The 284,580-nt window shown below is 33.3% G+C and overlaps 33 protein-coding genes, 5 long non-coding RNA genes and 1 pseudogene across 59 annotated transcripts; 21 read left to right on the top strand and 18 right to left on the bottom strand.

Annotated features, from left to right (window-relative positions):
- Positions 1-5,653: 5,653 nt before the first annotated feature.
- Positions 5,654-6,012, top strand: LOC109793300 (uncharacterized). Its single transcript, XM_020352767.3, has one exon. It carries the CDS (start codon positions 5,701-5,703, stop codon positions 5,893-5,895), a length of 195 nt encoding a protein of 64 aa, XP_020208356.1. The 5' UTR covers positions 5,654-5,700; the 3' UTR covers positions 5,896-6,012.
- A 17,297-nt stretch (positions 6,013-23,309) lies between these two features.
- LOC109793298 (small ribosomal subunit protein uS10y) lies at positions 23,310-24,786 on the top strand. Its single transcript, XM_020352764.3, has 4 exons — positions 23,310-23,466; positions 23,543-23,687; positions 23,772-23,885; positions 24,475-24,786. The coding sequence occupies exons 2-4, from the start codon at positions 23,576-23,578 to the stop codon at positions 24,615-24,617; spliced, it is 369 nt and encodes a 122-aa protein (XP_020208353.1). The 5' UTR covers positions 23,310-23,466; positions 23,543-23,575; the 3' UTR covers positions 24,618-24,786.
- An 8,887-nt stretch (positions 24,787-33,673) lies between these two features.
- On the top strand, positions 33,674-35,065 carry LOC145953285 (uncharacterized). The gene is made up of 2 exons (XR_014430826.1): positions 33,674-33,847; positions 34,748-35,065. It is a non-coding gene; the product is annotated as an uncharacterized LOC145953285 (long non-coding RNA).
- A 778-nt stretch (positions 35,066-35,843) lies between these two features.
- LOC145952982 (uncharacterized) lies at positions 35,844-40,268 on the top strand. Its single transcript, XR_014430490.1, has 2 exons — positions 35,844-39,050; positions 39,951-40,268. It is a non-coding gene; the product is annotated as an uncharacterized LOC145952982 (long non-coding RNA).
- A 140-nt stretch (positions 40,269-40,408) lies between these two features.
- Positions 40,409-44,121, bottom strand: LOC145953567 (uncharacterized). The gene is made up of 2 exons (XM_083067545.1): positions 40,552-44,121; positions 40,409-40,498 (listed from the first exon to the last, which is right to left on the bottom strand). The coding sequence occupies exons 1-2, from the start codon at positions 44,119-44,121 to the stop codon at positions 40,409-40,411; spliced, it is 3,660 nt and encodes a 1,219-aa protein (XP_082923671.1).
- A 3,689-nt stretch (positions 44,122-47,810) lies between these two features.
- LOC109814617 (serine carboxypeptidase-like 18) lies at positions 47,811-50,902 on the top strand. Of its 2 annotated transcripts, none has more exons than XM_083066140.1 (14): positions 47,811-48,093; positions 48,192-48,337; positions 48,614-48,693; positions 48,777-48,899; positions 48,978-49,080; positions 49,215-49,252; positions 49,333-49,434; positions 49,539-49,625; positions 49,694-49,867; positions 49,950-50,021; positions 50,099-50,217; positions 50,309-50,428; positions 50,505-50,559; positions 50,636-50,902. In XM_083066140.1, exons 1-14 carry the CDS (start codon positions 47,918-47,920, stop codon positions 50,678-50,680), a joined length of 1,440 nt encoding a protein of 479 aa, XP_082922266.1. In that variant the 5' UTR covers positions 47,811-47,917; the 3' UTR covers positions 50,681-50,902. The 2 variants fall into 2 exon arrangements, with proteins under 2 accessions (XP_082922266.1, XP_082922265.1); XM_083066139.1 differs by having other exon boundaries at positions 47,812-48,093; positions 50,629-50,902.
- A 1,741-nt stretch (positions 50,903-52,643) lies between these two features.
- On the top strand, positions 52,644-54,873 carry MGT4 (magnesium transporter 4). Its single transcript, XM_020379065.3, has 3 exons — positions 52,644-53,412; positions 53,488-53,704; positions 54,329-54,873. The coding sequence occupies exons 1-3, from the start codon at positions 52,682-52,684 to the stop codon at positions 54,614-54,616; spliced, it is 1,236 nt and encodes a 411-aa protein (XP_020234654.1). The 5' UTR covers positions 52,644-52,681; the 3' UTR covers positions 54,617-54,873.
- Positions 54,874-62,194: 7,321 nt separating this feature from the next.
- Positions 62,195-63,537, bottom strand: LOC109814619 (protein SOB FIVE-LIKE 5). Its single transcript, XM_020379087.3, has 4 exons — positions 62,934-63,537; positions 62,717-62,800; positions 62,564-62,637; positions 62,195-62,461 (listed from the first exon to the last, which is right to left on the bottom strand). Exons 1-4 carry the CDS (start codon positions 63,318-63,320, stop codon positions 62,428-62,430), a joined length of 579 nt encoding a protein of 192 aa, XP_020234676.1. The 5' UTR covers positions 63,321-63,537; the 3' UTR covers positions 62,195-62,427.
- Positions 63,538-71,473: 7,936 nt separating this feature from the next.
- Positions 71,474-72,309, top strand: LOC145953275 (uncharacterized; the record flags this gene model as incomplete). Its single annotated transcript, XM_083067192.1, has 3 exons — positions 71,474-71,547; positions 71,639-71,882; positions 71,995-72,309. Coding segments are annotated over 3 exons (474 nt in total), but the record flags the coding sequence as incomplete, so codon positions are not given.
- A 1,799-nt stretch (positions 72,310-74,108) lies between these two features.
- Positions 74,109-74,940, bottom strand: LOC109794506 (uncharacterized; the record flags this gene model as incomplete). Its single annotated transcript, XM_020353949.3, has 3 exons — positions 74,109-74,423; positions 74,529-74,772; positions 74,864-74,940. Coding segments are annotated over 3 exons (477 nt in total), but the record flags the coding sequence as incomplete, so codon positions are not given.
- A 4,017-nt stretch (positions 74,941-78,957) lies between these two features.
- MEE13 (myosin heavy chain-like protein) lies at positions 78,958-86,953 on the top strand. 4 transcript variants are annotated; one of them, XM_020379067.3, is made up of 18 exons: positions 78,958-79,112; positions 79,536-79,594; positions 79,788-79,881; positions 79,990-80,098; positions 80,174-80,212; positions 80,586-80,669; positions 80,776-80,837; positions 81,495-81,597; positions 81,879-82,019; positions 82,261-82,329; positions 82,423-82,479; positions 82,554-82,814; positions 83,568-83,651; positions 83,789-83,899; positions 84,291-84,361; positions 85,333-85,554; positions 85,926-86,019; positions 86,236-86,953. In XM_020379067.3, exons 2-18 carry the CDS (start codon positions 79,537-79,539, stop codon positions 86,530-86,532), a joined length of 1,956 nt encoding a protein of 651 aa, XP_020234656.1. In that variant the 5' UTR covers positions 78,958-79,112; position 79,536; the 3' UTR covers positions 86,533-86,953. The 4 variants fall into 4 exon arrangements, with proteins under 4 accessions (XP_020234656.1, XP_082922597.1, XP_082922596.1 ...); XM_083066470.1 differs by lacking the exon at positions 78,958-79,112 and adding an exon at positions 79,121-79,420; XM_083066472.1 differs by lacking the exon at positions 78,958-79,112 and adding an exon at positions 79,123-79,420 and having other exon boundaries at positions 79,995-80,098.
- Positions 86,954-88,575: 1,622 nt separating this feature from the next.
- LOC109814587 (DNA/RNA polymerases superfamily protein) lies at positions 88,576-93,270 on the top strand. Of its 2 annotated transcripts, none has more exons than XM_020379046.3 (14): positions 88,576-88,740; positions 88,841-89,013; positions 89,102-89,275; positions 89,422-89,545; positions 89,632-89,732; positions 89,826-89,912; positions 90,453-90,548; positions 90,708-90,828; positions 91,124-91,252; positions 91,489-91,580; positions 91,859-91,970; positions 92,109-92,389; positions 92,508-92,827; positions 92,965-93,270. In XM_020379046.3, exons 1-14 carry the CDS (start codon positions 88,650-88,652, stop codon positions 93,071-93,073), a joined length of 2,010 nt encoding a protein of 669 aa, XP_020234635.1. In that variant the 5' UTR covers positions 88,576-88,649; the 3' UTR covers positions 93,074-93,270. The 2 variants fall into 2 exon arrangements, with proteins under 2 accessions (XP_020234635.1, XP_020234636.1); XM_020379047.3 differs by having other exon boundaries at positions 91,142-91,252.
- Positions 93,271-96,240: 2,970 nt separating this feature from the next.
- LOC109814623 (uncharacterized) lies at positions 96,241-98,211 on the top strand. The gene is made up of 4 exons (XM_020379092.3): positions 96,241-96,400; positions 96,494-96,653; positions 97,026-97,086; positions 97,516-98,211. The coding sequence occupies exons 1-4, from the start codon at positions 96,342-96,344 to the stop codon at positions 98,082-98,084; spliced, it is 849 nt and encodes a 282-aa protein (XP_020234681.1). The 5' UTR covers positions 96,241-96,341; the 3' UTR covers positions 98,085-98,211.
- A 1,058-nt stretch (positions 98,212-99,269) lies between these two features.
- Positions 99,270-102,930, bottom strand: LOC109814608 (Radical SAM superfamily protein). The gene is made up of 7 exons (XM_020379074.3): positions 102,604-102,930; positions 102,415-102,525; positions 102,205-102,339; positions 100,754-100,858; positions 100,208-100,377; positions 99,999-100,098; positions 99,270-99,765 (listed from the first exon to the last, which is right to left on the bottom strand). The coding sequence occupies exons 1-7, from the start codon at positions 102,895-102,897 to the stop codon at positions 99,526-99,528; spliced, it is 1,155 nt and encodes a 384-aa protein (XP_020234663.1). The 5' UTR covers positions 102,898-102,930; the 3' UTR covers positions 99,270-99,525.
- A 2,011-nt stretch (positions 102,931-104,941) lies between these two features.
- LOC145953257 (uncharacterized) lies at positions 104,942-106,814 on the bottom strand. The gene is made up of 2 exons (XR_014430806.1): positions 105,254-106,814; positions 104,942-105,172 (listed from the first exon to the last, which is right to left on the bottom strand). It is a non-coding gene; the product is annotated as an uncharacterized LOC145953257 (long non-coding RNA).
- Positions 106,815-110,079: 3,265 nt separating this feature from the next.
- On the top strand, positions 110,080-114,305 carry LOC109814607 (vacuolar-sorting receptor 1). Its single transcript, XM_020379073.3, has 12 exons — positions 110,080-110,617; positions 110,811-111,503; positions 111,586-111,674; positions 111,760-111,829; positions 111,897-111,980; positions 112,080-112,156; positions 112,240-112,321; positions 112,523-112,605; positions 112,749-112,815; positions 113,341-113,469; positions 113,563-113,672; positions 113,883-114,305. The coding sequence occupies exons 1-12, from the start codon at positions 110,314-110,316 to the stop codon at positions 113,979-113,981; spliced, it is 1,887 nt and encodes a 628-aa protein (XP_020234662.1). The 5' UTR covers positions 110,080-110,313; the 3' UTR covers positions 113,982-114,305.
- A 521-nt stretch (positions 114,306-114,826) lies between these two features.
- On the bottom strand, positions 114,827-117,644 carry LOC109814622 (transcription factor bHLH84). Its single transcript, XM_020379090.3, has 5 exons — positions 116,053-117,644; positions 115,687-115,929; positions 115,383-115,448; positions 115,229-115,294; positions 114,827-115,147 (listed from the first exon to the last, which is right to left on the bottom strand). The coding sequence occupies exons 1-5, from the start codon at positions 116,524-116,526 to the stop codon at positions 115,034-115,036; spliced, it is 963 nt and encodes a 320-aa protein (XP_020234679.1). The 5' UTR covers positions 116,527-117,644; the 3' UTR covers positions 114,827-115,033.
- A 1,619-nt stretch (positions 117,645-119,263) lies between these two features.
- On the bottom strand, positions 119,264-120,733 carry LOC109814616 (small ribosomal subunit protein uS14z/uS14y/uS14x). Its single transcript, XM_020379083.3, has 3 exons — positions 120,572-120,733; positions 119,538-119,637; positions 119,264-119,451 (listed from the first exon to the last, which is right to left on the bottom strand). The coding sequence occupies exons 1-3, from the start codon at positions 120,631-120,633 to the stop codon at positions 119,443-119,445; spliced, it is 171 nt and encodes a 56-aa protein (XP_020234672.1). The 5' UTR covers positions 120,634-120,733; the 3' UTR covers positions 119,264-119,442.
- A 2,254-nt stretch (positions 120,734-122,987) lies between these two features.
- Positions 122,988-124,408, top strand: LOC145953142 (uncharacterized). The gene is made up of 2 exons (XR_014430688.1): positions 122,988-123,574; positions 123,668-124,408. It is a non-coding gene; the product is annotated as an uncharacterized LOC145953142 (long non-coding RNA).
- Positions 124,409-125,357: 949 nt separating this feature from the next.
- LOC109814593 (uncharacterized) lies at positions 125,358-128,215 on the bottom strand. The gene is made up of 4 exons (XM_020379054.3): positions 128,056-128,215; positions 127,686-127,757; positions 126,828-126,909; positions 125,358-126,686 (listed from the first exon to the last, which is right to left on the bottom strand). Exons 3-4 carry the CDS (start codon positions 126,828-126,830, stop codon positions 125,514-125,516), a joined length of 1,176 nt encoding a protein of 391 aa, XP_020234643.1. The 5' UTR covers positions 126,831-126,909; positions 127,686-127,757; positions 128,056-128,215; the 3' UTR covers positions 125,358-125,513.
- A 1,761-nt stretch (positions 128,216-129,976) lies between these two features.
- On the top strand, positions 129,977-131,050 carry LOC109814596 (histone deacetylase-like protein). Its single transcript, XM_020379057.2, has 3 exons — positions 129,977-130,098; positions 130,186-130,448; positions 130,539-131,050. Exons 1-3 carry the CDS (start codon positions 130,075-130,077, stop codon positions 130,705-130,707), a joined length of 456 nt encoding a protein of 151 aa, XP_020234646.2. The 5' UTR covers positions 129,977-130,074; the 3' UTR covers positions 130,708-131,050.
- Positions 131,051-134,696: 3,646 nt separating this feature from the next.
- PUT5 (Amino acid permease family protein) lies at positions 134,697-137,021 on the top strand. The gene is made up of 2 exons (XM_020379052.3): positions 134,697-135,784; positions 136,208-137,021. The coding sequence occupies exons 1-2, from the start codon at positions 134,850-134,852 to the stop codon at positions 136,722-136,724; spliced, it is 1,452 nt and encodes a 483-aa protein (XP_020234641.1). The 5' UTR covers positions 134,697-134,849; the 3' UTR covers positions 136,725-137,021.
- Positions 137,022-141,580: 4,559 nt separating this feature from the next.
- On the bottom strand, positions 141,581-143,570 carry LOC109814595 (leucine-rich repeat protein 1). The gene is made up of 7 exons (XM_020379056.3): positions 143,414-143,570; positions 143,205-143,337; positions 143,030-143,101; positions 142,663-142,806; positions 142,482-142,550; positions 142,284-142,350; positions 141,581-141,764 (listed from the first exon to the last, which is right to left on the bottom strand). The coding sequence occupies exons 1-6, from the start codon at positions 143,487-143,489 to the stop codon at positions 142,302-142,304; spliced, it is 543 nt and encodes a 180-aa protein (XP_020234645.1). The 5' UTR covers positions 143,490-143,570; the 3' UTR covers positions 141,581-141,764; positions 142,284-142,301.
- A 4,986-nt stretch (positions 143,571-148,556) lies between these two features.
- LOC109814594 (leucine-rich repeat protein 2) lies at positions 148,557-150,716 on the bottom strand. The gene is made up of 7 exons (XM_020379055.3): positions 150,045-150,716; positions 149,707-149,839; positions 149,533-149,604; positions 149,308-149,451; positions 149,121-149,192; positions 148,908-148,979; positions 148,557-148,831 (listed from the first exon to the last, which is right to left on the bottom strand). Exons 1-7 carry the CDS (start codon positions 150,121-150,123, stop codon positions 148,765-148,767), a joined length of 639 nt encoding a protein of 212 aa, XP_020234644.1. The 5' UTR covers positions 150,124-150,716; the 3' UTR covers positions 148,557-148,764.
- Positions 150,717-150,870: 154 nt separating this feature from the next.
- LOC109814591 (uncharacterized) lies at positions 150,871-153,759 on the bottom strand. Its single transcript, XM_083067195.1, has one exon. It carries the CDS (start codon positions 153,706-153,708, stop codon positions 151,339-151,341), a length of 2,370 nt encoding a protein of 789 aa, XP_082923321.1. The 5' UTR covers positions 153,709-153,759; the 3' UTR covers positions 150,871-151,338.
- A 1,687-nt stretch (positions 153,760-155,446) lies between these two features.
- LOC109814611 (SWIB/MDM2 domain superfamily protein) lies at positions 155,447-156,855 on the bottom strand. The gene is made up of 2 exons (XM_020379077.3): positions 156,516-156,855; positions 155,447-155,792 (listed from the first exon to the last, which is right to left on the bottom strand). Exons 1-2 carry the CDS (start codon positions 156,789-156,791, stop codon positions 155,664-155,666), a joined length of 405 nt encoding a protein of 134 aa, XP_020234666.1. The 5' UTR covers positions 156,792-156,855; the 3' UTR covers positions 155,447-155,663.
- A 1,997-nt stretch (positions 156,856-158,852) lies between these two features.
- Positions 158,853-159,446, bottom strand: LOC109814598 (putative mitochondrial protein AtMg00810). Its single transcript, XM_020379059.1, has one exon. It carries the CDS (start codon positions 159,444-159,446, stop codon positions 158,853-158,855), a length of 594 nt encoding a protein of 197 aa, XP_020234648.1.
- Positions 159,447-172,438: 12,992 nt separating this feature from the next.
- AGP9 (arabinogalactan protein 9) lies at positions 172,439-174,276 on the top strand. Its single transcript, XM_020379079.3, has 2 exons — positions 172,439-173,108; positions 173,967-174,276. The coding sequence occupies exons 1-2, from the start codon at positions 172,533-172,535 to the stop codon at positions 174,048-174,050; spliced, it is 660 nt and encodes a 219-aa protein (XP_020234668.2). The 5' UTR covers positions 172,439-172,532; the 3' UTR covers positions 174,051-174,276.
- Positions 174,277-177,088: 2,812 nt separating this feature from the next.
- On the top strand, positions 177,089-177,687 carry LOC109814621 (complex 1 protein, LYR family protein). The gene is made up of 2 exons (XM_020379089.3): positions 177,089-177,377; positions 177,453-177,687. The coding sequence occupies exons 1-2, from the start codon at positions 177,192-177,194 to the stop codon at positions 177,504-177,506; spliced, it is 240 nt and encodes a 79-aa protein (XP_020234678.1). The 5' UTR covers positions 177,089-177,191; the 3' UTR covers positions 177,507-177,687.
- A 9,058-nt stretch (positions 177,688-186,745) lies between these two features.
- Positions 186,746-218,783, top strand: REV1 (DNA-directed DNA polymerase). Of its 13 annotated transcripts, none has more exons than XM_083066487.1 (26): positions 186,746-187,084; positions 187,203-187,347; positions 187,579-187,694; positions 187,784-187,860; positions 188,017-188,537; positions 188,871-189,014; positions 189,245-189,377; positions 189,478-189,566; positions 189,698-189,748; positions 189,830-190,033; positions 190,807-190,926; positions 191,446-191,538; positions 192,239-192,298; positions 192,393-192,488; positions 192,669-192,752; positions 192,861-192,933; positions 193,390-193,458; positions 197,982-198,050; positions 198,297-198,584; positions 198,685-198,755; positions 199,193-199,755; positions 200,463-200,523; positions 211,419-211,555; positions 212,012-212,074; positions 214,817-214,944; positions 215,371-218,783. In XM_083066487.1, exons 1-23 carry the CDS (start codon positions 186,858-186,860, stop codon positions 211,476-211,478), a joined length of 3,414 nt encoding a protein of 1,137 aa, XP_082922613.1. In that variant the 5' UTR covers positions 186,746-186,857; the 3' UTR covers positions 211,479-211,555; positions 212,012-212,074; positions 214,817-214,944; positions 215,371-218,783. The 13 variants fall into 13 exon arrangements, with proteins under 13 accessions (XP_082922613.1, XP_020237111.1, XP_082922610.1 ...); XM_020381522.3 differs by having other exon boundaries at positions 186,747-187,084; positions 197,976-198,050; positions 211,415-211,555; XM_083066484.1 differs by having other exon boundaries at positions 186,747-187,084; positions 197,976-198,050; positions 212,012-212,078; positions 214,802-214,944.
- A 3,439-nt stretch (positions 218,784-222,222) lies between these two features.
- LOC109816469 (methylthioribose kinase) lies at positions 222,223-225,336 on the bottom strand. Its single transcript, XM_020381505.3, has 6 exons — positions 224,933-225,336; positions 224,545-224,854; positions 224,286-224,460; positions 224,005-224,206; positions 222,946-223,160; positions 222,223-222,766 (listed from the first exon to the last, which is right to left on the bottom strand). Exons 1-6 carry the CDS (start codon positions 225,152-225,154, stop codon positions 222,601-222,603), a joined length of 1,290 nt encoding a protein of 429 aa, XP_020237094.2. The 5' UTR covers positions 225,155-225,336; the 3' UTR covers positions 222,223-222,600.
- A 2,661-nt stretch (positions 225,337-227,997) lies between these two features.
- On the bottom strand, positions 227,998-229,906 carry LOC109816482 (gallate 1-beta-glucosyltransferase 84A24). Its single transcript, XM_020381528.3, has one exon. It carries the CDS (start codon positions 229,530-229,532, stop codon positions 228,099-228,101), a length of 1,434 nt encoding a protein of 477 aa, XP_020237117.2. The 5' UTR covers positions 229,533-229,906; the 3' UTR covers positions 227,998-228,098.
- A 1,991-nt stretch (positions 229,907-231,897) lies between these two features.
- LOC109816468 (Pseudouridine synthase family protein) lies at positions 231,898-235,311 on the top strand. The gene is made up of 9 exons (XM_020381504.3): positions 231,898-232,309; positions 232,386-232,523; positions 232,624-232,671; positions 232,742-232,822; positions 232,976-233,089; positions 233,231-233,329; positions 233,509-233,620; positions 234,196-234,242; positions 234,362-235,311. Exons 1-9 carry the CDS (start codon positions 232,019-232,021, stop codon positions 234,716-234,718), a joined length of 1,287 nt encoding a protein of 428 aa, XP_020237093.2. The 5' UTR covers positions 231,898-232,018; the 3' UTR covers positions 234,719-235,311.
- Positions 235,312-238,063: 2,752 nt separating this feature from the next.
- LOC109816465 (Spc97 / Spc98 family of spindle pole body (SBP) component) lies at positions 238,064-249,402 on the top strand. Of its 4 annotated transcripts, none has more exons than XR_002241257.3 (14): positions 238,064-238,398; positions 238,582-239,286; positions 240,467-240,673; positions 240,774-241,085; positions 241,947-242,071; positions 242,248-243,396; positions 244,556-244,697; positions 244,818-244,977; positions 245,287-245,450; positions 245,629-245,714; positions 245,786-245,838; positions 246,018-246,117; positions 246,816-246,877; positions 248,414-248,490. XR_002241257.3 is itself a non-coding variant. In XM_020381499.3 (14 exons), exons 1-14 carry the CDS (start codon positions 238,243-238,245, stop codon positions 249,115-249,117), a joined length of 3,693 nt encoding a protein of 1,230 aa, XP_020237088.1. In that variant the 5' UTR covers positions 238,064-238,242; the 3' UTR covers positions 249,118-249,402. The 4 variants fall into 4 exon arrangements, 2 of the variants coding, with proteins under 2 accessions (XP_020237088.1, XP_020237087.1); XM_020381499.3 differs by lacking the exon at positions 245,786-245,838 and adding an exon at positions 248,950-249,402 and having other exon boundaries at positions 244,821-244,977; positions 248,414-248,573; XM_020381498.3 differs by lacking the exon at positions 245,786-245,838 and adding an exon at positions 248,950-249,402 and having other exon boundaries at positions 238,065-238,398; positions 248,414-248,573.
- A 325-nt stretch (positions 249,403-249,727) lies between these two features.
- Positions 249,728-256,607, top strand: LOC109816474 (cyclase-like protein 2). Its single transcript, XM_020381510.2, has 6 exons — positions 249,728-250,592; positions 250,675-250,719; positions 251,371-251,443; positions 253,335-253,432; positions 255,892-255,962; positions 256,129-256,607. The coding sequence occupies exons 1-6, from the start codon at positions 250,223-250,225 to the stop codon at positions 256,252-256,254; spliced, it is 783 nt and encodes a 260-aa protein (XP_020237099.2). The 5' UTR covers positions 249,728-250,222; the 3' UTR covers positions 256,255-256,607.
- A 2,768-nt stretch (positions 256,608-259,375) lies between these two features.
- Positions 259,376-261,062, bottom strand: LOC109816476 (Calcium-dependent lipid-binding (CaLB domain) family protein). 2 transcript variants are annotated; one of them, XM_020381513.3, is made up of 7 exons: positions 260,929-261,062; positions 260,751-260,855; positions 260,541-260,667; positions 260,346-260,417; positions 260,140-260,191; positions 259,739-260,045; positions 259,376-259,663 (listed from the first exon to the last, which is right to left on the bottom strand). In XM_020381513.3, the coding sequence occupies exons 1-7, from the start codon at positions 260,969-260,971 to the stop codon at positions 259,638-259,640; spliced, it is 732 nt and encodes a 243-aa protein (XP_020237102.1). In that variant the 5' UTR covers positions 260,972-261,062; the 3' UTR covers positions 259,376-259,637. The 2 variants fall into 2 exon arrangements, with proteins under 2 accessions (XP_020237102.1, XP_020237101.1); XM_020381512.3 differs by having other exon boundaries at positions 259,739-260,048.
- Positions 261,063-264,254: 3,192 nt separating this feature from the next.
- Positions 264,255-267,548, bottom strand: LOC145953140 (uncharacterized). The gene is made up of 3 exons (XR_014430687.1): positions 266,517-267,548; positions 265,995-266,051; positions 264,255-265,077 (listed from the first exon to the last, which is right to left on the bottom strand). It is a non-coding gene; the product is annotated as an uncharacterized LOC145953140 (long non-coding RNA).
- A 338-nt stretch (positions 267,549-267,886) lies between these two features.
- Positions 267,887-269,591, top strand: LOC109816484 (uncharacterized protein At4g06744). The gene has a single exon (XM_020381532.3). The coding sequence runs from the start codon at positions 268,020-268,022 to the stop codon at positions 269,328-269,330; it is 1,311 nt and encodes a 436-aa protein (XP_020237121.3). The 5' UTR covers positions 267,887-268,019; the 3' UTR covers positions 269,331-269,591.
- Positions 269,592-280,687: 11,096 nt separating this feature from the next.
- LOC145953062 (scopoletin glucosyltransferase-like) overlaps positions 280,688-284,580 on the bottom strand; it is a 7,986-nt pseudogene continuing 4,093 nt past the window's right edge.

Here is a 284,580-nt window from a genome sequence, read left to right on the forward strand (position 1 = left end):
TTTTAAATTTATAATAAATAATTTATATTCTATTACATGTTTATCTTTATTTATTGGTAATCTATTTTTAAAATATTAAAAATTAATTTATAAATTATTATGATAAATAAATGTTTATAAAAACTGAATTATTTATTTATTTTAATTGAACTAAACTATTTAAAAATTGAGTTGTACTGAATTGAATTAATTATAGAAACTAGACTGAATTATAAAAATTGAACTATTTTTAAGAAAGGGTAAAAATTAAATGTGTGTAACATGTCCTTGTTGGGTTAGCTCAATAATCTAATGACCTAGATTTTGAAAAAAAAGTGATATGAAAAAAATTGTATTAATTTTGTCAAATCCAACGAGTCAACCAAATTATGTTGGACAACTAATTTATAAGCTTAAAATTTACCAAATTTGTTTTACTTGATTCTATATTTTTTTTTCCCTTTGAATATAGTATATAAAATAAAGTTAACAAATGTGTCCTAGACGAACTAACGAATCAAAATTGTTCGATTCAAAGTCTCACAATAATTCAGTATAATTTGAATTGTAGTTCACTTAAATTTTTTATAATACTGTTTAGTTTAGTTCAATAGTAAAAAATAGTTCAATTCAATTCATATCCGAATATGCAATTCAAACAAACTATTTTTAAATTCAATACAATTTTTATAAATTTAATTTAATTTATTTTTTCTACTCTTAAAAATAATATGAATATTTTAAATTCAAACAAATTTATAATATAAACTTTTTTCTATTTATGGAAATTATACGAGAGTATTGATGAGATTTACAATACTCATGTATTTACTCAACTAATTGAACTTTATATATTTAAAATATAAGAACACATCAATAATTTACGCTGGTATAACTTAGCATTAAATAAAACATATTTCAATTGTAAAAATGTTAAATATATTCATAATTATTTTTGAAACATTAAGATTTAAATAATAAAGTCAGCGTTAATTTATTTTAAAAAAATCTATACAATTAAATAAATTATAAAAAAAATGTATTCTTATCTTATTTGATATAAAAATGTAAACAGAGACTTAGAAAAATAAAAGAGCTAAAGGCTGTAATCGATTTTTTTAATTATTGTTTAAAAAACTACTTTTCAAATAATTTTAAAACTTTGCAACAAAATTGTGAATTAATGCCGATCAGTTAACTTAGACTTTGTTTGGGAGAGGGAAGAATTGGAAGGAATTTTTTCGAAAGTGGGAGAAGAATTGAAGGGAAATAAAAATAATTAAAAAATAATGTAAAATTTGTAATTATTTGATATAGTAAAATTAGGTGAATTTTTTTAATATTATACTTTATATAATTAGATTTTTATATAAAAATATATTATTTATATGATTATATTATTACTAATTAAATATTTAAGACAATAATATAAGGTTAATTTTATTTAAATATATATTTTTTTATTCTCAAACAAATATATCTAAATTCACATATATTTTATCATAATTTTTTTCACAAATTCACTTAAATTATCTCCTTCAAATACACTTTTTTTTTTTAATTATTTAATATTCTATCCGTTTCTTCTTTTTCTATTAAATCAGCTTCCTAAGCACAAAGTAAGGTAACACTACTTACCATGAGTAATAGACGCCAATAAGTCAGAATTGGCCTTACTTGTTCTAACAAAAGAGAGCACAAAATAAGAAAAAATTTATTTATTAACCTACACGTTTAAAACGTATTTAATATTTTTTGAATGAGTTGAGAATACATTCATCACAAGTTACAATTTTATATATTTTTTTAATGATGTATTGACGAGAAAACCCTTGACTATACATCACACTATAATTTTTTTTACAAGCTATTTTAATTATATATTACCTATAATTTGTTTTGCAATGATTATCCTCATTGAATGTTAAAACACTTATTAATATTTTCATTTGTTAATTAAACAATTGAGTTAGAAAATATTTATTGATTTTTAATTACATATTTAATATATATGGATGAGTTAACAAGATCCTTGACTACATCACAAGTTACATATTTTTACATGCTATTTTTTAGTTATATATCACTTATAATTTGTTTTGAAATGATCATTTACATTGACCATTAAAACACCTATTTTTATTTACAATTAAACAAATAATTTATTAGTTTTTTTTTAATTTACATGCTTCAGATATATTTAATATTTATGAATGAGTTGACAAGACCTTGACTGCATTACAAGTTACAACTATACTTTTTTACACGCTATTTTTAATTTTATACTACTTATAACTTGTTTTGAAATGATCAGCTACATTGACTGTTAAAACAGTTATTAATATTTTTTATTAATTAAACAGATAAATTACAAATATTTATTATTATTATTTTTTAATTTACATGTTTAAAGTATTCTAGTATTTAATATTTCTGAATGAGTTGGAAGTACCACCTTGACTGTATACATCACAATTCACAAGTTACAACTATATATTTTTTACATGCTATTATATATATATATATATATATATATATATATATATATATATATATATATATATATATATATATATATATATATATACTGTAATTTGTTTTGGAGTGATCATCTACATTGACTGCTAAATTACTTATTAAAAACTCGTATTTATTATTATTTAATAAAGCATATTTAATATTTCTTAATGAGTTGATCAGACCCATATCTCATACACACTTAATAAAAATATATAAAAAATATACACACATAATTTGTTTTAAATTTATTTACTATTATAAGCTTATAAGATAAGATTTAATTATTATTTTTTTCACTATAGTTCCATTCATTTTAGTTCTTATAATTAAAAATAGTTTATTTTAATTTCTATACATATTCTTTTCTTAGTCTTATAATTTTATAAATTTTACATTTTAATTCATATAAAAATAAACAACATGAACTAAAAATAAACAAAAAATTATATGTACGAAAGCTAAAATGAAACATTTTCAATTATTGAGACTAAAAGATATTTCTTACTATTCTTATTATAAAACCTAAATAATTAATTTATCAAGACTGCGAATATATATATATATATTTTTTTATGTTTATAATAATTGTCTTAAGCTTCTTTTTATTTCCAAAACTACCTCTAAATTAGAAAGTATTTGATAATGAATAAGTTTTTTCATGTATAGGAATCATGATTTTTGGGAATTACAAATCCTGAAAAATCATGATTTATTATGAATCATGAGAATCATGATTTCTGAAAATAACTAAAATATTATTTAGTTATTCATAAAGTCTTCTGGAAATATTCATGTAGGATTCTCAGAAATTAATAATTTTTTACAAATATCATTTTTTAAAATAAAATTATTAGATATATTTATTTATTCAAAGCTTATAATAAATATGACATTAAACTATTTTTAAAAATTTAAAAACTTATAGTTAAAATTATTTAAATATAGAATTCATAAAAAAAAAACAATACTACATAACAACTAAGAAGGATAAAAATATATATTTTATTTTACTCAAATAAGTAAATTAATTAAAAAGTGTTAACAAATACCACTAGATTATAAAAATAAAATAAATTTTATTAATATTACTAAAATTGACAATGTCAAAAACAATGAAATGCAAGAGAGAGAAAGAGAAACTATATGACAGGGAGAGAGAGGAAGAGGGAGAGAGGAGGATGTTGGACCTCTTTTTTGGTAAAGATAGGAAAAATTACAAAGATGGTCGCAATGATGATGAACCTAAGTCCTCATACTTCTAAGTTCTAACTACCCCAACCCCTCCCCACCCAGCTACTAAGCTAATCCCTAGTGGACAGGATGTTGGATCTCTATGATGAATATAATAAAATATTCATTACTTGATTATTGTGCCTAAAAAGATGTATGAAAATTTAATTGTTTAATTGAAGAGAAATAGATGAAAAATAATATATATATATATATATATATATATATATATATATATATAGCGAGAGAGAGAAGAGAAGAGAGAAATAAATAAATATAATAGAGTAAAAAGGAAAGAAATAAAAAATAATTTTTTAAAATAATTTTTATTAATTATTTTTTTTTATTAAATAAAAAAATTATATTTTGAAATAATTAAATAACTAATTAAAAGTAAGAAAATATTTATAAAGTAATTTTTCAATTAAAAACTAATTAAAGTAACAAATTTAAATTAAACAAATAAATTTAAAGCATATAAACGTTTTTGAATATAATATAAAAAGTTTTGTATCAATTTAAAAAAATTGTATTCGAATAAAAGTTTTGTAATCGGATAAAGAAAATTGTAATTGAATTCTTAAACATTTTCATAAGAAAACGTAATCGAATAAAATTTTATTTATTCAAATAACATTTTTTTATATATAATTTTAAACCGCTAATATATGTTTATTATTTTGTGGTAGTTTTGAAAACGCTATTATTTTAAATAAGATTATGTATATACAGAATTAAAAGTTAAACACAAAAAATTGTGTCACAAAACACAAGAAAAAAGGACTTAATTTCGCGTGAAAATAAAAAGTGGTGAGATTACCTTTTAATTTTGCATTCCATTATTTCTCATGGATAAAATTTTTAACTTGTTTTCATTATTTTATTTTTACTCTTACCTTCTTATCACCCATTCACTTCAATCAAACAAAATTCGGTGAGGTAATGTGAATAGAGGGCTCAACTATTTTTTTTTATAATGAAAATATCTGCAATTAATAATTAAAATGATTTATTTATATTTTTCCATTAAAAAAATAATTTATTTAAAAATAAAATGATTAAAATATATTTTTGTCTCTGACGATGAACAAGTAACAAGATAAAAAAAATGTAGGAATTTAATATTTATTAATGTGGTTGGTATGGAAATGAAGGTAGATAAATGGAAAAGGCATCTGTGATCTGACATGAGCGAGTTCCAATGTCAAAGCATTTATATTAATATTTATGGTATGTACGGTGAAAAGTGTGCCACACCACACCATGTGCTTATGACTTTATGCATTATGCACCATGCACCATGCACCATGCACCATGCACCGACGCCGCCCCAATCCATTCATTTTTCTTTCTAATTTCATTCCTCCCAAAAATCACAAGTCAGACAAAATTCCCAAACACTTTTCTATTCTATTACTAACATCTTTTTCATCTACTATTACAAATTATAACCAGACACCTGTCAATTGTATTCCCAATAGTCAATGCTACAATTAGAAAGTAGTTTTTTCCCTTTCATTTTGTTTGACTCTACCTCTTATTTTTTAATATAAAAAACATGCGTATTTTAACTGCCATAATTATAAAAATATAAACCACTTGAAAACGTGTAGCTCTATTAATGACTAATTTTTTTTAATAATTTTTTTATTTATAGTAATAAGATCCGTGAAGAAAGTATAACAGCGTAAAAAACGAGTTAACACATAAAAAAATAAAAAATAAAAAATAAAAAATAAAAAATATCATATTGACTCTCTGTATTCTAAAAAATGATTGATTAATCAGTGAATAATTAATATTAATAATATTGTTAAAAAGTGAATTTCATTATTACTTATATAAAAAGAGAAAAAATGGTGAATGGCAAAGTTGGTGATTAATTGCGATGGAAGGGCATTTGTAAGAGATGAGATGAGATGACGTATATATAGTATATAGTGTATAGAAATGAATGAGTAGGAAATAGGAATGGCGAATCAATTGGGAAATCTTGTGGAATCCATAAAATCAAAGGTTGGGTTCCTGAAGAAGACAAAGAAGGCGTATCTGAAGATGGACAAGAGTGCGAGCGTGAAAGTGGAGATTCGCAGCAGAAAAGCTCGCAAACTTATTGACAAGACTTTGAAGGCTGCTGATACTCCCGCCAACCGCACCCTCTCCTAGTTTTACTTTTACTTACTTTCAATCTCAATTCTCAATTCTCAATTCTCAATTCTCAATTCTCAACCAACATGTGTATACTTTTTTAATCTTATGTGCATGCCTCTTTCTTTCCTTTTCTATTATTGTTAATTAAATTATGCGATTGTGATTGTTTAGGCGAAGAAAGAGTTAGCTTTTGGGAATTGGGAATTGGGAGAGACGTAGAATGTATTCGCGCTTCTTTACACCTTTTTTTATTCCACCGCCCAACTCTGTTCATGCACATCTCTTTCTTTCTTCAAATTCTTTTACTTTTTCACTTCTTCTTACCATCAATCATTCCTTTCAATTTTTACTCTTAAAAACTCTTTTTCACACAACATGTTCACTTTGTGAAAAAATACTATTCATTGCCGCTACGCTTGCCACGAGGGTAAGAGGAGAATAATAGAGAAATATATAAGATGAATTTTGGGGATGTTTGGTGGGACTAAAATACAAATGGGTATGGGTATGGGGTTCTTTTAATTAAAATATTTTTTTAGACTCTATTTTAAAATATATATATATATATATATTTCATTTTTATATTTATCTTTTTTAGTCATCTTTAGTATCTATAGTTAAAGATCTATGGCTTAAGATAATTTTTTAAATTTTTATACTTACAAAATTTAGATTTTTTTTAGTCTCTTATTATTAATTTTAAATGTTATATTTTTTTTTGGGTTAATTTATAGTTAAAGATCTATGGTTTAAGATAATTTTTTTAAATTTTTATACTTATAATTTTTTTTAAAAATCTTTTGTCATTAATTTTTTTAATATATCTTTTGTTTTAATGTAACAAAAATATCGTTTTCTTCTTATTGAATTAGTTTATTTTGCTGTCACATGGGGTGTTATTATGCATGTTTTTGGGATTTAAATAACCTATTATAATATAGTAAGAAACTAAGAATGCGCTCTTTGTGCTTGACTTTTTTTATTTGGATTGGTGGAGTTGTTGGGTGTGTTTGATTTGATATTAAAAACGTATAACCATCCATTCAATTCAAAATAACACCTTCGTTGTTTCTCAATTCTTACATTAAAAAATGAGAAATCACAGTTGTTTAAAAAAATGCGTACCTAAACATGCTAGTTATTGTCCGTTGGTTGTTTTAGAATTTTGATTATTGTATTTTTTATAATAGATTAAAGTACTTATATTCTCTATAATTAACTTTTTTTCCTATCAAATAAAATATAATAAAAATGTTAATTCAATTTTGTGCCTTGATATCAAATTTATTTAAATTAAATTTATTATTGTATCATTATTTAAAATAATTATTATTGAGATACCATTTATTTATTCTCGTAAAATTAAACATTTCTACCTCAATATAAAAGAAAGAGTTAAAGAAAAATAATAAGAATAAGAACTAAAATATTGTAAAACTATAAATATAGAGATTAAAAAATCTATCTTAAATTATAAAGATTAAATAAAATTATAAAAATTTAAAAATAAATTTATAGGAAGTATATTTTTTAATCATAGACGTTTCCGGAAAAGTTTTTTAATAATTGATTTTTATATGTAAAAGTTAATTGTTGTTTTTAAAAATTAAATATAGACGTTTCTGGAATTTTGTTTGGCAGTTTTTAACAAATAAAATAAAATTGTCCTAAAATATTAAGAAGTGACATTTCTGTAGTGCTGTTTCTGCAGCTAAAAAGGAAAAAGATAAGATTGCAAAGAAGACATTGAATTGAGTGGTTGACGAAACAATGTAGAGTTTGTGTTTTGAGGGAAATGCGTGAATTAGTGAATGAGCCAGAAAATAAATGAAGAAACGAGAAGGGGCGTGGAGAAGGGGATGGACTAGGGAGGTTCCGTTGGGCATCCTTCCTCCAACATCTACAAGTACCGTTCTTTAGGGCGTGGATGATAAATAAACTTATATTTATAAGTAATATTTGAATTTATTCCGATTTTAATAAAAAATATCTAAATATTTGATTTAATTATATTTTTTATTTATTTTGTGAGAAAATTAAACAGAGTGAAAAAAACAAAAAAATAAGGAAAAATTACATAGGGGAATAGGTGTCCTCCCCTACTACTTGTAAAATAAAATCTGGAGGACTCCTCCGTTATATTAATCAGCGAGTTTTTTGCTCCTCAACTAGCCAAAGCGTGAGCTACTGAGTTAATCTCCCGAGGGATGTTGACGATCTTAACGCTCCAATCCCTAGCCACTAAGTCCTTAACTGCACCAATGATGTCACTATGCTTGTGAATGTTATCTCTATCAAGGGTGGGTCCCTGTACTGCTTTCACCGCCCCTATGCAGTCTGATTCACAGATTATATACCGAAATCCTGCATTCCAACAAAGAGACAGTCCTTCCGCTAATGCAAGGATCTCTGCTCTGAGAGAATCACCATCTTCAAAAGAACGAGCAAATCCTCCCTTCCAACGTCCAACCGCATCTCGCACTACACCTCCTACTCCCATGATCCTCGATTGACCAAGCCAGCTACCATCCACATTCACTTTAATCCAAGGATATTTAGGAAGGGACCACTTTACATTCTCTTTCCATAACTCATGCTTCTCTAGATATATGTTGTTTTGTGCAATAGATAAAACAATCATTCGTGTCACATACTACCACCACCCTCCAAACTCTCAACAGTCTTTGCCTTCTCAACCAAGGCAGGAAACTCCACTATGGACATGGGGACTATAACCCTCTTCAGCTCGTGCCTCAATCCCTCTGCAAACTTTCTACATCTCCAAGCCTCAGATATGGCCTGAGAGTAGAAACGAGCTAGATGCTCAAACCTCATAGCATACTCAGAAACAGACAAGCTCCCCTGATGTAATCTCATGAACTCTGCCTCCTTAGCGTATCTAACGCTATCCGGGAAATATTTCTCCAAAAAGACCCTCCTGAAGCAATCCCAATCAACAGGCACACCCCTGCTCTCTAACATCTGCCTGGTACCTCTCCACCAGTACTCAGCCTCTCCCCCCAGCATGTAAACTGCATAAGCCAACTTTCTCTCATCAGAAGATCCTAAAACACTAAAGATCTTCTCCATATCCCTCAACCACTGATCCGCCACATCAGGATCTGAATCCCCTCTGAACTGAGGAGGCTGACATCCCCTGAACTCTGCTAAATCTCTCCCCTCCTGAGAGACCACCGGTCTAGCTGCCTCAGCCGCAGCTCTACCTGCCTCCATATGAGCAAAGTGAGCACTCTGCTGCTGCATCGCCATGGCCATCATCTCCATGGCCCTAGCAATCTGGTCATACTGGGGTCTCACCATACTACAAGAATTCAAACATCCTATTAGTAACATAATACCCCTCACAATTCACCAAAGGCTAGCACATATCAGAGATATGACACAACAGAAACCTAGAAGGATCACTCCCCACAAAGTATCCTAAAAGACTCGACCGGCTCTGATACCATAAAAATGTAACGACCCGCCACGGTCTCTACACTTAGTGGAATCGCACTACAACTAGTTAACTAAGAGAATATTAAACTGGATAACACATACGTACAGGCATAAATATAAAGATCGAAATAATTAAGTTTCTGTATATAAAATATAGCACCATATATGTACAGTCATCCCAAAATATTCCTTAGTGCCGGTCAAGCACTGACAAAAAAAAATGTTACCCAGAATGATAACTCAAAACACGAGACTCAGCTCCTCATCTCACAACGATCATCTCTACTCCCAAGCTATCCCTGACCTGCTCCCATACCAAGTATGATCATCGCAGTTCCACCACATGGAAAACAAAAGGGTAAGCTAGAATTCAAAGATCAATAATACAAGTACAGAATAAAAATCTATACTACACATGCATCCCAAATCCTGTCCCTAAGGAACCTTTCATCTCAATCAATCATTCATTCACCAAACATGAAGTCAAACACCACACTTCATCATATTAATAATCATGCAATGAATGCAACTCATGACAGATATGCATACATATCAATCATCTAATGCGTCGTCACGCATACACCTAGGAGATCTCCACAACAATAGAGCTGTATAAGTGACATTCCATCCTACCGAAACCACCCCAACCGTTTTCACGCCCAATGCGCCCGCTCGGTCACAGCTAAACAGGATATATAATCCTCACTCGGGTTTACTCGGATGATGTCACTTACACACTTGGAAGTCCAGATCCACCGTCAGGTATAGCACAGCTGGGTACGGGCTTACCACGACCTTGGCATGCATTAACCAAGTCAATTGTGGAGTTCGCCCACCGACTATCCGCAAGGATCCACGCACCTTCCCGAGTACTTGGTTAAGGGAATAACCCTCGACCTCATACCCCGCTCCAACACTAGCTAAGGACTTAGAGGAGACTCACCCAACCCAGTGGCCTGTCTGAGCACCACTCTCCCAAATCCAGTGGCCTCCCAGAGCACCACTCTCATAAATCAGTGGTCTATCCAAGCACCACTCTCAAGAGACTCTATGTGAGCTCTTCCAGTTCGAAAATATTTTTCCTCTCCTCAAGTCCTAGGCTAGACTCATGCCATAGGCATCGCATGCAATCATGCATCATACATCATAATGGTCTGCCCACCATCATGATCAACAACCATACACATGTCATAAGACATCACATGCAATAATGCATCATACATCATAAATGGTCTACCTACCATTATGATCAATACATACCATATGAACATATCATATTCAAACATTCATATATATCATCACAAAGCATACATATGAATCACACCTCACCATACATCATATATCATACATACATGATCTTAAACTTCAACTTTAAACATGCATAAGCATCAATTCATTCATAAATATATTCAAGCACAGTGTCGTCAACTCGCGCCTGGCCTAACACCAACCCAAGAGCTCTAAGCTCTTCCACGCCTGACACGCTCAACCTGTGCCCGGCCTAAATCTATTCAGAGAGTTCAAAACTCTCATCCAAATTAATAAATTCAGCCACATGCAAACAATCTAGCTTCCCTTACCTGAAGATTGGCTCAGATAGCCAAAAACTGAACAAAAGTAGAATTTCCCCTCGAGGCTCAACTCGAAACTTCAATCCTCCCAAAACAAGCTTTCTAATCTGAATTTCAAGAAAAGACAGAAGGAGTTATTGATCTAGAGGAGAAAAGGAGTTAAACAGAGAAATTTGGGAGAGAAAGGAGCTCACTGACCCAGAGACCTTCTCTCTAAAACTTCTCTCTAGAACCAGAACTCCTCACGGCCCCCCCTCACCCCTATTTATAGGCAATTCGGAGTGGCCAGAACGGCCCGTACCGATACCGAAACGGCCCGTTCTGAACTCCCAGATCACGCACAAAATCCACGCCCAGAACGGCCCGTTCTGAAATCAGAACGGCCCGTTCCGGGACTCATCTGGAACGGCCCGTTCTCCCTCTGGAACGGCCCGTTCTCCCTCCGGAACGGCCCGTTCTCCCTCCGGAACGGCCCGTTCTCCCTCCGGAACGGCCCGTTCTCCCTCCGGAACGGCCCGTTCTCCTTCCCGGAACGGCCCGTTCTCAACTACAATATGTAGTTCAATTCAGTAGTGTGGAACGGCCCGTTCCAGTTTGGGAACGGCCCGTTCTGGCTACTGAATCAGCCTTTTTTTTTTTTTTTTTTTTTTTTTTTTTTTACAATGTTACAATACTCCCCAACAAATAGGAATTTTCGTCCCCGAAAATAGGCTTACCTGTAAAGAGGAATGGATACTGTTCCTTGAACTGACTCTCTTCTTCCCAGGTTGCCTCACCAGTAGCTGCATCCCAAAGAATCTTCACCAAGCTAATGGACTTGCCTCGAAGCTCTTTCAACTTGTGATCAATTACAGCTACCGGTCTCTTCTCGTAAGTCAAGTTTTCTCTAACTTGCACCTCATCCATCTCTATCACGTGACTCGGGTCTCTGATGTACTTACTCAACTGTGAAACGTGAAACACATCATGCAGGTTGGACAGAATCGGAGGTAATGCCAACTGATATGCTACCGGACCTACACGACGAAGGATCTGATAAGGACCAATGAACTTCAGTGTGAGTTTCTTGGCCCTTACAGCCCTTCCCACTCCAGTAGTAGGTGTCACCCTGAGAAACACATGCTCTCCCTCCTCAAACTCTAGAGGTCTCCTCCTCTTATCAGCATAAGACTTTTGTCGATTCTGAGTAGCTTTCAACCTCTCCTGAATCTGTCTCACCATCTCAGTAGTTTAAAGAACTAACTCTGGACCAACCACTACTGACTCACCCTCCTGATACCAACATAATGGAGTCCTACACCTCCTGCCATATAGAGCCTCAAAAGGTGCCATGCCAATACTCACATGATAACTATTATTATAGGTAAACTCTACCAATGGCAACACCTCCTCCCAACTACCCAGATGGTCCAACACACAAGCTCTCAGAAAATCCTCTAGTGACTGAATTGTCCTTTCCGACTGACCATCTGTCTGTGGATGATAGGCGAAACTCAACCTCAATCTCGTTCCCAACGCCTGATGTAGAGTCTGCCAAAACCTTGAAGTAAACCTTGGATCTCTGTCAGAAATAATACTAGAAGGCACTCCATGCAGCCGTACTATCTCTCGGATATATAACTGTGCAAGCCTCTCCAAGGACCACCTCTTGTTGACAGGAAGAAAGTGAGCACACTTTGTCAACCTATCAACAATCATCCAGATAGAGTCACTATTCCTAGTTGTCCTAGGCAATCCAACCACAAAGTCCATAGTGACACTATCCCATTTCCACTCAGGAATCTCCATCAACTGTAAAACCCCTCCGGGCCTCTGATGCTCAATCTTCGCCTTCTGACAAGTCAAACAAGCGGCTACAAACTCTGCTATCTCCTTCTTCATACCAGGCCACCAAAAACTTTTCTTGATGTCTTGATACATCTTAGTCATACCAGGATGTATGCTAAGACGACTCATGTGTCCCTCCTCTAGAACAGCTCTCCTCAACTCTGAATCACAAGGCAGACAAATTCGACCTCTGAATCTCAGAATCCCATCAATACCAAGCTCAAAACCAGCTACCCTCTCAGTACCAAGTAATCCCAAAGTCCTTAACAACTCTGGGTCCTGTAACTGTTTAGTTCCCACCTGCTTCAAGAACTCATTAGTTATGGTGATCATACCACAGCTAATGTGATCCTGAACAACCTCCACCTCTAGTCTCAAATCTCGGAACTGCTCAATCAACTCCAACTCCCTAATCATCATAGCCGACATGTGAATGGATTTCCTACTCAATGCATCAGCTACCACATTCGCCTTTCCAGGATGATACATCAACTGGAAATCGAAGTCCTTTAGAAATTCCATCCACCTCCTCTGCCTCATATTCAACTCTTTCTGATCAAACAGATATTTCAAACTCTTGTGATCACTGTATACACTGAATCTCGCACCATACAGATAGTGCCTCCACGACTTCAAGGCAAATACCACAGCTGCAAGCTCCAAATCATGAGTAGGATAATTTCTCTCATGGGTCTTCAGTTGCCTCGAAGCATATGACACTACTCTCCCTCCCTGCATCAACACACAACCTAACCCCTGGTGAGAAGCATCACAGAACACATCAAAATGCTCACCAGTGTTAGGTAACACCAAAACTGGAGAAGTGGTCAACCGTCTCTTTAGCTCCTGAAAACTTTGCTCACAAGCGTCCGTCCAAACAAAAGGTTGATCTTTTCGAGTCAGTTGAGTCAAAGACATTACTATTCGAGAAAAACCCTCAATGAACCTCCGATAGTAACCCGCCAACCCAAGAAAACTCCTAATCTCTGTAGCAGTCATCGGACGCTCCCACTGAATCACAGCCTCCACCTTGGCTGGATCTACTGCAATCCCCTCTGCCGATATCACATGCCCCAAAAATCTCACCTCGGACAACCAAAACTCACACTTGGACAGTTTGGCATACAACTGTCTCTCTCTTAACACCTCCAAAACCGACCTCAAATGCTCACGGTGATCCTCCAATGATCTAGAATACACCAAAATATCATCAATGAAAACCACCACAAATCTGTCCAAGAACGGTCTAAAGATCCTGTTCATGTAATCCATGAACACTGCTGGAGCATTAGTGACACCAAAAGGCATCACCACATATTCATAGTGACCATACCTAGTCCTAAAGGCAGTCTTCGGTATGTCACTCTCCTTCACCCTAATTTGGTGATATCCGGATCTCAAATCAATCTTTGAAAACACTGAAGCTCCCCTCAGCTGATCCATCAAATCATCAATCCTCGGAAGGGGATATTTATTCTTTATCGTTAATTTATTCAGCTGCCGATAATCAACACACAAACGGGCCCCACCATCTTTCTTCTTCACTAATAGTACCGGAGCACCCCAAGGAGAAACACTGGGCCTCACCATCTGTTTCTCCAACAAATCCTCAATCTGTGTCTTCAGCTCTACCAACTCAGCTGGAGCCATCCTATAAGGAGCCACTGATACCGGTCCTGCACCTGGTACCAGATCAATGCTAAACTCAACATCACGCCTGGGTGGCAATCCTGGCACATCATCTGGAAACACCTCAGGAAATTCACTGACAATCTCGATTCCAGCGATAGCTCTCTCTGTCTCAATACTCAAAGCTGCAAACAACATGAAGCACTCAGCTCCATCCCTCATCAACTGCTCAGCCTGACCCGCTGATACCAACACCTCATCCTCCAACTGAGGAAACATCAACTCTCTCCGAGCACAATCTATAAGGATGTGATGGGCAGATAACCAATCCATCCCTAAGATTATGTCGATATCCACCATGGGCAACACAATCAGGTTCACTCGAAACCTCCTACCAGACACCTCTATCGGGCATCTCACACACATCTCCGACGTCACCACAGAAACTGAAGTCGGAGTAGACACAAACAAATCAACATGCAAGGAAGATACTGACAAACCCAATCTCTTCACACAATCAACAGAAATAAAAGAATGCGTGGCACCAGAATCGAATAAAAATAAAACATCCTCACCTGCTGCCTTCCCCTTTCCCTTCACTAAGTCTGATGAAGTGGAAGCCTCTGCACCTGACAATGCAAACACTCTCCCCGCAGCTGTAGGTCTGGGTGGCCTCGGGGCACTCCCAGATGAAGTTGGCGGTGTCTGACAATCTCTAGAGATGTGGCCTGACCTACCACATCTAAAGCAAACATTCCCCGGAAGGGAACAATCTCTAACCATATGTGCTCCTCCACATCGGTAGCACCGCACTGACTCCGCCCTGAGGAGTAGCAGGTCGAGGTCCCCTACTAACAGCTCCTCTCTGAGACTGTACAGGTCTGTCATAGGGTCCCCTCTGCTGGCCTCCCCTCCTGGACCCAGATGATCCCTCTTGAACTCTAGCAACCTTACCGCTACTACCACCACCCTCCAAACTCTCAACAGTCTTTGGCTTCTCAACCAAGGCAGGAAACTCCACTATGGACATGGGGACTATAACCCTCTTCAGCTCGTGCCTCAATCCCTCTGCAAACTTTCTACATCTCCAAGCCTCAGATATGGCCTGAGAGTAGAAACGAGCTAGATGCTCAAACCTCATAGCATACTCAGAAACAGACAAGCTCCCCTGATGTAATCTCATGAACTCTGCCTCTTTAGCGTATCTAACGCTATCCAGGAAATATTTCTCCAAAAAGACCCTCCTGAAGCAATCCCAATCAACAGGCACACCCCTGCTCTCAAACATCTGCCTGGTGCCTCTCCACCAGTACTCAGCCTCTCCCCCCAGCATGTAAACTGCATAAGCCAACTTTCTCTCATCAGAAGATCCTAAAACACTAAAGATCTTCTCCATATCCCTCAACCACTGATCCGCCACATCAGGATCTGAATCCCCTCTGAACTGAGGAGGCTGACATCCCCTGAACTCTGCTAAATCTCTCCCCTCCTGAGAGACCACCGGTCTAGCTGCCTCAGCCGCAGCTCTACCTGCCTCCATATGAGCAAAGTGAGCACTCTGCTGCTGCATCGCCATGGCCATCATCTCCATGGCCCTAGCAATCTGGTCATACTGGGGTCTCACCATACTACAAGAATTCAAACATCCTATTAGTAACATAATACCCCTCACAATTCACCAAAGGCTAGCACATATCAGAGATATGACACAACAGAAACCTAGAAGGATCACTCCCCACAAAGTATCCTAAAAGACTCGACCGGCTCTGATACCATAAAAGTGTAACGACCCGCCACGGTCTCTACACTTAGTGGAATCGCACTACAACTAGTTAACTAAGAGAATATTAAACTGGATAACACATACGTACAGGCATAAATATAAAGATCGAAATAATTAAGTTTCTGTATATAAAATATAGCACCATATATGTACAGTCATCCCAAAATATTCCTTAGTGCCGGTCAAGCACTGACAAAAAAAAATGTTACCCAGAATGATAACTCAAAACACGAGACTCAGCTCCTCATCTCACAACGATCATCTCTACTCCCAAGCTACCCCTGACCTGCTCCCATACCAAGTATGATCATCGCAGTTCCACCACATGGAAAACAAAAGGGTAAGCTAGAATTCAAAGATCAATAATACAGGTACAGAATAAAAATCTATACTACACATGCATCCCAAATCCTGTCCCTAAGGAACCTTTCATCTCAATCAATCATTCATTCACCAAACATGAAGTCAAACACCACACTTCATCATATTAATAATCATGCAATGAATGCAACTCATGACAGATATGCATACATATCAATCATCTAATGCGTCGTCACGCATACACCTAGGAGATCTCCACAACAATAGAGCTGTATAAGTGACATTCCATCCTACCGAAACCACCCCAACCGTTTTCACGCCCAATGCGCCCGCTCGGTCACAGCTAAACAGGATATATAATCCTCACTCGGGTTTACTCGGATGATGTCACTTACACACTTGGAAGTCCAGATCCACCGTCAGGTATAGCACAGCTGGGTACGAGCTTACCACGACCTTGGCATGCATTAACCAAGTCAATTGTGGAGTTCGCCCACCGACTATCCGCAAGGATCCACGCACCTTCCCGAGTACTTGGTTAAGGGAATAACCCTCGACCTCATACCCCGCTCCAACACTAGCTAAGGACTTAGAGGAGACTCACCCAACCCAGTGGCCTGTCTGAGCACCACTCTCCCAAATCCAGTGGCCTCCCAGAGCACCACTCTCATAAATCAGTGGTCTATCCAAGCACCACTCTCAAGAGACTCTATGTGAGCTCTTCCAGTTCGAAAATATTTTTCCTCTCCTCAAGTCCTAGGCTAGACTCATGCCATAGGCATCGCATGCAATCATGCATCATACATCATAATGGTCTGCCCACCATCATGATCAACAACCATACACATGTCATAAGACATCACATGCAATAATGCATCATACATCATAAATGGTCTACCTACCATTATGATCAATACATACCATATGAACATATCATATTCAAACATTCATATATATCATCACAAAGCATACATATGAATCACACCTCACCATACATCATATATCATACATACATGATCTTAAACTTCAACTTTAAACATGCATAAGCATCAATTCATTCATAAATATATTCAAGCACAGTGTCGTCAACTCGCGCCTGGCCTAACACCAACCCAAGAGCTCTAAGCTCTTCCACGCCTGACACGCTCAACCTGCGCCCGGCCTAAAACTATTCAGAGAGTTCAAAACTCTCATCCAAATTAATAAATTCAGCCACATGCAAACAATCTAGCTTCCCTTACCTGAAGATTGGCTCAGATAGCCAAAAACTGAACAAAAGTAGAATTTCCCCTCGAGGCTCAACTCGAAACTTCAATCCTCCCAAAACAAGCTTTCTAATCTGAATTTCAAGAAAAGACAGAAGGAGTTATTGATCTAGAGGAGAAAAGGAGTTAAACAGAGAAATTTGGGAGAGAAAGGAGCTCACTGACCCAGAGACCTTCTCTCTAAAACTTATCTCTAGAACCAGAACTCCTCACGGCCCCCCCTCACCCCTATTTATAGGCAATCCGGAGTGGCCAGAACGGCCCGTACCGATACCGAAACGGCCCGTTCTGAACTCCCAGATCACGCACAAAATCCACGCCCAGAACGGCCCGTTCTGAAATCAGAACGGCCCGTTCCGGGACTCATCTGGAACGGCCCGTTCTCCCTTTGGAACGGCCCGTTCTCCCTCTGGAACGGCCCGTTCTCCCTCCGGAACGGCCTGTTCTCCCTCCGGAACGGCCCGTTCTCAACTACAATATGTAGTTCAATTCAGTAGTGTGGAACGGCCCGTTCCAGTTTGGGAACGGCCCGTTCTGGCTACTGAATCAGCCTTTTTTTTTTTTTTTTTTTTTTTTTTTTTTTTTTTTTATACAATGTTACAATACTCCCCAACAAATAGGAATTTTTGTCCCCGAAAATAGGCTTACCTGTAAAGAGGAATGGATACTGTTCCTTGAACTGACTCTCTTCTTCCCAGGTTGCCTCACCAGTAGCTGCATCCCAAAGAATCTTCACCAAGCTAATGGACTTGCCTCGAAGCTCTTTCAACTTGTGATCAATTACAGCTACCGGTCTCTTCTCTAAAACTTCTCTCTAGAACCAGAACTCCTCACAGCCCCCCTTCACCCCTATTTATAGGCAATCCGGAGTGGCCAGAACGGCCCGTACCGATACCGAAACGGCCCGTTCTGAACTCCCAGATCACGCACAAAATCCACGCTCAGAACGGCCCGTTCTGAAATCAGAACGGCCCGTTCGGAAATCAGAACGCCCCGTTCCGGGACTCATCCGGAACGGCCCGTCCTCCCTCTGGAACGGCCCGTTCTCCCTCCGGAACGGCCTGTCCTCCCTCCGGAATGGCCCGTTCTCCTTCCCGGAACGGCCCGTTCTCAACTACAATATGTAGTTCAATTCAGTAGTGTGGAACGGCCCGTTCCAGTTTGGGAACGGCCCGTTCTGGCTACTGAATCAGCCTTTTTTTTTTTTTTTTTTTTTTTTTTTTTTTTTTTTTACAATGTTACAGAATTAGTTATAACTCCCTTAAACCATGTGAAGCAATCCATCAGCGAAAAAATCTGGGAGGGGGTATTACCAACCTGCAGCCATACTTCCTGAGAGTGTGGACAATCTCGAATTGCATGGAGAATGGTTTCTTGTGGACAGGAACAGCGGGGGCAACTTCCCACAGAATCTAAATGACGAAGAGAACGAAAGTGATTTGTCGGTATGGATGAGTGTAAGCCTTGCCAAAGAAGGAACTTAATTTTTTTTAGGACATGCAGCTTCCAAACACGCTTCCATATAGGGTCCACAAGACCATGATCGGGTGAAAGAAGAAACCTAAAGCCGGAAGCTACTGTATAGCATCCGGAAGAGTCACCTTCCCAAGAGAACATGTTAGCGCCTGCCGGGGAGGAAGGGATGGGAACTTGTTAAATATATATATACATATATAGAAATAATTTAATTATAATTATAATATAATAAAAAAATAATTTAAAAATATTATATATATATATATATATTTAAAAAATTGATGGGTATCGATTTGAATATACCTTATATCCGACGGGGATGAGAACAAAAATTATATACTCCACAAATACGAATGGATGAATTTGAGTTACAATATCATGAAGTCTGTACCACAACAGCCATCCCATTATCATTCCTACCTACGAGTGTCTCGGCCACTGCTCCTTTCAACGCCATTTGCAGGTGGCCTAGTACCACAACAGCCAAATGCTATTTTATGTCGCCTTGTAAAATGAAATATTTTGATACGCTCTATTTTTAAATTAATCAAAATAATGTAAAATATAAGTTTTTTATTTCCTTTTTTCTTTTATATTAAATGATACGTTTTTAATAAATAAATCATTTAAATAATTAATTTATTATTTCGGGCGAGTGACAGTATTCCAGCCTACTAAAGACCAATATCTTGATGAACCTGCCTTGGCCCAAAGCATGGTTCTGCTGGCTTGATTGATCTTATTACAAACTACTTGGGGTAACCAAATGGATTGCATGCTATATAAAGGAATAGATGTGACGACTGAGTTGATGAGGTATAACCTACCAGCTTTGTTAAGAAGACGTCCATTCCAAGCAGCTAGGCGGTCATTAATACGGTCAATTACATGGTGGAAATCCAAAATCTTAGCTTTCCCCTGGATCATTAGTATTTCGAGATATCTTTTAAATCGGGGTGTATGTTCAATACTCAGTGTCTCTTCTAAGTGCTCAAGTCTCGCGCTAGGCACCCCTTTCGAGACCACAAATTTTGATTTCTCCAGATTTATCTTGAGACCTGATGCGGTGCAAAAATTCTCTAGCATAGAAGCCATTACTTGGACTTGATCATTTGTTGCTTGGCTGAAAAATATAACGTCATTTGCGAAAAGGAGGTGAGAGATGGGTGGTCCTCCTGGAGAGAGATGGATTGGGTTCCAGCAGCCCTCGCTGTTCAGTTCATTAATTCTAAGGGCCAGTCTTTCCATGCATAATACGAATAAATATGGAGAGAGGGGATCTCCTTGTCTTAAGCCTCGAGTTGGTGCAAAGGAGGGTAACTTACTTCCATTCCAAAGCACAGATAAAGATGAGTTTGTTACGCCCCACATGATAAGCTTGATAATCCTCTCTGGAAAGCCAAATCTCCAAAATGTGGCCTGAAGGAAATTCCAGTTGATTCGATCATATGCTTTTTCCAGGTCGATCTTCAATGCCAACGACTCGTTTGGACTTGTCTTTTTGGATGAAGTTGATTGCTTCCTAAGCCAAAATGATGTTGTCTGTCGTCCCCCGCCCAAGTATGAAGCTCCCTTGAAATGGACCTATAATGTCGTTCAAGAAGGGGCAAATCCTAGCAACAATTACCTTTGAGATGACCTTGAATGCGACATTACACAAGCTTATGGGTCGGAACTCCTTGAGGTGCATGGGGTGGTCAACTTTTGGTATTAAGACCACAAGAGTTTCTAATAGAGAAGAATCCGATTAACCATTGACGAAGGCCTCATTAACAGTTCGCCATAGCTCATCCCCTACAATGGACCAGTACTGGTTAAAAAAGAAAGGTTGGAAACCATCGGGTCCCGGTGCCTTGAACGATTTCATACTCATTACCGCTCTACGAACCTCCTCTTTTGTAATGGGTGCCAGAAGCGATGTCACTGCTTCTGCACCAAGCTGCGGTGGTGCGCCGTATTGCATATCTACGAAGTGGCCTTGTGAGTCATCTGAGAATAAATTTCTGTAAAATCGAATAGCTTCACGTTGAGTATGAATAAAATTTGATATATTAAATCAGGAACGGGTAAAAATATATAATTATTCACCTCGTATTCTTTTTCATACCTGTCTCTGATTTAATACCTATTTTTGATTTAATTGTGTTAAAAAAATTTAATATTTTATTATATATAATTATTTATTATAATGTGAAATATTTATAGTTGTTTAATTATTAAGAAATCTCTCCATTAAAATATAAAATATAGAAATAATTTAATTATAATTATAATATAATAAAAAAATAATTTAAAAATATCATATATATATATATATATTTAAAAAAATTGATGGGTATCGATATGAATATACCTTATATCCAACGGGGATGAGAACAAAAATTATATACTCCACAAATTCGAATGGATGAATTTGAGTTACAATATCATGAAACCTGTACCGATCCATCCCATTATCATTCCTATCTACGGCCACTGGCCACTGGCCACTGGCCACTGCTCCTTTCAACGCCATTTGCAGGTGGCGTAGTACCACAACAGCCAAATGCTATTTTATGTCGCCTTGTAAAATGAAATATTTTGATACGCTCTATTTTTAAATTAATCAAAATAATGTAAAATATAAGTTTTTTATTTCCTTTTTTCTTTTATATTAAATGATACGTTTTTAATAAATAAATCATTTAAATAATTAATTTATTATTTCTTTTTGCTAAATATTAATTTAATTGTTTCAGTTTTTTGGTAAAAATTAAAATAATTTTGAGAAGAACACAGTAAGATTTTATTTACTAAAGTTAACAGATTTTATAAATTTTTTATTTAATTTACTCTTTATAATTTATAATTTATACACAAGTATAAAATATTTTTACTAAATCCAAACAATTCATATATATATATGTGTGTATATATATATATATATATATTAAATTTATTTAAAATATATTAAAATAAAAATATAAACATGTTAAAAATTAAACAATTTTAAATTAAATATTTAAAAAAACAAAAAATAAAATCACTTCTAAAATCCTTTAAATATATAGAGATACAGTAGAATTTCTCTTGTAAATTATATATTTCTTACATAAAAATTATTTAAAATATAGCACCACTATAGCATTATTCTATTGTCTCACACTGAACCATATCAGATATTGGTTCCCTTAGAAAGCATATATTATGCATATTATTTCTCATTTATTTTAAAATATTATAAAAAATATTAAATAAACTTAGATACAATTTTTTTAAAAGTGATTAATATTATTTTTAATTAAAATTTTTAACTCAATAATATATATACTTAAATTTAATCTAGATCTTATTAATATATATTTATATATATTATTAAGATAAAAATTTAATTTTAATTAAAAATAACGCCAAACACCATTTCATCCCATGAGTTGCCGCACCAGGTCATGCGAATTTGTTGAATGCTATATCTGCACTTCTAAATTTCTGTTAAAATTTGGCTGCTGAATTTTATTTGCTGGTATTGTATTTCACTAAAAAAGAAAAAACCCTGCTCCGTACTTCCGTAAAAAATTAGTATTTTTATATTACAAAAATGGACAAAAATTATTTTTAAAGAAGATATATTATATATATATATATATATATATTTCTATTTTATCTTTAAATATAAATTAATTAAAAAATAAAATGCAATACAAGAGTATAATTATTTTTAAAAAGCCCATCTCATACTGTTGCAAGTGTTTTCCAGGTCAACTTTAATAGCTATAAAGCCAGACTTCCTTATTAGAAGACTTTTCATTTTCACACTCTAAAGCCCATGTACATAAAGCATATTTTATATTGTAAAATAAAGTTCAAATGGAGCACGACATAATAATATGGAAATAAAATACCGGACGTTTAAAATTTGAGCTATCAAATTTACCAAATGTTATAACATACTAATTTTTAAATTTAAATTTAAATTTGTTAAAAATGTAAAAGTATTATTGTATGAATCAATTAGATTTTATGTATAACTTTTAGGATAATTATTAGAAAAATTGATAATGGTATAAAATTTTTGAGAGTAGGAATATATGTTGATTTTGGTAAGCAAAGAATGGGACATATAAAAAGCAGGCCTATGGATGATCCGGCCCATGTCTTGACCCAATGAGAGATGGTAAAGAAGAGAGAGTAATATAAATCTGAATTTGTGTAAAACCTGCTTCCGCCCCCGACTGCAGAGCCCGCCGCATTTTGCTTCCAATTCTCAATCTCAAAGGTATCTATCATCGTCGTTCCTCAATGCTCTGTTCTTTTTTATTCACATCGCATTCTTAATTTTCTGCGCACAACAGAGGGGACCTTCACCATAGCGTCTTGACGAAACAATGGCTTACGCTGCAATGAAGCCCACTAAGCCCGGTTTGGAGGAGTCTCAAGAGCAGATCCACAAGATTAGGATCACCCTTTCCTCTAAGAATGTCAAGAATCTCGAGAAGGGTATCTTTTCATCCTTCAATACTCAACTCATACTCTTAAACCCTTTTTTTATATTTATTTTACATTTCATTATGATTATGATAGTTTGTGCCGACCTGGTTCGTGGTGCCAAGGACAAGCGCCTCAGGGTCAAGGGACCTGTTAGGATGCCAACTAAAGTTCTTCATATAACCACCAGGAAATCCCCATGTGGTGAAGGTAATTTTAGTTTAAACTTTTTTTTTTTAATGTTTTTCTTGCTTCATAAATTTTAATTACAAATGTAGCTTCATGATTTCGTTGTATTTTTGTTAAAAACACAAGTTGTCGGGTGAGTGCTTATTATGGTTTATGTTGCCCCTAAGTATTGGAAAAAACCCAAAGTCCCCTGTCCTAAATTCATTAAAAGGGTCACTCACTTTTTATCTCTGCACCAAAGACTAGTGTATCGGAAAAATTCAAGTCCCATATAGACTAGGGATAAGGCAAAAAAAAAAAAGAGAGTATGTAAGTGGGAGACAAATTTCGCCTTACTAAGTCATGGTTGAGTTAGGTCAAAATTTACATTCTAAAACCCAGTTCTCTCATCCTACTTGAAATTTTGTGTTTCAAATTTGGTCCCACCTTTAACTTAGCGACAATATATGATTGATTGTTTGTTGGTGATTTTAAAAATGTCATTAAGCTAGCCGAGAGAGAATGTAAGAGCAATATTTTGGTATTTGGTATTGCTATTTGCTAGTATGTTTTCATTTTGAATGAATGATAATCAGCCTTTGTTTAAGACCTTTTTTGCTTCTTGTTCTAGGCACCAACACATGGGACAGATTTGAGCTACGTGTGCACAAGAGAGTCATTGACCTCTATAGTTCTCCTGATGTGGTTAAGCAGATTACCTCAATCACAATTGAACCTGGTGTTGAGGTCGAGGTCACCATTGCAGATGCTTGATTTTGGCCCAGTTTTTCTTTCTCTATATGCTAGTTTATTTTGTAATTTAGCCTCTTGGCTAGGAATATGTTGAGTCCAATTCATTAAGGTTAATGCATTTCCTTTTTGCTGTTTAAAATTTTGAAGTTGATTATTGTGGAATGGGAATGACTTGATAGATTATCTGTCTTATGTTTGTCGACATTGAAGAATACCATGAGAAATGGCATGCTAAATTCGTTCTAAAATCTTTCATATTAAATATTTATAGCTTCAGATGAACTATGTCACATTTTGTTACATTTCTTAATCCTTAAAAATCTTGTACTCAGGAAGTACAAGTGTGATTCACTGTACTTTGGAAGAAAAAAAATATAACAAGAACAGGGTAAAATGGTAGTTGCTGTGATTTTGACCATTTTCTGTTGTCGAATAACCGGGCATTTGGTCCCATTATTAGAGTAAGGCACATTTTAAAGTATGTGGATGCGATTTGGAGACAACGAAAAAGCCCTTTGTTTACGACAATTCTTACTTTGTCATAGTGCTTTAATGGAGCTGCAAATTCTAGAGTGCATGGAATTTATGTTTAAAATCTGTCTGTGCTGAGTTTCATGCACGATGACTGTTTATGACCTGGCTTATGTGGGTAGAATTTTTATTAAGCCCTATCAATACAGTATGATAATTGAACATCTTGTTTCTTTGGATTCTGACGTATTTTACAGATTGCTTTTCAACTATGCTTATAGCAGCATGATAGAATTTGTTGTGCACACGACTTGTTCATCTAATTTCTCACAATATTTGTTGGTACTGTATGGACCATAGATTTAATAAAGAGGAATTTTCATGGTGATGCGATTTTTCTTACGACAATATTTCATTGTTGGCCGGGAAAACGTTTCTAGTATTTTAATCCATTTTTGCTTCTGGGAAACATTTATTTTGTTCTTTACATTCCTATGGTTAATATTGCAAATGGTTAATTTAGATGATTTTCGTTGGCATCGTCAGGATATGGGCAGAGATTCATTATGCAGGAATTTACGAGGAACTAATTTTAGTATCAAGAGTTGTGGACACTTTGAAGAAAAATAGACACGGGTGATGGAATCATAATTTGCTTTTAAAGCTAAATGCCTATTTCAATAGCATATTAACACTAAATAATAATATTCAACCTGATAGAACATGAAGGAAAAACAAGGTACAAATTGATAAGCAACTCATGAAAATTATTTTCCTGAAAGTTAAAGAGTATTGTCTCTATCATATTACTAAGTTTTAAGAAAACAAAAGCATATTGCTGACTAATTAACTTTACAAACGCACAAAACTGTGACGCATTCGGTTGTGCCGAATACAGGAGGAAGTGAGACAATTTTGGAAGTTTAGTACTGCTTTAGTACTTGCAATCGATCTTAACAAATAAGGAACTGACGACGAGTTTACACTTAACAAATAACAAATAAGGTTTAATATGGATTCTATGAATTCAAAGCAAGTGCATAATAGCAAAGGAGTTTACCTATGATTTTGGGCTAAAAGGTTATTTATTAGCTCCAACGACCGCAGTGTATTTTATTTTCCATTTTGCATTGTTTTGTTGATGACAAGGTCCAACGACCTTTAGACGTCCCTGGCGGACTTCCCAGCCTGCCGTCTAAAATGTTATGAGCATCAAGGGACAAGTCCAATGCAAATTAATAAAACAATGGTCACTCATTCTAATCGTTAATTCATTATTTATATTTATTTGGCATAGGCATAGGCATAGGCATGAAATGCTATAGCAACCATGAGAAAGGAAGGAAAGAAGCAAAACAAGTTTAAGCACTTCATTTTGACCCCCATCAGAATTCTGAAGAAAGCAAAGGAGTTATACGTGAAGGGAGTGGTGAATTGTGCTGGAGCGTTGGCCGTTGGGGCAGCCTCTTCCGTTCAGATTTCACACCACACTCACGGACCAAACAAAAGTGTGTGCAACCAAACAAGGGTCGAAAGAGAAACATCAGTGCCAATGCCAATCAACCAGACGGTGAGGTTTAAATATAACAGAACCAAAATGAGTTATCACACTGAGGTCAGAAAGATGGGGACCATTGACGAGGATAAACCTTGTTATTTTGAGGAAGATCAAAATGGTTCCACTCCCAAGCCCAATCTCTTGTATCTGTATCCCAGAACCAGGCTCTGTCTTGTCAACAAGCGCGCTGTGTATTATCAGTGACAGTGAGAGTGAGTAGTGAAGTATATAACGTATGCACTCAAACATTTTGTATTCGTGAACCCCGTGAGAAGGTCACTACACAACTTTTGTCTTTTCAGCAATTCCCTTCATTTATTCTTCCAACTTTTTCTACTCTTCTGCCATGTCACATCCTGATTCAATTTCGTTCAAACTTCTCTTTTTTATTCTTTTGGAATCTACAACTTTATTAAATTTTGCTTACATTGTTATAGATAATCAGTTGATTTTAGTTAATTTTTTGTTTTCGTAAAAGGTTATATCACTGAATATAAAATCTAATTCTCAATCAAGAATATCTATTTTGAACAAAAACTTGCTGTCCAAGAATAAAATCCCTGGCTCGCAAAAGTGATTGAGAAAAATTTAATAAGATTCAGACTTGGTAATCTGTTTTGGCCACTTATTAATTTACTGCACACTTTCACCTAATTTATTTTCGCATTTGTTCCGGTATGAGAGACCGCCGCCGAAGAACCCTTGGCGGTACCCAGCTAAGAGCGCTTGGCAGCAGTCCCGACCTAGAACATTCGATGAGAGTAACCTAATCTGCTCGTCCCCAATCATTGCTATGTATAGTAGTGTCGCGTTCCCTCTGTGGATCCCTTGAATCACGCCCCATTATGGGTTCACTATCCCCTGCATTTATGACCGTCATCCCCCTTATCCCAAGAATCCCGGGATCGTCTAAAGCCATCTTAGTTTTAGGTGCCACGGCGTGGCGTATTGGGTCGGAAGTTGGGCCATGCGTGTTGGATCGATCTCGGGACGATGTGTGTTTTGGGTCGGTCCACCACCATACATCGGCCCACCACGGTACATAGCCCTCCATGCTCAAGCACTAAAGTGCGAAGAGCATGTTGGGTCGGTCCCCGGACGATGTGTGTTTGGGTCGGTCCACCACGGTACATAGCCCTCCATGCTCAAGCACTAAAGTGCGAAGAGCATGTGGGGTCGGTCCCCGGACGATGTGTGTTTGGGTCGGTCCACCACGGTACATAGCCCTCCATGCTCAAGCACTAAAGCGCGAAGAGCATGTTGGGTCGGCCTTTGATTTTGGAGGGACTTAGCCGGTCACTGCTTTCGTCAAAATGTCGTTTATCGTGACAGGCTTGCGTGCCATGTGGTCCTTCACGAGCTATGAGTGCCTGGTGGGGTGTGTACATGGTGCCTGTGGTGCTGTGATCGAAGCGTAATTAATGCGCGACGTTTGGTGTTGAGGTGACGCTTAGGTTGACGGCTTCCCTGGCCACGTGGCTTTCCGTGAATGGTGAGGGTTTAAAACGTAATTATGGGTTTTGGGGTACATTTATTGCGCGTGACTGTTCAACTCAGTTGGTTCAGCGTCCAATACACCTCTTGCTGGCTATATAAAAGGGGGTGGGCATAAAAATGTTCCATCTTTTGCGTTTCTCTCACTGTTGTGGAACTACTCCGGCGCGGTGCTCAGGTCTTTTAGAGGTGTGTGTGGCCACTATTTGCGGCGAGGGTTTAAGATAGTCCTCCTTTGAAATTACAAGGTACGCGTTTCTCCGCCTCGCTTAAACCTTGGCTTTCCCTGAAAATCTTAGAATAGACTGGGTGTTGCTTGTTCGTCCTCCTTTCTTTATATATACTTTGAGTTACAAAGCGGCTGGGTAGAGAAATGGAGTATGCGGAGATGTATTCGTGGGCTAAGGGGGACGTGTTGGAGGTCCAATCTGCTTATGATTCATGGGAACGACTTGGTAGTTTCCGGCGGGAACATGTGCTGACCCGTGATGGGGACGAAGGTGGGTTGATTTGCGAACCGTGTGTGGACAAGGAGCCTGTTTGTGCATGCTCCTCTTCAGAAGACGAAAAGTTTACTTTTTGTTATGAGACGATGATTGCCAAGTTGAAAATGCGATGGCCTTTGACCGAGTGTGAGCGTGGTGTTTTGCGTACCCTTAATATTGCCCCACTCAACTCCATCCTAATAGCTGGGCATTTGTGCGAGGGTACGAGATTCTGTGTGAGGCTCTTGGTGTTACTCCTTCTGTCGACAAATTTTTCTTTTTCTTTGAATATCGCGTTAACAAGAGGAGCAGTTGGGTGTCGGTAAATAGCGTGCGAAACCGGGGGTTGTTGTCACTTTATTTGTCGTCGTATAAGGAGTTCAAGAGGTCGTATTTTCGCATTCGGTCTGCTGAGGGAAGACCGAGCGTGCTTGAGGGTTTTCCACTTTATTGGTCATCAAATCCGTCAACGTATGGGAAACTGGGACTAGATAAGCTGTCGGTTTCCGATCGCAACGATGTGGAGAAGATGATGGCGCTCAATGCGTCATTCAGTATTGGGAAATTATTAGACCTAGAGAATAGGCCCACCGAGTTGAAAATATACATAGGTATAACATAAAATGAATTCTCTAGTTTGTTGGTTTCTATTGTTTCAGGTGGTGCGTGTGGTATTGGGTGTAGGGGCTTGTAGATGACTAAGTGTGGTTTTGTTTCTTTGCAGATAATATGGCAAGCTTGTCGACTCGGGAGTTGGCGAAGTTGTACAAACAACAGATGGCTACGAGAACTCCTATAGCAGGTGAGCCGACTGATGTCCCGGCACCTGAGAAATCGGTGGATGACCCTGGAAGGCTTGTGTCAGGGACCTTGAAAAAGCGCCGCTTGGGTGCGGCCAAAGAAGTGGTTATTTTGGAAGATGATCAAGTGATGGCGACCGACTACAACGAAGAAGCGCAGTCGGTCGATCGCACATTGACTGACTGTGTGGGGGATAATTGGGAAGCCACTGAAAAGGGGACTGGAAAGGGAAAAACTACGTCGCTATGGGACGTGAAGTTCAATCATTCGGCCCATATTCGTCAGAGCTTTATGTGTGAGGAGGATAAGGAGGATTTGCAGAAGTTGAGTGTTTTCACTGTGACCAAAGGTATTCAATCATTGGTCAACCGACTCTCTTTATTGTCGGTAGTGGAGGAAGACAAAGTGAGAGAGATGGCGAAGGAGATAAAGTTTCAGGCGAAGAAAATATCCACACTTGAAGAGGTTCAAAAGAAAAGTCAAGCAGATTTGAAGTGGGTGACCGGCGAGAGAGATAAGGCGTTGGAGAGGCGGCGCGACCTAGAACTGGAGAAAGGTAATTGGGAGGAGGAAGTAGGGCGACTGAAGTTGGAAGTTGAAGAACTTACTCAGGCCCGAGATAAAGCGTTAGATGCAGCCTCAAGACTGGAAGCCGAGGTGGAGTCCCAAAAGAAAGAAGTTGAGAAGAATGCGTCTCTTCTTCAAGCAGCCCAGATGGACGCGATGAGTAAGTTTGTGCAGGGGTTTGATGCCGCGATCACACAAGTGAAAATCATTCACGACGGAATTGATGTGACGGGTGTAGGGTATTTCAAGGAGGTGGTGGATGGAAAACTCGTCGATCCGCCCGAGGAGGATTGATCACAGAACTTATTTATGTTGATGTTGTTGTGTGGAACTATGTTTATGTATTATTCGCGTGTTGCTAAAAATCTTCGTAGTGTTGTTTTGACATTTTGCAATGCGCTGTGAAGTCGTGTTTATGCTTTCCAACTATCTATCTATGTGTATGAAAAGAAAGTTGTAAGTATTGTTACTTGTGGGACTTGATTGATAGCTTCGGCATGCTCTCATTCGATTCGCATGAAATTAGGTCAATTGTGTGTAGGAATCACGAGTGGACTAAAGGCCTTGACTTGAAGCCCTTTTTTTTTTTTTTTTTTTTTTTTTTTTTTGCGCCAAGGTGTAGCTTGTAGAAAACCGATCGTGTAGATTGTAGATATGCCGACCCTAAAGCGTTTTTTACGCTAAGGTGTGGCTCGTAAAAAACCGATCGTGTAGATTGTAGGGACGCCGACCTTGAAGCGTTTTGTACGCCCAGGTGTAGCTTGTAGAAAACGATCGTGTAGATTGTAGATATGCCGACCCTAAAGCGTTTTTTACGCTAAGGTGTGGCTCGTAGAAAACCGATCGTGTAGATTGTAGACATGCCGACCCTAAAGCGTTTTTTACGCTAAGGTGTGGCTCGTAGAAACCGATCGTGTAGATTGTAGATATGCCGACCCTAAAGCGTTTTTTACGCTATGGTGTGGCTCGTAGAAAACCGATCGTGTAGATTGTAGGGACGCCGACCTTGAAGCGTTTTGTACGCCCAGGTGTAGCTTGTAGAAAACCGACCGTGTAGATTGTACATATGCCGACCCTAAAGCGTTTTTTACGCTAAGGTGTGGCTCGTAGAAACCGATCGTGTAGATTGTAGATATGCCGACCCTAAAGCGTTTTTTACGCTAAGGTGTGGCTCGTAGAAAACCGATCGTGTAGATTGTAGACATGCCGACCCTAAAGCATTTTTTACGCTAAGGTGTGGCTCGTAGAAAACCGATCGTGTAGATTGTAGGGACGCCGACCTTGAAGCGTTTTTAAGATTAAAGCCGACACACATATGCGTAAAGCCAGTAGAGAAGTAAGAGGATATATTGAGTTGAATGAAAGGCAACATATATATTAGTAAGTAAAGGTATGACTGCATATTGATTGAAATGAAAGGTGCCTCATTAAAAACCTTCTCGGCCAAAAACCCGTAAACTGTTTGGGAAAAAAAAAGACCGAGGGAGGAAAAGAGTGCACCGGGTACATTAACTGTAATAAAATCGGAGGTTTGCAGCGTTCCATGTGCGGGGAATGACCCCACCGTCCAGAGTTTCGAGTTTGTACGCCCCGTTGCCGATGACCTGCAGGATTCTAAAAGGGCCGAGCCATCTTGGAGACAGTTTATTGGAGATTTGGTGTGGTTGCGCTTTCTTGAGCACTAAGTCTCCTTGTTTGAAAGACCGCGGAAAGACACGAGAGTTGTATTTCTTTGCTGCTCGGCTTTTGGCCGCTTCTTCTTTGATGTGTGCCATCTGTTGAATTTCTCCCAAGGTGTCTAGGTCAGCTCGTCGTCCTTCTTCGGAACCGGCGTCGGAAAAGGATGCCACGCGATAACTTGGTTCACCGATTTCGATCGGAATCACGGCGTCCGTCCCATAGACTAAGCGAAAAGGTGTTTCGTGGGTGGACGAGTGCTGTGTGGTATGATACGACCATAAGACTTGGCTAAGGTTGTCAACCCAATTAGTTTTAGCGTCTTGCAGACGTTTCTTCAAACCTGATAATATAATCTTGTTGGCCGCCTCTGCTTGCCCGTTGGACTGTGGGTGTTCGACGGAGGTGAACAACATTTTAACACCCAAGCCTTGGCAGAATTGTTGTACTCGGGAGCTAGCGAACTGGGTTCCATTGTCGGCCACAATGACATACGGTACTCTGAATCGGCATATGATCGACTTCCACATGAAGGATTTCACTCTTTCGGCAGAGATGGTTGCGATGGGTTCGGCCTCCACCCATTTGGTGAAGTAGTCTACGGCTACTATGAGGAACTTCAGCTGCCGGACTGCCATGGGAAATGGGCCCAATATATCGATGCCCCATCTATTAAAAGGCCAAGGGGATAGAACAGAGTGCAAGGTTTCGGCTGGGGCTGAGTGCAAGTTCGCATGTCTTTGACAACGGTCGCACCTTTTGACAAAATCGGCGCAATCAGCTTTCAGTGAAGGCCAAAAGTATCCGGCGCGCAAAACTTTGTTTGCTAGTGATCGGCCGCCTATGTGGCTTCCACATTTCTGCCATCACCCGGGCCCCTTGCGCGGATGTCAAACATCGCAAGAGTGGGGTGCTAAAACCTCTTCGGTATAATTTCCCGCCTAATATTGTGAATTGCGCCGAGTCGCGGATAAGTTTTTTGGCTTGGTCCGTTGCTGTTGGTAAAGTGCCGTGTTCGAGATATGCGATGACGGGTCCCATCCAAGACTGGTGTTCTTCCTGCAAAAACAAGACATCAAACTCGTCCATGTGGATGCTCGGCTGTTTCAAGGTTTCTTGTATGACGGATCGGTTAGAACCCGACTTTTTCGTGCTGGCCAGTTTGGATAACAAATCGGCTCGTGAGTTCTGGTCTCTCGGGACGTGGGAGAGGGAAAAAGTAGAAAATGAGGCCGAGATCTCCCGTACTTTCTCCAAGTATCTCGCCAACTGAGGATCTTTGGTTTGGAACATTCCTGCAACTTGGCCGGTTACTAACTGCGAGTCGCTTCGGGCGATGAGGGTCTGCACGCCCATCTCATGTGCCAAACTCATTCCTACTATTAAAGCGTCATACTCCGCTTGATTGTTGTTGGCCTTAAAGTCAAATCGTAAAGATTGCTCGACGAGGACCCCATCAGGTCCCTCGAGAATGATTCCCGCGCCGCTGCCCTTGAGGTTTGACGAACTGTCTACCGATAAAATCCATGGATGCTGTTGTGAGTCGGTTATGCTGGGGGAGGTAAGTTCTAATACAAAATCTGCCAAGGCTTGGCTTTTAATGTAACATCCCAAATTTTATTCAATGAAAAGAAATATTTTTTTATGTATTTATTATGTGAATAAGTATTTTATTTATGTATTTTACTATTTACGTATACGTATTTTTACTATTTATGTATACGTATTTTACTATTTATGTATACGTATTTTACTATTTACGTATACGTATGTATGAATAGTATTTCACTATGCAATTGCACAGTGAAGGGCGGCTACACGAGGGACGCGGGTTCAAATTTTATAATAAATTTGAATATAATAATGAATAGTGCATAGTAATTTATAATATTATTTTAATGAATAGTGCATAGTGCATAGTATTTTATAATATTATTTTAATGAATAGTGCATAGTGCATAGTAACTTCAAAAATTCTATAAATAGGGACTTAAGGTTTTGAAAATTTAGAATTCTAGAGAGAAAGAAATTCTGGAGAAATAGAGAGAGAAAGTAAGAGAGAGAGAAGGAGAAAGAAAAGGAGGTTCTGCTCTAGTGTCTTGTTTAAGGAGAAAGAGGAAGAGATTCTGCCCTAATTCCGATTCCTTTTAAGGAAAGATAGAGAGGAGGAGATTCTGCCCAAATTTCTGTAAACCCAGGTAAGGGGGGAGTGGGAAACCTCGCTTGGGGGTGTGGGAATAATTGTTAAATAGTTTGTTTGTTGGATTGGCTCCCGATCCCTTGCCTGTTGTTTATTTCTTTGAATATGTATTATTGATGTGTTTTGTTTTATATCTTATTTATTTACATATTAGAATCTGTTATTTGAATGGAAGGCTAAGCCTCCTAAGTATTTATAAATTTGTAATCTATTATTTAAATGGAAGGCTGAGCCTCCTTATTATATTATATTACCTTTTAAGCTTCCTACTTTACTTAAAAGATCTTAATATATTATTATTGAAAAATATGATACCTAAGCAACCTCTGGACTGTTGGATTGTTGGACTGTTGGATTGTTGGACTGTTGGACTGTTGGACTGTTTGGACTGTTGGACTGTTTGGACTGTTGGACTATTGGACTATTAAATTGGATTATTGAAATAATTCTTAATTATGAAATATGAATATAATATGTGTAACATGCTAAAGGTTGAGTCTGTGAATGTATGACATGCATCATATGCACATATTACTCCAGGTGTGCCGCTGAGGCCGCATACCCACGACTAACAAGGTGTACCTTTGGGTCACCCACGATATGCTAACGAGGTGTATGAACACCAATGATAGGTGTACCTTAGGGTCACCGACAATTGTATAGGTGTGCCTTCGGGTCACCAGTGATGAATTCTGCAACTTCCGTATGGCGCCACATGCATACATTAGTGAGTCAAGTCAAGAAAATCATTATACATAAGCATATATGTGAGATTGATTATATATGTGAATTATATTGCGTGTGTGTGTGCTATTTAACTTTTATTTCTATATCTGCAACTGAGTGAGAAGTTTCTCACTTCCTTGTCATTTTTGTGTATATTTAAATTATGATGCAGATAATTAGCATGAGGCTGAGGATGTTGGTGGTGAAGCTTAGGCTTCTGTTTGGGTTTCGCTCTGATAGGATGTGACATCGGGATTAGCTAGACTTATTGTTAAATTATTATTATTTTTCTTTTGTAATTTTTATGTTATTTATGTTGAAAGTGTGTATTTTTGTCATATTATAATTTTTCTAAAAGATTATAAGTTAATTTCTAACTAGGAGGCCCTGCCACCTTTACTGGGATTAATCTATAATCTTTATTTTATTATTTCTTGACAATTTGATACTTATAGTTGAAAATTATGAATGTGCATCTTTTACCCAATGATACTTGAGATAATTATTTTATATTAGACTAAGAAAGAATTTATATATAGATGGTTTATATCTATTGTATTTATGTTGGGGTAGAGGGTGTCACATTTAGTGGTATCAGAGCAAGTCGAGTTTATCAACCGTGTGTGTTATGTGCTTATCATGACTCTGTTGTGTACTCTGACTATGTCTTGTTTGTTGTGTATTATGATGATGATGTTCGTCCTGTGTTGATATTGTTGAGTTTGAGATTGTTAAGTTAGTTTGTAATCAGAGGAATGATAATCATGATAGTGTTAGCCAACTCGAATTATTAGAACCTTGGATGGGAGGTGATATATTGAGTGTACTAAGAGTTTATGATTGGTGAAGTTTCTGACATCTATAGTTGTAGCAGGTTGAATCTAAAGGTGGTTGTCTCTTTGGTGAGAGATCGAAATGATGTTAATTCCCTTAAGTGTTATTATTGGTATGTTAATTATTTATGGTTTAGGTAGCATGAGAGTTGTTTTGATTGAGAAAAGTAAGGAGAGACTTGAATGAGAAATTAAGTAGTGAATTTGGAAAAAGTTGAGGTATTTTGTGGCATTAGATATATTGATACATTATTGCTATTTGGTGTCGAAAATATTTTCATTATAGTTTGTTATGATAGTATGAGTATTATATCGACGAAATTTATATTTTGAGGTCTTTATGAAGAATATGGCTTTAGATATTATCTTTTCAATAGAACTAGGATAAGATGAAACAAAAATTTAGAACTTCAAGTTATGACTGCCTTGGTGATTAGAAATTTAGTAAGCACTGAATTTATTAGTGGTGATATTTGAATCTTTAGCTAAAGAGATGATCTCTTGGAAATTTTATGTCTTCATAAAGAGTTGTAGCTTATTCACTTAACTTTCGTTTGAGATAGGTTTGAAATCACTTGGATGAATACAACTCTGTGTGTCAGGCAGATATATGCTATCATGATATTTTGAGTTGTTAGGCATAAAAATAGATTTAAATATGATATTTTGAGGTTTTGTATTTGATAGGTCTATTAAAATGATATAATGCAGAGTAGTAAAAGTTGGTTCTTGTACATGCTATAGGATGTAAGCAATGATCAATTCATACATGCTTAGGAATGATATTTATGAAAAAGGTATTCTAATATGATTTGATATACATGTATGTAGAAATAAGAATAGATGACTTTATGGATCAATCAGTGGAGGGTTGCGATAATAAAATGTTTTTGACCTTAGGATGTGAGATGATCATATTAGAGTATAGATTTAAACTAGATTGTCTAAGTATGAATTTGGATTGTATGAGGTGAGTATTCTAGACCATGAAATTTCTTGCGGAGGAAGATCTACCTAAGTTGTGCTTAAGTGAGAGATACTTGAGTCAATTAGTAAAATCAGGAGTCTTGTTTGATAGTTTATATGAAAATTCAGTGAGTAATTTTTTTTTTAACAGCTGTTCATGGTTTAAACTGCTCTCACTATAAAAATTGCTTTTGCCTTCGTTTCTTTGGTTATTAAGATGTTTCAGTTCACTAGGTTGTTTCTTGCCTACCCTTGGAATCAACCGTAAGGATAATCTATATCAGGAATTCTTGAACCTATGTATATTTTTAACTACCCAAATCATTTCGTTGCTTACTTCTTTGAATTACTTACTATTACCTTTGACTGAATTGACTAGAAAGGAGTTACATTAGTATGGGATAACAATTGAGGAAGTAGTTTTCAAACTCTTAAGGAAAGATTGACTAGTGTTAATATTACTAGATTTTAGTAAGATTATTGTGATATATAAATATGTCTCTGAAAATAGGTTTAGGAAGAATATTGTGGCAAGAAGAAAAGATAGTAGTTTATGTTTCTAAGAAATTGAAAATTCATGAGAGAAATTACCTTACCCATAACCTTGTTAGCGACTTTGTCATTTATACTAAGATTTGGAGACACTAACTATATGATTCTATGGTTGAGGTATTTAGTGATCATAAGAACCTTAAATATCTTTTGACCAAAGGGGTTGAATACGAGATAAAAGAAATAGTTGAAATTTCTTAAGGAGTAAAATTTTGATCTTATTATTTGGCTAAAGCCATTGTGGTGATTGATGTTTTGAGGAAATCTTTATCTTTCATTATGATTAGAGAGATGAATCTTTTTGGCTCAAATTAGAAATTTAAGTTTGGATTATAAGGTTACTTCTAGTATTGTGAGATTAAGTATGAATAACGAATGGATTGTTGAAGAAAATTATAGGAGCATAATTAGTTGATTTATTTTGGTAACAAGTTATAAGGCTATAGGTTAAGGTGATGGATATGATTATGACTTGGGTGAAGATGAAATGGTGAAACTAGAGAACTGATATGGATACCGAGTGTACATTATGCTTAGGTACCTGATCTTTAGAATTGATCATAGAAGAGTTTGAATTGGTTGTAGATAGAGTAGTAAAATTAGTGATCTGATATGTGTATCTAATGCTTAGGTGTTGATGTTGTGGCAAATATCTGGATTACAATGATAACCAAATTATTATTTTGATGATTTAAGGATTGAATTTGATTGCAGAATTTAGAAACTTATGCTTGATGTGTAAGATTACCCTAGTAGCATTGAATTATTTATGTTGGAAGTAACTATCAGATTAATAGATGAGATTAGAGGAACTAGGAGTTAGATCCTTTATTAGTGACCCAAATAAGCAAGAGATTAGAAAGGACACAGTTGGATGTTTAGTTATAAAACTTGAAAGGACATAAGAGTACTCTTAACATTTATTTAGGAGTTACTAAAATGTATCAGAGTGGCGCAGGGGAAGCGTGATGGTCTAATATGGAAAGAGAAGTAGAGAACTTGAATCAAGATATGGAGAGTGAGTTTAAATTTGGAGTGGATGGAGTTTTGAGATTTAAGGATAAGTTGTGCATTCCTAGTGTGCTAGAATTTAATAAAGCAATCCTAGAAGAAGGTCATAAGAGTATCTTTAGTATCCATTCAGAAACTACTAAGATGTACCAAAATCTTAAGAAGATATTTTGTGACCTAAGATGAAGAGAGGAGTAAAGCAATTGTATATTTATGGTTAGCATACTAGAAGTTTTTAAGAATCTTGTAGCACTTAGATGCTCCATTTTGGAAGTAAGATGGTGAATAGATAGACCCTAGTGTAAGATTTGTCTAAAACGCTTAAGAAATTGATTTTGTTTGTGTTTAAGTGGATAAATTCGTCAAGATCTTTCCCTAAGCAAAATCCTTTGAGGAAATTGATAAAAGTTGTACATCAACAAGGTAGTGATGTTGCATAAGAATTAGAAGTAAGAATGCGAAGAGTTTACCATTGCAAAAATTTCGGGGACGAAATTTCTAAAAGGAGGGGAGAATTGTAACATCCCAAATTTTATTCAATGAAAAGAAATATTTTTTTATGTATTTATTATGTGAATAAGTATTTTATTTATGTATTTTACTATTTACGTATACGTATTTTTACTATTTATGTATACGTATTTTACTATTTATGTATACGTATTTTACTATTTACGTATACGTATGTATGAATAGTATTTCACTATGCAATTGCACAGTGAAGGGCGGCTGCACGAGGGACGCGGGTTCAAATTTTATAATAAATTTGAATATAATAATGAATAGTGCATAGTAATTTATAATATTATTTTAATGAATAGTGCATAGTGCATAGTAATTTATAATATTATTTTAATGAATAGTGCATAGTGCATAGTAACTTCAAAAATTCTATAAATAGGGACTTAAGGTTTTGAAAATTTAGAATTCTAGAGAGAAAGAAATTCTGGAGAAATAGAGAGAGAAAGTAAGAGAGAGAGAAGGAGAAAGAAAAGGAGGTTCTGCTCTAGTGTCTTGTTTAAGGAGAAAGAGGAAGAGATTCTGCCCTAATTCCGATTCCTTTTAAGGAAAGATAGAGAGGAGGAGATTCTGCCCAAATTTCTGTAAACCCAGGTAAGGGGGGAGTGGGAAACCTCGCTTGGGGGTGTGGGAATAATTGTTAAATAGTTTGTTTGTTGGATTGGCTCCCGATCCCTTGCCTGTTGTTTATTTCTTTGAATATGTATTATTGATGTGTTTTGTTTTATATCTTATTTATTTACATATTAGAATCTGTTATTTGAATGGAAGGCTAAGCCTCCTAAGTATTTATAAATTTGTAATCTATTATTTAAATGGAAGGCTGAGCCTCCTTATTATATTATATTACCTTTTAAGCTTCCTACTTTACTTAAAAGATCTTAATATATTATTATTGAAAAATATGATACCTAAGCAACCTCTGGACTGTTGGATTGTTGGACTGTTGGATTGTTGGACTGTTGGACTGTTGGACTGTTTGGACTGTTGGACTGTTTGGACTGTTGGACTATTGGACTATTAAATTGGATTATTGAAATAATTCTTAATTATGAAATATGAATATAATATGTGTAACATGCTAAAGGTTGAGTCTGTGAATGTATGACATGCATCATATGCACATATTACTCCAGGTGTGCCGCTGAGGCCGCATACCCACGACTAACAAGGTGTACCTTTGGGTCACCCACGATATGCTAACGAGGTGTATGAACACCAATGATAGGTGTACCTTAGGGTCACCGACAATTGTATAGGTGTGCCTTCGGGTCACCAGTGATGAATTCTGCAACTTCCGTATGGCGCCACATGCATACATTAGTGAGTCAAGTCAAGAAAATCATTATACATAAGCATATATGTGAGATTGATTATATATGTGAATTATATTGCGTGTGTGTGTGCTATTTAACTTTTATTTCTATATCTGCAACTGAGTGAGAAGTTTCTCACTCCCTTGTCATTTTTGTGTATATTTAAATTATGATGCAGATAATTAGCATGAGGCTGAGGATGTTGGTGGTGAAGCTTAGGCTTCTGTTTGGGTTTCGCTCTGATAGGATGTGACATCGGGATTAGCTAGACTTATTGTTAAATTATTATTATTTTTCTTTTGTAATTTTTATGTTATTTATGTTGAAAGTGTGTATTTTTGTCATATTATAATTTTTCTAAAAGATTATAAGTTAATTTCTAACTAGGAGGCCCTGCCACCTTTACTGGGATTAATCTATAATCTTTATTTTATTATTTCTTGACAATTTGATACTTATAGTTGAAAATTATGAATGTGCATCTTTTACCCAATGATACTTGAGATAATTATTTTATATTAGACTAAGAAAGAATTTATATATAGATGGTTTATATCTATTGTATTTATGTTGGGGTAGAGGGTGTCACATTTAATCGGTCCCCGAGGTTCGTATTGCAACCCGAACTCTGATAATTCAACCGACCATTTCATCATTCGGCCGGCTAAGTCGGGTTTCTGCAGAACTTGTCGTACTGGTTGGTCGGTTCTGATGATTACCTGATAACTGTGGAAATAGTGACGAATTTTTCTGGCGGTCGCCAATATGGCGAGTGCCACCTTTTCAATCTTGTTGTATCGCACTTCGGCGCCTTTGAAGACTTTGCTGATGAAGTAGACGGGTCGCTGTTCGCCGTCTTCCTGGACAAGGACGGTGCTCATTGCCTGATCGGAGACTGCCACGTATAATAACAAGGGGAGACCCGTCGTTGGTTTCGATAAGATGGGAGGGCTCCCTAAACATTCTTTCAATTGGCCGAACGCTGCCTCGCACTCGGTGGACCACGTGAATGTTTTCTTCTTTTTCAGACAACTAAAAAGGGGAAGGGCCTTGTCAGCAACTTTTGCCAGGAAACGCGACAACGATATGATCCGTCCCGTTAGTTGCTGGACCTCTTTGACACTGCTTGGGCTTCGCATGTTAATGATGGCCGAGCATCGTTCCGGATTGGCTTCAATACCTCGGTGAGTTAACATGAAACCTAGGAATTTCCCCGCTTGAACGCCGAATGAGCACTTCTCTGGGTTGAGCTTCAGTTGGTGTTTCCCTAGCGTGTCGAAAAGTTCCTGCAGGTCTGACACGTGAGAGCTGTTATCAGAGGACTTTACAACCATGTCGTCTACGTATGCTTCGACGTTTCGGCCGATCATGTGTACCAATATTCTGTCCATCAGACGTTGGTAGGTGGCCCCAGCATTCTTTAGCCCAAAGGGCATGACTTTGTAGCAGTAATTAGCTGTGTCGGCTATGAATGATGTCTTGTCCTCATCATTGGGATGCATGCAGATCTGATTGTAACCTGAATAGGCGTCCAGGAAGCTGAGTAGTTTGTATCCTGATGCTCCGTCCACCAAGCAATCAATGTTGGGAAGGGGATATGAATCTTTTGGGCAGGCTTTATTTAAGTCGGTAAAGTCGACACACATCCGCCATTTGCCGTTGGATTTTTTGACCATCACAACGTTCGCTAGCCACCCTGGGTATTGGATTTCTCGGATGTGACTAGCTGATAGCAATTTGTCTACTTCTTGGCGAATTGCTTTCTTTTTGTCGTCTCTGAATTTTCTCCGCTTTTGCGTTACAGGTTTTGCTCGGGGATCGATGGCGAGTCTATGACACAAAAAATCAGGGTCGATTCCTGGCATATCACGTGGGTGCCAAGCGAATGCGTTGATGTTTCTTTGAAGAACCTGTACTAAAGCATCCTCCACTTGCGGCTCGAGTGAGTTTCCCACCTTGACTTGCTTTCCCGGCGCAATTGTGACAGTCTTTAAATCTTCGGCGGGTTGAGGACGATCCTTGGGGAAATCTTCCCTTGGATCAAGGTCGAGAAACTGTACCTGATATGGGGGCCCAGCAAATTGTGATGCTCGCTTCTTCTTCATGCTCTCGTGGTAACACTTTCTTGATACTTGTTGGTCAACTCCGATCGAACCTACTCCTCCGTTGCTTAGGGGGTACTTCATTTTGAGGTGTGGGGTTGACACCACTGCTTGTAGCCTGTTCAGGGATGGTCTCCCCAGCAATACATTGTAGGAAGAGGGAGAATTGACTACTAGGTACTTTACCGTGATGGTTTTCATAGAGGTTCCTGTGCCAAAGGTCGTCTTGAGTTCCACGTATCCTCTTATTTCAATTTCATCGCCTGTAAAACCAACCAGTACCCCGTCAAATGGTTGAAGGCGATCGTTGGGGATTTCCAGGCCGATGAACGCGTCCCAAAATAGGACATTTGCCGAGCTACCCTGATCTACTAACACCCTTTTAACATTTCGACTCATCATGGTTACACAAATCACTACGGGATCATCCTCGTGAGGAGTGACCCCTCTGTAATCGTCGTCTGAAAAAGTGATCGGCGCAGATGGTCGGGATTCCCACACCTGGTTTATAGAAAAGATGGAGCGAGCGTACCTTTTTCGCGCGGCTGACGTCGATCCGCCACCAGCAAAGCCACCGGCGATGGTATTGAAATCGTCGAGCACGGGACGTTCATGATCGTCCTTTTGGCGATCGGTAGCTGACCGTCTCGGAACTGATTGGTGTCGTGTCACTCCTGAACTGCCCCCTTCGTCTTTCCGACCCCGACGCCTTAAATAGGTTTTCAAATGACCCTCCATGATCAGGCGTTCCATTTGTTGGATGAGGTCGTAACATTCCTCCGTGTCGTGACCGTATGCGCGATGAAACTCACACCAGCTTTCTCTGTCCGGTCCCAGCATACGACTGCCCTTTTGCGGGAAGCTTAGCAGGCGTGTGACGTTCACATCTCTTAGGATTCGGCGTCTAGATATGTTCAACGGCGTCGGATTTCCGATATCGACAGAGTCTGAAGCGTTGCTATGTCTGGTTTTACTGTGATAACTGGTACGGTTTGCCTGTTGGACGTTGTCTCTTTTCGACCAGTCGTTTTTCACCTTTAGATGGCGGCTATTTGTGGTGGTTAGAGTGTGTGTATTCTCCCTCTTCTCAGCCTCTCTCTTCCAAGTCTCACTTTCTTCCGCCTCGATGTGGCAAGCGGCTCTTGCACGGACCTCGGTCATGTTTTCAGCCGTCCTTTGAACGAGGGATTCTGAAAATGGTCCTGACCTGAGTCCTTTGCTGAAAGCAATCACAAACATTTGCTCGTCAGGGTTAGCCACTTTGATTGCGACTTGGTTGAATCGGTCTAAGTATTCCTTCAGGGACTCTTCTCGGTATTGGCGGACATCCAATAGATCCGCAATCGTCATGGATTTCCTTTTGTTTGCCGCGAATTGGGCCACGAAAAGTCGCGACAAGACGTCATATCCGGTTACGGATCTATCTACCAGTTGGCTGAACCACTTCAAAGCCGTCCCTGTGAGGGTACCTACAAAAAGTTTACAAAATACTGCATCAGATCCACCATTAATTAACATATGGGCCCGATAAATCATCAGGTGTTCGTCAGGGTCCTGGGTGCCATCAAACGGCGTGATACGTGGGATGGCCAAGTACGGGGGCACAACTTCACGTTCTATGGCTTCGGAAAAAGGTTGGAATGCCCTCGGTGGTTCTACTCCCCCTCTTGACGGTTCTGGTCCTCCTCCTTCAGTGTTGCCTCTTCGTAGCTCTGCAATTTGGGCTTGTAATGCCGCTTGCGCTGCCTCGGCTCTTCTTTGATGGTCCTCATTGAGGTGACGCATACGCTCGTGATCTTCCTGACGTAGACGCTCGGATTCCTCCACTCTCCTCCGCGCCTCTTCGTTCTCACGTCTCAGAGCTTCTACCGTGATCTTGATCTCCCTTATCGCTGGATCATTATTCAATGTTTCGATGTGGTGCTGGCGTAGGCGTTCTGCTTCTTCTGCTCGCTGCCGCGCCTCTTCATTTTCCCGCCTCAGCGTCTCCACTGTGGCCAGGATCTCTTGTAACGTCGGGTTGTTACTGGTCTCCGTGTGGTTTCGTTGGTACAAACGCTCAGCTTCTTCTGCCCTTCGACGCACTTCTTGGTTCTCCCTTCGTAAGGTTTCCATTGCGGCCAAAACTTCTTCAAGGGTGGATCCTCCAGCAGGAGGGTTTTCACATCTGCTGGGGTTCCCGGTTAAGAAACCAGCGGCATTGCTGCCATTGGTTCCTGCCGTGTTGCTTCTCAGGGGTCTTGTCATCGCGGCCGTCCGTCTTCTTCAAACAGGAAGGGTGTGGGAATGCAGTTTTACCTGCCCCACGGTGGGCGCCAAAATGTTCCGGTATGAGAGACCGCCGCCGAAGAACCCTTGGCGGTACCCAGCTAAGAGCGCTTGGCAGCAGTCCCGACCTAGAACATTCGATGAGAGTAACCTAATCTGCTCGTCCCCAATCATTGCTATGTATAGTAGTGTCGCGTTCCTTCTCCAAAATGTTCCGGTATGAGAGACCGCCGCCGAAGAACCCTTGGCGGTACCCAGCTAAGAGCGCTTGGCAGCAGTCCCGACCTAGAACATTCGATGAGAGTAACCTAATCTGCTCGTCCCCAATCATTGCTATGTATAGTAGTGTCGCGTTCCCTCTGTGGATCCCTTGAATCACGCCCCACTATGGGTTCACTATCCCCTGCATTTATGACCGTCATCCCCCTTATCCCAAGAATCCCGGGATCGTCTAAAGCCATCTTAGTTTTAGGTGCCACGGCGTGGCGTATTGGGTCGGATGTTGGGCCATGCGTGTTGGATCGGTCTCGGGACGATGTGTGTTTTGGGTCGGTCCACCACCATACATCGGCCCACCACGGTACAGCATTAAACACTTCATCCTAAGTACAATTCATTAGGACCTTGTAAATCGAAGGAACAGTATAAATATCATATGGGTTATTTGTCCAAAACCACCTATCCTTCTCACGAACCAACCCCCTTTCGGGGAATTTGCCAATTGGACTTTCCATTAAAACAAAAACACTCCTCCATTGCCACTCTCAAACCAATTATTCATAGCATGACAATCTAACCTACTTTGATTTGGAGGGAGAAAATTCGTATTTAGCAGGTTCAGTTTTTTTCAGATTGATAAAATCGGCCCGTCCCTGTCTCATCCTGCTTAATAATATAATTAAAAATTATTTTTATATATATATATATATAAACCAAAATTAAAAATATTTATATATAAAAATTTATATTATTTTACTTTTTTTTTATTTATTTTTTAAAATTTATTCATATTTATTAGAAATAGAAGAAGAAAAAAAGGTTTAAGAGCGAGTAGAGACGGGACGAAAAAACTCGAACCTCACAAGGACAAAAATAAGTACACAGATTTTACTCAAACAGATATGGGGGCGAGGGCAGGAAACATAAAACCCGTCCCTGCCCCGCCCTGTTGCCATGCCTTTCACCCAACTACCCATCTCACCCACCCTTGCCTCTCCTACCCGGCAATTTGACAAAAAGAAATTTGTTTCCCATCTCCGTGCAACCTTTCTCACCACAACCTCGTGAAACTAGTTCTTCCTCTCCTGGCCACATCCAACAAAAAGAGTCATCCCTTGATATGCTTAATTAGTTTACCATTTTCATCGCCGTACAAACTATCTAGAATCTTGTACCACAAACTCTTATGATCTACTAGCAAATGCGACTTCCATTTACCCAATCAAGCTATATTAAACAGCTTGAGATGTTTAACACCCAATCCCACTTCCTCCCTTTCTTGACACACTACTTATCTCAGGTCACCGAATGTATTCGAACCTCTTAGCTCTTATAAAAACATTTTTAGCAATCGTATAATCTTTACAATAACCTCCACTGATGCTTTTAAAAAAGACATAAAATATTGGTATGGTTGTCAATACAAAACCTCAAAAGTACTAGACGCCTTCCAAACGACAACAATAACAATTTGCTTAACACGATTGCAATCTCCTTCTAATGTCTGCCACCACCACTCTCCAAGGAGCCAAAATTCTTGAATTTGCTCCAATTGCCAGTCCAAGGTCATAATTCCAATCTCCTTTTCAAGTACACAAACTCACATATTTAGTATTTTAGATAATAAAAAAATAATAACAAAGAAGGAAAATTCTACCGTACCACATTGAGGATACCAAAACAAGAATTTTTTTCTCAAATAATATTTTTAAAAAAATATCAAAAAAATATTTATTACACATTATTTACCTAAATAAACCTACTTACAGTTAGAATTCAGTTTCCGGGGAACCGAATTCTAAGTATTATTTAATTTTATTTTTATTTTTTTTTCGTTTTGGGCTTAGGAATGTGTCAATTTTACAACTGGAACGGGCCGTTCTGAATCCAATTTTCCTCTTTCTCCGAAACTAGAACTAAAAAAAAAAAATAACACTCTTCAGAATTCGGTTCCCTGGAACCGAAGGGAACTGAATTCTAAGTGTGACAATAAAAAGGTCTATTTGGGTAAATAATGTGTAATATATGTTTTTTTGGTAATTTTTTTTATAAAAAAATATTATTTCAGAAAAAAAAACTCTCCAAAACAATGCAAATTATATATTTTTTTGTAGTTATTTGTTTTTGTTTTTTTTATCTTAATTTAGTATTTTTAATAATTTCTTTATAAATTTATTTTATATCTTTATATTATTTTATATTATTTTTAATGTTTTATCTTCTTGCAACATCTATTATAATTAAATAGTTTAACATTAATATTTTTTTAATACATTTTAGTTTTTCTTTGGTTTTAATTTTTTTAAATTTATAGTATAAATTATTTTTCCAGCTGCATTATTTATTATTTCTCTTTTTTATTTTATTTTAATGTTTTCATAGTGTTATTACAATATTTTTAAAATTTTTGCAAAATTTATTATAAAAATTGGCCTTTCGATTTTTTATTTATTTTATGAATTAGTCTTTTTACTAATTTTTAATCTGAAATTTCTGTTATTTAGAATTTATTTTTTAAACTTATTTGTCTACATAATTTGAAGTAACAACTCCCTAACAAGAATTATCGGTGTTAAAAAGAAATTTAATAATTAATCCATAAAGTTTCATCCGATAAAATAATTTTTAAATAGATTATCAAGGATGAAGAGGAATTTAATTTCTACCTTTCCCTCTTTATAGTCACACTTCAAACTCAAAATTTCTTATCAAATATAGTTTTCCAAATAAAAAAGTTTTTCTTAATTTAAAATAAAAATTGGCGATAACCCATTGATTTTATTTCGCCTCTCTCCACAATCTCGATCGCGATATGACATTCGCTTTTAATCAAACAATATGAACATGAATGATTATACTGTTAAGGTTTTGTAATTTACTGTATCTAATGTTCAGATGCCATTGTCGTTAAAGGTGGTTACGCACATTCACACATACTCGTAAGTCAAGAACCAGCAACCTTTCATGATTCCGGTATTACATTCTTCTTAAGTAGTATTTTAGAATGTATTATAAATAAATATTTTTATCTAAATAAATTATATTATAATTAAAATTCATAATATTTCCGTTAATAGAGAAATCAAAACCAAAATGTATGTATAGACTTCACTAGAAGTTTTTGAGTAAGGTTTCTTAATGAAGATTAGCCATTGAGAAAGCTGGTGAATATAACATATAATTAAAAGAAAAAACTTCATGTTTAATATGTCATAGATTCTGATAAAAGAAATCCCGCTTTATCCCATTGTTGAGTGATAGGTGCATCAGATTTTAATTTTGTGCATGTGCCACATTGACCTTCTGAATGGGCGAGTGTAACAAATTATAACAGGAACTAGTATCTGATGTTCAAGCAGAGCGACTTTTGGTTCAATCTAAATCATGAAAAAAATAATTTTGACCCGTACATGTTGGTTGGTATTAATAAGTATAAAAAAGAACTTGACGAATTCCAATTCAAGCGTGCAGCTTCATAGTGATAGAAAGAAAAGCAAACAGTTAGAGTGTTTTGGAGTGAGATAGTGAAGCTATATAGCAAAATAACAGCTGAGATATGGAAGCAGCTGCAACAGTGACAGCTAATCAACACTACTTGGTTACCAGCAAGTGCATGATAATCTTGTGGACCTTCATTCTCCTATTCACTCTATGTAACCCAGTTGCTTCAAATTCCATTGTCAAGACCTTACCGGGTTTCCCCGGGGAGCTACCATTCCTACTTGAAACTGGGTCAGTATATCATCAATTATTTCTCAAACATGTGAATATGTAGCTACATACTTATACGTCTTAATTTAAAGTAAATTATGGGACATAAACTGGATCAGGTACATTGGCGTAGGAGAATTAGATGAGATTCAGCTTTTCTATTACTTTGTTGAATCGGAGGGGTGGCCAGCTACTGATCCACTGGTGCTTTGGCTCACTGGAGGACCTGGTTGCTCAGCTCTATCTGGTATCATGTATGAAATCGGTATGCATGCATGCTTCAATCTCAACACTTACAATTAATATTACTATATCCTAACACCAATATAATAGTCAACAGAAATTTATTTATTTGCATTTTATATCACTGATTATTAGCCGCACTTTACAAGAATAAATAAATCGAGTGGTGTATAACATAGAGCTTCTATCTGATTTGAAGAATATTGTACAACTTCTTTTACAATTTTAAAGATGGCATGCGTTAATTATTTGCATAGCATAATTGGAGTCTGTTGGTGGCGTCGTGTAATGTATATAGGTCCAATACGTTTCGACTATGAAAGGTCTATTGAGGAAAACAAACCAGTTTTAGCGTTGAACGAGTACTCCTGGACTAAGGTAACATGACATCATACCACATACATATATGATTCGAGGTTCGATGAATATAATGATACATCTGAACTTGATGTTATTGTTAGGTTGCCAACATTATTTTCTTGGATGCACCGGTTGGCACTGGGTTTTCATATTCAGAAACTTCAGCAGGATACAACACTAGTGATACAAAATCAGCTACAGACACTTATATGTTTCTGAGAAAGGTGACTCGATCTATTACGAATGAATATGTATATATAACATAAGCATTAAATTTGGATGATGATATAATGACCGTGCAGTGGCTTGTGGCTCACCCAAAATTTCAAAAAAATCCTGTATACATCGCTGGCGATTCTTACTCCGGTATCCCTGTTCCAGTCATTGTCAAGAAAGTTTCTGATGGTAATTAAATAATGTTTGATTGAGTTTCATTTCATCATGTGCATGCATTGTGCCCAATTGTTTGGCTGGCTGAACCAGGGGCTCTAAAATGGGGTCTATGTTACTAATTCTTTTAATGTTTATTTGTATTGTAGGTAACACAGCTGGAAATTTACCGCTAATCAACCTCAAAGTACATATTACTTTTTGGACATATTTTAAAATATTTTGTGCTATAGAAGAGGAATGAATGAATTCTGAATTTTGATGCAGGGTTATGTTCTAGGAAACCCGTTAACCGACTGGAAACATGACTTCAACTCGAGAATTAAGTTTGCTCATAGAGTAGGACTTTTATCTGATGAACTCTACGAGGTGATTCATTTATTACTTTTAGTTGCTTCGAAAGTAAATTAAAGATAAAATTTAAGTACAATATCTCTATATGCATTGTTTTCTAATACCCTATCTTGCTATAGGAAACTAAATTGGATTGTCAAGGAGAGTACGTTTTCCCAAATAAAAGTGAAGCTCGTTGTATTGAGGATCTGGAGATAGTGGGTTTGGTGAGTAAGAAATTAAAAATAATATATATATAAGAGTGGCAATTAAAATACACGTGTTTGATTTGTAGTGCTTAAAAGACGTTTGCAAGGGCATGGTGTTGGAACCAAGTTGCTCTCTCACTGCGAAGCTGAACAAAATGAACTGGAACCAGGTTGATCTCTCAGATGCTCTCATTTCACAAGTTAATCCTACTTCAGATGCTCTCCTTTTAGACGTTAACCATCCTGGGCGATGGTGCAGGGTAATATATATGAAGACTATAACTTACTCTTAATTAAAACACCAATCTCGATCACAAATTTGATGCTCTTTCTTGTTAACAGGCTAATAACTATGTGTTCATAGGCATTTGGGCTGACGACAAACAAGTACAAGAAGCTCTACATGTTAGAAACGTAAGTAAATTGACGATTGAGATTGTCTAAATTTGAAACACCTGCTCTAACAATGTTTGTGGCATGCAATTAATCAGGGAACTAAACAAGAGTGGGAGAGATGCAATTCTAGCTTAGCTTACGTATATGACATAAAGAGTACCGTAGATTATCACCGAAATTTCACCAGCGAAGATCTTAGAGCACTCATCTACAGGTGATGGTATAAATTAATGGACATTCCCTTCAATAATAATATATATAGCACGTGTGAGTGGTAATTGATTGGTAATATACATTTCTGACAGTGGAGATCATGATATGGTTATTCCGTATCTGGGGACCAATGAATGGATAGAATCTCTGAATTTTACTGTTTCTACTGATGGCGAGTGGAGGCCATGGTTTGTGGAAGGGCAAGTTGCAGGGTTAGTAACAATGTTGTTGTGGTCAATTTAATTTAACCAATAAATTTCATAACATTAATTGTGTGTGTGGTTGCAGTTATGCAGAGAGATACGTAATGAAAAAGTATAGCATAACATATGCGACTGTAAAGGTAAGAAAGTGATTTAATAAGTGAAAGGAACGGTGAAATGAATCTAATGCGATGGAAATTAATGTGTAGGGAGCAGGGCACACAGCTCCAGAGTACAAGCCGAGGGAATGCTTTGGCATGATTAGTAGATGGCTTGCTTATTACTATCTTTAGCGACCTCATAAGAAAGAACAGCATCATGATGCTATAATCACACAATTTCTACTTTTATCCACAATCCGGCATCTGTCTCGGAGAGAATTTAAATGCATATATTTCCCTTTCTAAACAAATAAATATAGGCTACATTTCATGTTACAACTTTTAATGTTACTAATTTAAGATTTTAATTATATTTTTTTAATCATGTTCCGATAAAAGGATAGCAACTAAAGAACCCTTAGTGATATGAATCATAAAAAATTTTAATCGTCGTCTTGACCTAGAACATTTGATGAACGTAATCTACTTTTTGTAAAACCTTTTTCATTTATATATATGGGTGTCATATTAAGGACACAAATCTTTTTCTCCAATCTTAATCCCTTGAAATACGTCTTGATTTTATTTCCCATAATGAGTCTATAAATCACATTTATAATCGTAATCAAATATGTGCGAAAATCACATGAGTGACCCTGAATTCAGCTTGCTTAATCGGATGGGGAGTTGGAGAATATGTAACCCTCCATGCTCAATCGTTAATAGTATAAAGAGCCTTTACTTGATCAATTCAATTAATTGGAAATTTGGAAGGTACACAGCCCTCCAAGCTCGAGCGTCAAGGGTGCGAAGAGTCTTGAGTTGGCTAGCTCAGATGATTGGAGAGTTGGACGGTACACAACCCTCCAGACTCGAGCACCAAAGTGCAAAGAGTCTCACTTGTTATGCCGAATTCATGTTGTTGTCAAATTAGTAATTACTCTCAAGATAATCGTGTTATTGAACAATTGTCTACCGAATGAATTCGATTTCAAAATAGTATTTTGTGCATGGTAGATAAAGATTTTAACATGTGTTGAGTAGTAGTTAACAATCAGTTTCACAAAGATTAATTCATGAAATTGGAAGATCAATTTTTAACAAAGTATTTTTGTTTTGTAATATCAAATATCTTATAAATTATGAGTCACATCTAATGTACTAATCCGATTTAGAAGGTAATGGGGCATCAGAAATTCGTCGATACGATAAAGACCTTAAATTGTTCTTCACGTCGAGAAATTAGAATTTAGTTGACCTTAAAACACATATTTGATACTAAGTATGTATTTTGGTGAAGACCTTAAAGTGTTCTTTACTCAAGAAATCAAAATTTAGTCGACATTAAAATGCGTCTTCAACGCTAAGGATATATGTTGGTGAAGATCTTAAAACATTCTTCACACCAAGAAATTAGAATTTAGTCAACCTTAAAACGTGTCTTTGGCGCTAATGATGTATGTTGGTGAAGACCTTAAAACACTCTTCATGCCAAGAAATTAAAATTTAGTCGACCTTAAAATGCGTCTTTGGTACTAAGGATATGTGTTGGTGGAGACTTTAAAGCGCTATTTATGTCAAGGAATCAAAATTTAGTCAACCTTAAAATGTGTCTTCGATGCTAAGCGTGTACGTTAAGTAAGACCTTAAAATGCTCTTCATGCCAAAAATTTCAGAATTTAGTTGACTTTATAATGTGTCTTTAGCACTAAGAGTGTATGTTGGTGAAGACCTTAAAATATTTAGACATGAATATTTTACTCTGTTGATTTTAAACATTCTTCAATTATTATTATAATAATTCAAAACAAAGTAATAATTAATGTTCTATTATTAAAAAATTAAAAGAGTATTTAATTTTTAACAGGTAATTTATTGTTATTATAATGAAATGTGATAAGATTTTTTTATATTAAAAAATGTAAATCAAGTAGTGGGTGATTTTTTTATATTGTGAAAATCTCGGAACATTAAAAGAAATTATAATATTTGCATTGGTAAATGTTAAAAAACTTGTGTAAATTAAAAAAAATGATTAGAAAAGTGATTTGGTAAATTGAGATGAAAATAGAAGCGGTAAGAAAAAGAAAAAGAAAAAGAGGTGACGTAAAGAATTAAAAAAAGAAAAGGGTGAAGGGGGGGTGAAGAAGAGGGATTCGGAATGAGGGGAGGGGAGGAGCGATCGACGGGGATTCGGAAGAAGGGAAGCGGAGTGAGATCATGGCTTGTGGTGGAGGGCAGAGGAGAGAGCGAGGTGGTGGAGGCAGGGAAGCACGCAATCATGAGGCGGACGGGGCTCCCAGCCCGTGACCTGAGAATATTGGACCCACTCCTCTCCTACCCATCCACCCTTCTGGGCCGAGAGAGGGCCATCGTCATAAACTTGGAGCACATAAAGGCCATCATAACAGCCCACGAGGTCCTCCTCCTCAACTCCCGCGACCCCTCCGTTACCCCCTTCGTCCAGGAGCTCCAGGCCCGCATCCTCCGCCACCACCAGGCCTCCACCTCCCCCAACCCCGACGCCATCAAGATTCTCCCCTTCGAGTTCGTTGCCCTCGAAGCTTGCCTTGAGGCCGCCTGCACCGTCTTGGAAAACGAGGCCAAGACGCTCGAGCAGGAGGCCCACCCCGCCTTGGATAAGCTCACTTCCAAGATCAGTACTCTCAATCTCGAGCGTGTTCGTCAGATTAAGAGCCGCTTAGTCGCCATCACTGGTCGTGTTCAGAAGGTTAGGGATGAATTGGAGCACTTGCTCGATGACGACGACGATATGGCTGAGATGTACCTCACTCACAAATTATCTGATCACGACTTCGATACCTCTTCTGCTTCTGCCGAGGAAAATCTTCTTCAGCCTCAGCCTGATCCTGATTTAGATGACACCGACAGGCATCTACTCTTCTCTCTCTCTCTCTCTCTCTCTCTCTCTCATTCTTCCTCTTACCATCATCTTTCACTTTTTAGGACTGCTCCTGAAATTTCCTTTGATCATAATGCTCTCCACTCTGGAGACCCTATGGATGGCTTTGGCGCCTCTAACGTGCTTGGTAGGGACAGCCATGGAACCCGCGGGAGCGCTACCTTCAGTGCCGTCACCAAGCATCTTGATGTCGAGGAGCTTGAGATGCTCTTGGAGGCATACTTTGTGCAGATTGATGGCACCTTGAACAAGCTCTCTACGGTATCCCTTCACAAACGCTGCACTTATTTTTTTTTTTATTAGACTCATTTTTCATTCTAGCTACACCTCCACCATCGGGGCCAATTTCACTCACTAACTTGTCTTTCAACAAACCATTTCATATACTTAACATACAAATTCACCCATAGCTTACACAGCTAATATTCAGGTCCTCCAGAGATAAATAAACTGATAAGCTAAGATAAATATTCAGCTATATTTTTTGACAAGTTTCACCTTTCAGAGATCAGCTTGACGGACCCCATATATTTTAGGCCTATTCATATATGGTATCAAATATGCACATAGTTTCAAATCTGTGGAACAACCTCTCCTATTTTTCAGAAATGTTGGGTGAATTGAGGAATATGGTTAGTAAGATGGATGAATTATATGTAAGGGAGTTTGGCAAATCTTGGGATTGAAAGCTTTAGGTTATGATATTGGAACATTTCTGGTCCAATATGGTTATCTTCTATAACATTTTGACATGATATAATTTACTAGCTACCTGAAGGAGATCCAATGTGGTTATCTTGTATAACATTTTGACTTGATAAGGGTGAATTGAAATTGACTTTTACGTTGCTATCACTTTCTTATTTATTGGTTGTCTTGTTGAAGCTGAGGGAGTACGTGGATGACACAGAGGATTATATCAACATCATGCTGGATGACAAACAGAACCATCTCCTCCAAATGGGAGTTATGTTGACCACAGCAACTCTGGTAGTGAGTGCCTTTGTTGTTGTGGCCGGTATTTTTGGCATGAATATTCATATTGAGCTATTTGACCAAGAAAAATCTGGGATGCCAGAATTCCTCTGGACTGTTGGCGGTAGCACTGCAGGGACCATATTCTTGTATGTGGTTGCCATTGCCTGGTGTAAGCACAAACGCTTGCTAGAGTAGCCAGGCATCCATTTGTGTTCCATAAAGAAATGTAATGTAATTTTAAAGTTGCTTTTTATTCATGTGCTAAAAATTTTAGTGCAAGACCATTACAGTATCCGGCTGCTGCATGTACTAAATCCTTCAGCTTCAACTACGTTGTTCTTCTTGTACATTATTTCATCGATAGAAACGTTAGCTTTTGTATACTTGGTTGCTTTGCAATAACAGTTTTGTTATTTGCACAAAAAATTCTCCAATAATCAGACTTTTCATCACATTTATTTGTTTTTTAACGTTGTTTCCCTTGCATTTTTAATTGCTTAGTTTTTCCCACCTTATTTGGTCTGTACTTACATATGTGAAAAGAACATTTCTCTTTCCTAATACTTGGGGATCATAGTCTAGTTGACAGTTTCGTTCTTTTAATGCTATCCTGGTTAATAAAAACTGACATCCTGAAAAGTGCACTTGTTTATGTCATTTTGGCCATCCGGATCAGGGTATCCTTGAACGAGTGGAGACGTTGAGCCACTGAAGAACAAAACAGATGGGTTTATGAAGATAATTGATGAGTTAAAATGATACTTGCATAAACAGACGAGTTTGAGGAGATAATTGATGATAAAAAGAAAAATGATACTTTACAGATAAACATACAAATCCCTAACACTTTGAACATTCAGCGCTTCTCAGTCTGACAGGAGTTTGTCAGGACATACTAGTAACTACAAGTATGGTTGCTTATTATTACACCCATTTGTTTTTAAAGTTGAGATAACTAGTGGCTTTCTTGCATATCCGAGGTATAATTGAGTTAGATATCTTACCAAAAAGTCAAAATGGTACGACCTTAATTTGTCAATGTGGGGGGGTTTTACCCACGACTGAGGGTTGTCATCAGAGGTGGAGCTATATGCATTTTGGAGGGGTCCAAATTTTTCTTCATTTTTGTGTGTCATTTGTTTTTCTTATTTAAAACAATTTTTTATTTTCGTCAATTTGTTGATTTTTTTTTTGTTGAAAAAATAGGCGTTTACAAAAAGTAATGTGTATATATATATATATATATATATATATATATATGTGTGTGTGTGTGAAATAACTTCTTCCTTCCTTTTGTCAAAAAAACTTCTTCCTTCCAAAAAAAATTTCTGTAATAATTCTTAAAAAAAAAATTCTAAACATTTATACCCTCCAATAACTCTCTGAAACTCCCTTCTAATAATTTTCTCTAAAATATTTTAATATATAAATAAATATTATTGTAAAATGAACTGTTACTGAAAATAATTTTAAAAAATAAATATATTAAAATAAAAGGATAAATTTGAATATTTTTTAATATTTACTAATTATTATTATATTTTCACAATATTATAAAATAAATTTTCTACTGAAAATAATTAAAAAAAATTAGATATATCAAAACAAATATTAAAAAATAAATTTTCTCTCTAATAAATTTTTTCCAATAAAAAATTGTAATTACTAAACTTTCCTTCGGCATATTTTCATATACAAATATTATAAAACAAAATTAAAATTTTCTTGCTTATATAATTATATAAGATTGTTTTTACTGTAAGTTTGCTGTCATCGTTAGGATCACCACATCTGAAGTATACCGGAACACGGTCCAACGAGTGTCAAAGTGGACAATATCTCGGATGCACTAACCCTAACGATGATAGTGGACTTACGGTAGGAATATTTGGCGCTAGAAGGAGGGCCTAGGCCACTCTTGTCCCTTAGCATCGACTGGGGAGCTAGTTTCGATATGCTTAAAAGTCACGTCGCTTAGGAGTCAAGGCTAAGAGTAGTTTATAAACATCCTCCCTCCTTAACCCACCGATCCTCCCTCCTTAACTCACTGAAACGTCTTTTAAAAGACAAAACTATGACGACTTAACGAGTGCCAAAGCAAACAATACCTATGATAGGATGACCCTAACGATGACAGCAGACTTACTGTAGAAACAAATATAATAACACATTAATATAAAAAAAATTGTAACATTATAATAAAATATTAATTACATTAATTTTAAACTATTACAATTTTAAAGTAATATATATATATATATAGCTGTGACATTTTAATATTAATATAACAAATTGTAATTGTTTACTAAATATTAATTACATTAATTTATTTATTATTGTCGATTTTGAAATAAGTTAAAATTAAAAATCTACATTAAAAAAATCAAAATTTATTAATTATTGTTAGTAATATTTTATCTATTTGATCACCTAAAATTTATTAATTATTGTTAGTAATGCTTTTATCCTTTTGACAACTAAGGGCTTGTTTGTTTTTACATTTTAAACCTAAAATGGAACTGTCTAATTTTGTCACTAGTTACAAACAAGCCCTTAGTTGTCAAAAGGATAAAAGCATCATTCCATCTGCTTTGGTTTGCAAGCCAGTCTCGAGTCGTATATTCTCGCGTGGTAAGTAAGCATAAACCTTTCATTATATTGGCCCAGTTTATTACAGATTAAAAAAGAAGCGGTTCTGATATAAAGTAATTTTCTGTTTGTTTATAATCATAAAAAGATATATTAAAAAAAGCATAATTGATTTATATTTGTTTATAACCATAAAAATAAAAGTAACTTTTTAAAAGAGAAACAGTTAATTTTATGAGAAGTTATTTAAAATCTTATTCTTAGAAAGGGAGAGTATAATTTATTATATATTTTAAACAAGAGAAGAAAAATATTATAATATTTACATTTTTGAAAAATAAGAGTATAATTTACTTTGGAAAAATTAAAGTAAATAGATTAAAATATGTATTTCAAACACGAGAGGAGGAGACTCTAGAAATCGTATTTGTATAATTATAATAATTATGTAAGGAGTTCCATGAGGGAAAGCATTTTATGGGTCTAAGCCACTGTCTCAACTAAATGAATTTGTTGGCAATGGATACAAGACAAAGAAAAGCAGCAATTCCCCCATTACCCCACCTCTGTATGTCTCACTCAGCACTACAAGGGAGCACTAGATAGATGCTAATAATTATTCTTTTTTTTTTTCATAAGATACTTTAATTTTATTTATTTATTAATGTGAAAGTCTCTACATTAATGTGAAAAGCTCAAGTCAAGAAGGGTGGAATATTATGGATACTTCTAGATATAAATAAAATTTCGAGAAGTCTAGAACTTTGAAAACATCTAGATATATATTTTTTTTTAAATGTTTTAGAGAACCATTTTTCACCGTTGGATAAAATAGATCTCTATCATTTTTATATTTTTCGATAAAGATCTCTATCATTCATTAAGGAGGTACAAAACCTATAACCATTTTCAACAAAGTAGATTTCAGTTCAGCTGAATGTATGCTATGTTTTCTTTTTAATCAATTTTTTTTAGTTGAATCAGTGAGTTTGGACTGTAGAGACTGAGAGTCAATCTTTGATTGACTTCTTATATCAAAGAAACAAATGAAATCACATTTTTGAATAGGTTTTGTTCACTATTATCCTACGCTGTTTATTACAATAAACTTCTTTTTTTACTTTTAGTAATTTAAAATTAAAAATGTTAATTTCTCATATTTAAAAATTAAGGATTCTTGAAAATATTTTTTGCATAAATTTTTTACAAAATTGTTCTTATGCAGAGGTGAAAATTTAACATTGTAAAATTAAAAAAAAGAAGTTTTATTACAATAAAAATATCATGTTATTTTAATTTGTTTAGTTAATACATTACAAATATTTGATTTTCGATTAACAATTATAAATATTTCTTGAAATGGTTCCGAAACAAATTTCAATTCACAAAAAAAAATGAAATAAATTTCAATTCTTATGATTATGATCTTCATGAAGATAATTTTTTGTCATAAAAGATTTTCTTATTTGTCAGATGCTTAAATGGCTAATGTTTAGAAATCGATATTTTTTTATTATTAAAAATCAAGATTCATTAATCACATTGTATACTGTATTTTTTATTTTTTGTAAAGATTTGACTTAAAACAATGATTTATATAAGTATATAAAATATAAAAAAACAATGGTTAGTAAATGTTACTGAGGTGACATTGATTCACTTCTATTGCTACACCTTCTAAATTGTAGTATAGAGGAGAGGAATGTCACAAGTGCAACCGTTTCACGTAATCGATTTTAAATTGACACAGGTTGGCATCCATTCTCCAATAGTAAATTAAACATCAAACTTTATTTGCTAAAACAATTCCATTCTTTTGGGGTTGGGGTTTCTTCTTTCTTTCTCTTTCTGATCTCATTTCTCCTTGGATATCACGATACGAAGGTAGTACTTTCTTGCAAGTTGTGTCACTAACCAGATAAACCAATTTCATTGGATTGAAATGAATGACTTATTCAAGGAGAAAAATATATTTTCGCAGATTGAGGCCAGAAATCACTCGTCAACACCATCAAATATACAAGTAACCCAATAACTGAATAGTTTGGCAGTGCCGCCAAACATTACTTTCAGTTCAACATGTGCATTATTATCTAAAATATTTCTTCATTTAATACATCAGTGGCAAGTTTTCAACCTTTTGGAAAATTTTAATGAAGTTCTTATACTAAACAATTTTGTAATTGGGTGTTTAATCTTTTACAGTTTTTATGATTGGATCTTTAAAGTTAATAAAACTCTCATAATTTTAATTTTTTTTTTAAGTTTTAAAAGCCATATATTGGATTACAAAAGTTTTAGAAGATTAACGACTCCTTACAAGAAGTCGGAGATACAGTGATGTATTAAACTATTTCTTAAAACCGTTTCCTTTTTCAAATGCATGACTCAAACTCAAATTATGACTTTTGTTCAGCAGCAGCCCAATGATGAAGACTGTTGAAGGATTAATATGAATTTTCGATGGTCCTTCACTTGTAACTGTAAGGACTTGTCAATATATGCATGCTGAGATGATGAAATGTGTGGAATTAGAAGTTCTTGTTAGTTGAGGCTCGTTAAACTTACAAGGTTTTAAGTGTGCTAGGGTAGTGTTTTCGGCAAGATGATGTATGAGAGGTGTCTCTGAACCGAATCTCTTTATTAACTGTGTAGTTTATCAATGAATTACAGTCATGATCCTGTGCACCGTGTCAATATGAGCTGTGTTGCGTGGTTACAAAGGTTGAATAACCATGTTCCTAAGTGGGGTTGGCTGAGGTGAGCCTGACAAGGGTCCAGAACAGTTTCTGAACAAACAAGACCTATGCACTGTTTTATATGTGATGTTTTCACGAGTGTAAGAATTTGTTAATGAAAATATAAGACAATTAACTATTACACATGTCGTAACAGCACCTAAGTTTTGTCTTTGCCTCTTTAGGAACTGCTTTGTACTCCAAAAATTTTTGGGTGCATTTCTGTTATTGGCAGCCTTATGTGACATAGTTTACGTAACTTGTTCTATCTGCGTACCGTTGGTATTTTTATTTTATCAGGTAAACAAATACAGGATCAATGTGAAGTCCAATAATGAACAGTAAAAATTTGTTGCGAGATCCCAAAATAACAGCCTTCACTTCCAAGGAACTGAAATTCCTGACTTGAAAAGGGTGGCTTTTCAACAAAAATGATTGATCCTGACTTTGACATGTATCCGCCTTGCTTCTTTTCTGAGTCCACGACCTTGTTTGCTAATGCAAGTGTAATAGAAAGTAAACCCTCAACATAAGACATGGAAATTTGTAGAAGTGCCAAGTTAATGACTGCTACTATCACTACTAGTTATGATTTTGTAGATTTTAGTTTTTACCACATGATGACTCACTCACTGTTTGGTAGTCTCCGAGATGCAGAGTGTTGTCCTGAGAAATGGGAACATCCAAAAAATAGAAGATCAAGCATGAACCACGTGTTTGAAAGCTAATAAAGCCCCCTCCTATCTCTATATTTCCTCTGTGTAACGGGGATAGAAGGGTTTGGTTTGGCGGTGGTTGGAAGGGCACAAAATGTTTTCCCATACCCTTTTGGATTCTTATCCAATTTGATGGAATGCAGCTAGGCAATGACTATCTTCACCTTTAAATTAAATTCTCTATCTAGTTTGATTTGTCTTTAGTTTAGCTTCTTCTATTATTTTTAGCATTTTTTTATTCCTACATCTAAGACTCCTATTTCCAAACTTGGATTATATATAGGAGAAAACAACATGTGGGCAGATATTTTTAATTTTGACATGCTAAATTCTCAATGGCCATCTTTTCTTGAGCTTTTTAAACCTCTTTGGCCTCACACGCTACATTTTTTAATCTGAACAGGAATGAGTAAAGGAATAAAAAAAGGTTCAAAGAGACACATAAGTGTGCATGACATCAAGTCCTGTGACAGCTTCCAAGCAGACAGAGTTGAAGGGAGCAAACCCACATAAAAAAACATCATATATGATATTTTAAAATAGGGGATCCTTCCAAACGAGATAAAGTTGACATACTAAACAAAATGGGGCATGTTCCTCCGGGTCAGGAAGATCTCGGGCAGGATCTCCTGAGCTTAGCAAAAGATTTAAAGCGATGTATATGAAATATTCCAACATAAATATTAGCATTTCCTCCTCACCTTTCTACACTCTCCTTATTACCCATACCTCAACTCTCTTTATCATCTTTTATCCCTTTTGGAAACAGATTAAGCCTTAGCCCTTAATTCGTAATCTTCAGGAAAACACTAGAACTTTCAGAATTAATAAGGCCTTGTCCTTATTGATGATTAAACCCTCTGCCTCCTAATTTATATCACAAATTTCTAACGTAAAAATCCAAATGTAGATTAAACAGAGACTACCTAATCAACTAGGATGACGTGGTCTTCATCTGAATTTGCCGTGTCAAGAGATTTAGTGGGTAGCACTACATTTTGTCTCGCTTCACTAAAAAATTCAGTTTTGAATTATGATTAAAAAAAGGGGGCACCGTACAATTGGTTTACTACATGCGTAATTAATTTCATTCACGCCATATTCCTCCCATTGTTACGCGCTTTTTTTTGGTTTAGTTAGCTTGTTAATTTTCGGTGCTTATTTAGCATTGTGAGATGTGCATGTCCAAGTTTTCATCACAAATTTAGTGAGATTGGAGCAGATTACTGTCATCTTCCACAGTATTACTTAGGACAAACTTTAGATGATTATTCTGTTCGTAGCCGACGAGATCTAAACTATATAGGAAGATTGAGGAACATGTTGTCAACCCCGAGATGTACTTATCTGCTAAAGAAATTTTGCATTTCCAAAGCACTGAAAGCAGGTATCTCTGCCCCCTTGAATTTTGAACATGGACACACAAGATCAACTCTACTTAAACCGTTAAACCTAACCAGGCATCTGCAACTATATCCCTTGATGTGTAAAAGTTGTTAGTGTTTTATACCCTGAGAGAAAAACAAAGGTTTGGCAATTTTGGAGAATATGGGGTTGAAGAATTAAATATTTGTTTCATTTATTTGTTTGGCAAAAGTTGCTAGCGCTGCTTTGCTGATATAAATTGAGCATGGGCCTCAGCCTCATCAATCAAAAACAAGGATTGAGCATGCTTACACAGAACCTGCCTAACTTATCTATCTTGTGTGCACTATTCATTGACAAGAACATTAAATTATGAAACAAAAAAGGTTTATTTCTAAATTTTCCTTTCAGGTTGTTTAGCATTGCATTGACAGCTAAGAGATGCAATAAAAGAAAACAAAGGAATAGAATCCCTTTTGAGATCAAATTCCTTCTACACCATCAATGATTCTGTGCCCCCCCCATCGATCTTCAGTATCTTCCACTGGAACAGGTTGAATAGCAGATGTAGCTTTTAGTATAGAAATAAAACTTATCTTTATATCATTCCCATCTCTTTCCCTCCGTACCATCTGCTTAGCACAAAATGCAATTGAATGGTCACATTCACATGTGATAAATTAAAACACTGCTACATAACTTGAACAGTGTACAGAAGAAGCATTTGCTCTTACTTGTTGTTATGAACTCCATTTTCTGATAGGGATGGTTGTAAAAAACCTAAGTGGTCTTGCAACGAGGATCTCTCCTGCAAGAACATGAACATTCTCATACAAAACTTTGAACATAATGTAACCTTTAAAGAATGAATCAAGTGAATGAAGTACCTCATAATAAGTAGCAGAGAAACCTTGTGAGTAATCTAGCATGCTCTCTGTCGAAGTTTGTTGGTTGGTCAAAGTGACATTGTTCTGAAAAATTGTCAAGAGCCAAGTGAGTACCATCTATCATCTATCATCTATCATCTATCATATGATGCTTTTAGTACTAGAAAAATGAGATCGGGCAATGCAACTAATTGCAATCAAGGTCAAACTCACTCACCATGGAGAAGTCAAAGAAAGGAGAGCTAGCAGTGTCATCAAGAAAAGAAGGAAGGTGTTGGTTTTCCTTAACTTTCTGCCTCTTTTTACTCCTCTTATTGCCAAGGTTTGCCATTGCTACCTTAGATGCTGAGTAAAGACTGCCATTATCTTGTGCATCTGGCAAGTGTGGAGGCCCAGAAGAGGCATCAGAAACCATGGACAAGTCCTCTTCCTCAGCCTCTTCTTTTTTGCCTTTCTTGTCATCACAGAACCCGTCATCTCCTTCACCTATAAACTGCGAACTTGCATGCGAAGAAGCATTGTAGTTCAGCTGGAAAGAGTGCTCCAGGTATAGAGTCCAACCAGACTCACAACCACTGCTGCATTCTGAAGCCGATGCATTCATCTCCCTTGACTCAACTCAAAGGAATGGAATCTAAAAGGGGTTGGCTATATTCTCGTTTCTACTATGAAGGAGTGTCCAATTTATGATGAAGAGACTAGAGAGTAATGGTAAAAAAGGATATAAAAAAAAGTTAAAATAAATTTGATGAAGCACTCACTCACATCACATATATACTGTGTAACCTATTATTAACTGCGTGACAACGTGCCTATCTAGTTTTGGTTTGGGGTCAGCACCAAGTTGGATAAAGTGTTGGAGAAAACCAAGAGAATCGGACTCAAATCCTAGACTAGTTTTGTCCTGATATGTGCAAAGTGCCAGTGAGAGAAAGAGAAATTCACAATCACATGCACATGCTAGACAGCGATGCACTGTGTACCCTCTTAACAAAACCGGGTACACGTCCATTTCCCCTTCCACACTGTATGGACACCTATCCCTTGAGCAGTTATGTAATGTAATGCCTCTTTTCTCTCTCTGTCTGCACCCATTACATTACATGTCCCTATTTGTCACAAGATTACTGATAACATGCATCATTAGTAAAGGGTGTTGCGGTTGAGAACAATATTAAGTGGTCCTTTGATTTAGTGTTCAAATGTACTGTTGTAGACATAAACAGCACACATTATTTAGTATCCTTGTGCCTCTTTTTCCTTTTCTGTGCCCATCATGTGTCACGATTAAAGAATGACTCAACGGAAACATAAACCTCTTTTATAGTTTGGAGTTTAGATTGCTGCAGAGCAAAATGTGCCAGTTGTTTTTTATGTCAGTCACATTCTCTAAATAAAAACATTACCACCACCACCACCACCCTTTTTTTGTGTGAAGAGATTCTATTACTATGCATGCAAAGAGAGAAAGAAATGAAAATAAAAATGGGTTTGGCAGAACTACGACAATGGAGACTGTAAAAATTTTTTGGGGCACAGTGCAGTTGACTGGGATTTTATGAATCCACATGCAATCACATTCACAATCCTTTTCTCCTTTTCAAGAATTTACTCTACTAGGATTCACAGAAGCATGTGGGCACGTGTGCATAATATTCATATGCGGGCTTCCACATATTCAAACACATGTCTGCACGTGCACACGCACTTTTATCTAAATCACTCTTCTAAACTTTCATTTTAAATTCTCATTTGTAAAATTCTTTTTTACAGCAAACTATCACTCTACGGATAACGTCAGGACACGTTCTTAAAAATAAAATTAAAACTGATTAAATTTATTTTAGTTGGTCAGAAAAGAAAAGAAAAAATATACTTATACGAACTCCAACCATCTTAACCTGTTCATGAGAGGAATACTTTGGGCTAGCTAATTAGGTTCATATATAGTTTAAGTTCATTCATCGCAATCGCATCAAACCAAACTCGTGATTACCTGTACCAACTACCAAGGTAGACTTCTCTTCTTTGCTTTTTTATTTTTCCTTCTTTTTTTCTTCTTTTTGCTCTATGTACTAAATAATGAGGAACTCTTCGTCAAAAAAAAAAAAAAGAGAATGGAAATCACTTGTAATTTATTTACATTTCATAAGTAACCTTTATAATTTAATTTGGTTGTTTGAAGAAGAAAAAAAAGTTATGATTTAGCTTTAAAATATTTATTGAGAAGTGACTTGGCAATAGAGGAATATCCGGCGAATATAAATTATATTGAATATGTATGAGTCATGATTCTAATCTTAAAAGGTGGTGCGCACGTGTTGATGGTCAAATTTTAGAGTAGTCCTAAGGCGTACTTAGCAAATAGTATTTTCTTTAAAAAATAATTTAAAAAGGAAAAAGACAGAACAGAAGTCTAATTGTCTCATTCCCAAATTGAAATAAATAGATCCAATTCTTTAGGAGAACAACATAAAGATTTATCATGATGTTTTGACTTTTATATAATTAGGTATGACAATGTAGCGGATTTTGTTCTCCTAATCCTTGCAAAATACCAGATGAGTTGAAGCACTGATTTAAAAGACAGATTTATATTTTCTAAACTTACTCGGTGGCCACAATTCACATATATTTTTTATTATAGATGTAATATATTGTTTTTAACAGGATAAGCACACTTAACTGCATAATTTTGATGAAATTTAATACATTCATGTTGATATAATCGCATCTATATACATATATGATATAGGCAGTTTATTTTTATTTTTATTTTTTGAAAAATATAAGCAGTTTATATAGTCGCACACCTATATGCATATAAGCAGCAGTTGTTGAATCAATTCCAGACCGATAGATATGGCGTTACATTTTACTGATGGAATGCATAAAGACCAGAATTATAATTTGAGCAAGCAAAAATACAATATATGAGTATAAAGTTGTTTGTAAAATGAGCAAGAAAAATATAATATCTAAGATAAAATCAGATCGACATATGAAAATATCCCATAAGCTTCTTTTTCTTTAAAAAAGGTCAACTGATTGAAAGTTGTGACGTAGTCGAATATATATTTCTAGGCTAAACGATTAGGATTTGATTTTTAGTTTAGATATGAAATCATAACTGAAAACATTACATCATTCTTATTATTATAGGCCAATTTGGTGGGAAAAATATACTTCTTAATTATACAAAAAAAAAAATATTTGATCTATTTCTTTTATAAAGAAATTGATAATTATAAATTTCGACTTGAAGCATCAATATTGTGCTTGTATGTGACCTAAAACAACAAATACATTAATGAAAATATATGATACTTTAACATACGATTTCAAAATCTGTGTACATAAAACAATATATCTTTTAATCAAACTTTTAAATGAATATTAATATGCGAAGAAATTAGTTTATAACTCTCAGTTGGGAAATATTAAAAATCACTAAAAAAAAATCTCCCATATATTATTGACATTTCTTTGTCACATTCAATAATGAGTAAAGAGAGACTGTGAAAATGAATTAATTGAGAGAAGTGAGTTTTGTGAAAGAAGTGAACCTGAGTCTCGATCTTCAAAAGAGTGCAAATTTTTAGTAAAAGAATATATCAAATTTTTATTAAATGATTTTAGTTTTTGGTTTAACTAAAAAAATGAAGAAATGAAGCTTGCGGTTGATGAGTGTTTTTTGTTTCTTTAGAGGAGAGCAACAAAGGTTACTGGTATAAATTAGTGCATGGCTAGGGTACCTGGTTTGAAGGGGAAGAATGTAAACATAAGGACAAGAGTTTTAAAAGCCATGTGCAATTTTCCTTGGATCCTCAGTATTTATGGTGGAAGGGCAGTGCCCAAACAATTTTATCTCAAGGGAGTGGTTAACATCAAACTTGTCCTTGTGCAACTTCCCCAATTTAAGCCATAATAATTGGAAGGCAGATGATAAACACACCTCCACTCTCATATAAACACACCTCCTTTTTTAAAAAAAATATATAAAATGTTTAAATTACCCTAAAAAAAATGAAATTCCTAAATTTACACTCCCTTCCCCGCACCCCACACCCTTCATTCTCCGCACCCCCACACCCTACACCTCCTTTTTTCTCGAATTGCCGTTCTTCAAGCACTTCGACGCACACTCAGGAATTTCTAAATTTAGCTCATGATATGCAGTCTTGTCTTGCACACAGTAAGCGCACGAAACTTTTCCCAAACATCCACTTTCGAAAAGAGAACAAACCTCCTCAAAAGAAAATTAAAAAAAGGATCCTTTAATTCTCCTGCACAACCATCCCATCCCGTCCCATTTATTATTGCCTTACATGGAAGTGCTAATTCAAACCACCACCATGCCGCTCTCGACCTTGAGGACCAGAAAATCCATTGCATGAGGCGGGCCCTCGACTCCTCCGACGTTGAACTCGTGAAGCTCATGGTAATGGGAGAAGGCCTCAACCTCGACGAAGCACTGGCCTTACCCTACACGGTTGAGAATTGCAGCAGTAATTGAACCTATATATCGCTGCTCTTATTTATTATATATTGCGGGGAAGGGGGGTGTGGGATGAGGGGAAGGGAAGTGCGGGGAACGGGGTACGGGAAGGGGGTGTAAATTTAGGAATTTTATTTTTTTAAGGGTAATTTAGACATTTTATATATATTTTTTTTAAAAGGGGGTGTGTTTATACGAGAGTGGAGGTGTGTCTATCATCTGCCTAATTGGAATTTTCTCTTACTTGTATTTGGGGGCTTATGTCCAAAGGTAAATCCAGCTCATATGGGCCATCATTTGACGGTAGGAGATATGGGGCTTCAGGCCCATGCATGCCTATTTTGACCTACTTCCCATCCAACAGGTCAACGTCAATTAACCCGTGAGTGGAGACCATGGTTACAATTCTTCTTTTAGTATTATACAAAATGATCTTGTCTCTTATAAAATAAATGTGCATAAACTATACAAATAAATTACTGGTTTGATTTGGTATCCATTTCTCAAGTGTGCAAAGATTCACTATTCATTTTACTCTATATGTTAAATGATTTTCATTTACTTAAATAAAAATGTTTACATGATACATTAATACTATATGGTACATGTGTTACATGGTATATATGTACTATGTAACATATGACTATAACACAATATTATTTTAATATTTAAAATTGTAATATAATGTCATTTTGTCTTTAAAATTGTAACACAATATCACTTTAGTTTCTGAAAATATAACTCAATGTTATTTTATTTCTTGAAATTTTAACTCAACGTCACTTTAATCTCTAAATGTTATCACAATTCTATTTTAATTAAGTAATTGTGACTTAACTTCTTTTTCAATAAAATTTTGATATTTAATATTGTATGAACTTCTATATATAGAACACAAACGATTATATTGCACCAGAGCGATTTTATGAATTTTTCTTAAAGATAATTTATATACTTATATATATATATATATATATTCAAATTTTATATATAATTTATATATTTAAATATAATATTTATGTACATAATTTATTTTAAATTTTAGTTAAATAATTAATATTTAACATGTGCATATATTGCATATACTAAAATACTAAATTTTTTATTTTAAATATGTTATATCTCTTTTTCTTATTGTCAATTTTTCTTCTGTTTTATCCATTTCATTTCTTAAAATACATAAACAAAAATAGTTTCTAATATCTCTATATTTATATTTATTTTCATAATGATTCTCTTACATAAATTAATATTATTTCTACAAATATTAATAGATCTAACAACATATTTTTACAGTGATACATTCTACATAATATTTATTTTCATTTTAAAATTTTCTCTTTTAATTGTTTAGGTTGATGGTCCTCTAATACCATCTTAGTACAATTTAAATATATTTATCACCAAATTTTACGATATTAGTTTAATTATTTATTTTATTGTATAAATATTCAAATTATAATTACCTGATTAAAATAAAATTATGAATACGTTTAGAGGTTAAAGTGATATTAAGTTACTATTTTAGGAATTAAAATAATATTGAATTACAATTTCAAAGACTAAAATAACATTATATTATAATTTTAAATATTAAAGTAATATTACAATTTAAAAAATTAGAATGATATTATGATAGTCATATATTACGTGACACGTCTATATAAAACATATCATTTCATTTCATATATATATATATCACGTATTGTCTTATATAAGTACTTCCATTTAAGAAAATAAAATTTATTTAACAGAGGATAATAATTTTTATTAGATTTCTGTATTTATCGATCTTAAATATAAAATAAGGAGAAAAAAAAGTATATATAGAAAAGTAATTTCTCAGTGTCAACTGTGTCAATAACAATTGTTCACTTACTTTGTTGTTATTTTTAACTAAAACATAGTATTTGTTTTTCCTACTAGTATATATTTATAAACCTCTACCATAAATTATTTGGGTTCATGCGATATCTATTTTTGACACCCGCAACTCATGCTGGCATGAGTTGTTTTATTGCAGCTAGCATTTGTATTCGTTGATTGTTAGCAGCTAGCATTTGTATTCGTTGATTGTTAGCAGCTAGCAGAGCGGAAAAAGATATATGATGCGACAAAAGTATTATTATGGTTTGCATCAAATTATAGAACTCTCAAAAATCACAGCAAAATGTGCGATTCATGCACATGGCTAATCTAACAATGTCACCCTGACAGCCTATTAAAACACTATTCGGTTTCCATTGAATCATTACGCTGCTTTCATTGCACCCATTGAAACTCTATTCTTAATAAAAATCTTATGTACTCTTTCTTCTGGAGCAAATAAAATCTCTGCTAAGAGAATTCCTCTTTAATATAACTAAAATTTTCAAAAGATCTTCAAACTCTAGAGTATTCAAACATTACAAAACTCAACTTAATAACATAAAATGACTTGGAATAATTATAACACTTCCACAACTTATAATGTTATAAAGAGCAAAAAGCAAAGTCACAGACTTGAATTAGTCGTATACTGACAAACGTGACATAAATAAAATCGATCATAAATCAACTACCATACGAAGACAAAAAAGTGAAGACTTATGACTTGAATCTGTCGTATACTGACAAACACAACGTAAATAGAATCGGTTGTACACCAACTATTATGTGAAGATAAAAATGCAAAAATTTGTGACTTGAATCGATTGTACATCGACAAACGCAACGTGAGTAGAATTGGTACATCGATTGTCACAAAAAGACAAAAAAATAAAGACTTGTAACTTGAATCTATCATACACTAACAAGCGCAATGTGATGAGTAGAATCACTTGTACATTGACAACCACCTAAAGATAAAAATGTGAAGACTCATGACTTCGATCGTACACTGACAAACGCAACCTTGAGTAAAACAATCGTATACCAACTATTAGGCGAAGACTAAAAAATGAAGACATGTGACTTAAATTGGTCATACATTGACATATGCGGCATGAGTGAAATCGGTCGTACATCGACTGGTACAAAAAGACAAAAAAGCAAAGACTTATGACTTTAATCAGTTGTACACTAATTTGTTGTACACCAAATACCACATAAAGACATTAAATACTAGGTACTACTTATATTGTTTGAAAACACAGGGTGAATCTATATCGTTTGTCTGGAGTGTACTTTGTCCTAGCCCTTACACCTTTCAAGCTTGAGATGGGTGGATAAGTGTACTTTATCGAATACATTTTGACAGGATGCTATTGATATTGTCAGTTCGAAAGAGTGTTTTACCTTAATCCCTACGCCTTTTAGGCTCAAAGTTGGTAGATAAGTGTAACATCCCACATATATTTTATCATGAACCCACCAAATAGGAGGAGACGAAGATAAGTAACAAATTGTCACATTCTTAAATTGAATCAAATTCAAACTAACTTTGTCACCTAATAGGTGACCAATTAAGTTAGGAATAAGGGGTTGATAAGATTAATTTGACATCTCATATATAATATATATGACTGACTAATCATACTTAAAGAAATTCTAAATTAGTTCAATCCTGGATAATTTAGCCAAAAATCTTATCTTTAATAATAAAGATTATACACAATATACACAATGATAAGTAACTATTCTTTTAAATGTTATGATTTTAGAGATTAGTCATATTATCGGTTACTAACAAGTTGTTAGTTTAAATGATATTAAATTCAATCTTTTAAAACAAGATTTAAAGTGTAAGTATTGTAGATAGAAAAATGTGATTGAAAAGAGAAATTCTATTAAAAATAATCAATTAAATTTATGGCAGAAATTAACTATTAAAAAGTCAATGATATAAAAAAAATTGTTATATAAAAATAAATAAATAATATGTAAAATTAATTATGCTAATTAAAATTTATTTATTGTTTAGATTATTTTTTTATATATAAATTTTACTATTATTTTTTTTAGAAAATAGAGATTATTTTCCTTCGCATCTCATATGAATTTGAAGAAACTTCGTTTTTTAAAGTTAAAAAAGCTTCTTATATAAAAAAATGAATATTATATAAAGCGTGGAAAAGAATTATGTAAAAAAAAAGGTGGAAAAAGAAATAACAGATGGATTATGTTGAGGTATTTGACAGAGCATAGTGCCGTGCGGTAGCGAACAATATGAAATAAAAAATAAAAAAAAGAAAAGAAAAAGAATCAGTTAGGAAGTCTGTTTTGTGTAAAATCGGAGATATACGACCCTTTCAAAAAACAAATAAATATCCGTTTTTTGTATCCAATCCCACACCCATCGCAATGAGCAATTACAACCAGCAGCCACCGTCCGTCGGAGTTCCTCCACCGCAAGGTTCCTCTTCCTCTTCCTCATTACTTATTATTATGCATCTCAACTCTCCATCTTTCTAATTCTAATTTCTTTCTTCCATACATATATATAGGTTATCCGCCGGAGGGCTACGGAAAGGACGCATATCCGCCGCAGGGATACCCGCCACAGGGATACCCACCGCCGGGATACCCACCGCCGGGATACCCGCCTCCGGGATATCCGCCACAGGGAGGGTATCCTCCGCCGCCGTACCCGGCGCAGGGGTATCCTCCGATGTACGCACCTCAATACGGTCAGCCTCCTCCCCCTCCACAACAACAAAACTCACAGGGCCCTGGTTGCTTGGAAGGCTGGTGAGTCAGATCCGATCCCGAGTTCACTCGCTCATAATATATAATATATAATATGATGCATTGCATGCAGATAGATGCATTAACAAATTACTCATTCTATTCATTTCTGCAGTTTGGCTGCTCTCTGCTGCTGCTGCTTAATGGATGCCTGCTTCTGAGATCCATCCATCGATCCTTTGGTTTTCTTTTTCTTTTTCTTTTCCCATTTAATAACTTTCAAACCTCATTCTGCTTCATTCACATCCCTTCCTTGTTTAACAATTTTTAATACATTCATGCTACTCCGTTAATCCTTTTCCAACACACGCGCAACTCCCAACCCCATGCACTAAATAATGCTCTTCATTACTCTTTAACTTTAATTTGCCATAGCTTATGTAATTCATCATTTTGTCTAAAGTGAGTACAATCACAACATTTTATTTTATTCTCTCGTATCGTCTTCATCTTAATCCCAATAAACCTCCAGATTAAAGATAAAATATATCATGTTATAAGTTGTTTCATCTCACACCTTCAATTTTGAAGTGGAGAAAAAAAATAAAAAAACAGATGCAGAATGAATCTATAATCCCATCCTTTGATGACAATTATGTTATTTTACAAATAATAGTGTTACGAAAATAATAATAAATAAATACTAAAATCAATTTCATTATTCAAAATTAGTTACTCGTGACTCGTGAGGAATTGAAACACTGTTCAGACTCCCTCAGTCCTACTCTCTAATAAGCGATTAAGATCAAATTTAAATAAATTTAATAATCCCAACCTTTCATATTTAATTCTATAACTAATAATATTACATCTTTTTATTATCTCGTACATTTTCACTAAATATGTGTGTAAATATGTCTTTTACACACACACAGTAGACACAAAAAATGAGAATGCCATCTTTATTTTTAATGTATATATGAATGAGAAAAACAAATATTAATCTTACATCTCACCATGAATTATCAATATTAAAACTGTAAACTTCAAAATTATGTGGCTAATTTTAATTGTGTGTTGTTAAAATTTTCTAATTTCATTTACATATAAGAACAGCTTTATGAATAAATACATCCCCCTAATACACATAAATTATGTCGTATGAGTTTAGGGTTTAGGGTTTATGATTTAGGGTTTAGGGCATAATTTATGGTTTAGGGTTTATACTTTTTTGTTTATACTTTTCAAAAAGTTAATTGGGATTAGGGGGTTTATACTTTTCATTATTTTTTGACACTCACACGACCTAATTTATGTGTATAAATCCTAAATCCTAAATTAGGATTTAGGATTTAGGATTTAGGGTTTAGGGTTTAGGGTTTAAGATTTAGGATTTCATAATACACATAAATTATGTCGTATGAGTTTAGGGTTTAGGGTTTATGATTTAGGGTTTAGGGCTTATGATTTAAGGTTTAGGGTTTAGGATTTGGAGTTTAGGATTTATGGTTTAGGGTTTATGATTTAGGGTTTAGGATTTATACTTTTTTGTTTATACTTTTCAAAAAGTTAATTGGGATTAGGGGGTTTATACTTTTCATTATTTTTTGACACTCACACGACATAATTTATGTGTATTAGGGGGATGTATTTATTCATAAAGCTGTTCTTATATGTAAATGAAATTAGAAAATTTTAACAACACACAATTAAAATTAGCCACATAATTTTGAAGTTTACAGTTTTAATATTGATAATTCATGGTGAGATGTAAGATTAATATTTGTTTTTCTCATTCATATATACATTAAAAATAAAGATGGCATTCTCATTTTTTGTGTCTACTGTGTGTGTGTAAAAGACATATTTACACACATATTTAGTGAAAATGTACGAGATAATAAAAAGATGTAATATTATTAGTTATAGAATTAAATATGAAAGGTTGGGATTATTAAATTTATTTAAATTTGATCTTAATCGCTTATTAGAGAGTAGGACTGAGGGAGTCTGAACAGTGTTTCAATTCCTCACGAGTCACGAGTAACTAATTTTGAATAATGAAATTGATTTTAGTATTTATTTATTATTATTTTCGTAACACTATTATTTGTAAAATAACATAATTGTCATCAAAGGATGGGATTATAGATTCATTCTGCATCTGTTTTTTTATTTTTTTTCTCCACTTCAAAATTGAAGGTGTGAGATGAAACAACTTATAACATGATATATTTTATCTTTAATCTGGAGGTTTATTGGGATTAAGATGAAGACGATACGAGAGAATAAAATAAAATGTTGTGATTGTACTCACTTTAGACAAAATGATGAATTACATAAGCTATGGCAAATTAAAGTTAAAGAGTAATGAAGAGCATTATTTAGTGCATGGGGTTGGGAGTTGCGCGTGTGTTGGAAAAGGATTAACGGAGTAGCATGAATGTATTAAAAATTGTTAAACAAGGAAGGGATGTGAATGAAGCAGAATGAGGTTTGAAAGTTATTAAATGGGAAAAGAAAAAGAAAAAGAAAACCAAAGGATCGATGGATGGATCTCAGAAGCAGGCATCCATTAAGCAGCAGCAGCAGAGAGCAGCCAAACTGCAGAAATGAATAGAATGAGTAATTTGTTAATGCATCTATCTGCATGCAATGCATCATATTATATATTATGAGCGAGTGAACTCGGGATCGGATCTGACTCACCAGCCTTCCAAGCAACCAGGGCCCTGTGAGTTTTGTTGTTGTGGAGGGGGAGGAGGCTGACCGTATTGAGGTGCGTACATCGGAGGATACCCCTGCGCCGGGTACGGCGGCGGAGGATACCCTCCCTGTGGCGGATATCCCGGAGGCGGGTATCCCGGCGGTGGGTATCCCGGCGGTGGGTATCCCTGTGGCGGGTATCCCTGCGGCGGATATGCGTCCTTTCCGTAGCCCTCCGGCGGATAACCTATATATATGTATGGAAGAAAGAAATTAGAATTAGAAAGATGGAGAGTTGAGATGCATAATAATAAGTAATGAGGAAGAGGAAGAGGAACCTTGCGGTGGAGGAACTCCGACGGACGGTGGCTGCTGGTTGTAATTGCTCATTGCGATGGGTGTGGGATTGGATACAAAAAACGGATATTTATTTGTTTTTTGAAAGGGTCGTATATCTCCGATTTTACACAAAACAGACTTCCTAACTGATTCTTTTTCTTTTCTTTTTTTTATTTTTTATTTCATATTGTTCGCTACCGCACGGCACTATGCTCTGTCAAATACCTCAACATAATCCATCTGTTATTTCTTTTTCCACCTTTTTTTTTACATAATTCTTTTCCACGCTTTATATAATATTCATTTTTTTATATAAGAAGCTTTTTTAACTTTAAAAAACGAAGTTTCTTCAAATTCATATGAGATGCGAAGGAAAATAATCTCTATTTTCTAAAAAAAATAATAGTAAAATTTATATATAAAAAAATAATCTAAACAATAAATAAATTTTAATTAGCATAATTAATTTTACATATTATTTATTTATTTTTATATAACAATTTTTTTTATATCATTGACTTTTTAATAGTTAATTTCTGCCATAAATTTAATTGATTATTTTTAATAGAATTTCTCTTTTCAATCACATTTTTCTATCTACAATACTTACACTTTAAATCTTGTTTTAAAAGATTGAATTTAATATCATTTAAACTAACAACTTGTTGGTAACCGATAATATGACTAATCTCTAAAATCATAACATTTAAAAGAATAGTTACTTATCATTGTGTATATTGTGTATAATCTTTATTATTAAAGATAAGATTTTTGGCTAAATTATCCAGGATTGAACTAATTTAGAATTTCTTTAAGTATGATTAGTCAGTCATATATATTATGAGATGTCAAATTAATCTTATCAACCCCTTATTCTTAACTTAATTGGTCACCTATTAGGTGACAAAGTTAGTTTGAATTTGATTCAATTTAAGAATGTGACAATTTGTTACTTATCTTCGTCTCCTCCTATTTGGTGGGTTCATGATAAAATATATGTGGGATGTTACACTTATCTACCAACTTTGAGCCTAAAAGGCGTAGGGATTAAGGTAAAACACTCTTTCGAACTGACAATATCAATAGCATCCTGTCAAAATGTATTCGATAAAGTACACTTATCCACCCATCTCAAGCTTGAAAGGTGTAAGGGCTAGGACAAAGTACACTCCAGACAAACGATATAGATTAACCCTGTGTTTTTCAAACAATATAAGTAGTACCTAGTATTTAATGTCTTTATGTGGCAGTTGGTGTACAACAAATTAGTGTACAACTGATTAAAGTCATAAGTCTTTGCTTTTTTGTCTTTTTGTACCAGTCGATGTACGACCGATTTCACTCACGCCGCATATGTCAATGTATGACCAATTTAAGTCACATGTCTTCATTTTTTAGTCTTCGCCTAATAGTTGGTATACGATTGTTTTACTCAAGGTTGCGTTTGTCAGTGTACAATCGAAGTCATGAGTCTTCACATTTTTATCTTTAGGTGGTTGTCAATGTACAAGTGATTCTACTCACATTGCGCTTGTTAGTGTATGATAGATTCAAGTTACAAGTCTTTATTTTTTTGTCTTTTTGTGACAATCGATGTACCAATTTTACTCACGTTGCGTTTGTCGATGTACAATCGTTCAAGTCACAAATTTTTGCATTTTTATCTTCACATAATAGTTGGTGTACAACCGATTCTATTCACGTTGTGTTTGTCAGTGTACGACAGATTCAAGTCACAAGTCTTCACTCTTTTGTCTTCGTGTGGTAGTTGATTTTTGATCGATTTTATTTATGTCATGCTTGTCAGTGTATGACTAATTCAAGTCTTGTGACTTTGCTTTTTGGTCTTTGTAACATTATAAGTTGTGAAAGTGTTATAATTATTCCAAGTCATTTTATGTTGTTAAGTTGAGTTGTGTAATTTGTGTTGAAATACTCTAGAATTTGAGGATCTTTTAGAAATTTTAGTTGTATTGGAGAGGAATTCTCTTAATAGAGATTTGGTTTGCCCTAGGAGAAAGAGTACATTAAATTTTTATCAAGAATAGAGTTTCATAAATTCAAGTTTCGAAAATTCTAGTGAAAGGATTATAAAGATAAAGTATATGATATATGAGTTTTTTTTTTCTCTCAATTTACTTTTTTTCTTTCCTTGATTCACATTGTGTTGTCTTGTTAGTTAATTCAAATGCTTAGAAATCTTGAATTCAGTTATTGATTCATTTGAAATCGTATTGTGGAGTTTCCTTATTCTCCTTTCCTGTTTGTCCTAAGTGAATAAGGAGTAACATACTTTTTTTTTCAATGTTATTGTAATACTAGTAGAAAAAGGGTAATTTACGTCACTGTATTCTCGTCGGACAAAAAAAAATCTGACGTTAAAAAACATGGTGACATTTTTGTAATTAAGTCCAACTTTTTTACATCGGCCCCTACGAGGTCCGACGTAAAATATCTACAAATTTTAAATTGTATTCGTGCGCGTCAATATTTAAACAAGAGAGTTTTGAGTGTATGTGTCATTCATGTTTTCTGAGTTAAGATTTCGTTTGAGTGTATGTTTGCGCGTTTTGGTGGTTCTTGGGTTTTTGACCGATTGCATTGGACTCACGTTTGAGGTTAGTTTGGAAAATCCTTTCTTAATATATTAGCTAATATGTTGAAAATAAAGTATGTATTGATCTATTAATATATTAGTTAATATTATCCTCTTTTTCGTGTTTGGGTGGATCATTGTTTGTTAATATATTATTTATGATTTAGGGTTTAGGATTTAAGGGTTATATACTTAATTTATGCATTAAGAACTTTAAATTTAAAGATTGAATCGTTGATTTGATATAAAACACATATTATTGAATGAAATAAGTCTATGTAGACTTATTCCTATAATAAATAAATCACTCCTTATATATATACATATGTATTATTAATGCATAATATATTTTGTTTAATAAAAAATAAACGAAAATTATGATGAGTATAAAATCATAATAAATTAAACGTAAAATAATTATTTATTGCCTCAAGAAATCAAGTAAATGTAATTATGTAAATCATCATGTTTAACATGCACTTATTGGAATTCACATAGTGGTGTGGAAGATTTGAGTAACTTAAATAAAGTTATGGAATTAAATAACATTTTTATCATTGTATACTTAATTTTTTTTTGCATTAAATGATAGTAAAATTTTGACATTTTTTTTATAATTATGAATATAGCTAATAAAGTATTTTAAATATGACAATTAAAAATTGATTTATATTTATATTTTTAAATACAAAATTTATGCTATTAAAAATATTTTTTTAATAAGGAGTTTAAAAATTAGATTTGAGATTTTTTTAATTAGTTGATAAAATAAAAATATTTATACTAACAACATATAAAAGTTAAATTCAAACTTTATTTGAAACTCTATTAAAATTAAATTTATATAAAAAAAATTAATTAAAATTATTAATAGTGTAAAATATTTTTAATCTATTAATAGTGTAATTTTTTTTTTGCTAATAATATATGAAAATGAAACTCACAAATTCCAAATAATAATATATCCACGAGCAAAAGTTCTGAAAGAAAATATCTTGTTCTAAAATACAGGAGTTATTTTTTACAGCAAAACATATTAATTTTTAATTATGAGTAAATACGTATATAATACATGATTAAAATTTTTATATAGAGATATAATATTATTTAAATTATAAATTAATATATACATATTTTATCTTCATAAATTACATGTATCATCATTAAAAAAGAATATTTAACATAACATATCCAAAACTCAAACAACTAATTAAGTTAAAATAATTTCATATAAGTTAATCTATGTAATCGTAGAATAGAAGTTAATATATAAACCAAAATTTAATTTTAAGGATAAATATTTATATTACTTGAAGAAAAATATTTCACATAAAATTATATTAAAAATCTAAAACTTAACATATAAATAGTAAATTTTAATTAAAAATGACAATGGCTAAACTAAGAAATTATATTTATATAAAAGATAGAATTGAGTAGTCAAAAGATTACTCAACCCGATTATTACTTATTTTTTTTTTTTTTTGTTTGAGGGTAAAAGAAAAAAAGAGAGATTAATGTTAATTACGGCTATTTATCGCCTAGCCTGGGTGTCTACGGAAACCCTTTGCCGTGGTTGGTAGAATTTCAGGAACCATTCCTTCACCTCATCGCCGTTTCCTTCTTTCTTCCTTTTCCTTTTCCATTTCCAGGTCAACTTAATCTTCCTACGCATGCTTTTATATTTTATTGATTTTGTGCAGTAAGGTTCGTTTTGTTTTTGGGGCTGAATGCTTCTTCTTCTTCTTCGTTGGATTTAACGGAATTTCTGGTTTCACTTTCACACCTGCTTTTCGCCTCCTTTACCCCTTTTATCGACTAATTAGCAGATTTCCGCTTTCGGTTTTGGTGCACTCTTTATACTTAAAGAGCCATCACCCGCCATACAATTGCGTGCTGAAATTTGGATGGTGTATTTTCTTTTTGATATACTTTTCGACTTAAAAAACATGTATTGTAGGTACTCATTAGTTATTCATTTGAATAGAGAAGGCTTAAGCAATCTTAGTGCTTTACACTTGGTTTCATTCTTCATGTTTATTCTTTATACTTGACGTTTTTTCTTCTTCTTCCAGAATGGCTGAGAGTACGAGTGATGAATCATTGTTGGCTCGTATCCAACAATTGGAACAGGGTATGTGCATTTTTTTTTTTTTAATCTTTACCAGTTGATTTAACTCTCTTACAATGTATGGTTATAGGTTTAGCAAGAACAATAGATACAATAGATCAATGTTGTTGATTGATTATTGTAGCTTGATTACTTTTATTTGGCGTTAAAGTCATTTATTATACATATTAAATTTACAGAGTGTATAATTTTGCAGAGCGTGATGAATTACGTAAAGATATAGAACAGTTATGCATGCAGCAAGCTGGGCCTGCCTATCTTGCTGTGGCTACCCGAATGCATTTTCAAAGGTATCTATTTGTTTTCCTTTATCTCTTAGGCAATCTACATATAATGAGTATAAATTGAGTTAAGCCCAACAAAGAGTGTCCATTATATTGAAATCCATGCCCAATTAGGACAGCTGGATTGGAGCAGGAGATTGAGAGTTTGAAAAAGAAGTTGGCTGCTTCCTCTAGAGACAATCTAAATCTACAAGAGGAGCTTTCTGAGGCATACAGAATTAAAGTTAGATATCGATTTCTTGTCTTTGTTGCTTAAAAATTCTTTCTATTTTGTTAATGCTTACTTTATTGTATTCAGAGTCAACTGGCAGAACTACACAGTGCTGAGGTTTCAAAGGTCCCTCTCTCTCTCCCCCACCCATTGTTCTTCATTTTGTTTTGCACTCTACTACCACAGCATAGAGATTACATTGGGAATTTGTTATCAAGCTTTAGTAGCATGTGGAGAGTTGTTGAATACATAATTACAAACAGATATTACTTTGTACATTTATTCATCTGATTTTTTTTTACTTTGCTTTAAAATTTTATGATGGACTATGGTGAGAACATGATGGGAAGAGTTTTTGATCCAATTTATAAATTGCTTGTGCACATGCTAGAGTTTTTTGAAAGAGAGTTGATGTGCATTTTTGTGTTGTGACTTGTGAGGTTTATGGTCTTGGTATGTACTTTGACATAATTGTACATGACATAATTTATATGTCTAGAATATGGAAGCTGAGAAGCAGGTCAAGTTTTTCCAAGGTTGTGTGGCTGCTGCTTTTGCTGAAAGGGATCAAGCAATAATTGAGGTTACAATAGTTGCCATTTTCATTAAAAAAAAAAAATATTGTTTCCAATGCTACTTACTTTTGTTGTAGTAGTTGATATTTTCAAAATTTTCCATGATACTAACAGGCTGAAAAGGCCAAAGAAAAGGAGGAGACAATGTCACAACAAATAAATGGCATAGATAAGAGGTATTCTCAATCTTTCTGTCATTTTAGAGCATATTTATCAACTACATAAATTAGCAAAGAAAGATGAAATAGAAAGATAGTTGGCCGAGGATGTTCCAGAAAAGATTCCATTTTTTGTTTTTATCTAAGTAGATATGATGATGACTTGGCATGATGCACTTGTTGCTTATGCTTGGTGGAGTAAAGAAGCTATGGAACAAACATACTGAGATCCCCCCAAAATTTATTAGCAGCTACTGTCAATTGAAGATGTGTTTAACTTTTGCTCACCAACAATTTTCCATTTTAAGGGATTTATTAAAATTATCTTACATGGAAAATTGGCAATGTCATGTTTTCTTAATCTCTTCTACATTTCTTTCTGTTGAAACCGTGCTTGCAACTGTGTCTGTACTCTCCAGAATTGATTTTCAAAACTTCAACACCCAAACTTGTGCTCCCCTTCTTTATATGAAGGACTATGTGAAATCTTTTAATAAGTTAATTATTTTTCTACTTAGTAATTTCTTAAGCAATATTGAAAGGTTGAAACTGCGTGTGTATTATATTATCACTTGTACCACTGTTCTGCATTATTTTATTTTTAATTAGATGCATGACATCATTTACTTGGGAAAACATTTTTATGATTTTACATGCAATCGATCTGTGACACAGGGTAGAGGAGCTCACCTCAAATTGTCTTAAATTAAAGGAACGTAATGATGCTCTGCAGATTGACCAAGCAGTGCATATGAAGCAAAATGAAAATTTAAAGGAGGTAGCATTCTCACTCTCTCCCTCCTTCACTCTCTTCCCCCTTTCTATCTTCCATTTTTTATTTCCTTTGACATTCAATACAGAGATTGTCCCATGGTTTCTTGGGATACAGAAGTAATAATCTGAAACCCAGGTTCCTGCATATTTTCTATTAATTTCTTCATTATGCGATATATAACAAAATGTTTGTAATGACATTTCATGGATATTAAAATACATGATTCAATATTTTTAAATGTTTTATCTTGTCCTTTCTCTTGATACTTTTTTATGAATTTTCAGGTAATCAATAAGTTCTTTCAAATCAGGCAACATTCTCTGAAAGAATTTGAAGATGCAAGTTGGGATGAGAAATGTGCATGTCTTTTAGGTGACCCTGAGGAGGTGTGGAGTTACAATGATGCTTCCACCTCTAAATACATTGTGAGATTTCAAAACCATGATATTCTTTTTCCTTGATTATCAGTTGATATGTTCCCTGTGCTGGTTATTCAGTATGGTCTCCAGTACACATGCTAAAACACTCCACATCCTTTTGAAACCTAGTTTGATTTGGCATCCTCTTTGCAACTGTGATGATAGATTTCTGTTGTTACATGCTTGGGAAATTATTGTATTGTCATTTATGTTCTGTACATACTGTGAATAACAATTTCTCAGACAGAGTGCATTAGAAGATCAGCTGGAGAGACTAAGGAGTTCTGTGGATTATCTTCAAAATAAATTAAGGGTGGTATGATCTAGTTTTTCTGTTATTGGCTTATTGTTGCCTTGTTAACCTTATTTTAAACCATTAGTGATTCTTTATCTGTTTTGGATGCTTTAGGGCTTGGAAATTGAAAATCATTTGAAGAAGAGAGTCAATGTACTGGAAAAGAAACGAGTGAGTATTTTCAAAATTTAATAGAAAAAAGTTAGTACATCTGCTTATTCTGGATTCTGATGACTCATTTGCAGATTTCCATGGACAAAGTGATTGAAAATGGCATAGCGGACTTGCAACATTATCATTCTCAGTGTAGGGAGCAAATTATAAAGTTACTTGGTGATGGAGAATCTAGTATTAAATCCCTAATCAATGTAATTGATGAAAGAGTCGAGAGGTTTGGTCTGAGTACTGTACCAAATTTGACCCCTCAAAGAGATGCAGAACTAGAAGAGAATGAATGTTGTGATGTGCATACAAGACCTCAAGCTAAACCTGTCTCAGAGTTGAAGGTTTGAAACTCCATTCTAATACTGCATCCCTTCAATCCTTTTTCAAAGGGGCATCTCTTTTTTGTTAATAGCAAATAGTGCATTTGTAGCCAATGGTGGCTGATTGAGCTGTAGAATATAGATAATAGTGCATATTTTCGTGGAAGAATATGATTGAGAATGGAAGACTAACATGATTGAGAATTGAATGTATAATATTACAAATAAAAACAGAGTAACTAAAAAGAAGAGAAGTGGAGGGAAAAGAATGACAGAACATCGAGGGAAAAGAACTTTTCTTTTTACCAGTCCAATCATTTTCAAGCTGAAATTGGGCTAGTCACGTTGAGCATAGTTGTGCCAGCTGACGCCTGATCTTCAATTGATATTTGGCCAGATGTATTATTTTCATGTCCACCTGATTAATTCCAAGCTGACAACAGGCCAGCTTAACAAAAAATGCAATGGTTTTGCCTAAATCTGTTACAACTTATTCTCTCAGTAATCAATTATATTATATATATACACTACCATTTAAGAAGTTTGCGGATGGCTTTTTTTCCTTTTTCATTCGGAATTTAGATCATTAGATGAGTTAATTCTGATGGTATAATAGTGGAACTTCTCTTATTGAAGTTTCTCATGGCTTTGAGCTTCAATGGAATTCTCTTAACTTGGTTGGATTAGAGTCTGGTTTTATTTCACTGATTTGTGCTGACTTTTACAAGATGCACTCCTTGGAATTCCTTAAGTTTTCTCAATGCTCTTTAACAGGGGACTAGTCCTAGCACTCTGTCAGCAGATGCTGGTTTACAAAGTGACGCATCTGATGCTTTAGCAATGGCATTGCAAGAGAAGGTGTTTATACCATCTTTACATTTATAAAAAATCTCCATGTATTTAGTTTCTCTTTTCCTCATCACCAATCCAAGTGTTTTTTTCTTCCAATTTATTGCAATCTGGCTTTCTGATGTTTACCATGCTTTATGTTTCAGGTTTCTGCATTATTGCTTTTATCACAGCAAGAAGAAAGACATCTATTGGAGACAAACGTGAATTCAGCCCTTCAAAGTAAAGCTGAAGAACTTCAGAGGAACTTGTTGCAGGTACTTGTTTGTCACATCATTGCTTCATAGTTTAGACACTTGGAACATTGAGATGCTAGTAGGGATTAGAAAATGGATTATGGTTAAATATATATGATATAGACTAAATTGGTCTGAATCAAGAAAGTTAGTTGTATGTTCTCAACATCTGGATTTTTGGTAACTATGTTCTTTTATCATTTTATTTTCTATTGTAATTTTTTCTATTTACATTCTTCATCATTGAAAAATCTATGCTGACATTCCTCTTCGAGATATGTAAAACAATATGTTAGTAATTATGTCTGTGGACCAGAGCAATAATATTTTAGAATCACATGTGCAAGAATCCTTGATATTATCCATTATTTACAAATAGTTTTTTATTTGTAAGTTGTTATTTTTTACTCAGGTTACCAATGAAAAGGTGAAAGCCCTCATGGAATTGGCACAATTAAAGCAGGAGCATCAATTACTTCTAGAGTATGATTACTTTTATGATGACAGTTACTAATTCAATAATTTTTCATCACTGTATATTTTTACTCAGTTACTCTGTTATTTTGTAATATTTTTTTCCTAAGCATCTGTGTCTGTTTTCTTCAATACGAATATCCAAAGAAAAAGTTCCTTGTGTCATTTTAAAGGATAAATTTGCATTAACATGATTTGTTGTCTACTGTCTTTTCATAAGTAGACCTTCTATTCTAAACCTATCTGTTTTGGACTTTCTCTCCTTAAAATTAGAAGCTCCCCTAATTAGGTTCTGTAGAAATTCTATTTCTGGGTTTTGTTGATTAGAAAAAATTTATGGCTCGTCTTCTCCATTTGAGGGAGGAGAAACTCAAAAAAAAAAATGAAAAATAAAAGAAGGGCAACTATAAGTTTATGATTTTGGTTGTCTTCTACTTTTCATGGTTAACAACAGCACGTCTTATGAAGAAATGAAGTACTACATAAGTGTGCCATTTTTTGTTTTTGTTTTTTTGGGTTTAAAGCAACACTAGGTACCTTTAAGATACTAAAGTTTGGAGAGCTCAAAGGTGTTTTTTTTTCTCCTGAAACTTGTTGCATAAACTTCATGATGTCTAAATTTATTTGGCTTTGATTGTCCTCCCAACACCACCACTTTCCCTTTTTGGCACTCTGCTGGGATATTTCTTTTTCAATCTTGAAGGTTTTTAATAAAATAATTTATTGTATTGCATGTCAAACAATATAATAGAATATATTTATGCAATAAATAAGAATACTCTGTTGTCTCTCCCTCTAATCTTGCTTTCAAAGGATACTTTTTTATTATTTACCGTCAATTGTATTCTTAATCATTATCAGTTTGAATTTTATCCCTCCTTATTTGTGTTTCTTTGTCCTGCTGGTTCAAAAGCTTTTCCTTCATTACTTTGCGATGCCATTTTGAATAATACAGCTTTTGTTCTCTAATGAATGTGCAGAAAATTGGGTCATGAAACTAAACAAGTGAAAGATGCAGTCAGCACTGGAGAAAGAAAGCTTGGAACTCGGGAAAGAGACGGAACTTTAAAGAACTTACTGAAGAAATCATATTTGAGACGATGGATTGGACCGTTGGATGTTAGTGCAAATGAAGTGGACAGTAGCTCAAACAATGAAGGGAAATTCTTCAATCATCAATCTAGCAGTATGGATTTTGCAAGGCAAGTGTTATTTTTGGGAGGTTTTTATTCTGATTTTATTCCATCAATGGATGATTGTGGCTGAATATTTTTTTTTTGGGTAATGAAAATTTTAGGTTAGAGAGATTATAACCTAATCTAAGGTATGAAAAGCCATTTGAGTTTAAAGATTACTTTAGAGGGTTTGTATTTTTTTAATCCCTCAAGGAGGCGAGTAGAAGGTTAAACTTATGATTTGTCATAAGACCTTGTCGTACTCCACTCAATCCTACCCCTTTTCTGGATAGTTTAAACCATGTCAGATCTATTTGATATTTTGAAGATACCACCATGATATATGGTATTTCTTTTCAGCCTTATGTTTACTTGCACAGTTTCCTCATGTTTATCAGAATGAAGATTGAAAATGCAACTCTTAAGGAAAGCATGGAAAGCATAGAGCATTTAACTTCATCAATTCATAGGCTTCGACTCTCTCTTTTAAAGGTATCATACTATTTTGTTTCACAACTATTAAAAAAGAGACCGGGGTAAGAGGGGTTCTCATGGTGGGCTTGCATGTTTTGTGGTCACAAACAATTTTGCTTAACTTCAGGTGCTAGCATGGAATAACATGAAACCTTTTCCTGTTTAGTTTTTGAAACTTGAAAGCTAAAATGTGTTAACATGAGTTGCCTGCTTGATATGGTTTTTACTTTTTAGGCCAAGGAGTCTGTGACTTCGGAAGGAACAGTTGCCGGTGTTTCAGAAATTGTTAATGACGTAATTCACGAGGCAGAACTTTTAAGGACTGCTCTTGGCAGCTCCTTACCCACCAGTTGGTCGGTTGAGGCAGATATTAGTTACATTGGATATGGTGTGGGCAGTGACACGGAGCATCAGCAATGCAGTGATGAGAAGACGGATACTGTTTCTGCCACAGGGCTCGAAATGGTTGAGCTTTTGATTTTTTCAGCTCAGATTTTGAGGGACTTGCAAACCAAGATGGTTCCTGCCTGATGTGGAAGTTCTGTGAAATGCTGAATGTGTGATGTTGTGGTTACTTGTGTGATGTTCCCTATAATATGGGCATCTTAGATGTGAAGTTCCATGCACGTTGAGGCCGCTGTGCTGCTCTGATGCCCGTGGGGTCGTGTTGTGAAATTCCAAAGGATTGGCCCATTGGGGGAGAACTTGACAATTTGTTGAGGGAGAAAAGGAAACCATGTGCAAGTTGTGTTAGTTTATAACCCTCATCGCTTAGCTTGCATCTGCACTTGCTTGCCTAAGCTTGAGATAAGATGATTGTCGATTGTTTTGTCACAGTTCGATTACTTGTGGTGTCTATAACTGTATATTCTCATTCTATTATGTCTGTGTTTATGCTAATCTGTAATATTTTAAAAATTGTAATTTATTAATGAGTCGCATGTTGAGGTTAGCCTGGTTTTTGGGAATATTTAAAAAGCTCTTTCAGCAAGATTTCATTAAAAATTTTGAACACAATAAATTGAGCATTTTTTACTCGGTGTCTTGGTTTCTAATTTTGTTGCTGTAACTGTACTCGAGAACAAATTTACTTTGATTGGAGCTGTGATGCTTGTGCAAAAGAAAATATTATAAGAATCATGGAATTCGCATTTTTTTATAGCATAATGACAAAAGTTTTTTTTTTTTTTTTAAATTATCTTATATTAATTATGCTGTTATATTTAATTGCATATATGAACAGTGAACTTTTAAGCGATGTATGATATCTAATATCGATCATAAATCCTAAAAATTAAACTTTCATTAAAAAATATTTTGAAAAAAGGATACTCAAAATTTATTCTAAAAAATATTATTATACCAATATAATAATTTTATACTATTCTAATAGCAAGATGAGAAGAAAAAAATATAGATATTATTAAACAATTTTGTTTTAATACATGGATAATTTACTTTTATTTATTTTTTATTTTTACACAGACCAATACAAATTAAACCAAGAGCTATAAGAATCAAAAGAGTATATATATATATATATATATATATATATATATATATATATATATATATATATGTATATGTGTATGTATGACCACTTTGAAAAAAAAAGACTATAAGGACTACAATATGTTTAATATTTTTTTAAATTATTTAAACTTAAATATTTGTATAGAAAGTAAATAATGTGTACTATGATTTGCTAATGTAACCTAACTTGATTTTTAGAAAAAATATTTTAACATAGTTATAGAAAAAATAATTACAGTAATCCCACTATAAGTACCCATAGTAAAAGATAAATATTAAAAAATTTGTTAACATACATCCACATGATAGAATTGTGTTAGTAAATTATATATATATATATATATATATATATATAATGATTTACTGTATATATTATCCGTATATTTTAATATAATGTTACTTATAATTTTCTAAAGTATCCTTTTGAAAGCAAGTCTGTGTTCACAAATCTCTTATATATTAATGAAAAATAAATTGAGGCTTAAATATATTTTAATTTTTTATAAATATAATTTTTAATTAATACCTGTAATTTTTTTATATTTTAAGATTCTTAATTTTTTTAGTAGTTTTTTAGTCATTATTTTTACTCTAATTAATTTAGTGATGAAACAATTAGAAATATTTAAAACTTTAGTTAAGATGATTAAAGTAATGAATAATATTTTTTTTCGTACAAGCATAGGAGAAATAATATTTTTAATTAAGATAATTAAATTATTTTAAAGTATGTAATTTAATTGGTCATGTATTTACTATATTATGCAAATATAATTTATTTTTAACTTATAATATATTGTGAATAATGTTTTTTATTTTTAATATAATTTTTAAAAATTATAATTTATTTATTTACTTTTAATATAAAAAAATTAGCGCAATAGAAATACTCATATTAAGTTATTTTTTATAAAAATAAAAAATATTACAAAGATAATCGCAATAACACTCATGCTTCTAACTATCTCGATGCCTCCTCTCCTAACCATCTTGAATCGTAACAGGGTTAAGTTAAATTTACATTTTGAAAGGGCGGGGAGAATGTTTGGGCTTGTTAAGAAGAGAAAGCCCAATATAAGTTAATTTTTGCGTCACAATCACAGGAAAAGAGTGCGATGGAAGGAACAGAAACGAAGAGCGATGGCAATGGCGATGTTGTTCGTCCATGGCAGTCTTACCACACTGTTTACACGACCGCCAAAGCAGGTCCCTAATCTATTCCTTTTAGTCTTTAATTAAGATTCATGATTATTTATTCTATTCTGTTTCTGGGAAGTGGGAATAAAATGTTATTCTTATTGTTAAGGAATGGAAGGGGTTGACAAGGAGAAGGTACAAAGGGTAGTTTATGAAATGAGCAAAGGATCCAAATACTTTCAAAACGAGGAGCGGAAGGACGCTTATATTAAGCAGAAAATTGACAACCTGCGAATTCACTGTGCAAAGCTCACACAAGCAGACTTGTCCAATTATCAAAAGGTAATACCATACCATCATCTAACGTATCTTTTCCTCTCATACATACTGAATTTAATGCTTTTCATATGTATTATTTTCCTGATGACAGGTGGCTGATAGTAGAATTGTTGAGCTAGAAGCTTCACGTGACCTCTCAAGGATTTGGTTACATGTAGATATGGATGCTTTCTATGCTGCAGTTGAGACTTTAAGTAACCCTACATTAAAGGGCAAGCCAATGGCTGTTGGGAGCATGTCCATGTTATCCACTGCCAACTATGAGGTTTACTATGTCAATACATTATAACCTTGATATTCTTTTTATTATTCTAAAATCTTCTGAATTGATCTCATGGATGTTTGAAAAATTAACCTGCACAAACTCTACTGAATCACGGAATTCCTGATCCTGATTTGGTCTTCACATAGGCCCGGAAATTTGGGGTTCGTGCTGCCATGCCTGGGTTCATTGCACGTAAGCTATGTCCAGAATTAATCTTTGTCCCAACAGATTTCAAGAAGTATAATTATTACAGTGATTTGACCAGAAAAGGTATTCTTCTTTTTGTGATTGATTTTGGACTGCTATTTTTCCTTTTAATTACTCAGGGTTGCTTAATATAAACGTATCATTGTTAGTTTTTCAGAGGTATGATCCCAATTTCATTGCTGGTAGTCTGGATGAAGCATACCTTGATGTAACTGAAGTTTGCAAAGAAAGGAATGTCAAAAGTGAAGAAGTAAGTTGATGCATGCTTTGAATTAAATTAACAATGGAAGACCATTACTGTACTAATCTAAATCTCTTGATTTTGTAATTTTGGAATTTGTAGATTGCCCAAGTACTCAGAGCTAGTGTTTATGAAGAGACTGGTCTCACCTGTAGTGCTGGAGTGGCACCAAATCGCTTACTTGCTAAGGTTCTGGATATTATATGCTAAACATATTTCCAATAGTTATGTTATCAGTATGAGCGCATTTGCTGAAGTAGAAGCTTTAAAACACCTTATCATGTTACATTTAAGATACTAACCCCTGTAATTGTCAGACGTTCTTTTTTCAAATGAATTGCATCAAGGAATGCTGCACTTTCACATTTTTCCCTTTCATTTTCCATTTGTTTAATTCTTTCCGTGTATCTTTTCAATCTCATAATTGGCAGTGGCAGTTGTCTTGTATTATAATTTTTTTTGTTGAATTTCTACCTGCATATTCGCACACTTCCACTCACCAACTGTTTCCCAATTTTAGGTTATAAATTAAAATCGTTGGTGACACCTAAAGGTTTGTCAGCTTTAATATGGAACTAAATACAAGTGAAGTAGAGGCTCTGAAATAATACTTCTTTCTAGCTATTGTTTTGTAGAAACTAGATAGTAGTACAGATGAAGAGATTGTTTTATCTTCCTGGGAAATTTCATGCTATGACATTATAATATTGACATTTTACACCAATATAGGTTTGTTCAGACATAAACAAGCCAAATGGACAGTATATTTTGCCAAATGATCGCATGGCCGTTATGACCTTCATATCCTCCCTTCCTATTAGAAAGGTATGCTTGAGTTTATTGTATACTGATTTCATCAATTATTGGGGGTTTTTTTTATTCTAAATTATTGGTTTTCTCCTACACGTGGCCAGGACTGTTTTATATGCATTTGTATTTTAAAGATATGCTTTTGTGATTAATAATGATGAATGGTATTGACAGATTGGGGGCATTGGTAAGGTCACTGAACAAATTTTGAAGGAAGTTTTTGGAATTAACACATGTGAGCAGATGCTGGAGAAGAGTAGCTACCTTTGCGCACTTTTCTCTCAGTCATCAGCAGGTTAGCCATCGTTCAGTTGTTGCTTCTTCCTTTATTAATGTGCAAAACTAATATACAAATTATATTTACTTCCCTGTTGATTTTGCTACATTTAAATGGAAATTTGGCTGAACTTCATACAAGGTTTTTTTTTTTTTGGTCTCGATGTCTATTTTGTAAACTCAATCTTGCGCTTTCTACAGCTACTATTTGGCATGTTTGTAATTTAGGTTTTTTGATTTTGATCATATTTTATTTTCCAAATTAATCATGCGATTCCTTTGATACCATGTGGCTTTTTGTCAATTTGCTGCAGATTTTTTTCTCTCTGTAGGTTTAGGTCTTGGGCAGACAGATTCTCCCCAAGTAAGATTTCGGAAAAGTATTAGTAATGAAAGAACATTTTCTGCCACTGAGGATGAAGTGCTGTTGCATAAAAGATTGGGTATCTGTCTTATCTATTATTTTTTATCTTTAAAGGAAGTTTCTTGGATTTCCTAATTTCAATGTAATCATCACAAGCTCTAGTCAATTACTTGGTATTTGTAGACCTCTTTATTGAAACTCAAATATCTGGGATTCAATTGGTTTTTTAAAAGGTTTAGCTATTGACTATATCGTGCTGAGTTTCTGAATTAGGTTAGACTTTAGTTATATTGACTCGTCAGCATATGTTTGCAGTGGAGCTTGCTGAAATGTTATCAACCGATATGCAAAAAGAGGGTCTGTGTGGGCGAACATTGACTCTTAAACTGAAAACTGCTTCTTTTGAGGTATTAATGGTTACTGATGACATGACACTTTTTTAACAATGTCTTCCTAATACTGGTCGAGAACAATTTAGTTGGTTTGTCATCTCTGTATATAAAACTAGATTGGAAAAAAGAAAAAGTCACTTGTTGAGAGCAACGTACATGACCTTAAGGATATTATCATTTGTTGATTTTTCTCGATTTTAGTTCAAGTCCCTCTATGATGTTTTATTGTCTCCCTGCATTCTACCGCCCTACTATACTTTTCTTGGACGTGCTAATAGATTCACAACCTACAGGTTCGGACTAGAGCTGTGACTTTACAAAAGTACATCAGCTCAAGTGAAGATATTTTGAAGCATGCTCAAAAGTTGCTAAAAGCTGAACTTCCTATTTCAGTAAGATTGTTAGGTATGTGTTTCCGTTAGGTTTATTATTCTTGACATTTATCAAGATGGTGCTTGAGGCCAAGATAAGAAGGCCAAGATATGAGAGTTCACATTTGTGCCTTATCTGTGTTAGGCTTAACAAAGATTTTTCTTCTGTTAGGTCTTAGAGTATCGCAGTTTAATGGAGACAAGTGTAGTGCTATGTCTGATCCTACACAGAAGACCATTACCAACTTCATTACTTTGGGAGATATCAATAGAAATTGTAGTTATTCTTCAGATGTTGCAGATCATAATTTTGTCAGTAATGCAGAGACTGATCTTTCCATTGACAGTCGGCAGACAAGTCAGCTTGATTGGAGAGATCCTTTTGATGATAATCATTCATCAGATGTAGGTTACCAAAGCTGCCCAGTCTGGCAAAATGATTGTGTAGAGGAGGTCTCTCTCTGTCCCCACTTGTTTTGTCATGTAGCTGACTTATAAATGGATTCAGAAATTGATCGAGGAGCATGCCTATACTGTTACTTCTATTTATGCTTTCTGCTGTATTTACCAGGTACAAACATCTAGTAATGGTGCTACAAGTTCTAACTACATTGGATTTACGGAAGTGCTGGGGTCAACTTCTTTCCAGGGGCAGTTTGAAGGCGTAAATGTGAAGAATAGTTCCAATTTCCTGGAGGATGAGGGGCTTAATTCTTGTTGCCAGGAGAAGACAATGTTGTGGTTGAATGACTACAAATGTTCACTTTGTGGAATAGAACTGCCTCCAAGTTTTGTAGAGGAAAGATTGGAGCATTCTGATTTTCATCTTGCTGAAAAGCTTCAAAAGGAAGAATCTAGGACTAGGATTCACCAAACATCTGTTACTCAAAGGTAATATTTATTTTGCACTATTTGCTTTGCCTTTTGCAATCGAAGTAGTAGAAATGAACTAGACAGTTCATCTTCACATGTTTGCTGAAGGTGTATTTTAACGTGATTAATATATGTAATTATGTATGTTTTTTCAGTCGGGGACAAAAGGATGTAATCACTAGACAAAGCAAATCCAAGAAGCAAAAGTTGTCGCAGAAAGAATGCAGGTATACACCCATTGATTATTTTTTTGTTAAAAAATAATCAAAGCTGTCAATTTATTATAATGTACAGAATAACTCAACTTGGCAGTTACTGTATAATATGCATGATATTTTTTCTTGTAACATGTATAAAATAATAATCCATCCACTTGTAATTTAGGTTGTAATATGAAATCTTGTATTTTAGGTTGTATAAAATAGTTTCCTTCACGTGGCATATTGTCCGTGAGTATTTTCCGTTCACAATCTGCTTTAAATTATACACTATCTCCAAGTTGATTCGAAGAGACTGGTTACGATTTTCTGTCACAAGTTCAAATAAGCTTTTTCAAATGCACCTTAAATTTAACTTCTCATAAAATGCCAAAATATGCATTTTTCTTGCAGTTGCTTCGAGAGTTTGGAAAACAAGCTCGCTAATGCATAGTTTGATTTTATAGAAAAAGAAAAGGAGCAAAATTATGAACTGTAGAAACTCGAACACTAGAACTTTCCTCTATTAAATACAGAAAAGTTTCATACGAACCGATTCAAAAGATAGAATACGGTATTCTTCCGACATCTGACAATCGTTATCAATTTGAACTTCGAAGCAGCTGTAAACTGTAAACTAATTTCCATATTTGGTACATTTCTAGAAATGATACACAAACAGTTTGTCGGCAAAATAAATGACTTATGGTAATCAAACTAAATAAAAAATATGCAAAACAAACTCCTCAGAATTCCGTTTGGCCCAAGTTTTACTCTTAAATTTACTTAATGAATTTTATAAAGGACAAAATCACAATATTATGATGACATCATGTTAGAGTCAAATTTTAAAGGAGTTAAGAGGAGTGAATTAGACTTAAAAGAAAAAGACTTAGATTGTTATTGAATTATGAGTTATTTTTAGTAGTTTATTTTTCCTTTTTTGTAAATATTTTTGCATTTTTGATTTTGTATTTTGGGTCAAATAGGGTAAGAATTTATTTTGTAATTTTTATTTTTATGATGTGATTAACATTATGGGAGGGGTGTAATTAGAAAAGAGATTTGGATTTATTGGATTTGAATGACTCATGAACACCCCTACTCTCATGAGTGGGTGTCCATTTGCTTGTGCATCCAACATGGAGGAGATAAGAGTGTATGGAGCTATTCAATAAATTAACATGTTTCATGATTTTGTCTAATCACACTTTTGGTGTCTTATCAAGTGTTAAATTCATCATAACTCTACATATAAGATGTTAACATGAATCATACTTTCTTTGTCTTGTCATGTGACAAGCTTTTATTGACTTTTCTAAATTTAAAATAGTGACATTTTTGGAGGAAAATTTGAATTCCAAATTGTGACTAGGTTAACTTAATTAGGTTAGTAGTCTTGAATGCAAGTTAACTTGTACCACAAGCTACCAAATCTTATACATACTTGTAATCTCACATGGCTAAACACATTTGAGCATTTTGTGAGAAATAACATTGAACTTTCTCCTCCAAAGGTCTTAATTTTCACTATTGGAGATACTTTTTTCTTATGAACTTTTATTATAAAATTTTTTTGGGAACAAATTTTTCACCATTCTTGTTTATCTTCTCTAAGAAGTAGTGTGCATCACCTCCTTTCCTCTTTCATTATTTTCAAGTTTTTGAAGTTTACAAATTCATAAAAGAAGATTGGGAACATATTAAAGCTAGTTGAAGAGAAACTATATCCATCTCCTCTACTAGTTTTCATCATAATATACTTTTTTCAATTAAAATTGGATTCTTGTCTTCTTACCATTCAATACTTTCAAAGTTAATATTGATTGTATCTTGATTGAAATAATCCTTTTGTGTGTATTGTAATTTTTTCTTGAGGAATGATATTTTATTTTGTTGAACAAACTTATTCTAAAGAATATTTTTTAAAACTTGTTAGGTTCATATTTAGTATTTTTATTTATATCAACCTCTTGTTACAAGTATAAATTGGCGAGATTGATTTTCAAAAATATATGTTTAGGAACAATTTTTAATTGTGATTCTTTCATCAAAGCAACATGAAAATATTGTATACCTATTTCAACATGTATCTTTCATAATTTTATTAAAATATTTAATAGTATATTTATAATTCAAACTCAATATATTGATTAAAGTGAAATAGATTTGCGTACATTGATTCATACATTTAAAAATGTAAATTTAAGCATTGAGACATGTACCTTATTAATAAATTATATATACATAAATAAATAATCTTATAATTAACATTTATTTATACTTTTATAACATATTATTTGTCAAAATAAAAGTGAATTAATAAATTATTAATTATTTTTAAATCATATAAATATAATTAACTTAATCAAATTTATTAAAATTAAGAGAAAAAAAGGTATTTTGTACCTCTATTTAATTTTTTTTAAAAGGATGGTGGGTGATATGATGAAAAGTTTGATAATTAAATGTTGTTGAAATAGAGAAAAGAGAGAATAAATAAATAAATGAAAAATGATGAAAGAGAAAATGATTTAGAAATAGTTATAAGAGTAAATTAGTCTAAAATTTATGTTCACAAAAAAAATATTTTTTTTTATTAATAGCATAGATTTTAAATATAATGATTGAATTAATAAAATTTATAATTTATAAAAATATTTAATCATTTAAAATAAATAATAAATTATACTTTTTTCTACTTAAAAATTTGAATATTATACAAGTTTCTCCTGTTATATTAAAAATTATATCTCCTGGAAAAAAATTTAAATATATAACATTTTACTTATTTTTTAAAAATTGTAGTCAAGAGTTTGTTTATCTACTTAAACTTCTTTTACTTTAACATCTTTTAAATATTAAGTGTTAAACTATTTTGTTCTTTTTTATGTTAAAATACACATTTATTCTTCTTTAACAAATATAAATATTTTATACTTCACTAATATATGATAATATATATAAAAAATAATGAAACTTTTAAAAATATAAAAATTAATAAAATATTTATTTAATTTGATGAATTAGTTTTGTTTTGGTTATTTAAATTAAAATTTGACATTTAAACAAAAGTTATTGAATTTTTAGTTAGTTTTATAATTTTAATCCACATAATAACTTGAACCAATCTAAAAAAAAAACTTGGTTTTGTTTATATCAAATTTATCAAATTATGGGATTGGTTTGGATCTCTACCCATCCCTAATTTACTAAAAGAAAATTTGAAAGGGAGAGTGCGTTGGGCATTAATTATTAATTATGTGGATAAAAGGAGGGGCAGGCTGAGGCAGGTGAGATTGTGAAGCCCCAAAACTAACCTAACACTTCTGAGAATGTCTCGTCGTCACTCCGATTCGAAGCGACGGCATTCTAGATTCGATACACATCCAAGGTCCCTCTTTTCTCTTTCTCTCTCCTCACTTTTATCGCTTATTTTGTTTTTACTATTTCTCATAATTTGATTTCTCATTTCTGTGGTGTGTAGCCCCAAGAGATATAGAAGGGATGAGAGAGAGAGAGTGACTAATGGAGAACATGAACATGAACATGAACATCAACATCAACCCCCTTTGCCTAAGCAACAATCTACCTCTCTTCACAGCAAACCAAATGATCGGCATGAGTCACCCAAACATGCACTACAAGTACCAACATCTCTCTCTTATTTTCTCTTTTTCAGTACTACTTTTAATTTGTTTTTGACTTGCTTGGCACTGTCGGAGCTACTACTCAAAATGAGCTAAACATTAGTATTAGAAAGGACATTGCTTTACTTCAAAGTCAATAATGCTTCAAGAGGGCTGCATACCGCTTGGTTAGCGTTAGAGCCATTACTGAAAATTTCCCTTCTCCCCATAATTGATTAACTGTATTGCTCAGTTATTATATCTTCTTGAATTGCATATAATTAATTGTGTTTACTCTGAGGGGCCCAAATCCATCCTTGGCAACATACCTTCAAGTGCCCCTCTATATGTATAACCACCTTAGGCTTGTCTATTCATGTTTTATAACAGCATGATGAACGAGATAGCTCTGGGCAGGTTGGCCGAAGCTCTGGTCAAAGGAAAGCTGGCGGTGAGTTTCCATTTTTTATTTTGGATATGTATTGTCTTCCATGTTTTGTGTTATCATTTTCTTCACGATTCATTATGGGGAATCCCTTGTATATTGACTCTAGTCATACAAGTGCAATATTCCTTTAATTTTATGCAAGAATTTCAGTTATAATGTGTTTTAAGTGATGTTTGGATATCGTTGGAAATCTGTTGGAGGGGTGTAAAACGTACTTTTGGAGAAGGATCTGTTTTTTATCCTTTGCTTCCAATGTACTTTCGAAAGGATTCAAACAGTTCCCCAAATATGCACTTAGCCATTTTGTTACAAAGGTGGTTGAGCAACAAAAATGTTTGACTTTATAATTTTAAACCACTTGTGTGTTATTGCATCAAGTGGAAATATTACACATAACAGAAAAGGATGTAATTTGTTTGTTTTTTATTCAAGAGCGTGGATGGTGGAAGGACTCAAGGAATCATCTTAATGAAAGGACACAGACTAGTCATGGTAGAGAGGAGAGAGATGAGAGATCACAAGCTAAACTGGATGATAATACTTTCCAGAGAAGAGATGGGTTTTCCGAAAGAAAAGATGAACCACCTCCTACCTCAAGGAAAAGACCTGCATTTAGGGAGAAGAAGATTCCAGCGGATTCAGGAGATGCTAATCTGGCTGCAGTAGTGGAAGTAAAGTCAAGCCAGATAGAAAGGAATGACAGGAAGGAGGAAAGGGGTAGCAATCTGCACCGTTTGGATAGACCTGAGAAGCGTTTTGCAGATGACAGAGCACCTAACAAGGGTGAAGCTAGGAGAGATGGGTTTCCATCAAGAGGAAGGTATGGGGGCAATGACAGTTACAAGGGAAGAGATAAATTTAATGGAAGACAAGGTTATCGTCCAGGTTACATTCGAACTGAGAAGTGGAAGCATGATTTGTACCAAGAGGTAAATAAGGATCCTATTCCACAGAATGAGGATGACCAGATTGCAAAGCTGGAAGCACTCTTGGCTTCATAATAATAGCAAACAGCTGTCAATATTCCTGGGATTTTAAATGTTGTTTTGTACATCATCCATATCAACTTGCAGATTATGGGACAATTTCCATAGAAGGTTTACGTAATTTAAACATGTGTTGCTCTAAGTTGCTGAATGCCTCTTACAATATCAAGTTATCACCATCTTCAACTACCAGGGAAGTTGAGGCTTTAATCCCCAGTTACTGAGCCTTGACTTCATTGGTGCGCAGAGCAATTTGCAATTTAAATGCTTGTGTTTTCCTAAACTATCAAAGCCTTTTTGCATGGTTTAGACAATTTCTAGTTCGCGAGGTATCATCATGGAATTTTATTTTTGGTCAATCCTATGAAGTGTGTCGAGCTGAATTGGACAGATTGCATGAGCGCAGGTTAAAGACCTTTATAACTAGGCAAAAAACTATTATTCATCTTAGGATCAGATATCTACATGATCGCCCGTTATGGACATGTGCACATATAGTTCCATTTGATTGTAAAAGTATGTGAAAATTGCCGAGGAAAACTTAGTTCGGTTTGGTTTTAATAGTATGTTCGAAAAATGCGAAAGAAAATTGAGTAAAAACGAATAATGATAGTCACTGATTTCACATTAGATAGCAGGTAAAAATAAATCACTAGTGATAGTGTTGGTGATGGTGGCTAGGACCATACTAGCCAGTTCGCTGTCGTCACAAAAGCACGTTGCGGTATTTAATCATTTTTTAAGGATAACAAGAATATTATTTTATTTCATTTAATAAGTATTTTAAATGTCAACATTTTATGGAACTTTTTTTGCATTAAATCCAATTTAAATTAATGATTTAATAAATAAATTTTAGTTCATTTCGTTTCATAAAAACAATTTTCATAATAAAATATATTATATTCAAAATAATTAAAACCATAAGATAAAATTTTAGAAATAAGACTATGGAAGAGAAATAAGTATTGTAATTTTATAAATATATATTAAATGCTATAAATTATGTCCATGCTTTTCCACGGTAAATATATTATGCAATTAAGTGAGAAACTGTAAAAGTGATTTTTTTGAAAAAAAAACAAACCTAAGGTGAATAACATTATTCTGGAGGTTAAATTCACTATACTTTTAAAAAGTAAGCCTTTATTTACACTTAAAAGGTACTTTAATTTTACTGTATAGTCAAAACAAAATCAATTCTTCTAAACCTTTAAAATATCATTCTCACATTTTTTTTCTTCTTCTTTTTGCTTGAATTCATTCAAATTCAATTCTATCAAAACCTAAAAGATTATCACACATTCATATCAAGCATTTTGGTTGCACTTCAGCCAGTGCACCTTGGTTTCTATAGTTCTACTAGTAATTTCTGTAGAATTAACTTAAAAACAATACAAAAACTAGGAAACAATTCCAAATTTGAGGTCAAGAATTAAATTGAAGCTATATGATATCAAATAGCAAGATCTTCTATGTCGGTTAGGGGATCTGCGTTGCCAAGAGACTTGTCAGGGATGTTAATCACCAATTGTCCACAAGCACCACTTATGTCCTGACCCATCTGCTTGCGAACTGTTGTTCGAATATTATAGGTACCCCTAAGAATTTTCTGAAAATTTGAGACTTTCTGCTCACTGGAAGGTTTGTATTGACTCAAGGTACCAATAGAGTTGAAAGGTATTAAGTTCACTACCTGTTCCATAATTAAGACCATGAGCAAAAAGTTAGTACTTAATAGCATTGTGTAACTGAGCAGAAGAGTAGAAGAGTGCAATAAGAATTATTGCCGCAGGGCATAAATGTTTTACAGAGACATCCAATAGAGAAAAGAACAAGCAATTTTTCAAATCTAAAAATGCAATACAGAGGAAACACTCAAAATACAGAAATTTCCAATGTGCTCCCGAGTAAATATCGAGTGTTTACCACTTGAAATGTCTCCAACAGTTTTCCCAATTGGTGGGCATGCTGTTCTTCATCATTCACCCCATCAAGCATTATGTATTCTATTAATATTTTCTGCAGACTATAATTAAGGGTGAAATGTTAATGCCTCCAAAATCACCAAAATTGTTCACAACAGATTGCATAATACTACTCACAAGTCACAAGTAACATGAATGGTCAATAATCACCTTTTCCTTTGATATTCTTGCAGTGAATCCATTAGTTTTTCCAAAGGGAAAGCACGAGCAGCAGGCATTATCTGGCAACGGATGTCTTGGGCTGGTGCATGCAGTGAGACTGCCAAGTTCAAACCAGGCAGGTCATTATGAAGCTTGTTGATAGCGTGAATGATGCCAACCTATTAAAGATGCAAATATACCCTTCATAAGCCACAAATTTCCAGCATTCATGAACGTTTGTACAAGAAATTACCTAACAGAACAACAGACAAAGCAAAGACAATGTCCCAGATTCTCATTATAAACATAATCTGCTTTAGAGCCTCCGGAAATTCTAAGATTTTACTCAAACAGTAAGCAATATGGTTAACAAAGAGGAAATGTCTCAGCTGGGTAGTAATTAACTATTTATCAAAAATACTCTAAAAAAAAAGGAAGTGCCTTGTATTTCTTTTTCAGTTCTTGAGTTTTTGGCATAAAGTGCAAGACCCACCTTATGTTAGAAAAAAAAAAAAAAAGACGAAAACAATGCAAATCCATAGAGCATATTTTTACCGTTGAGATGGTAATCCTTTTCAATGACAATTGAAATGGCAATCCAGTCATGATGCGAACAGCTTCTACTACAGCAGAATAGTTGTTCAGAGGCTCTCCCATTCCCTGTTGTAAGAAAGTAGTAGATAGTAGATTAGACAGCAATCAGAATATTAATAGCTATTATAGTGATATAAGTGGCATTTAATACAGTTTTAGAATAGAAGAACGGCTGTTAAAATAAAAGAGTGAGGAAAAGGTCTCTATTGAAATAATTGAGACTTGGGTATTGGGTTTGTCTGGCATGATTGGCTGAAAAACTAGATTAAAGTTGAAAAGTTACTTAGAGGTGAAAAGCTACTTAAAAGCTATCCAATTATCTTGCTAAACTCACACATTGATGGATGAAAACTAAAGAATAGAAACCAAATGTCTGTTTAATTTCCTTCTCACTTTTTGGTTTTAAAAACTGTTTTCTAAAACAATTCCACACCACTCTATATATAATCAATATCTCATCCAAAATCTATTAAAAGATTTGAAAATTGTTTGCAAAACAAGTGTTTTAAAATCCAAAAAGCAGAAACAGACGGGAGATGCTCTGTCATCCTCTTCTTCTGTTTCGTAGTCCTAGTTCAAGGATGTGAGCCATCTGGAGTGGTATTGCGTATGGTGAAGCATAAATTGTGCTAGTTTTATAGAAATTCATTCATGATTTCAAAACTAGAAACAATTTTTGAAAATAGAAATCAAATACACTCTTAGTATTCTAATATTGATGATGTAATGCAAATTTCAAAAGAAAATAAATAATAATCCCATACTAGACTCATGATCCTAATTAAATATGTAAATAAATAATGAAACAATAATAGTATAAGAGAACTAATCCTAAGAGATAATAAGGAAACATGAAAACTAATTTTAAGGTACCTTAAAAAATTAACTCTTAAGATATAATCAATAATTGTTGGATATTTTTCATGTATTCTAACACTAAGTTGATTTCTAATGGAGTTTCGGACTCTTTAACCTTTATTAGAAATTGACTCGCAGGAAATCAATAATATTTACTTGTTCAGTTACTCAGTTGATAATAGGAAGTATTTCTTGCACAAGTGTGGAGGATAATCAGGCAGAAACTAATGGTTTTACCTTATTTTATTCCCCACTTTTCTTTATATATGAAACAAGGAATGAGTATAGCAGGTTTTCCAACAATTTAATTTGCACAAGCCTGCTTCCATGTGAGTGGTATGCTTATATTAGTAGATATTTATGAGTTAGCATCAGCAACAAAATTCATTCAGGAGCAGGGAAAGAAAAGGAGAAAAAGGAAGAAGATGAGACATAAATTTGTTGCTTCAGACATGCAGTATTTAAAAATCTAGAGTGACAGGGGAAGCAAGGTGAAGTAATACTTATCCCTTGAATTGATGCAGAAAAACAGAATGGGGGTAAAAGAAAATTACCATGAAGACAACATTACGGATTTGAGAGAAAGAAGAGGCATGAACGAGCTGTTCGAGAATTTCTCCTGATGATAAGTTATTTTTGAATCCCATGGATCCAGTGGCACAGAAGTTGCAACCCATTTTGCATCCAACCTGGAGAAAATGAAAGGAGGCATTTAACAAAAGGTTAGACAAAGGAAGAAAAGAAATGGTAAGCTAAGAGCTAACCTGAGATGAAATACACAAAGTTGCTCTGAGACCACCGGGGCGGGGTTTGCCACCATATTTGCCCAAACGAGTATCGTATCTCATTATGACAGCCTCCACGAATGCTCCATTCTACAATAAACATAATAATTAATGAATCAATTAATTAAATTAATTATCGTGGAAAGGCAAAAGGAGAGTAGAGAGTACTCGGAGCCTGATGAGGAGCTTCGAGGTGAAGTTGTCGGCAGAGTGGAAAACGGAGTGAAGAGAGGAAGAGAGAGGGGTTTTGAAGTGGGAAGCAAGGACAGAGTAGGCTGAACAAGGCAACGACGGAACCTCTTTCTCCCAGTCCCAATCCTTCGTATTCGCATTCGCACTCGCATTCGCACTCGCATTCGCAACCACACGCTTCCATATCATTGGAATGAATTTTCTGTCAATTCCACGCTTCTCCAATTCCTTTCTCACTTCGCCGCCATCAAACACCGATCGGATTCCCATTCTCCTCCCTCACTTCTTTTTCCCTCCCATCACTTTAATCATCTATTTATTCTTCTTTTTTATTTTCTTTTTTTAATTAAAATACAAAAATCTTTTAAATAAAAATTATCTTATATACAATACGTATTCCAATTATTACATAAAGAAAAGTATTTATGATATTTGTTGACGACTAAATTTTACCAACATAATTGTTTTTTAATTATACAATATTAATATAAAATATTTATCATAATGGCATGACTTATGAATATTTAATCTTTATTTTATTTAAGATATATTGATATTGATGTCCAATTCAGATGACAGTGGCAGCAGCAGACCTTTAAAAGTTAATTAATTAGAATATGAAAGATATAAAATGAAGACTGTTGGGAATCATTCACCAAAGCAAGTGATATTGATTACAGTTGGGAATCAGATAACAGAAACAGAAATTAAAAATGTGATATACAATTGCTTTATCAACATTTAAAGAAGATGAAAAATATGACATAATAAAAAAAAGTAAAAAATACAACTGCTTTATCATGATTCATGATTTGCGATTACGAAGGTTGTTGGCAATGGGAACATGAGAGGAAGTGGTAGCATCCAAGAACTCAGACATGGTGGTTCTTCTAGGAGTGTCATGGAAGGAATCGGATCCCAATAGCAAATGGTAACTGCGCTCTGAGCTATCTGAATGCGAATGGGACAAAGACAAAGCCATCCTCTTCATGTGCACAGGATTTTGCTGCTTCCTTATGGCATCAATAATATATGGAATCAAACCTTCCATTTCTAACAACTAATTAATGCTTGGTTTGGTAATTGGTATGGCTATGGCTATGGGGTAAGGTTCCAACGGAGGACATATTTATACTGCTAATTAACATATAGCAATGCTCTTTGTGTAATATAATTGACAATTGGATATGGGTGAGAAATCTGACTCTGACTCTGACTTTTGCTTGAAAATTAATTAAGGATATTTCAAATCTTAGCATATTTGTATTTTAATAATAATTGTAATTGGGTAGATAATTTTCATGAGGCGGCTCAACTCAACAGCTCATTGCCACTTCCAAAGCCAAATGTTTGACAATCATTCAACAAACAACAGGGCACAGGCCAGCAGCCAATGCAACTTTCTCTCCAAACTCTTTGCGTGCCCATCGTAATCGTAATTACATTAACAAAAACGTGTTTTCTCTTTTCATATGTACCTTGCATCTAGTACGTGTTTGCAAAAATTCATTTTACTTCATGTCAATTATTTTTTGTTTTAATTTTAATAGTAAGTTAACAGTAAAATGTAATATGATTTTTTTATCCATTGCAAATCAGCTTTTTCATGAGACTCAATATATTAATATTTATCTAAAAGTACCTTAGTCAGTATTTTAACCTAATTTTAAAAGATTAGTCTAAATTCCAACGCGCAGTTTCTTCCCTTTTAGTCCATAATAATAGTTGTACACAACGGATCAAATTCGAAATAAGGGATCATAGTTTTATTTTTTCTAGTTATTGACTTTATTAATGCGCTAAGTTTCTGCATTCTATGGCATTAATTCAATGTAATCGTCATCATAACGCATCATCGCTGTTGAATTTGCCTGGCCTCAGAATTTCTGAAATTGAACTTCATCATAACAAAAGCCAAGAGGTTGACTATTCTTTAACATAGATGGTCACATTGACCCACATGCATGTTTATATTTTGACCGCTCTATATTACATTGACCCACGTGAATGATATTATTATGAATACAATTCTATGATTCTATCTTTTCCTAACCCAAAAATATAGCCCCTCAAAAGAAACCTTGCCATGGCTCCATATTATAGAGGAGCCCAGCCCACGTAAGAAATGTTTGCTTTTCATGCAACAGAAAGCATTTTTTACTAAGTATAGCATGTGCGCGCGATCTTATCTTGCTAGTTAATTATAAATTGAAATGTTTTACTAATGTTTCCTGAAGGAAAACTAGTTTAGAGATTAAACTTAATTGGTAACATAAACACGAGTGAACTAACTAGCTAAATAGAATTTTAAAAATAAAATGTAAAATGTTGCCTAAGGTGAAAATATGTTGCTCTGGCACATGCACTTCCACGCTATGGGATAGTACTGATTCTCTTCCTCTTCCATGGTTCTGATTGTCACCTCAACTGGCACACAAGGCTTGCATTGGTTGCACTTTGTTTGACATGTAGCTGGAAATGAGCCTAACCTTGGATTTCCTTTCCTCTCTTCTTGTGGGCTCAAGCTTGCAGGGGCAATACTTTCCTGAAAAAGGATTTTGAAATTTAGAAATTAAAAGGGTAAGAAAAAAAAAAAAGTTTGATAGGAAATGGCAGATGAACGCACGGGTGCAGGTGAAGGAGAGGTTGCCATGTTTCGGGAATGGACTAGGCAAGTATGGTTTAGGATGAAGATAATGATGAGGGGGAGAATGAGAGCTTTAGGCTTTGATGTTTGTTCCATGTCTTGTAAGAGATGGTTCTAATCGGTATTTGAGTTACATATCATACAATTGCTACTGTGAATGTGGTTTGTACCCCATAGACATAGTTTGGCAATTATAGGAGGTTGAGGAGCAGTTGAAACATCTCTGTAAAAGGAAATGGTCAAGAAGCGCCCCACATGTGTGACACACTGACACTGCTCTCCTATCTCCATTCTCCATACACAATCACACTATTACTCTCAGTGTTATCTGCAGACTGCAGTAGTTACTGATGCTATTTTGATTCAATTTTACACATGCTACCTATGACATGAAACGGCATGCTCAGTCAAATGCTGACTCCAAGTATGGGAGCATATGACTCTATCAATATACTCCCGGATGCAGCATGCAGGTGAATCCACTTTTTTTTTTTTGCTCATTCGGATAATTATAAATTAAAAAAGAAAGAAAAATAAATTATACTAATTTAATTGGTGAAAATGTGAAATGTAGATATAAATAAAGTCATAATGATTATAAAAGAAAAATCATAATGACATGTTGCCAGTTGAGAGAAATTATTTGCTAGATAGTAGAATTTTTAAAAATTCAGTAGCTGTGTGGCTGTTAACCACAAGGTCGAAGGTTCAAGCCCTTCTTCTAGCGATTTTTTTTTTTTTTTTTTTTTTTTTTGCCTTTTCTGATATGTCAAAACATCAAATACTTGGAGTTCTGCCAAAAAAATTGGATATACAGCCTAACACTCCGTTAGCGAATAGCTTACCTACCCTAATAAAATTATCAGGAATGGCAATTATGAATGTTAATGGATAGAATTTTTGAAAAATTTAAATCGAATCAAACTGATCTATATTTAAAATTGAATTGGTTAATTGATCTATTTTTTATAAAGTAGATCGATTTGATTTTTTTAAAATATAGATCGATATTTTTGAAACTAGATTGATTTGGTGTGATGTAATTATTTATTTTTTACTCATGTGTAGGACATTTTTTTTAAATTTAACTGATCCATTTTACTCATGTGTACATGATGCAATTATCCATTTTGTAAAAATGGATAGGATAACTGAAAAGATTTTGTAAAGTAGATCGGTTCATTTTTTTTTTCAAAATGGATCGAATTTTTTAATATAAATTGGATCGATTATGGATTGGTTCCGATCAATTTTGAATTTTTTACACACCCTTAATGATAATAGAGTCTTAGATAAGTAGTAGGATATTCGTATCCGTTCCATCAAATAAAAATTCATTTCGTACCTATCTTATATCCCGTAAATCATGAATATCCATAGATATTTGTGAATTATTTTAAAAATTTTAAATAAACTATTATAAATGAGGAGGGTTCAAACGACGCCGGTGTAACTTTAACTAAGTGTTACACCGCTCAATAACTTTATATTAATTATGAACTTTCAATCTAACGGTTGGATTTACAAAATTCATAATTAATATAAAGTTATTGAGTGGTGTAACATTTAGTTAAAGTTACACCGGTGTCGTTTGAACCCTCCTCATTATAAATAATTATAAACTCATATTTGATATTAAGTATATTAAAATATTAAAGATAAATAATTTATATTAATTTTTGAGTTTATAATTTATATTAATTTTTGAGTTTATAATTAATGATAATTTTTTTTAAAATATTAAAAATAATATAAAAATATAAGATAAAATTATGAATGTTTAAGTAATATTATTTCAAAAATATCCACGAATATGGATATTATTGTACCCATCCCACCCCCGTTCATAAATAGGTAAAAAAAATATCCATACTCATTATCTATAAATATCTATTTAAACTATCTACTTTTTATCCATAACAAATTTTATTCATAAATACATGAAATTTTTTATCATCCCTAGAGTTTCCTCTTGAATGGGTTTTAAAGTGTGAAACTGCATTCCAGAAATTAAAAGTGAGCCCAGCTTCACCTGCATCTTTCTTAATCTGAATCCAAGAGAGGAATTTGTCCACTTTTATGAATGTTCAACAAAATAAAAAATAAAAGTGAAATCATTTTATAGATTGTCTGGTAGAAAAGAAAGAAAATTAAAACTTTTATTTATTTTTTCTTATTTAGTTATGCAAGAAGTAAAAAAAAAAAAACTATATAAAATACGTAAATATCTTTAAAAATTATATAAAAATTAGGATGCCATGACTTTTTCGCTACACCAGAAAACTATTTATCTAATAGTTGAATTATATAAAGCATGTTCTTACATAAATTTTAATCTTATAAAAAATGTCATAAAAAACCAAAGAGTGGAATGATGTTTTTTTTTTCCTCCCCTTTTTTATATTTCTCTATTCTGTTGATCCATTTTGGTGTTTCTAAACTTAATATTAGTGTGATTTGCTGTTAAAAAAATGTTAATATGTGTTTGAATATAATGTGTGTAATTTCACATCAAACTTTCATGAACGACACAGAAGCAAGTAATACATGCTTATGATTTCATGCGCATGAATCACACCCATCAAAATATAGGTTCTTAGAGCCATTGATTTTGGGGACCACTTATCACTCACTTATGGTTACTGATATGGATGGATATAACCACGTGTTTAATGCATATATATATATATATTATCTTCCAGAAAATACCTAATACTGTGGTTCAATTTTATTATTTAAAAAAAACCATTTTTAAAAATTGTTATAAATTTGTTATGATAAATTATTTTACGAGCAAAATGAACTAACCTAAATGTAATGAAGTTTATATATATATATATATATAGTTATGGATCGAGAAATTTTAAATAGTGGGGCAGTATTAATACATAAATTTATAATATTAAATGTATAATTTTACATTTTTTTGAAATATAAATATATATTAAATTATTTTTTATGAGATTTTATATTTTAAAAACATTGAATGATTTTCTCATTTTTAACACTTTCAAAAATATCTCTTTCTATATCTCGTATCAAAATTTTAATCTTTTTTTATTTTAAAAATAGTATAATATGAATTTAGATCAATTATCACTCCTTAATCTCTTTACTGGCTTGATTTAACTATAACTAGTACTCCCTTTATTTTATAATAAGCATCGTTTTAGGTTGTTTCATACAAACTAAAAATAAAAAACTTATAATTAATCTTCTTTATTATAAATAATACAATACAATATTCACTTTCTAAAAAATATTATGAAGGGTATAAATGAAAAATAAAAGATAATTAATATTATATTGAAAAACTAACATGACACTTATTTTAAGATTTATTTTTTTCAAAAACTTAATATATTAATTTTGACTTTTTTAACAAAATAAAAATATAGAAAAGAGTGAGAGCACTTAGTTTTTAACATGACAAGTGTGAGTACATTATTATAAATTTATAATAGACTTAAATATGTTTTTAATATCTCAAATTTAAGGTAAATTTGTCTTAGTCCCTCAAATTAAAAATTGATCTTTTTAATCCTTGTAAATTTTAGAAAATCTTGTTTCAATTTTTATACTCAAATTTTGTCAGGGAATCTAACAAATATTGCTGTCTAAAATCTATCTATTGATATCTTTATCCGTAAAAACATCATATCAAATCCAATTGAAACTACATTACTATCTTGATATGTCATTTTTATATATGTTATTGATGACTTGAGAGACTAAAACAAAATTTTTAAAAAATTATTAAAATTAAAAACAATAATCTTACAATTAAGAGAATAAAAACACATTTAAATCTTAATATATATATATATATATTTAAATTAATAAAACACTAACATTTTTCTATATTTTATTAATTTAAATATATATATATATATATATATATATATATTACGGAATACAATTAGTAATTAATAAATATTAATATGGGCTCCATTCGTATTTATTTTATAAATTGAATAATTAAATTTATCTTGTACAGTAACAGTAGGTATCCGATAAAAATGCTGCAAACAGGTTCTTCCATTAGAAAACTTGTGTGTGGCTATGATTGGTCGGAGTGAGTCACTGACTGCACTTGTCAAATTGGTATTGGCTGCAACGTCTCATTCTTACTTAATATTATTTATTCGGAAGCGTTTTCTGCATGCACCCTTATAACTTTTTATTATTTTTTATGGAACTAGAAATAATTAGGTACAAACTTTCTCGCTTTATAAAAAAAATGTGATAATAATCAATTTATGATGTTTGTAGAAATAATTATATGATATTCCTTTAAACTACTATTTACAAGCATAAAATGTAATGTTTATCAATAAATAAGAACATTTTTAAATTTAAATATTTTATGAGAAACAAAATCTTCAATTTTGGTTGACGGATTCGTTATCCTGTATCAATTTGATTTAAATATTCTTAAGTTGCAGTGGGAGTGGGTACTAAACTTTTGGACATTAGTGGAACGGGAATTCGTCATGTAACTACTAATAACAACATATGATCGTCAATTTTATTTATGTATTTAAACGATGATTTATTTAATCGATGACATATGATATTGTTTTTAATAATAAATAGTTTTATTAAACACGTTATAAAATTTTAAATAAAGATGCACATGTGATTATTTGATTGAACGATTTGACGGCAATGAAAATATAAAAATATATGTAACTGGGTTTCTTTCATTATCTGATAATATTGACAATTTTTTTTATGCTTGGCCACTACTTTAGGAATATCTTTTTTAAGAGATATAATTTTGCAAATAAATGGATTATATTTTGATTTCTAGTGTGAACCAAAAAGAAATTTATTCGTGGTTGTCTTAGTAAAACTTTATAAAATTGGGAATAATTATATTTAATTTGACGTAAAAGGAAAAAAAAAGAAGAAAGAATAGAAGTTATGATAATAGTGGTAGTAAGTAGTAAGTTGATTATCGGTTGAGAAAGCATTGAAAAGAAGTAGAAGTGTTTGTAATGCAGAGAGAAGAGTGAGAGAAATAAGGAACAGAAAAGATGATTTTGTTTTGGAGATGGTTGTTTGTAATTGTGATTGTGGGGTTAGTGTTGCCAGTGTCAGTAACGGGTCGATTCGTGGTGGAGAAGAACAGCCTGAGAGTGACGTCACCGGAGAAAATAAGAGGCACACACGATAGTGCCATTGGCAACTTCGGAATACCTCAATACGGTGGTAGCATGGCCGGGATTGTCGTCTACCCCAAGGATAACAAGAAAGGTTGTAAAGAGTTTGATGACTCTGGAATTTCCTTCAAATCACGCCCCGGTGCTCTTCCCACCATCCTTCTGCTCGATCGCGGAAGTATGATTTTTTCTTTTTTTTTGCTATTTAACTAACTTTTATTTTAAGGGGAAAACAAAAATAGCCTCCCTAGTTTCCCCATTACTTATTTGATTTGAATGTTAATTTATGTCTCAAGACTCAATCAATTTGGTTGCTTTTACACACCCTAGCTAGCATTCTGCATTCATGGCCATGGGTTTATTCTTTGCAGGTTGCTTCTTTGCTTTGAAGGTCTGGAATGCCCAGAAGGCTGGAGCTTCTGCGGTTCTTGTTGCAGATGATATTGAGGAGCCCTTAATAACTATGGACACGCCTGAAGAGGACGGTTCATCTGCCAAATATGTCGAGAACATAACTATACCGTCTGCTCTTGTTGGAAAAAGTTTTGGTGCTAAGTTAAAGGATGCCTTAAGTGATGGGGACATGGTTAACGTAAACCTTGACTGGAGAGAGGCTGTCCCACACCCAGATGATCGTGTGGAGTATGAGTTGTGGACCAACAGCAATGATGAGTGTGGAGTTAAATGTGACATGTTGATGGAATTTGTCAAGGATTTCAAGGGTGCAGCTCAGATACTTGAGAAAGGTGGTTACACTCAGTTTACACCCCATTATATCACTTGGTATTGTCCTCATGCATTCACCTTGAGCAAACAGTGCAAGTCTCAATGCATAAATCATGGAAGATATTGCGCTCCGGATCCCGAGCAGGACTTCAGCACAGGTTATGATGGGAAAGATGTGGTTATTGAAAATTTAAGGCAGCTATGTGTTTTCAAGGTGGCAAATGAAACTCAAAAGCCTTGGGTGTGGTGGGACTATGTCACTGATTTTCAAATTAGATGCCCCATGAAGGAGAAGAAGTACAATAAGGAATGTGCGAATGCTGTGATTAGGTCACTGGGTAAGTAAATCACCATCGTCTGTTATTTCCTCTTACACTGGTTGATTATGACTTTACTAATATGTTTATTCAATATCTGCAGGTCTTAATATTGAAAAGATTGATAAGTGCATGGGTGATCCAGATGCCGACACTGAAAATCCTGTTTTGAAAGAAGAGCAAGATGCTCAAGTATTGTCGTTTATAATTGCTATTAATTCATTTCATTGTATCAATGCAGTAATTTATAGATGATTAACAAAACTAGTTTTTGTAGATTGGAAAGGGATCGCGAGGTGATGTTACAATATTGCCTACTCTTGTTGTCAATAATCGACAATATCGAGGTTTGTACTGTATGCTCTTGTGATAGGTAGTGATCTGGATTTCCAATTCTAAACAGATTCTTTTCAGGAAAATTGGAGAAAGGCGCCGTTCTAAAGGCTATATGTTCTGGGTTTGAGGAAACTACTGAACCAGCCGTTTGCTTGAGCAATGGTAAATGTTTAGCTTTTTCTTGGTATAAGGAAAATATAATTTGTAGACTTGTTGATTGTGGACCTGATTCTTTCCAACTGGCACAATTCTTATGGGCAGATGTGGAGACAAATGAGTGCTTGACGAACAATGGTGGTTGTTGGCAGGATAAAGCAGCTAACATCACTGCATGCAAGGTATCTGTGTGAAAACAACTATCTAATATGAGAGCTATGTTGGGTTATAGATTTTGTTTTCTTACATGTGTGTATCTGCTCAGGATACATTCCGTGGGCGAGTATGTGAATGCCCTCTGGTTGATGGTGTACAATTCAAAGGAGATGGTTATACAACTTGTGAAGGTTAAAATGCTTTAAACTTCATTTTCTTTCTGCATAATTTACTTCCAAGAGCGTTTAAGTTAGTATTCCATGTTTATTTCCTTCACTCTATGCTATGTGGAGCTGGATGTGGTGATCCTTATGTTGTGGGACATCTGTGATTCTTTTATTATTCTCCACAATCATTTTAATCGATATAACTAGTTTCTTCTGGGTTTGCAGCCAGTGGACTTGGGCGTTGCAAGATAAACAATGGAGGCTGTTGGCATGATGCCCGGAATGGACATGCATTTTCTGCTTGTTTGGTTAGTAACTATTAAGATTCTGGACCCAATTTCACTCAACTTATTTAATCTCCAACAATATTTTTTGTTTTCATGGTTGAAGTTTATTGGATTGTAAACCCATGTTAGTAACTGAATTATTGCACAAAATGTTATGAGAACAGGATATTGGAGGGGTCAAATGCCAGTGCCCCACAGGGTTTAAAGGTGATGGTGTCAAAAATTGTGAAGGTGAGGGATACTTGTATTGTATTATCTCATACTTTTTTTTTCCTGTGGTAAACCCTCATAGCTTATTGAGTTATATGGATCAGCGTGGAAATACTATCCACACCGTAGACCACTAATAGAATGTTGGATTTTGTCTTATCAATTGAGTGCATATGATAATTCTGAATGCCTTCTATAAATATGTGTGAAATGTTAAATACAATCAATGGTTATACTGTTATACTACAACTTTGTACTTTATGCTGGAACCTTGGTCAAAATTATCTTCCTCCATATTGTCTGGATGAGATGTTATGTCCTCTCTCTTTGTTTAATAGGAGAAACATATTACAGTGTTAGTAAGTGAATTGTTGGCTTCTATACTTGGATAAACTGCTCTTATTATCACCAGTAAATTAACTGCTGATTCTTCTTAGTCTACGGGTTTGAACAAGTATTTGTGAACTTGATGACACCTAGTGAATGCTTTCCACATAACTGGAAGAAAAAAAAATCTGAAATTGAACTTGTGTTTCTTTTTAACAGATATTGATGAATGTAAAGAGAAAAAGGCATGTCAGTGCCCTGAATGTAGCTGCAAGAATACTTGGGGTAGCTATGACTGCAGTTGTAATGGAGATCTTCTGTATATGAAGGACCATGATACCTGCATAAGTGAGTTAAATATACAAGACTTTTTACTTGCTCCTACATGGCATATGCTTGTGATAAGACATGTTTTCATGCCCTCTACTGGATAACCTACAGGTAAAACTGGCAGCCAGGGAAGATCTTCTTGGGCTGCTTTTTGGTTGATTTTACTTGGCGTAGTTATGATTGCTGGTGGGGCATTCCTTGTGTACAAGTATAGAATAAGGGTAAAGCTCTGCTGCTTCTCTCATTTAGGTGGTGTTATTGGATTCTGAATGCTGAAATTCTGTAGCATTAGATAGTGCTGAGTTGCCCAACATTCCAAGCGTTTATAACTAAAAACTTCCCAAATCAAGACACAAATGATGATTCATTTGTACTTAAATTCTGTTTTATAGGATAAAAATTTAATGGTATTTTTGTTGGTGGTTTTGCAGCAATACATGGATTCCGAAATCAGAGCAATCATGGCACAATATATGCCCTTGGACAGCCAAGCAGAAGTTCCAAATCATGTCAATGATCAAAGAGCATGAAAGTAAAATCGGGTCCGTCTCTTGGGATTTCACGATGAGCTGCATGGATGTGCCATCTTTGAGCCATTCAGAACTCTGAGCATTGCATTTAGTAGACCGTATCATATGGACATTGGACAATTAAAAGATCGAAATTTAGAATGTTGTCCTGCATGGTTTTTTTTTTTTTTTTTTGGTTGGAAATGTAGCATTTGTATACTTAGTGAGGTACTATTTCAGTAGATTATAGGATTTCTACTTTACCAGACATGTTATTCCACGCACAGGATCATAACTTATCGTGCTGTAGTACATGCAAGTTAACGTCCTAATGTTGTTCCATTACTCTGGGATGGTCCTTGTCAATGATTTGGATGGAATCATGTCACTCTCACTTAATATCCTTAGCTTTTTCCAATTCTTATTAATGAGGTTCTTTTTTTACCACCTTATTTGGGGCAAGTTTTTCTAGTGACCAGAAATACTTAAATTCCTTGATTAGAAAATTGGGGGAAAAAAATGGAGTCCTCAAAAAGGTAATGTGTATTGGCGGAACACATGTAACACATCTTATAGCCTGTCTTCAATAATTTAAATTTTAGGAAAACATTTTAAGAAAAAAGAAGGCTTTTGCAATAAGAAATTACTTATGGACTGTTTTACAAATCAAATTAATCTCAACACGCTTTTGATAAACGGTTGGCAAAATACACATTTTTTTAACTTAACACAAGTTTCGACAAAGTGGATTTCAGGAAATAAAAGGTTATAAATTTGGCATTATAATCTGATAACTAGTTGTAAAAATAGCATTTACTTGTTAAAAACTGGATTTTTATATTGCATAAAATGCTGACGACTCAAAGTGAAATCAAAATATTCATTGATCAAATAAAGACTCAAAAGAATCAACTCAAATTGATGTCTGATAATTCAAAAAGACACAAGGTGCACATTTTAACGAAATTCAGACGTCCTTATGATCAAATGCCGTTTAGATATACTTGTGAACACAGCATAAACATCACAAAATGACACCCCCTGTTCTTAATTTGCTGCATACACTTATATTGCTATGCTATGCATTTCTTTAGTTGATTGGTAAGGTTGATGTTAAGTTCCAGGCCAATGTTCATTCCATTGTAAGCAATAGGAGCGTACATCCACAGATCGTCAGAGCTCAGAAGCTGTTAAATTGAAATATTGAAAACTTTTTATTAACTTAGTAAACTTTAGATGCAGAGTAAAGAGGATACCCAAGTTGTTACCTTAATTTGAAGCTGTAAAAACTTCACATATTGCACAGCTTCCTCAAGCATTGTGCTGATATCAACCTGCAGTTCACCAAGGAATCAAACTTCAGAATTGTGTCATATTAACCAGTTATTTAGCAACAGTTGATTACCATAGAGCAAGCTATACCTTAGTTCCATTGGGGACAAGGTTTTGTAGGATTCTCAACCTTTCATTTATTCTTTCTCTTCTTTTCTGCACATTGCATAAGGTAAGAGTCAATCCATCACATTACATGACAGCAACACATTGTCAAAGTGTTAGCATCAGCAAGGATATTAAAAGCCTTTCACAAAGGACTTAATGCATATTTGCTTCCACATTCATGATCCACGTTTAATAATCACATCAAAATTGATACAAAAGCAACTAATTGTTGCTTCCACTGATCCATATCAACACCTGGCTAAAGAGTTTCCAAACATGCCCTTACTCTTGCATACGCGCTCTGTGGATCAGTTGCAGGCTCTCTATTAGATCGTGATTTTCCACTTAGCTTCAGAGCTGTAGAATCCTTCAGGTTCAAACTTGATGATGTCCCTCCATGTAGCTCCTGCGAAGCGTTGGAATCATCATCTGAACAGCAACTGCTTAAGGTCTGACCCTGAGGGTTTGGACTTACAGAAGCTGGTTTTGGATTCTTCTTAGATTTAACATTTCTCTTGTTCTTTGGGACCTATGAAATCAAATCATGAGGAGAATCTCACAAAATCATAAATTGTGCATGAGAAGGAAATGCGAAAAAATAAGTAGTACTAGTAAGTGAAATATTTTAGAATTACACTTTGTGGTATTGTACCTCGATTGAGCTCCTAGATCTTTTTCCTGATTCAGAATCTAGTATTTGACGTTCCATGTGAGCCTGCAAATTCATCTCAGCAAGACCCTCTTTCCTTGTGTCAAGACCTAACTCTAAGTCAGTGTTTCCACCCATCAGTTTGCCATCATTGCCTTGTAAGGAAAAATCCTTGGAGTAGTTGCCAACATTTGTTGCGGGAGAGATATATTTGATACTATCTGCACTGGAACTACTCCGTTGTAAAAAACACACAGAATTTGTATTTGGTACTTGTGGTAGAAAGTAGGTGTTATTGTTTTCTGTGGATTCATGGTCAGGCCAAAATGCAGATTGAGTTCCCAAGTTGAAACTCTCAGAGAGCTGTTCCGGGACTGAACAGTGACCAAGCAACTGGTTCATAAAGTTAGCTTCCTCTGCCGTGTACACTCCACTAAGAGAACTCCATTCTTTGGAAATCTGATCAGCAGCCTCCATTGTTTTTTAATTTGGACGCCTTGAAGAGTGCGTGTATTGTGGAAGAAGCTGCACTTAATTAAAAGGCTTGAAACGAAAAAGTTGGAGCAGCACTCTATTTATACTCATATTGGCTTTATCCATATGAAAACATCTGAGTTCATAATTGCCTATAATTAGCATCTGACTAAGTCTGAGTGCCTTCGAAACAGTTTGCACTAACAAGTACTTGGTTTAAAAAAGAAATATTATCACTCAACACAGATTATCATAGATATGAAAAAATCCACCTGCATGAATTAAATAGGTATTGCTGAGTGAGTGTGAGGCTGGCAGTAAGAAGGCATAGAAGAGAATTACACCTGTTATTATGTTATGTTATGTTAATGGTAAGACGCGTTGAAAATGAAGGACGGCTGGCTTGAGATCGTGGCGATGAGTCTGAACTCTAAAACTCTTATTTAACCAGACAGCATTATCTGTAACTGGATTTTTGTCCCCTCCAGACTTGTTAAAAACCTACCACATTCTCCTTTCGATAGTAGATTTTCAGACTATGACATGACGTGGTCAGATATGGTATCGGATTCTTCTGTCCCTCACTTTTAGAGATGAAAATAGATTATTCCTACCACAAATTTGTGCAATACAATCCTTTTTTTTTTTTTTTCTGTCTCTATTCACTACATTGATCCTCTTATTCCAAGCTTTTCTCTCTTCTCTTCCTATTTCTGTCTTAATTGTTAAAATATAGTGAACAAAGCAATTTATCAATTTTCTGATCTTCAGAGATTTACTGAGCACTTTCTGTTAACGTGGAGTTGGTAAAATTAATGAATTATATAAATGATAGCTATCTTTCTTGTTCGCATGCATGTATTAGCTCAGTGCACATTCTCGAGGGGAATCCGAGAGTCTGTGAATTAGTTAACGCTTCCTGGTTGATGGAGTGGAGTTCACAGGAGATAATTTAGGCTACATGCATAAGCCATATATTTGTGAAGATCATAAAATATTAATTACAAGTTTGCATTAGTTTTGCCATTGATATTCAGTTTGCGCATGAAACATGCAAGGAACGAAGGGGGGATGTTATACAAAGTTATAAACTTTTTTAATTAACAAGTTGTTGTAGTATATTGCAAGAGTATTTTAAAATTTAAATTAAAAGGTTGCTTTAACCTATGGAGACATACTGACTAATGACAAAACAATACGTGGATCATGACATGCTTGTAAGTTCTCTTGAGTGCAATTTCCCATTTGGTAAGTGATAAGAATTGTGACTGAAACTGGAAAATATATATATATATATATATATATATATATATATATATATATATATATATATATATATATATATATATATAAATGAAGGGGAATGCTAATGTACTCCCACCTATTTTTTAGTGGGAGTATGTTAGCAACCTACACCAATTTTTTAAGACAAAAAAACCACTTATTTATTTTGATTTGGTTAATTCGTACAAAGGATATTATAGTAATTTAATTTAATTTTAAATGAAAATAAAAATATTTTCTCTCTTATTAATTTCATTCTCCAATTCATTTATTTGTTTTATTAATAAATTTTTATTTGTTCAGAGAGAGAGGAGGGAGACATCATGAGAGATGAAAGAGAAATGAATTAAAGAAAGAATTTAATAGGAGAGAGATAAATAAGTTAGAGAAAGAATTTAATAAGAAAGACAAATAAGTTGGAGAAGAAATTTAATAAGAGAGAGAAATAATTTAGAGAATGAAATTAATAAGAAGGAGAAAATATTTTGTTTTCATTTAAAATTAAATTAAATTACTATAATATCATTTGTACGAATTAACCAAATCAAAATAAATGAGTAATTTTTTTGTCCTAAAAAATTAGTATAAGTTACTAACATACTCCCACTAAAAAATAGGTGAGAGTACATTAGTATTCCCCATAAATGAATTAATAAATTAGTTTAAGGATTTTAGTGTGGAGGCGGCCATGCTTGTGGGGCTAAGAGTTTGTTTTGTGAAAATTATATTATTTCAAATTATTGTTATAAGCAATTATAATCAAATGATTTTGAAATATTTAATTTCCTTTGAATATAACAACAAATCAGTTTTTATATGATAAATTATAATCAAATGATTTTTAAACATTTAATTACATAAGCTATTGTCCTATATATCCAACTAATTTTACAAACATTTTTTTTCCTGAAAATGGAAAAATTAATATTTCTCAAACATGAAGTAGATGGTGTTACTAGTTGAGGTAAAAAAAAATGGTGATAACAATCTGTGATAATAATATCTTGATTATAACTAACAATGTCAATAATACTGAATACCAGTGGTGACGAGAACATTTATATCATTGCCTTGATGTAGTGCCACCAATGATAGTAAAAGTACCCGTGATGGTGATAGAAATATATAGTAAAAGATTTTTTTTTTAAATTAAAATTTACAAACAAATTTTTCTTAATTTTGAAAATTAATGTTAAAGATTTACAAGTTGTTGAGTTAATAATTTCAGCAAGGTATCATAACTGTCATTGTATTCCCTAACATAGTAACACTATGTAAAATCTAATCCATAATACATTAAATTTCAAAAACGTAGGCTAAGAACCAACCAGATTATGCTAAGAACAGAGCATTTGGATGGACTCCGTGATGATTTTACCATCAAGGTCAAAATGAGATCAGACACAAGGATGTAATCATTCAATAAGAATAAATGGCTCACAAAGAAGCATGTAGATAGCTCAAAATAATTATATAAAATGTAAAAACATTTTTAGTTCCACAACTTGAGTTTGATGATTAATTTAGCTAAATGCCACAAAAATTCTAAAATTCTTGAAACAATAAAAGCATATCCCCACATCATCAGCCTAAAGCCTGAATCCAAACTGGGTGGGCAAGGAGGACAGTATTCATTTAGCGATACTGCAAAACACAGGAAAAAAAAAAGTGGTTATGAACTCAGGAGAAAACAATTCACAAATTACGAAATTTACACAAGAAATATTTACCTTAATGAAGCCAATTTCTTTGGCATTGCTACGGAAGCACTGCCTGCAGCACATAAGCCCGTACTTCCTGATCAATCCATGAGGGTTCCCACACACGCGACTGCAAATCGCGAGAGGACAGTAGACAACATTACCAATCAACAAACCTTATAAAAATAAAGTCAACCCATATGAACTTAAACTAGTACTCTAATATGACCACAGATCAAACAAACAGGTATCCCAATAGTATCTAAATTATAACAATTTTAAAATGCAAACATCAGAACAGAGGAGAATGCATAACATACTGACATGATTATGCAAAACAAACTGTGACACTAAAGGTAGCATGCCCCAATGAAGTTTTAGAGTAAGGCATACATTATATATATATGTGTGTATATATATATATATATATATATTATACGATGCACAGAGAAAAGTTACAAAAGAACTAAACAATCGAAGCTCATAGCATATTGATCTGGATTAATACTGGAGACAGCTTACAATTAATTTCGGTTCACCAAGACTTCAGTAGCAGTTTGCAAATGTCTTGCATTATGATTCAGTATCTTCCAGCAATCAATATCATTAACAAATTAAGAAGTTGCTCGATCACTAATCTCAAGACATCCCCGTAGAATTTGAAAAACAACCCAAAATCTCGTCGATTCAAACGCAACGGTAACCATTAAGTCGATTCGTCGACTTTTTTTATTTAAACTTCAACAAAATAAAATAAAAAAAATAGTAAAAAGTGCATATTAAAATGACATCAGGTTGTAACAATCATCTCTTGGAAATTAATGGCTAAAAACAAAAGAAAATAAAATCACAATGCACTTGGTACAAAGCTTATTCAAACCCAAATCATAAGGAAAACCCGCGTTATCAGAAATAGGCAGCAATAATTCAACGATCTCATATATGGTATCAAAAGAAAGGCTTCAAACTAAAAGCTAAAACCTTAATAGTAATAGCAAAACAAATTGAGGAGAGAAGCAGGGAAAAGGATCAAGTTTATCATTTGAGGAAGATGTGTTACATACCAGGCGCGGGAACCAGGTCCATAGTTCTTGGGATGAGCGTTCCACACATTGGAGTGCCCCATGCTTCTGATTTGCAAAGATTTTTACACAAGAAACTCGAAACCCTAGCCTCGCAGTTACAGAAGAAACATGAAAGACAAGCACTCAAATCCGAACATATATAGTAGAGTCAAAACCCTAGGGAGTGTTTGGTTTCTGTTATCAATTCCCGTTCTTTATTTTATAAAAAATTTTAGATTTTTAGAAGATTCAATTTCAAGGATTCTTTTTAGTTAAAAAAAAAACAGTAATGGATAAAATAAAATTAAAAAAAAAAATTTCCTTAATTAGGAGTCGTTGTTACACAAAAATTAATATTTCCATGTTTAAAAATTATGATTTTCATGATTAACTAAATTCATTTTTTTTGCCATGAAATTTTTTTAAAATTATTTATAAAGGTTATCTAAAAATTATTTATAAATGTTAAAATTAAATATTTTCCCAAGAATCTAACGTAATAAATATTAGTTTTTTAATTATTTTTTCTTATTTAAAAATAACATTTTAAAAAATATTTGGAATAAGTTTTACATAAATTTTTCATGGAATGAGAAAGTAGGAAATTAACTTTTCCAAAGTAAAAATAAATTATTTTAAATATGTTTTTAATATTTTAAATTTATGATAAATTTGATTTTGGTTTCTTAAATTTAAAAATATTATTTTTAGTCTTTATAATTTATAAAAATCTTATTTTCGTATCTCAAGTCATCAATAATATATTTAAAAATGACATGTTAAAATTAACATAATTATGTATTATCAGCTAGTTTTAATGTGATATTTTATTGATAGGTAGATTTTATATATCAATATTTGACAAATTCTCAAATAAAATTTGAGTATAAGGACTAAATTTATTTTTTTTTAAATTATGAGATTAAAATAAATTTATCTTAAATTTTAAAGATTAAAAATATATTTATGCATAATAAATTTAATGCAATAAAAACAACATCTTACCTTTATTTTGTTTATTTAATATAATAAAATAACTTTAATACTCGTGTAACATTTATAAACATTCTCAAAAATATTTATGAATAATCAAATAATAATTTCTAAAAATCATAATTAATAAGTGTCAAATTACAAATGTATTGCACATATAAAGATTAAATTAAGAATATGTAAGAGAATTAATGATTTTAGGAACCAAATTAATCTCGATTACATATATAAGAACATATTTAATGAATTTGTACATGTAGAAATCAAATTGAGAATGAATGATATATATATATATATATATATATATATATATATATATATACTAAATTATATATTTAATTAAAATTATTTATTAAGAGAGAACCTCGATAATAATTTTTATTTTAGATTAAAAGACATTCATACTTAAAAATATATATATATATATATATATTTTTTTAGGTTTAAATATGTTTTTAGTCCCTCAAATTTAAAATTTTTGTTTTTAGTTTTTGTAATTTCAAAAAATCTTATTTTAGTTATTATATTCAAATTTTGTTCAGAAATTTATCAAATATTATTATATAAAATCTACCTATTGATATCTCTATTAATCACTTTCAAATATATTATTAGTAATATAAGGGACTAAAACAAGAGTTTTGAAAATTATAGGAACTAAAAACAACGATTTTATATTTGAGAGACAAAAAATAAATTTATTTTAAATTTGAGGGACTAAAAATATATTTAAGCTTTTTTTTTAATATGTAAAGTTGTGATAATAATCCAGATATATAATTTAAGTATAAGAAAACTAAAATATGAAAACATTAGCACATTTACGCAAGCTAATTTATCAAAATACTAAATTAAATTAGTTATTACGAGTCATCATGGATTTAATATTTAAAATCGCAATGGTCAGTCAAAATATTTATAAAAAAATCCCTATATAAAACCCTTTTCGCAATTATTTCTCCCAATGCCCCACTTTTTCTCCCCCTCCCAAAATTATTATATAAAAAAAACTTTCTTCTTACTTGGGTTTGTTTATTTTTTTCTTTAACCCAATTAAGAAGTCGCGGTCCCCTAAACCTAAGTTTTCAACTTTTTTTTATAGATTTTTAGAAAATTAAATTAAATTAATTATCAGAATTAATTAAGCCTATACTTAAAAAAAATTGTTTTTGCAATTTAAAACATTCAGTATGATTTATTTGAATTGGTACGACATTAGGAAAAAAATAATTAAATAAAGCAACAAATTTAATAAAATAGATAAAGTAATTAAAAAACAAATGTACTTAATTGGATAAAAATTTAACAACTAAAAAATTAAACTTGATCCTTATGTTCCGTTTTATATAATTGATATTTCTTGTAATGTGGAGAATTTTATCAATATTAGAGTCTCACATTGAATAAAATATAAAATTTAATGTGATACTTAAGCTGTGAAACTTTCACATCTAATAAATTGATCTTTTTGTATTAAACTTTGTCATGTACTTAAATACTAATAATTAGTGTTTTATTGAAAGTTGAGCTACTAAAAGAATTACTTAGTGTGAATACAAACTGAATACTAATAGATAAGTGAAATCATTAAAGAAAAAGAATTACCATCGAATCAATGTTCTTCATTATCAATAATTGTCAATTGCTTAGCGTGAATCTTCATCAAACTTTAAATTTGTTGGAGGTAATGATTGAAAATTAGTATAATTATCGATATTGGGTGGAAAAAAATATATCAACCTCCTATATATTTTGTAATTTGTATATACACATGGGTAAACATTCGAAAATTTGCCCCAAACCAGTTGCTCATAAAATCTTTAGCTATGTACGAAAGAATCGAACTTTCTGAAAACTTTCATTAACTTAACGAATAATGCGACATATCTTTAAAGACTAATGGGATGTGATCAAAAAGCGAATATGTGTGGGGATAGAGTAAAGACATAGCAATAGCTTTGGCAAAAAGCGAATAAAGAGAGGTTAATGGCTTCCTCTTGTTCTCAGAAGGTAATTTACCTTATGAATTTAATTGATATGTATATATATTGTAAATTGTAAATTGTAAATTTTGATGAGATGTATTGGTGTGTGATGTCTCAGGAAGATTTAGGTGGAACTTCATGCCATCACCTGACCTCCATATCCTCTGATCTGACACTCCCTGCAACAGCTGCCATCACCCGACTGAAAACTGGTTGTGCCTCTCCTGTAGGAGATTCTATGGATGTGGTAAATATAATGAGAGTTCATTACACTGTGATTATTTAGTCTGGTATGATCCTCCTACAAATATTTTTCATGCGAATCTTTTCAATAACCTCTCGGAGGAAATTAAAAAATTGAAGCTAGAAGTGCAAGCACTCAAAGTATCTGCAAGGGAGAAATTTAGTGCTTTAGGTGGGAAGAATGATGTGTCCACGCCTCTTTATTTGGAGAGTTTACGTGACCTTCAAAAAGATATAAAAAATTTGAAGGTAGAATCGAAAGTACAGAAGACAAAGTTAGAGGTTTTGGAGCGAAAGGTGGGACAGAGTAGTAGAGTTATTGACCGGGAAGATCGAATACTACAAGGCTAAAGTGAAGTCGTTAAATTTCATCATACTTTGTATTGTGATCTTGTGGAAAATGGGTTCAGTTGATGAAGATCTCTTTATAACTGCAGGGGAGGGGAGGGAAGTGGTTTTCCATTGAATGAAGTTTGGATGCATTTATTTCCTTTGATAGTGTGTTGCGGTACTGTATAATAATTATACCAGAGAAGGTGACTGCATGACATTGACATATGATAGTGTGCTGTGTTTCTAAATTCTAAAATTTAATACTTCATTATTTTTTTCCTTATTCTCGTGAATATAATATGGTAGCAAGAAAACTTTATGTTATGGAATCCTTTAAAAGTATTACATAAAATATAACTAATTCAAGTAATTTTATTTTATTAGAAATATATTTTAAATAAATACCGCGCCAAAGCTACTACAAATGAACGATAGATGAGTGAACCACATTATTTTTCACAGAAGTGAACGACTTTTCTAACAAAAGAAAGTCGATGTATTGCATAACCAATGTAATTTTGTTATATTGATGCTTATTGCCTATTTAAAGTTGCTGAAAATTAAAATCTCAAATATGAATAATTGTGTTTTTTAATTGAACTGAGTTAAATATTTTGCATCCAATTTTTTATTTGAATAGTATTTTAATATGTGCATTACACAATTAAATGTATATTATATATAATTAAAATTTACAATAAATTATATATAAATAAATATTATTTTTAAATATATAAACTATATTTAAATTTTATATAAACAAATATTTTTAAAAAAATGTAAAACATATTTCTGATTTATGATAAATAATTTATATTATAGAACAAAATTTTTTTTATTTATTATAATTTATTTTAAAATACTAAAAATTAATTGTTAAATAATTATGATAAATAAAAATTAAATTAAATATGAAAATAAAAAACTTTCTACTAACCTCTCAATGAAGAAAACTCCTCAAAAACTCTCCCATTAGATAGTGGTTCAATTTTAATATATAGGAATTGCTTCTAGTAACATCCAAAAATATTTTTATGTTGATGAGCAGTTTGATGGGATAATTTTTCTAATACGTAAAAATTGTTTAGAAATTATTAATTTATAAGGAATTCAAAATTATATATATATATATATATATATATATATATATATATATATATTATCAATCAACTCTTCATTCTAAAGTTATCTTAACATATAAGTATTTAAAAATTAAATCACAAGAATGAATATTTATCGATATAGGTAATTAAAATTTATATTAAAATATTTTAATATTCAACTTAATTGAATAAACATATGCGTTATTATGAAAATGTATTAATATATACATAAAATAGGTAATTAGTAACAGAATTAGATGAAAGCTTACATAGTCTGAAAGATATTTAAAATGGTCTCTGAGGGACTTTCTTCCCAAAGATGGCTTCCCAAACAGACGGTGAAAATGGTGTTTTCTTGTCCAAAAACTCCCTAACAGCTTTCTCATTAATAGCGAAACCCTTTTCTGTTAATGTTTTAATAGCACCCTTAGCCTCTTCGACGCCATTTTCCTTGCAGAAACCATCCACTAAGCCTACAAAAGTTGTCACATTTGGAGAATGCCCTGATTCTAACATCTCCACGCAAAATTCAAAAGCATCCTGTAATCTGCTACACTTGTAGAGTCCTTGTATTAGGACTGTGTAACTGAAAGCATTGGGTGAAATTCCATTACTCTGCATTTTCCTGAAAATCCTTTTGGCGTCATCAGCCTTGTGGGCCTTTGTGTATCCCTCCACTACCGCTGTGTATATGACAATTTCTGGAATAGTTCCCTTCTCCCGCATCAAACCAAAAAGTTTCAAGGCTTCTTGAACCAAACCATCTTTACATAGACCATCGAGCATAGCCACAGCATTGGGGATAAGACCAGCCTCCTTCATCTTCTTGAAGATCTCATCAGCATCTTCAGGCATAGATTCTTGAGCTGGTTGATTGTGATTTGACCTCTTTGCTTCTTCAGATTGCTTGCCTGCTGCAACAACTGACAGATTCACTGTTGTATCATCAAAACCAAGCTTGAATTTATCAAGGAAACTGTCTCCTGATTGGCCAACATCCCTATTTGTTTCTGCCACATTTGTGCCCTCAAATGCAAGATCAATTTGAGAAGATTTATTAGTTTTGTCCATTTCATCAAGGTCATCATGGTTGTCTTCAAATCTGGGAGGGAAGGAATGGGAACCTCTATCATATTCTCGGAAATGTGGAGGCTGATTAATTGGCTTCCTACCTCTCAAAGGCCTACTTGGAATTGTTTCTGACATACATTGTTCAACATTGTATGCCTCGTCGGTACAGTTGCTACTATTGTCTGAACCTGAGTCTGACTGTAGATTAAAAAAGTCATCAGATTCTCCAGCATGTTGTTTACTGTGATCATCGGTAAAGCTAAGATGGCGTACAGACTGAAGCCATGGTGGCAGATATTGTTTGGAATGTAAGAGGGAAACTAGCTTTTCAATCCGGGAGGAAGATACAAGATTATGAAAACCCCTTAGAGAGCCTGGCAAGGGGACCTGTTCATAAGTTGCATTGTTTCGAACATATAGTCAACAACATTACCCAAATCAAAGATTAAATAGAGCAAAAGGAAAGACAGGATGGATAATGGAAAAAACAATACGAGAAATTATCATGATAAAGCCCCTGTAATTTACCATCGGTTTTGTATTCTCTATTCAGCTCTCTTCAACCAGTGCTAAGATTAAATCAAAGTCACTCTCAAAATCCACAAGCCACCTAAATTGAATGAAAAGTATTATTAAATTATACAGTAGAGCCAATAATAAAAGAAAAAAAAAATGCTAAACTAATGTAAATGATAGAAATGAAGAAAAAAATATAGGGAAATTGTGGAGTGTAGAAAAGTAAACTTCCTTTTGGCTGGCGTTTCTCTTTTCCTATATGCTTTGTTTGAAAGAAAGGGAAGAAATTAGGAAAATAGAAGAGAATAGCTGAAAATTGATTTGATAGAAAATAGGTAAGAAATAGTATAGAATTTGTAGTTATTTAGTAGAGTGGAATTAGGTGAGAAATGAAATAAAATTTTTTTTGGTATTTTAATAATGTATTTTATATATTTAGATTTTTATGAAAAAATATATTATTTAAACAATTACATTTTTATACTTTATTAACTAACTATTTAAACAATAGTATTGGAGTAGTCTTGTCAATGCATTCTTTTTTGTTGAAAATTTCACACAAATCCACCCTTAAGAGAGTGGAATTAAATCTCCATAGACCCACTACAATTTTCTCATAAATCTACTTAAATCATCTCCTCCAAAAGCTAATGTTTTTTTAAGTCTTTGGCAATTCATCCATTTCTTTTCCATTTCCAACTTAAATCACCTCCTCCAAACATTTTTTTTTTAAATCTTTGATAATCCATTCATTTCTTCTCTATTTCCTACTAAATCACCTCCGCCAAACACACCATAACTAAAACATAACAAACAGTAGATGTAGTAAAACGAGAGAGGAAGAAATTCCACAGAAGGGCGATGATTTACCTGTGAAGGAGAGTCCCGGTGAAGAAATGTAAGGTTGAAAATGCAACTCTGCATAAGCACTAAGCACGATACCTAGCAGTAGCACAATATTTTATAATGACGTTGGAAGAATTATCTTTTTAAAATTATTAGAAAAAAAAAAAAAAAACTAAAGTCACAATACAAATTGTACGAAAGCTTATTCAAACCCAAATAATAAGAAAAACACTTATCAAAAATAGACAGCAATAACTCAATGTTGTCATATATGATAGCAAAAGAAAGGCCTCAAACTAAAAGCTAAAACCTTAATAGTAATAGCAAAAACAAATTGAGGAGACAAGCAGGGAAAAGGATCAAGTTTATCATTCGGAGAATATGTGTTACATACCAGGCGCGAGAACCAGGTCCATAGTTCTTGGGATGAGCTTTCCACACATTGGAGTGCCCCATGCTTCTGATTTGCAAATCTCGCAGTCACAGAAAAAATACGAAAGATGAGCACCGAAATCTTAACATACATCGCAAAGTCAAAACCCTAGGGCGTGTTTGGTTTTCATTCTCATTCCCCTTTCTTTATTTTGTTTTAATTTTTAGAAGATTCAATTTCAAAAACTCTTTAGTTTAAAAAATAAAATAAAAAATACGTGCAATAAAGTAATAAAAAAATATTTTCTTCGGATGCATTTGATTAAAATCATGAATACGTGGTAATGAAAGATTTTAAGAATATTTATAAATCTATTGATGGTATTCAATAATTAAATATTTTTATTATATTAAATAGATAAATAAAGGTTATATGATATTTTTATTATTTAATCTAAAAATGTTTAATATTTTTCTACAGAAATAATTTAATAGGAAATATAAAAGAAAAATATTTTCACAAAACAATATTTTGGGGATATTAGTTTTTAATTAATAAACTAAATGTAAAAACTAATTTTTCAACTTTATATTTTTTTAAAAAAATAATCCTTATACTAAATACTTCTTAAGAGTTAATATAAATATATTTATAAAGTGAAAATAATAAACTAATTATCGATGATTTAAAATAAAATAAATTATTGATTTAAGTACTTTAAATTATAAAAAAAAATTGACTATTCATTTTTAAACCTTTTATTATGAACTATTTAAAATTAATTATCAAATTCAAACTAATTTAGTTGAATTTTGATTGTATGAACATATTTTATTTTATTAAAACGTGATATTGTATGAAAGACAAATAATTATGTTTCTTTCAATTAAGATATGTAAAAAAAAATTAATTTTAAATTTTAGATAATTTAATAAATTAAAAATCGTTATAAATAATTAAATCAAATTATTATAAAGACTTTATAATAAATTTAATCATATATATTTGTTAGTCTATGTTTATTAAGAGTGACAACTACAATATTTTGTTTTTATTTATTATATGTCTAGTTGAATTCCATTTCTAATATTTTCTTTAAAAAAAATTTGTAGTTAACATATTTATCAATTTTGTAGAAAAGTTTTTATTCTTGAATATAACAAACTATCAAAATAAACACTTTAACAAAATTTAAAATATTAGTTTTATCATGCATTTTTTTTTATTTGTTCAATGTTGTTACATAATTACATGATTGTTGGAGGAAGTTAAAATAGAGAAATATGTTTTTCAATGAGAGAAAAAAATGTTAAAGAAAAAAGTCTTATTAAATTAATTAATCCACAAAATATCTCAATATATCTAAAATAAAGAATCACTAAACTCTATCAAAGAAATTAAGAAAAATAAAAAATATCTTAAACTCATTCACAAAATCAAACAAAAAGAGTATATTTTTTATACCAAATGTAGTAATAAATAAATAAAAATTAAACTAAAATCACAAACGCGAATTTATCTTTATGATTGAATATACTATAGTTAGTAAAACATATGAATAAAATGTGAACATAAGATAAATACAAAGATGAAGATAAAAATAAAATGAATAAAAAGACTGAAAGTAAGGAAAAATCAAAGAAAAAATAAAAAAGAAAAAAATGCATTAAGAAAAAACTTCTTCAAAAAATATTTTGTGTGAAAATGTAGAAGAAAAAAAAAATATTATCTTAAGTTTAAAAAAAATACTGAATAATAAACTTTTAGAGGATGGTGAGAACTTAAAGAATATTATTTTTTTATTGTAATTTTAGTTAAGATTTCAAATAATATTTTTTAAATTAAAAAAAATGAAAAGCAAATTTACTAAAAGAATTTAATTAGTTGAAATTTTTATACGTGTGAAAAATTAAAAAAATTGCAATAATATAAATTTCTATGTATTAGATTTTTGTTTGATGGTAAAGTGGGGAAGTTTGATTGCATAGAAGGGAGGAAGAGGGTATTGGAAGGCTGAGAAAGATTCTGGGTTGAAGGGTAATGGCTTCGTCTTCTTCAGTGCCGGTAAATACCGAAAACCTATGAATTTAATTGTGTTTAGTGTATATTGTAAATTTTGATGAGATGTATTGTTGGGTGATGAATGATTAGGAAGGTTTAGGTTTAAGTGAAGAAGATGGCTCTGAATCGGGATGGGTGGCTGCTAGAACTTCCTGCGACCACCTGGGCGCCTTATCCGACGATCTGAGTCACATTCCGACTCCTGGCACTCACTGCAACACGTGCCAACACCCCACCGAAAACTGGTTGTGCCTTTCGTGTAAGCAGGTTCTGTGCAGCCGTTTTGTGAACAAGCACATGCTCCACCACTTTCACCACACTAACGCAAATCATAGCGTTGCCCTCAGTTTTAGGTATTCACTCTCATCACATCACATGCCTTTTCTTTACCATTTGCTTGCTTCGTATTTCATACTCATTCCTCCACTCACTTCCTCAAATAGTGATCTCTCCGTCTGGTGTTTCTCCTGCGACGCCTACTTGGATGCTCAACTCATTCCCCAACTGCGTCCTGTTTATCAACTAGCCTATATACTCAAATTTGGCGAGCCTCCACCACTCCTCCCATCAGATCAACATCACCTTCCATCTGCAACTTCATTCCAGGGTTAGACTTTAGAGTTTAGAGTTTAGACTACTCTATTTTCTTATCTTATTTAATTCACTTTTGGATCGTTTAATTCCTTTCCTACATTTGCATAAATCTCAACACTCTAGTAATTAATTACTAGATTGGAAATTTGAAATTAAAGCTTACAAGTGGATATTTTACTTGATCAATCCCAATGCTTCCCTCTTGTGTTTGCCCCGCGTTTTATACCATTACCTGGCTCATCTGGGAACCACAACTCAGGTGCCACAATGAGATTCCTATGTTGTTGTCATAAATTACCTACATAATGTTGTCTGTTCTTAAATTCAATATGATTTGTAAAATTAACTCGTTTTTCTTCTTCTTTGCCTCTTGATCCTTTATTAACTCTGTTTTCTGGTAGTTGGCATCTCTTGTGTGTGTGCTCAAGTTTATTCTAGTTGACCAACGGTTCTCGATGTCTTGTATCAGATTTAGCTTCATAGTTAGGAGAGTTCTGTTTCCTCTGTCTCAAGGCAAAGTTCTCAGATTGCTAAACTGTTATGCACTACTGATTTGTTCATCAAAATTGATTTTACCCAACTATAGACTGTAATCATCGGAATTTGGAGTTAAAATATGGGTGAACTTGTAGACAGAAGTATAAGAAAAAAGTTGTATGAATCTTCAAGTCTTCATTTTTTAATAATTTGGGTTGAATAAGTATGTTCTTCTCAATTTTGCTTTCCCCAGACTAAACAAGTGATTATATAAGTAATGCTGATTAATGATTATAATTATAGTCGTAGAGTTATTAAGTATTTTATTTTGTGAAAACAAAAACTAAAAAAAAATCTGAACTAATGTTTGGTAAATGAACTATTATTTATGTATATATACAATTTTGTCCCAAGAAGCACAAAAATAAAAAATAAAGAAACTCTACTTAGCTTTGCAGGTAAACATTCACTTTCCCTTAATACGATAAAATGGAATTGATTTACCTGCAAGACAGTATTTGTCATGAGGCCACGGGAATAAGCCAATAACTAATAAGCTACGGTGCACCAACAGATCACTAGACTAGATATCAAGTCCTCCCTTAATCTTCTTGGCCTCCTTTTGAATAAACCATTTCTGTACCTTTATTTTTGGAAACAACCAACGACAAAGGGATTCAGAAGAAAGATGTGAATTTTATAGTTGGTTTTTAAATTTTATAGTTTATCTTTGACAGATGAATGATTATATGAATGTAATTCAATTCAACCAAGTTTAAAATGGGGTTTAGTTAAATGCAAATGCTATGTTGAGTGGAGACTAATTGAATGAATGACCAAGTTTCACACATCCTGTTATCTTGTCTGAATCAGTTATCTCACTGTGATAAACTTCTTTACTTCTGTACATTGCCTACTAGTTAGTTATTTTGACACTCTATTCTATTTTTGTCAACTTTGTTTGGTTCTTCAGTTCTGCCTGTTTTGATTTATCTAATCGATGGGTTAATCTTTATCCAATACTCTATTTGTTCTCTATTATAAGCAACAACAAAAAAAAATAGTTATATATATTAAAATTTATCAATTTCATAATTTTCTTTCTAAATTGTTATTAAAGTTATATATAATTTTTATTTTATTATTATTTTTTAAAAAAAACTTTTAATAGAGGATAAAAGGCAGAGGGAATACTTAAGAGTGAGACCCATCCAATGTCCTGTTTAGGGTTTACTTAAGAGGGAATACTTAAGAGTGAAACCCTAAATATTACCAAAATCTTATAAATATTGCGGTTTTTATTTTTAGCATTTCCAATTTTCTGAGTTTCTGAATTATGCAATGTTCCTATTTTTGCTTTTCATCTCTACAAATATAACTTTTTCATTTTTAATTTCTTCAAATATAACTTTTTTTTTATATTTAGCCGATGTGACTTAAATAATGTAAGTGGGTTTCTACTCGACGTCACGTTGAGGATTAAAATAGGTGACAATGTTAATTGCAAGGATAAAAAGGTGACACAAAATGGATGTATTCTTTTTATATATTCCAAACAGTACTGTGCTTCTGTATATTTTTTTAAAATAAAATAAATAATAAAAATTTAAAAATAAAATAAAAGTGAATACTTAATTATAAAATAATTTCAACAGTTTTTGGGTAGTTTTAGTTGCAAGGGTATTATTTTCTTGAAAAATGATGGAGAGGAAGAGTAATTTGATATCTAGTTCAATTGTTCATAAAATGTGTACACCAAAAGAAGTAATTATCTTTATTAATTATATAAATTATGTTTTTTTTAATTCACTGAGAAGTATTTGGATTTAGCAGACATTGAATAGGTAAACATATTTGTCCAATTTGAGTTTTTTTTTTTTTTTTTTGCATTTTCAAAAGTTAAGATTCGAATAAATACTTTACCATCCACATATTTTAAACATGAAACTCAATTAATCCACTGGTATCAAATTAAAGAAATAGCAGCTTGATTAGTCCATGACGATAAACAAGAATATTTTACAGCAAGATTTTGTCACGTTTGAGTTTTTATTTTCTTGTATTCTATTTTATTTTTAAAAAATTTCTCACTGTTTTTTCTTTTTCTTTTAAACATAATTTATTAAATTTATATTATATTATTTTTTTATGATATATTTGTCAGTTTATATCGAAAGATTTAAACTCATTTATTTAAAAATAGTTGGTTTGTTTTATTTAACATATTTTATAATTTGTTCACTCTCAATCAAGTATTTTTAATGTTTTCTTTTTCCTCCTTTTTACATGTGTATCCTACATATAAAAATAATCCCCGTGATTTAGAAAAAAGCTCTCCTCCCATCATTTCAAAACACTCTTCTTTCGTAATTTTTTTTATGTATATTTAAAAGTGTTTATTTTTTTTAATCTACTATTTTATTTTAATTTTAAATTTACTTTTTTAAAAAAATATTAATAATTGAAAATAAATTTATATTGAAATTTAAACTATTTATTGTATATAAAAAATATAATATATATAAAATAAACATGTATTTTGTATAATACATAATTTAAATAAATAAAACTATAAAAATATCATACTTGGAATAGAATAGAATAGACCTTTTTATTATAATATTATAAAATATAAATAAATTTACTAAAATATCATACTTTAAAATATATTTGCCAAAGTGCTCTTTATGTTCAGAAATTGGTCTTTCACTAACCAATTTCTTACATTAGTTTTTCATTTTTATTTTATTTTTCATTAAGAATTTGATTAACCAGTAATTAATTTTTTAATTGTAGTTTTTTTACAAGATAATTTTTTTTGTAATATTATTGTTTTTATGTAATAGATATTTTGTATTTATTTTATTAGCTTAAAAAATAGTTAATATATAAATAAATTCATAAATTTTATTTTATAACTTAATAGTTTGGTAAGAAGAGGTTATAAATAATTTATAAATATATAATTTCATTAAACAATATAAATTAAAAGTACACATACATTATTGAAACAAAAAATTTAAAGTACATTATCAATAAATAAATATATATATATATATATATATATAAACATAGATAAGTAACTTTGACACATATTTGGAAATCAAATTTATAATGTACATCACTTATAAGTCGAATATAAATGAAAAACATAGATAAATAATTTTCATCGATACTTCCAAAACCAAATTTATGGACAATAACTAATAGTGTTGGTGCTCACTCGCACTACATATGTTTGAGTTTGACAAAAGTGATATGCATTTCCTAGTACAAGAGATGCTTAATCCATGAAAAAGAGAATCGAGTAGATAATTCACTGATGAAATGTGGCGTAATTGTTGCGAATTTCAAAAATTATACTTGTCTTACTGGCATGTTATTTGTAATAATTCGATGAGTCTTTACACTTTATAACTTGACAATTAAACAATGAAAAACAAAAATTTAAATACTTAAAGATTAATATGTAATCATTCCTAGACATGAATAATAAATATATTTCAAATATGATATTTTGGTAAATTTATTATTTTAAAAAAAAAAAAGTCAATAGGAAAGAGAAAGAAGCCAAGGTGCGTGAAAGTGAAGGTTGGAATGGGATCTGATCTGAGTTTGCAGTTTGCAGGCATGGATGGATCTCTTAAGATGCGAATGAGTGGAAGTATATAGATGAAGTGTTGATGGGTGAAGAGGGCAACAAAGTAACGCTATTGCCTCTGATAGCTCTAATATTCTATGAAGTATCTGGCGGTCCTTTCGGAGTAGAGGATTCAGTGAGGGATGGAGCTGGTCCTCTTCTATCGTTGCTTGGTTTCTTCTTTTTCCCTCTCATATGGAGCATACCAGAAGCTCTCGTCACCGCTGAACTCGCCACCACCTTCCCTCTAAACGCTGGATACGTTATTTGGATATCCTCAGCCTTTGGACCCTTCTGGGGCTTTCAAGAAGGCTTCTGGAAATGGTTCAGCGGAGTCATGGACAATGCCCTCTACCCCCTTCTCTTCCTCGATTACATCAAGCATTCATTCCCAATCTTTCAACGAACCACTGCTCGAATCCCTGCCCTTCTAGGAATCACCCTTTCTCTCACTTATTTCAATTACCGCGGCCTTCACTTTGTTGGCTTTTCTGCTGTTTTTCTCGCCGTCTTCTCACTTTCCCCATTTCTCATAATGGCCTTGCTTTCCATTCCACGCATTAGGCCCAGCCGTTGGCTTCTTGTAGATTTTCGCAAGGTTAATTGGCGGGGATACTTCAATACCATGTTCTGGAACCTAAATTATTGGGACAAGGCAAGTACCCTTGCAGGAGAGGTTCAAAATCCCAGCAAGACGTTCCCAAAAGCACTTGTTGGAGGACTTCTTTTGGTGCTCTCCTCATATCTCATTCCACTTCTTGCTGGAACTGGTTCTTTGAGCTCCTCGCCAACTGAGTGGACTGATGGTTATTTTGCACAAGTGGGGATGCTCATTGGTGGCTCCTGGCTCAAACTCTGGATTCAAGCCGCCGCTGCTATGTCTAACCTTGGCTTGTTTGAAGCAGAAATGAGCAGTGATGCTTTTCAGCTTCTAGGGATGAGCAAGATAGGAATGCTTCCAGCTGTATTTGCTTCAAGGTCAGAGCTTTTTTCATGTCATGTCTTCCCTTTAAAATAGTTTCCCTTCTTTCTCTTTTCCAAAATATTCTCATGAGTTGAAACTCAAATTGGTCCCTTTACTGTTATATTAGTCTCTAAAACTAAGAAATTGTTAAATACATTTTTGAAACTGCAAATTCACAATCATATTAGTTTAAAACTCAAAATAATGTGTGATTAAAGTAATAATATTGATATATATTCATGACAATAACAAGTTAAATATAAGGATTTAGTTGACAATTTCTTACTTTCAAGGACCAGTGTGACGGTGTATTCCAACCAAAGTGAATTTTTTTTAGTAATTCCATCCAGACATGCACTTAATTGGAACCTAGATGGAAATTTCAGTATTAACATTAATTGTGAAAGTGTTTTTTATGTGGTACTATATGCCTCTAGGTCTAAGTATGGAACGCCCACTGTTAGCATTTTGTTCTCTGCCACTGGAGTTATCTTCTTGTCGTGGATGAGCTTTCAGGAAATCATAGAGTTCCTCAATTTCTTATATGCTGTAGGAATGCTTCTTGAGTTTGCAGCTTTTGTAACTTTGAGGGTGAAGAAGCCAAATCTTTATAGACCGTACAGAGTTCCATTGGGAACATTTTGGGCTACAATGCTCTGTTTGCCTCCTGCTTTGTTACTTATTCTTGTAATGTGTTTGGCTTCTTTGAGAACATTCTTTGTGAGTGGAGCAGTCATTCTCCTGGGGTTTATCCTATACCCTATCTTGGCTCAAGCCAAAAGTAAGAATTGGATTCTATTCGAAACTGAACCACCTTCCTTACATTCCACTGGATGGCAGCAATGCCATTCAGTTGTGGAAGAATTGACTGAAACTAACCAAGAAAATAAGGTCGTAGAGCTCTGTGTGGAAGAAGAATTGTCTTTAATGCAAAGTGATTCTAAACCAAGTTAGCAGGATCTTGTCTTGACATAATTTTTGACAACAATTCAACACAAGTATATGACGTGTTTGGCTGTCTTGGACACTGCTGAGGTTGCCGGAAAAGGGGCGAGATTTTTTTGTTATGCTAGAGCTTATTAATTCCAATACGGAGTAGAGTTGGAAGTTGGAAATCTTGGTGTTGTAAGTTGTAACTTATATTTAACATTTATGATTTCTATCAATTATACAAAGAATTGTAGTTATTTTCATCCGTTGAAGATACTTGAATTTAGTGAGAGATTTCCTTTAGAAGCTTATTTCTAATAACGTAGCAACATGTAAATATTGTCCAATAACCTGTCAGATCAGTGGAGAATGGAAATTCCAATGCATGATATTTGAATACATGTTTTTAGCAGAAGTTGGAGAAAGAGGGTTTAACTGCAGTCTGCAACAGGGGATTGAACAAAACAAACCTAAGGAATAATATGCTGTAATGGTTGATTAATGGAAACCAATGATAACTATCATAAATTAGATATGAGTGTTGGATGGTCTGAATGTCTGATTGAAGAGCAGGCATAAGGAGATAGACCGAGGATTAGAGTACATCAAAGACAGCGAAACACATTCCTTCTAGGCTGATATTTCCAGGAATCTGGCCAAAACACAATTTGCACCACTCTCTAGAAAGGTAAGAACGATTAAAGAACACACTCATTAAATAGGTCAGGTGTGATAAACTCTTTCATGTTATCGAAGCACACTGGATTCTTAGGTTCAAACTGAACTCGGAAAGTTTCTAGGAGGGAGTGTGTTCCCTAGGATGAACATATTGGATTAGTCGATTCTAATGTATTTCAAGCTTGATGTTTGAGAGACAGGAGTAAGTGCCTACGTCATTTATGGTAATCATACATTTATGATACTACTTGTTGCTCAAATAAAGACAATTTCTTCTTTGTTGTAAAAGGAGTCATGAGGAATCAATCCATTCAGCTTTAGGCCATTGAATTTGTTCTGAAACAAATGGAATAAATATATAGGAAATCTAATAGCTTCAAGATGGCCATAAAGTACATAATGAGGAGCTGAATAAATACACAAGTAGAGAGGGAAGAGAGTTACTTTGAGGAAGAGCACTTTTACTTTGGTAAATTTTACCTACAACAATACTTTATTTTACTTATGCATTTGATATATTTTTTAAAAAATCATAGGTATTATAAATTAATATATAATAAGCAAAAATTGAAATTCAGGTTCAACTACTCGATAATAAAACAACTAGAAGTTATTATCCTTCCTCTGGTAATTATTAATTAAAACAATGAAAAATAAATATTTTTTAAAATGGAAATTAAAACTGCTATCTATTAACTGTCCTGACTAATTAATAATTTATTACTCCCTCATGTCTTTTATATAAAATCCAAATCATAAGTGTTTTCTTTTATAAAAAATTAATCTAAAATATGTCTTGTATTATTATTACTAATTAAAAATACTCTTAATTAAATTTATTAATCTTAATCAAATAAATAGTTGTGAAATAAGTGTATCGCTAATAAGAATAATTGGTGGAGTAAGTGTTTCATTAAAATAACGTCCTGTGTAAACTACACCTCACGAGCGTAAATGAGAAAATCAAGTGTATGGACAAGAAATAATAGCCAACATCCTTAGTAATGAGAAAAACTAAGGAGAATTTTGTTACATGATAATTTTTGAGCTTGAGTCATAATTATTAGGAATAATAAAATTTGGAAATCATGATTTTAAAAAATGATTAACATTTATTTGGTTGGTCATTATATGTTTATAAGAATATTTAAAAATGTTACTTAATAATCAAATAATTTTGTTGCATTAAATAGACAAATAAATATAATATAGTTTTTTCAAATATTTTTATTGTATTAAATAAAGAAATAAAGGTAACATAATATTTTTATTAGAATAAGATTCTTCATTTAACTCAAAAATGTAAGATTTCCACTTATTCCATGGGACGAATTCATAGAAACACAGGTAAAAAAAATTCTTAGAGAAAGATATTTCATAAGAATCTTACTTTTTTTAATTAATAAACTAATGGTAAAAAATTAATTTTTCCAACTTCGGATTCTTGGCAAAGTCGATCCAATACATAGTTAGGTTTAAAGCAAATCTTAAAGGGAGATTTTTTAAAAATTGACAACAATATCTTTTAATAAAAACTAAAATATTTTAAATATGAATTTTGAAAAAAAGTATATTTGTATATTTTTTTAGAGATGAACCTTTTAGAGTGAATTTTAAAGAATATAAAAAGTGTTTTTTAAGTTATAGACCTTAAAAAAAATATAAACATTAATGTAAAATAATTTTTTTGGAAGAAATTTAAAGTAAAAATTTTATTGGCTTCATATTTGGACCGACTATGATTCTTAAAAAAGTAAAAACATAACCAATTGCTTCCTAAGTGATATAAAAATTCTCATAAGTATTATATATTATTTACCTACACAAATGTCATGAAGCATGATTATATTCATTCATTTTTTACCAAAGTTCATTAATTTTTAATTTTAATTTATAAAAACATATTATTATACTTAATTATATTAATTAAGGTCTTTGTAATAAGTAAGAACAAGTATATATTATTATTAAATTATTTAATTAAATATTAAATGAATTTTTATTTATATATTGAGGAAATCAATTTATTAAATTTTATAGAATGTTTTTTGTAGTAATGAATATTTTTAAAATTAAGGAAAATTTTATTATTATTACAATTTTTTAATGAATTACCAAAAATATGTACGGTAATAATTATATATCCTAATTTGAATTAATTGATCACACTGAATTAGATAAAAATAAATTTTAATTTATTTAGATACAAGAAAATAATAAATTATTTAGGTAAGAGGGAAACAAATCAGAATATAAATGTACATTTTTAAAAAATTAATTAATATTAAATGCAATGTTATGATCATTACTAGTTTAGACATTATTGTACTATTGTAAAAAAGAAAAGGGCATTTGTGTACTTTCATGAATTATATTGATCCATGTCTTATTATTATTATTATTATTATTATTATTATTATTTGTAATCCGTGTCAATCCACTTGTATATGAATATCAAAGTTTATAATAAAGTTTTATTTTTCCTATACAAAAAGTTATTTTTATTTAGAGATGTAAATATATATTGGAATTATAGACTTGAAAAATTAATTTGAATTTTTTAAATTAAAAATTAGCAATACAACAAATGAAGGATATTGATTATGTTAAATTAAATTTTTAGTCTTTTATATTATCTTAAAATTTATTTTAATTTTTTTTTAAATTATTTCAATCTTTTATCTTTTAAATACAAATCAATTTGATACTTTTAAACAATGACCATTTTTAATTATGTGACTTGATTTTGATTTTTTTATTAATTCAATATGTAATTTTTTTTATTAGATTATAATACCACAAAATTATAATAATAATGAATTTGCCTCTTATAAAGAGAGTTTTTCACTTTTGAGAATAAAGTGTAAATAATATTTTAGCATGAAAAATACAAAGACATGTTTATTATATATAATATAATTAAATTTTATAATAAATTATATATAAAAATATTAATATTTAATTAATAAATAATTATGATAAATAAAAATTAAATTAGATAAATTTTAAAATTCCTAAAAATCTCTCACAAATACAGAGATTCACATTTAATATATATGGATTGATTTTATTTATTGATAATTTATTTTAAAAATATTTATATTTAATTGATAAATAATTATGATAAATAAAAATCAAATTAAATAAGAAGTTGAAAATTTTTCAACAATCCCTCTATTGAATAAAAGTTCCTAAAAACACTCTTGCACAAAATAGAAACTTGTATTTAATGTATAGGAGTTGATAACTATTAATTAAAAAATTAATGATGAATATTATATATATATATATATATATATATATATATATATATATATATATATATATCAACAACTAGGTATAATTTATCCTCTAAAACATTCTCTTTCACTTTAGAAAAATTAAATCCAATAGCAATGCATTAAAAAGGCAAGAGAATAACAATTAATGTATGATTTTTTTTTTTTAAAGAAATAAACCTTTCTTGAAACCTTATTGAATTTTATGATCTCCAGTTGCGTAGAACAAAAGTCAAATCACACAGATTAAGAAATTAGAAATAAGTGATTAATATATTGAATCAAATGTCAAATTATTTTAAAGGTGTTCAAGTTTGATCCTTGACAAAAACGATCATTCACTAGACTTATCTTACTTTGTAGTCAAACGAAATTAATATAAAGTGAAGTCTTAAACCATTGATACAAAATAAGAAAAAAATAAAATAAAAAAAAGAAAGTCAAATCACATAAAAATACTTTTAATTAAAGGCAAAATTAATATTATTTTTATGTTTAAAATAATTAATGTCAAAACAATATTTTTAAATAAGTACCTTTTAAAACAAAACTATTTTTAATAAGCAGATAGACATTTCTCTTTAAAAAAACTACTTATTTTTTTAAAAAAAATTTAGACAAACATATTAAAAAGTAATTAAAAAAAAGTTTTTATTTTATTTATAAAAAAAACACTTTTAGGGAAAAAAATTTAAAACAAACATACTAGTTTTCTTTAATTATTTGGGTTGTTTGATTTGAATATAATAAAATTTAAAATAAATCGATTTATAGTAATTTTCGTTGATATATCGATTAGTTTTTTACTTCTAATAATTTGTTATGATCATTCTCAATATTTATCACCAAGACTCGTTCAATTTTGTTATAGTTGTTCTCAATTATTTGTCAATGAAGAATATTTAAAAAAAAAAATTTAATGTATGAATCACACAGTTCGTTTATTTATTAAATATATCAATATTTCAGTATGACATGTTTAGCATACACTTTTCTTATTTCACAATGTCTTGTTAAAGATATTTTTTTAATGATTATTATTATTATTATTATTTGAGGATTCACGAGAAATCAGTCCTTTCTTCCGCTAAATTTGTTATTCGCAAACCTGAAACGTAAATAGGATAAATATATAGTAAATCTAACAATAACCAAGAAATTGAATTACTCTAACTTCAAATTAAAAAAAGTGAAGATTTGGGACATAGAGTACAAGTTATGAAGTCAAGTTTGATTAGCTCTACTATAAGAAGAGAAATTTACACAAGAGTAGGAGATCAAGTGTTATTTTCAGGAAGATCAATTTTACTAAAATTGATTTAGTACCAATAAACCTTTTATTTGCAAATAAACCTTTTAAACTACAAAGACTTTAAACAAGTTTGGCAAGACAAATGACACTTGTTAAGAAGCTTAATAAGATAGAACCTGGTGAAAGTGATGCATGTGTATTCAACGAAGGCATTTGATATTTTATGGATTTTGGTGTTGGGATTCAACAAAAGTTCATAACATAGTGCATGGGAACAATATATATTGGTTTGACTCTGCTAGATGAATTTGAGATTTCGACTTGTTTGATACGAAAAACTTTATTGCAAGTTAAATAGCAGCATATATATATTACCTTTCCATCGGGAATGACTCAGTTGTCATCTACTGCTGGTTTTCTGAGATTAGTATTAGAAAAATCACTGCACAATCGAGGTTTCAAATTAGTTGATAAATAAAAAAAATAACGAAATTTGATCTTGCAAACCTTTCCCCCACGAGAAAGAAAAATAAAATAAAACTTAAGAAAAAATGTATAGAAAGAAAATCTTACAAGACTTGGAGATTAAGATTAAGGACTTCTCTTGGGATTATTCCTGCCAGCTTGTTGTTGTTTACTCGTCTATATCATTAATGCAGAAGGATGAGTGAAATAAAAATACAATTAGATATCATTTAATTCGACAACTCGTGTTCATTTGAACTTCTTAGCCAACCAACATAAACATGCTTACAGGAATCTAAGTGATTTCAAATTGCCAAATGACACTGGGATGTTCCCTTCCAATTGGTTATTGTACAAATCCATACTAGTAAGGCTCTTCAAGTTACCAAGTTCCTGAGGAATATTCCCACTTAATTTATTCCCAAAGAGCTCCCTGCAATGAAGAATTTCGTAATCACTCGTCTAGTAACATATTTAATAATAATGTACTAAGAAAGCCAAAGCTTTTTACCGTGTCATCCGATAACAAGTTATTAGAATGATGATAGTGTTATAAATTTTAGACTAACAGTAACAGTAGGTGAAAATTAAAGGCACAATTCACAAATTATACACCCTAGACGTTAAAAAACAAGGTAAGGGAAAACTATACATACAAATATTTGAGGTGGGGTAGCTGGCCAAGTTGTGGGGCCAAAGTTCCAGACAAGTTAAATAAGCCCAAGTCTCTAAAATTCCAAAGAACAAACAAGTAATTATGATGAAGAAATTTAAAAAAAAAAAATGTTTAGAAAAAAAAAAAGAAAAAGAAAAGGGGGAATGTTACATTACAGGCGAACGACGTTATTATTGTCATCACACGTAACATGAAACCAAGTACAAGGAGTAACGAGCGTTGGGTCCCAGCTCTCAAGTGCGTTGGTGGGGTCAGAAATTCCGTTTCTGAAAGCTATGAGTGCGTCTCCTACAAAGAGAAAGCGATTTAGGTTTAAAATGCAAAGCGTTTCGTTTGTTTTGTGCAAAGAATGAATGAAACTCACCTTCGGAGTTTGAGAGGGTTGAGAGGGGACGTTGGAGGAAGAGAAATGAGAGAAACAGGAAAACTAAAGTAGACATCTTATTCTTGGTTTGTAAGAAGAACACAAGTACAAGAGAGGGATGAACAAAGTGAGGCCAAGTCAAAGTTTATATATAGAGGATTCGTCAAAATGCAATTTATTGCAAATCGGATTTTTAGATCCTTGTTCACACCGCCCAATAAATTATTATTTAACTATACAAATCATTAATGTCAAATTCAAACAAAATAATTAATTGTCTTTAATAAATTCAGCATTAAAAGTCCACTACGTATTAAATGTTCTAATAATTAAAATATATATATTTTTTAAAATCCTTACCTTATCTTTTAATTTATATAATTTAAAACAAACATTTTTAATATTTATATTTATTTTTCTCAATCTTTTTAATTCATGTAATTTCAAGTAGATAATTTTAATTTCTATACTTACAGTATTTAATATTTTTAGTTTATATAGTTTTTTTTTTAACATTGTGTGTGTTGTGTTGATGCGCAGAAGTCTTTAATTTTATAAAAGTAAAAAAAAAAAGTGTCTCAATAAAAAATATTACATGTGAAAATACAAAAGAAATATAAAATGTTGATAAATTTAATTTAAAGTAATTTTAATAAAATAAATTTAACATAAAATACATAAAGCTGAATTGAGCGATAATATTTGGAGGTTTTTTTTATGTGAGGGTTTGTAAAGATTCTTTTAATTTTTTATGTTATTCAATTTTTATTTTTCATAATTATTTATGAATTAAATATTAATATTTTTAATTAATTATCAATAAATAAAAATATTTTTATATTATAATATTAATTATTTATCATAAATTTAAAATATAATTTATATATTTAAACATAGTATATATATATATATAATCATTATTTTAGCATGTATAAATGTTCTTATATGTTTATTATATATAATTAAAATTTATATTATTTTTGTTTTTATTTATAAAATTTAACTTAAAATAATTACTTGTTTCTTTATATAAAAATTGATTCATAGTGTTTGATATATTAATTATTTTTATAGTAAAATATTCTTAATTAATATATATTCTCTTAATTTAATGAAACACAAGTTCTTTTTCCATAATTAATACATTACACTTTTAATGCATTTTTTAAATTCTGTATTAATTTATTACTTTATTTTTTATTTAATATTTTTCATTTGCTTATCTCTTTTCAAATTTTATTTTTCTTTATGATTATTTTAATTTTTTTGAAACATAATAATCAAATGGTATTATTTTTTAAAAAATAATCATGTTTTATTACATATATTCTTAAATAAAATTTTAAAAATACACTATATATGATATACTTAGTAATTATAATGTACGTTAATTCATAATTCAATCATTTTATACTAACGAGAATAAGAGAAGCAAAAATAATAGATTTATAAAAGGTTCTACTTATATTGTTCGTGTTCTTAGATTTCTTTGTGTTGTCTTACTGTTATTTTTGTGTGACCATTTAAACTTCTAAGAGATAAAAAAATTGATGAAAGAGGCATTATAGAAGAGAACTCAGACAGATAAAAACACTTAAAATGCAGATAGAATAATTTGTTTGTGACGTATGATTCCGTTATATATTAAATAAAAGAAAACATCAAGCAAAACCACAATCCAAAGAACTCATTTATAAGAACTAACTAGATAGACCAAGATATTTAGTGATAATTATACATAAATAAATATTAAAAAATGCGAATAATTTTTCAATAAAAATATAAAAAGATATTTTTTTTTACATTTAAAAAATATAATAATCCATTAAAAATAAAAATAAAAATTAATTACCAAAATATATTCTATTTATAATAAGTATAGATAATGGAGAAAATTTACGTAGTTTATTATAGGCATTGTGACATACATGCATCTGCTATGCTTCCTTCTCTCTGATCCATGATGGCGGTTATGCTGTGGCAACTGGCGAAGCCGTTCTTCCTCTAAATTGTGCATGCTCTCACCCGATTCAACTTCCTTCTTCCTTTCTGTTCTCAAGGCGTATTTTTTCGATTATTTTAGGGATTATTAACGTTTTTGTTTTTATCATTCTTTTAATGTTTAAATATATTTTTAATCTCTACTTGTATTTCTATTAACATTAGATTCAGTTATTAATATATAATTATCTTAATTTTTTATTTTCAATATATTATTATTGACAACTTGAGAGATAAAATAATATTTTTAAAAATTACATGGATGAAAACTAATACTTTTAAATTTGAAAGATCAAAAATAAATTTACCTTAAATTTAAAGGATTAAAAAATATTTAAATCTTATTTTAATTTCTTATTTAATTAAATCATATTTTAATTTACATTTATTAAATTTATTAATAAGTTAGGTTTTAAGATTTTAAAATAAGTTATCAATAGCTAAAAATATTTTTTTAATATACAAAAGATTACTAAAAAATAATATACTTATTTATTTTAAATTTATAATATAATTTATATATTTAACAGTATTTATTTATACTAATTTTAAATATAATTTATTTATTTATATATAATTTATTATAAATTAGAGTTATCTATAATTGTTGAGTCTACCCTTTATGTTTTAATTATGACAAACCTTATGAACAAAAGTCATAAGTCTTTTAAGTATTTATTTTACTAATGAATTTGCTTAAGTGTATTTAACATATCAATTAAAGTAAACTCAATATTGATTCAAGATGACTTAGGATGGATGTCTCAGCTATACATTCAATTGTGAAAATCTTCAAAAGATTATGAAGTCCAATTGTGTGATATCTTGAGCTCTAGGAATTCATTTGAGGAGATTTTGGTGGCTATAAAAAGCCTAAAGAAGTATCTACATTCTTCATGAAGAAATCAAGAGCTTATACAGATTAGATCACATGCAAAATTGCAAAAGAAGTTACAAATGATGTTGATCTTGACTATAAAACATAGTTGATATGTTTTGCACATATATTGAGTTGTAGATATGATCTTGAGACAAACTTTGTGGCTATGAAAAACAAAAGTAATCGTCTACAACCTTTATGAAGAACTCGTGCACTAAAAAATCCCAAATCATGGACAAATATGGAAATCAAGATGAAAACGTCATTTTGAGTTGCAACACTGACACAATGTAGTATTTTGAGCATATATGGATTTATAGACTTGTGTTTTAGCCAAACTTGGTGGCTATGGAAAGATAAAAAAAATTTCTACAACTTTGATGAAAAGTTATGAGCTAGTAAGGTCTCTATCATGGAAAAATTATGTCTACAATATGAAAATGTTGATTTGTCTAGGACATTATAATGTTGCTATAATATTTTGGGAATATCTTGTGCTACATAGGTCCAAGTAACATGAAACCAATTCATAATGATCAAGGATTGTTTATTAGAAGAAATGAAAATATCTATTCCCAAGCATGAAGATAAGTATTTTTAAGTTTTTTTTTATCATAAATTTTCAAGTTAAACATTTATTCTTAGAAGAAATGTCTTGAAGACCTAGTTTAGGAGATCAACACTTCAAGTTGTCTATCAAAAGACTTCAATTAAAATAATAATTCTCATAAGACTTATATTGAAGGCCTTGTTTAGAAGGCCGAAAATGAATACTTATTCAAAAGGCATCTCATCTATAAAAATCTAACAAGACCAAAAAAAAGTAAAGTACAGTGAGGTTAGCATCTAGCTTAAAAAACAAGCAAGTCACAACAAATCTATTGTTGGAGGCCTATAAAGGGAAGGCAATGGACACTTTTTGAAGTAAGAACAAAGAAAAAGAGAGATTACCCAAGCTTAACAACTTATAATCCTTATTTCATACACTGAAATTTTCAAAGATTTCCACCTCATATTTGTATATCTATTTTGTAATAGATAAAAAGTGTGAAACCTTCTTATGGAAACTCCACTGTGGGAGAGTTACCTGTGATCTTTGTAATCTGGAAGAACACAAAAAGTGTTGTGTAGAATTGAGAGTGCAATGGTGTAGGGAAGTAGAAGGACTCACAACAAGTGTTGTGTAATCTCATAGAAAGTGGTTGTGAGATTGTTTTCTCAATAGGTGGTTGAGTGAAGAAATCTTATTAGTTGGTTGAGTGTTTACTACTAACAGTAGGTGATTGTGTAGTATTGGTTTGTATCAGCAGGTGACTAAGTTTGAACTGTAATTAGTTGTGATTTAGTGAAAAATCTCATAAAGTTGTGTGAGAAGTGGATGTAGCTCGATTGAAATGAATCAATATAAATAATTAAAATATTGTATTCAATCTCTCTCTTCCTATCTTTTTACTTATTTATTTAACTTACTATGTCCATTATTACATTATTGTATAATCTATTTTACAAACAAGTAAACTCAAAAACTATTTTCAAATAATTACTCCAAGTATCAATATTAAAAAGACTTGTCTTCTGAAAAACAGATTTTCATAAAAAGTATATTTTTAAATAGAAAATAATTCAACTCCCCTTTTTGTAATCTAACATTCACTTCAATAATAAATATTTATCAAATAAAATATACAAGTTAAAATGCTATTTTATTATATAATTTATTTATATATGATAAATATTTAACTTATAAAATGTGTATTTTTATTGATAGGATAGAATGTATATGTTAAAATATTAGTTATTTAATAAATTAAAATCATAACAATTTGATTTCTATAATTTTTAATTTGGGTGCCATATTTAGTTTGAGTATCCATTCTCCCTTTTAGGTAGGTGTATAAAATGAATACCTTCACAAACCTGTTAAATTATTTCAATTTTGACTCCATCGAAGTTTACAAATTAAAATTTAGCCACCTACTCATTAAATTATGCTTGATTGTATGAGTTATTTAAATACGATTTTATTGGGATATAGAATAGAAGGAGAGACAAAAATTTATAAAAATATATATATGTAGTTTATTGAGTAGAAATCTTTTTAAGTGATGCCTAAACGTAAAATTGTGAAAGTTAAAACTCAAAGTGAATAATATCTCTCCTCTTAATTTTACCGTGAAGACAACGAAATAATGGATGGCAGGAAAAAACTTTCCGGCGCATTTGTAGAACTGCTACGTAATTGGTAGGATTTTGCGAAATAAATCATTCTGAAGAATTTTGACTTAGTTGCAAGATAACATGGAGGGATTGCAAATAAACTATTAGTATTATAACAAGCATGTATTTTAATGACGAGGCATGTCACCGATGATAAATTCATTTTATCTATCGACATTCGAATTGTGGCAAATACCACTTGCTGCCCAAGTTAAGAAGGCAAGAGTAATGAAATGACGAATTCTACCATTCTTCAGCATCCAAAATCATAAGGAACCAGTCCTTTCAGTTCTGGGCCGCTGAATTTGTTATTCTCAAAACTGAAACACCAATGGAATATGTTAATATGTTATAACGACAAGACTAATGAGGCAAGAATTGCAACAGATATTATACCTTTCCATTGGGAAGGATTCAAAGTTGCCTTCTACTGGTATTGTTCCACAGAGGTCATTATTAGAAACATCACTGCACAAACGAGGTTTCAAATTAACTGATAAATCATTAACAAAAAAAGAATGAAATTGAACTTGGATTTTCTCCATTCCAAAGCACGAAATGAAAGATAAAATAAAGCATAAGATAAAATGTATAGAAAGAGGATCTTACAAGATTTTGAGATTTTTAAGATGAATGAGCTCTCTTGGGATTGATCCTGTGAGCTTGTTGTTGTTTAATCGTCTATATTATCATGAACGCGAAAGAATGAGCGAAATAAAACACAATTCACACATCATTTGATTCAATAACTAATGTTCAGTTTAAGCTTTTGGCCAATCAACAAATACATGCTTACAGGTATTTAAGTGACTTCAACTTGCCAAATGACTTTGGGATGTTCCCTTCTAATTGGTTATCATACAAATCCATACTAATAAGGTTCTTTAAGTTACCAATTTCTTCAGGAATCTTGCCACTTATGTTATTCCTATAGAGCTCCCTGCAATGAAGAATTTCATAATCACTCACGTGGCAAAGAATAAGATATTTATTTGATTAGACAAGGGAAAGCCATAAATACAGGTATTGAAGGTGGGGTAGCTGGCCAAGTTCTGGGCCCAAGGTTCCAGAGATGTTAGAATTGCCCAAGTCTCTGAAATTCAAAGACCAAACAAGTGATTAGAAGGCAACTCAATCCTAAACCCAGTAAGCGTGATGAATGTGTAACACAAAAAGAAAAGAAGGTAATTGTTACAAGCGAATGACGTGATTGTTGGAGTCGCAGGTAACATGAAACCAAGTACAAGAATTAACGAGAGTTGGGTCCCAGCTCTGTAGCACGTTGTTGGGGTCAGAAAGTCTTCTTCTCAAAGCATTAAGAGCTTTTCCTACACAACACATCAGCTCAAAAGTCAAAAGTAAATTTGGAAACCCAATTTCATAGTCAAGTGCTAGGTTTTGGAACACAAATTGTACAAAATAAATAATAAGGAATCAGATGATCTGAGGGAAAGGGAATATTGATGATGTTGGATGCTATCTTATGGCTACGATCCCAAAGAAAAAGTTGAGAAAAGAATAAGCGGAACATACCTTCAGAGTTGGTTGAGAGGGATAAGAGAGGACATTGAAGAAGGAGAAATAACGCAGATAGGACAGCCAAAGTAGACATCTTATTCTTTCTCTCTTGCAAACTTGGAAGAGGGAGAGAAGGATGGAAGTGAAAAAACAGGAGACGAAAACCTTAAAAAAAATATATATATGTAACCGGAAGAGAAGGTATAGGCCTAGTCAAAGTCAACATAGAGGGGCTCCCACTCAAATTCAAAAGCAACTTTTTGCCAATTGAATTTTAAGATCACCACTTCATAGAACAAATGTCAAGTCAAATTGCTTCTGAGGGCCCAACTCGGATCTCTATTATATTCTAGTTATACTACGTTTTCATCCTTTAATTTCAGTTATCTCTCTCTATATTTTTTTAAGGGATAATTCTGTCACATATTTTAAAGAATTCAAATAGAATGTAATTATGAATTTTCATATTTTTTTCTTCCCCCTTGCTAAAAATTATTGACTGTGAATTATCTACTCAGCGAAAATAATTTAAACTCTGACTATCAATCAAACAAAGATGTCACCCACATACCATACCACAACTCTTTATTTCCTACCTTTTAGATGGGAAGCTTCCCATGTGTTCAATGGCGTCCATTTTTTTGTCATGCAATAATAAAGAATAAGATTTATTTTTTGAATAATGTATTTCAAAAATACTCTCCAAATTCAAGAGCTGTGTACAAAAACATTTTTGATAGAGAATTGCCCGGAATTCGGAGGGAGAATAATTAAACGGTAAATTTTGCCCTTCAGACAAACAGCGCTAGTCCCTCTGCAGGAATAATCTCTAACAGAGCTCTCAAAACAAAAACATAACAACTTATATATTTTGCTGACGAACACACTACAACAACAACAAACAAAGAGGAAATTATGTTACAAAATGAATCTACGACAATACTAAAAGCCTAAGCCTTCCCTGCACGTGTTATTTTTCTTGATGTCGTTGCTATATAGTTTATTCTACATGTTATTGACATTCAAAACCAACCATTACCCTTCTCTTACTATTCTTTAATTTCCCATCTTTCTGTACAACCCCGCCTGCAAGCATCGCTGAGGAGACACACTGCTGCCTATTTCTGCAGATAAACCCCAGCATAGGAATACCATCATTTACAACTACACGCGGTGAATGCCAACCTCCATGCCCAAATATTATACAACATGGCAACTAAGGAGGAAAAAAATACTAATGGCATCTAAAAACTAGAAGCCAAGAAACAGTCTAAATTCCAATATTACATCCAGGGAGTCATGAAACAATTTATGGCCACATTTTTGCTATTCTCGTTAGTAACCTACTTTCTTCGTCCTTGGAAACATGCGGGTCAAGATTACCAAGGTTTTTAACAAAACTGATGGCCTCATCCCGCTGGTTGAGCTTACAATACCAATCAACAATGGAGTTGTAAGTATTCTGGTCTGGCTTACATCCCCGCTTGATCATGTACTGAACTACATCAATAGCCTCGGCAAACATTGTGTCAGCAGCATATGTTGCAATAAATGTGTTGTAAGTTACAACATCCGGAACAAGTGCAGAATCTTTCATTTCGGAAAATATCCGCGAAGCCTCCTTCATCCTACCATTTCTGCAATACGCATAAATAACAGTATTGTATGAAATCCTATCAGGTTTCATACCTTTCTCCAGAGCTTCCCTCAAGATTTCTTCAGATTTTTGGAAGTTTTCAGAACGGCTGTACATATACATCAAGCTATTATATGTAGTCAAACTCGGAGTAAATCCTCTCTCGTGCATGAAGTTCAAAATCTCGTTGGCTTTGGCCACCATCTGCTTCCTCCCATATATCGAAAGCATTGCATTCAGAGTAATTATGTCAGGCGAAATTCCTCTCTTCCTCAACTCCAAAAAGGCACGTTCTGTTTCCATCAGCAGATCACTCTTGCTGTTAACTAGAACAAGGGTCTTCAAAAGAACAGCACGAGTTTCAATAGAACCAGAGTATATCTCCTCGGCAAAAGCATTCATCCTTTCAATCTCCTTGCCATTGGCATAAGCATGAAGCAAAGAAGAATACGAGAGCTCATTAGGTTTACACCGACCATCCTTCATCTCAGCAAGGACTTTCTCAGCTTGTTCCCAAAGGCCTCCTCGAGCCAATGCTGCCAAAACAGCGTTATAGGTAGAAAGATCGGGCACCACTCCAGCTTCAAGCATGCTCTTGTAAACAGCCATTGCCTGGTCAAAGGAGCCACACCTGCTGTAGGCACTAATTAGAGTGTTGAAAGTGTCCCTCTCAGGGACAAACCCTGCTCTCTTCATTTCTTTAAATATTCCAGACACTTGGGAGTGCATTCCATTCTGTCCAAAAACAGCCAAAAGAGTGTTCCAAGTAACAATATCAGGGGAGCAATTGCACACCCTGATCTCATCAAAGACTTTCATCATTTCCACAAACTTTCCCCGGTTGCCGTACATCTTAATGAGGGCATTGAAGGTGCAAATATTAGGTTTGCATCCCACCTCTCTCATTTCTTGAAAAACTTGAATGGCAAAGTCATCTTTCCCGGCCTTCTCAAATCCAGACATAAGGGTGGTGTAGGTAAAGACATCAGGCTTAATCCCTTTCTCCACCATTTGGGATTTAAGCTCCAAAGCCTCCTCCAACAAGCCACCCTTAGCATAAGCCGAAATCAAGGAATTGTAAGTTACACTGGTGGGAGAAAAGCCATTGGCTTCCATCTCTCGGAGAACCTGCATAGCCTCCTTGGGGCGTCTAGACTTGCCAAAAACATCCAATAAGGCATTGTAGGTAACCTTGTCAGGCGTAAAACCAGCCAACTTGATGTCCTGAAACAATTGAACAGCTTCTTCGTAGAGAGAACCGCGGCGGCAGCAACTTATAAGCGTATTGTAAGTATACAAATCAGGGGCAACCCCACGCGAGGTCATGGCATGAAGGAGAGCAGTAACGTTAGACCAGGGCATGCCCATTTTGCCGTAAACGTTAAAAACGACGTTGTAGGTGATGAGAGTGGGGGCGCAGCCGTCTTCTTGCATCTTGTTGAAGAGGTTGACGGCGTCCCTGTAGCGGCCGCTACTGGAGTAGGCGCTAATCATGCAAGTGTAGGCGTAGACGTCAATCTGGACGCCGTCGTTTTGGAGAGCGAGAAGCAGGGAGGCGGCGGAGGAGACGCGCCCAGCCTTGGCGAGGATTTTGATGATGACGGGGATTGCAGAAGTGGTGGAATGAGAGGAGTGGGTGGTTCGAAGGCAGTGGAAGACGGCGAGGGCGAGGTCGCATTGGTTGTTGAACCCTAGGGCCTTGATTATCTCCAAAATATCGGAAGAGGGATTGGGAAGGTCGAAAAGAGGACGCAGAATATGGTCTAAGTCAAAGGTTGGATTGGAATGAGTTAAGGTTAAGGTGTGGAGAATATGCTGACCTCGAGGAGAGAGCCGGTGAGGAGACCATGCCTTGCCGCGGTTGGGGTCGGAGGACCTGCCCAGGCTCACGCGCTGCCGGGACTGTGAATTCGAATTCGAATTGAGATCATGGATAAGAGTGCTCACTGAGGGCGCTGAGGCTGAGGCTGAGGCCACACAATTGTGTTTTAATGGTGGGTTTGGGAGGAGCAGAGGAAGAGCCACTTTCTCTACTATCTCCATCCTCGTCGCTGCTTCACTTGTTTCCTTTTAGATTTTTTTGTTCCTCTCATATAATCTATTTTTAAACCTTTTCGCTTTATTCACTGCCTATTTTTTTTTTATCTACATATATTTACTTAAATTTATTCTTTCAGATATTTCATTGGAAACTTCTCCAATTCTCCTTCACCATGTGTCCCGCGCAGCTTCACTTCTTTTCTCTCAAATAAAATTTTAAAAAGAAAAATTCTATGTCTTCCCCAATTCAAACTCCGAAATTTATTCTAAATCGACAAAAAAAATTTAATTTAAATTATAAAATATTAAATTAAATAATTACTTTATAATAAATTTATTATAAAATATAAATATTTTAAAATTTCGGACCATGTTCGATTCTTTTTGAGAACGTGTAGCATTCCTCATTTTAAAATGGATACCAACGTAGATTCGCTCTCGTCCAATTATTATCGTGCAGGGCTAACTCCAACATCCTCTTCGTTTATTTACTCATTTTATTGCATGTTTCTTAACACTCTAATCACTGTGATTTCTTTGCTTCTGTTAATTTCACTATAATTTTTGCACACATTATACATTTTTACTATCAATCCAAACCCAGACACATTGTTAACCTGTCTTTCCATTTTAACTTCCCAAGCTTAACCCAAACAATAACAACAAAACTTTTCTAAATTTTAAAATTGAATGCATAATCCTTTCTTTTTTTTTTCTTTTGGATGTGAACTAAGAATATCTCCAAATTGATGGTTGGAGACTTAGAGATCACATAAGTGAGATTTATCTCTCCAAACAAGATCATTCTTAAGAAACCTATTATTTTTTATTGATTCAACCATTATTCTTATTAAAACGATTTTTACCAAAATTAATAAGAAAATCTTTCACGTAACCTCTTTCGAGCTTCTTATTTGAACTTTAGAACATAAGTCAATTTACCTAAACAGCCTATTGATTGGGGGGGAAAAACAGAGGAATTGATCCAAAAAATAAATATAAAAAACTCCTACACGGCCTTCTCGTTTATTAAATCAACTATACTTGCTAAAAAAAGCAGTGGTTTTATGTTGGACACTACTTTTCAATGTTCGACCAGGATATCTTTACGATTTTCACTTATCTCTTATCTCCGTGAATTGCAACTTACCATGCCTTCAAATGGACACCGTTTCAGTGTTTCACGCATAAATAGGGTATATTTAACTGTTGACACCCATGTCATTGTGGTGTGTAATCATTAATAAATTATTAATTTATGTAACATTTGTTAACCTTGCCTATAGGGTTAGAAGGGGAGGGGGAAGGCATTCAACATTAATTCTGTCTCCTATAGGGCCTGGCATCTCTTCAGCCATTATTTCTATGTTATTTCATTAACTGCCTTATCATAAAATAAGCTACCAAATGAATTGTAACGCACGTTGTTACAGTTATCTCAAGGTTTCTATGATCAGTCAACTCTAAATTTCTTGCCAAGGACGCAATGGTACAAGATCAGACCTTCTCCTTTCCATACCTACTCAAACTGCCCACTTGTGGCCTTACCAGGCCAACTCTGCGATTCCAACCTTACTCGAAACATTAATATAATCATCACAAGAAACCTCCAACGCATATCATTTTTTTTTTTTCAATGGAGCCTCCTGGTTACTTACCGCATTACCCGGTTGTGAAACCAGCACAAACTGTACACACATCCAAAAAGAAGAACGTGTTGATTCACAAAAGAACAGCAGAATAACCAAGAAAACATAACATCATAATATTTAAAATGTCAAATAGAAACCTACTAGGTAAATTACTAACGCTTGTTGAAGAGACTACGACACTCAAAACGAACTCTTCAACAATGCTCGTTCTGTATTCAAAGTACTAAAAACTACACGCTACCATGTCGCATGACATAATACTCCCAAATGTAATTAATTGTTCAATACACCAAAGCACACAAAACCTTAACTTTCACTTTTAAGGAAATGTGGGCTAATCAAACCAGCAATCTCTAGCATACCAACTTGATCTCTCCCTGCAAACACCTTCTTCAGCTTCTCATCACAATTTATAGTCCTCTTGTTTTCAGGATCCTATCAGAATACAAGTAACAATTTAGACAAAACCAAAATCAAAGGTTATACACATGTAGCATATGCCTTCAAGTAAAAAACAGCAAATATCTATCATCAATAACCGAGAAACTTTAGATGAATCCAAAACTGACAACATAATTCCTCGACATCAACCATGATATCAGCTAAACAGAAATGCACATTCAACGAAATGAAAGTGGAATAGCAGATAGATTAATACTTTGTGTAAAGAGGAATTAATTTTCCCAAAAAGTGTTTCGAAAGATTTTATAAAAGGTCAGGCACGGGTAAAGAATCATAACAAATAAAATATTGTCAATGGCCATGTAACAGTCGGTTTCTTTAGGATACAAGAAGTGCTAAATGTTGAGTTCAAAACTGAACTGAGAGAGTGAGAATACTAATGCCATGCCCCTCGTCACATCTTAAACTCTCGCTTAAGATAAAAATAACAATCAAGCATACAAATGCAGAACCCTAACACAACACTTTATCTTCGTCATCAATAAAGAAAACAAAAACGAACGTGTGCAAAACAGAGCAGTGATAGAAGTCCTGTAAAACTAATTCATAAGCAAGAAAATTACAACTCGAGAACGCAGCAAAAAATAAAAATAGAAATGCATTTTGACAGTGGTAAAGAGATAAAGTTGTGCAGGGTACCTGAAAAGAAGCGTGAGAAATTGGAAAAGAAAAGATTAGGTTTTTAGGGTAGGGTACCTGAAGATTGTTGTCCTTAATGTATGCCCAAATCTGTTTGAGAGCTTGGGTTCGAGAAATCTCGGGAACGCCGACAAGGGCTTCCATCTCAGGGGACACCTTGCGGGGTTTCATGATACCGCGGATTTTGCGAGTGGGTGGGTCAGACTGAGAGATGGTGGCAAAGGTAACGGTTCGCAGCATGCGCAAGCCATGAGGAGAAAGAGAAGCAGTAGGAGCCCTCAAAGTGGTTTCTGGTGGGAGAATGGAAGAGAAGAGACCAAAAGACAGAGCCATGTCCAGAGGCAAGAGATGGATAGAGAAGAGATAGAGTTGCGTTGTGTAGTGTACACTCTTCACTCTCTCCTTTCTTCTATACCCTTTCTGCTGCCCCAATATCTCTTTCAATTTACTAAATTACCCTCTATTTTAAAGATATCCATCATAATCATGTGTCTCCTTAATCTATTTCTCTTGATACAAACTTCTTTTTCAATATTCAAATGCTATTATTTCATAACTACATTTTCACCATCTTTTAATACAACTATTTCGATGAGTACTTATGGATTCTTAGGATTTCTCATGCATTTAAATAAAATAGGCTGGATTTTTATATAAAAAATAATTGTTTGTATTATTTGTTATTTAATGATAACATATTATTTGTGTATGATAAATATCTTTAAAAATAAGTTTTTTTTTCTACGGTTATAATTCATTTCATTTCCATTTCAATAATTTTGTGGATATATTATGAAATAAATATGAGAATCAACATAAATATTAGAATTTTTAGCTAAATTACAAATTAAAAATAGGATCATTTGTTCTTGCTGAGTCTATGTTTGATTTTGTAGGACATCAATCTTAGTATGAACAAATAATCAACACATGACCAAATAAATTTTTAAAAAATAAAACAAAAATCTATCCTTTTGGCGAAAGTGTGGAAATGCCTCTTATCATGAGTTATGTAGATATTCAATTTTGTTTTTAATCTATTGAAAAATTGAAAATATAACACACACAAAAAATCTAAAGGAAGAAAGATTGAAAGATTTTAAAAAGAGAAAAGAGAGGAAGAAGTAAATTAAAAATAGGATGAAGGAGAAAACATGTAAAGTAAGATGAATAAAAAAGTAAAAAAAATAAAAATAAAACACCTAAACCAATTACCTAATGAAGCTTTTCACTTTATGTAAACTTTGTTCAGTCAATAACTTACGATGAAGAGAAAAAGTTAAGCCAATAATTTTCGTCGGTTGTCTACATGCTCTTTGTATATAATATTAGGAAGCATAGTGTAAGCATACAAGTCACGCGCCCTCCATAGGATAACCGCATGATCTTTCGTATTTGTGGAAATAAAGAGTTTTTTTTTTCTTCAAAAGTAATTTTACTTTTTAAATAATATATTTTGAATTTCAAAATTAGAAATGTATATAACATTTTTTTCCCCGTTAGTATCGTACTTTAAAATGTTTGTCTTTTGTGAAGCACAAACCCAATTTTTTCAGCCAAAACATCTTAAATTGGAAAGAGTTTGCAAAAAGTAAATTAGGCTACAATGGATTTGGTGTTGACATGTGAAAAAAGTTTTTATTTGGATATTTTTCATTTGTATCTATAAATATATAAAGGCGATTCTAATATAAAAACTGTATGAATTACATAATAATTATTATTATTATTATTATTATTATTATGAGAGAAAGAATTCTTAGAGAAAAATATTATTGATTATTAGTGAATTTGATAAAGTGATACAAGAGAGGTATATATGTATATATACCTAACGGACTTAACTAACTCAAGAGTTAGTGAGTTAGTAAGTCAGCCAGACTAACTAACTAACCTAAAGGTATGAGCAAAATACAATCAGAAAATATATTTGAATACACGTAAATAAGGCAACAAATAAAAGTATTTATTATCCTATTCTCTTCTCTAATACAACCCCTACAAGCTCAAGGGGGATGAAACAAAGTGGATGGATAAGCAACATTCAGCTTGGAGCGAAGAAGAAGAAACCGCTTGGGAGACAGGGCCTTGGTCAGAACATCTGCAAACTGATGTTGGGCAGGTATATGCGAAACAATAAGGGACTTGTTGAGCACTTTTTTCACGAACAAAAAAGATATCAAGCTCCATATGCTTGGATCTTGCATGTAAAACAGGGTTTTGCGAGAGCGCAACAGTGTTTTGATTGTCACAAAGTACAGTAGGAGTGTTTAAAGGAACCTTTAATTCCTTCAGCAGTGACTGAATCCACAAAACTTCAGTTACAACTTGAGCTAAGGCTCTATATTCAGTTTCAGTGCTGGACCTGGCAACAAGTAGTTGTTTCTTGGACCACTAAGACACAAGATTAGGACCAAGATAGATGCATGCTGCTGAAGTTGATCTTCGGTCATTTGGATCAGACGCCCAATCAGCATCAGTGATGGCAGTGAGATTGAAGGGAGCAGTGTGCTTTGCAGGCAAGAACACAAGTCCATGACCAACAGTTCCTTTTAGGTATCGAAGAATACGTTTGACAACTTTCCAATGTTCTTCCATGGGAGAGCACATGAATTGACTTACCTTGTTGACACTGAAGGCAATTTCAGGCCGCGTAATTGTGGCATACTGCAATGCACCAACTACGGACCTGTACAACGTAGGATCATCAAATAGAGTACCACCTTTAGCAAGCTGTTGGCCACCAATCATAGGAGTGGAGATGCCTTTTGAATCTTCCATTTTGACCTTAGTAAGAAGATTAGTGATATACTTATCTTGGGAGAGTAGCAACTTTCCGTGAGAGAGAGATTTAACTTCAATGCCTAAGAAGTAGTCCAGAGTGCCAAGATCTTTAAGAGAAAAGGTAGCATTGAGTTGAGTGGCAAATTTTTGTAGCAAGGAAGGGGAATTTCCAGTGATAATGATATCGTCAACATAGACAAGCATAAAAACAGTTGCATCGGATGTGGAGAAAGTGAAGAGGCTAGGGTCACACTTGCTTTTGTTGAATCCAAGCATGAGTAGTAAGACGTGAGTTTGTCAAACCATGCGCGAGGAGCCTGTTTGAGGCCATAGAGGGATTTGTGTAATTTACAAACAAGACTTTTATTGGCAGAGTCAACAAAGCCAGGGGTTGAGACATATAGATGTCCTCCTCAAGCATGCCATTGAGAAAGGCATTATAGATATCAAGTTGTCGAAGAGGCCACCGGAAGGAGACAGCAAGAGAAAGAACAATGCGAATTGTTACAGGTTTTACAACAGGAGAAAAAGTTTCAGAAAAGTCCAAATCGGGTTGTTGATGGAAGCCTTTTGCAACTAGTCGAGCCTTGAATTTATTTATTGATCCATCAGGGTTCTCCTTGACACGAAAAAACCATTTGCAACCAATGGGTTTTCTGCCAAGAGGGAGAGTAGTTAACGTCCAGGTGTTGTTGTTATGTAGGGCTGTGATTTCAGCTTGCATGGCAGCAAGCCAATGAGAGTCAGCTAGAGCATTTTTGACTGTCTTGGGCACAACGTGGGAAAGAAGAAGTGTGGGGTTTAGTCTGGGTTGAACAATACCATTTTTGGAACATGTGGTCATTGGATGAAGGTTAAGGGGTCTGGCTGGTTCAGAAGTTGAACCAGAGGCAGCAGCAGAAGTATTGGGTGATGAAATGGATGAGGAAGGTTGTGAATCAACAGATGCAGACTGAGAATGTAGGAAACCATAATCTGAGGAAGCAGAGCTCTCAAGTAGAGCAAGTTGAGAAGGGTTAGAGGAGGAGAGAGTGGGAGGACTGATAAGGGATGGAATGTTGGACACAGAGGTGGCGGGAGCAGGTGAGACAGATTTGGAGACGAAAAGATCAAGATAGGGAAATCTGTTTTCATTGAATACTACATCTTTGCTGATGTAGATGCGACCAGACTTACTTAGGCATTTATAGCCTTTGTGAGTAAGAGAATAGCCCAAGAAGAGGCACTCCTCTGACCGGGGTTGGATCTTATACTGATTATAGGGTCTAAGTAACGGAAAACAGGAGCAGCCAAAAATTTTCAGAAATTGGTAATCAAGTTCTTTGTGGTGAATTAGTTGGTAGGGTGAATGATGATCAATAGAGGAGGAAGGGAGCCTGTTAATGAGATAGCCAGCAGTCAGAAAAGCATGATCCCAGAATTTAAGTGGTAACGAAGCATGATGAAGCATAGCCAGGCCCAGTTCAAAGATATGCCGATGGAGCCTTTCAACCATGCCATTTTGATGATGAGTGTATGGACAGGTAAGTCGATGAACGATGCCTTCTTTCTGTAAAAACGGGATTAAGGGAGGAAACTCACCCCCACCATCGGTTTGAACAGCCTTGAGTGGAGTTTGAAACTGTTTTTCCGCAAGTGCCTTGAAGTTAAGAAAGTGAGAGAGAACATCTGACTTTCGGTGAAGAAGATAGATCCATACATATCTAGTACAAGCATCAACACACGTCAAAAAGTACAAGTAACCACAACTGGAATCTAATGATGCAGGTCCCCAAACATCAAGGAAAACAAGTTCAAGTGGTTTGGAATAAACAGTAGTGGAGGTTTTAGAAGGAAATTTATGAGATTTAGCCACACAACATGAATCACAAAAGTTGGAAGTTTTATTAATGTGAGGAATGTGAATGTTACACAATTGTAGAGCTTTGATTAGTGCATCATGATGGGGATGCCCTAATTGTAAATGCCACTGCTTGTAAGTATTGGAAACAACATTTTTACACTGTTCAGAAACAAATATACAAGGTGCAGAATTAGGAAAAGCAAGATGCTTGGAATTGTCGCCAGAGTTGGAATTAGTCTTTGCAAAAACTGGATGAAAATGATAGAGACCATCTTCACCAAGCTTGCCCTCAAGAAGAGTCTCGTTCAAATCCTGTGATTTGACAAGGCATGAATGAGGGTAGAACACAAAATAGACATTATTATCTTTGGCAAATTTAGAGACACTGATCAGGTTTTTCGTTAAAGTATGGACAAGTAAGAGATTTTTAAGACATAGAACAGTGGAAGGATTAAGTGGGGACCTAAACACATTAGAGCCAATTGCAGTAATAGATGTACCTTGACCATTGGCCATGGCAATATGCTCGGTTCCAGTGAACTGAGCACTTTGAAGAAGGTGTTGAGGATCCGGGATGGCATGATGGGACGCACTAGAGTCAGGGATCCAAGCTGTGGCAGTATTCAGAGTTGGCGCGGCTCTTGGAGAAGAGGAGGAAGCACCAGAATAGCCTTGCTGAGTGGGAAGAATGAACTTAGGTGGTGGCAGATAAGAAGTAGACCCAAAAGAGCCACCCATGGTGTAGGGAGGCAGCGAAGCTTGACTAGAGAAACCAAGCATATTTGTGGTGCCAAACTGTGGAGCAGCACTAGGACGAGAAGGAAAAACAGGACCAGAGCCAAAAGTAGGATAAGGAGCAAGCATTGGAGTAAATCGCTGATAACACGTGGAGGCTTCATGACCACGTTTGTGACAAATTTGGCATTGAACTGGAGAACCACGATTTCTGCCACCACGACGACCGCGACCACCTTCTCTGGTCTGAGTAGGAAAATTCTGGTACGTATTAGTTTGGGGATGAGACAGCTGGGGTTGTTGGAAGGCTATATTGGCATTGGGAGGCACTTGAGAAACAGGAACGGTTTGGGCGAGGTTGATTGTGGCGGGTTCTTGAAGGACAACAATTTTTGCTTGGTCTAGACGGGCTTCTTGAGCAAGAATTACATTCTCAAGTTCTGCAGGAGAAAAGGTGTCATCCCTGCTAGCAAAGGCGGTAACTACGGAAATTAGCGAGTCATATTCAGGAGGAAGACCACCAATGATGCATTCGGCATGCTCACGGGGTGAAACAGGACTGCCAACTGAAGCAAGCATTTCAATAATGGTACTGATGCGAAGGAGATATTCAGAGCATGATCGTGTCCCTTTCTTGATTGTGCGAAGTTCAGGATGCAGTTGAGCAACCTTGACTTTGGTGAGGGAGTGAAAATGCTGAAAGACAAGGTCCCAAATCTGATAAGAGTGCCGATAAGAAATGACGCGAGCCTGAATGGACTCGGAAAGAGTCGAGAGCAGCCAAGAAAAGAGTAAAGAATCTTTGCGGTCCCAGACAGTGTACTCAGGGTTGATGGTGTTGGAGTCACGATCTTCAGCAGTCAAGAACTTGAGTGGAATTTTTGGATTGACAACAAAGCGTTCGAGGTCATGAGCGCGAATCACAGCAGTGACCTGTTGCTGCCAGGTCATGAAATTTCTGTCATCCAATTTGCACGTAACAGACTGAGAGAAGGTATGCGAAGCGGAATGATCAGAGGACGAAGCGGAGGAGGCCATTGGATCAGTGTAGGCAAGAATTTGCACAACAGCAAGGGCGCACGAACGCGCAAGAAATCAGCAACAGCGAGGCGCGAAGAACGCGCAAGAACAGCAAAGAAGAGGCGCGTCAATCGCGCGAGCAATAGCAGGAGAATCGCGCGCAAGAGATGCAAGCGACGATGCGCGACAATCGCGCAACCAATGACAAAGATGAACGATGATCGTGGACAGCGCAAGGGCCAGGAACGACAGAAACAAGAGCCAAATACGACGGAGAAACAGGAACGGAGAAACAGGACGAACCGTGCTCACAATGATACCATATGAGAGAAAGAATTCTTAGAGAAAAATATTATTGATTATTAGTGAATTTGATAAAGTGATACAAGAGAGGTATATCTGTATATATACCTAACGGACTTAACTAACTCAAGAGTTAGTAAGTCTAAAGGTATGAGCAAAATACAATCATAAAATATATTTGAATACACTTATGTCAACAAATAAAAGTATTTATTATCCTATTCTCTTCTCTAATAATAATTAATAAAAAATCAAAAAATATATAAAATTTTTATTCTTGAAACTAACAATAAGTGCACACTATGTATTCAAAGGAAGACATTAGACCCTTTTTTCCACCGTCGCAGTATAAATAGATTTGAAACTTATATAAAAAAAATTAAAAAAATTAAAAAATGGAAACCAGCTCTTAATGAACAGGAAAAAAAAAACACCTTAGTCTTTAAACAACCCAAACCTAGTTCGGACCCAAAATCTGTTGAGCCCACCAAGTTTAAAAATATAAAATAAAAAATAGTTTTAAATACCCAAGATGCAAGGACCCATTCTTTCTCCCCTTTATATATATATATAATGAGTCAAGAAAGAATGGATTTTTTTAAAATTCTAATTAAAATTCTATTTTAAGTTTTTTTAAAATTATTTTTTTTTCATTTTAGATTTTTTTCCTCTTACAATCATATCTTATTTTTATATTTTTAAAAATTCTATTTTCACTTTTAATCTCGTCGTTGTTTAAATCTTAATTTTCACTTAATCTTCATTATTTTTCTACATTCAATACAAGGTACAAATTAATATGTCAAATTATATTTTACATTTATCTTATTTAAAATTAATTATATACAACATAAATAAATAGTTAGTTAATTTTTTCGCGTTACATGGTCGATATATGGTAGACAAAGGAGGACAGAGGTATTTTGATTAATATAAAATTTTTTCACACTTTCAAAAAAATATTTGGAATCTATTTTTAGCATTTTGAAAAATACTCTTTAAAAATATATAAAAATAAAAAATTTTGAAAAGTGTTTTTTGAAGGTTTTTTTTTACATAATCTTAAAAAGTTTTTTTTGAAACAGTAAATTTAGTGTTCTAAAAAAACACTTTTTAGAAGTATATAAAAAAAATAATTTTAGAAAATACTTTTTGACACACTAGTTTCACTGTTTTGGAAAGTACTTTCCAAAATGATAAAATTAATATTCCATGAGGTATTTTTTGAAAACCTAAATTTAATGTTGAAGTTTTTAAAAGTGTAAAAAGGATGAAATGTTTAAATAATAAAAAAAAATGAGCATGTAGCTCAACAACTTCAGCATTGTTGAGGATGTCAAATGTGCTTACAACTTCATCGCACACTTATTCTACGGTACGAGTGTGTAAAAATAGAAAGAAAGAAGAGGGAAGAGAATAATGTAAAAATCAAAAGAATTAAAACTACCTATTAAGATAAGTGGGTAGTTGGGGGAAGACAAGGAGGTGTATTGAAAGGAAAGACAAAATGTTGAATTGAATGCTATATATATATATATATATATATATATATATATATATATATATATATATATATATATTAAATAGAGAGAATAAAATAAGATTAAGGATATTTTGATTTTTTTTTTTGAATAAAAGGTTAAGATGTGTACTTATAAAAAAAGGAGGTGTATATATCATGAGGCAAAAGATTGTTCAATTATTAATAAACCTTAATAAGTGTCAATTTTACTTAAATAATTTGACTCTTTTGACACTTATCTAACTAGATTTATACGAAAAACTTGTTCTTAACCCTAGAATATTATAAGAATCAAAAGGATATGTAAATACGCTAATTTGTGAAGAGTTGATAGATTTTGAACTAATGAACCCCCTGTTTTTCATGCAAATTTGATAAAGTCCCAAGACTTTAAAATTTTACAAATTTGCTTAGTTGATTTGCATGCTCTCAATGGATCAAAGATAGAAAGTAATGATTTGTTGTAGAGTAAATCCATTTAGTTGTTTGAAAAGGACTGAGCGGGTTTGGTTCAAAAGAGTAAGAAAATTTGGCTTTAGAAAGTACTTAACAAACAAAACAAAAAATGACTCACTAGATGAGGCTTTCTTCACCGTGAAGAATTAAAAAATCCGCTCATTTACAACACACTATGTTTTATTTCCTTTGATATATATACAGGATTTGAAAGAGAAAATAAATATCAATTAGAATATAAAACCAATTAGAATACAGAACCGGGCAAGAAATAAAGTGGAAGGAATAAACTTCAAAGTCATTTGGAGACAATAATTCTTGGTTCATCATCTTCTTCTTCTATACTTACTATGTACATGAAGATTGTCCTCATTATCATGAGTAACTAATTTTTCTTTTTGTTGGGTTGTATATAATCCATCAAACTCCTATGTAATTCTTTTGATTTATATATATGATATTCTATCATTTAGTGTAGTGATTTGATTCTATTCTTAATACTTAAAGTGAATTGATAAATTATCTTTTAAATTTTCATTTAAATATTGGTTGAAGAACATTTTCTAAATTTATTTTGAATCAAAACACCTAATGATTCTAAAGGTTACAAATAAATTTAGTATTGTTAATTGAACAAATTCACCTACTTAATACAAAAACTCTAATTTGAAAAACTAAAGAATCAATTATTAAATTAAGATCTTTAAAATAAATAAATAAAAATTAAAATGATCTTTAAAAATTCAATAACACTAATTAATAAAAATCATATGTAAATAATTTTAAGAAAATAAATGAATGATATCAATAAAATTTAATTATAATAACTTCATTCACCGATATCTTTCAACTTTATATTTATATTCAAGTGTAAATCTCTCAATTGCAAATAGTAATTAAGATATTAGAAATTATAAAATATGTTCATAGTTCCTACTAATTGAGAATCCGTCTTTCAATTTTATATTTAAGAAAACTTGCTTCGCTTGCAAAAAAAAAAGGAAAAAAAAAAGAAAAAAGAAAAAAAAGAAAACCAACAAGTTCACCGAGACAAATGACCACAACCAAGTACCTAACCCAAATTTCCTTTTTTTGGACTTTGGGTGTTGGTGGGGCGGGGAAGGCCAGCAAGGTTGTGAATGAGTTCGGTTCACTTCGGTCTTCGGGTGTAAAGGGATTTGCCACCCTCCAATTTTTCTCTCTTATTTTACGTGCCATATGTACCACAGCATTCATACTACAACTTATTGACTTTATATTATTACATCACATTTAATTAACTTACTACATTTTAATTTTAATAATAATATTTTATATGATTCACCAATTCCCTCTCTCTTTTTCTCAATTTGGTGGTGGAAAATTAGTTTTTATTCATAATTTATCGTTTCTTATAGAGAATAAGACGTTTAATTTAAGATATATTTTGTTATATTAACGGATAAATCAACTTTAATGTAAAAAAATATAAGAGGCAATTACTTAAATATAAGATATTAGTATTGTTGATGCTCTTATATAGATAAATTTTAATTTTAATTTTTTTTATTAAATTTCATTTTATACACTATTCAACTTATTCTTATATACAAGCATACATTTGACACATTCATCTCTCTCTATATATATATAAAACGTAATTTATTTTATTGATAAAAAAAACTTGTTCTCGCATATGTGTGTGCGTGTTGTGCTCACTAAAATTAAAACTTCGTCCCTTATAAAAATAAAAATTCAGCCATTCATCTTGCATAGGTTGAGTATTTGTTCCTTTTTCGAACAAATTTCTTATCTTAAATAAAATGTATAACAACTCAATATGTTTAAGACAAATTTAGAAAAATTCATAAAGTTATTATAGTAAAAGATTTCTTACTTTTACTAAAAATTTATCCCTGAATTGTGAATAAATGCGTGTTAACCATCCCCTCCACCCCCCAATTTTTTCTTTCTTTTAAATTTTAAAGTAGAAATTTGCAATTTTAAAATATAAATATTAACACAAATCTTGAACAAATCACTAAAAAAAATCTCAATACATAAAGTGCGAATATGATGCATTTTTCATGAATTATGTTTACTTATAGTGTTTATGACATTTCTAAATTTGGTGTCAAGTACTCAGGGAAGGTTTGCCTTAGTTCAAACCATTTGGTCCAAAGATAACAAGGGCCATCAGAAAACATTTGTTACAGTGGTTTAATGTTACACTTCATTATTTGAGAAAGATGTGATGAAATAGAGTCCAAGTTTGATTTTTTGCTCCTCCCCCAATATAGTTCTTTTGAAAGTATACTCATAAGACATACCTTGCATTGGACTAAAAATAAATGCAATCACAAGACAGACCTCTTGAACGAATGTTTGGAATTTTTGCAAACGATTCTATTTATGTATAAAGAAAATATAAAATTGCAATTAAAAGATTATTATTATTTATTTGGATTCACAATCACCAAGTGTCCTGATCGAGATTATGGGGTCCAGTGTCTTGCACAACCATGTTGAACGGATAATTAAAACTATGATTAGTTACACGTTTGACATTTATTTTTGTTCTGTTTTATCCTTCTTCCACCCATGGCCTAGATTTAGTTGGTCACATTCTTTGGGCTGCTCATTGTATACCTTTGGCCTTTTGGGCCTTGTTTTTTTGTTTCATTTTAATTCATGAGAAAAAGATCCTTATATTATTTTAACTACGATGAATTGATCAATTTAATCTGGTTTAATCTTACACAATATACACACTTATTTATCTCTCTAGTGTAACACTTTTTTTATTTATTTTCAATTACTTTTACAAGCAGAGAAACCATGGGCATTTAGATTGAGATATTAGTAGTTATGAGCTGATATTACCGTTTAAACATGAATAAGAAATGTAGGTTATTATTGTAATAACATGAGATCATTTGACATAAACAGCGACTGAAGGTTCCTTTCCTTCTCCTGTATCCCATTAACCAAGAATCTGTTGATTAACGAGGAGGATGATTGATGGGAGTGAATACAAGCAGGAAAAGATACGAGCTAACAAATGGAGGTTGAAAAGTAGCATCGACCTTTAAACTAACTAACTCGACCAAACACGCCTCTTTTGCATTCTGACCCACTTTTGTGAAAGTTTTCTTACAAACTATTATCAAAATGAAGAAACAAAAAGGACAGTGCAAGCTCACTTTCAAAATATTTTTGTTGGAATATATATTCTTAAAAAAGGAGAGAAGGCACGAAATTTTACAATAATAATTAACTAGGCAACCGCACGTATAGCAGCAGTGAAAAGACGGTTATGAATTAATTTTGGTGGTTGAGTTTTTGTAGTAAGCGAGGCTTTGAAAGTGTACCAGTCGGTTGTTGAGGTAAACCCTAGGTAGTTAAGGTACTTACAAATGGCAGCTATTCAGTTATACTTGGATATGCAAGAAACCTTGTGAAATAGAACCTCCAACAAACTACTTTTGACGGTGCTTAAATCTAATCTAATTATTGAAATAATGGGTAACCTCTGTCTATCAAAGTCAACTCAGTGCGTCTATGTTAAGACAATTAATCCATGCATGACAAGAATTACACTGCCTGCTAATCATGTATGTGTTCCAAAGCTGGATTGTTTTGTAAGCAAAGGCAATAACTTTTGTTCATTAATTAACACTATTCCTATTCATGTTTACCTGCTTTCATTCAATCAAAAGCAAACAAGGCATGTGAATCCAAATAATCATGTTTATTGCCAGCAAAGGCAGAAGCCCCCACCATAATTTGCCTATGTCAGTTTATATATCAAAATTTTCACACTACTTATGATTCTATTAATATATGTATTTATTTAGCAAATTAATATCACTTATAGGTTACTCTGCAATAATAGGACCCACCATGAGTATGTTATGTGGGCAGATATCCACCTTACCAACCAGTCCCTTATCTTTGCTTTGCTTTTCTTCTCAACGTGGCGTACAAATCACACATGCATAGAGGTCCAGCACAAAATGAAGCTCATGACCCACACATATCACCTCTTTTGTTTATTTTCAAGCTTCAAAACCGAGCAAACATCTATATTTTACTACATGCATACGTACGTCATGGATTACGAGCTAGCTTTCTATAATAGAATTTTCTACCATAGAAAGCATTTTCAAAATTAATTTTTACTAATTTCCATCGGGCATAAATTTTTAAAACAATTAACAGATATGTACAATCATATTTCTTTCTAATTAAGTTATTTTTTCTATATAGCGTAGGTGATTCGATCTAGCCATTGCATTGCTACTTTTCACTAGAGTCTAGAATGACAACGAATTATTTTAATCTTAAAATATAAACGATGGAAGATCAAAAATGTGAATTCTTTTCTTGCAAATGTATTGTTGTTTAGAGTAAAAGAAGCTCGATACAAATTGTGCACAAATCCATTTTCTTAGGTTAGTCAAAAGTTAAGAATGGGAAGAAAAAAACAAAGTTATTTAACAGAAATTGCGGGACTTTAATTTATTCTCTCTGGACTATTTTTGGTGTTAACCAGTTAATAGCTAAAATAATAACATTAAAACTAACGAGGATAATAAAGAAAGATCATATTAAAATAATTAGTTAAATTTTTGAAAAATAAAAAAAAGTTAAGTTAAGCCAGATTATATATATATGTCAAACTTATTCTATAAAATTAAAATTATTTTTTTTTATAGATTTTTGATCTGACCTTTTTAAAAATCTAATTTGACCAGTATCATATTTAAAAATCTATTTTACATTAATAACAACGATAAATAAGTTAATAAATTTATTTTTAAATAAATTAATAATTATATTTTTAAATATACATACAAGTCTTTTTTAATTTATATGATAAAAAAATAGTTTATTTTATTATTATTAAAATTTATAATTTAAAATAAAAAAAAATTAATTGAAGGATAACTTATGTACATACATTTACACACAAGTTGTAATGATAAAGATAATTCTATATAAAAAACTTTCTAAATATTTTCTATATCCTATACAAAAATGAAGAAAAAAGAGTAAGTGAAAATATGATTGTTAACATTTTTATTTTTTCTTGATTTTATATAAATAAGGAATATAAACATTTAAGTGCATTAAAAATGTAAAAAATAGTAATAATTTATTTTTTTAATACAAATTTATTTATTTAATTATATTTAATGTAATATATATATATATATATATATATATTTTTTTTATATCATATCATATAAATAAACAAACTGACATATATAATAGATTTTTTTAAACCTAAGTCCAACTTTTTTTAAAAATAAATGGACTTTAATTTGTAAAAGTTTAAATTTAACATTTTTCTTAAATAATTAAGGTCAAATCAGATTTTAAACAAATTAAACTATACATTTTTTATTTAAGGCATGACCTATTTCTATGTTTAGAAACAAGTTAATAAATATTTTTTTTGGTTTTATATTAAATTTATTATATATTTCTTATAAAATTTTTATATTTATCTAATTTTAGTTTTTAAAAATTGTTTTATTTTATTTCTTCTTATAGAGAAATTTATTTATTTAAACTCCAATATTTTTTGGCTGTGAAGAATTTTATTTAGGAATATATATATATATATATATGTGTGTGTGTGTGTGTGTGTAATAAGAGATAATTGTTATTATTCATAATATAAATACTGGTATATGATGATTAAAAAAATTAATGCATAAAATTCAAATTATAACCCTAAATCATAATTGAATAATCATTTATTCAGTATTCTATAAGAATAAATATTCTTGAATGTATTTTGTGCGAAATAACATAAAATAAAATAAACAAATACATACTTTAAATAGGATCTTATATATCATTATAATAAAGACACGTGTTCAATATGTTGGTATATAAATCATTCTGTTCTTGTCATTAAAACACAGACAATCCATTTTACGTTTTAGTTGTGTTGAAATTATTCCGTAGACTTTACCATTTACACACGTAGTAGTAGCAGCTAGCTAAACTGATAAACACTTGCATTATATCCTTTCTAAAGCAGATTTTCTGTTTTCACCACCACTTGTGCATACTGCCATGGCCCTTCTTCCTGCAGGGAACCCACATAGACGGATGCATACGAAATAATATTTTTTATTTTTTTTAAATCTCTCAACACTGACTTTTTTGTGTATTATTCCTAAAAAGATTAACATTTTTGTAATTTTAAACTGCTATTTCACCTGCGATATATAACATTAAATATTTAATTAATAATGGATGATTAATTAGATAGATATACGACAATTAATAAGGCCACATTTATAACATATTTAATAAATCATGATCAACTAATCATCTAATTATATATCATCAAGATTTTGGTAGACTGCTTACTGGTTATCCGCATATAAGAAAGGCTTTTAAATTTTGCATACCTATATTTTCGGTGAAATAATCTTTTTATATGTAAAAAAATATTTTTCTTACACATAAACTTAAATTGAATGATAATATTTGTTATCAAAATGATGTTATTTTACCATTGACAAAAGTTCTAAAAGAATTCATTTAAATAAATCGACGAGTGTGGAGTGAATTGAACATTCTAATGAGTACAATAATAATATTTGGTTCACGACGCAAGCATCATGCGAACACATTACCTTGAGATAATAAAATTATAAAATAAGTGTGAAAATTAAAAGTAAAATTGTACATAATCATGATATGATAAAAAGTTTGGGTAAGTAAAAATAAGTGTGAGTAATGCTGTTTAGATTTAAATCCCACTTAACGCAGAAAAGAAGGCAATGTAATGGGTTGGTTTCTTAACATGTAAAATTTCCATGGTTAGCTAAATAAAGAGTAATTAGCTGATGGCAGTATCTATGATTTTGGTGGTTACAGCCGTGCTATCATAATTGGTGGTGGGTCTGAGTACTCGTGTTTTTATCGTTTTAGCTCCATTTTTCAGAAAAAGGAAATTGAAACTAGAAAGCACCTTTTCTTGGCTAGCTGTTATGTCTATTAGGCATAGAAAGAAATGTGAAATAATAGATGATGATTAATTAATTGCATCCTAAAATGAGTCAGTTTAAACTTTAAACTAAAGATGAGAGCAGTGAAAAGAAATAATATAATAATTTGATGATGGCATAAGCAAAGAGATAATAATTTGATGGAAGAAGGTGACAGTAAGATAATGGTTAGTGTGAGATGGGTCCCGGTCCCAGTCCCATAGGCATAGGTTAAGGTTGGTAATAAAAAGTAAAAGCGTGCGTGCTTACGTTACGTTTTGATCCAAAGTAAAGAGTGTGGCTATATAACCTGTCTCCTGCTCCACTCTTAAACTCAAACTATCCTATCATCTTCTTCTTCTTCTTCTCGTCCCTGCCACCTGCGCAGGTTAAGCAGACAAGACATACAATACACACACATGATGGATACACGTTTCGTTTTGTTTCTTGGTTTGATCTGCACCGTTGTCGCCGGCGTTGGAGGGCAAGGGCCATCCACCTCCCCAACGACCTCTCCTGCGCCGCCCACACCCACCACTCCCCAAGCCTCTCCGCCTCCTCTTCAATCTTCTCCGCCACCCGCTCAGTCTTCACCGCCACCCGTTCAGTCTTCTCCGCCACCTGTTCAGTCCTCACCTCCACCTGCCCAGTCTCCACCTCCGGCCTCCACACCTCCACCTGCAGTGAGCTCTCCTCCCCCAGCCTCTCCACCACCCTCATCTCCTCCTCCGGCGAGTCCACCCCCCGCATCCCCTCCCCCGGCAACTCCACCCCCTGCTTCTCCTCCTCCATTTTCACCACCACCTGCAACTCCCCCTCCAGCCACTCCTCCTCCAGCAGTTCCTCCACCTGCATTGACCCCAGCGCCTCTGTCTTCTCCTCCGGCCACTTCTCCAGCTCCTTCTCCTACCAAGCTCAATGCCCCAGCACTCTCTCCTACTCCTACCTTAGCTCCGGGTCCCAGCCTCTCCACCATCTCTCCCTCCGGTGATGATGTAACTACTTTACTCCTCTCTCTCTCTCTGCATGCATCTTAATTTCTACTTTTCCATTCATCTCATAACAGTTTAGTAAACAAAGGCATATTGATTCCACTTTCATATTTGCAAATAATAAAAATTATCATCATAAACTGCTAAAATATTTTTAAAAAGGCTGACTCTAATTTAACTTTCATCTCATCTTAATATAAAATATATCTAGTTTAATTTTTAAGATCCAAACTCTGCCTGACTCGACTTGTCAAACCTTCACAGGCACTTTTTTTTTTTTTTTTTTTGTCGAAAATTTAAAATTACACATTAAAGGTTTTACATTTGTTTTGTTTTTAAAAAGAAAAAGCATATTAAACATTTGATTTTATTTAAAAATGAAATGAAATACTAGTAATAGGATTGCACTGACAGGTGAGCCAGTGGGTAGATGCACAGAAATCCCAACCATCAAAATTACTGTACATGTATGTCGTTTTGGTATTAAACATAACTATAAAAATTCAAAAAAAAAAATAAAAATAAATAAAAGTTGAAGGCCATTAAATGCTGTTCCTAGTGATTGCCTTGCGTGGAGATGCTTAAGGTGGGCAATTCATGTTAGTATAAATATGTTTTTTGTATACGGCCTCAAGCAAACACAACAAACATATACCTAAATATATGTATCAGTTATTTCGCATTAAGGGAGGCTGTTGTTTACTCTTGAATATTCACTTTTTGCACATTTGGTGAATATATTACTTTACCAGATCTGGGACATAGCAATTATTAAAGCTTTCTACTTTAGATTGCGTATGTTGCAAATATTTGAAAAGTAAGGTGCTAAATTAATGAGCTTAATTCGTGGCGTTGTTGCAGAGTGGGGCTGAGAAGTTGTGGTCCATTCAGAAGATGATTGGGAGCTTAGTATTCGGATGTGCTTTGCTGGCCTTGATGTTCTAGAGATCTCGATCTGTCTTCAGACTGCAGATTTTTCTGCTAGCTGATCCATGTTATTTTGTTAATTACCTTTATATATTATTTTGTGGATGTGATATGGGAGTTTATTACTGTATTTCGATTATATACATTGCTTGCATTCTTGGGAGATTTGAGGGGAGGTTTTGTATTCCAGGGCAGTTATTTTGTATGGCACTATTATTAGTTTATTGATCGTTGCATTTGAGTATTTTCTTCCATTTCATAATTCATTATTATACTGCTATTTAACATAGTATTCTATTTCAAACTGTAGATACGCTTTCATTTGACTTTCCGTGGTCTCACTTAAACTTCAACTGAAATCACTACTACACTCGGAATTGTAAATACAATATTTATGTATCGATCTAGTTCAACACTGTTTACTTTAATTTGCCCATGTAATTCATCTAATATAAATATATAACTACGTATAAATGTAATTTGCCCAAGTTATATATTATTCCATCGACGATTCTTTTACAAAATGATTATGTTAAAACCAATTTTGTAAATAATGTAGTGGAATATTTCACAATCAATATTAAGAAGATAATCAATCCACCAAAACAATTAAGAAGAAAATCAGAAACCATTAAAGATAGAAATTAATTAACATCTATAAAGAACTTGTTTCGTAGGAGGTGAAAGCGAAACTGACAATAATAGGCAGAGTTATAACTAAAAACAAGACTCCCTCACACTCAGAATGTTGATGCAACAAAAATAATGCCAATGGAACGACTAATGTATTCATGTTATAATCTACCATTCAAATTTAATATACACAAAACAGAACGAAAAACAAAATAAAATAAGGACTTTCAACTCCTAGGAACTACTTTAGCCATTTTCAGAGAATGAGAAATGTTCATATAGTATACTACAATATAATATATCCTAAGGGAAGTTAAGTACTGCATTTATTTCCCAGGGAAAAACAGAGCAGCAAGATCTTGTTCTTTGATGTTAATAGAAATGGGACATCTCATCTCGTTGATTCTTGTGTATGTTACATATTTAAGCTTGTTCCGGCCAAAGGATGGACTAGGATTTTTTCCTAGGTTCAGCCTCCCAGCCAGAGCATTCAAAAGTGTAATCTGTCCGCTTAGCTCTAGGGTTTTAGGTCTTATATTTTCTTGTTTATGGGCCTCATGGGCCCTGTGAGTGCCCTGTGAGTGCAGAGATTTTCATAACCGTTAATATTTGGAAAATATTTTGTCATTAAAGATGGGATCGGAAAAATACCTATTGCGAGGTCAGATCGGATTCTGACCGGGAAGGTACACTGCACGCCTTACAGGCTTGGGACTGGAAGACAAGTGTACCTTCCCGATCAGAATCTGATCCGACCCCTCTACATGGGTGCACTCGGTCAGAATCCGACCTGTCTGCTCTACAGGGGTAACTCGGCCAAAATCCGATCTGACCCTCCCACATAGATACTAATCCGATATCAGGGATAAAATCCCATCTTTAATGACAAAATATTTTCCAAATATTAACGGTTATGAAAATCTCTGCACTCACAGGGCCCATGAGGCCCATAAACAAGAAAGTATAAGACCTAAAACCCTAGAGCTAAGCGGACATATTACACTTTTGAATGTTCTGGCTGGGAGGCTGAACCTAGGAAAAAACCCTAGTCCATCCTTTGGCCGGAACAAAGCTACTCACAATAAATAGAGTCCAAACACAAATACAAGTTACATCAACAATTGCTGCCCTATTTTGAGATATCCCTTCGTACATGGTTCTTGCGTCTTTTGACAAATTCCAAAACTCTTTTCCCATAAAAATGGTTAGGGTGATGGCATCTCTGTTGATGTTCATACATGAAGAAGGATGGTGACGTAGTATCAATTTACAAACACCCGCTTTTTAATCCATGCATTCCACGTGTTCATACATGCTTTTTAATTCACATCTTAATTTTAATGCAATGGATCCTTTTTGTTTAAATTAATAAAAAATATTTTTAAATAAGTATTTTTAAAAATAGATAAATTTATTTATTTAAAATAAATAAAAAATTACCCATTTTAAAAAATATTTAGATAAACACATCAAAAATAAAAAAAAATACTCATTTTATTAAAAAAATGTTTTTATAAAAAAAATTAAACAAACAAATCCGATAATTGACTAGCTACCAATTTTTTTTAAATGAATTTACTTACGAAAGAGTTTTATATGTGGTTTTTTTAACTAGATTTTATATTCGTGCAACATACAAAAATGCAAAGCAGAACTTAGCGTAGTGATATATTAAAGTGGAGGTTATTATCTCATTGAATCTTAAATTATGTTAATACAACTCAAAAATGATTTTGCATATAATAAATGTCAAAAATAATAATACAACTCAAAAATCATATATTAAAGAAAGATTATTTTTTTAAAAAAATAGAGATGAAAATTATTAAAATTTATTTATATTTTAAAATAATAAATGTGATGTACTTTTTACTTATAATAAAACAGAGAGAGTATAACTTAATTTCACATGTCGATTGTTTTTTTTATATAAATATAAATATACTTTTACAAGTACTATCCCTTAACTTTTAAAATCATATATTTTATCATTTAATTTTTAAAATTTTACGTATTTTACTACTCCATTAAAAAATATGAGTAACAAAACGTATAATTAAGTCTTTATATTTTTATTCTCCGCACATTCAACAACGCTTGAATAACAAAATAAAAGAAATAAAAAATACCCACTAAATAAATATTTTTTAATAATATTATATGTATAATTAAAATTGTATGACATTTAGTACAATATATATTTTTGTATTTTTTTTATAATTAATAAATATTTAGAATCTAATTATATATTTAATAATTTAAATTAAATCTTATAATTAATGTAACTTTTTAAATAATTTTTATAAAATTAAATTTGAACTATTAGATATATTTAATGATTATTAATATTGATGGAGAGAAGCGGAGAGAATATTGCCGTAGAGAATCTAAATTCGAGTTGGATAGCTTAAAAAAAAAACCAAGTTGAGTGGATACTAATTAAAATAATTTATATCCAAGGAAGCATTAACACTTAACTAAGTTAGAGTGAGTGGGAAGGTGTGGCAGTTGTTGTGAAGAGAAGAAATGGAGAAGGCGCTAAGAGCTTATGCGGAGGTTCTGAGATTGGTGAGGCTGTTGCCAAAGGACAGCAGAGGTTATTATGCCAAATACGCCCGCGAAAACTTCGTCAATTATCGTCAAGTTGATCCTTCTGATTCCGACGACCTCTTTCAACGCACCTATAATCATTCTCTATGGGTCCTTCACAAGGTCTCTACTCTCTTCTTTTCCTCTCTTCCCTTTCTTTAACTAATTCTGCATCCTAATTTTTCAATGCCATTGCAGTATTCCATTGATAAATCCGCTGCGGATAAGCTCAAAGGGATATGTTGCGCTTAATGCAATGCCACCCAACTGTTTGTTCTTATTTCTCACTCAACCTCTTGCCTTTACTCTTCATCATAATAATAAGTTTTTTTAAAAACCTGTTTCACCTCTTATAAAGTTTTTTTTTTCACGCTGTCTGCAAACTATATCTGTCATCAAACCCTTAAATTTCTTAATTATTATTATTATTCTATTTTGTAGTGTGTATCATTAAGGATATATGAGAACTGCACATCTTGAATTGGTTAAACGATGCATTGTCCTACTGTAGCTATCGCATTAACGTGGGTCGTAATGCACCTCTACACACGCCCTAAATCAACAAGAGGATACTAGAAATCATTCATGTTGCGAAATTTGGCAATGACTTACAAATCACTAAATAACTCAATAATCTTTCTGACAGATATATGAAGTAGATACTATGGCACATTTTTTTTGTCCAATGTTATTTGTGTAGAGCAGTAACGATTTGTCAGTCTTGTATGGAAGTACTTTCTGAGGTTGTTAAGAGCAACCCTTCCCACTACATTTCTACTTAAAATTTACACACATCATTACACAGGTAAATTTTTTTGTTCTCGTTTTATCTCTACTTTCTTCAACCACGCCCCTCAAGTCTCCAACCCCATGAATTACTTTTATTGCAAAAGCTTGTAGCGCGAGTTCAAACAAGGCTTGAATTAAAAGACCAAGGAAATTGTAAGGTGTTGCTCTTAACAACCCCACTATGATCTGTTTGCTTTTGCTAAGATTCGTCAAGAAGTTGCCCTCTTAGTTTATACTTTCTCACTCTCGTCACTGCCGAGAGCATCATTTTATTTTACTCCACCTTTCTATTAGGTAGTGTTTGTTTCCGGTGAAATACTGTTCACGAGCAAAGAAAGGCGTGGATTGTGTATGTTTGTTTCCCGTGATTTGGAACGAAAGAAAGGCGAAGAAAAGCGAGGAGAAGCACTGTTGCTCTCCTCGCACAAAAGGGAAGAAAGGAGCTGAAAGCCACGTAGGATTTGTAAAAATCCGAAAATGCCCCTTCCATGCATGTGCCATGCAGCAGAGGATTTACGTTCACGTTCTCCACGGGCTGGTGTTGATTCTCGACGTTGGGTGGCTGGTGGGTATTGGTGGTGAGTGATTGTGGAAGGAGGTCTTCCATTTAAAGAAAACGAAGGAGCATAATCGATTATGGTTGGCCACATAATCGATTATGGCCTTGCATAATCGATTATGGGTGAGGCATAATCGATTATGCAAGGCCATAATCGATTATGTGGCTAAGCATAATCGATTATGCAGGAACCCGGAACGGCCCCGGAACGGCCCGTTCCAAAAATGTATGTTATGAGAAAAATGCGAAAGCAGAACGGGCCGTTCCACTTTGGAACGGGCCGTTCCACTTTTGGCCTTTGCGAAGTATTTTATAACCCCAGAACGGGCCGTTCCACTTTCGGAACGGGCCGTTCTGGGCACATTAATTTGTTATTAATGTTTAATACGTTTATATATATATATAATATTAATATTTAATATATAATACCTTAAATTAAATATAATTATTTAATATTAATATTTAATTTATATATATATATATATTAAATATTTAATATTTAATATATATATATCAATTAAATATTATTTAATTTATATATTAAATATTAACATTAAAAAGTGGAAATATAAAAAAAATAAAGTAATACATGTTTATAAAATTATAATAATAACACTTTCATAAACATTAATAAAATAATGTTACAAAATATAATTATCATAATATATTTTGTTATTATTATTTTCATTTTTATTAATATTAATATTATTATTTATTATAATTAATATCATTATTATTTATTATGATAATATTTATTTTTATTTTTATCATTATTTATTATATTTTTAATAAATTATACTTATTAATATAATTTTATTGTAATTATTATTAATTATAATAAATAATATTATATTCATTTTTAATCCAAGGGTAAAAGTGTAAATTACATATTCATCTCTTAAATTTTTATTTTTTATCTATCATTAAATTTAAACCAAATATTTAAATTAATTAATTTTTTATAATTTTTTTAGTTAAAATCTATATATTTATCTTTTAATTATAATAATTATAAACTTTTTTTAGCCTAAGGGCAAAATAGTAATCTTTCACAATTATCAATTAAAAAATTTATTTTTATCTATCACATCAATCATTTCATTCACAAACTTTCTCTACACTTTCCACTCACTTTCCCTTAATCCAAACAACCTCACTTTCTACTCACTTTCCCTTCAAATCTCTCCTTTTCCACTCCCCCTTTTCCATCTTCAAATCCAAACAAAGCCTTAGTTTGTCAAAGCTTCAGTTTTTCACTCTACCTAAACCAGTGACCTGATTAGCTCTGAGTTTAATCAATCAAATTCAGTGGTCAAGTTTGTAAAATACCTATCGGATTTGTTTGTTTTAAACTTAAAAATAAGTATTTTTTTAAAATACATTTTTATGAAAAGTAGATAGGAATTATTTAAAAAAAAAAACGGAAAATTACTTATTTTAAAAAAATAAATTTAGACAAACATTTCAAAAAAATAAGTGTTTATTTTATTAAAAAGAAACGTTTTTAGAAGGAAAAAAATTGAACAAACAACATTATAAGAAAGTTACATATCAATATAATATTTGGTGATGTAATATTTATTTGGTAATGCATTTGCGTAACTATATGTCTAGTTCAGGTAAAAGGGTCATTTTCATTATATATATTGAAATTTTTGTATTTTCATTATAAAGATTCTTTGAAAAAAAAAAGTTTATATTTAATTACCCCACTCCAAACTCATTTTTAGCAAAAGAACAATTTTAAAAGTTAAGACAATTCATACTTCAGTTTACAAATGCTTGATAAGTATTAAGTTTTGTAATCATTGGGATAAATTATGGATGTAAATGGGTTGTGTTTGGTTAAGTTTGAATGAATTTGTTATTTAACCTAATCAAAATTTAACGGGTTGAATTGAGGCAGATTTGTATATTTTTTATAATCCAATCTTGTCATGAACGAGTTACATTGGGTTAGGTCAATCAAATTAATATAATTATATTTATTTTTTTATATAAAAATTTAAATATTTTATAATAAATATAAATCATTTGATATTTTATTATAAATATAATGTTATTAATCAATAAAATAAATAATAATACAAATTAAATTTCAAAACAAATTTATTAATTTGTTGTATTATTATTAGATCAAACAATCAATATTAATACAAAATAAAATATAAAATAAATATATTATATTATTATAATATTTTTAATCCAAAAACATGATACCTATAACAAAACAAAAGTCATAAATAATATTATTTTAAACAAATGATGATACTAATTTCTTATTATTATTATACGATCGGCTGAAATTATATCATATTATACGTGCTTACACCGGTACCCGCTTATACACTAGGATAAACCAAACAAATAATTCGATTTTGTTTTGCAGTATTAACCACTTTATGTGTTGAGTACCGTAATAGTGATCATTGTGACATTGTGACAATTGTCTTTCCTTGCCATTATCGACTACTTTAGCTACAACACATCCAAATTACGACACAGTACTTAAGGTTTTGTTTAGCTTGTTTGTCTGTCTTACGATTTGAAATTTTGTACAACTGAAATCGGTGTTTGATTTTTGTTGTATTTAATTTCCAACTTTTAATATCAAAATTGAAATTCAATTTTCACGCATAGCTGCTCATTTCTTTATTTGCTTACCTTCTCTCTCTCTCCCTCGCAAAATAAAAATATTTATATAAATTAGTTTACAAAAATACTTAGCACCTCCTTGAATTATTTTAAAAAAATAATAAATAATAAAATTTATATAATAGTAAGTGGTTATTAAAATGAAGTGAAATCTTCAGGAAAAAAAATTATAAAAGGGTAGTTATAACTTATAAAGGTAAAATTATCTAAAAATGTAAATATCAAATGGAAAAATCTCCAACATTGATAGTATTTTGAGAAATAAAAAAAAAAGTATAATACTAGACAATTATGAAGTGGAATTTACAGAAAAAATATAAAAAATTATAATTTATAAAAAGGATAGTTATAACTTAACAGTATAGGATTGTAAATAAATATAAATATCAAATGTGAAAATTCTCTTTGCTAATAGTATAAATAATGTTGTGATATCTATACGGCTTAAGAACCAGAATAAATATAAAAAAAAAATTCTAAAATAAATTAATAAAAAAATTATTTACCAAAATAAATAATTTTGAACACGTCGGATTTGAAGGAAAGAAGAAAACGTCATACACAGTGACGATTTGTGAAAAACGTCACTCTGAATGACGTTTTGACACTGTTCAATATGAAAAATGTAAAGAAAACGTCAATAAGGTTGACGTTTTCTGTATAAATTAAAAATTTTAAAATTAAATGAAAAACGAGCGTTTTTGGCTTTGAAACACAACCAGAACAGCCCGTTCTGGTTTCAGAACAAGCCGTTCCGATTCACTCTTTATGTGTTGCATATGATCCTAGAACGGCCCGTTTCAACTGTAAATTTAACACACAAAAAGTGAATCGGAACAGCCCGTTCTGGTTCCCGTTCTGAAACCAGAACGGGCCGTTCCAGGTTATTCTGAATTAAAAAAATTACAATTTTTTAACATAAATTGTGCTTTTGATTTTCTTATGATATTTAATTTATGATTTTTGTTTCTCAATTTTTAGTCTCTCAATTTTATTTTTTTTGTTCGTCCCTAGAGTATCACCGCGCTAGGAGGCACCTCAAAGAGTAGGATAACTGACCCTAAGATTTAACGCGGCTGCATACATAAGGCAGAATTCGAACTCCTGACCTTGCTTAAAGGTGGATCAACCCCTACCACTAAACCACACGCTTGGAATTTAATTTTAATTTTATTAATAAATATTATCTATTAACTATTAAAATTATAAAATTGATTATGAATTTATATATTAAGTAGATGATTAGATAATTAATATCTAATGATATTTAGATTAAATTATACATTAAATTTTCATTTTTATCCTAATTTTATTTTTTATTTTTATCTTGATAAAAATAAAAATTGAAAGTATATTTTAGCTTAATTATTATATGATTTTTTTTTTTAATGTTATAACTTCAAGAGATAATGAACAACCATTTAATAGTGAGATAAAAATTGTAAAGTTTATACAATTAGAGCAAATTTATAAAATTATAAGTCAGGGAAACAAAATCGCATATTAAATATTATAGGGATAAAAAGATAAAAATTAATGAAACGATAGTATAATATTTTTGATAATATGACAATTAATGAGATGAATTTTTTTAATAACGTGGCATTTTTATGACAAAACACTAGACATGCCAATAGGCAGAACAAATGTGAGTTTTGCTTTTAGTTTTCATCTTTGTCCTTGTAAAAGATCAACGAGTTCTGATTTGGATAAACTCATAGGGAAATTTTAGTACTTTTTTATAATTTTAATTTAGTTCAAAAATTTTAAATAAATTATAATTTATGTTATTATTTATATGTAATTCAAAAATATATAAAATTAATAAATAATGAATAATTTTAAATAAAAAATTTAAGAATGAAATTATATAATTTCTTTTTCATGAACCTGGAACGGCCCGTTCTGAAACCAGAACGGGCCGTTCTGATATCACTATTAGTGTGTTAATTTTACAATTGAAACGGGCCGTTCCAGGATCAAATGCAACACACAAAGAGTGAATTGGAACGGCCCGTTTTGGTTTCAGAACGGGCCGTTCTGGTTATGTTACGAAGCCAAAAACGTTCGTTTTTCATTTAATTTTAAAATTTTAATTTATACAGAAAACGTCAACTTTATTGACGTTTTCTTTACATTTTTCATATTGAACAGTGTCAAAACGTCATTCAGAGTGACGTTTTTCACAAATCGTCACTGTGTATGACATTTTCTTCTTTCCTTCAAATCCGACATGTCCAAAATTATTTATTTTGTTATATAATTTTTTTATTAATTTATTTTAGAATTTTTTTTTATTTATAGTGGTCAAAATGCCTATCTATACACTAATACACTCATGGAGAAAGAGATAGAAAGGAAAAAAGTAAAAATTTGACCAGGGACGTAGTGTGTTAGGTTTGACATCAAAACAGTCAAATTTTACCAAAATTCATGTCTGATTAGAAATAACTAATAGTTGTTGGAAGAAGATGTGAGTTTGAATCCCTAAGATGTGCATCTAATGTTGTGTTTGATAAAAAAGAAGGAAGTGAAGGGGAAAGAAAATAAGTATTGAAAAATAGATTAAAAAAATAGAGTAAAAATAAAGATTATTTGTAAGGGAGAAATGGAAGAAAAATAGAGTTGAAGGTTTTATTTTTATTATTTTTATTTTTACAAATAACTATTTATAAATTAAAACATTTTACTATTATTATATTTATTGTTAATAGAAGTTTAACTCTTTTTTCTAAAAATTTATTAAAAAATAATAAATAAAAATGTTTTGTTATTATTTTATTTATTTATTATTATTGAAAGCTTAATTTTTATAAGTAATTTTACTTCAAAATAATTATTTTATTTATTATTATTGTTGTTGTCAGAAGTTTAATTTTTTTTATACTTTAAATTTTTATTATTATTATTATTATTATTATTATCATTTATATATACAAATATAATTGGCCCCTTTATTTAAAAAAAAATGAAATTCCTCATACTACTCCTATTTTAGAGGAGAAATTTTACATAATGGGATCCACCTTAAAATTTCCATATTTGTGTCCTCTTCCCCCCTCATTAAACACACTCAAATTTTCAAACTTCTCTTTATTTCCTCTCTCTACTCTTCCATATCATTGTTGTATTTCTATTTCGTTGATTTCCTCATTAACTCTTTCCCTGTTTGCGGTAGTTGTAATTTAACATACAAATTAATAATAATAATAATAATAAATTCTAATTTTTTATATAATTTTATTAAAATAGTTTCACTCTTTCAATAATTATATTACTTTGAATTACGGTAGTTAAAAAATTTATGAAAATGCAAATCAAAGAAAAATATAGCTAATACCACGTTAAAAAAAATGAAAATATCAATTATTTTAAGATATTTTTTAAATTCTAAAATTGTAATTAATTTAAGTCAAAAGAAGTATTATGATAGTGAGAGAAGTCAAAATGATAGCAAAATAGTAGTAAAAATGGTAATAATGATAATAAAAATAAATATGGAGATATTATTTTTTATGATGAGAAAATATTTTTGTTGGTACATGTACCTGTCAGAGGGTACACGTAGTCTTCAAGGTGGAAAAGGGCTAAACGGATACTCGTGGTGGACACTTCAGAGGGGGGTGAGGTACCTGCAAAAGTCACTCCGACGCTCAAGTCAGGACAAACACGATTTTCTAGGGAAATTAATGAACAGTGACGTACCTCGTTACGTGTGACCTATTTATAATACCTGACATGGGCCTGAACATGGTGGGTCTTTTCTGACACTTACCAAATTCGGTAATACGATACTAATCAACTAATCATGTCTTAATCATGCGCTTATCCTTGTTAACTGTGATTTGTACTATAATCCGTTTTACCTTTCGGCAGATCGCCGAGCCGACACACTAAGACTTAGGAAGTTGCACGTCCTCGGCTATCAACCGGGCCGACAAATGTTTACTCGGTTCTTATTTGGTCGGCGTTTGGCCGAGCCGATACGTAGCGTACAAAGGTGTATCATGATGCTGTTTGCATCGGCCTTCAGCCGAGCCGATATTGCTAGCAGACTATTCTCGACCTTCGGCTGTATGTCGAGCTGATGCTAACGTCAATGTTCATGTAGGCATGGTTAATTCGCGTGGGTGTTTGACAGAACGGCACATGTTGGTTCACGTGACCGATAGGGTCCCTCCGGTACAGTACATAATTATTTTTATTAATTCCATTATTTCTTTATTTCTCACTCGATTAGAAAGAATAACATGTTTCTTTTATTCTTTCTTCAATAATTTTTTTATTTCCAGTAGGCCTCTCAAAGGCATGGCAATCTATTTGTGTATATATATATATATATATATATATATATATATTTCACTTTTCTATTTATGAATACAGTAAAGCAAAACTAATTCTTGATATCGTTACTTTATCATTATATTTTAGAGGATTTGCACCCGTAAAAATAATACATTGATGACTTCACATCTAAATTAGATATTAAATCTTAATTTTTAATTAAGAAATTTAAATGTCGAACAGAAGTTTTGAATGATTATATATATATATATATATATATATATATATATATATATATATATATATATATATATATATATATATATATATATTAAAAGTGGTGAGATTCGTAATGAATAATAGTGATAATAAATATGAGAATACATATATTTAGATTTTTGAAACAGAAGAGTAATTCTCTCCAAATAAATTAGAGTAATTTTCTTCAACAAAAGTATTTCTAAAAACTATTCCTTAACGATAGTGTTTTTTCCCCCATTCTTCAAAGAATTTTTCTTAACATTTTATCTCTTTTAATATATCATTTGTTATTTTTAAGTTAAATTTTAATATTTAAAAAGTATTAATAGTTAAAAATAATATTATATTATAATATAAATTATTTATCACAATTTAGTATAATTTATATAATAAAAATATTAATTTATTATAAAATTTAATTATAATATATTTTATATATTCAAAATATTTATTTACTGTAAATTTTAGTTACATAAAATAAAAATGTATTATGCATATTATACATATTAAAATATTAGTTAAATAATTTATTTTTATAACTAAAAATCAAAATTTAAAACTTCATTTTTATTTTAAAAACAAGTTAAAATATTTATAAATGAAGTTCAAAACCAATTCATTTCCATTTTAATCGATTATATTTCTTTTTAATTTTTTTTTAAAACTAAACATTGAATAGTCATAAGCATCCCGAATATAGCCTAAAATAATAATTTTATTTTCAATAAAAGTTTATGGAGTTATTTTATTGTGTATGTAGGGAAACATATAATGCGAAAATATAAAATTGTTTTATTAAAAAATCAAATTAGTTAAGAAAATACAAATAGTGTTTTTTTTTTTTTTTTTTTTTTTTAAATTTTGATATAACAAACAAATAGTACTTATTTTTCGTGGCACACCGGTGGAGTGGGTCGGTGCCTATTTATTTGTTACTTCTCCTAAATCCTAATTCTACAGACACTGCTTGTTCAAAATATTTAGAAGCCGCGACAGGACAATCTTGCTCGATACTCTTCTCTTCTCCTCCCCAATTCTCCTCTCACAGTTTCAGAATGAGTTTAGACTCGTCTCGCTCTGCAACCTCCTTACCTCCTAATTCTAAACGAACTTTCTCTAATTCTATATCTTCCAATCGCTCCAACGATAACGGTAACAAGATCAACAACAAGAACAAAAAAATCAAGAAGACAACCACTAATCAGAAAACCCTAGGCGTTGCTTGGGGCTCAAATTCTCTCCCCTCCTCCTCTCGAAAATCCGCCTTCTCCGATTTTGGCAGGTTTTTTTTCCAAATTATTATTATCTTCAATTCTTTTCCGATTTCGTTTTCACCCTCGCTTTGTAAATGTGTTGCGCAGAGTCTTCTTTTAAATGTTTTATTCACTCTGTAAATGCAGTTATATGACAGACAAGAATCGTAAACTGCACAACCAGTTTGACGCTGAGGCTTCCACGTCATCGTTTAGTGGCTCTACTTCTGGGAAGCCTTTATTCAGCGGAGTTTCAATTTTTGTTGATGGTTTCACGGTTCCTTCCAACCAGGTTAATCGTTTTTTATTTTCTTTTTTATGAATTCGTGAACATGAGGGAAAGTATGCGACTGGAGCGGTGGGTTTATTAAAATTTAATCACAATTTGGTTGAGATTGTCGTTTCTTGTTTTAGGAGTCGAGTGTAACAAGAGATTGTAAATTGAGTCATCTTTAATTCAAAATTTTCTTTAATTGTAAAAAACAAAGAGACGGCATGACATTAGTATCAAACATGTTTTCAGGAACTCCGGGGCTACATGCTTAAGTATGGTGGAAGATTTGAGAATTATTTCTCAAGACATCGTGTAACACATATCATCTGCAGTAATCTGCCTGATAGTAAAGTTAAGAACCTCAGGTTTGATTTCATGCCCTTCTTTGAATTTCGTGGTTGGAATCCTACTCTATTGCATTACTTAAATTTAATTGTTGGATGGTCCAATACAGAGCCTTCAGTGCAGGGTTGCCAGTGGTGAAACCCACTTGGATTTTAGATTCTGTTGCTGCCAATAGAATCTTGAGCTGTAAGTTTTTGCATTTCTCGTCACTTGTGTTAATTTCATTTTCTTTGGAAAAAATGCCTACGTTGTATTTTGAGAGGAAGAAAAGGATGAGAAAAGAAGATGAAAAGATTATTATATTTCATTCTGCTTCTTGTGATTCAAACTATGCTTTAACAGGGGTGCCTTATCAACTTTACCAGCTTGCTAATAACCAACCAAAACTGTCAGCCTTCTTCACATTGAAAAGTCGTAAAATTCCAGAGGATGCTTGTACAAATGCCCTTGGTCAAGTAGTGTCAGATGTTGAAGATTCATCTATGAGGGTTGGCCAATCAAATTCAGAGGATAGACACTCATGCAAAGTTGGGGAGATGAGTGAACTTAATGGGCAAATCAGTATTGAATCTGATGATATTGTCCCTGAGAATACTAGTGCAATTATGATGGAAGAGCTGACTAGTGCTAGAGTTAAATGTGATGAACAAGAGCATGCAGGAGGAAGTAATGCTGCTACTATAGAAGAGAGAAATGTCGAAAGTGAACTTGAACCCACTCTTCAAGCACCTTCTACATCATTTAGTACTCCTTACTCAGATGAGCAGAATATAAAAGAATTTCCAAGTTCTTCAGCTACTAGGCCATCTAAACAGTGTCATTCAACTCTTGCAGACCCTAATTTTGTAGAAAATTATTTCAAGGTAGTGAAGTTAAAACTTAGAAGAATTTTGAATTTTCATATTGCTTGGTGAAATGGTGACTTTCTTGTTGATGTGGTTTTGTTATAGTAGTCATCTGATTTTTTTTGTACTATTCTGCAAATTATACTGGCAATCAAACATGAGTCAATGATTATTATTTCTTGTATCAAAATATAATGTCTCTTGAACTTCAATGATAAGGTGGATGGAGTGATTACTCATGCGCATTATGTTTTGCGTTTTCTGTATCAGTATAAAAGAAAACAAATCTTTTTATTGGCTCTGTGGATGACATTATTTTGCAATTTCCTGACTGAAGTTTGGTTCATGCAGAGCTCACGACTACACTTTATAGGAACCTGGCGTAATCGGTATCGAAAGCGTTTTCCCATCTTGTCTACTGGGTTTAACAATGAAAATTCTGATATCAGTGCCTCTGATATTTCTCATAATTCAGTCATTATGCATGTTGACATGGTAAGATTTACACACAAAGAGCGTGTTTGTTTTAACGTTGAGAAACTCTAAACGTCTGTTGAATTCAAAGTTACAAGATTCATGAATTGAGTTGAACAGGTATTGGAAAGTGTATTAATGCTAAAACAAACACACACAAAGATGTTGGAAAAAATTATTATTGTCAAATAATTTTTGTTTTTAGATTTTGGAATTTGGATATAAATGTCATTTAACTGTATACTGCCCAGGACTGCTTTTTTGTCTCAGTGGTTATCAGGAACCACCCCGAATTGTTGAACCAGCCTGTAGCTGTATGTCATTCAAATAATTCAAATGGAACTGCTGAAATTTCCTCTGCAAACTACCCATCTCGTAGTCATGGTGGGTTATTTGCCAAGTTATATATGATAATATGACTCAGTCAGCTATATTACTCATTTGTCTTTTTTGGTATGTAATTATGTTTTTGATCACTTGCTAGGTATTAGGGCCGGTATGTTTGTTCGAGATGCCAAGGCTCTTTGTCCCCAACTTTTAATCTTTCCCTACAACTTTGAAGCTTACGAGGAAGTAAGAATAGGGTGTCCATAGTTGAATGACTTATAAAGCAGAATGCCAGAATATTTTATTTTGTTTCATCATTTCTTTGTATCTTTTTCCCCTTTTAATTTATTTTTACAAATGCCATGGAAAATTTTCAGGTAGCTGATCAGTTTTATAGTATATTGCATCGGTGTTGCAACAAAGTGCAGGTCTTTTATGGTTTGACATTGTTAAATGCATAAAGTTTTCAGTTGACATGTCCTTAATGCTGTAACTGCTGCTTGATGCAGGCTGTAAGCTGTGATGAAGCATTTTTAGATGTGACAGATTCAGAGGTTGAAGATCCTGAACTTTTAGCTTCATTAATTAGAGAAGAGATCTATAAGACCACTGGATGTACAGCGAGTGCTGGTATTGCTCAAAATATGCTTATGGCTCGAATTGCTACTAGAATTGCAAAACCAAATGGTCAATATTACATAACTACAGAAAAGGTATTTCAGTAGTTTCTTTTATTCAGAACTTGTTGTCTTTTTCAAAAATTTCAATTTTTATCTGTGGTGTAATGAAGGTATGATGTAAATCATATTACAAGTCCTACATCCTTTTTCTTTCCAAGTATTTTCCCTGTATTTATGTGGTGGCCACAATAGTGTCTTTTTCGTGAATTTTGATACCGAAAGCTTTTGAATATCTTAGGATATTTACAAATTGAATTATTGATGCCAATTGTTGCTTCTGTTATTCTGTATTTATGATTGTGGATTTTTCTTTATTTTAATAAATTTTTTCAATGACCAATAATACTTGCTAAAATAGTTATATGCTAGATGTGGATGTTATTTTTATGTTAAAGTCCCCTAACGTATTCTTTTGACCCTGAAATCTATTACTTCAGAGTCTAGTAGGCCATGATGCTTTGAGTTTTCCTCAAAGTTGCTAATTCTAGGTTTGAACTGTATTATGGATTATGGATGTATTGAAGTTGAGCGTATACAGTTCACTAGAAAGAGTGTATGGTGATTTATATTACATGTTTTCAACTTATACTGTCTGATTTTGATAACATCTTAAAGGTCAACTTACTTTAAGAATTTGGGATCCTGATCACATAATGCTAATTATGAATTGTAGCTGTTGTAGTTCATTTGGATAAGTAAACCTACTTCTATTTCTGTACAGCTGATATATATTGATATTATTATAGTTGATATGTGGAATGTTTTGATGTCTTACCGTGCTCACTTCTTTAGTTTTGCCTTTTCAGGTTGAAGATCATTTATGTCAACTCCCAATTAATGCACTTCCTGGAATAGGGTATGTTTTACAGGAGAAGTTGAAGAAACAGAATGTTCACACATGTGGACAATTGCGCATGATTTCCAAGGTTACTATTCATTCACCTTCTTAATTTATAGTTTTTCTGATTTTTCATTCTATTACGAAAGTTGCTGTTCCTTGACTTCCTTCTGAAGGACAATTAATGATGTGTTCTTTCAGTCTATTATAGGCATTCTTCCTCTGGTTTTAGACATTTCTCTTTTTCCTCGAGTTTGGGAAGGACATGATCTGACTCACAGATTTAGAACCCTTAATAAAAGAAAATAAAAGTTGGGAGAACATGTTTTTTAACTTGTTGAAAATTTGGAAATTGTATAGAAGACAGATTACAATAATCATTGAAAATGAAATATTCATTTAAGCAAAAAATAAGCTTGACTTTGAGGTGTAGAACCTTTGAAAAATACAACCCAATTTTATTTAAGGATCTAATCATTAGCTCAAACTTGTTTTTATGTTGCTACTTAGTTCATTTACTTGCATACTCTGTAGTCATGTTCCAGTTCCTTTTCAGGCTGATGGCATTCTGACATTTTATTTCGTGTACCTTAATTTGCATCTGCAGGCTTCACTGCAAAAGGACTATGGTATGAAAACAGGAGCAATGCTGTGGAATTATAGCAGAGGAATTGATAATCGGTTAGTTGGGTGCTTTCAGGTAGGAAATATTTATCTAAGATCCGGATTTGAGATACTTTAAAATACTTTGGATGTATTTATATATGTACTGTTTCCTTTTTCTTTCATTTTACATTGTGCTGAATTGTTGTATAATGGTATATTGTATATAATGTCTATGTGTGTGAACGTGCATGCATTTGTGTGTACATGTGTTGCTATTTTCTTTTCTTCCATTTTACATTGTTCCAATTAATAGTATAATGGTATATAAATATAATGTTTGCATGTGCGTGCCTGTGTTGCTTCTTTTCTTTTTTCCTTCCATTTTACTCATATGTGCACAATTACTTCTATGTGTGTGCACGTGTGTTCTTTCTTTTTTCCTTCCATTTTAAACTGTGCCATTTTTTTTTATAATGATATCCTTTTTGTTTGATCTATTCCAGTCCTTGTCTTTGGATTGGCTAGCAGTTGTAAGAGTGAACAATAATTAAAGGATATAAATTGTTAGGTTAAAGTGAATAATATTACCATCATCTGACATTGTAAAATTGAAAATTATTGTGCTATGCACCACAACATATTGTAAAATCATTGTACCACTGGTTAATGGCCTCACATGTTGCTTTTTAATTTTCCAACTAGAATATGTGGTGATGTATCCCTTTCTTCTCCTGTGTATATTATTCTTTCATGATAAACTTGTGTTTAATATGAAATTATCTACACTTCCGCAGGAAAGTAAGTCTGTTGGTGCTGATGTAAATTGGGGTGTGAGATTCAATGATATAAAAGATGTTAGTGTTCTCTTACACACTGTATCATATTTTTATATTTCTAAACCTTACCGGCATATACTACAACAAAATCATTCAAAATGTTGACATGAAGTTATTCCAGTGTGAACACTTCCTAATAAACCTATGCAAGGAGGTCTCATTACGATTACAGGGTTATGGAGTGCATGGACGCACTTTCACTTTGAAGGTATTTGTTACTTTCAGCTTCATAGATTTTTTTAGATTATTCATATATCAGCTTTCTGATTTGGCTGGTTGAGCTTCTTTTCATGTCCTGTTTAATTTCTGAAACTGTCATGTGTAATTATGTATCATAATGTTTCTTATATCCTCCAAGTCTACAAAATTTATCTGTAAATACTTATAGATCAAAAAAAGAAGAAAAGATGCTGATGAACCTGCAAAGTTTATGGGCTGTGGGGACTGTGAAAATTTGAGTCACTCAACAACGGTAAATATTGAAGCATACTGAATTGTCATATTCTCTCATAAAAGTTTATTTTAATAATTTTCCATTGTTTTTATAGTCTCTTTTTTGTGTTTCATATTCTCATTGTAGATTCCTCTTGCTACTGATAATGTGGAAATACTCCAAAGAATAGTAAAGCAGCTGTTTGGATGTTTTTTCATAGGTATCTTAACTCTGGTCTGCTTATCCTTTTGATGTATAGCCTGCTTGGGAAGCTTATTTCTGCCTCCATTTTTTTCTTCCAAAGTTGTATCAAACTGACAATAATAAAAGCAATTGTTTTTCTGAAACCAGCTAATCCAGAAATGCATATTTTATGCCATTTTGTTGAATCTATAACTTAGCAGTCTGTGATGTGTTGGTTTATATCGAGACATGTGGATCAAATGACACCACACTTTTTATTACTACTGGGAAAAATTGCACAATGATGTTTTGCAAACTAACAAATAACTTTGGATTTATATTTAAATTTTATAATGGTTTTTTCTTCCTTAACAAGTTATATAGTGTTTCATCCTTTACTTTTACCAGGGTATTCATATATGTTCAGTACATATTTAATTGGATATCTTAACATCTCCATCTTCTCCTTTTATTGATTTCACCATTCACATAGATGTTAAGGAGATTCGAGGTATTGGCTTGCATGTTTCCAGACTTGAAAGTGCAGAGGCTTCTAAACAAGGTATCTGTCTGTATTAAGTGAAGCTTAACCAGCTATGCTGTAATAATATATTATTTGGACATGCACAGTGAAATTTATTGGTAATGCCTGTTACTGAAATAAATAGGAACTTATAACTTCAAGATGAATAATTTCTTATTATTGAATCTGAATAGGTACAATAAAATAAATAGGCATAAAACATAATCAATTCCTAAAGTTTAGGGATTTAGATAAAACTAGCTAAGGAAACTAAACTAGAAAATAGGAGAAGATAAACTAGTATATCTAAACTATATCTTATAGAATTATCTTAACACTCCCCCTCAAGCTGGAGCATATATATCATATGCATCTAGCTTGTTACATATATATGTTATCCTAGGACCTCGTAAAGATTTAGTAAAGATATCTGCAAGTTGATCCTTGGAGCAAACTGAGGAGGTCTTGATGATACCGGAGAGGATCTTTTCTCTGATGAAATGGCAGTCAACCTCTATATGCTTTGTTCTCTCATGAAAAACTGGATTAGAGGAGAGGTATAAAGCTGACTGGTTATCACAAATTAGTTCCATATGACCAACCTTGCAAAACTGCAACTCATGAATTAAGAATTTTAGCCACAAGAGCTCACATGTGGTGTGAGCCATAGCATGATATTCTGCTTCTGTACTTGATCGTGCAACAACACTTTGCTTTTTACTCTTCCATGAGACAAGATTACCACCCATGAAGACACAATAGCCTGATGTTGACCGCCTATCACTTGCATCACCTGTCCAATCTGCATCTGAATATCCAACAATGTCTGTATGTCCTCTATCATTGTAAACAAGTCCTTTTCCTGGTGATCTTTTGATGTATCTAAGGATTCGAACAACTGCAAGCCAATGACTCTCACATGGAGAGTTAAGAAACTGACTTACAACACTGACAGAAAGGATATATCAGGTCTGGTCATGGTGAGATAATTCAATTTTCCCACTAATCTTCGATATCTCCTTGGGTCAGGATAAGGCTCCCCCTGATTAGGCATAAGCTTTACATTAGGATCCATGGGAGTGTCAACTGGCTTACAATCTGTAAGTCCGGTCTCTTCTAGAATATCAAGGGCATATTTTCTCTGAGAAATAGCAATTCCGGACTTTGACTGAGCGACCTCAATCCCAAGGAAATAACGTAGGGGACCTAAATCCTTAGTTTGAAAGTGTTTAAATAAGTGTTGCTTCAGAGCCTTGATGTCCTCCTGATCATCACCTGTAATCACAATATCATCTACATAAACAACAAGATAGATAAATCTATGTGTCGATGAGCGTCTAAAGAAGACAGAGTGGTCTGTCTCGCAGCGGATCATTCCAAATTCCTGTATAACTTTGCTAAACCGACCAAACCAAGCACGAGGTGATTGTTTGAGGCCATACAAGGACTTTTGTAATTTACATACCCAGGAGGTTGATCCATATAAATCTCCTCCTCCAAATCACCATGTAAGAAGGCATTTTTGATGTCTAATTGAAACAAAGGCCAATGCCTCATAGCAGCCATAGCTAAGAAGAGACGAATTGAGGCCATCTTCGCAACTGGAGAGAAGGTGTCGCTGTAATCCAAACCATATACTTGCGTGTATCCCTTAGCCACAAGACGAGCTTTCAATCTATCCACCTGTCCATCAGGGCCCACTTTCACATTAAATACCCACCGACAACCAACAACAGATTTTCCAGGCAGAGGTGGGACAAGTACCCTAGTGTGGTTGGAGTCTAAAGCTGCCATCTCATCAATCATTGCTTGTCGCCATCCTCGATGGGTTAAGGCCTCCTGTACTGTCTTGGGAATGGTAATAGAGGAAATAGCAGAGACAAAAGCATAATAGGTAGGAGACAAACGATGATATGAAAGAAAGTTATAAATAGGATGACGACTACCTTTACGAAGAGCAATGAGCAAGTCAACTGAGGTAGGTGGGGCCGGAGTAGGTAAGGAGACTGGAGCAGGGGCAGACACATGACTCAGTTGTAGAAGTACTGGGAGGAACAATAGTATGTGACCGACGTTCCTAGGTTATCCCAAATCGGTGTAGAGGACGATCAAACCCTAGTGGTGTGCTAGGAATCTTTGGTGCCTCTAAAGTAGTAGGTGTAGAAGGCACACCGGGATCAAAATGAGGAATAGGCAATACCTGAGAAAGGAGATCTGAGTCAACCGAAGAGACATATGTAGCAATGAAATATGGTGTATTTTCAAAGAAAGTGACATCTGCACTAGTGTAAAACCGATGTGTAGCTGGAGAGTAACAGCGGTACCCCTTTTGAACACAGGAGTATCCTAAGAACACACATTTGATAGCCCTAGCAGACAACTTAGCACGTCCTGAGAAAAGATCATGGACAAAACAAGTACAACCGAAGACACGAGGATGAACAGGGTAAATAGGATCCAATGGATATAATAGGGAATGAGGTACTTGATCATTCAAGACAGAGGATAGCATTTGATTTATTAAATACCCTGTAGTAAGTACAGCATCTCCCCACAACTTTGGGGGTGCATTGGCATTCAATAAAAGAGTACGAGCAGTGTCCAGAATATGTCTATGAGGGCAACTAGATTGATGTAGAATGTCATGGAAAGTCATAAATGATTTGAAGCAATCTGAAAAATATTCTTTAGCATGTCACTTCGTAAAATCCGAATTACTTTGCCAAATTGAGTTTTGATCTCCGAATAGAAACTTTGAAAAATATTGAATAACTCAGAACGATTTTTCATTAAAAATATCCAAGTACATCTAGAAAAATCATCAATAAAGGTGACGTAATACCTATGCCCTAAAAGAGAAGGAACTCGACTAGGGCCCCAAACATCAGAATGAATGACATCAAAGGGAGACACAGCTCGACTTTTAATACTCTTAGGAAAAGAAGTTCTAACATGCTTCCCTAATTGACATGACTCACACTCTAAGGATTCCAAGCGTGAGAGATGAGGTACCATTTTCTTTAATTTATTCAAGCTTGGATGACCCAGGCGACGATGAATTAAACTAGGAGACTCAACAGATGCACATATGGTAGAGGTAGAAGACTGAAGGTAGTAGAGACCATGTGATTCATATCCGACTCCAATCGTCTGTCCCGTACTCCGGTCCTGTATCAAGAAAGAATCAGAAGTGATGGTTATGGCACAATTTAGTGACCGAGTCAACTTACTTATAGAAATCAAATTAAAAGGACATCCAGGAACTAGTAAAACAGATTTTAATGGTAGTGAAGGGGTAGGTGATATTTGGCCAATACCAGTGGCTTGAACTTTTGACCCATCTACAAGAGTGATATGATGTGAAGTTTTAGGTGATGATAGGCTATGGAAAAGGGAGACATTACCTGTTAGGTGATCAGAAGCACCAGAGTCCAAAACCCAAGGTCCAATAGACGTAGAGTGAGAGAGACAGACAGTAGAATTACTAGTGTGAGCAACAGTGACAGAGGAAGAGGCTTGTTGCGCTGCCTTCAGTTGAAGATACTCTTTGTAATCATCGGTAGATAATGAGATTGGATGATTTCCCTTAGATTCAATCTTGAGCTCTAGAGCCGAAGTTGGAGATTGAGCCATGAAGAGAAAAAAGGAGAAAAACAACAAAAGAAAACCTCAATCAAAAAACCACAGAAACAACAAACAATCAACCACGGAACACCGAGGTAGCAACCAATCAACCACGGAACTCTGAGTCAACAACCAAACGACCACGAAACTCTGAGACAACAACCAAACGACCACGGAACTCTGAAACAGCAACCAAACTACCACGAAGCTCTGAGATAGCCACCAAACGACCACGGAACTTCGAGGCAGCAACCAAATGACCACCAACAGACCACCTAGAGTGTGACCCACAACCTGAAAAAGGTCAAAATGAGAAGAGGAATGGTCGACAAGTCCAACGGAGTGAACCGCATCGCAAACGGAGGCCTGGAGGGCGGTGCGTGAACCCCACGCGCCAACGAGCTTCCTCAACAAGAATCGCGTGTGAGGGCGCGTGAGACGGCGGCTGGTGGTGGCTCGCGACGGAGAGGCCGATTGGCGACCTCTGAATGTACAGGCGGTGTTAACTCCGGCAACCGCCGACAAAAGTCAAAAACCCTAGATGTTGGCGGCTGGATTAGGGTTCCTGGACCAGAGTGCTCTAGTACCAGCTTGAATATGAATAATTTCTTATTATTGAATCTGAATAGGTACAATAAAATAAATAGGCATAAAACATAATCAATTCCTAAAGTTTAGGGATTTAGATAAAATTAGCTAAGGAAACTAAACTAGAAAATAGGAGAAGATAAACTAATATATCTAAACTATATCTTATAGAATTATCTTAACAATCTTTAAGCTGAGATCTGCTACTACCTTGATGCTCTTCATTTCTCCATCCTTGTATTTAGTGTTCTAGACAAATTTTACTTTTCCTTGAGTTTTGAACTTTTCTTTTGTTATTTTATATAATTTCTTTATAATTGTCTAACATTATTTATTTCATGAAGGTACAGCAAAATATTCTTTGAAATCATGGCTCACTCCTGGATATGCAAGTATGGAAAATCAGAAATATCCTATGGGTATGCCACTTAAATTCCTTCATCTAGTGGGATAAGGCTTTTGTTGTTGTTGTTGTTGTTGTATTCTATGGGCAATGGAAAATGTTGTAACACAGTGTTTACTTGTTATGCTATTGTTTAGATGACAATGCTTTTGTCTTCAACTTATATCAGCTTGTATAAATTTTCAACTTTTTTTGTCCGTTTTGAGATTTTGTTAATGATGGAATTAATGAAAAAAACCTCTGGTGATTTCCCTTTCTTCAGGCCATGAGAAGCAGAACATGGGTAGCACTTCCAGTCGTGCATGTAGAGATTTGCAAGGGTCTTCAGTTGTAATGGACAATAAAATACCAAATAACCAAGCTAGTACCGACCCAATTCCAACACCTCCTCCTTTATGTAACCTTGATGTGGAAGTTATAAGGAATCTTCCTCCGGAAGTATTTTCAGAATTAAATGAAATTTACAGAGGGAAGTTAATTGATTATATTGCTAACAGGAACAACAAAAGTGAGAGTTCTAGCCCTTCAGGAAACTCATTTTCAGAGCAAGGTAAGTTTTTCTCTTTTTCATCCGTGTAACCTACTTTGGAGTTTGGACATATACTAATCTGAAATAACCACAAATGCTTTCAAATTGTTTTTGTTGGCAGCAATAAACAAGGAAGAGGAACTTTCTTATTCCGAGCCAATTCCTCAAAACAATCAATTATCAAAAAATAAGGTATTTTCCACCCTACTTTATTATGCTTCATCATATCTTGGATGATCTCTTAGGAGTAATTTTCATATTTTGTTACATTCGCCCTCCTCTCCCCTCCCTATTTAATTTGGATTAATATTCTAGCACTAGTAGAATAAATAGGGGTTAGAGCTTTGTATTTTTTATGACATTACTATAAACAAGACAACATTATTTAGTATTTATCTTCTCTCCTTTCCTCTTTCCCTACCTAAATTATTTCCACTTCCATGTACAGTTAGTCAAATTATAAGGTTGAGTTGACCTGTCTGCGTTTTTATACTTTATAATATCAATTTATGTAACTACTTTTAAATTGGGGTTTATTGCAATTGGTACTACAGTTAAAGTGGATGAAATTTTAGTCATGTTTGCTATTATTTGTATTTATTGTTCTATTTATCATGTTTTACTGCTAGGCAAAGCAGTTTGAGGCGGACACAGGCGAAGGTGAAGCATTGGATACTCACCATTCAAGTTTTGATAAAGATGATTTATTGCCTAATTCTTTAAGTCAAGTTGATGGTTCAGTGTTTCAACAATTGCCCGAGGATTTGAAAGCTGTCATTATTGAGCAGCTTCCTGCGCACAGGAGGCCAGAGATTTGCTCCAATGTTGTTGTGGTCCCTCCTCTTGAAAACCATTCGGTGTCAGTAGGTGTTGAAATTTCGGAGAGTTTTCCTGGATCAAATTATCGTGACAGTCTATGGGCTGGGAACCCTCCAAATTGGGTTGGGAAGTTTAAAGTCAGCAGTTGCTTAATATTAAAGAAATTTGCAGAAATGTATCACAAATCAGGATTGACTAGCACATTATCTTCAATTTTGCACCAAATTACATCTGAGTTGTATGAGCTAAATCTAGCCCAGCTGTTTTCTGATGAAACTGTTAACATTATGTGTGAGCTACTGAGGCAGTATATCAAAGTGAAGATAGAAAGAGATATTGAAGAAATTTATATTTGTTTTCGGCTTCTAAAAAGGTATGCTAATGTTGTAAGTTGGTATGGCGCTCTTTTATAAGGTTTATTGTTTTTGTTTAAGATCTCACATTGACTAATGACATGGGAAAAATAGAATATATAAGTGGGGGGATAATCTTCTCTAAAGCGAATTTTGTAGTTTTGAGTTAGGCCCAAAACTCATTTTTTTTAAAAGATGGTATCAGACCCTATCTTAGTGATTATTGATAGGCCTATGGGACCACGTACCATTAGATTGTTGTCGAACTATCTGTAGATGTCCAATTTTATAAATTTCACGCTCGAGATGATTAGTTCAGTGAGGGTGTGCGTTGAAGATCCTACATTGACTAGTGGTATGGCCAAAATAAAACATATTAGTGAAAAATGATTTTTATCTTATGAGCCGGTTTTGTTTTTCAATTTACCTCTTTGGTGTTAATGGAGACTGTGCTAAAGAGACCTGTAGAGGAAAGAATGGATTGATAATAAGGTTTTTTAACTGCTAACATACTGTCTTCTGTGTGTTTGTGCTTTGTACCACCTACAATTTTTTAGCTCATATCCACTGAAGTCATGTGAGCTTGGTGTTTTGGTAAATTCCTTAGAATTTTGTGTTATATTTCAACTTTGATTAATGACACAGTTACATAATTATTTAAAGAAATAAGCTGTGGATTAGATTTTTTAGATTGTTGTGTCTTTGGAATAACTCAATTTGTTTCCAGGTTTGCAGCAAAGTCCCAGTTTTTCCTACAAGTGTATAATAGCGTATGTCCTTACCTTCAGGTATACCTTCAGCCTACTTTCTTTTTTACCGTCACCATGTATTTGTCAATTAAACAACCCATTCTTAGAGATAGGCGGTAAAAACAGTTGGGGTGTAGGGTTGTGTAGTGGGGCACCTGAAATATTTTAACAGGATGTAAGTCTAGTGATGAACTGGTTGGCTTGTTCTTGACAAAACATATAATATAGGGGACTTGTATTTGTTAGTCTTAATTAAAATCTGTAAATACAGGGATTATGCTTTCTAAGCCAAAATAAGTGGTGTTTCTTTATAAAAAATGAAACGTATGAGGGTGATTAAATAAACATAAAAAATTACAAAGAGGCGGATAAGGACCCGTAAGCAAAACTACAAAACAGAAATCAGTCAAGAAAAATAAATCAATGGAATAAACATATTCCCTCAAAACAGAAATCAGTCAAGAAAAAGAAATCAATGGAATGAAGATATTCTCTCAACATACCAAGGAATCTTCTATAGAAACACAGTTTTGCTCCAACCAACTGCACCAAATTGTAAGCATAGATTGCGCATTGCCAATAAAATTTTAGTTTGTTTAACCTCTACCAAAACCATAAAAGATTGTAATCATAGTTGTCAATAGTGGCCGTAGCGGCCACTATCGTGGTGCAACAGAGTGGAGTGGCTCCGCGTCGCTATCCTGACCTTGGAGTGGAGCGTTTTTGAGTAGCAGTTGGAGCCGCATGAAGCGTATCTGAGAGTTTAAAAAACTCGAAAATACCTCATTAAGAGAATTTTTGCCATTTTGAGTGTGAACAGCACAGCCCTTGTCCCTTCTCTTCTTTGCAAACAACACAAGCCTAGTCTCCGACTCTCTTTGTGCGTCTTTTTAGACAGATTCTCCGACCTTGTCTCCATCTGTCTCTGTTCATGTGTTTTCTTCTCGGACTTCCTCTTCTCTTACAGTATTCATTCTCTCTTGTTTTTTTCTTTGTTATTTTTTCTTTTTTCTTTCTTCTCTTCTTATTCCGGTGATTTTTTTCTTCCTTTTTCTTTCCTCTTTTTTTCTGTTCACTTTGTTTTTCTTTGTTTCATTTCTCTCTCTTTTTTCTGTTCATTTTTTTTATTTGGCCATTTTTGTTCTTTGGTGATCAACAGAACCATGGCCCAACCAAAAAATCAAAGCTTAGGGTTGGTGCAGCTGGAACTGGTCCCAGTCCTAGTCCCACACCATCATTGGATTATTAAAAATGATTACTGCATTAATTTAGAGTTATTTTTCTGTTTTTTTAGCTTATATATATATATATTACTAATTATTCAATTTATATAAATATAATATTAAAATAGCGGTCATCTCGTAATCTTGCTATCCCACTTTTGGGGTTAGTCGCTCCGCTCTGATATCTGGTATTGATAACACTTGAAAAGGAGAATAATTTTATTATTATTATTCATACATATTACATTTTCCTTATACCTATTTGTAACAATCTAATCTTCTAAAATAAGGAAATAAGGAAAAATATTCTGAAAAATATCCTAGAAGATTCTATAGATATTTTCTCTAATTAGGAAGATATTTCCTCTAATTACAACACTCCCCCTCAAGTTGGTAAATGAATATCAATCATTCCCAACTTGCCTACAAGATCTTGAAATCTACCCGGAGGGAGCCCTTTTGTAAAAATATCTGCTATCTGAAGTTCTGTAGGAACATGAGTTGTAATCACAAAGCCTCTGTCTAGATTATCTTTGATGAAATGTCTGTCAATCGCAATATGTTTGGTCCTATCATGTTGTACACCTTGATTTTAAGGTCATCTAAAATGATTTTCATCCAGAGTTAAAGGAATTATATGTGAGAGATAAAAGGAGTAAGAGAGTGAGAGAGAGAGATGAGAGAAGATTTGCAATAGGCAAAGAATGTAACTTATTAACTGCTGAAAAACAGAGTACAAGACAGGTTTTATAGAGCCAATTAAGATTGGTCTATAATAACCTAATTATCTATAATAACCGAAAGATAACCTGATTATCTATAATAACAGAAAGATAACCTAATTATCTATAATAACCGAAAGTAACAATAAAGGAGTAAAACTGTACTCCAATAGCCCCCCGCAAGCTCAAGTAGGATGAGGAGACTCAACTACTTGAAGCTTGGACCGAAGTTCACAAAACCGCGTAGGTGAGAGAGCTTTGGTGAGCACATCAGCACACTGATCAATAGCTGGAACATGAACAACTTGAAGACACTTGGCAGCCACTTTCTCGCGAACAAAGAAAAGGTCTAATTCCATATGTTTGGTGCGTGCATGAAGAACCGGGTTGTGAGCGAGAGCGACAGTGCTCAAGTTGTCACAGAAGATAATTGGAGTAGAATGAGTGACTTTAAGTTCAGATAGTAAAGTTTGTATCCAAGTGACTTCTGTTGTGGCAAGGGCAAGGCTTCTGTATTCTGCTTCAGTACTAGAGCGGGCAACTACAGTTTGCTTTTTGGACCACCAGGATACGAGATTTGGTCCAAGGAAGATGGAGGCGCCAGATGTAGAACGTCTGTCGTCAGGATCAGACGCCCAGTCTGCATCACAATAGGCATGGATCGAGAGGGAGGAAGAAGAAGAGGCAGGTTGTAGACGGAGACCCCAAGATGTAGTGCCCTTTAGATACCTGAGAATTCTTTTGACAGCTGCCCAATGATGTGTAAGGGGATGGGACATGAATTGGCAGACTTTGTTTACAGAGAAGCTAATTTCGGGTCTTGTAATAGTAGCATATTGTAATGCACCTACAACTGAACGGTAGAGAGAAGCGTCCAAGAAATCTTCAGAGCCTACTTTTGATAGTTTGCTTCCAGAGATCATGGGAGAAGAAATAGGTTTTGAGCCTTCCATATCAGTACGATTCAATAGGTCACGAATGTACTTACTTTGAGTAAGAATGAGAGAACCATCAGACTGAGACTTTACTTCAATGCCAAGAAAGAAATCAAGATCACCGAGATCTTTGAGGGAGAAGATTGAATGGAGTTGAGATACAAGCGTATGAAGAATTGAGGAATTATTGCCAGTGATTATAATGTCATCAACATACACCAGGATGTAGATGACATTATTGCCCTGAGAGTATATGAACAGTGATGGATCACATTTGCTGGCATAAAAGTTTAATTGCAGCAGAGTTGATTTGAGTTTGTCAAACCAGGCACGAGGTGCCTGTTTGAGCCCATAAATGGCCTTGTGAAGTTTACAGACGAGATTTTTATCAGAAGCTTCAAATCCAGGTGGCTGTTGCATGTAAACTTCTTCTTCAAGTGTTCCATTGAGGAAGGCGTTGTTAACATCAAGTTGTTGAATAGGCCAACGATGAGTGAGAGCAAGGGTGAGAATGAGTCTAACAGTAACGGGTTTGATGACAGGGGAGAAGGTTTCATGATAGTCAAAGCCAAATTGCTGATTAAATCCTTTGGCAACAAGGCGTGCCTTGTACTTTTGGACCGAACCATTAGGATTTTCTTTGACACGGAAAACCCACTTGCAGCCTATAGCAGTGCGATGCGGTGGAAGAGGAACAAGAGACCAGGTGTTATTGTGAAGGAGAGCATTGTATTCTGTTTGCATGGCAGCAGACCAGGTCGGATTAGATAAGGCTTGTTTGGTGGTTTTTGGTTCAACCTGGGTTAATAAAAGGGTGGGTTGGAGGCGTGGTTTAACTATACCATCTTTTGCTCTTGTGGTCATAGGGTGCACATTGTGAGGGTGAATAATAGGAGATGAGGAAGGTTCAAGGTTGGAGGATGTGGGAATGGATAAAGTGGAGGGAGAGGTGTGGGCAGCAGTGTTGGGGCTGTAAGAATCAGAGATTAGGCTTGGTGAGGTTGTTGGTGGATTGGGAGAGGTGAGTCTGGTTGCATGAGTGGGTGTGGGAGTGGGATTTATAGTAAGAGGAACTGAAATAGGAAGTTGGGAGTCACTAGCCTTGGAAGAGGAGAAAAGATCCTTGTAGGGAAATTTAGTTTCATTAAACACTACATCTTTGGAGATGTAGAGACGTCCATCAGCAGCAAGGCATTTGTAACCTTTGTGAGAGGTAGAGTAACCAAGAAAAACGCATTCTTGGGATCGGAATTGAAGTTTGTGTTTGTTGTAGGGCCGAAGATGTGGGAAGCAGGAGCAACCAAAGATTCTAAGAGAGAGATAATCTGGTGGTTGATGGAAGAGCTTATGATAAGGGACAGCATTTTGAATAGATGAGGAGGGGAGTCTATTGATGAGATAAACGGCAGTGAGAAAGGAGTGATCCCAGAACTGCATAGGTAATTCAGCTTGAGCCATCAACGTGAGACCAAGTTCAACAATGTGTCTGTGTTTTCTTTCAGCAACTCCATTCTGATGGTGAGTGTGTGGACAGATTAGACGGTGTTGAATTCCAACTTCATTCAAATAAGTAGTGAAGGAACGATACTCACCACCCCAATCAGTTTGCAAAGCTTTGATTGGGTGGTGATATTGATTTTTAACCATAGCGTGAAATTGTTTGAAAACATTAAAGGTTTGAGCTTTAGACTTGAGAAGGTAGATCCATGTAAAGCGTGTGTGAGCATCGACAAAAGTTACATAGTATTGATATCCACAAGTTGACGTAACCGGAGCAGGTCCCCACAAATCGCTGTATACTAAATCAAAGGGTGTATTGTAAATAGTTCTGGACAGATTGGAAGGTAATCTGTGGGATTTACCAAGACAACAAGGAGTGCAGAAATTTGATTTATTATTGCTCACAAGTTGAATGTTGTAGTTCCGTGAAACATGTTTCATTACATCAACATTGGGATGTCCTAATCTAGAGTGCCAAGTGGCAAAGGAAACAGGGCTTGTTGCTGCAGTATTGACAGAAAAAATTCTGGCCAGTTGCTGTTGCTGGACAGATTGCGTACTGGGATTAGGAAGGAGTGCAGGGAACTTGTACAGGCCATCTGAACCAACCGAGCCTTGGAGAAGAACTTCATTAGTGTCCTGTGATTTGACCAAGCAAATGTGGGGGTGAAATTCAAAATATACAGAATTGTCCTTGGAGAATTGGCTAACACTGATTAGATTTTTTGTGATGGATGGTACAAATAGAAGATTGTTTAGAGCAAATTGAAACTTAGGGTTGATTGGAGAATGAAAAGTGGTAACACCTGTGGAGTTAATGTGAAGCCCTTGTCCATTGCCAACATGGATTTGATCGGGTCCTTCAAAAGGAGTGAATTGATGAATATTTTGAGAAACATTGGTAACATGATTTGATGCCCCAGAATCCGGATACCAATTGTTGTTGCTGGAAGAGGAGGATGATGCAATCATGGCTTGAGGTTGTGGCTGGGTGGAGGTGAATTGGACTTGAGGAGTAAATTGAGGTCTAGGTCCAAGAATTCCATGCTGATAAGGAGAAGACAAGGTAGGTTGATTGTTGTACCTTCACACATTCCTTGAGCAAGGGCTCGGAATTCAGCTTCTGCACTAGAACGAGATACTCTATCTTGCTTTTTGCTCCTCCACGTTACGAGACTATCTCCAAGAAAAATACAATACCCAGAAGTAGATTTTCTGTCAGTAATAGAACCTGCATAGTCAGCATCAGTATATATTTTCATAGTCAATGTATCTTCCCTTTTGAACAATAACCCCTTTCCTGGACTTGACTTCAAGTACTGGAGAATTTTGTCAACTGCTTGCATGTGTCTCTCTCTTGGATCTTGCATAAATTGGCTCACAACACTAACTTCATAAGCAATGTCTGGTCTTGTGTGTGATAGATAAATCAATTTCCCTACCAATCTCTGATATTGGGTCTTCTCTACAGGAGAACTTTCTTCACTTCCAATTCTGTGATTTTGTTCTATAGGAACTGTTGAGGTTCTACATCCCAGCTTCCCTGTTTCTTCGAGGAGATCAAGTACATATTTCCTTTGGGAGATGAAAATTCCATTTTTGGAATAAGCAACCTCTATTCCAAGAAAATACTTGAGTTTTCCTAGGTCTTTCATTTCAAATTGGGCTGCCAATTTTTCTTTTAATGCCAATTTTTCTGTTTTATCATCTCCTGCAATAATCATATCATCCACATAGACAAGCAATAGAGTGAGTTTACCTGTAGAAGAGTGTTTTATGAATAGAGTATGATCTCCTTGGCTTTGTCTATATCCCAAGGAAACCATTACTTTTGTAAATCTTCCAAACCATGCTTTAGGGGATTGCTTCAGACCATACAATGCTTTCTTTAGGAGACATACCTTGTTTCTTTCATTTTTCACTTCAAAACCTGGGGGAATCTCTATGTACACTTCCTCTTCTAGATTTCCATGAAGAAAGGCATTCTTCACATCCAACTGGTGTAAGTCCCAACCAAAATGAGCAGCCAAAGCGAGAACAACTCGAACTGTATTCATCTTTGCCACTGGGGCAAACGTCTCCTCATAGTCAATCCCATAAGTTTGGGTATAGGCTTTTGCCACCAATCTAGCTTTATATCTTTCTATTGTCCCATCTGTCTTATGTTTCATTGTGAATATCCATCTACACCCTACTGCCTTCATGTCTCTTGGCTTATCAACAATCTCCCAAGTTGAATTTCTTTCTAATGCATTCATCTCTTCTTTCATGGCTTGAGTCCAATGTTCAAGTTTCATGGCCTCCTGGATTGAGGTAGGAATTTTTGTGGCATCAATGGCAGCAATAAAGCTTCTGTGCTTATCAGAGAGATTGTTAGTGCAAACATACTGAGAAATAGGATATTTAGCACATGATCTTCTTTCCTTTCTCAATGCAATGGGTAAGTCCTCAGTAATACTTACCTCCTCACTGTTATATTTAGGGATCCTCACCTCCGGATTAGACAATTTTTCTTGCTCGAGAGTCAAAGTGGGTTGTTTTCTTCTTTCATATTTTTTGCCAAAAAATTTGTCTTCCTCTTCTTCCGCTTCTTCCTCATTGTGAACCATGGTAGCTTCATTGCTTAGATCTTGGGCATCCTGCAAAGACAAATATGGTAATGACAAGAAGGAGAGCTCCTCCACTTCAAGTGCTTTCTCCCCCTGAAGTGGTGGACTGGCATAAAAGGATTGTGTTTCCTGAAAGGTGACATCCATGGTGATAAAGACGCGACGACTCTGAAGATGATAACATTTGTACCCTTTTTTATTAGAAGGATACCCAATAAAGACACATTTAAGAGCTTTGGGATCTAATTTACTACGATTAGGATGATGAGAGTGAACAAAAACAGTACATCCAAAGACTCGACTAGGTAGACTCGATATTAGAGGGCAAGAGGGAACAAAAGACAATAGAGACTCTATAGGACTAATGCCATTTAAGATACGGGTGGGTAACCTGTTGATGAGATATGTGGCGGTTAACACAGCTTCTCCCCAGTAATTTTTTGGAACAGACATTTGAAAAAGAAGAGCTCTAGTTACTTCTAGAAGATGACGATTCTTTCTTTTTGCAACCCCGTTTTGTTGAGGGGTGTTTACACATGTTAGTTCATGAACAATACCATTATGAGACAAAAAATTAAGAAATTCATGATTCACATATTCAGGACCATTATCAGACCTGATTCTTTTGATATTTTTTCCAAATTGATTTTGGACCAGACGGAAAAAATTAACAGATTTGGAAAACTTCTGATTTATTTTTCATAAGGTATGTCCATGTGACACGGGTACAATCGTCAATAAAGGTAACAAACCATCTAGCTCCGGAAATAGATTCTACGACAGGTCCCCAAACATCAGAGTGAATTAAATCAAATGGAGAAGTACTCTTTTTATTACTAATAGGATAGGATGCACGATGGTGTTTTGACAATTGACAAATATCACAATTAAAAGACTCAATAGACTCCTTAGTAAACAAATGAGGAAATAAGGATTTAAGAAGGTTGAATGAAGGATGCCCAAGCCTTTTATGATGTAGCCATATTTGGGAATTTGCCCACGTTTCAGATGTAGCTTGTTGACTCATGATTTTTGTTTTGTTTTGATCATTAGATTCCAACAAATACAACCCACTCTGCTCTTTAGCAGTTAAAATTGTCTTTCCCGTAGCAAGGTCCTGAAAAACACAATGAGTTGAGAAAAATGTTACGGAACAATTTAAATCTTTTGTGAGCTTCTGCACAGAGATAAGATTATTGGCTAATTGTGGAACATGTAAAACATCCTTTAATACAATAGATGATTCCAAAATTATATTCCCAGAGCCGCATATGGGTACACCTTGACCATTCGCAACTGTAATAAGTTGTTCTCTATTCCTTTGAATATATGATTTGAAGATCATACGAAAAGGTGTCATATGATCAGTTGCTCCTGAATCAAGAATCCAAATACCTTGTGACACAGGACCCACAGTATGGAGAGAACTCTTACCTTTCATGGACATAGTACATGGTCTAGAGGGCTTACTTATTGATTCAATCATTCCTTTCAAACGATCTAGTTCCTCTTTAAAAGCTTTCATCTCAAAAAATCTATGGTGGTAACTTAATGGATTGATTCGGCGACTCTGTCTGTGGCGACAATGATGAGTGGGCGTGGAACGGACTTAGGAGGCTCCGGCGACCAGTTCTGTGACAGCAGCGACAAGTGGGTCTCGTCGGAGCTAGGCGCGTGGGACGTCACTGGAAAACGAACAAAACTCAAAAACTCAGATCTACTCAAATCTGCGCCAAATGGGACGTCATTGACCCGTGAAATGGACTCAGGAGGCTCCGGCGACTCTTTCTGTGGCGGCGGCGGCGAGTGGGTCTCGCCGGAGCTAGGCGCGTGGGCTACACGCGCCGGCGACTGTGGTGGCGCGTGGCGGCGCGTGGCGGCGTATTTCCCAGAGTGAATTCCGGCGTTGTGTTCGTCGGAGTTGGGCGCACCTTTTTGCCCTATCAACGACCCCAACGGCTACGGCGGCAGCCGTAGTGGTCGGACAGCGGCGGTGGTGGCTACTGTTTGCAGCGGAAACGGAGCTCCCAAGATCGGGAGCTCTGATACCAACTTGAAAAGGAGAATAATTTTATTATTATTATTCATACATATTACATTTTCCTTATACCTATTTGTAACAATCTAATCTTCTAAAATAAGGAAATAAGGAAAAATATTCTGAAAAATATCCTAGAAGATTCTATAGATATTTTCTCTAATTAGGAAGATATTTCCTCTAATTACAACAATAACTATGATTGTAATCAATAGTTGGTCATGGACCAAGGACACACCCAACACTCATAGAAAATGCATAATATGGAGTTTCTTGAAGTGCATCTTAAGAATCGTTGTTGTATCTCTCTAACCATGTTTGTTAGCAATAGTGATGGAAGCTAGGAGGAGGATAAAGCTTGAATCCTTCTCCTTAGGTCTCCACGGATCCACTAGGCTTCCTTTGAGGTTTGGAACTTCAAGATGAATGAATGATGATGCTGGAATGAGGATGAATTGAGATGGAGTAGAAGGAAGAGGCGTGAGAATCTCCTTAGTGAAGGAGAAGCAAGATTAGGTTTCCTAGTCCCACAAGAAAGGTTTCCTTGTGGAGAATGCTTAAGGAGGAGTTTTCTCCTTGATGACTCTTGAGAGAGAGAAGAGAGGTTTCTGAATATGAAGTCTCATAAATGCTCAAAACTATCTACAAAATGAGAGGGAAAGGGTTTAAATAATAGAATGAGAGAAAGGCTAGAAATGGAGGAAAAAAATGATTTGAATTTGAAATTCACATTTCAAATTCAAATCACATGACCGGTGGCTCCTTCATGTCATGCCCTTCTTCACATTCAAATCCGAATTTGAATGTGATTTAAGGTTCATTTGCATCTAATTTAGTCATGCATGGAAGGCATGACTCAAATTAGGTGTAAATGAATTCTAAATTACATTTGACTTCAAATTAAAACCTTTTAACCTAAAGACTCCTACACTAAGAGTGACATATGTATACAATCACTTTTAAAATAAAAATACAAACAAAACAAGTCCAATATTGACCATATAAAGTCCAAAGCCCATGGATCCCACAAATAGGCCCATTTCGGCTACTAGGCTAAAAACCCTAATCTAGGTGCCCAAAATACAAGTCTAAAAATATACAAACACTTTACATGATTTATATACATAAAGTGATCCTCAAGTGTGCCTCAAGTTAAGGCCCAACTGAACAGAAGCTTGGGCCCACCAACCTCTGAACTGGACCACTTAGCATGCATCCTCCTAGCCATAGCTCTAGTCGTGGGTCGCTTGGCTTGGCCTTTTCCATCAAATAGGTTCCTTAATTACAGCTATAAATGTTAACCTTAGAAAAACCATAGTTAAGAAAAGAGGGCTGAATTGGTCAGTTTGACCTATTGGATTGGGAATTGATAACCTTGCTAGTCCAGTCAAAAGTATAAAAACCCCATAACAAAAAAGGCAAAAGCCTGGTGAATTGGCTGCGAAATGAAATGGATGACCAGTTCACTTTAAACAACTTTTAGCTCCATTCTTTTCTGAACTAAAGCAAGAGGTTCATGTAGACTATGTGGGCCATTAGAGAAAGAGAGGAAGAAAAGTATGCATTTTAAGGGCCTCCTCTTGGCTTTTATGATTACTATTGATTGGAAGCTGTCTTGTTTCTTTGAATGTGGGACTTCAGCTTGATGTGTACTATTATGTGCTGAATACATTATCATATTGTGAAATATAAATATATTGCTAGAAATGGGTATTGCTATGTCTAGATTCAATGTGAATGTCTAGGTTCAGTGCATCAAGTAAATATCATGATTGTAGGAACCTTTGTACTTGTTACATCATTTTATATATATGGAGTTTGTGTAGTTGAAATGCATGGTTTTCAGCATATCCTTCTGCTCTCTTTTTTAATATATGTTGTATTCTGGCTCAAATTTTTGTAGGCAGTTGTCGATGACAATTATGGAGGAACTTTGTTTTTACCATCATAGTAGCACTAAAATGTGATGTGCTGGTTTAACTGTATAAGTCAACGAGGTCGGATCCAATTCAGCAGTTGCTATTCACAAGTGATGTGCTGCAGAGTATGTCTAACTTTAATGTGATAGCTAAACATTTTCTGCAGTATATGTGCATATTTTTATGAATATTGTATTTCTAATCAGTTAATTAGACGTTCATCTAATTGATAAATCTGAAATTTTACGGCCCTTAGTTTGCCTTTTACTTTCTGTTCAAAATGTATGAATTGTTCTTCTTCTGTCTACTATTGATTTTACAAGACCTTTTCATTAACATTAGTAATTAGTCATTACTTGTACCTCTATGTGGCTGAGCATTACTTTAGCAATATGACTTGTACAACTCCTTTGGTGTTTATTCAATCCCTTTTCTTGTCTTGCACCATGCCCCCTGTCTTGGTTTTTGATCATAATTTAGGTCTCTACAGATATAATGTATATTGAATTAATTACGTAGTTAAATCAAAGCCTGTTGGCGTTGGCACATTGATCTGATATTTTGTTTTATGATATTTATAGGTTTATGTCCATTGCACAACAACCGAACAACTTACCTCTTTATTCTTTGTATTTTTATAACAGGCAGGTATTTCCATTTGCAGTATGTTAGGTGTCTTTAATCATTTCTATGGTAAAATTAATGGTTGCTTTTGTCAAACTCAGAAAAAGGGCAGGCCAATAATTCTTGTATAGTATTTAATTCAAGCTGATTTTCAGCCCAATAAATAGCTAGACTACTATTTATACACTATCCTATAGCTGGGTGTCATAATTATGGAGGGATTATAAGTTTCAAAAACAGTCACAAAGTGAGAGCTGTATAATACAATCGCTTAGATTATTCTTGATTTGAATTTCCAGCTATCCTAGGTGTGATTGTGTGAATATTATAACAGAGCAGTTTATTACAACTGTCTCTTAGGTAGTTAAAAAACAGTTAATTAGAATATTGTTAGTCTGTTATTAGGTTTGTGGTATATTTAGTTGTCATATGTTGCATTTCTATTCAGAAATTCAATTCACAGAAACTTTCATTGTATGTTCTCTCTCTCTGATACTATTAACATGGTATCAAATTGCTTGAAGATCCACAAATGGCCGGTTCCATTATTCAGTCGTCCTCTGTGCCTGTATCTTTCAAGCACACAATCTCTGTCTAGTTAGATGAACATGAAACCAATTTTCTTTTGTGGCGTCAGCAGGTTGAATCTGTCATTAGAGTCCATAGTCTTCAATCTTTCACCATTTGTCCCAACATCCCACTGTGGTTTCTGAGCAAATCTGATCATGATAAAGGGATTGTCAGTCCTGAATATCCTGTTTGGGAGCAACAGTACCAGATGTGATGTCCTGGATTCAATCCTCTCTTTCAACTTCCATTCTTTCTCTTGTTCTTGGAAGTGTGCATGCCTATCAATTCTAGGACAAGATCAATGACTTCTTGCACAAACAGACACGTGCACGTATTCACCAACTACCAAACTGAACTTTGTGCAACTGTTCTTGATGAAAAACCATGGCTGAATTCTTGCTTCATGTAAATCTCTAATTGATGCCCTTGCATCTGTCTGTTGGTGATCAGGTTCCCCTTCAAGAACACATTGATGTGATTCTTGAGGGTCTTCCACAGGACTACAGTCCTGTAATCTCTGTGATACTATTAACACTAGGCTGTGAATTTTGTTGGTTTTAATGACAAGCAGGGATTTAAATAGCACACTATATGGTGTAGTGGTGCACAGAGTGGTCCCTACCCACTACGGGGCCTTCCATATCGGTTTTGTGTAGTAGCTGGACAGTCCAAATAGCAGGCTGAATAGTAACCATAATGGGCGCTGTAGCGGTGCTATGTGTTGACTCCAAAAAAATCCCTCTGAAATCTATAGAAATTCCAAGAATTTGAATTACTATTATTTCAATTTTCATCACTTTTTAAATGTGTTGTTTGGACAAATAAATTCAATTTTTTATATATTTTAAATTCTTAGTCTGAATAAGACAAATTGATTTCTACCATAGATAAAATATATTTTAAACAAATATATAATATATATATGTATATTGAAATTTTATAAAACTAAATATTAGGCAATTTTTAAATATATAATAATTTTAAAAATTAATATTAGATAATATTCAATTATTTTAAAAATGTTTTTGAATATTCAATAATTAAAAAAATCATTGATAGTTTTTATGTTGTTGAAAGAAATGAGAGATAGGAGGAAAAAGGGAAAGAAAAATTTCAAATTCTTATATTTTTGGGAGAATTTAAAATTTATATTTTTAAAGAATTTTACACATGCTTGAATTTTAAATTTTTTGTAAATTTTCTATTCAAACAAAGAATTTCACTCTAAACCATTTGAAATTCTTAAAAAAAAAAAATGGATTTTTCCATTAAAATCTCTTATCTAAACACACTCTAAGGCTTTCTTCAAGAGCTATTTTTAGTATTTTATTTCCAAAAATGAAATCTATAGATGTAATGTTGTAAATAAAAATATCTTAGGAGATTTGATATTATTTTAGGAGATTTGATATGATCTTTTCTTATTTCTTTTATATTTATTATTTTCATAGTTACTTGTTTTAGGGACAAATGTATCTCTATAATGGGATAAGAGAAGAATGTAACAAGTATGAAACAAGTTAATAAAGATCCTCTCTTTCAACTTGTTATAATAATGAAAATAATAAAGAAGACTTGGATTTAGAAGATGATGATGGTTGTTGATTCTTGTAAAGGAAACTTGTATTTGACTTTTGTTGGTATTTACTTGTAGGTTTTGTTCAAGACATTAGACATCTATGACTTTTTATTGTTGATTAAGAATGTCATTAGTTGTGAATAATTTTTTTTTTTATCATTTTTGAGAATTTATATATATATATATATATATATATATATATATATATATGTATGTATGTATGTATATGTATATAGTATTACATAATATAAAAAAATTCAAAATAGCATCTACCCTGCTATACGCTATCTCGTTATAGCGTTTTTGGTGTTGGCCGCTATCTGGGAGCTATCCAGGATTTAAAACATTTGATGACCAGACAATTTCTCATCAACTCCATTGACAACTGCTTTTTTGTTCTATTCTTTTTTACAAGCATATGCTCCTGATATTTTATTATTAGATCTATTCTAGCATGCTGTAAGCAATATATAACTTTATCATCATTATTCTCTCACCAACTCTTTGTAATGCCATCTCTTTTGCTTCTCTTCATCTCTTACAATAACAATTGAAATTTTGCTTGGGCTGCAATAAACTTGCGTAACTATTGGATCAGAAATTATTGTTGCAGTTGCGGCTGGGAAGGGTAGATTTGGTCATCTTGGAGAACCATAATGAGAAAATTAATTGAGAAGCTGATTCTATAATTCACTGCTGCCTGCTTTGCTACAAGAAAGAGGTTTTTTCAGCACAATCCAAGTAGGTAATTTGGTTTGGTGTGATATATAGATTTTTTTAATCTTTATAATCTGCATATAACTTGGGTAGAGGAGGGAGAGATGATTCGTTAGCTGGATGTTTTCTGGTTTTTTATATATGCACTCATCTTTTACAAGTATGGCTGAAATTGTATATTTATCTAGCCCTCTCTCGTATGACTTTTGGGATATTTATCTCGTATGAAATAAATTACTTGGTCTTCGTTCACTTAAGGGGATATGAATTTTGTAGATATTTCTAGATATGCTGCAAGAATCAACTGTGGGTTGTTTCGAATCCTACGTAATGTATCCTATAATGTCTTAATGTTGCACCTATACATGTGTCCAATACCGAAAAACCATTATTGTGTCCTTCATCATCAATAATTTTTAACATATTTGGGTTATCTTTGGACATGGACAGGATGCAACAGTGAAATGGAAGAACTATAGCTCACTAGACTATCAAAAGGCAGAAGATTAATTAATTTCTGCTAGTAAGGCACATGGGGATTGGGGACCATACTTTTTTGGGTCTAATTGGACGTAACTTGATGGCGACCACTAGGCATTGACACCGAAGTCCAAATACCAGACTTAGAAGAGTAAATACACCTCTTTTCGGATTGAAGTGTGGAACAAAGAGATAGGGAGGAAAAAAGAAAAGGCAAATGGAGAATTTGGTAGATGTAATAAATCTTGTGATGGAAAAAAGGAAGAGAGAAATACAAAGAAAATGGATTAAAAATAAGGTGGAAGAGAGAGTGAATATATTTATAAATACTCTCTACATTGCATCAGGTTGGAGGCCCTGTGAAGCGGAGAAATTTGACCCAACAATTTCATTCTCCCAAATAAGGTAGATACGAATTTGTTTATTAATTTTTTGCTTCAAAGAATTGTTTATGTCAGTCAAGATCATTGAGAGATGGCTGACTTTTGAGCTAGTACCCGTGCTTGACTGTATAGTTCGGCCCAGTAAAGATAGTGGCATGCCAAGTACCACCTCCATGTTTCTTATTCACCGCAAGAAATAAAATAATTATATTATTGCTGTTGTTATTAGCATAATTCATTATATTCTTTTAAATATGTAAATATTTTTAATAATATGACTTATTTTAAAATTGATAATATAATAATAAAACAGGATTTACGAAGAAAATTCAATTAGTTTAATTTTTGGCACATGCTATTTTCCTATTAGTAAAATACTTAAAAACTTTTTTGCAATAATTATTATTTTTTAAAGAAAAAGGATTTAACATGATAGTAATTCTTGGTTTGGGACCCCAATATTTGAGTAATGTTGCTTTCCCTAGTACAATAGAATTCCTTTTTTATTCCATTTAGCGTGGGATTAATTGAAACATGATTGTTTGAATTAACTTAGTAATCTCAAGTTCGTAACTATCTTAAATATTTTAAAAAATTATAGTGATTCTATCTGATTTAAACATGGTTGTCCAGCGTGCCAGATACATTCAATCTAGATAACTTTATATATATATAAAATTAGTTTTTTAAGACTGTCATCTCAAAATATATAAACCGTTTGAAAAATGGTAGCACGAAAACTTCATATGTCCATATCATTAGGAAAAAATAAATAAAAACATTAAATATAATAAATAAAAATATAAGCTTACCTTAAACGAAGACAAATAAAATATGATAAGTATATTAAATATATACGTTTATATATATTCATTTGAATCACTAGAATCAATATAATGATTGATGAAGGAGTTGGGATAATATGTACATAGTTTTAAATTTAAATTTTGGTGTGTTATTATAATTTCAAGAAAAGTTGTGTTTCTAGTAACTTTTTTCTAAAAAAGTAAACATAACCGGTCTAAGCATTGTATTTAAATACTATTAGTTAGATTAAGAAAAGAATAATTCATATAATTTTAAAAATATTTTATAATTCATCATATTATTTTATTTTATTTTAATAAGTATAATATTAAAAATACATGTACATTGCTGAGAATGTATCGAAAAAAGTGAAATTTAATATAAACCACGTATAGTCTCATATTGAATATTTAGATTGATTAAATTTGATGTATATACATATGAAACACAGTATGAAAGGAAGAGACAGTAAGTAGGAAAAAAGAAATGATATATTTTAAGTTGGTCGAACATATAGTTGTCTGGTCGGTATCCTTTTCCCAGATTTGGTAGATATGTGTAAAGCTAAAATGATACGAAATGTTGGAAGTCAAGATACGGAAGGTAAACAATTTCTGCATGGCTTCTGAATATAATGAGAAATTACTTTGTACTTTCGTACCATTATCATCATATTCATATTCATATTTATATTCATATTCGTGTGTATCTGTGGGTTGGTTTTGTGATCTGTGTGACGAGATGAGCAACCTCGCAAGTCGCAACGCTTAGATCGACACGTTCAGTTTACCACAGTCACTCAGAATGACCTTTAATCCCAAATAGACACATTTAATATTTACTACTTTTTTCGTTAACATCAACCCTTGAAAGTGATTTTTAATAATTAAATAAATTCAGAAACAATGCAGTATAATCTAAAAAATGTAAATGAATATTTTTTTCATTAAATGTATTGATGTTAATAAAATCTTAATATTACTTGTGTAATTACTAAATGAATTCAGAGAAGATTGAAATTAGTGAAATAGATGAGTCTCCTACAAAATGATAGAACCACTTGAATTCATGTAGAAAAATCTTTTGTAATATGTAGCCTTCTCTAAGTTCAAGTAAAAAAGTATTTCGAAGCTGAACTAGAAATTAATTTTAATTAAATAAAATACTAAAATTTATTAAGTTAACTAAAATAAGTAACGTCAAAGAAAGAACTTGTTAGCTCAGGTTTGAAGTCTCAATCCACCAACTTGTTTAGTCTACACACAGGTACATTCTTGTTCAGACTGATTGACTTATTCCTAATATTTATAATGTACAAGCCATAAATTCTTCAACAGTCAATAACCCGTGTTCAACGTTCATTATGTTTCCATTATCTTTATTTTCAATACCAATATTCATACACATGTATAATATATTTACTCTTTTCTAACCTCGCTTATTTTATTTTTATATCAAATCACATCTCTCGCTCTTTTTCTTTTTATTTCCTACACGCTAAAAATAGTGTACCAATAAGTCAATAACATTATTCTTTTATCTTTTTGTCATACTTTTTGCCAGAGTCTGACTTCAAGGCTTGAGACTAAAAAATAGTATTTATTTTTTGGCATTCAAACTTCAGATTCAAAGCACGGAAATAATAACCTTCCAACTCCGCCACCAGCCACAACAAAAGTCAAGAACAAATATGCCTTAATTTCTTCAATCTTTTAATTAATTAAACCCCTCACACGATACTATTATATATAAGATTCCTGATCATGCTCCATAGCCCATACCATACCAAACTATCCTGTGTTTTGGTGCATCGATCGATCAATCAATCTTGTTGCTAGAGACACAAGATAAAGACAATATGAAGAGGGGTTATTCTATTGCAGTGGCATGTTATGTGATCATATTTTTGGTCTTGTTCTCGTACTCCATGAAGGTTGAGGGAGTGAGAACGTTGAAAGATGAATCTTCTCCATCCTTCATAACTCTAATAATCAACCGGGCATATTCTGGACCAAGCCACAGAGGACGAGGTCATTGAACAAAGGTTGCTTCAATGTAGTACATGCAATGTAATTTATTTTTTGTATACTGTTCAATATGTAAAAAAGAAAAAATAAATGGTACAATACAAGCTTATCAAAACAGTACTAATTCTATTGAATCTGTTGAATATATGCTTTTGGAATTGTAGAATTTGGTCTCTTTTTTATTACTTCAGTTTGTTGAATAGTTGCTCCTTCGATTTCTTACTTTATATTTATTTCCAATGGTATAAATAAACATTGATAAACTACTAGATTTATATTGATTCCAAGTAGTATAATCAAAGAAATATTGATAAATTTACTAGTTTATATTGATTTCAAGTAGTATAAATAAATGCAAACTGGATGATGAACAAAAGTGAATTCGTTTAAATATTCTACCTTCAAATCTCTGTCTCTTTGGTTTTCAGATTTTTCTATTTAAAAACCAACAGAATTAACTTGTCTTTCGTTTTATGTTGATGAGTCCAAACTCCAAATACACCAAAGGGTGAAACAAATTATTTTGTTTGTACGTTTACTCACATGGATGAGATGATTGTAAAATTATGCACTATTCAACACTTGTGAAGGTGTCAAATAAGGCAAAATGCCTTTCAAGAGCAAAATAACACCAGTTCAAGGTGCTGCAAAGGAAATCTGTTTTTATTGTCCAACTCCAAAAAATACATGCGAATGTCGTCATCTTTTGAAGTCTCTACAACTAGTACTTTAATCGGGGAAACAAATCCGTTATTTGGCATCTAGAGTCCATTATCTGCAAATCAGAAATAAGTTTCGGACCCTCCTGCTTAATTTTATTTTTTTTAGAGATATTCATGCAATATCCTAAACATTATTTTACAACTTAATTATTTTATTTACTTAGTAATAACTTAACTATTTAAACATTGCACAAAATCTCTGGACAGAACTCATAAATTGAATGTGTTTATAGAACTTAAAACAAAATAATCACATAATTTGACAACATTAACTAGCTTTACTTTTGTTGCGGTGCCGGTGAGTGAATCAAATCCGAGTAGAACATGATTTTTCAATTTTGAAAAAGAAATTAATACATTCCTTGAAAACTATTGATTTTTAATTTATTTTTATCCAAGATTTTTTACAAATTTCAAGTCTCATTATTTTTTCCTTCCAAATATAACTTTTATTTAACAATCATGTCGAACACCGCGCCTACTCTTATAATAAATATTAAAGGAGAGTATTCTAGATTAACTACATTAATTTATAAATAATACTAAATATTTGTAAAGTTGCATGTATTAACTTTAAATGTTAATACCTTTGTAATAGAAATAGTAGGAAAAAAAATATACTCTCTTGTTTCAAATATAAGAAGAAAAATCGCGTTTTATGAAAAAGTTAACATCATTTAATTTTATCAATTTCACTTAAAAAAAACTTATTTTTCTAAATTATTATTTATTAGAACATATATCAGTAATAATAAAATATCATAAAAAATTTATAATTTATGATAATATGTGAAATTAGATGAATTTATTTATATTAAAACCACTATACATGATATTTTTTTTATAATATTCTGAAGAGAGTAATAAACCTCTGCTATGTTATCTTGGAGCCAATCAAACATGAATTGGTCTCTGTCATGCCTATAAAAGCTGTAGAGCGCCCACAGTAGTACAAAAGTCATCCAAAACAACAATGGCTGAATATCTTAAGCCTCTCTTGTACTTGGTACTAACTCTAGCAGCTGTCTATGGCTGCATGTGTCCAACAATGCTGGATCCACCATTGGTGCCATGCTCTTTGACAAGATCAATGGCAACAACTAGCATTGTTAGAATAATGTAATAAATGTACCAGCTGACTACATGCATGCTTTAGATGCTGCGGTCCTTACATCACCGCTAATTTCATGATGTGCGGATCAATTGTTCTTTCAATAAAAATAAGTTATAAAATGTTTCCAACTATTACAGTGATGAAGTTCACAATACTCGTATCACTTTTTCCATATGGATTCTTAAAGTTATATCCCTCTATCGAATGGAAAATTAGATCTTGATTGACTATCCTAATACTGCTCACTGATTAGGATTAATATATGATGGTCACTATTGGAAAAAAACCAAGCCCACATTGACTAGAGATTAGGCAATTGAATAGTATATAAGTGGAAAGTAACCTCACTCTATAAGCCGATTTTATAGGGTTGAGTTAGGCTTAAATCCACTATTCTAAGATGGTATCAGAGTCATCTAGATCCACTTTAAATGGGCCACCCACCATTGATGCATGTGCCATAGGCATGAGGAGGTGTATTGGAAAAAACTCAAGTCCCGCCAATCTTAAATTATTATAAAGGGTCACCTACCATTTATCCACGTACCAAGCCCAATAGTACTGGACGTGAGGGGATGTATTGGAAAAAACCCAAGTCCCACATCGACTAGAGATTAGACAATTAAATAGTATATAAGTGGAAAACAACCCTCACCTTACAAGCCAGTTTTGTAGGTTGAGTTAGGCTTAAATCCACTATTCTAAGATATCGACTAGAGATTAGACAATTGAATAGTATATAAGTGGAAAACAACCCTCACCTTATAAGCCGGTTTTGTAGGGTTGAATTAGGCTTAAATTTACTATTCTAAGATGGTATCAAAGCCATTTAGATTCACTTTAAATGAGTCACCCACCATTGATGCATGCGCCATAGGCATGAGGGGGTGTATTGGGGAAAACCCAAGTCCCGCCAATCCTAAATCATTAAAAAGGGTCACCCACCAATAGTGCTGGACGTGAGAGGGTGTATTGAGAAAAATCCAAGTCCCACATCGACCAAAGATTAGACAATTAAATAGTATATAAGTGGAAAATAACCCTCACCTTACAAGCCAGTTTTGTAGTGTTGAGTTAGGCTTAAATCCACTATTCTAAGATATCGACTAGAGATTAGGCAATTGAATAGTATATAAGTGGAAAACAACCCTCACCTTATAAGTTGGTTTTGTAGAGTTGAGTTAGGTTTAAATTCACTATTCTAAGATGGTATCAAAGCCATTTAGATCTACTTTAAATGGGTCACCCACCATTGATGCATACATCATAGGCATGAGGGGGTGTATTGGGAAAAACCCAAGTCCCGCCAATCCTAAATTATTAAAAAGGGCTAATAGTATTGGATGTAAGGGGGTGTATTAGAAAAAAACCAAGTCCCACGTTGACTAGAGATTAGACAATTAAATAGTATATAAGTGGAAAATAACCCTCACTTTATAAGCCAGTTTTGTATGTTTGAGTTAAGCTTAAATCTACTATTATAAGAGTCAGACATCATATGAGCCATTTTCTTCTCTGGCTGTATTAGAGGGTCAAGCAAGCACTTGGGTAATTGGGAATATGTAGCCTCCTGAAGGATTGAACCCAAAATCGTTACACCCCAAGTCTGACGGAACTAGGTCAGTGCCAATGCAACTACAAGCTCCTGGCATTCCTTATCAACTTTTTCCGCACGGACGGCTCTCCTCAATCATGGTGATGTTCTACCAAACTGGTGCAAAGCTTGCCGACTAATGCATTTCAAAACAAGTCTTTTTAAAAGATAATAATACTGAATAATGAGTATAATTTTATAATACAAATAAGATCTTACATCGATAAAATAAAAGGAAAAACATAACAATTTATAAAATATCCACATACTCTAATAAATGAGAGAATTTTTAGAAAATGATTAAAAACAAAACCATGAAATAAACCCTAAACTTTTACGAGTAGTAAGGGTGGGCAATAAATATGACAATCAGTGATTATTGAGTATAAAACAACACTCGTAGAAGAAACATAATAACTATCTATACATATGTTGGCAGGAAACTGAAAGTCTGAAACAGTTAACTAGTGGTTGTGGTACACCCTCAACCAAAATCTTCAGGAGAGCTAATATTGACGATCACAGTACCCGACTTAGCAAAACCTTGTGTAGACTAGAATTGCCGAATAGCTGAAACAATTTCGGCAATGCCTTCAAACTTTCTTCTATCTTTGAGAAGCATCTTAGCCAAATTAAGTGCCTTCCGTTCACAGGTAGCCCGTTTAGCAGCATCGGTAATGGATTCAAAATCCTCAACATGAGCCACACCAACGATTCTCCTGTCAAACAAGGAATTGAAAGTGAATCCTTATCCATGCTACCTAAACACGATCTACATAAGTTCAAGATCAATTTGAAATAATTTAAAGGTTATATGGCCTCTCTGATCTGTAGTATCACCTTGTTTTGTTTTCGTTTCAGTTTTTTGTTAAATTATGTGAGAGAAGAAAAGTGTCACCTTATCATTTTGGCAGCACCAAATCCAAGACTGTCATGAAACAAATCTGACATGTATCTCCTCTGCGCCAGAAGCAGGACCTCAGGATCGTTATAAATTGCCGGAAGATATGCCTCACCAGCACCATTTCTGTGTTCATCCCAAAGTGCAATGAATTTTTCGTAAAAAAGATTCCAAGTGTCTTCAATTGTCTGAAGAATCCACTCCTTGTATGCCTGAAAAACATCGTATTCTTTTGGCTTCAGACAAAAATATCACTCTTTTCCCATTTAATCAGTAACCTCCAACAATTAATAAGAATGGCTAATCTCATTATGCCACTCATCCTGTATTCCAAAGCAGTAATTCGACTAAAAGATAAAACCAAGTCAATTGAAGATGGAGATAGAACAATATAATACTAGTTAAAACTGACAGCAGAGTAAGTCCCCCAAGTTTTTTCTTGTTACTGGTATCGGATAAAGACAGCTATACTTCCAAACAAATCATCTCAAATGCTTTGTTTGGTTTGAAAAGGAAAATAGAAAGAAGTTAAGAAGGTAAATGGATAGAAAGAAAAATTGGGGAAAAAATACATTTTATTGTTTAACGTGGGAGAAATAAGTGAAAAAAAAGAAAAAGAAGATATTGAATAGACAATTATGTCCCTGTTAGTGTTAACCATAATTAGTTATAAATGGAGGTTAAGATATTTTAAAAAATGATATAAAACTTTTGTGATTCTGTCGTCAAATGAGAGAAGAAAATAAAAATTGGCGGATATATCCCTTTGTTTGGTTATTTCATATTTCTTTCAAATCAGATATAAAGAGAATGTATACTTTTCTCTTATTTCATCTTAACCAGTGTAAAGTATGGTGGTTGGTTTCTCAACCCACATGGTACAAATTTGTTACTTTTATATACTCATTGAGAGCAGCATCTCTTGGAGAGATGCATTGGATAAAAAAGGCACCGGTTATTTGATAGAAGTTGGATTGTGAAACAAGCAAAACTGTTGAATAGAAAATAGACAATAAAGAAAAAAAGGATGATAGAGGATAATAAAATTGGACGTACTTTTCGATCATTAGATTGATCCAGAAGCCCGTCCTGAGCAAAGAAAGCCAAGATGAGGTTCCCCAAGAATGCACCAATGTCAAAACCCATTGGTCCATAAAATGCAAATTCTGGATCAATGATTTGGGTTGATTGAGGAGTAACCATGACAGAACTAGTATGTAGATCTCCATGTATCAGTGCCTGGGCCCTCTCAGAGAAGCTGGAGGAATAAAAATTGTTGTAAGTAAAGCATAGAGCAGAGAGTGTAAATATAATGTGGGAGGCAATGATAAGAGTACATAGATTTGAGGTGAGCAACTTCAAGTTTGAGGAGATTGTCTTGAAGAAGAGCCTCGGCATCAGGATCAAGATAAGGAGAGGACCAATGATTGTATTGAGAAACTTGAAAAGGGTCGGAGAAAACAACCTGCTGGGTGTGCCTGCACATGGCGGCATTCCCACAAAATTTGGCAACTGCAGTGGCAATGAATAGATTACTAATAGTAATAGTACTAGTAGTTAAAGTATAAAGGTAAGCGATATTATTAATTAATTTACCTTCCCTTTTGTGGTCTAGTGTGGAGCGGAAGAGGAGAGAAGTAAAGAAGAGAGTGTTGGCCATGAAATGTGCCATGTGGGGTGCGAGGAGTGGATACTGAATTCCAGCAATGAGGCCTTTTCGGAGTATGATGTGGGGAGGTTCCAGGTAGCGCATGGCGACTAAGGACATGGTAAGGTCGAAATGATAAACTTGTGGGACATGGTTTGGGGCCAGGCGACCCTGCTCCTCCAGCGCCGTGGCCTCAAAGTATGCTCTGTCCTTTGTCAGAGGCCACGATTCCCCTATGCAACGAATGTAGGGCAGAGCCTAAACGCAACCTTGCTTAGTTATACTACTAATCAAGTATTAATAAGATGACAGTGACATGATATCCAACTCACTCACCTGCTTGATGATAATGGAAGCCTTAGACGCAGAGTTGACGACGATGAACACAAAGTTGAGGTTACCATCTCCGATCTCTTTGACGGTTATGTTATGATCAGCATCAGCATCAGCCTCAGCCTCAGCCTCAGCCAGCTGCAGCTTCGACGCCAGGGCAGGGACGCCCTTTACGTACTCTATCACCGACCTCTCGTCCAGTCTACGGAACTCTGAAAACGCCATAACTATTATCTGATTCTAACCACTTACAAAGAAACTATTATGCTATCAAGTCTACTGTATTTGCTAGGTTCATTGAACCTGCATACGCCATACCGCACCATTTCAATTTGATTTTCACCACCTAGCACCATCTCATCACTCATGCTCTTTCACGACTTTTCAACTGTCAATCCATACTATGAATATTCCCACTAATTATTTCTATCTTTTCTTCTATACTAATTTATATGTTTTTTTATTTTTTATGCTTTTACATATCATTAAGACTTTACACATTTTTTTATTATAAATAATTTATATATTAAATATTATTTAGTCTAATAATTAAATGAAAAAAATTAAAATAATTAGAAATATGAGAACTTTAGTTCAATCTTTATTATGAATTATCTTTATATTTTTTTTTATCTTTACTAAAATATTTTTTTATGATAATTATATATAAAAATAACTATTATATTTAAATATATAAATTATAATTTGAATTTTGTATAAATAAATATATAAATTATATTTAAATTTTAAAATAAATAATTTATATTATAATATAATATTTTTATTTGTTAATAACTATTTTAAAATATTAAAATTTAATTAATAAATAATTATATAAATAAAAATTAAATTAAATAAGAAGTCAAAAATTTTATAAAAAATTTTACATAAAAAAATCTCTAAAAATACTCACACATAAAATAAAAATTTATATTTAATATATAAAAATATAATGATATTACAACATCACAATTTTGATTTTGACTAACCGGCATCTAATCACTCATTCCGACTTTTCAACTATGAATTAGTGTTATGCTAAAATCATTCCAAATGTCATTCTAAAGCATCTCCACACTAATTATTTCTTATCCTTTCTTCTATACTAATTTATATGTATTTTTATGCTTTTTTCATATCATAAAAAGCTCACACATTTTTTTTACTATTTTATTAGCTTACTATAATATACACGCTAAATATTTATTATATAACTAAAATTCATAATATTTAAATATAAATAAGTATTATGTTTAAATATATAAATTATAATTAAAATTTGTATAAATAAATATTTTTAAATATTAAAGTTATATTTTAAATTTAAAATAAATAATTTATATTGTAATATGATATTTTATTTATTAATAATTATTTAAAAATATTAAAATTTAATTAATAAACAATCATGTAAATAAATACTAAATTAAATAAAAAAAAGTTAAAAATAATAATAATAATTCTCATAAAAAAATCTTAAAAATATTTTTACATGATATAAAAATTTATATTTAATATATAAGAATACTATGACATTATCACAGTTTGATTTTGACTAGCTAACGCCTCAAGAACACATGTTATTCCAACTTTGAATCTATGCTATGCTAAAATCATCCAAATGTCCTTCTCAAGCATCTTTCCACTAATTATTTATCATCTTTTCTTCTATACTGATTTATATGTATTTTTATGTTTTTGCATATCATAAAGAGTTTACATTTTAAATATTTATTATATGTAACTAAAAATTATGATGATTTATTTATAAGTTAATAAATATATAAATTATAATTAAAATTTGTATAAATAAATATTTTTAAATATATAAATTATATTATAATACAACATTTTTATTTATTAATAATTATTTTTAAAATATAAAATTTAATTAATAAATAATTATGTAATTAAAAATTGAATTAGATAAGAAGTTTAAAAAGTTCCTAAAAAAAATTTCATCAAAGAAAAGTCCATAAAAATACTCTCATACAAGATAGAGATTTGTATTTAGTATATAAAGATTGATTGATTTTTATAACTATTTAAACTTGTAGGCGGACAAAAATGATTATGAATTTGATCTAAATTAATGTTCTTCGTGATGTTGATTCTATATATGCTACAACCATTAAAATCCTACTCTCGTTAGCATGCCTATTCAAAGGAATTCCTTAGGAGTTAGGTGAAATTTCCTCAATGAATTTGACCTTCAATTCAGTACCTAAAGTCTTAGGTTAAACATGGTGTTTTGTTTAAAGATCCTAACATACCATTAATTTACTATCTAAGTAGTCATCAAGTGTTTTTTGCTATTTATCATTTTTTATTAATAAAAAAAGTTCACTCACTAATTATATATAAACCACTTTTATATAACATTCATAAAAAAATATTAATGACATTTATTTTGATATTTTCTTCATATACTTTCCTTGTTATTAGTTAAAAATCATACATATTGATAACTCACTCTATTATATATGGAGTTGTGACTTATCCGAAATTAAAAATCACACATCCTAACTTTTTCTCTACCACTAAAGTATAATAGTATTAATAAATCATAATTATAACAAAGTTAATAAAAAAAATGTATAGTTATTTATTATTTGTAACATAATCTTTGAATTCTTGTCATAAATAAAATCTAAGTGATTTTAAGTTATATTTTAAATAAGAATTATTAATATTTTTAATTTTATACAACATGTGTAAATATTAATTAAATAAAACTATAATTTTTTACTTGAAAAATATTCATTTTTAAGTAACTATAAGTATTTAAGAGTGTGTGTTTATTATCTTTAATTCATACACAATATAAAAAAGTGTATCTAAATATATCTAATAAATATTTTTTATTTTTATATATTCAATTCGTCACGTTAAATTGAAAATAAGATGTGTTTTATTTATAAGAACACCGACAAATTTGGAACCATAGCAATGAAGTTTTGGTCAGCTGAACAGAGTCAGTGAGATACTACTATCTAATAATTAAGAACCTAATCCCATCGTTATAAACTAATCCAATATATATATATATATATATATATATATATTAATTATGAAATGTATTTTCACTACTATCTTCAATAAGTTGATAAATTAAAAAAAGAGGCATATATAGTAATTGAGCACGACTGGGATATTATATATTTTGGCATTAAATTGGAAGGGAGGGTGAGTTGAGAGAAGCAGCATTGGCGTAGTTTTTCAGAATTTGTAGGCTTCTCTTGCTGAGTTGATCGACAAATGCGTCCATATTGCGGTGAGAAGAACCAGCTGGTTGCGCAACTGCGGCTTCTGCTGCGGCCTTAAAGTTGAGGGCATTCTGCTTCATGGGGCCAAGAGTTGCCTCGAACAAACAGCGCATCACCTCATCCCTCTTGATCAATTCATTAGCAGCCGCACCCCAGCACATCCTAACACCCACTTGGAACACATCCACCAAGTACTTTGCATTGGTGACTTGGTCCCCCCACTGCGGGAACGCCACAAGGGGAACACCAAAGGTGAGTGCCTCCACGGACGAGTTCCACCCACAGTGAGTGAGAAAGCATGAGATGGAGGGGTGACCAAGAACTTGCTCCTGCCGGCACCACTGCACCACTTTCCCCTTGTTCCCAGCCTTCTCGAGAAACCCATGCGGAACCACGTGGGCCTCTTTTCCGCTGTGTTTCTGAGGCGGCTTCATCACCCACAGGAAACAAAGCCCCGACTCCAGAAGGCCGTGCGCGATCTCATCCACTTGCTCCTGCTTCAAGTGCACCACGCTGCCGAAGGATACGTACACCACGCTAGAGGCTTCCTTTGAGTCAAGCCACTTGATCATGCACTCGGACTCCCCGTGCACGCTCTCTGATGCCTTGAACAAGGGCCCCACCGTTTTAATAGGAACATGACAAATCTTTGACATGTAGTCCAGCACGTCAGCCTCCAGCTCCTGGAACGTGTCCATGAGAATGCACGAGGTTTTTTCCAAGTTGGACAACTGTTGGAGGATTGCCCTTCCGAGGAAGGGTTCGGGAGTGGAGGGATGGAGGAAGGTGGGGACTTGGTGGTGTGTGAGCAAGGGCATGCAGGGAAGCTGAACGTCGAGATGGGGCTGGGCTTGGGAGGGGAAAGGGATGAGTTTGTGGTGGTAGTGATAGTATGCGGAAAAGGAAGCACAGGATTGAACCCAGAGCATGGCGGAAGGGAGGGAGAGGGATTCCGCCACGTCAGTTACCCATGGAATGAAAGGGTTGTTGATGAGGCAGGCGACGGGAGGGCCTTTTTGGGCGTGGCGGCGGATCATGGAAGGGAGGGCTTGCTTCCCCGCCTTCTCCAGTTGGGGGAGGTATTGCTCCAAATCTTGCCGCCTTGGGTCGTCGTCGCTCCACCCGTCTTCGAAGCATTCGAACCTTAGGAACCCCTCCCCGACTGCCTCCTCCGAGATATCGCTGCCTTCTCTCATCTGCTTTCCCCATGTTTGGGGTGTGCAGAAGGTCACCAGCAAACCTTTTGAGGCCAGCCACTTGCCAAGCCTCAGAAGAGGATTCACGTGCCCTTGTCCTGGGAACGACACAAGCAACACATGCACAACATCATTTCCCATATTACCTATTCGATATTCGATATTCGATATTCCATATATTTCAACCACTCAATACAATCTCCTTTATTTATACTTCAATATTCTGAATGGCATGTACATGCAGACTGTTAGCTACTACTGGCTTCCCAACTTGATCTATCAGTGCACTGAAAAGTCAAGTACTGGCAAGTCGGTTATCTTCAAAATTGAAAGACACAAAAAATACTAGTAGTTGACGTTACATTCAATCAGGGAACAACAACACTTATACGTAATCAATTTCTAGGCATAATGATGTATATGAACATCTAAATCAACCATTTCAACACATATTAGTAGAATTATTGTTGTTTTTATTTTATTTTTTCTCTAAAGTATTTTTTTATAAAATATATATTATTATTTTATTTAATACAGTGTAAAAATAATTAAATCAAATTATACTATTTTAATAAGTAAATTTTTTCTTCATCATTTTGTTTATTATATAGCTGACTTCAAATTTATCTTTAAGTTTAATTAATTTCAAGGAGAATAGGATTGAATTTAAAGATTATTGTCTCTTCAAAAACATATATAAATTAATCATAATGTAATTTCATTAATGCTTTTTAAATATTTTATTTTACATATTAGGTTTAAAAATTGTACTCTTATGTGCTTCATTTTTTCATAATTTATTAGAATGTTATTAGAGTGTGTATCCTATAACTAAATTATAAAATAATTTGTGTTAACATTTTACCAAAAAATTTTTTTAAAAAAAATGATATTATCATCACCTCTATGGATTATATTGAGAGACATAAAAATTATATTGAGTGATATATGAAAGAGAAGAGAAAAAAATATTTACAATGGCTATGTATTGAAAGTATAACAAATAAAAAAAAATTGGAAGAAGAAAAAGACATTTATTTTCATAGTTTCACTTGAAAAGTATTAACCTCTGTATAATAATAATAAAATGTAATAAATTGTGAAATTAGAAAAATATGTCACATATAAGCAAAAATGCTAATGTAAAAGAACTTGTAATCTCTAAAAATCTAAGATGACAACATCATAACTCACAATTTAATCTTTATATTATAAATAAGAAGAAGAAAAAAGAAAGATAAAATTAAAAATTAAAAAAATAAAAAGAAAGATAAAATAATGACTAATGTGTTATATTGATAGAGACATAACAAAATTATTGAAAGTATTATATATCAGTGATATATGAAAAGGAAAAAAGAAAAAATATTGACAAATATAAATAAAAAAAGAAAAGAAAAGAAAAATATAGATTAACAAAATATCAAGAGAATCTCTTATTTATTTGACGACCTAATTATTTCAAACACTTTCTTGACACTTCATTTTTTTTCTTCTATTTTTTCTATTTATCACATTATATACCTATTAATCTATAATGTTTCTTATCATTTTTTTTTTCTTTTTTCAGGTGTAATTTAGTATTTGGAGCTGTCCAATTTTAATTTTCCTATTTAAATTAAACCATGGTTGAGATTTCTTTCTTTTCTCTTTCCTTGTCCAATTTTCTTTTTCCTAGGTATTTAATTTTAAACCATGGTTGATAATTTTTTTCTTTTCTCTTTTCAACTGTACCCTGTTTTTCTCCCTCGGTGCCGCCTCCAGCCTCTGCTGAATTTCGGAGCGGTAAGAGAGACAAAAGCATTACAACGTAAGCTTAAAATATTGGCTAAAAAAATATCATAAATAAGAAAAACAATACTAGCTAGCCGTTAGTCACTATAACTCAACATTATGCAACAAGCAACCACGTGCAAAGGGACCCAAAAACGATTCAATCAAAACACATGAAAATTGTGATCTCTGATTTTGCTTCAAAATCTGCAACTCTTATTCCGCTCAAAAGAGTTTGCAATATCTAGGGATTTTTGCAGTACCTTTATGCTAACAATTTTCTCATATTTTACTACACCATCAGCACTTTTTGTAATATCCGGGAATTTTGGATTCTATTAACGAGATATAATGCATATATGACAGTAATTAGCGTTTGAATTCTTGTGTCTGGTACTTGTAGTGGTAGAGAAGACTTGAATATTGTCTTGGTGAACCAAATCCGTATTTGATGTTGAGAGGCTTGGACAAATATGCTCAAAACACTCCCTTCTGTAGGCCTCACTAACCAAACTAAGCTAGAAACCAGGGGATTACACATGCATGAGTCAAAGGTTAGGTATATGCGTGTGTAACAAAGTACTATATATCTTAATTAATTATCATATTCATGGGTCAAGAAGATCACAGTATAGTATAGTGATCGAATAGTGCCGAAAGAAACTTTCTTGTTATATTGCATTAATCTTTACGAAACAGAGTCAATAATCAAATAGATTGAGTCAGCGACGCCAAGTATTGATAAATGAATTGGGGCAATATTGTAATTTGGGCCACGATGAAATTGAAAGGGCTTATTTTATTGTGAGGTTGAGAGTTGAGATGGCGGCAGACGCAGGGCAGGCGCAGGAGGCATGTTTGGAGCGTTGAGGAGTGGTGAGTTGTTGAACAAATGGCTGACTCTGCCTCCCGTTACAAGCACTGCGACTATGGAGGTGAAGGCGAAGGTGAAGGCGAAGGCGATGGCGTTGGCGTTGGCGTTGGGGAAAGAAAATCAAATCTCCTCCACTCCCACCACTGCTCTCAAATGGGTTGTTCGCTGCTGCCCAAACCTGCCCAGAGCCCTTGTGCACAAGCTTTTCCGTCTAAGACAAGTTCGAATTCTCTCTCCTTCTTCTCACTCTCACCATCCAACATTCAAAAGGGTATTCCCCATTCTCCAATTTCTTCCTTCTTTTCCTATCATTTCATTTCTTCTAACTCCATTCATGATTCATGAAGGTCGCAGCTAAGGACACCTTGAACACTGGTGATCGGATCTTACTTCCTCAATCCGTTAAACAAACGCCTACCCACAAACATCACTCTCATCTCACTTCCCAACAAATCAACTTTATTCGCACTCTTGTTATCTATAAGGTTTTCAACTTACTCTCCCTTCTTCTTTTTCTTTTAATGCCTATCTCATTTTCATCCTATCTATCTTATTCTGAATATTATGTCATGCCATCAAAACTAGGATCCTGCAATCCTCGTTCTCAACAAGCCTCCGGGAATGCCAGTGCAGGTATATCATGTCCCCGTTCTTACTCTTCACTCATTCATTCCTAACCTCAATTATATCTCTCTCTAATTAGGGTGGCATTAATATCAAACGGAGTTTAGATGTAGTGGCTGCTTCGAGTTTAAATTATGAATACTCTGAACCCCCTCGTCTGGTAAGCTCATTTTTTAGTTTCTCATATCACTATCTCTGTAATTGCAATGCCTTCTCTACTACGAAGCTGCGTACAATATGATTTGATTGTTTCTTCGATATTTAAAGCGTCAACTAGATATTAGGTTGATACTTGAACAACATTGTCTATTAGGTGCATAGACTTGACAGAGACTGTTCTGGCATTCTGGTCATGGGAAGGACACAGGCAAGTGCTACACTCCTGCATTCCATCTTCCGGGAGAAAACTTCCAGGGCGTTAGATGATGTGAGTCATAATTCTTCTTTTTCATCAAATGCCTCACGCACCGTATAATGTTCACTGCATTGCTCTATTATGGTCACAATCTCAATTTGTTACATCCATTTCATTATTTTTCCTGATTTCGTGCCGTTTTATTGGAAATAGATTGGAAAAGAGAAGAGAATCCTACAAAGAAAGTACTGGGCTCTGGTCCTTGGATGTCCTAGACGTCCAAAGGGGTTGGTCACTGCTTCACTGGGTAAGGTTGTATCCATATCAGCACTTGTTAACTATTTACCCTGACAACTATAATCTATAATAGCTCATAACCTAAATTAGCTTCCTGAATTAACGTAAATGGACTCTGATTTGAGGTGTTATAGAAAGCTCCTCATTTATTGCAAAATACTGTTGTAAACTCGCAGTCCTTTATTTGATTTCAGGTGGTGGTTGACAATGGGAGATCTGATCGAATAACTATTGTTGACAATTCTACAATAATGTCATCACAACATGCAATTACAGAGTACCGAGTGATTGCATCATCATCTCAAGGTTTGTAATTGAACTTGCTTTAAATTCAAAGAATGTTAAGAATGAAGTTTCATGATTTTCCCCATGTTGCATTTGTGTGTGTGATGTTTTTAACTTATTTGGACCCTAGTTTCAACTCAACCATTCTCATTCACACTTATTGTTAATAAGATGGGTCATTAAATATCATTAGTGATCTAGAAGCAATAATTGAAACCACTCATTATAAAATTATTGCAATGTCAAAAAAATGCATGCTTCCAAACTATGGTAGTTTACAAAACGTTTTATTAAATAATATAGTTCAACATTTTCACATGATACTGGAAAAGCAGAGTTGCAGACAAAAAGGGCTAATAGCTACATATCAAGCATAATTTTGATTTAATTTCATGTTTGGGAAATCAATTTTACAGTCTGCCAAAAAAAGCACAAGTAATTGTGCCTGTTGGAGAATGTCTGAGCTTGTTTACCAATATTTGAGCCTACATTGTATAGAAAATTTGTGAAGTGTCTTTTTCTCCCTCTTTGGCATGACTTTTCCTGCAAAGTTCTTATTTGGCAATCCTCTACTTATGCCATATCAAATAGTGCAGGTTATACATGGTTGGAGCTGTCTCCTTTAACTGGTAGAAAACACCAGGTAACAAAAACTGGGGGAAGAATCATAATGAGCTGATCTTGGCTTCACAACTTAAAATGTTAAATCATTTCATATTGCCTTACTATAATTTCTATTCTAACTGTGTACTGGTGCCGCAGCTTCGGGTCCACTGTGCCGAGGTGTTAGGTACACCAATAGTTGGGGACTACAAGTATGGATGGCAAGCTCACAGGAAGTGGGGACATTTTGATTTGTCTAATGTGGACGACTCACGTGAAGAAGAGCTTCTCAAGGAAGAAACACTCCCCTTTGGCCTTAATTTGAAGAAAGGGAGCATCTCTGAGAATCATCCTCGTTTACATCTTCATTGCAAGCAGATAGTCTTGCCCAATATATCTCAAGCTCTGCAAAATGTGCAATCAGCTTCCAATTGTGATCTTTCACTAGTGGAAGGACTTGAATTGGCCGCGGATTTGCCTCCATACATGCAAAGAAGTTGGGATGTCACAAATTGAGTTAATGGTTTATATGTCACAGGACAGCCTATCTAATTCACTTGATTTCATCGAGGCAATTTCTTTCGGTCGGGTTTTCTCAGAATTCCCTTGATGCCACACTTCAAGAGCCGGATTGGCATTTGCATTTTTCCTGACTTTTTGCTGTGCTACTCTGCATGATTAGGCTAATTGAATTCAGATCAGTTGATTCACAGGGATTCAGAAACAGTGAAACTGAGAATCATCGCCGCCAATTCATGAATGAAATTGTACTGGTAATTATTACTAGTTACTAAAGGCTAAATTGAAGTCCCTTCAATGTTGTTGTATGCATCACAACGTTGAGTAGCTATTAAAAAGCATCCTCGATAATCCAGTTTTGGCGCTTGCCGAGTGTCCGTCGGATTTAATTTGTTTGATTTGTACGTGAAAGATTAAATTTGTATTTAATCTCTAAACAATTTTAGTAGGGTGACACAAATAATTAAGTCTCTTTGTTTCAACTAGTTAGAATTAGATCAAATTTGATTTTTTTTCATATTTTATATTTTTTTTATGTAGATTTACTTTTCATAATTTTACTAAAAAATTTCAAAAATATTGGTGTTTGACTTTGGTTTTGTGTGGAGTATAAGTAGTCTTTTATTTATTTACGGAATTTACTTCCTTTAACACTATTTTGATTAGTTTTGGTAATTGGTTATTTGAGTAATGTTATTTGAGTTATTGGTCATTTAATATTTATAATTTCATTTATTCAATTTCTCGTTTTATGGAATAAGTATGCTTGTAATTAAGCTTCGTTAAGCTTGTAAAGTTGTGATATTCAGAACATGTTGAGACAAAATATATAATGGTTATTATTTTGATTCATTACATGTATTTTATCAAACTTATTGTTTTAATTTACTTCAAATTATTTCAATAATCTCATTTATTTCTATATTTTTTAATTTTGTAAAAACATAACGTAAATTGTTAAAGTAGATTACTAATATTAAATTATTGTACTAGATAATATCAATATGGAATTTTTTAAGCAAATTATCAATTTAATCTTTAAAATTACACTTTGTTATCATATTAGTTTAAAATAAGGAAAATTTATTTAAGTTTTTAAACTTTTTGTGATTCATTTAACACCTTAAAATTAACCACTTTTTTTTCCTTACCTAAACTTGTGTTGTTATTATCACATAAGTTTTTGGTGTAGGAATAAAAAAATTAAAAAAATTCTTGGCCTTGGGTCCCATATTTTCTAGACACGTCCTTGGTGGATTATTAATGTTGGTTCTAGATATTGTTTAGTGGTTATGATAAGATGTTGCAAATTCTCAAATGTTGTATAACCGTAAAAAAATGAGTTTGAAAATAAATAAAAGAAAAAAATTGTTGCACTAGTTAGAATCAACAACTTCTGGGACACAAAACAATAATAGGGAAAGACTATATTATCCTCTAAACCACAAAATCAAAAGCTCACAATAAGCAAGTTAGCAAGATTACAAATTATTGAACCAATGAATTCAACTATCAAAATTAGATAATCCCAATCTTTAAATATGTATATACAAATTATTGAACCAATTAATTCAACTAATGGTAAATATTTGATTTGATCGGATACTGGTAATACTTAATTTATTAAATTGAGTACGAGAATAGAGATGAATATATACATACTTATACTTACTTTAAATTTTTAGGTATTTAATTGTTTTAAAAATTTATTTAATACTTATATAATTTTTACTCTATTTATGTAATTTATAATTATTATTCTATGTTGAATTTTTTATTTTTTATATTTATCTGTCTCGTTCTGTTATCATCCTTCGTTACATACCTCAATCCCCAATTTCACTTTTCAAATAAACACTAAACTCTTCATTTTAATTTTGCTCATACAATCCTTTGTTTCATTGAAAATATCTTGCAATGGTGACAAGAGATCAAGACAACAATGATGAGTTTGCGAGTAGTTTCAGGTTTTTAATTTGTGTATTCTAAGTTTTGTCTTTTATTTTAATAGATTTAAAGTGTCAAAAAGAATTTGTAACGTCTTAGAATTATTAAAAGGTGTATACTTATTTGGGAGATATTTAAAGTAATGACAATCAATAATTGAGGGTTTAGGATTTGTCAATAACTTTCTAAAAGTGACTTCGATGAAAAAATAAGGGGATAAAATTTGTAAAAACAATGTGGCAATACTAAAAGTGATTTTTGTGAAAAAAAAAATGAATAACTAAAAATACAATTTACAAAAAAGTACACGTGACTATCACATTAGACTCTTAATAACTTGATTGCCAATATGCCTACCATGTTATCATTTAATGGTAATACTTGACAACAAATATCAAAATGTGAACAAGGCAAAAGTTTAAAAACTAAGATCAATCAGATTTTTTGTTTAGGAGCTAAAAATAAAATTTTAAAAAAATAATTAAAAATTAAAAAGATGTTAATAATTACTCATATTGTATTAACTAATTTCATGCTTTTTTCATGGCCTCTTCAAAATTTGACATATTATAAAAATATTAAGGCAAACAATTTGTTTTTATGTTATTTTTTCTTTTAAAAATAAAGGTTCTATTTCTTTGAGGATGAATAATGAACGATTATATGAGTTAATTCTAATTTTTATTTGACCCAATTTTTTGATTTGACTATTTTTCTAATCCAAAATTAACCAAATTAAAATATAAAATATTTAAAACAATACTAAGTCAACCCTACTTTCTTTCTAACGTAATATCAATATTAACATTATATATAGTTAAATCATAAAATAAATAAGTATATAACTTAGACTAAGATATATTTTATAATATATATTTCAAAATAAATAATATAGTTATAAATAAAATATCATCTATTAAATAGAAAATCATTATTAATATACAATAAAACAGTTAATTTTTTTAAGAGAATATAAAACATCAAAACAAGTTGGAATAACATGCATACACAACCCAAATTTATCCTCAAAATACACTGTATTTAAATTTAAGATTTGAACCTATTAAAATCAACTTTTAGTTGATTGATTTAATGAGTGAGGTTGAATGAATCCTACCAATTAAGTATAGATTTTTGTAAATATCTTATTAAAAAATACTTCATTCAACTCAACGTGTCTTTAAAAATTACAAAGAAAAGTAAAATAAAATTGAAAAAAAAGCCAAACATTACTCGAACCCAAATTTGAAATTCTAGAACATGATTTTATTTTTATAACTCTGTTAAGAAATATTTTTTTTCATAAAAAATAGTATTTTTTAAAAATGACAAATTAAAAAAAAAAAAAGCAGCAAAAAGCGTTTGTGTTTAAATTTTTTTAAAGAACCCGGCCGGGACCCCAAATGCAGTGCCATTGCATTGCGAAGAGATGAGCCGATCTAATCTAAGGATTTATTTTTCAAAATCTGAAAATAGTTGGCAGTGAGGCGCCCTTTCCTTTCCTTTGCATTTATTCAAATAAATAAATGAGAAATATAGAGAAGTGAAGGCGGAAGAGTGAGAGAGTAGAGAGGATGATGGTTGATACGAAATTTGCGTCGTTATTGGAGAATTTGAAGGTACAGGATCCATGGCTTCCCCCAAAAACATGGGAATCGATTCCCTCTGAGAGTGGACTTCGCTCTTCTCCTAAATCAAACCAACCTCTCTGTCACCTCTCCACTCTCTCTGTAAGTTCCTCTCCCAACCTAACCTCTTTACTTCAATGCATTCATTCTCCCATACAATAAAACCTAGTCAATTACTGTCTCAGGGTTCGCTTTTTCTTCACTGTCAATCAATGCATTTTGAACTCACATGTTTCGTAAGCAACTAACTGTGCTTAATTTGATAATTCCAAAATTTGTCCCCAGGAATCAAGTTTGGTGAGGTTGGCAATGAATGCTATGCAAGGTGCAAAATCATCCCTTGTTAGTATTCAAAACATATCTAGCACATTTTGTTCTGATCCAGCTGACAGGACCTTCCTCCAGATTCCTAACCTCTGGAATCGTGCTTCCAGCACTCGTTCTTTGGGAAATTTACTTAAATCTATAGGCTGCACTGGCTCTCTAGTCTTTCTTCTCCGTGCATTTGTAGATTATTTTACAAATATGAATGTGGACGACGGTTTTGGACAGAGTCATGATAATGCTGATGTTTGCCAAAGTCAGATTCATCAAGAGGACAGAGTGAGAGCACAAGAGTTCCCTCCCTTTACTCTTGTTAATCAAGCCTTTGCTGTTGCTGTGGGAAAAGTCTTGGAAGGGTACATCTGTGGATTGGACACAATTCATGCATCTGTAGTTTTCAGGCGTTCATCAAAAGATATGGATTTGCCTGTGCCCGGCTGTTTGAAGAATGTAGTGCATTCTGAAATTACACTACTTGAGTTTTACCTGCATACAAAAGAACTAATGACTCAGATTGAAGCCCTTGCAAGTGTATGTAACCTACAAAAGTGGGCTCGTTGCTTTTCAGATACTGCTTTCGAGGACCTGATTACCGAAGCTACTTCTGAATTTCGTAACTTCTGCAGAGGGGGGAATTTATTGACATTTTTATTTGGACAATTACAGGTTAGTTTATTTGAATGTGAACCTATTGTTAGAATATATGGAAAATATCAAATATTCTCTTGAGTATATCGTATAATATTTAGAGTTTAGAGTATTTAATTATTATTATTATTATTAATTTAATAATAATTAAATAATATTAAAGAAACATAATATCATAACTTTATAATTCTAAAAATTAAAAATAAAACAATTTTATAGGTTTTTAACATTCAAAGCACACATGAAAGTTCAAATCAACGCTTATAGGATGACCTTATTGAAGGAAAACTGAATATTATTTGATGATTTTTCAACGCAAGTACAAATCCTTGCTTATAGGCTAAACTTGTTAAAGGAAAGATGGAAAATATGAATAGGTTTAGCCCATAAATTTTGGGAAAAATGAAAAATACGAAAGATAAAATCCATAAAATATGGATTCAGCTTCAATGTGAATGGATATCACGTGGTTTTTTTCCCCACAATAATCTGCTCAGCTTTTTTGTATTATGGTTTGGCCTGTGGAAGAAGGATGGGAAAAGTAAACAGACAACAATAAGGAAATAGAAAAAAATATAATGTTTGTCTCCTTTTAACCTTTCTTTTCTCATTTGATTATTTTTCTCTTTTAAAAAAAATAGTAAAGCATTGATTTAAATATATAGAACCAGTATTCAGTTAGATTTAATCTTAGAATCTGATCTATATTCTATGCATTGGATTGGGACTAGGAATTGCCTTCAAGCCCAAAAGAAAGAATCTACAATATGATTTTAGAAGGGGATAAAGAAAGATGAGTTTGGGTTTTTACAATAAGTAATGGATTGCAAAATATCTTATGAGGGATGACTGGAAGGTTGTTGGCTTTTCTTGTTTCATTTTTCTTTTCTAGTGTTAAAGCAAGATTGAACGGGAGTTATAGACTTATAGCATCTAGAGAGATTATAACAAACGCAATTTTGAACTGGAGAGGTGATAGGCTAGTGGACCTTAGAATTGTCACTTAGTTATTTTCTTTTTTGAATGCTTCCTTTGCAAATTAAGAAAACTTTGTGAGGGGGAAGGGGCTTCCTTCCTGGACATTTTACTTGTTTGTTACAATGCAACAATTGGATTATATCTGTAATAGATATTGCCCTTTTACATAATTTTTCTTTATTTAAATTTCTTCTAATCTATTCAGCTCTCTGCAATTTAGGTTGCTGATCCTGCTCATTGCACTCTGCTCAAGTTTCTTTTTATTCAATCTTGTGAACCATATTGTGGGTTCATTAGATCGTGGATTTTCAAAGCAGAAATACATGACCCTTATAAGGAGTTTGTCGTAGAAAATATGGACCAATTACCTCCTAAGTTGCATGTTAAAGCTGGCAACTCTGTTGACTTTCCGTTAGCAAATGTCAAGGTAATTCTTTCCAGTGCTGGCTGCATGCAGTTTTCATATGCATCATAACTTTGTATTGCCTTGTTATATTGATTCTCATAGTGGGACTTCCTAACATCAGGTGCGAGATGGAGTTTCCATTCCTGGATTTCTCAAAGACTTATTGGTTCCACTTGTTAGAGCTGGTCAGCAGCTTCAAGTACTGTTGAAATTGCTTGAAATGTGCATTCATGTTACTGCTGGAGAACACAGTTGTGATGACTTTCTACCCTGCTGGAGTGGCTTTTCAAGCAATAGTCTGTCTTATTCTTCTCCGTTGGCTTTCAGCAAAGATGTTATAGAAGCTATGGTGCTTGCTAGAGAAAATTATTATAAAAGGATGAATGAAAAAATTGAAAGCTTTTTGAGCAGCTTAGAAGTTAGATATCAGCAGGTGGTCATACTCCATAGTTTTGGTTCCATGTACATGTGCACTTTTTTACTTCTATTTACTTCCAATTATTTTGCAATAACAAAATAGTGCATTTGCAAGATAAAGAGATTTAAGTTGTTTGGTTTGAGAAAATGTTTTCTATTTTCATTATTTGTTTTCACTTTTAATTACAAAATGCTAACTTGTTTTGTTTTCAAATTTTTTTCAAAAAGTTTGTATAGAAAACAGTGAAAACAATAAAATGTTATTTTTGCTGTCTTCTATATAAATTATAAATACAAGAAATAAAATGAAAACAATGTGGCATTTTGTAATTAAAATTGAAAAGGGAAATATTTTCTCAAACTAAAGCCCAATGTACCAATAAGAAACCAAGAATGCTTGAAGAAATATTGAAAAGGCATCTAATTCTTCCAAAACCTGCAAGGAAACCCACTTAAACATATTAATTGAACACTATAATCAAGGGGAAAAAATTCTTGGATTATTTTCTGACCAAATGCATCAAATTGTTGCTTTGAAATCACACCTTTGGCAACGTATTTCTCAGCTTAATTTTGGATAAATTATCCTTAAAACTTTCTGCTTCTGATATTTTAAGAGATACTACAATTTGTCTTGTACCTTCACCAAATATCTTGTGCTTTTGGGGAGAGTGGTTTTTCATCATTATCCCATTTGCATCAATGATCTTGTTATATCTTTATTTTGGTCTACAATTGGAAGGGCCACTTGGAAAAAAAGAGCATAGGAAGTATAAAATAAGATAGAGGCAGGGAATAAGACTACTTTTCCCATAGTGAGCAGTGCTTATTTCTTTACCATTCTTCCTTCTTATGCATGAACATTTTCCTTTTGCAGGTTGCTATATGTGCTTCAGTACCTTCTTTTGATAATGGTGGAGGTACTTTAGACAAAGTTGGCCAGATCATGTCGGAAAACGAATTTGTTGGTTGTCCAACAGCAGATAAAAGAAGTTTAAATATGTAATCTCTTATTCCCCTCATTCTACAATCTTCCATTCCCCGAAATGTGTGATCATGAAGATGCAAGTAGAGAGAAACATGTTTCCTTTTGTTTTTTGCTTGACATCTTAGGTTTTTCCCTGACAACTTTATTTCCCTTTGTTATTGCTTCATTGATGTTTTATAGATATTCTCAGGGGCATTGATAATTTAGGCTCTGATGTCTCAAGCACTGTAGATGAGTTCTCTTTGCTGGAAGATATGTGTGGTTTATCTGAAAGTTCATCATTAAACAGCTCTGAGGAGCAATTGGATTGTGATCAGCTTAGTGGATGGTCTTGTCCAGTAGCTGGGCAACAAAATCATTTATCTGCTTTAACCTTCTTGAAGAGTACTACCTTAAATAATAAAATACAAAATTCCTGTCATGATGAAAACTGTGGCAGTGATTTGCATGGAATCTGTGCTATAATGGATTCTACTGATCATTTGGTGAAGTCCTCCCCTGAGGGAATGGTATCGAGTCACATGTCTAATCCTCTAAATCTTGGGAATTCAAGCTATTTGTGTCAAGTCAATAGTCAATTTAGAGAGAGTTTGATTGACAGTTGTTCAGCAATGGGTCGCTTGTTGAAAAAATCATTTGATAATGGTGGAACTTTTGAGCCAAAGGTGACTGAAAAGCACCTGGGATCCCTGAGCTATTCTATGTTATGCCATGATGTTATTACTGTCAGTGATACTTTGAGTGGGAAGACCACAAATGAAGATCAACCTGACAATGATACACTCACTTCATATTTGTACGGTTTCCAACCACGGAAATATGGTCATCAGTGTAATCATCCCATCATTAATCCCCTTAGCGTGAACCCTATGTTGACAAGAAATTCAGTTCTTCACCCGAGGGGTAGGAATGGGGAAAAATACAAGGCTAATCATGAACAACATTTGCCTTACTTTAATTTTTCTACTGTAGAGGACCCATGTAAGGTTTATATGGACAAACTGCCCACCAACTCTAGATGTAGAAGTGCATCTTCATTTGCACCAGATGGTAATGTGTCTACTCGTGATGATAAGAATAATGAACATGGAGAAATTGGTTATGGTAGAGAGGATCGGTTGGTTGATGTACCCAAATTATGTTTTGATGCTTCACTGGAGTTGATGGAGCATAAATCTTTAACATCTGTATCTGGGGGAAGCAGCTGGGAAAGATTGTTGAGTAGTTTTGGAAAAACTGTCAATAATGACGATACTCAAAAACAAACTTTGTTGTCAACATTTGAGATGCCACTTGATATTATAATTGACAAGTGCTTACTGCAGGAAATCATGCTTCAGTATCCTTATCTTTATGTTTATTCTGGTAAACTGATTAATTAGTTTATTCTTTTTTTCAATTTATTCTTATTGCATCTATTTCTCTGTGTAATACTTAGATTAAACTAGTTTGAATTTATCTTGAATACCCAGTTCAGTAAAGAAGTCTAAATCTAGTCTTTTCAATCCCATCTTACCATTTGTCAGTAGTATCATTTTCTGTAAAAATGGATCAATGCAAACCCAATTGGCTTCTTTACTGATGAAGTTAATATATGGCAAACTACTAGAACACAAAAGAGTTATAAGGGATTTTTATTATTTGGCAATTGGACCTGTTGAGTGGGTTACTAATTATCTGATAAAGAAGCCAAAAACCATAAAGGAAGTCTAAATGTTACTAAATTTATTTGAGTATTTTAAAATGTGAGAATGCTTGATTATGGTACTTCAATATTTCTTCCACAAAAACAAACAGACCTTGTCCCTTAAGGTGAGACATGCTACATGGATCAATTGATGCTATTTAGAATCTTCTCTATAGTGATTAATGTGTTTCAAGTATTGTTGTCCTACCAAGATGCAAATTTTGCAGCAAAATTGTTTAAAATATGTTGAAGTGGATATCACTTATTAGATGTCCATGTTATAAGTTTTATATGTAAAAATTGACAGATGAAACAACGTGGAATAATTGTTATACTGTCAGTTCTTGTAATCACAGATTGTGATGGTAGATTAGATAACATGATTTGAGTACATGATGAATTAGTTTGCAGGTCTTTGATGACAGTTCTTTGTGTTTTAAGATGAAAATTTGTTGGATCTGTTTAATTGATACATGGCAACTTATATGAATTTTAATAGGTAAATACTAAAAGTGCCATAAAGGCATTGCTTAAGGAATTAAAAGTGAAAGATTTTTTTTTATTAAACAGTGTTATTAGTGTTCTCAGCAGGATTTCCAATAAAAAAAAATTCTATTTGTTCATTTTCAAGGCATTGGTTAGCAAGACCCTTGTTAATAATTTCTCGTATGATATCTTTTCAGGATTCTATGTGGTGTTTTGTATCTTTTTTCATTTTTATCATATTCCAAAATTGATGAGTTTAGATGCTCAATATATTGCTTTTAGGAAATCATTCTGTACTAGTTTTGCTTGTCCTTAAAGATGTCAGATACAATTATGTCAGCAAGCTAGCCATCAATGTGCTTGAGGAAGCATTTAAGTTGCAAGAACATCTTTTGGCACTACGGCGGTATCATTTTATGGAGTTAGCAGATTGGGCAGATTTGTTTATCTTGTCTTTATGGCATCATGTAATCCTAAATTCTGATTCCCAATGACGTGTATAACATTTTATACTAATAGCCATGAGTCTGACTATTGTCTATAAATACTGCACATTGACTCATTCTTTGGTTTACTTGAAATCACAGAAGTGGTCTGTTACAGAAGCAAATGAGAGACTTTCAGAAATTCAAGGTCTGCTTGAGTTGTCAATTCAGAAGTCTTCTTGTGAACAAGATACTCACAAGGATAGGTTGTTTGTCTACATGAAAGGACATGGGAAATTGCCTCTTTCTGCATCTGCTATTGGTATATCCATACTATAGAAAGGGGATTCCTCAGTTGGCACCCATTTTTTACTTTAGGAAGGCCCAGTATTCTATTTTCACAATAATGGAAAAGAAGAAAATAATTATTTCAAGTTAACAACCTTGATTAGCTTTTTTTTTCTTTTTTTTTTTTTAATATTGCAGTTGTTGTTATTTATACTTTTCAGTTTCATTACAAGTTTGATAAGCTCACCCCACCCGCTCCCTTCACCAATTATCCTCTCTTTGGGGGTGTTGAAATGTGGATCAAGAAAGTATGCTAAAGTAATGAATTTGTAAATAATGGCAGGTGTCCGTTCTTTTGATTTCTTAGGACTGGGTTACCATGTGGACTGGCCACTCAGTATTGTTTTAACTCCTGCTGCATTGAAAATATATGCTGATATATTCAGCTTTTTGATACAAGTGAAGCTTGCCATTTTTTCATTGACAAATGTATGGTGCTCGTTAAAGGTGTGATTTCTTGAATTTATAGAAAGTTTGCACTTACATTCTAAATTATACAGTTCTATATCCCAATTTTGCTTCTGTTGCTCAGAATTACTTAAATTCAGGATTTCCAAAAGAATCTAAGGACTTTTGGTTGTGTAAACTGTTATGGAACTTATTTTCTTTCAATTTTGGTGAACAGGATTTGGTGCATACAACCAAAAAAGATCTAAATTCTGAAGTACACCGACTTGAGACAGGGCATCTTAATATATTGATGAAGACGAGGTACTGAAAGTTGTTTCATTTCTGAATGCATGGATGCATTTTTAATATTTGATGTAATGGGTCTTTCTCAGATTATGTTGCTATTCTCATGGATGGGAAGGACTTTGGAGGTCTAGATCATCTGGTCTGGATGGGGTCTAAGATATACAGCAGTTAGCAAATTTTTTTCCATTAACTATGAAGGGATACTTAATGAGAACCAGCTTAAATAGTTCTTTGAATAAATTTTAAATATTGAAGATGAACTTATTTTATATTGATGTTTGTACTTCTAAGCATCCTTTGTTCTACTTTCAATGACAGGCACCAGATCAGCCACTTTGTATCTACTTTGCAGCAGTATGTAGAATCACAGTTATCTCATGTGTCATGGTTCAGGTTCCTTCATTCCCTTGAGCATAAGGTTTGAGACCAACGACTCTAATTGGTATAGCTATTTAGTTAACATTCTCTGGGCATATTTTTCGTCAACTCAAAGTATAATTTTTTTTTTCAGTTAAAAAAATCATTTGTTTTGTAACTGATTATGTATTGCATGTGTTTTAGAAAATTTCATTTCAATGTCCTCTTTTCAAATCTTTCTAGTTTTCAAGCACATGATATTAATTGTGATTGTTTAGTTGAAATGTAAGTTTGATCTTCTCTTACTAGTTAATACCTTTTGGATAACTTTGCCAGTTACATGTATACGGGAATTGGGAACCCTAACAGGCAATTTCATATCTTCTCTGTTTTCCATTTTTTGGTTCCTAAAAGGGGTAATGTTTATGCTTTGGCATAACATAAAGGAAATTTGGAAATACTTTATGCGTTTAAGAGGTTTATGTAGGAACTTGTAAACAAATTTTAGAGTCATCAAGCAGTATCTCCATCATAACTCTTAAATGTTGTAGAAATAAAAAATATTTCCACCGCACATAAAGGGTTATAGAAAGATGAAGTCTGTTGATCTGGATTACCATATCTTCCTTCTACCTTGCCAAATTTTCAATTTCATAGCTTTCTAGTATATGATAACTTTGATAGCTAGATCTTATCTATATGACTTTGTAATTCAATAACTTCAGAAATATTTGGATATTCCCACCATTTATCATGCAGGTGAAAGATATGATGGATCTTGAATCAGTGCACATGGAATATCTTGCTGATTCGTTATGCATGTAAGTTTACATCTGTTTGTTGATTAATATTTATAGGGACAGTTATTAGAAAAGTCAATTTAGGGGAAAATTTTCGGCTAATAGTGAATAGTAATACTTAAGGTAAAATTTCAATTATTAATTCTGTCCAGTCCGATCTCTTCTATATTAAATTTCTACCAAGTTAATATTATCTTGGAAGTCAGTAATGCATATTTTGGTGCCACATGCGATGTCTACTGGTCAATGGATCTCAATGTGTGGTCAAGTGCTTGGTCATTGTAGGACTATCCATCTTGTAATATGGTAAAGCAGATGGATATAACTTAAATATTTTCATTTAAAATGGAACTAGTTTTTCCTAAGCTATCCTGTCTCATCATTAATGTTTATTTTTCTATACACAAAAAACTTTGTCTGTAAGCTTAAATATGCATTTGCCATGTAGGCCTGCCTAATTGGTTAGGCTTAGTAGACAATAATATTGGCATGATAGTTGAGTTTATTTCTTGTTGCCTCCATAACTAAATCAAGAGTCTTATAAAAGTCTAAAAGAATTTCACCCTCGAATATTAAGGCACCCAAAAGGATGGGGGTTGCTGCTTTCTCATTTCTTGAAATATCTCACCTGTGATGAATTGCTTTCTAAAACCAATGATATTTCATTTTAACAATTTAGGGATGAAGCCGGCTTCCATGAGTTTAATATTTGGGGAGTGACCAAATTTATGATGATTTCGCAAAATGTTAGCAACACATTCTTTATAATCGGGTGAATTTCATGTGGGTTCCACCTGAAAGCCCATTTCTTTTATGAAACTTGCATGAAATTCATTCAATAAGAGAGGTTGGGAAGAATGTTGCTAGCATTTGCCCATTAGGTCCTGAAGTAACACTTGCTCCATCTGTAATACTAATCCATTTTTCTTCACCTATCTTCCAAGAACCATCGAAGGGTTTCTTAAATATTGACAATTTAAACATGTTGCAACTTGTAATGAAGTTTTTCAGCAAATCCATGCTCAAAAAAGGCCAGGCAACAACTTATCACCCTGCTTCTCATTATTATTGGCACTTAGCACTGTGGCAGCTGCTTAAAAGAAGTGGTTTGTGTTGCTCTTTTTTTCAAAGCCAGCAGATTAGGGGGAAGTAATTGTAAAGGGGAAACAGGATGGCAAAAATATGTTAGATTTCCATCCATATTTAAATGGTTAATGCTTTCACATTAAATTAATTTTTGGTTTAATATAAAAAGAATGTTAAGTGTATAGAAATTTGCTCGCCATTTTTACACTGGTGATCAGCTTGTATTATGTGATGATTGGGTATATTAATTGTTAATGTAAACTAATCACCACTTAATGCATGCCGATGACTAGTGTAAAAGTAGTGTGCAAATTGTGGTGTATAAATAACGTAACTGTTGGTGTAATGTTTCAAACTTGTATTCATTTGGTGATACTTATAAGTTATAACCCTTAAGTTCACACGGTGAACAGTTTCTGATTCTGATAATCAATGTTTTGTTTTATGTGTTTGCGTATATATTTGTTTCAGATGTTTCCTGTCTGACGAAACAAAGGCAGTTGGCAGCATCATTGAGAGCATTTTGCAGTGTGCACTTGATTTCCGATCTTGCATTACAATTGGGGCATGGGATTTTGGAAGTGATCCGGAAGATTTGTTCGGCAAACTTTCTAGGATCAATATATCCCAGGTAAACCAGGAAAAATTTCTTGAATCTATGCATTACTTATCCGATAATATATCCCAGATACATTTATGCTTTAGTAAACATAATTGAATGAAAATGCCTTGTGTAGGCTGTTTGTTATTTTAAAAAGATTTCGGCCATCTTGGCATTTTATATATATTTAGAGTGGTTATCTTAATCCCCATAGGAATGTCGGCGTATAATGTATGGCAATATACATACTTACCTTTATTCGAAAGGGTCCTTCTCAATATTCTCTTGGGTCTGATGCCCTCAAAATAATTTAATCTTTGCCTAAATGTCTCTTGATAACATCCACACATTAGATAGGATATACTGTCTGGGTTCGTATTTATCTGCTGTTTGAATTTATTTGCAGGTGCTTTCTATAAAACAGAAGTTTGATAGAAGTCTAAAAGAATTGCACATATGCTATATTAAGGAACCTAAACATCGGAATTTTGGGCTTTCTCGTTTCTGGGAATATCTCAACTATAATGAATATTATTCAAATGTCAGCAATGAGACGGGGTACTATACTGTCTGAAAGTTGCCAGCTTTGACAGATCAACATTGGTGTATGGCTGGGTTTTCTTGATTGGAAGATATTAGCATAGGAGAACAATTGAATGTGGTAGAAGTGCCTTTGGGCGGTTTTGGCAATTCATGCGTGCTAGAAATATCTCAATTGATTTTATCTTTGATGAGGGAAATTGCACAATGAAAAAACAAAAATAGTCGCTGTATCTTCGTGTTTCCCAAGGATACAAATATACAAATGTTATGATTTATTTTGTAAAAAAAAGAAAAGATAAAATGTTTTGAGTGACAAGATTCTCTGTAGACTACACATTATTCATGTTTCATTGGTTTAAGCTTTTAAAAATAAGTCATTTTAAAAATATAGAAAAAAAAATAGTTATTTTTTGTTAGAGATCGAATGAAATATAGTTATTTTTTGTTTGGTTTTAATTACAAAAACATTTTTTATTTTAAAATATAGTTATAATTATATTTTTTAAAAGAAAGCTATTCAAAACTTGTTAAAAGATTTTCAAGTTTAATTTTAAAAGTTTCTTTTCATCAAAATTATAAATGCCTGATATCATGCATATATTTAGAAAATCTTGTTAATATTTAGGAGATCATGTAAATATGCAGGAAATCATATAAATATTTAGAAGATGATATGAAATCAAATAAATGATTAGGGAATACTTCTGGTGCATGCGCGATAGAGCTATCAAGGAGAGTTGAGACGAAAATAGAACATTGGTTACATGGGATGATATTTGACACCCAAAATTTACAGATATGCAAATCTCACCTCTTATTTCTCTTTATCTCTTTCATCTTGTAATATCACATCATGAACTATATCAATCATTCGTCTTTTATCTCTTCTTATCCCTCATACTTAGAAGGGTGTCCAAGAATATTTTTGCTTGGTGATAATAATATATAAAACAGATAGTTTAGGTAGCAGACTCACGAGGCCTCTTTTGTTGACTAGGTGATTAGAAAGAAAAGGCAAGAGTGAAAAATAGTAACAGGAGATATCATATATTAATTTATATAACTTTTATACTGTATAAATTATTGGTAAGATGGGGTGGGTGGAAAGTGAAAAGTGATAAGCAAAGCAGGAAAACATGAAGATGAAGATGAAGCATAACTGGTGGCAGATCCTGATAGTAATAATGATATTTGTGTTGGGGTTGGCATGTTGTGTGGCGGAGGATGAATTGTGTGGTGTGGAAAGGAGGGAAGAGTACGAGTATGGAAGAATCATTGATATAAGTCACAGGTACCATCCTGATATGCCAGCCTGGGAATCAAAGGATAGTCTTGGACAGTTCGTGTGGCTTACAAGAAGCATGGCCAATGGCTCTATCGCCAACTTCTCCCAATTCAAACTCCCCGCTCACAGTGGCACTCATGTCGACGCTCCTGCACACGTTTTCGATCATTACTTCCATGCTGGCTACGATGTCGACTCCCTCGACTTACAACTCCTCAATGGTAATTCCTACCCTAAACACAAACATCACCACTTCAATTTTAATTTCATACTATTTCTCTATGCTCATGTTTTATCATGTAGGTCCCTCACTATTAGTTGATGTTCCACGAGATACAAACATTAGCGGTATGCAAGATATTTCTCTATTTACTATCTTTCTTTTTGCAACTAATAGCATCCAAAAATTATGATCATCGGGACGTTGTCAACATATTAGGGTTATTTTCTCGGTGACAAGTCACGAGTGATAACCAATAAAAACAGTATTAGAGTTACTCGTTGAATTCAATAACAATCACTAAACCATAACTATACATACTAATAATAATAATAATAATAATAATAATAAATATAATATAAAATAATTTTTGTTAAATAAAAAGTTAGGTATTTTATTTGAAAAGAATATTGTTATGATAAAAATCAAGTCTCATATCCTTAAAATAAGAAGAAAAATAAAAATTTATAAAATGCAGACATATTTCATTAATTAAAAACATTTTAGATGATGATTAAAAGTAAAGTCAGAATTTAAGTTCCAAGAGAATAATATCTAAAATTGTGTTTTTAAATATCCCAATAAAAACAATAAAAAAATATTCCTCTTTTTATAAAGTATATATCCTCTTAAATTACCACTCTAGTTGTTTTCTAGCCTATACGCTCTTCGACTTACTACATATCATAGCTTGTTAAAGTAAAATGGATGAAGAAATTAGGACAAATTTTTTTTTAGTAAATATTGATTAAATGAAAATGTTTTTTTTTATTTTCCAGCTGATGTTATGAAGTCATTGAATATTCCGAGGGGCGTACGTCGTGTGCTCTTCCGAACACTAAATACTTTCAGGTAATGTGTTCAAATTTATATGTTACACTTTTAGTTTTTCTCTTGCTATTTCATTCATTCTTTTTTATTTCTCACTTTCTTTTTCTTTTTTTTTATTCTTTGTCTTGCTCTCGACTTTCTCGTGATTGGAAGAGACATTTCTCTTTAAAAGTAAAAGAAAGAGAAGAAAATAAATAAATAAAGATGTGTAAATATATAATAATAGATTAGAGACGAAAAGTTAATGGTTTAGACGTAAACAGGATGTTCATCATCTGATCTATGCCATTGATGATATACTAATATATATCAATAAATCTAGATTGAATATGATGTCAAGTGTTATACATTTTTTAATACCAAGTTTACTAATAGATAAAGAAAAAAGATATGGTAAGATCTAATGTGTAAAAATAAATAAATAAATAATAATAAGTGTTTAATTATATATATAACACGTGTTCACATATTATTGGTCTTCATTTTGAAATATGTATGTAGTTATACAATTTTTTTTTTCTTCCTAGCAAATATTCAAAAACTGGACGCCCTCTCATTGAATCTGATTATGATTCATGAATTAGCTTTGTTTCAAGCTAGTAGGACATTATGCTGTGTTTAATTTTTAATTATGATTCGGTTACAAATTTAACCTTTTCAACCAGTTCATCATGGCTAAAAAATATTGGATGCTAACCATTCTTATATATTAAATATAAATTTTTATCTTATATAAAAATATTTTTTATTTTATCTAAAAATGTTTTTATAAATTAAATTTTAATATTTTTAAAATTAATTATTAATAAAAAATAATATTATATTATAATATAAATTTTTATCATAAATCTTAAATATGATTTATATATTTAAAAGTTATTTATTTATACAAATTTTAAATATAATTTATATATTTAAATATAATATTTATTTGTTATTTTATTTATTATAAAATTTAATACATATAATAAATATTTAACATGTACATTATACAAATTAAAATATTAGTTTATATAATTTTTAAAAAATTATTACTTATTTAATTTAAAGCATATTTTATTATTAGAATAATTGAATATATATATATATATATTGTCAATTATCCAAATTTGAGTCATTAAATGTTCCAAGTTTGATATAAATGGACAAGAAAATTTCAAGTTCTACTTTTTTAAATAAGTTAAACTTAAGTTTTCAATTAAGACCCCTTTAAATAATAAAGATGCTAGAGCAACCATTTACTTTACAAATCAAACCTAAATTTCTAGTGTTAGTTTAACAGGACTCATTTGTCATCTAATAAAAATTCACTTTATCATCGTAGTAATATTAATAAGCGGATGATGTCGTAATGGATATATTAAAAAGTTTTACATATAAATTAATTTATTTATTTAACTATATATATATATATATATATATATATATATATATATATATATGGAAAAAAAAAAGTTATATCACATGAAAATCAAAGTAAAAATAAGATGATGTTTTTTATAATTAATAGAAAAAATTAGGACAATAATATTTGTTTGAAGAGTTATATTATTTATACAATATTTTTTCTCGTCATTTATTATATTTCATATTTCTCTTAGTTATAAAATTGTTGTATAAATAACATTTATGTTTTTTAAACCTTAACTAGTCTTAGTTGTTGTGTCCTGTTTTTACTCTTCTATCATAAAATGCGAATTATGAGTTTAGTGACAGAATCACATTTTCTTACGAGAAAACATAATGCTTTTGTATAATCTTGGGTCTTTAAATAATTTGTTGTCTGTTTGTGAGTCACTTTAGTCTGTTTACATGCAAGAGTAAGACAAATGCATAGGTAAGACTTAATATACATTTAATGTTATAGTTTGATAGAAGTGAAATGTGGAACTAAAACTTGAAAAAATATAAGGCGGCTTATGTATCAGAAGGAATTTGACTCAAGCTATGTGGGATTCACGGAAGATGGAGCAGATTGGCTAGTGAAGAACACCGACATCAAGCTTGTAGGTAAGGTTTTTCATTTTCCAAATTAACACAGCACAATTCTAAGCAGTGCGATCAAGTAGCAATATATTATATAAATGGGAGTTTGATATTGTCATTAGTTTGCTGATAGAGGAACTATAAAAGACTCATTCCAAATCATAGTCATAACTCGTTGCGAGGTGGTCTTATTTATGTTTTTTTCAGTTATTTTTTATGCGTGATAATGGGTTATATCTATCTTATTCACGTTTTTTTAAGTTGATTTTTGTGTATTGTGATTGGTTGTAAGTTGGTCTTGTTCATATTTTTTAATTAATTTTTTGTGCGTGTTGTCTAGTCGATGATGAGTTACAAGTGAGTTTTACTCATGTCTTTTCAAGTTAATTGTTAGTTGTATTTAATGACGTTAGAGTTTCACATATTTTATTTTTATGTCTTATTTAATTTGAAACAATCCAAACAAAGAATTACATTCATAATAATATACTAGTAATTAAAATTATAAAATATATACAAAATTAATATAATATAATTATTTTTCAATTTTCTCGATCAAATATCTAATTCAGGTCGCATCATACTTGTTGGTGTATAATTGATTCAAGTCGTGTCTTCATTATCTTCGATTAATAGCTAAAAATCAAAATTTAATAAATCTTTGAATATGTGAGTCTAACAAAATCAACAAAATTAATAATTTTGATAAATAAAAAATATGACCAATAGATAATCAACAAATATTTTTACCCATCATTTTTACCATATAAATATTATCCCTTTCTAGTCAATTCTAGAAGTTTATTTGGTGCCATCCTATTTATTTATTGATATTCAAAATTTGAATTCTAAATTTTTATCATTTACATATCAACTACTTTAATTTTCCTACAACGAACAGTTTAAATATTATTTTTTCTTGTAATAATTTCAATATAAAATAATATACATGAAAATATTCTCCACAAGTAACATTAATTAATATTGTATATACAATTTTAAAAAAACTTAAGCTTCATATATGCAAACATAATTATTATGAAAAATAGCAATTCCATAAGAATGATCACAGGAACAGAAAATAAATGTGAAATAAAATAAATGAATGAAAAAATATTTAAATAAAAAGACAAAATCGTGCAAATAAATGGAAAAAAAAAAAAAAGCAAAAGATTCATGAATTATCAGAAAATGTGTTGAAAAGATAAATAAAATTAAATACATGTATGAGACATAAAGAGGTTGAAAAGATTTTGAGCAGCAGAGAATTTTTTTTTTTATTAGAGGCAATCCTTATGATTTTTATATATTCATTAAATTTGTTGCAGGTTTAATAAACAATCAAAATATACATTTATACTCATTTTTAAATAAGAAAATATTTTTTATGTCACAAGAATGATATTTTCATTTTTTGAATTTTAATATTTTTTTAAAAGAACATCAATTTCTTTAGATTAAATATTTTAAAATTAGTTTATATATCTAAATAACAACAAAATTAGAATACAGGATTCAAATAAACAATAATAGCATATGTTACTTGAATTAAATTCCATTCAAATATGTAGGATGTCATCGTGTAAATCTTCAATAAGCTAGGTCTAGCATGATTTATATATAGCGAAGAATGTTAGATAAATAAAATTATCAAAAAGTAATTCATATATTATATATAGCGATCAATTTTATAAGTTTGGAATTATATATATATATATATATATATATGTTTTGCTAAAACAAAATTTGATATCAAGAAAAATGAGAGATGAAATTAAATATTTAACTGTCTTTTATTTCAAGTTTGTTGACCGTGTAAACATGTTAAGATCAAGAGGTGTCTAATGACAAAAATAGAGTTAACCACAAGGTCAGAAGTTGCAATTGTAGTGATCCATCGCCGACAGCAGTGACTAATCTCCTCGCTACGAGGTAGGCACCTCAAAGGGTGGGATAGCTGGCCCCAAGATTTAACGCGGCTGCATACACAAGGCAGGATTCGAACCCCTGACTTTGCTTAAATGTGGATCAACCCCTACCGCTAAACAACACGCTTACGAGTGATGAAGTACTCAAATAGACACTCTGTCAAACCCTCGCGACAAAAGATCGGGAGGGTACAAAATTCTTTCATGACATGTGAGAATAAATTATGAAAAAGAATATGATATTTTAGAGGAGTGGATAGTTATTAATTGGAGTCGGTAGTTATTTTATGAGTTGAAGGATAAAAAACATATGTATTGTAAACGAATAAAAATTAATTTTATTAAAGATTAATAACATGTTTTAAGAGAGTAAATATGGAGAATAAAAGAGTTAATATCTCCTTTATTTATTGTTATATATGATTACTCTGATACTTGAACTCTCTGACCATAAATTCGAGACCATACCGCTGCTAAACTTTATCAATTCATTAACAGTTTTCTTTTTCTTTCTCAACTTTGTTGCAATGATACGTTTTATGCGATGGGATGTAGGAATCGATTACCTATCTGTTGCTGCTTTCGACCACTTGATTCCAGCTCACCTTGTTTTTCTTGAAGGAAGGGTAAGAAAAAATTTAATTTATGATTAAGAAATGATACATGTCATGTTTCACTATATGTTAGCTAATTATATTGAATTTATCCTAGTATTATTTTGAATGACAAAGAATCGAACGGTAGTCATTAATTAAATAGTGTTTGTCGCTCTCTCTTTCTCCACTGCTATAGGAAATCATTATCGTGGAAGGCCTGAAGCTTGATGATGTGGCAACAGGAATATATACAGTCCATTGCTTACCTCTTAGGTTGGCTGGTGCTGAGGGATCACCCATAAGATGCATCCTCATCAAATAATAAGAGTGACTTTGAGTAGGTTTGCACATTTTGTTTTTTAAATATGCTGACATCAGTGGTTTATGCTTGAAAATGGGTGCAGCAGTCGTCGGAAGAGCATGAAATTGAATGTAGCTTTCTTAAATATGCGTAGCTTGGAACGAAATAAATACGAAGTGGTTTCCACGTGCAGCTAGATAGTACTACTACAGTAACGTTTAGCAACGTGCATAAACGCTCCTGTAAATCATTTCAAAAAAAAAGCAGCATGGATATGAAGTATAATATTCGATGAAAGTATTACAAATGACAATGATTGAAACGCACTTTTAAACACACTAATGGATTTTTGTTTGGAATCTTTTACATAATAATGTTTGCAGTGTGAGATTGCGAAAACAAACCTCACCTTAGAGCCCGAGTCTTTCTATATGAAGGGGCAAATCCGCAACTATTAAGAATAACGTACCTCAATAATCACATATCCAGGATTCTCATTGCTGTAAACTCTTACATCTCAATCATCAAAATGTCATCTCTGTTGTTTCCGTAGGCAATTTTTGGTTCAGAAGAGGAAGGAAAAATTAAAAATAACATCTTTTTAATTTCTTTGATTTGGTTAAAGGAAAGGAAAAATAAAAGTAATGAATTATATCCTCACAAAATTTATTAAGCTCGTGTATCTACTCTAAACATGATGTCACTTTGCCGAAGTCGAGGTTGGAGTATATATATAGTACATTGCTTAGTCTTAGAACAGTGAATTTGAACTTAACTAAAATCTATAAAATCAATTTGTAAGGTGAGAGTTGTTTTTTTACTTATATACTATTTAATTGTCTAATTTTTAATCGATGTAGGATTTGGGTTTTTTCCAATAGGTAATTAAATAGTGTATAAGTGAAAAACAACCATCACCTTACAAGTTGATTTTGTAGGTTGAGTTAGGCTCAAATCCACTATTCTAAGATAGTATCAGAGCCATCTAGATCTACTCTAATAGGTCACCCACCATTAGTACATGTACCATGAGTGTGAGGGAGTGTATTGAGAAAAAAAAAATCAAGTCCTGCCAATCCTAGATCATTAAAAAGGATCATTTATCATTTATCCACGTAACAAGTTCAATAGTACTGGACGTGAGGGGGAGTATTGAGAAAAATTCAAGTCCCACATCGACTAGATATTAGGAAATTAAATAATATATAAGTGGAAAGCAACTCTCACCTTATAAGTTGATTTTGTGGGATTGAGTTAGACTCAAATCCACTATTCTAAGACTTAGATATGTGTATTCAACTCTGCATTAGTATTTTTTGATAAAGAACTTTGCATTAGTATGTGTATACTAGAGTGTATTTATGTATGTATATTGTTGGGATTCATCCCAAGTCCCACATTTGTAAAATGAAGGAACATTGGCTAGTTTATAAGGGTGTCCACCATTCCATATATGTGAGGCCTTTTGGGAAGGAGCCCAAAAACAAAATCGTGCGGGCCTGGCCCAAAGCGGACAATATCATACTATGGTAGAGCAAAAGGTGGACTATCCGGCCCATGCGGGAAGACCCTCAGTGTTGTGCCTGGAGAAGAGATCCGAACTTGGTGCCTTGTGTCGAAAGTCTTCCTGATATTGGTGCCTAGTTTATAAGGGTGTCCACCATTCCATATAGTGTGAGGTCTTTTGGGAAGGAGCCCAAAAACAAAACCATGCGGGCCTAGCTCAAAGCGGATAATATCATACTATAGTGGTCCAACAGGTGGACTATTAGGCCCTACATATATATATATATATATATATATCAGAGTTTTTTTTTTTTTTTTCCTGTTGAATTCTGTTTAATGCAGTGATTCGGGGGGTAAATATGTTAAGTTTTTTCAGAAAGGGGAATAGGGAATTCATGCCATGTGTATAGCAACCTTGTCAACTTGCTTATGAACGTCTGGAGGGTTATGCAATAAGTTTATTTAGGAGCAATTAATCATTGACCAATCCAAGTATAAGAAATCAGAGCCCTATAAGTTTAAATTATAACTCTCTTTTTTTATCTATAGAAAATACTACAACGTCGTAATGAGAATCAAGTTTAAATCTTCTCCCTTCTTCCCTAATCCCTTTCCTGAACTACTAAACTAACCGTAAGTTTAAATTATAGCTTTAATCTCATCAAGTAAAACTGTTGGATGAGTGGGACTGGCTTCGTTTCTCCGTGCTATTGCTATTACTGTATTACATCCTCGTCTAATTGGGCAGCGTAGCTCAGTTTTATTTATTTTATTTTATTTTTATCGATTTTGATTTTTATTAAACAAAGGACGAATCTTAATGTAACGATTAGATTGTCTTGTGGTTTAAAAATTTCTGCATTAGATGCGACTTACCTTTCCTAGACCCCACTAGACCACCAGGTAAAAGTCTCATGTATTAAGTTGCCCTTTTGTGTTTTGAAGAATCAAGTTAAGCAACAAAGTTTAATAGCCTTGCGAAAATAAAATGGTCAATGTCGCTGTTGCACACTTAAAATTAAAATATTATTTTCCCCTCTTTCATATTTCTGATTTTGGGGAAGCCAAATACCATAAATAAGTGATTTTGACTAATTTTTCCTCCTCCCTCCACAATTTTGACCCACCAAGATATTTATTCAAATCCTTCCCCTTCGTACCATCCAATCTATCAAGATTTGTTCTATTTTGTTCTATAGGGAGGAATATAAGGAGGAAGAGACATAGCGTTAGAGTAATAAGGAGACTGAGTTTGAATTCCTCCATCAAGACAAAAATTAACAATTACGATTAAAAAAAAATTAAAAAAAAATTGTTCTATTTTCTTATTTATAATACTTAGGGCTTTCACATTTCATGGTTACCATAGACCTTTGTGTTGTTCCAATTTGTTCTATTTCTTTCTCTTGATCGTTATTTTTTTTCAATCATTTTATTCATATTCAGATCCATTTGAACAAGAATATGATACTGAATACTGAATGATATTTTTGATATGCAAATGATCTGAATGTTCTATTTTAGGAACACTTTGCAAATGATCTTATATTGAACAAGCATTTAAAGGATCTCTTGAAGTCCCTTTTGCACACATATTTCAAAGAGCATTGATCATGAACAGTGTGATGCAGTGACGTAAATGAAAAACAAACACACCTGTAAATTGTACTGTTGCATCAAATTTTTGTTCTACAAATCCACCTTGGCTAGGCTTTTAAGATATGATAAAGTCATGACTACAAACTAAATACATCGAAGAAACACTCCTTAAGTAAAAATATAAGAAACAGAAAAAACAAGAGTTTCTGATAACAACTAAAGCTGGAAGAAGGTTATACAAGTCATATACAAGGCATGTTGCTTCCTTGCTAAGAGAATGTAGCAGATCCCTGACAGACTCAGTATGGTGGTGGAGGGTATATTCCTGAATAAGGATCTAGTTAGGAGCGAGAAAAGCACGATAAAAAAGAGTAATTAGTAGAAATGAATAAGAAATTACCAGGAGGATAGGCTGCAGGTGGTGGATAAGCTGAAGCAGGGGGGTATGAAGGGGGAGGAGGATATGAGGATGGTGGATAGGGAGATGAAGCAGGATATGAGGGCGGTGGATAGGGAGATGAATGTGAAGGATAGGGGGGGTAAGCTGTGGGAGGTGGAGGGTATGAAAGTGTTGATGCTACTTGTGGGTAAGATCCAGTTGGATGGTAAGGAGGTGGTGGGTAGGAAGTAGAATATGAAGGAACGGAGGGAGTTGCTGTTGGGACGTAGGGAGGTGCTGATGGAGTATGGCTTGAGCTTGATTTCTGCTGCTGTGCTCCCATCCCATCACAATACACGCTTATATCAGTCCAGTGTACACAGTAGTCATCTAAATAAACGATGAAAATGTAGCTAACTTACCCTTTGACTTGCAATTGCATAATGCAATATGACTTTTACTTCCCCAGCGTATCTGCCAAAGGAAATGTGCGAGATACATTCTGATGAGTTGAAGTAAACAAGAGAGCGGGAAAGGCAAACAAAATAGAATTCTTAACAAGGGAATCTGAAACTTATGAATTATGTGTATGTGTGGTGACCTAATTGACTGGAAGGTATAGGGTTACCTGCCAGATTTGGTCTGAAGTGGCCAAGCAGAGTCATCGAAACCTTGAGAAAGAACCTTGTGCAATTGAATCCTGAGGGGGGAAGGGAAGAGAATAGATTTTAGATTTTAGATATTGGAAAGAGAAAAGACGTAATAAAAAAATAAAAAAAATAAAAAAGAGAGAGAGAGAGAGAAAAGGAGAGGAGAGGCATACTTTCCGCTTCCGATAAAATCGTCGAAGGTGAGAGTATTGCTGTTCCAAACAAGGACATTGATCTCCCGAAGGCCTTCGATGAGGGGAAAGATGAATTTCTCTTGGAATACAGGATTTTTTCCGCCGTCTGGAACAAGGAATAAGGAAGAAAAGGTCAACTGAAACTGAACCTTGGTCAATGAAAATGAAAAATGAAAAATGGAAAATGACCTGTGCATGTTCTGGTTCGGAACTTAGTGCTGCCATATTCGACACAAACGTACGGATCTTGCCTTGAAATCCATTCAGTATCCTTCAACTTGGAACACGACACAACTGCAAGCATCCATAATCCGTTGTGAATAGTTGAAAAATTCCAATTTCCAAAGCAAATGAAAGTACTGCTTACCGGTGACCTCAAGAGGTTGCCCCTGGATGCCGGTTATCGACATGGACGACGAGATGCAGACGTTGAATTGTAATTGAAATTCAAAGCTGTCACCGTACCCAACGCGCAAAGCCTATTCTCCTTTTCCACTGTCATATATATCATTATATTTATATTTATATTTATATACAGTACTGGAGCCTGGAGGTGTATCACATGGATCGATAATCCAGGAAAAATTGTTTATTACATTTACATATCATACTATTCTAATAATTCCTCTTTCTATAATTTATAACTTTAATATATAATTTTATTTCTTTCATAAATTTTTAATTTAGTTTTTAACTTTTTATACCAAAATTTTTATTAATTTAATCTATATATATTTTCAATATTAATTACCGCTTTCCATACAAAAAACTAAATTAAAAATACACATCATATATCAGAGAAAAAGTAAGCTAATACTACATATATAAGAATTAAATCTTATCATATGCAAAATAAATTTATAAATCTATAAATAGGTTTGAATGACATATGTCATATTAACACATGATTAGATATTAAAAATATAATAAATAAATTTAATAATTATTAAATTATTTTATAAAATAATCAATTGATATTAATTATAATATATTTTGTGATAATTAATATTTATGATATGTTTTTAGATTATAATAATTATAGTACATATTTATAAATAAATTTATGGATATTTAGATAATATGTGTCGCATTCAAATATATACAAATGATACATGTGATAAAATAATATTAAATAATTTCTTATATGATATTATAAAAACACATGATACAAACATAACTCTTAATAATGAATGCTTTGAAAATAAATAGTTCATATAAAAAAAATTGTTAAACATTATGACGAATTAGGCTAATGATATGCAAACGTAATTAGGTTTAACAATAGTCTCTTAAGTATACTAGTTTTTATTTTAAAATAAGAATATATGTTTTTATTTAGAAAACAATTGATTTCTAGACCAAATGATGATAAATTACAATGATTAGGTTAACAAGAAAGTAGCATAAAAAATGTTATTAATAACATACATTTTTATAGAATAATTAAATAAACCTAATTAGGTCAAGTAAATGTTATTTATATATGATATCATATTATAATGATAGAGGACAAATCAAGTATATATTTGAATTGACATTAGAAATCTTCTAAACCCACATTCATTTAAAAATTACAAAATTTTACTTCTTATTTTTATGCAAATCATCAAAATGTGTCGTTTCAGAATAACCTTTGGTGATTCATAACATAGACATATAGGTTAAAGAAGCTATTAATAACGTTGCAGATGGTTGAGTACATGGAGCGGTTCAACATTTTAAAAGTTTTTCTTTTCTTTTTGTTGTTTTGCTAATTTTTTCATTCCCCTTTCTCTCCTTTTTTTCTCCCATTTATGTTTACTCTTTGATCTTTGATTGTGAGTGGTTGACTGCAACTCGGAAAAGAGAAAGAGAAGTGGCTGCATCTTGCGAAAAGATCAAGTTTGTCCTTTCTCTCCTTCAAGTAAGTAAAAGTTTAGGAAATTTTTTAGTATTTAACATTGTTTGTGTACAGAGATCAATGGTTCTTTTTATAATATCCGGATTCTTTAAAATAATTTTTCATTAATTTTGAAATCAGAGTATGTCTAACAATAACTTCATTTTTGTAAGCAGATAAACAATAAAAAAAATTATTTGAGAATGATTTATTTTCTCTCGTTACAATTATTTTTCAAATATAATAAAAAAAATGTGAGTTTAGGAAAAAAGAAAACGAGAATGATAAAAAACAATAAAAAATATATTTATTTGATTTTTTAATTCTAAATTATGTGATATTTTAATATATAGAAAAGTGATATATGAAAATATATCTAATATATATATATATATATATATATATATATATATATATATATATGAGTGTTTTAAAAATAAATACATTGTTGATATTTTACTATCTTAATTATTTAATTTCAATATAATATAAGAGATCGTTTAAAAAATATTAATTAAGATAAAATTTAGACAAACAGATCTTTTATGGCCGGCCAGCTAAAACTCTAGGAAGGAAAAGAATGGGACCCCGGTCGGCGACAGGCAAAGGTATAGAGAATCGTATATAATATTAAGTTCCCAGACACATAAATTATTTCATGAAATTAATACTAGCCCAGAGAAATGACAGCCTTTTCAAGCTATATATAATATATGTCTGAAGCATGGTAATTAAGAGCTAGCTAATCAAACTCAATTCAAGCTTACTTGATAATTAAGAGCCATTGCCTACAACAATGGTTTTTCTTCCCTCAACTCCGTTGGACCTCCTTATGTTCTGCTCACGATGCATGGACAAATGAAGAAACACTTGGTGGCACGTCAATTTAACTTTCATGCTAGAATAATTAAATAATAAAATTAAAATATTTTTAAAATAAAATAATTAATTGATTAAAAGTAAATAAATAATTTTAAAATAATTTTTTTAGATTGAAAATTAATCAAAATAATAAATTTAAAATAAATAAATAAATAAAATTGTAAATTTCACTCTAATAAATAAAAGTTATATTTGAATGAGAGAAATATATTTATTCGAATGAAAATACATTTTCAAAATAAAACGTATTCAAATAAAAAAAATTCTTTGTCCAAAAAAATAAAAATTATCACGTTTTGAAAGAAAATGTATTCAAATACAATTTATTTATTTGAATAAATAAAAAAATTATGTTTTGTAAAAATGTATTTACAAAACATTTTTACAAATGTTACAAAGGCGCCATCGTTTGCAAATGTTACACGTGGCAGTTTGTGAAGAAAGAGCATGGGGGGAGACGTTTTTCAGAAGGAGCCTCCCCCCAAGGCACCATCTGTTGCAAATGTTACATGTGGCAGATTTGTAAAGAAAGAGCAGGGGGAGGCGTTTTCAAGAAAAAGCCTCCCCCAAGTGCTATCTATTCACGTGCTGATACGTTGCGCCTCTCCCCAGGCGCTATGAAATTCAGACATTAATAGTTAAATATAGAACGTGTTATTGGGTTTCACAAAATTCACTTCTTCCGGTGTGGTCTAGGTGCTATCATATTTTATTTGGTGGTCTAGGATAGTGCAAGTGAGTAATATATTTTAATTTTTGTAATTTTAAATTTTAATTTTTATAATATATTGTATGATGATTCAAAGATAAAATAGAGTGATGTAATAATTTAATTTTTTTTTAAATAGAATGGTTAATACGTAAGTTTTAAACGTGGAACGGGCCGTTCTGAAAATGTACGTATTCAGAACGGGCCGTTCCGGATGGTAAAGTAAGGAGGGTTATGTACAGTAAAAACGGGACGTTCTAAAAGGAGAACGGCCCGTTCTTATAGTACTGAAGATTTGTTATTTTTTGCTCTGGAACGGCCTGTTCTAAAAGGAGAACGGGCTGTTCTGAAACTAAAATGAACATCTTATGAGCTCTCTGAGAACGGGCCGTTCTGATTTCAAAACGACCCGTTCTAGATCCATAGATAAGACACCACTGTTGCAATGAGAACAGCCCGTTCTGAAATTAGAACGGGCCGTTCCAGTGCCCCAATTAATTTTTTTTTAATTGAAAAAGTTATATAATTTGATTTTTATAATTGAATATATGTATTTATTGCAATGTTAAAAATTATGATATTATACTGAATATTTTAAATTTTAGAACTTGAAACAATATTAATGGAATATTTATTTTGATTTATATTTTATCAGGAATGTCTCGTAGAGGAATAGATTATGTACATGATAGTGACGAAGAAGAAAACATTGTTCCATCAAATGAAGTATTGACATATGAGCAATTGTTGTCAATAATGAGAAGTGTTATGGCAGCTAAACAGGCTGAAGAAGCTAGAGAACAGAAGTCATTGTCTTTGTTGTCACCCCCTACACCAAAACTTGGGGATGATAATGACGAAGAGACATCTAGTACATGTGACATTGGCCATCTTATTTCTGGACCAGCTGGTTTGGTCCAAGTTACAATGAGGAACAGGGAATCTGAAAATCCCTTGCCAACACAACAGTTTTTGTCTGATCTTAACGGACCTGCGATGTTGGTGTTCAACTCTAACCCGTGGCGCTGTTGTTCATTATGTCAAATCTAGAGGTTTGTTTAGCATATTTAGTTTCATGTGTGTAAATTTAATGATGCAAATAATGTTATTTTTTTTTTACAATAGATCTACCTGAAGTGACAACATTGATTAATATCAACCACAATTTAGAAAAAGTCCTAACAGTTGTTGCTTTTGTGGAGTCTATGATCCCAACTAGAAAGGGAAATTATACTATTAATTTAAAGGTATGGTTAGTGAATTTTTTATACATTAAAAGAAATTGTTTTGTAATTAATTGTAAATATTTATTTCAGGACCCAACTGCAACGATTGGTGCAAGCTTACATTACAAAGTTAAGCAACACCAACAATATGGGGAAGAAATTGTTGTGGGGTGTGTGTTAATTCTGAAACAGGTAATATTTGTTGTATAATATTAAATTATATGTTATTTATGTGTTGAATTGAATTTGTTTTTTTTTCTTCAGGTTATCGTATTTGCCCCCAAGCGTTTTCGTGGTCCTTACTTCCTTAATATAACTAAAAATAATGTACAACGGGTGAGTAATGTTAGTCAAATATAATTTATTTTGTAACTAATATTGTTTAACAAATGTATGTTACATTTTTTGCAGGTTATTCCGAAGGATATTTGATTTAATGAGAAAAAATATTTGTAATTTAGTTTTATGTTTATTTCTAATTAGGATGGTTGTAATGTAATTTTTTATATGGATTGTGAAATTTAAATTTGGAGAATATTATTATTAAATATTGGTAAAATTATGCACTTTAGTTAATAATATGTATTTGTTGTTGTTGTTTTGTAATTCTGTAATGAAAAAAAAATGGTTAAATTATGCACTTCATATTATTTTATTATTTTAGTTAGGCTCCATGTGCCTATAAATATAAGTGTGTGTGTGTGTGTTTTATGTTCAGACAGTTGAGAAAGAATAACCTTTGAAGTTTCTCTTCAACTTAAGATAGAAATATTGTAGTCATCTGTGTAGACATCCTGATATAATTAAACAAACAAACAAAATAAATATTAAACTCAAACAACTAATTACTTATAAATTTTATAAATGCCTAATTTAATCCCTCATAATAATTCAAAATTTTCAATTGAAACCCTTCATGACAGCAATCAGAACGGCCCGTTCTGAAACGAGAACGGGTCGTTCTCATTGCACAAAACGTGTTTTAAATTGGGTTCTGAAACGGCCCGTTCTGAAAGCAAAACGGGTCGTTCTGATCCCTTCCATTTTTTAATAAACCAAACAACCAGAACGACCCCAGAACGGCCCGTTCTACTTTCAGAACGTCCCATTCCACATCCAAAATAGCAACCAAATTGTTCAATCAGAACGACCTGTTCTGTTTTCAGAACGGGCCGTTCCACACCCAGAAACCATTAATGAATCAGTCCTAAATTTAAATATTTATTTCTAAATTTAAATAAATAAAGTACAAATCATACCTGATAACAACGTGCAAAAATAATTTTGTGGGGCAATAAGTGGTAGAAGAGTTTTCTGAGAGTGCCGGGAGTACAAGCATTTTCTATAAAAAAAACATATCTGAGCCTCTACTCTCGGACTCACATTTAAACAGAAAATGGGGGAAGCTATGCCACGTGTCAAATGATGAATAGATGGCGCCTCCCCCCCTTGCTCTTTCTTTCTCCACGAGCCACGCGTCACCACGTCAACAGAAGGCGCCTGGGGGGAAGGCTCTTTCTAAAAAACGCCTCCCCGGCCCCCTTGCTCTTTCTTCACAAACTGCCACGTGTAACATTTGTAAAAGATGGCGCCTTAGGGGGAGGCTCCTTCTAAAAAATGCTTGCCCCCTGCTCTTTCTTTTTTCACGTGTGCAGGTACCACATCAGCCATACAAGGCGCATGGAGGAGGCTTTTTCTGAAAAACGTCTCACCCCCTTGCATTTTCTGTTCCACGCTGTCCAAAATCACCTATTTTGATAAATTATTATTTTTATTTATTTCGTATATTTTTTATTTATTTTTATTTATTGGGTCAAAAAGCCTAAATCCTTTCTTTTTTCGATCTTGCATATTGTTCATTATTAAGTTTTGTATCAAAATTCACCAATATTCATTTCGCCCAACGATAAATAGTTTTACTTTTATAGATGCCGCGCGCAGAAATCTTTTATTTTGTCAGTTTCCCCCTACCCTCTTGAACTGAAATATTTTATGGCATTAATGCTGAAATGACAAGTTCCACAAAGTATAGATCCGCTTTCCGTTTGAAAAATGTTGAATTAATCATTATAATTATTAATTTGGACAAATAAAATTGTTTTACCTCACCTGCCGACGTTGCGATCGGAGAACCAACTTCCAATTGGAAATTGTGAGCACAGCCATAATTTAATTCACGGGGTACAGCAACAAAAATAATTTTTAGAAACCTATTTGACGCTGGGTGAAAAAAGAGATAAATATAGAAATAGGGTATATTAAAAGCGAGAGAATAGGAGTTAGAGTAAATGTGGGCTGTTGCTCCGGTGCCCTCTTATTTGAAGGGGTTTTGGTGCCCCTCAGTACAAAAGTTGGATTTTTAGGGGCAATAAGGTAAATTGATAAAATTTATCAATTTACCTTATTGCCCCTAAAAACCCAACTTTTGTACTGAGGGGCACCAAAACCCCTTCAAATAAGAGGGCACCGAGCATTCCCCGTAAATGTGACGTATAAAATGGTTAGTGGTAGAGCAAATATCTTTACTTTAATTTCCGTGGGTAATTGGGAGGTGAGAGCTGGTAATTATTAAACCCTACCAAAAAAAGTAAAGGAGTGGAGTGAGAGAGAGGTACGTGGAGAAGAAGAAAATGCTCCCCACAGAATTAAAGGAAAGCACAAGAGCTTCCCACTTAAAAAACTTTGGTAGATGCACATGCACTTGACTTTTCTCCTCCTTGTAGGTTTATATATATAGAGAGGAGAGGACTAACAACTTAGGCATGGTCTCTTTGAACAGGCTGTCTGGAGAGAGAAATATGGACAGCACGTACATGTGCGCTTTATTATTGTTATTAAATGGTTTATTGCTTCAGTGGTTGCAAAGGGTGGCTGGCAATGGTTACGGCTACGGTTATTGGCCCCCAGCAATGTGTCCGCCACCCCCTCCTCCCCCAGTAATGTGTCCACCGCCCCCACCAGTGACACGGCTGAGGAGAGCTGGCAAAGTGCTTCGAAAATTCAGAGTTGGGATCGAAGACCCAAGTGGATATACGAGTAACTGGAAGGGTAGGGAGATTTGTAAGTACAAGGGGGTGCGATGTGGCACATATCCAAAGGCAAAGGAGAGAGCAGTTGCGGGAATAGACCTGAATGGAGCTGGGCTGTCTGGGAAAAACGGTACAGCGCTGAGGCTCTCGGGCATCTTGGGTGCCATACCAGAGCTCACATTCTTCCACGTCAACTCCAACGGCTTCACCGGTGCCATCCCAACTGACATCACCAAGTACAAGTATTTCTTCGAGTTAGACCTTAGTAACAACAAGCTGGAAGGTGAGTTTCCCAAGGAAGTGGTGGAGTCCAAGCAGCTGGTGTTCCTTGACCTCAGGTTCAACCATCTCTGCGGCCCAATCCCAGCACAAGTCTTTCAGCTTCCTTTCCTGGATGTCCTATTCATCAACAACAATAAATTCAATGGCATTCTCCCCGATAACTTTGGGTCCACACCAGCCAGGTACCTCACTTTTGCCAACAACCAACTCACGGGTCCAATCCCCTCAAGCATTGGCCAAGCTTCCAAAACCCTCACCGAAGTGCTCTTCTTGGGCAACCACTTTGAGGGCTGCTTGCCCTATCAAATCGGGTACCTCAAGAAGGCCACCGTCTTCGACGTGAGCATAAACTTGTTAACGGGTCCCATCCCTCACTCCTTTGGGTGCTTGGAAAGCATCCGGTACCTTAACCTGGAGCAGAACCAGTTTTACGGAGAAGTTCCCGAGATGGTGTGTCAGCTTCCGGGCCTCCGCAACAAAGGCAACTTCTCCTTATCCTACAACTATTTCACCCAGGTTGGTCCTGCATGCAGGACCCTCATCAAGAACAATGTTCTTGACGTCAGCTACAACTGCATCCTCGGCCTTCCAAATCAAAGGCCTCACGGAGAATGCACTCATTTTTTCTCCCAGCTCAAGCCCTGCCCAAATCCCAAGTATCTCCATTACGTCCCTTGTAAAGGATACTACCCGCAGATCTACACCACCACCCCCTCTCCTCCGCCTCCAATCACTTACAACTCTCTCATTCCCCATCGCTAGCTACCCCATCCCACCTACGTACTACAACTGCATCATGTGGATGGATCAACTGTACTATATATAATATATACATATAAATTATTCTACCTACGTCATATTTACGGATTAATTGTACTATATGCATGTTATTATTATTACGTCTATTTATCTGCACGTGTTTTCTCATGTATTAATGAATAAGCAGTTTGTTTGTTTAATTTGTACTGGAAATGGATGTAATTTTCAAACTAATTAAAGTGGAATAATTTGGTTCTCGCTGCATATTATACTACCTATGATAGGAGTGGACTGGAGATATCCTATATAGGAAATGAACACATTTTCTCTTTCTAATATATATGTTTCATGATAATATAAAGGAAATTTGCAACTTTAAACAATTAGATACGGTCATCTTTATGCACACAAAATTATAAGAATGGAGAGATCGATCCCAACTGTTCTTTCTTTTAAATCTCTTATCTTCTTTTTAACTGCATTACACTCATATTATCTTCTAAATTATGTATATAATTAAAAATCTTCTATCTCTTCCATCTTAAATTTTCATTCTTTTATTTTTATCTTTAAATAAATTATCAATTGAAAATTACTATACATAATCATTAAAATATATTTATTATAAGACTAAATATGATTTATATATGTTTAACGTTATTTAATTATTATAAATTTTAATTATAATATAATTTTAAATTCGAAAAATATTTATTTAATATATAATGCAGAGATTAAAAAAACTAGTAAATTATATTTTCAAGTAAATTTAGTATCACTTCAATTTTAACCAAAATAATAATAAATTAATCTAACAGTAGAAGAAGTAAAAATTGTAATTGCATGCAAATCTTACCATTGATAGAAAGCAAGAATTATAGAATGGGACATAAAACTAATCTTTATTTTAATGAATAACATCTAATTAGTTAATGATAAATGATTTATACAAGTAGGTACCATTCAATATTCTATTTTTTTGAGATCCAAAGAAGCTAAAACAACAATTTAAAGGAGTTAAAACCTAACATTGAAATGGAGACACAACAGTTGCCAATTACCTCATCTCATATCTAACACAAATTTCCAAAGGAATTCTCAATAGTGTACTTTTTCTGCCTCTAAAATCTGCAACTTATGTAAGCTTACTTCATGTTCATGCTTTTGGTTTGCACGTTATGAAGGGATAGAGACAAAAGGCACACTGTCATTGGCATATATATATTTCATTAAAATATATACCATCCAGAATAAATAAATAATTATGTCTAACGTTATCACGTGAAGATAATAAGTTTTTAATCCCCTTGTCTTAAGTAGTTGCGTGGTTGATCATCCTTTAGTTCTTATCAAATGATAGAGTTTCTTTTGTAAAAGCCAAAATTTATGACCAATTAATGGTGAGAACAAAGCCAAATCACAAGTAGTACCAAGGCTTGACACACCGATCAAAAGATACAACAAGATAATAAAGTAACACTTCAACAAAACCAACAATGCACGACGTGATCCTGCACTGCACCCCGACAACTTTAGAAAAAACAGACTTGGAAAAAGACCATACATTAGCCAAAAAGCATGCTAGCTCGGCACAATACGTATGGTGTTGGGCAAATTCCATTGCATTTGACTAGAAAAGCATTGTTGGATTATCTTGGAATTACACCTCAAACACTTTCTTCTTCACTCAAATCTAGACTTTGTTATCCGCTGTCAAGCCTGCTAAATTTTCCTAGAACTTATGCCTCTTGTTGTGGCAATGTATAGCTACTCGATTTCTTCTTTTGTTTTCCTTTATTTGGTAATCTTGGGGAATCATGTTGATTGTTTAATTACTGACACGGTTTGGACTATGCCAATTGCCTGGCATTGATTACATAACTTTGTATCTCTGTCTTTACTATATGATCATGAATAGTTGGGCATAGAATTGGGACTAATAATGCAAAACACTTTCACATTCCACTCTCACAAAGTTTGGCAATTAACAGTATTTTCCAGAATTTAAAACAGGCTTAACTTAAAATTCCATGCTTGTATAATTGTCACTACCTTCCACTGGCGATTGACTTAATGCTGGATACCTTTTGAGCTGATCTACTGTACTATCAGATTTCATGACAAGCCCAGCATTCCAATACCAAGGTTGAAGATAGGTCGAATCATTGGATGAGGACCACGAAGATGGATGGAGTATCACAGAACCCCAATCCCTGCTTCCAAGCCTTGCTTCCTTCACTCTTTATTAACAGCTGCATACATAAAAGTAGGGGTGAGCAACGGGCGGGTTTGGTCGGGTTCGGGTGAAAAATGTTCAACCCGTTGTAAATCGACTTTGGAAAAATGTGACCCATATCCGACCGATTGAGCTTTCGGTTTGAGGCGGTTCTGGTTGCAACGGATTCGGATTTGGGCGGGTGGGTACAATCGGCTTTTAGATTTTCTGTGGACCAAGTTATTTTAACGAAGGTGAAGCTTAAAACGGTAAAAAAATATTTTTAAAACAGTGTACAAAAATAGAATGAAGGTAACAATAGATGATGTAAGTAGATTCGTAAATAAAACATTTACAAACTAAAGAAGCAAAAATAAAAGATAACAAAATTCATAATTGTTACATGCAAAAGAAATCTAAAGTTAGATTACAAAATCTATAAGAAACCACTGTCACACAAGTTGTACTCAAAATGGAGATAGGAAGATGGAAAAGAAAGATAAAGAAAGAAACAAAAGAAAAATCTAAAAGTAGACTAGTGTAATGAGAAATTGAATGAGGAAGGAGAAGACAAAAGAAATATCTAGGTTATGAGAAAAAGAAAAAAAAAGTTACAAATTGATGGCTATATTATACTTGAAATAAAGACTTTTGAGTTTGGACCATTGTTGTTTAGTTATACAAAAATAATAAAAATATAAACTTATCTCATTTTCGGTTGGGTTCGGTTTTTAGCGGGTTTAAAAATTTAAAACCGAACCCGCCCAATATAACCCGTATAAAATCAAAATTTTAACCCGATTTACCCGTAAAACCCGCCCGAACCCACCCAAAAGTAATATTTTTTATCGGGTTTTTCAGGTTCGGTTCGGGTCTCGATTTTATGCTCACCCTACATAAAAGCATTATACCATATTAAATAATCCATAAATCTTGCAACAAAGAAATAAATAAAACCTGAAAACCCTTACTCTTCTGTTCAGCTAAACGCCCTTGTTGAATCACCAGAGCATCAAGTGCAAGCTTTTTGTAAGCCCTTTCAATGACAAGATTATAGTTTCAAATTTCATCAATTCAGGGGTACACATTATTAAGCAAATCATGTATAGTTATGAACTCAATAAAACTGTTATAGCTATAAGCCAAATTTCACAGAAATTGTAAAACTTTGCACAAAAGAGAAATGAATGAAACAACAGTGAGAATGTGTTAGTTAATTTATGAATGTGCAACAGAAATAAAAGTATAAATTGGAAACGCACTTTGGTGGGGGGTGCGGTCTGGGAAAGCTCTTGGTTGGGGATGATAACGGGCCAGGATTCGCCTGCTTCGCGGAACATCTGCTCGGTCTCGAGGTATTGACCCTTTTCCAGAATGAGGCTTCTTATGCTCTGAGCGGGCGTGGAGGTGGCGTCGAAGACTTGCTCAAAGGTCACCGTTATCTGCGGCGGACGCTCTTCCCTTCCGCGCTTCACCTCCACTTTGCACGCCGGGTTCGATTCCTTCGCTTTCCGTGAGTTGCATTGCGCCGAGTATGAACGAAAGAGGTGGAGGAAGGCGAGGGAGTCGGAGGGAGAGAAGGAGGGGAGGGTTTGGGTGATGTGGCGGAGGAAGAAGGGGGTTGGGGTTCGCGATTGCGAAGCGGAATGAAGGAGGGGGCTTAGGGTTTGGTGAGAGAGGGAAACCAAAAGATAAGTGAGAGGGAAATGAAAAAAAAAATAATTATCATTACAAAAATAAAAAAAAAAATTTAAAAATAATATATTATTAAAATATACCAACGATTTTAAATTTTAACCCCTGTAACTTAATAATACTTAACGAGAGTTATTGAAACCCCAGTTAATTACTTATGTTCTCGAAGGTTAGCATAACCCTCGTTAAAAAACCCAGTTAAATACATATTTTTTTGTAGTGTAGGGAGATTTTATATAATCACTACAATATCCGATCAAAAAGTTAATTTCACAAATATGTTTGATAATTTTCAGTCAAAGTATAAAAAATAAAATGAAATGAAATTATGATATGTCCCCATATCGTGAATGCTTAAGACAAATTTAGGATAGCTACAACACAATAAAATTAAAACACAATTATAATTCCTTAATTAATTGTGCAATTACTAACTAGAGATTAATTCGGTACCGCGGTAGAATACAATTATAATTCGCTAATTTGCCGATATTTAAATATTTGAGATAGATGAGGGAATCAATGAGATTAAAAAGAAAACTAAAACACAACCAAAACTTCTCCCAAATCCATATATAATTAAATATATATATATATATATATATATATGTACTATCTGTACTGCGAAGCCGAGCTCCCAGCTCGGTATCACAGCACAAGACGACCTCGGACACGCGCTATGTGACTTCAGCTCGTCACCCAAATAGGTCATAACTGATCTCGGACCCAAGGCCCAGTAAAACCCTAATTCATACTAAGGTACGTGCATTATTTATACGAGACTAATACTCCACAAACACTAACTTTAGCATCGGAGTCTCTTTTGCAGGTACCACCCCCATCTTGGAGCATCAAGCGTACCAGCGAAGGAGGCTCACCAATCTTACTCAGAGGATCATCTCTACAGCAGATTTCCAGTAAGAACATTTGGCGCCCACCGTGGGGCCGATCAAGACAGCTCTTATCGGCCACGCTTATGGTATTCACCAGAAGCCATAGCAGACGCGTAACAGACGACGCAAACCACTCAACTACCATGGACAACGAAGCCACATTGAGGAGACTGATCGACCAGGTCGAACAGATGCGGCAGCAAAACGACGCCGATCTGCGAAACATGCGTGCCCAGCACGAAACTGACCTAGCTGCGATGCGGGCCGCCAATGAAGCAGATCTAGCGGCGCTACGCGCTGAAAACGAGCGGATTCGCGCCCAGCTCCCTCGGCGCCCCTCTGATCATCCTCCTGAGGCGAGCAACCTCCACGAGGAAGAAGGGCACTCGGTCTCTCAGCCCCGAACTGCGACTAGGGCACCGACTCCACGACCTGCCACGCATCGGTCTCATGTTCCGACGAACAAATCGGTCCATGAAGTCAGCAAAGCCTCAACTCATGTCACAGGGGGTCAAGCAACCTTCCGCCGTCATCCCTTTGTGGACGACATCATGGAGACACCACTCCCTCAGGGGTGGAAGCCTCTCCACCTCGACCGTTACGACGGCACGACAGACCCAGACGAGCACGTCGATCTGTACATTACACAGGTAAACCTATACACTAATAAAGATGCTATTCTGTGTAGGGTTTTCCCGACCTCGCTCAAGGGGGCAGCGCTCAACTGGTACACTCAACTGCCGGTGGAGTCAATAGACAACTTCGACACTCTGGTAAGGCGATTCACGGTGCAGTATGCCACGAGTCGACCTCACCATGTCACATCAGCCGCCTTGGCTAGTCTCAGACAGGGCGACGACGAATCACTAAGGGCGTTCATGGAACGCTTTGCCAGTATCTCGGTCAAGATTCGAAAATTGAACCCCGAGGTCGCCCTACACGCCATGCTCATGGCGCTCAAGCTTGGACCTTTCGTGGACAGTCTGTGTCTACGATCTCCTCTTGATATGGACGAACTCCGTGCCCGAGCTGCAGGGTACATTCAGATGGAAGAGCACTCTGCTTTTCGTGACCAGGTTCGCAACAAACCATAAGGAAAGCAAGACCAAGGTCAAGCCACAAACATTTAAAGTTGGCGACCTTGTTTGGTGGGGTGAGAGATGCAAGAACAGACCCCTCCAAAGGAAAATTTGGAACCTGGAATTCCACCCACCTCAAATTTTATTTCTCTTAACTTGTAAATTCAGTACTCTTTTTTCCTCCTCAGCCTTTTTTCTCACTAAAGAAAAGGGGTTTTGGCCAAGGAAGGTTTTAACGAGGCACACCTCAGAAATAAATCAATAAAGCAACTCCATTCCCATACATTTTTGGTATTGGCACATTAACCATGACGACTTGCCAAGGTCGAGTCCGAACCTTGAGAACACATTTTCTTAACTAAGGTCGAGTTCGAACCTTGATATGCCAAGGTCGAGTTCGAACCTTGAGATCACATTTTCTTAACCAAGGTCAAGTTCGAACCTTGATATGCCAAGGTCGAGTCCGAACCTTGAGAACACATTTTCTTAACCAAGGTCGAGTTCGAACCTTGATATGCCAAGGTCGAGTTCGAACCTTGAGATCACATTTTCTTAACCAAGGTCGAGTTCGAACCTTTATATGTCAAGGTCGAGTCCGAACCTTGAGACTACATTTTCTTAACCAAGGTCGAGTTCGAACCTTGATATGCCAAGGTCGAGTCCGAACCTTGAGACTACATTTTCTTAACCAAGGTCGAGTTCGAACCTTGATATGCCAAGGTCGAGTCCGAACCTTGAGAACACATTTTCTTAACCAAGGTCGAGTTCGAACCTTGATATGCCAAGGTCGAGTTCGAACCTTGAGATCACATTTTCTTAACCAAGGTCGAGTTCGAACCTTGATATGTCAAGGTCGAGTCCGAACCTTGAGACTACATTTTCTTAACCGAGGTCGAGTTTGAATTTTGATATGCCAAGGTCGAGTCTGAACCTTGAGATCACATTTTCTTAACCGAGGTCGAGTTTGAACCTTGATATGCCAAGGTCGAGTCCGAACCCTGAGACTACATTTTCTTAACCAAGGTCGAGTTCGAACCTTGATTTGCCAAGGTCGAGTCCGAACCTTGAGATCACATTTTCTTAACCGATGTCGAGTTCGAACCTTGATATGCCAAGGTCGAGTCCGAACCTTGAGATTACATTTTTTTAACCAAGGTCGAGTTCGAACCTTGATATGCCAAGGTCGAGTCCGAACCTTGAGATCACATTTTCTTAACCGAGGTCGAGTTCGAACCTTGATATGCCAAGGTCGAGTCCGAACCTTGAGATCACATTTTCTTAACCAAGGTCGAGTTCGAACCTTGATATGCCAAGGTCGAGTTCGAACCTTGAGATCACATTTTCTTAACCGAGGTCGAGTTCGAACCTTGATATGCCAAGGTCGAGTCCGAACCTTGAGACTACATTTTCTTAACCAAGGTCGAGTTCGAACCTTGATATGCCAAGGTCGAGTCCGAACCTTGGGACTACATTTTCTTAACCAAGGTCGAGTTCGAATCTTGATATGCCAAGGTCGAGTCCGAACCTTGAGATCACATTTTCTTAACCGAGGTCAAGTTCGAACCTTGATATGCCAAGGTCGAGTCCGAACCTTGAGACTACATTTTCTTAACCAAGGTCGAGTTCGAATCTTGATATGCCAAGGTCGAGTCCGAACCTTGAGATCACATTTTCTTAACCGAGGTCGAGTTCAAACCTTGATATGCCAAGGTCGAGTCCGAACCTTAAGATCACATTTTCTTAACTAAGGTCGAGTTCGAACCTTGATATGCCAAGGTCGAGTCCGAACCTTGATATGCCAAGGTCGAGTTCAAACCTTGAGATCACATTTTCTTAACCAAGGTCGAGTTCGAACCTTGATATGCCAAGGTCGAGTCCGAACCTTGAGACTACATTTTCTTAACCAAGGTCGAGTTCGAACCTTGATATGCCAAGGTCGAGTCTGAACCTTGAGACTACATTTTCTTAACCGAGGTCGAGTTCGAATTTTGATGCGCCAGAGGTCGAGTCCGAACCTTGAGATCACATTTTCTTAACCGAGGTCGAGTTCGAACCTTGATATACCGAGGTCGAGTCCGAACCTTGAGATCACATTTTCTTAACCGATGTCGAGGTCGAACCTTGAAGATCACAAGGTCAAATTTGAACCTTCAAACAACAAATTTGGGAGCTCCTCAAAAGCCCCTTTGCTCTTACATCACTCGGTGCTTGGGGGGCAAGTGTACTGGCCAGTCGAGTTGCTGACTTGTCCCTCACCAATCTGCTGACTCGGTCAAAGGTTTACCAGCCTAACCAAGCAGTAAACTCATTATTGCCGAACTTTTCAGCTCGGCCATGACACATGGCATCATGATAGGCAGGTATACGCGAAAGGTCACTGTTCCCTGACGAGCTCGGTCTTAACTCCTTGACCTACGATCTTCGAAGCTCGGGGGGCTAGTATACTATCCGTACTACGAAGCCGAGCTCCTAGCTCGGTATCACAGCGCAAGACGACCTCGGACACGCGCTTTGTGACGTCAGCTCGTCACCCAAATAGGTCATAACTGATCTCGGGCCCAAGGCCCAGTAAAACCCTAATTCATACTAAGGTACGTGCATTATTTATACGAGACTATTACTCCCACAAACACTAACTTTAGCATCGGAGTCTCTTTTGCAGGTACCACCCCCATCTTGGAGCATCAAGTGTACCAGCGAAGGAGGCTCACCAATCTTACTCGGAGGATCATATCTACAGCAGATTTCCGGTAAGAACAATATATATATATATATATATATATATATATATATATATATATATATATATATATATATATATATATATATATATATATATATATAAAGCGGATGTTTGGGAAGATTGAGGTATATATAATTCCTTACCAATATTGAAATAGATTACGGATAGATTTAATTTAAAAAAACACAAAAAGTAAAAACATAAAGTTGCCAGAACAAAAAAGATAGGATCTAAACTGTCCCGACATGTAGCTGAGAATTTAAGAAGTTTTTGTATAAAATTAATTTTTGTAAATGACTTAATTTCTATACTTAGAATAACTTATTATTTTTCTAATTAAAGACTCGTATCGCAAATCAAATCAAATCACTAATTACTATGATTAAGTATCTATTTTGGTATAAAAACATGCTAAAAATAACTTGGTAGTTATTCAACACCAAAATATTCAAAAGGTGTATTTTGACTCGCTAATGTCTTTGTGAGTGACCCAACAACCCCTCAACCTCAAGCAATGAAGCACAAAGAGATTTATGACAAATGTTTCAGCATATTAGTGGGAAAGAAAAAATATTAATTATTTAGAATATTATATGGTATATTATTTGATTTAAATTCTACGTATTTTATGCTATAAGTTAGTAGATAAGTGAATTATCCCAACATGTAACTGAGATGTGTTATCTGAAGAGTTTTTATATAAAAAAAAATTTGTATTTGGCTTGATTTTTTTACTTAGAATAGTTTTCTATTTTTTGAACTAAGGACTCATACTGCACATGAAATTTAAATATTAATAATCATGATTGGGTACCAAAATAAGTTACCTAATAACATAATAGAATTCTTATAAAATTTCATAATTCTAACAACCCAAGAAAACATAATAACTAAGTATAACAAAAAAACGGACATAATACACGTCCTAGCTTTAAACAAACAACTAGATTATCTCAAATGCATTTTTGAGATCGAATGCATCAAATCAAAATCCTACATGTTAATGGTTCTCATTTTGATAAGGAAAATGTGGTGTTTTGGTGTACTTTATATAAAGCTTTCAACAGTACGTAATAGAAAATGATAAAACTTACGTGAGGGTATAATAATGTCTTAAGTGTTGTACTGCAAATTGAAATGGAGTTTAACTTTAATAATATATATATATCTAATAAAATATTTCATTAAAATGTTATTGAAGTAAATTTTTTATTTTCATTGGAAAATAATTACAAAAGTACTTATACATATGTTAAAAAAATGCAGACTAGTGTACTTTCTTCCATAATAACACAAGTAATCAGACAAAATATCTCATATACATTAAATATTTATCATTTATTGAGACTAATGACAAAGTTCACTTTAAATGTTTCATTCTATAACAGATTGAATCAAAAGACCGCCTCAAAACTTATAAATTTAAAGAGAATAATCATGTTTTCCATCAAAACCAAATCCCTAAAATCACAAAGGAAAATAGATAAAGTCATTACTATAGTTACTATGCGTTGATATTGCTTTTATAAGCTCCATTTAGTATGAAAATTTGATAAATAATCTCCTTGATCAAATAAGAAGTACTATTTATTGAATTGTACGTAATGTTTGCATTAAATGTGTCAAATGGTTACCTGACACCACAAGGGAAGATACTGAAGACAAACAAAACAAATTTGTGAGTTGGACTTAAGTGTTATAGCGATCATCTTCTTAAGGCTACTATATAAGGAGATTTAAAACTCAAGAAAGAATAGAGACAATTTACGCAAGAGACAATTTTACAAGAGGGACATTAATTGTAATTGATACATATACATTTGTACAGAAACACTATCTAAAAAGTATATTCTTTCTTGTATATATTCATTTCTCTATAAATGGTTGTATAATATCTAAGTGAGACAAACACAATATTTGAGTAACTTTTATAATCAATGCTATAAGATTGAACTTCGAGAGACTTGTTTGTAAAAAAATACTTATTTTGAGTCTACAAAGGTTTAAATGTAAAAGAATACTTGGTTGTTGAGTTTAAAGAATTTTTTTTTAAAAAAAAATACTTGGTTATTAAGTCTAAAGATGTTTGTTGTTAAAAAAATATTTATATAATTGATTGAAGAGGCAAGTCAAAGATTTTAGGGTTGAGCCAGAAATAACTTATTAAAAAAAATATTCGTATTTTTTGTAAAATTGTAAGTTACTAGAAGGTATTTTTCTTTCCAAATATATATTATAATATTTGAATGGTATTTTATAAAATTATAAGTTATTAAATTGGATTTTAGAGTGAAAAATTATAATTTATTTATAACATTTGAAAATAATTTTTAAGTGAAAAATTATATATATATATATATATATATATGAGAAAAAAATTAATATAATAACTAAAATTATATTAAAGAAATATTTTTAGAAAATAATAAGATAAGAATTAATGTTAAATATATTAAGTGACTAAAATATTTCAGTACTTGTATTCTTATAGTTTTATTTTTTTACATGTAGTATTAAACAAATAAAATATTATTACATATTTTTAGTTAATTTATAAATAATAAAATTTTTAAATTGTAAAAATCTAACCAAACCAAATTATAAAAAATTGGTTTGGTTTAATTGGAATTTCATAACCCATTTAACCCTAAACAAATTAAATCACACTTAATTTTTTTTTGTTGGATTCAGATAATTTAAAAAAATATCAAATCATAGTGTGCACCACGAACATCTATATTGCAAAGGAGTCATGCTTTAGGAAATGGTTGAATTGAATACAACTTTGATCATTAATCAAATCAAACGGGTTTAGATAATAATGCGTTTAGTACAGTAGAGTAGAGGCAGAGAAGGTGAAACATATAATTTGGTTTTAGTGGAGGTAGTTTTATAATTAGGCGAAGTATGTTGGCAGAAAATAGGGAATTATTGTAGGGTAGCATGCATGTTAATTTTGAGGCTGAGGGCATGGTATAGAGGCAATGTGTTGTATGAAGTGAGTGAAGTGGGCGTAAGATGATCCATTGGGTTGGACAGCCGCTCTAGCGAGTTCCGCAAGTTTGCTTGCTCTGTTTCTGATAGCCTCTGCTTCTTCTCCTACCATTATACGATTGAGTGCCTTGTGAAGTGCCTCACTGCTTATGCTGTCCCCCACAACTCTAACCATTTTCTGAACACCAACTGGAATCCCGATCTGAAGTATCTGGGTGACAAACTTGTGATTGTAAAATTGTTCTGCAGCGACGGGCCAAGTGACCATGGGTACCCCTGCTGACACTGCTTCCAGCGTTGAATTCCATCCGCAGTGTGTGACAAAGGCTCCCACACCTGGATGCTCCAGAATTAACACTTGGGGTGCCCAACCCCATATAATCACTCCCCTTCCTTCTGTTCTTCTCTCAAACCCCTCCGGAAGCCACTCCTTCTCCTTGTCGCTTCTCCTCAAGTCCCTTTGCTATTTCTCTCAGCTGACTTTCACTGAAGTTCGCTATGCTTCCAAAACAAACGTATACAACCGAATTAGGTTTCCTGGAGTCCAACCACTTCAAGATCTCTCCTTCGTCAACACAAGCTTGCTTCCCTCTCTTGGCTTTGTCTTGGTTTTGGTTGCAGAGGGAGAGTGGACCTATGTACCAGGCCCTCCTGCCCAGTACCTGATTGTAATAATCTGCATACACTCGGAAGCACACTGGGCGAACACAGAGGTGCCGTGAAAGACAAACCTTGGGATGTTGAACTTAGCGGCGGAGTCAGCTGCCCACGGGAAGAAAGCGCCGGCAATAAGGCAGTGGGGACGGTGTTGATGGATGAGGCTTTCGAAGGGGGTTTGCAGCATGGTTGTTGCCTTGAAGAAGGGCATTAGCAATTCTTGGGAGGGGACTGACTCTATATTTTCGCATCCCTCGGGCAACCCGACCTCTGCATAAGGGAATTTCATGCTTTGGATTTCAACCTCTGATTCTTCTCCTATGCTTCGCCGAATGCTACCTACGTTCGCTGGAGTCGTCACCACTGTTGCCCTCACCCCTCTTCCACTAAACGCTCTCGCCATCTCACACATTGGTATCAAGTGCCCCTGACCCAGGAACGGCAAAAACATTATGTGTACTTTCCCTTCCATCATGCTTCATGCCCCTACACTTCTTCTTCTTCCCCTCTCAACTTTTCTAACCATAAATAATACAACAACCACTCAACCACCTTCTTCTTCTTGGTCAAAAATATAATACTCAACGCCAGGCCAGCACTTTCTCACTTTGTCCTTAGGCGCCACACAAAATAAATTAAATTTATTTTTTATTTTAAAATTGTTAAACTTTGTAAGCTCCGGACCTGAATCACAAAACCCCGCCTCCCTTTTACTCACCACTACGTTGTTTTTGCAGACACTTTTAGAATATTCTATTTTTTCATAAAAATCAATTAACGATACTTTGTTTTTTCATATTTAGAATAAACAGTTTTAGATTGCCGGTCTTTGTCATGGTATTGTGTTCCGGCTAAAGGATGGACTAAGGATTCTTCCTAGGTCAAGCCTTAAAGTCAGAGCATTCAAAAGTGTAATATGCCCCCTCAATTTTAGGGTTTTTGGGTTTTATAGTTTCTTGTTCACGGGCCTTATGGGCCCCGAGAATGTAGGGATCTCTTTAGCCGTTCCAATCTGGAAATACTTGGTGAGTGAAGGTGGGACCTCTCCATTGCCGAGTGTCCAATCGGATAATGACCGAGTAGGCCTTTATGGGTGAGTGAGATCAGTATCTGGTTGACGTGGCCCAAATTGGTTATATGGCAATTGACTCTAAGAGGGTGAGTCGGTCAAGGTTACAGTCGGGTGATCAAATGAGGGGAGATTAGGTCGTGAATCGGCCTGGGTAGTGCACGGGTTTATAGTCGACCTCACATGCATAGTAGCCCTTATAGTCCGAGATACCAATCGGCCTACGGCCGTGTCGGCGATACCAATCGGCCTACGGCCGAGTCGGCGATACCAATCGGCCTACGGCCGAGTCGGCGATATCAATAGGCATACAGCCGAGACAGTCCACTTGCCTTCCAGCTTTGAGCCTATAATGCGAAAAGGCTTAAGGTGTAGTCTTTATAGTCGATGATACCAATCGGCCTAAGGCCGAGTCGGTGATACCAATCGGCCTACGGCCGAGACGGTCCACTTGCCTTCCAGCCTTGAGCCTATAAGGCGAAAAGGCTTAAGGTGTAGTCCTTGGGGCGTCTATCGCTTCGATTCTTGATCCCTCGAGACTTGACAAGAGATGTCCTTTCGTTTTAGCAATCATCTATTTACCGATCAGAATGACGAGACATTAACTTAGTGAAGGATGAAAGATTTTCTAAGTTAAACCTTTAAGTTTTGACAATCAAATCGCCCTAATTCCGATTTAAAGAAAGAGATAATACCGAGTGCACTTGATCCATGAGAAAAATTCTAAGTTATGAAACTTGAGGATTTTTTGAAGACCATTTAGTCGCCTAAACACCGAGCTCGAATGGCCAGTGAGAAGAATTCTAAGTTACAAGCTTAATTGTTTTCGAAAACTGTTGTTCAGTTGCCCAAATACCGAGAGCACACGACAAATAGGAAAAATTCTAAGTTAAAAATGGGGATTTTTGAACCAAAGATAATCATTTAATTTCCGATTGCAATGACCAATGACCCCAAAATATATTGTAACATTTGAGGTTTTCAAACAGAAAGTGATCGCCACAATTCCGGGTGACGCAATGAAAATCTTCCAAGTTTTAAAACGTAGTTTTCCAAAATACAATTGGCCATATGCCGATTTTTAAACAAAAGTTTCTAAGTTTAAAAACTAAGTTTTCCATAGACAATCGGTCAAACACCAAGTTCCGTACTCAAAATTCTATTAGTTTTCCAAGTAAACTCGGCCAAATGCCGAGTCCCGTACTTACAGTCGCTCGAATCCCGATTTCGTTTTGGTGAGAAAATTCATCTTTGATTGCTAGGACTTCGACTCAAGGACGTAAATGCACTATTCCAAGTTAAAATCAATAACGTAGAAGGCGCCCAATTTCCGATTCATTTTGGTAATAAAAATTCACCTTTGATCATCCAAATTCCGACTTAAACAAGATAAGGGAAAAAATTCAAGCTTAAAATCAATTAAATGAAGTCGTCCAAAATTCGACTGAATTAAGCAACAAGTTTCATATTTAGTTGCCAAAATACCAACTTGAACGAGGTAAAGAAAATCATCTAAGTTTAAAAATCAATCATATGAGAGGGTCGTCCGATATCTGACTATGTATGAGTAACCAAGTTCATATTTTGTCGTCAATATACCGATTGAAAGGGTTGAATGGGGACAAGCCGACCCTCCAGATTTATACCCGCCCAGTCGGCATTTTACCGATCAATCGCGAGTTTTGTCTGTCTTCGAGTTATTTATACTCGCCAAGTCAGAATGGAGCCGATCAATCACGAGTTTTGGTCTTCGAGTTATTTATACTCGCCCAGTCGGAATGGAACCGATCAATCACGAGTTTTGGTCTTCGAGTTATTTATACTCGCCTAGTCAGATTTTTACCGATCAATCACGAGTTTTGGTCTTCGAGTTATTTATACTCGCCCAGTCGGAATGGAACCGATCAA

Source organism: Cajanus cajan, chromosome 11 (genome assembly GCF_000230855.2).
Source record: "Cajanus cajan strain Asha chromosome 11, NIPB_CcT2T_4, whole genome shotgun sequence".
NCBI lineage: Eukaryota > Viridiplantae > Streptophyta > Magnoliopsida > Fabales > Fabaceae > Cajanus > Cajanus cajan.

Coding starts and splice junctions, on each gene's coding strand:
- LOC109793300 (XM_020352767.3), top strand. CDS start 5,701: ATGGCGAATCAATTGGGAAATCTTGTGGAATCCATAAAATCAAAGGTT.
- LOC109793298 (XM_020352764.3), top strand. CDS start 23,576: ATGGCTTACGCTGCAATGAAGCCCACTAAGCCCGGTTTGGAGGAGTCT. Junction 23,688..23,771: donor TGTCAAGAATCTCGAGAAGG/GTATCTTTTCAT, acceptor TGATTATGATAG/TTTGTGCCGACCTGGTTCGT. Junction 23,886..24,474: donor GAAATCCCCATGTGGTGAAG/GTAATTTTAGTT, acceptor TTCTTGTTCTAG/GCACCAACACATGGGACAGA.
- LOC145953567 (XM_083067545.1), bottom strand. CDS start 44,121: ATGACAAGACCCCTGAGAAGCAACACGGCAGGAACCAATGGCAGCAAT. Junction 40,499..40,551: donor GATACAACAAGATTGAAAAG/GTGGCACTCGCC, acceptor CTATTTCCACAG/TTATCAGGTAATCATCAGAA.
- LOC109814617 (XM_083066139.1), top strand. CDS start 47,918: ATGGAAGCAGCTGCAACAGTGACAGCTAATCAACACTACTTGGTTACC. Junction 48,094..48,191: donor CCATTCCTACTTGAAACTGG/GTCAGTATATCA, acceptor AAACTGGATCAG/GTACATTGGCGTAGGAGAAT. Junction 50,022..50,098: donor AAGCTCTACATGTTAGAAAC/GTAAGTAAATTG, acceptor GCAATTAATCAG/GGAACTAAACAAGAGTGGGA.
- MGT4 (XM_020379065.3), top strand. CDS start 52,682: ATGAGGGGAGGGGAGGAGCGATCGACGGGGATTCGGAAGAAGGGAAGC. Junction 53,413..53,487: donor GATTTAGATGACACCGACAG/GCATCTACTCTT, acceptor TTCACTTTTTAG/GACTGCTCCTGAAATTTCCT. Junction 53,705..54,328: donor CCTTGAACAAGCTCTCTACG/GTATCCCTTCAC, acceptor GTCTTGTTGAAG/CTGAGGGAGTACGTGGATGA.
- LOC109814619 (XM_020379087.3), bottom strand. CDS start 63,320: ATGAATGCATCGGCTTCAGAATGCAGCAGTGGTTGTGAGTCTGGTTGG. Junction 62,638..62,716: donor TCTCTGCTACTTATTATGAG/GTACTTCATTCA, acceptor ATGTTCTTGCAG/GAGAGATCCTCGTTGCAAGA. Junction 62,462..62,563: donor AATGGAGTTCATAACAACAA/GTAAGAGCAAAT, acceptor TGTGCTAAGCAG/ATGGTACGGAGGGAAAGAGA.
- MEE13 (XM_083066470.1), top strand. CDS start 79,368: ATGGTGTATTTTCTTTTTGATATACTTTTCGACTTAAAAAACATGTAT. Junction 80,213..80,585: donor ACAGTGCTGAGGTTTCAAAG/GTCCCTCTCTCT, acceptor TTATATGTCTAG/AATATGGAAGCTGAGAAGCA. Junction 85,555..85,925: donor AGCAGTATGGATTTTGCAAG/GCAAGTGTTATT, acceptor CATGTTTATCAG/AATGAAGATTGAAAATGCAA.
- LOC109814587 (XM_020379046.3), top strand. CDS start 88,650: ATGGAAGGAACAGAAACGAAGAGCGATGGCAATGGCGATGTTGTTCGT. Junction 90,549..90,707: donor CCTCCCTTCCTATTAGAAAG/GTATGCTTGAGT, acceptor TGGTATTGACAG/ATTGGGGGCATTGGTAAGGT. Junction 91,581..91,858: donor TGAAAACTGCTTCTTTTGAG/GTATTAATGGTT, acceptor CACAACCTACAG/GTTCGGACTAGAGCTGTGAC.
- LOC109814623 (XM_020379092.3), top strand. CDS start 96,342: ATGTCTCGTCGTCACTCCGATTCGAAGCGACGGCATTCTAGATTCGAT. Junction 96,401..96,493: donor AGATTCGATACACATCCAAG/GTCCCTCTTTTC, acceptor TGTGGTGTGTAG/CCCCAAGAGATATAGAAGGG. Junction 96,654..97,025: donor CACCCAAACATGCACTACAA/GTACCAACATCT, acceptor GTTTTATAACAG/CATGATGAACGAGATAGCTC.
- LOC109814608 (XM_020379074.3), bottom strand. CDS start 102,897: ATGGGAATCCGATCGGTGTTTGATGGCGGCGAAGTGAGAAAGGAATTG. Junction 102,340..102,414: donor CTTTGTGTATTTCATCTCAG/GTTAGCTCTTAG, acceptor CATTTTCTCCAG/GTTGGATGCAAAATGGGTTG. Junction 100,099..100,207: donor CAAGAATATCAAAGGAAAAG/GTGATTATTGAC, acceptor CCTTAATTATAG/TCTGCAGAAAATATTAATAG.
- LOC109814607 (XM_020379073.3), top strand. CDS start 110,314: ATGATTTTGTTTTGGAGATGGTTGTTTGTAATTGTGATTGTGGGGTTA. Junction 111,675..111,759: donor AAGAAGAGCAAGATGCTCAA/GTATTGTCGTTT, acceptor TAGTTTTTGTAG/ATTGGAAAGGGATCGCGAGG. Junction 113,470..113,562: donor GGACCATGATACCTGCATAA/GTGAGTTAAATA, acceptor GATAACCTACAG/GTAAAACTGGCAGCCAGGGA.
- LOC109814622 (XM_020379090.3), bottom strand. CDS start 116,526: ATGGAGGCTGCTGATCAGATTTCCAAAGAATGGAGTTCTCTTAGTGGA. Junction 115,295..115,382: donor TTGTCCCCAATGGAACTAAG/GTATAGCTTGCT, acceptor GGTGAACTGCAG/GTTGATATCAGCACAATGCT. Junction 115,148..115,228: donor TTTTACAGCTTCAAATTAAG/GTAACAACTTGG, acceptor TCAATTTAACAG/CTTCTGAGCTCTGACGATCT.
- LOC109814616 (XM_020379083.3), bottom strand. CDS start 120,633: ATGGGGCACTCCAATGTGTGGAACGCTCATCCCAAGAACTATGGACCT. Junction 119,638..120,571: donor GGACCTGGTTCCCGCGCCTG/GTATGTAACACA, acceptor CGCGATTTGCAG/TCGCGTGTGTGGGAACCCTC.
- LOC109814596 (XM_020379057.2), top strand. CDS start 130,075: ATGGCTTCGTCTTCTTCAGTGCCG. Junction 130,099..130,185: donor CTTCGTCTTCTTCAGTGCCG/GTAAATACCGAA, acceptor ATGAATGATTAG/GAAGGTTTAGGTTTAAGTGA. Junction 130,449..130,538: donor AGCGTTGCCCTCAGTTTTAG/GTATTCACTCTC, acceptor TTCCTCAAATAG/TGATCTCTCCGTCTGGTGTT.
- PUT5 (XM_020379052.3), top strand. CDS start 134,850: ATGGGTGAAGAGGGCAACAAAGTAACGCTATTGCCTCTGATAGCTCTA. Junction 135,785..136,207: donor CCAGCTGTATTTGCTTCAAG/GTCAGAGCTTTT, acceptor ATATGCCTCTAG/GTCTAAGTATGGAACGCCCA.
- LOC109814595 (XM_020379056.3), bottom strand. CDS start 143,489: ATGTCTACTTTAGTTTTCCTGTTTCTCTCATTTCTCTTCCTCCAACGT. Junction 142,807..143,029: donor CTACCCCACCTCAAATATTT/GTATGTATAGTT, acceptor TCTTCATTGCAG/GGAGCTCTTTGGGAATAAAT. Junction 142,551..142,662: donor TTGAAATCACTTAGATTCCT/GTAAGCATGTTT, acceptor TTAATGATATAG/ACGAGTAAACAACAACAAGC.
- LOC109814594 (XM_020379055.3), bottom strand. CDS start 150,123: ATGTCTACTTTGGCTGTCCTATCTGCGTTATTTCTCCTTCTTCAATGT. Junction 149,605..149,706: donor AACAATCACGTCATTCGCTT/GTAACAATTACC, acceptor TTTGAATTTCAG/AGACTTGGGCAATTCTAACA. Junction 148,832..148,907: donor GAATCCTTCCCAATGGAAAG/GTATAATATCTG, acceptor TTGGTGTTTCAG/TTTTGAGAATAACAAATTCA.
- LOC109814591 (XM_083067195.1), bottom strand. CDS start 153,708: ATGGAGATAGTAGAGAAAGTGGCTCTTCCTCTGCTCCTCCCAAACCCA.
- LOC109814611 (XM_020379077.3), bottom strand. CDS start 156,791: ATGGCTCTGTCTTTTGGTCTCTTCTCTTCCATTCTCCCACCAGAAACC. Junction 155,793..156,515: donor TTAAGGACAACAATCTTCAG/GTACCCTACCCT, acceptor GTATTCTGATAG/GATCCTGAAAACAAGAGGAC.
- LOC109814598 (XM_020379059.1), bottom strand. CDS start 159,446: ATGCTTGTCTATGTTGACGATATCATTATCACTGGAAATTCCCCTTCC.
- AGP9 (XM_020379079.3), top strand. CDS start 172,533: ATGATGGATACACGTTTCGTTTTGTTTCTTGGTTTGATCTGCACCGTT. Junction 173,109..173,966: donor TCTCTCCCTCCGGTGATGAT/GTAACTACTTTA, acceptor GCGTTGTTGCAG/AGTGGGGCTGAGAAGTTGTG.
- LOC109814621 (XM_020379089.3), top strand. CDS start 177,192: ATGGAGAAGGCGCTAAGAGCTTATGCGGAGGTTCTGAGATTGGTGAGG. Junction 177,378..177,452: donor CTCTATGGGTCCTTCACAAG/GTCTCTACTCTC, acceptor ATGCCATTGCAG/TATTCCATTGATAAATCCGC.
- REV1 (XM_083066484.1), top strand. CDS start 186,858: ATGAGTTTAGACTCGTCTCGCTCTGCAACCTCCTTACCTCCTAATTCT. Junction 189,567..189,697: donor ACTTTGAAGCTTACGAGGAA/GTAAGAATAGGG, acceptor GAAAATTTTCAG/GTAGCTGATCAGTTTTATAG. Junction 192,489..192,668: donor GACGCACTTTCACTTTGAAG/GTATTTGTTACT, acceptor AAATACTTATAG/ATCAAAAAAAGAAGAAAAGA.
- LOC109816469 (XM_020381505.3), bottom strand. CDS start 225,154: ATGGCGTTTTCAGAGTTCCGTAGACTGGACGAGAGGTCGGTGATAGAG. Junction 223,161..224,004: donor ATCAATCTAATGATCGAAAA/GTACGTCCAATT, acceptor GATGTTTTTCAG/GCATACAAGGAGTGGATTCT. Junction 222,767..222,945: donor GGTGCTGCCAAAATGATAAG/GTGACACTTTTC, acceptor CTTGTTTGACAG/GAGAATCGTTGGTGTGGCTC.
- LOC109816482 (XM_020381528.3), bottom strand. CDS start 229,532: ATGGGAAATGATGTTGTGCATGTGTTGCTTGTGTCGTTCCCAGGACAA.
- LOC109816468 (XM_020381504.3), top strand. CDS start 232,019: ATGTTTGGAGCGTTGAGGAGTGGTGAGTTGTTGAACAAATGGCTGACT. Junction 232,310..232,385: donor ACCATCCAACATTCAAAAGG/GTATTCCCCATT, acceptor TGATTCATGAAG/GTCGCAGCTAAGGACACCTT. Junction 232,823..232,975: donor ACTCTGAACCCCCTCGTCTG/GTAAGCTCATTT, acceptor ATTGTCTATTAG/GTGCATAGACTTGACAGAGA.
- LOC109816465 (XM_020381498.3), top strand. CDS start 238,243: ATGATGGTTGATACGAAATTTGCGTCGTTATTGGAGAATTTGAAGGTA. Junction 245,715..246,017: donor AATATATTGATGAAGACGAG/GTACTGAAAGTT, acceptor TTTCAATGACAG/GCACCAGATCAGCCACTTTG. Junction 246,878..248,413: donor CTTGCTGATTCGTTATGCAT/GTAAGTTTACAT, acceptor TATTTGTTTCAG/ATGTTTCCTGTCTGACGAAA.
- LOC109816474 (XM_020381510.2), top strand. CDS start 250,223: ATGAAGATGAAGATGAAGCATAACTGGTGGCAGATCCTGATAGTAATA. Junction 253,433..255,891: donor CACCGACATCAAGCTTGTAG/GTAAGGTTTTTC, acceptor GATGGGATGTAG/GAATCGATTACCTATCTGTT. Junction 255,963..256,128: donor TTGTTTTTCTTGAAGGAAGG/GTAAGAAAAAAT, acceptor CCACTGCTATAG/GAAATCATTATCGTGGAAGG.
- LOC109816476 (XM_020381512.3), bottom strand. CDS start 260,971: ATGTCGATAACCGGCATCCAGGGGCAACCTCTTGAGGTCACCG. Junction 260,856..260,928: donor GCAACCTCTTGAGGTCACCG/GTAAGCAGTACT, acceptor GGATGCTTGCAG/TTGTGTCGTGTTCCAAGTTG. Junction 260,049..260,139: donor ATGCAATTGCAAGTCAAAGG/GTAAGTTAGCTA, acceptor ATGGGAGCACAG/CAGCAGAAATCAAGCTCAAG.
- LOC109816484 (XM_020381532.3), top strand. CDS start 268,020: ATGGTCTCTTTGAACAGGCTGTCTGGAGAGAGAAATATGGACAGCACG.